At 39.2% G+C, this 207,722-nt stretch overlaps 4 protein-coding genes across 7 annotated transcripts; 1 reads left to right on the forward strand and 3 right to left on the reverse strand.

Moving 5' to 3' along the window:
* The first annotated feature begins 3,210 nt into the window (after positions 1–3,210).
* patj (PATJ crumbs cell polarity complex component) lies at positions 3,211–167,002 on the forward strand. Of its 3 annotated transcripts, none has more exons than XM_053635119.1 (48): positions 3,211–3,434; positions 30,843–30,953; positions 31,796–31,865; positions 31,962–32,140; positions 33,726–33,899; positions 34,055–34,194; positions 35,188–35,368; positions 38,648–38,776; positions 40,659–40,895; positions 41,396–41,498; positions 41,657–41,745; positions 42,403–42,544; positions 44,164–44,298; positions 45,996–46,075; positions 46,314–46,370; positions 46,483–46,617; positions 47,952–48,167; positions 49,436–49,636; positions 56,865–57,074; positions 60,062–60,148; positions 61,740–62,030; positions 63,061–63,142; positions 64,213–64,312; positions 67,658–67,738; positions 67,895–67,966; positions 69,374–69,551; positions 69,785–69,895; positions 71,873–71,932; positions 76,857–76,956; positions 121,309–121,505; positions 126,756–126,847; positions 136,631–136,703; positions 137,131–137,214; positions 139,123–139,215; positions 139,364–139,432; positions 141,010–141,136; positions 143,896–144,002; positions 146,469–146,552; positions 147,507–147,700; positions 148,367–148,514; positions 150,203–150,289; positions 150,674–150,800; positions 152,987–153,024; positions 153,131–153,253; positions 153,501–153,605; positions 157,701–157,804; positions 158,717–158,840; positions 163,460–167,002. In XM_053635119.1, the coding sequence occupies exons 3-48, from the start codon at positions 31,844–31,846 to the stop codon at positions 163,604–163,606; spliced, it is 5,715 nt and encodes a 1,904-aa protein (XP_053491094.1). In that variant the 5' UTR covers positions 3,211–3,434; positions 30,843–30,953; positions 31,796–31,843; the 3' UTR covers positions 163,607–167,002. The 3 variants fall into 3 exon arrangements, with proteins under 3 accessions (XP_053491094.1, XP_053491093.1, XP_053491095.1); XM_053635118.1 differs by lacking the exon at positions 3,211–3,434 and adding an exon at positions 30,307–30,521; XM_053635120.1 differs by lacking the exons at positions 3,211–3,434; positions 71,873–71,932 and having other exon boundaries at positions 30,307–30,953.
* On the reverse strand, positions 18,108–30,137 carry tm2d1 (TM2 domain containing 1). The gene is made up of 7 exons (XM_053635121.1): positions 30,004–30,137; positions 29,079–29,152; positions 28,827–28,935; positions 28,625–28,716; positions 25,286–25,359; positions 21,033–21,147; positions 18,108–19,266 (listed from the first exon to the last, which is right to left on the reverse strand). The coding sequence occupies exons 1-6, from the start codon at positions 30,135–30,137 to the stop codon at positions 21,037–21,039; spliced, it is 594 nt and encodes a 197-aa protein (XP_053491096.1). The 3' UTR covers positions 18,108–19,266; positions 21,033–21,036.
* Positions 167,003–167,830: 828 nt separating the features above from the next.
* pdzk1ip1 (PDZK1 interacting protein 1) lies at positions 167,831–171,750 on the reverse strand. The gene is made up of 4 exons (XM_053635210.1): positions 169,680–171,750; positions 168,567–168,681; positions 168,219–168,293; positions 167,831–168,096 (listed from the first exon to the last, which is right to left on the reverse strand). The coding sequence occupies exons 1-4, from the start codon at positions 169,744–169,746 to the stop codon at positions 168,024–168,026; spliced, it is 330 nt and encodes a 109-aa protein (XP_053491185.1). The 5' UTR covers positions 169,747–171,750; the 3' UTR covers positions 167,831–168,023.
* A 3,395-nt stretch (positions 171,751–175,145) lies between these two features.
* On the reverse strand, positions 175,146–183,048 carry tal1 (T-cell acute lymphocytic leukemia 1). 2 transcript variants are annotated; one of them, XM_053635208.1, is made up of 4 exons: positions 182,855–183,048; positions 180,208–180,710; positions 178,855–178,946; positions 175,146–176,724 (listed from the first exon to the last, which is right to left on the reverse strand). In XM_053635208.1, exons 1-4 carry the CDS (start codon positions 182,933–182,935, stop codon positions 176,288–176,290), a joined length of 1,113 nt encoding a protein of 370 aa, XP_053491183.1. In that variant the 5' UTR covers positions 182,936–183,048; the 3' UTR covers positions 175,146–176,287. The 2 variants fall into 2 exon arrangements, with proteins under 2 accessions (XP_053491183.1, XP_053491184.1); XM_053635209.1 differs by having other exon boundaries at positions 180,208–180,811; positions 182,855–182,923.
* Between the last annotated feature and the right edge of the window lie 24,674 nt (positions 183,049–207,722).

Genomic DNA, 207,722 nt, shown 5'->3' on the forward strand with positions numbered 1-207,722 from the left:
ATTATATAATGGTTCAGCTCTTAAACTGGTGGAAGCACAGACCAGATATTAAACAAGATCTCTGGATTCCAGGACCAGCACTGTGTTAGTGCTTGGAATGCTGTAGTGCCAGTGTGTGTAAATAGTGATACGTGACGTTTGGGACTGAATTGTGAAGTCAGGAAATGGGCTTTTGGAGTGTGCGATTGAGCATTAGCATGTAAGTTTGGATCTTCTGAAGACAATCGTGCTCGTCTCTGATCGAGGCGGAGTAGCGGAATGACGTGTGATGCTACACCGCTGTCCTCCGACCATCTCCACACATCCTTTCTTTTAATCTCCACTCTCCCTAGACTTGTCATTTGTCTTTTTCTGAGTAATCGAAATTCAGTTAACGATTACAAAAATCAAACGAAACCTTGTGCCTCTATTACACTTGCTGAAGAGAAGCTGTCATTTCAAGCACCCGGTGTTTGTTATGTCATGTTATGGGTTCCATCACTGATTTGACTCCATTGTGGTTCTGTGTTAAACCTCTGTGACTGACTGCTCTCTCTTTTCTTTTGTCCTGGAGTCATGTGTATCGCTTAATGTAGAATCAGTTTTCCGTCTGTGGTATCTTGATGTTGCCTGTCGAATCTGTACAGATTAGAGTGAGCTGATCCTACATGTGCTTTTTAACTTCGAGTCACCTGATACATATCGACTCTGAGCTAATCTGAGTACCTGTTTTTTGTTGTCTATGTAGTGCCATCTCTTTCTTTCTTTCTTTCTTTCTTTCTTTCTCTTTCTTTTTTCTGTCTTTATTTTTCTTTCTTTCGCTCTTTCTTTCATTCGTTTGTTCTTTCACTCTTTTTTTCTCTTTCTCTCGCTCAGCCCATTACTGTTATGGTCACACTCATCCACTGATTTACTGGAAGCAAGATGTGCATTTCCTATGCAACAACATCAACTGAAAAAAAGAGAGAAATAAAGACGCTAATGCTGATCCTCTGTGTCACTGTGTCACTTTTCCTTATATCACACATGTTTAAATACGTCTTCAACACAGTGTTTATTCGACATCACAACATGCAATCACTTTCAAACATGGACAAAAACGTGTCACTGCCGCAGACTTGCACTTGGATGGGGATGATTTGACAGCCATTAAGAGAGCAATGTGTCAGAGCCTTTAAGAGGTGTTTGGACTAATCCAGGCACTTTGTGGTTAGTTTTCTGAAGCCAGATGTTTGGCAGATGATAAAACGCTAAACTATGCTGCCATCTTTCTTTCTTTTTTCCTCTCTCTCTCTCTCTCTCTCTCTCTCTCTCTCACACACACACACACACACACACACACACACTCTCTCTCTCTCTCTCACTCTTTCTTTCTTTTGAATCTTCTGTGTTTTGTTGCCAAATGTGTCTTTCTGTCAAATTAATACTCAGTCCTAGCAGAAAATGGAGCTGGATTATGTGTTACTTTAAAAAAAACAACAACAAACAAACAAAAAAAAAACAGATGCAAAGTCAGACTTTAAATGTAAAACTCTACGGTACATACTCTGTAGGACTCAAGCCCCCCTTAATCTGAACTCGTGATAAGAACCATCAGTTGACTGGAAGGAGACTTCCGTGGTTGGGGGTTTGATTTCCACCTTCGAGCTGTGTGCACCTGGAGTTTGTATGTTCTCCCCATGTTTCAGGGGTTTCCTCCGGTACTCCGCTTTTCTCCCCCAATCCAAAGACGTGTTGTGATTGGCTGATTGGCATTTCCAAGTTGTCCATAGTGTGTGAGTGTGTGTGTGTGTGTGTGTGTGTGTGTGTGTGTGTGATTGTGTCCTGTAATGGGTTGGCACCCTGTCCAGGGTGTCCCCCGCCTCCTGCCCCGAGTCCCCTGGGATTGGCTCCAAGCTCCCTGTGACCCTGTATATTAAAGGGATGCTGTTACTTCTTGAACCTGTATGATACTGTATGAATTCACCATTTCATTCATCATGTAATATCGATTAAATTTATTCCACATGGTCTCTCTGCCCCACATTCCTGATCATTTTACCTTTCCGGTCAAGAATCTACTTACTGTCATGATTTATAAATCTACTACACTCTCCAAAGGGTAAAAAATGGCCATTGTTCATTCACTAATATAATCATGTTTTCTAAAAAGAAAATTATTTTAGAAGGATTCTCCTGTGTCAACGCTTAACATTCAGGTGTAAAGCTGTAAGTGTGAGTTTTCAAACACAACAAAGTCTTCAGGACAGAGGGCTTTGTGCTTTCTCAGTAACAAGACAATCTGTTTCTTTTTGTCTTGATTAAATTCAAGAGAGAGAGAAAAAAAGAGAGGCTGGTGAGGGAACGACTGTTTATAGCTTCTAGAACATAAGTGATAACAGGAAGTAACTTGTTTCAGTTACTTTTTAACAGTAAATGTAACTATAAGAAGATTTTTTAAAAGAAGTGTAAATTGCTGTTCTTTAATAAATAGAAATTGTAATCGTCAGCAAATTGCTGCGGTATAACAGGAATACAACACTTCAGGATGTGATGGACTGTATATGGTCAAATGAATCAGCTTCTGTATTGTTAACAATAACGTATTATTCCTTACATGCAATATGAGAGCTGATCATGTTAGAGTGTGCAGAGAGAGGGGGGATTGAAGTGCCACAGTTTGTATATTTATAGATATTTTAGTCAGATAAAAGTTTAGGTGCCTATAGTCCATTTTCAGTTGTATAATTCTTTCTGGAAACACGCTAAGCACTTGATGTTACAGTTGTTGAACAGTTATATGACTTTAAAAATGGGTGGAAATGATCAGCTTACGCCATCTTACTTACATTTACATATAGTGGAAAATACACATAAACAGAGGATAAAAGAAGCTAAAAGCTAGTAACTTCAACCTAAATATAACACTTTACATATCCAAATGTGTACGTGTAATACACAGACATGAAGTGGATTCCATTTTATAAATTTACATACTGTGTGCTGTAAAAGTAATGAGATTTTACGTGTTAATCCACAGTGAGAAGAGAAATGATTGACAGCTGGTGTAGCTCTGCTTTAGCCTCACTCAGCTCTCTGCTTAAGTACACAACTGCTGACAGACTGATCCCATCTCTCTCTCTCTCTCTCTCTCTCTCTCTCACACACACACACACACACACACACACACACACACACACATTCATGCTTTCTCAGAGAAGCGGTGTGACCGTGAGCTTGGAATCCCTCAAGGGAGCAGCGGAGGAGGAGGATTAGGTTTCAGCACGAGAGACAATCCTGAAATGAAACCGCAAGAGGCCCCGTGAATAATGCACAGGCAACACTGGACGTTAGGCTTCCTGCCCAGGACACACTCCACTCCTCCACCCAAACTCACATCCACCTTCTCCCTTGAGCCCAGACGTCACAGGGTCACAACCTGCTGTGTGAAAACAGCATCTACCTAGTGTGTCCAGGTGAGACTCATACACACGCCCTCTCCAAATACACTCCCTGATATAAACACACACAGAGTACTGACTGATACACCATAACATAATACCCCCTCATTCACAGCTTCAGCATGCTTCACTGAAATAACACATCAGAAATGAAAGATTGATTTGAGCTCATCTGAGATTTAGAAATATAATGAATTCCCACTCCTTCAGTAAACACACACAATCTGCTTTAGTCTAATCTACCTTGGAGATGGAGCAGGAGTTTACTGAATATATAAACATGATCAAACTTCCATAATAAGAGTTTCATGTAATCCCTTAACGTTAAATTCATCCAGTTATCATGATAAACCCAGTTCAGACAGTATATTGTTAGGTTATGGATCATTTTTGTCTATTTTGAAAAATGCATAAATGAAGAAGAGAAGCTTTGGAAGAGAAACACATTCACATTTAGTTTATAACAAGTAAATAAATGGTTAATAACACTCGTTCTTTAGGAAAATATAAAGCCAGTTTATATACCACACATTTTATGAATTTTCTATTTCTGATTTGTACTGTAACCATTAGATATAAGTTCATTTCTTCCATTTTCTTCAAGATAGCAGACAATTCTGATCTACATTTGGTGGAGTTTACATAGGTCTATGTTAGGTCTATGTTATTTTTGGCCATTTTCCATACTTAGCTTTTTTTTTGTGTTTTTTTTCAGCACAGATAGCTTGATGTCACACACACAAACATTGCTTTGTCCTGAAAGACCAGACGTAATTGGTGATTGGTGTAGGAACTGAACGACAAAGTGGACAATTGGTCAAAAGGTCTTGTTTGAAAACTGTGGACCTGCTGTTTATAGTCCAACTAACGTCCACCTTGAAAATCACACGGTGAACAAATATAAAGGTAAAATCTTTACGGAGTGCTGGTTTATAATCCAAACAGCAGCTACAACCTACAAAGGGACCCCGTGTGACTCTGTGTGACAGGATGCAATTTAAAGTAAGTCTCTAAACCAAATAATTCTTACCTTTTTTGGCAATCTTTCATGGTGCAGTTCACCATCACAGAGCTACTCAGTCCTGATAATGGCATTGTGGGTCAAACATGACCCATATGTAAACAGCCACACCTAAGGTTGTTAACAGAATTTGGAATCTGCATCAAAAATGGTCCATTTAATATTCGTCCATTTCAGTTTTTGGTCTGAATGTGGTTCATGTCATTCCTCATATACGGTTTTTATCGGTTTTACCATGCTACCTAATTTCACCCAAAATCTGCACCATGATAAAATGATGTGACTCTAACAGCTTAAACAGCATTCACCCAGTGTTTGACAAATGAGTTACTAGAAAATTAGAAGTCATGTGATTATGTAGACGCTGGTAGCTTAGACTAAACACAAAAAATGAAGCTTGGAGTGCTAAACACACACTGAGCTAGAATACAGTATAAAGCTGGCAGCTTTTAGATTAGATTTTGTTTCCTCATATATTTTCAGAGAGCTCTCGTGACTTTACTACCATCTCATCATCCAATTTGACCACAGAGTGTCTTTGTTATTCGGCGTATTTCTTCTCAACGTGTAACCTTTTATAGTACATGAAGTGATCATCCAAATCACCACATCATTGTTTTCCCAGCTAGATTTGTCTAGAGTTTCAAATCAGATCCAGAGCATACAGTACTTCTTCAAGCTGCTCCATGAAAGTGTGTTATTATGAGGCTGGTCAAAGTGTTGATCAGTGCTGACCCAGTGGACCAGTGAAGCCTCCAGACAAGCTGCGATCAGCCATTTCGTGTGAGGTTTAATAATCACAGATTCGGCTTTCAGTCCCTAGAGTAATCAGGAGAACGTCGGAAAGCCTCCTAATTGCGGTAATGTAACAACTCTCAGTGCAAAACCTGAACCGCTGTGGCCTGTTCCTCAACGATTTAAACCAGATGTCACCTCCTAGGCTGGATGTTGTTTTTAAAAAAAAAAATATATATATATATATATATGCACAAACAAATGGAATTCCACGAAGACGAGAAAGTGCAGTTAATTAAATTAGACTGTGCATATGGGATTGTTTCAGGGGAAGGGAGTAGGGAATACGTTTTTTTCTGTAAACTGAGAAAAGCTGATCGACAATAACAACAAAGTCTAGAGTTCACACATCAGGTCAGCAGATTTATTATGTTTATATTTCATAGCCCTTTGTTTCAGCATGACGCAAGGCCTCTAAGGCACTATTGAACTTCTTCTTTGGTGGCTGAGGCCCAAACGTATTAATTACTGGCTGCAAAAAAAGCAATTACACCTGTTCCTTTTGTTTGAGTCACACAAATAAAAGCTCTTGTCCAAGGTTCGGTTGGTATGACCAGGATTACTAGGGCTAAGAAATAAAGGCATCTCAGTTGGACAGAGCTGGCCTCTCAGTAGCACAGAACAGTCTCGCCAGGTGATAGCAAGTCCATTACCATATTATCACCATAGGCACTGCTATTATGCTGAAAATTACAGGCCAGAGTTTCAACAAAAAAAAAGGAAAAAAAAAAGCGATATTTATTCAGAGATCGGTAAAACAGCTTGCAGCCCCTTTAGCTTTCTCCTCTGCTGTTTCTCTTCCCTCATTTCATGCCTGTCTTTCACCCTGCTCTTATCACGGGTGTCTCCTGCACTCTCCTATTCGCTCTGGCTATGTTTCTCAGTCTATTGTCTTGCTTTGCTTTGGCCCCTTGCCTCTTGATCCTTTGCACTCGTGAGCCGTTTATTTCTTTCTCGTTTTTTGGCTTCTCTTTGGCTTTTGTCAATTCAGCTGAAAATTAAATGTGCTCTCTGGCATGACGTCGGGGCAGCAGCATGGCCAGGTGCAAAAATAACAGGTTTAATTCACTTCTCATCACCATGTCTCCATCTGTATCATATCAAAGTCAAATAGCAGAGATTATTTTTTTTAAAGGGAGACTTTAACTAACATTTCCTTAGTTCCTTTCTTGTTTTGTTCACTAACGCTAATGCTAATGGTCTTGCTTTGATTTTTTTTTTTTACCCATGTTGCTAAGTGCTCATTGGATGAATGAGTCCATGCTTAGTTGGTTTTTCATGGATTATTTGAGTAATACCTGTTACAGCAGCCTAGCTCTCAGGTGCAGCCCACTGAGGTGATAAATGACTGGACAAGAGGAGGGACACAGTTCTCTCCAGCCACAGTGAATGTAGAGGTTACAAAGACCTAAATGATAGAGAGTGAAGACCACGCCTGGCCCCTTAACGACAATAATAGGTCATTAGTGAGTAGGATTATAACCCTTTGACCCACTGATGAATTTGGTGGCTATTGGCTAATCCTTTCACCAGGCCACGAGCTCCTCAGTGTCCACCATGTTCTCTAAGGTATTTCAAATGGAAAATCTTCTTCCACTGATTGTGTTGCTATATTAATGGGAAACTATAATGGCATGATTCTAAGGTGTATGTAAAGCTGTGTGTGTGTGTGTGTGTGTGTGTGTGTGTGTGTGTGTGTGTGTCCATCCATCCATCCATCCATCCATCCATCTTCTACCGCTTATCCTTTTCAAGGTCACGTGGAACCTGGAGCCTATCCCAGGGAGCATCGGGCACAAGGCATGGTACACCCTGGACAGGATGCCAGTCCATCGCAGGGCACAGTGTGTGTGTGTGTTAGTGAAATATTTTTGCTATTGGTCTTTTCTATGAATAGATGTTTCACCTATCATATAGGCTTAACTGTTAGGGTGTAGGAGAGTGTTATATGAGGTGTGTTATATTATTTAACTTGTCCTCCTCTTATATAGCACTCTGTAAATCTTTCCTGTTTGAGAAGCTGGAACAAAGCAGGAGAAAAACCCAGAAGTCTATTCACTCCTGGCAAACTCCAAAAACAAGAAGTTCAAAAATAGCACATCACAATCACCATCTCCTCTTGATCTACCTGAAATAAAAGCCAAATAGCACTGGAGCTTTTAAAGAAAGACAAATCTTATGACTTATTGGATGAATAAGTCTATGCTTGGTCAGTTCATCAAGGGTTATTTTAGTAATATATGACAGATGAGAGGCACGTTTTCTGTAAGGAGACATTTATTGAGCATTTTTGAAAGGAGTCTCCGGTGCCAGTGCTTTGTAAAAAAATAAAAAATAAATAAAAATACTCTAGGACGCGCTGTTATAGGAAAATAATCATCTTCAGGGTGGTAACAGTCACTCCGCTTCACGTAAGGCTGCATCACATCACCCTGTCATTGATTATTTTCATATAACAGCACTCTCTGTCATTTTTTATTCCTTACTCATCCTCCTCCCGCATGGTACTGTTTGCATAAATCTTTAATCTGCCGGACATTGAGTGGTGGCTGGAACAAAGCGGTAGAGAAATCGGGAGTCATGGAAGACATGCAAGAAACACCATATTTAAAAAAAAAATAGCAGCTTATGTTTCATGTCAATTTCAAATCAAAGTGCTTGACATTAAAGAAATGTTATCTAATGCTTACATGAGACTACTTCTTAGCTTTGACTCTTATCCATGTTGCTAACTGCTCATTGGATGAACGAGTCTATGCTTTCATGGATTACGTGTGTAATACCCGTTACAGCAGCCTTGCTCTCAGGTCCAGCCCAATAAGGTAATAAATGACTGGACAGGGGGAAGACCACATCTCTCTACGAGCACAACTCTCTTCAGACACAGCAAATGCAGAGATCACAAAAAGATGGAGAGTGAAGACCACGCCTGGCCACATAACAACTGGGTAATTAGTGAGTGGGCTTATAGCCCTGTGATCAACTGAGAAATTAGCATTAATCAAAGGACTGGTCAGGCAAAGAGATAGCCACTGGTGATGCCCTATCCAACCCTGAATGGCCACGAGTCACCAAGGGCACGAGCTCAGCTTGATGTTCACTAATTGCCAGCAGTGATCTTCGAGCCAGAGCAACAATCAATGGCATTTCCCAGTGCTTAATGATGTGGCACGGAGGAGAGGAGAGAATGTAAGCTCTGGCAGGTGTGTGTGTGTGTTTGTGAACATGGAGCTTGAAGCTGAGGGATAAAGCATGAGCTCACTCAGCTCTCAGCAGGCTGGGTATGTGGCATATTATGCGGTTAGATGTTCCTGTGACCTCAGTGGAAGGTTTTTCAGTTTGAAGCACTTGTGAGTGAAAGATGCTTGGCTGGGGTTGATGACCGATTATTGTTTTATTTCATATTCACTCCTGGCATGTGGTGGGCTCCATCTGTAAGCACTAAAATGGCCTCCTTTCCATGTCCTTAGTTAAACCTGTGGGGCTCCAGAGTAGAAGTGTTACAGTAGAGCTTTTACACATTCAAGCGGCTTTTTGCTTCTCAGTGGTGGTATTGGGCCTTCAAAACATCCAAAACAAATAAGTTGTGGTTTTCTTTTTGCTGTTACAAAGCACAACATATATCAATGAACTGCATTTCTGAGCATCAGGCTATACCATTTGTATTCACAGAAAATATTAGACTTTTTTTTAAATGTCTCATTATCTAGTATTAATGCCTTCAGATGCAATTGTTCGTTTTATTTTGCTCACACACCGTGCAAATTAATTCATTTCACATCATTTCCCACTGGAGGTGACTTTATATGTTTGTGTGTGGTGTTGATGATTAATAGACGTCGACTTGCAGGCTTGCCACAGCGGTGTGTGTGTTTAGGCACGGCTTTAAGAGACTGACCGAGCTGGCTGCTGACTCTGTTCTGTTTGGCTGCAGTTCCACTGTGGAGAGATCAGTGCGGTGGGCCACACGCAAACACACTGCAACCTTACTGCAAGCATCTTCTGACTAATCAGCTTTACCCAATGAAGAAACAGTTTTATCCTGATAGGAGTGGACTCTTCCAGGATGACCCCACCCGCATCCACAGGGCACAAGGACTCACTGAATGGTTATATGAGTATGAACATGATGTAAATCATATGCCCATATGACCTTCACATTCACCAGATCTCAACCCAGTCGAATGTTTATGAGAGATTTTGGAGTAACGTGTTCCACAGCGTTCTCTATAACCGTCATCAAAACCACATCTGAGAGAGTAGATTTTGAAAGAATAGTGTTTATCACTCCAGAGACTTGTCAAATCAATGCCAAGGTGAAATGAAGCTGTTCTGGTAGCTTGTGATGGCCCAACAACTTGCTAAAACATTTGTATATGTATAAATCTATCTATTTATCTATCTATCCATCTATCTATCCGTCTATCTATCTATCTATCTATCTATCTAGCTGTCTATCTGTCTGTCTGTCTGTCTCTCTGTCTATCTATCTCTCTATCTATTTATCTGTCCGTCTACAGTGAGGGAAAAAAGTATTTGATCCCCTGCTGATTTTGTACGTTTGCCCACTGACAAAGAAATGATCAGTCTATAATTTTAATGGTAGTTGTATTTGAACAGTGAGAGACAGAATAACAACAAAAAAATCCAGAAAAACGCATGTCAAAAATTTTATAAATTAATTTGCATTTTAATGAGGGAAAAAAGTATTTGACCCCCTCTCAATCAGAAAGATTTCTGGCTCCCAGGTGTCTTTTATACAGGTAACGAGCTGAGATTAGGAGCACACTCTTAAAGGGAGTGCTCCTAATATCAGTTTGTTACCTGTATAAAAGACACCTGTCCACAGAAGCAATCAATCAGTCATATTCCAAACTCTCCACCATGGCCAAGACCAAAGAGCTCTCCAAGGATGTCAGGGACAAGACTGTAGACCTACACAAGTCTGGAATGGGCTACAAGACCATTGCCAAGCAGCTTGGTGAGAAGGGGACAACAGTTGGTGTACGATTATTCGCAAATGGAAGAAGCACAAAAGAACTGTCAGTCTCCCTCGGCCTGGGGCTCCATGCAAGATCTCACCTCGTGGAGTTGCATTGATCATGAGAACAGTGAGGAATCAGCCCAGAACTACACGGGAGGATCTTGTCAATGATCTCAAGGCAGCTGGGACCATAGTCACCAAGAAAACAATTGGTAACACACTACGCCGTGAAGGACTGAAATCCTGCAGCGCGCGAAAGGTCCGCTGCTCAAGAAAACACATATACATGCCCGTCTGAAGTTTGCCAATGAACATCTGAATGATTCTGAGGACAACTGGGTGAAAGCGTTGAGGTCAGATGAGACCAAAATGGAGCTCTTTGGCATCAACTCAACTCGCCGTGTTTGGAGGAGGAGGAATGCTGCCTATGACCCCTGGAACACCATCCCCACCGTCAAACATGGAGGTGGAAACATTATGCTTTGGGGTTTTTTTTCTGCTAAGGGGACAGGACAACTTCACCGCATCAAAGGGACGATGGACGGGGCCATGTACTGTCAAATCTTGGGTGAAAACCTCCTTCCCTCAGACAGGGCATTGAAAATGGGTCGTGGATGGATATTCCAGCATGACAATGACCCAAAACACATGGCCAAGGCAACAAAGGAGTGGCTCAAGAAGAAGCACATTAAGGTCCTGGAGTGACCTAGGCAGTCTCCAGACCTTAATCCCATAGAAAATCTGTAGAGAGAGCTGAAGGTTCGAGTTGCCAAACGTCAGACTCGAAACCTTAATGATTTGGAGAAGATCTGCAAAGAGGAGTGGGACAAAATCCCTCCTGAGATGTGTGCAAACCTGGTGGCCAACTACAAGAAACGTCTGACCTCTGTGATTGCCAACAAGGGTTTTTAAACCAAGTACTAAGTCATGTTTTGCAGAGGGGTCAAATACTTATTTCCCTCATTAAAATGCAAATCAATTTATAACATTTTTGATGTGCGTTTTTCTGGATTTTTTTGTTGTTATTCTGTCTCTCACTGTTCAAATAAATCTACCATTAAAATTATAGACTGATCATTTCTTTGTCAGTGGGTAAACATACAAAATCAGCAGGGGATCAAATACTTTTTTCCCTCACTGTATCTATCTATCTCTCTATCTAGCTGTCTATCTGTCTGTCTGTCTGTCTATCTATCTATCTATCTATCTATTTATCTGCCCGTCTATCTATCTATCTATCTATCTATCTATCGATCGATCTATTTGTCTATCTAGCTGTCTGTCTATCTATCTATCTATCTATCTATCTATCTATCTGTCTGTCTGTCAATCAATCTATCTATCTATCCGTCTATCTATCTGTCTATCCATCTATCCATCTGTCTATCTCTCTATCTCTCTAGCTGTCTGTCTATCCATCTATCTATCTGTCTATCCATCTATCTGTCTGTCTATCTATCTCTCCATCTATCTATCCGACTGTCTATCTGTCTATATGTATGTCTATCTATCTGTCCATCTATCTATCCGACTGTCTATCTGTCTATCTGTCTATATGTATTTCTATCTATCTGTCCATCTATCTATCTATCTAATTTTAACAATGCACATGGTCACAATTGAGCTTTACAGAAATCCAGATATACAATTTGAAATGTGAAATTTCTCCCTAATCATTGGTCCATCCATCCATCCATCCATCCATCGCACTGATTTAATTTTTATGCGACTGTCCATCTATTCAAGTATAATTCTCATGCCTCACCTTTTCACAGAGACACTACAGCACAGAAAAGCAGAGAAACCCTGAAGGTTTTTGCATCAGCAGTGTCCTGTGTGCCTCCACCAGAAATGGAGGACACCTGCCAGGTGTGTGTGTTTGTGTTGATGTGGGAGGTTGTGTGTTCCTCTGGTCAGGCTCTATTAACTCTCCCTGTGGCTTTGGCTCTAAACATTCCCCTATGACAGCGTGGGCAGTGCCTGAGGCTGAGGTACACAGCCCCCACAGCGGGTGACGGGCATTTGGGACTGAGCTCCTCTGACTACAAGTTGATGTTCACACTCCACAGATGCACAGTGGCCTGACAAAAGACTTTTTACACACTCTCATGTGTGTATCCACATTCTTCCCTTGCTTTGGTTGCTCTGTTAATGACCTCTAGCGAGGTCAAGTCAGCGCACACTAATTCTAAATCTCCAGCGTTAGGGATTTGTGCATGCATTTATTGCATGTTTGTTTTTTTTTTTTGGAAAGGTGCATCTGTGTGTGCTGTTATTATACCTTTTATTCTCTCACTCTTTATTTTGCAATAAAGAGGATTCTCTTATTGTGCGTCCTTAATCGTTAGGGTGTAGGGTGTTGTTATACGAGGTGTGCCATATTATTTAACTTGTCCTCCTCCTGCGTAGCGCTCTATAAATCTTTCCTCTGTGACATGTGGTGAGGTGGCTGGAACAAAGCGGGAGAGAGGCCAAGAGTCTACTCACAGACTACAGAAACACCACCCCCTATAGGTGGAATAAGGGAGGGATCTCCAACAGAAACTCAGCACACTCTGAAGTGGTCATAGTAAAGGCAGAAGCTAGATTTGTCAGTTAATTTGTACATTAACAATGTTTTCTTTTTTTAAAAAATGTATGATATTTTATGTTTGAGATACTAATGTAGTCTAATTCAGTACAGTCAGTAGTGTATCCAGGTTGTTAGGCATGTGGTGGCAGTTGTCTGGGGGGCGAGAGCTTACTAAAGTGTGGCATCACCTAATTATGTATTTATAACCTGAAATCATAATCATAATCTGAAAGTTAGGTGTTTAATATGATATGAGGAAAATCTTCTTGTGGGGGTGGTTTGATGATTAAAGGATGATCCAAGAGTAAAAATCTGTCAAATTGTTCATTATATCTAACCCGTCACATCTTTCCGTGTGAGTGTTTGTTGTTTTGTTTTTCCCTTTAGATGCTTTTCTTTATCCTGGGACTTGATCTTGCTGATGCCAAGCTTCAAACACGCAACATTAAAAGAGCGGATTAGACGGTTAATGTTCTATGGAGATGATTTGGCTGGGAGAGGGATTCAGTGGTGTGGTAATGTGGACCACTCTGTGTTGAGAGGTTATGCTTTGCGCAGTAGATGTGTGGGTGTCGTGGAGCAGGTGCTGCTCATTTCAGGCAGCCTGCCCTGTTTTTTGTTTTAAGTAGATTGGTAAATGTGATTGGGAGACACTGGCATAAACACACGAATATCAAATATCAGCTCGACAGCCCTCATACACACATGCATAATTTGTCATTGTGGAGGGAGTGTGTACGCTGCACACGGCATGCCAGGCGTCATCAGAGGAATGGAGTGCCAGCTGAGCCAGGTGCACCAGGGCCCATGGGTGAATACTGGCCGAGGCTTATCAGGTACCATGCCAGCATCCAGAGTGAAAAGGTGAAAATGAAAAGAAAGGATTAAAAAGAAAGGGGGGGGGGAACTCTATGGGCATTTCTATGTATTTCATTCTCAATCACCATTTTGTGAAGTTTGTCACTTTATTGTTAATACCACTTGACCCTTAGTTCTGAATGATACAACTGCAATTTCATGGGCTTCTGTAACTCACACAAGAGCGAGCAGAAGAGCTGTGTGTATCTGTGTGTGTGTGTGTTTTCCTCTGCCAAGATCAGGGTGTGGGGGTGCCGCTCCTGTGAGTAAAAAACTACGGCTTTAGTCATTTCAAAGGTTTTAGGGATGACCGAAGGAGTAGTCAGCCCACGGCTGTAAAATATTAATCCGTGTAAAACAGATTTTGCTGAATAGCAGCTTTGGAGAAAGTGATTTGGAATAGAGAGTCAAGAGTAACAAAGCAAGACTGCTTGTGTGTGTGTGTGTGTGTGTGAGAGAGAGAGAGATTGTGTAAATTACACGTGGTCTTTTGGGTTATAACAAGCATTCAGTAGGTCATTTTTGAATTTCAACTTTTTTTTTTTTTTTTAATATTTGGTGAAGTTCCACTCACATTCCAGCAGCTATCAACTATATTATATCTAACCAGTCAGGACAAGTGGGCATCTCTATTTGATAATCACCTACTTTTATGCTAGCATTTAGACCGTGGTGCATGTGTTTTGGAGGCGTGGCTTTGGAAGGAACATGGATGAGAAAGGCTGTGTTTGGATTCTGAGATTCAAAACAGCTCACTTCACTTCACTTACACTGAAATCACTGACTATACCTTTAACGCACCACAGCCTTGAACTTGCACCCTCTGGAAAGGCCACTCTGATGCGAGAGAGAGAGAGAGAGAGAGAGAGAGAGAGAGAGTGAGTGCATAAAGGGGACAGCACACACACACCTCCAACGCAGGAAGTGATTTATCATAACATGGTGGGGAGATATTGGCTCCATACTGAACCAATTAAGAACCTGGGCCTGTTTCATCATACTTCATAACCTGGGCCGAAGGGCTTCGGAGCGTGCTACAGTGCCGTAATTGAATTTTGATTAAACACACATGGCGTGTAACCCATGCATGGCTACAGCGAGATCTTGGCCCTGCATCGTGCTGGTTTTCTCCTCACCGACAACTTGCCAAAAAAACAGGATGTGCCTAAGATGGAGGGAGAGGGAAAAGAGTGAAGCGAGAAAAAACGAACGGAGAGAAAGAGAAACGTGCAAAAAATGGACGTAAAGTCAGAGACAGCTGGAGAACAAAGATTTCTCTGTGCTCCACTTTGCCCTTTCGGGTGTGTCCCCCTAGGCTCTGCAGCGACTGGGAGATCTGTAGGTGACGAGTGGCTCCATTTCTGCTGAGTCATAGGTTGCACGGGGAGAAGCGCTGCATGTGAGGGACCCCACACACACACACACACACATAGCGCATAGACCACAGCCAGGCAGATAAGCTTACACAGCCATCTCTCAGACTGAAGGTCACACACACTCAGTAAACACTGAGATTGATAGCCTGCTCTGTGAAGGAGTGTGACCTGTGTATCACTCCACACTACAAAGCCCTCAGACAACGAGTGGTTTGACTCTTATGTGTCTTAGATATCTACAGACATCTCAATAATAATCCCTAAGATAAAGAGAAATATGTTCTTCTAATTCCTGCGTGAGGCTCAGAAGAATTGTATTGCTACAGCTTGGCAGTGGATCAAGCAGAAGAGCTCCTACACAATAGATACAGCTCCCCAGCGTGTGGTAGAGCTGCTCCAGAGCCAGGAAATAGCCTGCAAAGTGAGGAAGAGGACGAGAAGGAAGTGGAGAAGAGTTCCACTTTCTCGCTCCATACCCAGCTATAAGCACAGACACACAGCTGGCCCGGGTGAGCACACACATCACTTCTGATTTAGACAGGCACAGGCCCCACGATATCAGTAAAACAATTTCCTGTTATTACTCCTTCATCATGGCTCTGTCTGTTTCTCCATGGGATTCTTTATTGGGGTAGTTGTGAACCTCTGCATTCATGTCTGAAAACAAACAGGAGTGTGATAAGACCAAAATGACAAAATGGTCCCCCCCCCTCCTCTTTCTATTCCTGTAGTTTGAGGCCAGCAGAACAACCATACTGGACATTAATGAAAAGTGTCCTGACACAGCTAGTTGAATGTCATCAAGTATTTATGGTCAACTACACCTCTAATTTTTGTGGCATGTCCCACATCAGTGTTGCCAACTCTGTTCAGGGGAAAGTAGCTAATGCATGCTCAAAAAGTCACTAGAATTCACCCCATACCAATTTGCATATTTATCAAATCATGATGATCCTTTGCATATTAAAGAGAATTTAATATGAACCAAGATGTGCACACAAACAATGGGGATCAGTGATTGGTGGATGGGAACAATGGTGATCAGTAATTGGTTGATGGGGACAATATTGAACAGTGATTGGTTGTTGTGAACAATGGTGATCAGTGATTGGCTGTTGGGAACAATGATGATTAGAGATTGGTTGATGGGAACAATGGTGATCAGCAACTAGTTGTTGGAATAATGGTGATCAAAGTGATTGTTTGTTGGGAACAATGGTGATCAGTGATTGGTCGTTGGGAACAATGGTGATCAGTGATTGGTCGTTGGGAACAATGGTGATCAGTGATTGGTCGTTGGGAACAATGGTGATCTGGTTGTTGAACATGCTGATTTTACACACTAGTGGTGACTCGACTGAAACTGCTTATCAACTTGTATAACCAGCAGCTGTGTGTCAGCTGAAAAGCTCTATCAAGTGCAGGACAGTTGCTAACGTCTTCTCAAAAAGTCACTAAATTTGTTACTAGGCTCTTATTTGAAATAAAGTCACCAAAGGAGTCTACAAAGACACCAAATCTAGCAACAATGTGGCTACGTTGGCAACACTGTGAATTGCATTCAGAGGCATGATAGAACGGCCTCTAATTGGCTATTCAGCCTAGCAAATCAGTGTAGAAGAATAAAAACCAAAGTCAGCAAAACAATCAAACAACTCTTAAGAGGACACACATTGTATACCAGACAAAACTTTTAAACATATTGAGAACGGGGTGAAAATGATAGCTAGGCTAGTTTTGTTTGGCTACATCCAAATCCACATTCCTCTGCACTAAACTGTGTGTCAAAATGGTACACAACTATGGACAGCGATACCGGTAGCAAGCGACTATTTTGACATAATACTGTATCTTCTGTTTTTAAATAAACAATTTAAAGTTACTGTAAAGTTTTTTACACCAGTACAGAATGTCAGTGCATGCCAGCAGTGTCTGAGAGCAACTTGTTACAGAAGACATGAGGCAACGGGAGATGAACCTCAGTCGCTCCTGTTGGAGTTTGTTCTTCGGTGTTGGTTTGGTTTCATTTCTCATCCACTTCCTTCACCTTGACTCTGCTCAAGTGCACAATGACCTGCTGTAGTGCACACTATAGGGTGTGAGGGATCCGTGGGGTTGGAAGAGCAGGAAACTCCATCCCCATTTGGGGACGCACAGAAGGGGTCAAACCCCACAGAGTAGAAATGCTGTGTCCAGCCTTGGACTCCTTCCATAACTTACCACTATGAGAGAGAGAGAGAGAGAGACAGCAAGTGAGTGAGTGCACCCATAAAGCACAGCTGGATAAGGAATGGGCTTCTCATGCGGAGGGAGGGAGCTCGGCACTGCGTCTTTCTCTCTCATGGGGAAGAGCACCATAAATCTCCTGCCTCTTATCCTGCTGGTGTATTGATAAGCTCTGCTCCGGTGTAGGAAGTGCGAAGACGAGGGGGAAGGAGAACAGAGGCTGTGTATAATCACACAGACACAGGGCAATCAGGGTCAGGGGGGTAAACCGGACAACCACCTTCAGGAGGTGTTTGAGATAAAAGATGATTTCGCAATAAAACAGAAAGGGATTTTAATAAGAAGAAAACACACAATGTAGAATAAGATGGATAAAGATGGAGAGATTACCTCATGGGATATTGTGCAGCACAAGTGTCCCATGCCAGCTTTGGCAACTTATCACAGACGCAGGGGAATGGACTAAATCTATTTCCACATCCCTGAGCTGAGCTGTGCATGCTGTGGCAAGGACACTGCAGTTTGTAAAAGATGCACACACACACACACACACACACACACACACACACACAGTGGGTGCAGTCTGACAGGCCAATGCAGCAATCACTTGAGTGTGATGAAGTGGCTGACTCCATTGGAGGTTGTATTAATGACGGCGAGAGTGAGCCAGTGGACGCAGACCAGCAGACGCACTCTAGTGAAATTGAAGGAGGACTTGACATTGCACTGACACGGATTTGTCTGAAGATCAGAGAGGTGAAAATGCGCACACTTTTCACACGAGAAGCCTCAGCATGTGATAACATCTTTCGTACCTGCTATTGTACTATATTAGTAATGCAAAACTGCAACCAGGACAGATAGGTAAAACTTTATTTACATCATTTAAATAACAAAGACAAAACAGAAGGTCTTAAAGAAATAGTTCAGAAAGAAAAATGGTTTCCCTCTTGCCAAATAATGGACGTGACCGAAAATCTAACTCAATATACTGTCCATAAATAGTATATGCACTGTTCAGCATAACTTCCAGCTTCCCAGGAGGTTTACATGGAATCATACCAAACTTTACTAAGACATTTTGCATTGCTGGTTACGTAATAACAGAGTTTGTAGATGACAGTCTCATAGTGTCATGTGTGTGTGATATCACTGGAGTCTGAGGTGGATAATTAAATAAATCTGATTTCCATTGCACAACTATTATATAGGATGAACTGTATTCTGCTGCTCAGAGTCAGATGAAAGAAGGATGGATGGTGAGGGCGAGAGGAGACGCAGGAATGAAGGTGGGCTTATCCACTTTGGAGAACACAAGCTTAACATATTGTAGTCTCTATTTACAATCCTCAGCAGTCCAAACACACACACACACACTCTGTCTCACTCACTCTCTCAGTCTCTGTGTCTCACACTCTCTCTCTCACACACACACACACACACACATACTCTCTCTCACACTCTCTCTAACTCTCACACACACACTCTGTGTCTCACTCACTGTGTCTCACTCACTCACTGTGTCTCACTCAGTGTCTCACTCAGTGTCTCACTCACTCACTGTGTCTCACTCACTCACTGAGTGAGACACAGTGAGTGAGTGAGACACACTCACTCACTGTGTCTCACTCACTCACTGTGTCTCACTCACTCACTCACTGTGTCTCACTCACTGTGTCTCACTCACTCACTGTGTCTCACTCACTCACTGTGTCTCACTCACTGTGTCTCACTCACTGTGTCTCACTCACTCACTGTGTCTCACTCACTCACTGTGTCTCACTCACTCACTGTGTCTCACTCACTCACTCACTCACTCACTCACTCACTCACTGTGTCTCACTCACTCACTCACTCACTGTGTCTCACGCACTCACTCACTCAGTCTCACTCACTCACTCACACAGGGAGGTGTCTGGCATGTCAATGTGTCTTCCCAGTTGAAAAGAGGAAAAGCTGAGATTTATATGACACAATCCTGGACGTCAGGTTTTCGTCCTGTCCTCTCCATCCACCTACAAGTAGAGAAAGGAAAAACTTAGTTATGTTTGGACGCGGGTCCAGAGTAACAAACACTGGGAAGATAAATGTGTTTTTTCCACAAGTTGGAAGACACACACATGGATAGGGATGACTCCCATGCTAAAAATGTATCGTATTTTTATTTTTTTTCCCTTTTGTGAGAAAAAAAAACATCTTCACATGGAGCTCTTGACTCACTTTCATCCTCTGGGTAAACACTGAAAAACTAGCTCTGACAGGCAGGAATTAAAATTGAAACCCGAATCTATTGTAAGTTTGAGAGGTCTGTAGGATCTCTTTGTTCTCAGGAATTCAGGCCCAGGCCCTCTGCTCTTCTTAAATTAAAACTGTGGCTCCAATGCGTTTAAGGGTATAGATTAGAGAGCCATAAAGACTACCAGGAATTATAGACATTAAAGATAGAGACAGAAGCAGAAAGAGAGACAAAGAGAAGTGCAGAGAAAGAGGAGGGGCCACTCAAACCAGCTATAGACACTATAGAGCTCCTAATGGCCACCAGATGTGATGGTTCCACATGTCCCTGCCATTAGTAATGATGCAGCTAACACTAACCAGGGAGAGAGGGAGAGAGGAAGAACAAAAAAGTTTGAACAGAGAAAGATTGTTTTGGTTCTGATTGGTTAGAAGGTGGTGATTGATCTTCTAGAAGCACAGCTCTGACAGTAGTGCTGGCTGTGATTCAAACCACGGGTTTATATTAATGCACTCGATCTAATAGACTATCATTTCCATAGTAACGACTTATACAGGGACTTGCACAGTGGACGCACCACATGAACAAATCTAAAAGTGTGCAACTGTTGATATGCTCGAGTTTTCTGTAAGGAGAAATGTATGGAAGGTTTGGAAGAAGTTTCCAGTGTCAGCATTTGTAACAGGAAAGCTGTAACTAAGTTTTATATCACTGGAAATCTATCACAACTGAAGAGTTTGTGCTTTCTGGTTTCTCAGTAACATGACGAGCTGCATTCGTTTCTTATTAGCTTCAAGATAGAGAAAAGAAAGAGAGATTGGTGAGGGAGAAGCTGGTGACGGTTTACAGCTGCTAGAACGTATACGGTTGGTAAACTGCTGTGGTGTAATAGGAAGGAAACACGTCAGGGTGTGCGATTATAGGAAAATAATCAATTTCATGGTGGTAAAATAACTCTGCTTCACATCAGGCCACATCACATCACCGCATCGATTAGTTTTCTATAATACTCACGCACCACTGTGTTTTTATTTACTCACAACAGAAGAGGTTATGTTTACGAATAGCCAGCAAAAGGAATTTTTCGGACTTAAGGATGGGACCAAAATCCTTGATGCTTTTGCATTAGCACTGTTAAAACTATAAGTGCCCTATGCATAGCTCTGGAGATTATGGTAATACGTGTAATGTCACAGCCCTGTCATGCTTTCCCAGAGCCTGATATTTAATCACTCATCCCCTGAGTGAGGCTCCTTATAAGGGACAGAGTGCGGGGGACGATGCAGGACACCAGGAAGCAGCACAGGTGACCGTGTCCTTGCTCTGCCAGTTTGCTTTCATTCCCCAGGAGGTCACTTTCCTGCCCCGACCTTAACAAATTTCCTCTAGCAGACTCTCTCCTAAAGAACCTTCCTCACAAGCCCATTGCTTTCCCACGAGCCTCCAAAAACCTGGCTCTATGACCCTGTTTCATGTAATGGATTTTATCAGTTAAGCCCTGGACAAATAGAGAACAAATGTTTCTTGGCTTTAGGACCTCCTCACCTCCTCAGAGAGAGATCTGTGTACGCCTGTATGTCTCGTTTGTTATGGAGAGCCGTACGAGCCTCGCTCCATAGTAGTCCACGATGTAATCCGAACCGTCAGATGGACCTACGATCTAAAGAAGACAAATTCATATTTAAAGAAAACCAAATGTGCACACAATTTTCTATCGGACTCAAATATAGCAGACATGTTTGGAGTCTGAAATTTCACAGCTAATGTAGCATATAATGAGACAAATATTCACATACATGATGTCATTACACTCTGTAAGTCTGATTTTTAAATACAGTTTTCTTAAACGAGCACAGAAAGTATTTACAACTTTAAGGTCAACTGCTTAACCTTTAGTCTTGGAAGATGGGCCGAAGGAGCAGAACTGACTAAAAACTGCACATCTCTTTCCTAAAATGACCACTCCAATACCGTTACAGGGTTCTGAGACACAGTGAAGTTTTCTACATTTTTAAAGCATATAGCAAGCCATAATGTGTTAAATGATATAATTGATTAAATGCATGCCGTAAGCAACATAAGTCTCGTAGCTCCACTGCACAAATGAGAAAAAAAAGGAAGCGGCAGGAACCAAACAAATCCACATTTGGGGTGAAGGGAAAATTGGATATGATTTTTTTTCTTTAAGTACCCAGACACTAGAGGGAAAAGATTTGTACATGGCAAGGTAAATCTTTGCCTACACTTTGATCAGCTGATCTCAGGTTGAAGTCTTTACAAATTCTTCCAATTTAAGGCGGAGTTTCTTAGTTTCAGCCTGTTGTTAAGTTCTCTGATTTTGGCACTCTTAATGTGTCGAGTCCACAGCCGCTCCTGGGCCTCATCCAGCTCTGAGATCATTGCAGTCGGTTCAGTGTAATGGCTTCCTGCAGGCCTGCACACTCAGCATCCGGCCCAGCCGCCTCTGCTCTGATTCCGACTGATAATGAGAACACATTCTGGAAGTGGGTGAAGGTGCTCGCCGAAACACACACACACACACACACACACACAGCACAGATTCTGTGTTCCACCATGTCCAGATAAGACCTCATCTGATCAAGAGCAGTCATTTCCTCCTGGCCCGACCGAGCATGATGGAAAGGGCTTTGACTTCTCCGCTTGTTTGGGGATTATGAGATAACACACGTGTGCAAACACACTCTCTCCTGTTTCATTCAGATTTATCCAAGCAAACTGCAAAGTTACATATCATTTATCTTCAGGCATTAAAACGCAAAGACCCCCATGAATCCGGGCTCAAGGGACACAATCGATGAATATAAATAATAACAACATGTTCGAGGTGTTTATTCATTAGTTCTGAGAGACGCATTCCCTGGCCAACGCTGCTCTTAGCAGAGGTAGCCGGAGTTAAAATATGGTGCTGTAACGTGGAGAGCTGGGCGTAAATGGGCTCTCGGGGGAAGAGATACTCTTTATCAAAAGTGTCATGCTTTAAAAACGGAGCTCCCGGACAAGCTTACAGCTAATTGAGAGTGTAAGTGTGCGGCAGCTCTCTGTGCCAGCCGCACTTCTTAAAAGCATTGCTCTCTCAGGGCCTTCAATAAGACATTAAGAGAACAATAAACGCTTGGAGAGCCCCTGTTAATCAAAGTGCTGGAGCCATTTTAAAAAAAACATGAACTAAAAAAAGCTTGCTCCATTTTCTCTGCTGGTAGAACAGCATATCAGAGGAGAGGACGCAAAGGAAGCTGTTCTTACCTCTGAATGAAATTCAACAAATTTCAAGGAGATTCCCCAAACAGGCGTCACTTACAAATAAAGGAAAATGTCAGCACTTTTTACAAATCGAATCAATTTTTACAAATCTAATCTCCAGCTACCCAATCTGTAGCATATGTACGACTATCACAAGACCAAGGCACATTTCCCCTTCACCCGTCTGTGTAAAAAACAGAAAACATGTTTACCTCAAACTTATTTATAACAGAAGTCTAAGGGCAGCTGCTGAACGCATATTTTTGTATAATGTTCTCATGAATTCTTGGAGTAAATCTATTTGTAAATGAAACTGTAAATCTGCAGAACACATCCTTTTAGAAAAGGGACTACTTTCTGAGAAGGAAAGATTTGTGATTACATTTGACTACTTTACAAAGCTATGCCAGACTGAATACACATGGATACTACATAACCTAAAAAAAAGTAGTTACAGTTAATAAATCTGCACCAATGTATAAATGTTAGCTAAAACCTCTATTTAAAACCTTCAAAGAAGATGTAAAGAGAATTTAAAGCCCATAAGGGTTCTTCGGTTCTACCTATGTGGGAAATATTGTATGTAGAACTCTACACCCGAGTGTTTCCCCATCAGAAAGGGTTAGTAAAATCTTTTTAGAAAGCTCTGAACCCTTAATTATCCAAAGAACTCTAAGAACCCTTTAGTAAGACTTTGTTTGAATATAATGGTTATTGTTTTTCATCAGCTACTTAGTCATGTGCTCATTGAAGGTGCACTACAACCACCCTTACACCACAGCACTGCTGAATCCTTGATTCTGATTGCTCGAGTGTTGATTCATTTGTGTAACGGCAGGTCTGACGGTAGTTCTGTCATCATCATAGCGTAATAATTCAAATCACAGGTTTATATTAACATGCTTGTTCTAATGTGTTATTCTTTCTATATTAACAACTAACGCAGGGACTTGTATGGTGGTTATTCCACATACAAATGCGTTTAATGTTTTTGTGAGATGTTTTCTGTGAGAAGACGTTTATTACATATTTATGAAAGGAGTCTCCAGTGGCAGTGCTTTGCAACAGTTGGAGCTGTAGCGAAGTTATCCGACACAGGAATGTCTTCAGGATGGTGGGCTTTGCTCCTGGTGAGGGAACAACTGTTTATAGTTGCTATAACATAAGCTGTATATAGCACACATACTGTACTATCCAAAGGCAGAATAAAACATTAGTCTAGACTTGACAAGATTTTCAATGGAGACAATGAACAGTGTGTGTTTAGAGGAATGGGCTGTTATGAGCTCTACTACAGCACATATCTCTATGAATGTGTGGTGTACATTACACAATCGGAACAAGTGTGTGCTTGCACTACATGCCTGCTTCAGTCCGTCTGTAATATGAATAACGCTGGCCGGCCAACTTGTAGGCAGGAAATGCTAAATTAAATCATTTACATGTAGGGTTTCACCACCAGCCGGAGTGACAGCATGTTTCTGAACATTACGGAAGTCTCTACAGTATTCCCCGATTCTAATAGTTATTCCCAGAGTCATCACTCATCATGTGCACAAGCGTTTGATGAATATCCGTCCAGGAGGCGGGTGAGTGTGGGGGCCGAGCACATGCTTCTCCTATGTATAGCTTCATTCAGGCCTGGAGAGCTTAATGAGGATGGAGAGGGTGAGGTTAGGCCTAACGAGATGACAAATGGACTGGCTTTCTTACTCTCCCATCAGACTCAGGGGGCCTTAACGCAAGTTTGGGGGGAGGCTCGGGGGAACATGTGCCCGTACGGAGCAGGGGGAAAAGGGGGAGAAAACAAACCGCACACTCATTAGCCTCTCACACAGAGCACGATCCCCCAGAGGAGACGGCACAGAGACACAGGTGCTACCGAGCACAAAAACACAAACTCGCACACACACAAAAGAAGCATTATTGGGGCTTTATGGCTATAGAGTTTAAAGTGGTCTCTCTGTTTGCATATCATACCCTACTCCTTCCTGAAAACTTATCACAGAAATCAAGTGAAGATTATTTTTGGAAATTGATAGCTAATCAATATGCATCTGGGAACTTGTTTTGTTTTGTTCGTTTCGTTGACTGATGATTTGGATCTATTTTTAGCGTAGCCTGAAAAAGGTTGTCCCGGGGGAAATTTATATGCAGTTTTCGTCTACCCAAAGGACGGAGGGACGCCTGATACTGAGCTGATGATTATCGTTATTTACAAAAAGGTTATTCAAAAAGTGTTGCTGGGAGAAAACACCATTTGCCATTATTCTCTTTTAACTAATGATCTGATTAAGACAGAACAATGATCCTGACTAAGGTGCATAGCATAAAAAGAGTACAACTCTCAATCATCTCACAGAATTTATTAAAAGAAAAAAAAAAGAAAAGTCTAATCTAAGTTATATACCAATCAGTACAAGGCATATACTCAGTATTGAGATACAATACATGTAAGGAAAATACCCTGTTGTTTGATTACTACTATAATCAAGATGATCAGTTGTAAATAAGAAGCATGAATAAGTCATACATACCTGCATGGATATCAATATGAAATCCACCAGACTTCCAATTCCACAGAAACCCACAGTGCAGAACTTCAGTAGCCCTGGAAAGACACACAGTATCTTATATCAACTGCTACAGGTCTCTCAACCACCCACTGCCGGTGTGCTCTATTCTCTGTCAGGCCGTATGAGGTCCACATCAAGTGTTGGGCTACACAAAGCAGTACTTGGAGGTCATACTCGCCCATGAAGAGGGTTTATTTGATTGCGGCAGGTTTTCTGGTCAGAGAAATCAGACAAGCCTTTACGGCTGAAATAAGAGAGAGTGAATAAAGCCAGAACTGCAGACAATAAACAGCTTGTGGCCCAGGGTCCCGTTTTGTTGAAAACATTTTCAAAAAGGCGACCATGTGAAGAGCCAAAACAGCATTTGTCATTGTTTGCGATAATGATGTGTAAACTTGTTTCCATAAATGGAAAAAAAAAAAAGTCACTATTTTGCATTCCAGTCATAGCCATTTGCATGCAGAGTGAATAACTAGTTTGGCTTAAGCCATTAGGGGTCTGAGAGAATTGCAATTAATTAATCCTCCCCCATCTAGTAATTTAAACATAATTACTGTTAATCATTAGTAATAGCACTGATAATTGGTCATTGAGCGGCTTAATAGTGTTGATTCCAGCACTGATATCAAAAGAGAACCCGTTCAGCTGTGCCAGGTCGTGTGTTAAGAGCTGAAAAGCGCAGCGGCTCGCAGGTCAGAGCAGTCCAGGTGCAAATCTCAGCTCCAGCACCGTGTGGGCCTGCCTCTCACAAAAAGCCAGTGAAGAAAGGAAGTGTTTAGCTACCATCGTGCTTTGTACTTTTGCAGGTGCTTAATTGATAGGAATGCTCTTAATACATGGAGAGAGGAAGAAAAGGAGCCTTATGCTGTCCCACTTCACAGTGGCTGTAATGTATTAAGCATCGGCTCCTCTACGTGAGATAATGTTAATGTTAAATTTCTCAAAGAAAATTCACCCGGGCTTTATTCGCTAGCCTGGATCTGGATCAACAGCGGTAACACGCTAGCAATTTAGTGGACTCTTGCGGATATGTTTTGTTAGTAATTACACAGTGAGGAAGGGAAGAAGTTGGAGGAGCCTGGATACTTGCTTGAAAAAAGAAAGAAAGAAAAAAGAACTTTGATAAAATTTTATACTCAATGACCTTTTCTCCTTTATAAACATTACATTTATTTACATTTATTCATTTAACATACGCTTTTATCCAAAGCGACATACAAATGAGGAAATATAAGCAAAGCGATATATCAAGAGGAGAACAATACAAGTAGTGCTACCATGCAAGATCTTTAATTGAGTTCTAGAAGAAGCAAAGTGCACAGGGTAAGGTGTTTATTTATTTATTTGTTTGTTTTTTAGGGGTTAGTTACGTGTTCATGGAAGAGGTGGGTCTTTATCTGTTACTTTGACTAAAAGTTTTAGAGAAACCACTTTTAAATGTTAGGGTCTTATATACTGCATATTTGTATGCAGTGGACTTCCTTTTTAACAATGTGTCTTTTTTTGAGCCTAAAATTAAACAAGTCATTACTATCCTGCATAAATATTACATTTTAAATTTGGGTACATTTATTTTTCTGTGATTGCTGTGGAAAACAAATGAAATGTGTGTGCTTCCTGTATAGCCCTTACAACATGTAATGCATAAATACTACATTATATTTTTATATTAATTTATACCACAACATTGTTGAATTTTACTTTCTGATTTTTCAGAAGGTGTTGATAATTTATGACAGGAGTGCCAGCTGTAATTCACATCACAGCTTTATATAAAGGTGCCGTAGACCGAGACTTGTATAGCAGTTGCTTCACATAATCTAAGGCTAATAATTAGTGGATTAAAAAGTTATTGAACAAAAAAATCACCACATAATTGTTGATAAATGTTGTATAATTGTTAGGAGAAAGGAGTCTCCAGTGTTAAACCCTTTGTAACAGTTAGCAAGTTGTTTGACAATGGAAATTCTCAGAACAAGTTGCATTTTTTAGTTGCCTTGTTTTTTAAAAAAGGCTGTTGAGGGAATGACTGATTATAGCTGCTGCTGATAAACATTATGATATGGGGTTCGTTAATGAATAAAGTTGTAATTGTTGTCAAATTGCTGTGGTATAAGAGGAATAAAATACGTGGGGCGGGGGGGACTTCATTGTCTGGCTGGATCATACCATCCAGTCACTGATTATATTACTATAACATGTATGCACATTATGTTTCATTCCATACATATGGATGTCCTCAATTCAATTATTTTCTGTCAGCTGAACGCTGGTGTTCTGGACTATACCAGTACAACACTGAGGTAAATAGCAATTGGGTAAAATAAAATTGAGTAATAAAATAAACAGAGAAAGGGGAGGTTCATTCTGTCAAGTGATCTCAAAATCATTATTTTGAGATCTTCTGTATTTATTTGTAATGCCTTGTAATAGCAAAATAACGACTGAAGTGTGACATAAAATCACAGTCATAACGAGAGTTTAGGGTCTAGGAAAATCAATAATGGTAATGTCTACCTGAAATACAATAATGTAGGAAAATCGAATGACAAATGTTGTTGGGCACTGAATGACTTGGAAAGTGACCTGCCTCAAACGTGGATAGTATGCACATTAGAGCTGCCAAATATGAACAAATATTATAGATAGATAGATAGATATTATATATAGGCGAAGATTCCTCAGGAACGCTGCCAGAAGCTATGCATCTCGCTTGCAGCAGGTCATAACACCAAAAGGGTGCTCTACTAAGTACTAAAGATGCTTGCCATGAAGGGGTTGAATAATTTTGAAACTGGAGAAATCATTAAAAGCTGCATTTTTAGATGAATTTGGGGAAACCACTTGAAGGATTCATTGTGTTGAACTGTGTCAATTGCTTTTGTTTGATTTGTTCATTGCAAATGGCTGAAAGTCTGTAAATTGAATAAGTTTGATTGCAACTGTATATAGAGTAGAATAATAGTTCTACATTTGAAGATTAATTTGCATTATTTTAACCAAAATCATTTACACTAGTTGTATCATCTAGAGCATTTAAAATGGATTTGTTCAAGGGGCTCATTTGTATATTACAGCTTCTTCACTACTTGTATTGCAAAGTCCAATAGTGAGAAAACACATGTTTTGTGCAGCTATACAGCATATATCAGCAAAAACATCATAGTAGGTGTCTGATCCTTGCTTTTGGATTTAATAAAACAATAAACCGACAAAAATATGAATACCTATTAGCAAATAACTTATTCACTACCCTCGGTTAAAGAGTGGCTCATTACATCTGGATTCTGAGAGGCTTACCGAGAGCTGGATAACCCAAATAGAAGCGATCTGCACCCAGCCATCCCAGGAACAGGGACAAAGCCACAGCCACTTTATACGAATAGCCAGTCCTAACAGAGGAGGAAACATGATATTACTTGTATTAACTAGTCAATATGGGCAGAAACTGAGTTGCTGAGTTTAGTATATAGCTAGGCAAAGTGAGGGTGGTTTGACCTACACATTCCGACATGGGATGCTTTTATTAAATCCAACCTCCTCCCCGCTGAACTTGAACCTGGTCCCATTTGCTAGTAAGCAGCTGATGTTTGGTGCAGGAAGGCATTCCACTAAAACAATGAAATGAATGGTTTACAAGTATGAAATATAATAAAACATCACAACAAAAAAAGAACAAAAAACACAAAATAACAGAAATTTGTACATGCTGAAAGATATCGTACACAGTAGGAGATTACCATGATTTACTTACCCCATGCCACTAGATCCTTGCAGTTCTCAGGTTCTTGAGTCGCATCATCTATTTTAGGGGTTTTGCAAAGATACTTAGACAATGTCAAGGAGAAAGCTGCAATGTTTTTGTTAAAGATGATGAGGAGTCTTTATCTCCTTTTTTTTTTGGTCACATATACATTACAGCACAGTGAAATTCTTTTTTCTTCATATATCCCAGCATGTTAGGAAATTGGGGTTAGAGAGCGGGGTCAGACCGCAGGGTAAGCCATGATACAGCGCCCCTGGAGCAGAGAGGGTTAAGGGCCTTGCTCAAGGGCCCAACAATGGCAGCCTGGCAGTGCTGGGGCTTGAACCCTCGACCTTCCGATCAGTAAGCCAGAAGTAGTTACATTTCATCTGCGAACAGAGTAGCAAGATGTCCTGCGTTCGTCTGGAACAGAACAGTCAGACTAGTAGCCAGTTATATTATTATCTCTCGTGTAAATATTTAGATAGAAGTCTGGATTGCATTTAAACATAATGAAACCCAGCAAGAAGGTTGAGAGTAAGAAGATAAGCTCATTAACCAACTAACATGCTGACTAAACCCAGCTGCTTAGTAGGAAAATATATCAATTCCCAGACAAATACACGACAAAAACATGTATGTAACATATGTTATCTATCATGTTTTATAAACCATTCTTATCATTTTGATAATCTCATTAGCTATCATTAATCACAAGGCTGTATCCCAAACGACCTCCTTTGTCCTGCATAATGGCACTTCAGAGAGTATAATTTATACTCTTCTATTAATAGAAGACATTAAAACTGTGTAGTACACTATATACATCCGGGTGTCATTTGGGATGAGGTCGCTAGCTAGCGTTCTGACTAGCAATAATCCGAACAGACAAAATGCACCAGTGTCGTATTCATTTGAGGGGGGAAAAGGATATTGTCCCAGTCGGAGGTTGTAGCAACTTTCAACATCATTTACAGAGCTCTGAATTAAAGTCCAGCAAAAAGAGAAGAAAAATATCGCTCGCTGTATAGACCGGGAGCAAAACAAACCATCCCGAGTAGACGCCATGATGGAAAGGACACGATCACATGACTATCACGTGACGCCAAAAGATTTTTTTTTTTTAAAGAGACAAACTAACGAATTTTTTTTTTCTCTGAAGATATTTTATTCGTGTGAAGTTCTAACTATTTTAAGCGTGCTGCTGGCTACTTTCATCCACGTTGTGAACGAAATGGAGTTAACCATGTGGTTGGATAAACTCTGGCGTAAACGTGTCTCCTGTGAAACTTGTTAATTCATTTGCTTTGCTCTGAGCAAACTTTCAACACTACTTTCCACTGATGTTGTTTATCAAAGCTAGCTAGCTGAAGCGGCTAAACGGTTTATTATTATTTATTTTTTTTGTAACAGCATTTATGTTTCAGTTTTTACGTGAGTAAGAAACACACGGTTAGTGCATTAATAACTAGTAAACTTTGTATAAGCAGTGTATACGTGTTTGAGAAGAGTTTCCATGTAGTTAAAGTTAAAAAGCGCGAGAGTGAAAGATGCACCTGTTAGGGTTAGTCTGTATTTGAACAAGAGCTTTGTTTTTTAAAAAAATACTTTAACATTTTAACAAACTGTGTTGGAGGATTCTGTGGCGGTGTAGATTATTTTGCCTTGAGTGTGTATGAATAATGTTATTTAAACGCTGTTAGTTTGGGTGTGTGAACTTGCTTCCTGGTTTAAGGTGAAGTGACGGAACCTCCTCTCACTTCCGGCCGACAGGTAAACCCTGAACACGGCCAAATCTCAGCTGAAACTTCGCTTCCAGAAGCCCAAACGCCCTGAATACACAGACTATCCTGACTGTTGGACTGAAGCTGTTAAACATCATCTGTAAGTAGTTCGTTTTTATTTATTAGTATTGTTATTTTTTTAGAATAAGCGTTGCTAACACACTGGCTCATCGCGCTAACTGAAACCTGTACTGATAACGACTGTATGTGAAATGACCCACTCCCCTTATAACCTTTAACCTCTGGAAGTTGATTACAAATAATTGATATTATAAAATGAGTCGGTGCTCAGTAAGTACTCAGTAACATGTATTTTGTTGTACGTGTTAGTTTATTCATTAATTCTCAGTTTTGTGTGTGTAATATGTAAGGATGAGCACCTGGTTTCTTTTTGATGATCAGAATATGTAGAGTTGTGTGAAAGATTTGAAGCTTCCTTTGATAAACAGTCTATGCCCAAGTCTCACCCTTGCTTCACTGGATAATAGCCTGGACACGTACCTATTAGCTGCTGCTGGAATCATGAAGTCTGTCCTGTGCTCATGTGCTCATCCCTTTGCTCTTTTACATAATCTGTGCATACTGAACATCCTTTCTACACACTTTCTTCTGTCTGAATTTATATTGTGCAGCTGTAAAAGAGTGATGATCTATAATTCCACTATCCGCTGACACCCAGAAGGAGATAGGGTCCCTTTAGACGCTGGTTCCTCCCCTGGTTTTTTCCCCGTCACATCACGGAGATTTTCTTTGCCACTGTTGCCTCTGGCTTGTTCATTACGGATCTAAATATATACGTCCGGATTTCTGCAAAGCTGCTCTGTGTGATTTTTTATTTTTTTTGGGTATTGTTAAAAGCGCTATACTAATTGAATTTGTATATTTGAGTGGTTTTGAACTGAATGGAATGCAAGATTATACTTGTATTCATATTCTTTCTAGGTATTACCCTGACTGAATCCTTGACTTCAGGCTCTTCAGTAAAGAGCGATGTATGAAAATGTGCCTACAGGTATTACAGATCGTCACCTGTTCATTTTTTAGATATTGTTAATGCTGGTAGTGTATTCACTCTGTGAGGGGTGTGTGTGTGTGTGTGTGTGTTAAGTGTCAGCGACTGAGCAGCAGCAGGTGCTTCAGGCTGTGGAGAGGCTGCAGTCTAAGCTGGCTCAGCGTGAGGAATGGACTCACAGCGAAAGGCTGGGAGCACTAAAGGAAGCACTACAGAGCCCTCTACTCGGGCGTATCCTCACCCTGCAGCACTCTCTCAAACAGCTTAAAGACCAGGTCAGACGTCTCTGCCATCACACGGCCCACACAACTCGCAGCACACTACGCTCCAGCATCCAGCTTTCATCCAGCCTAGGCCATAACGTAACACTTTATTTAAATAGCATCTTCCACCATTCCCAACAAGATCTCAAAGTGCTTTATATAAACCAGAACAAATTCAATAAAGTGAACTTAAAAATAAAATTAACTAGAAGGTAAATCAGCCAAAAAAATACACACAAGACAAATGATCACACTTGGCTAAGATCCATAATAGATAAATGGGCTTTTAATCTGGACCTCATGATAAGTGTTTGTGCCCTTCAAACAAAATGACTGTACCTCGGATTTGTTGCCTTTTTTTTCTTTCCAATTCACAATTTCTATCATAATATTTAATTTTGCTTAGGTTAAAATGAAAGCAAACGCACAAACCACTACGTAGAAGAATATGTAAAGCGATAGACAAATTCCAGTGGTTTGTATTCAAATACATTCCAGACATAAACTGTTTTTGAAGAACAATACACTTTTTCCAACTTCTTGATAATGAGTATCAGTGGAGTTGTAGAAATACTGACAATAATTTCAGGAAAGTGTATCGTGACATAATTTACTGCATTGCAGTGATATCATATTGTGTTGGCTGTTCCACCTGTCTTTTATCCTTTTCTGTCACTTTAAAAAGCCCATGTATTTGTATAAGTGAAAGAACCATCACTGGGCTCACCGTTACAAACTTGTCTACTAGATTTATTGGTAATGACTGTGTTATGCTTAGTTAATAATTAAATTATTGGTATCTACTAATTAAAAAGAACAGTTAATGTATCTACTGCAGCGTTCTCTGGTTATACATGCGTGCATCACACTTCTGTACTGCCAAGACACTGAGACTCTGAAACCTCTGTGTTGCAATTTGTATTCAGCCTGAGTTTTTATTGACACAAGAACCTTCTCCACAATAAACAATCCACATTTCAAATTAAGATAATGGCAATAAGGAAAGCTTCATATTCTAAGTGCTAGGAAGGTCAGACGAGTGCCTATGAATGCGTCAGGTGAAAACCTATCGTATATACAGAGACGAGTGGCGGTGAATTTCTTTTTTGTGGATCTATCAAGCCTTAATATCTACTGTCTTGGTTTGAGTAACTGCCTTGTCTGAGATGTATTGATGAAATGGCCAGGAACTTGCTCCGTCAGCCCGGGCTAAATAAGCAGAAGACTGATAAGTTTCCACAATGCGAGTCTAAAGGTCATTAATACATTACCTGTTTGGGAGTAGGGAGAGCTGCAGAGGAATGTATTGATTTTCCCTCCTGCTTTTCGTTTTTTGTACTCTAGGCTGTGGGCCATGATCACTCTCCCTGTATTGCTTTATGTTGTACTGTATCAAACACTTCCACTTGATATGTAAAGTGCATTTTAAAAGTCAGGTGCAATGCAACATATTGCACAACCAACAAAAAAGAAAATATCTTATATTTATAGGCTTGGCTTACTGTCTGTTTTATCTTTCTCGTATATAATAGTAGAATAATGCACACACCTCAATGCTGTTTTTTTTTTTTTATATTTTTTTATTGTGGTTCTGCAGCTGAACTGTATACCTCCAGATGCATGCAGTGAGTTCAGTTTCTCCAAGAAAGGCCAGTTAATTGTGAGTGCTAGTCGTCCTGCAAGCAGTCTGGGCTCCGTAGTGTCCAATGGCACAGCCGTGTCTTCAGCATCCTCTGAGCAGCTCCAGAGATGGCTCCATACGACAGCAAAGGTGAGAGCTGATGACACCGGTGATGTATTATAAATGACCTCTTATTTGACTGCATATGCCAGACTTTGATTCTTCACATCTGTTCATCTAATAAATTCAAATTATTTAAAAGTTGAACAGTACAGACTTATTACATCTCTGTGAGCTCTGTTTAGGGAAGACGGCTGGAGCATGTGAACCTGCTGAGGCCTTTGACAGGAGGTCTAGGCTTCAGTGTGGTGGGACTGAAGCCGGATGGAGTTGGCGCTCATGGAGTTTTCGTTAAACAGGTGCAGCTGGGGAGTGTGGCAGACAGGTGAGTTAGTAAAATGCAACAATTCCTTTAGGAAAAAAGCATAGTGATATCCAGCAAATGCTTTCCCCCAATAAAAGCATGGGTTTTGTGAAGGCTAATATATGCTTCCTCTGAGAGACGCAAAGCCAGTAAGCCACATCATTTCAAACTGCTCACAAGACAGCGTAACACACTCTGAGAGAAGTCCTCTATGCCCTCTTTTGCATACGTGAGCTTGCCATCCCTCCCACCATGACATCACAGCAAATTTTTGGTAAACCCTTTCAGATGAATTAATTTGAGTGTGCAGGCTGGTCAAAGTGTGTGTTTACGCGGTCACCAGGAAAATTAAAATCCTGACTATTGCACAGCTGTTCATGGCCGGGGAATTGGCCTTGTTCTCTGTTTGGGAGGGACGGTGTTACTCGCTCCGCTATCAATCAAAGCGACACTAGCCAATCATGGGTATCTATGAGCTCACGTATGTGGAAGGGGCCGATAATGCTTTGCTCCGAGTGTGTTCAGCTACTCTGAGATGTACTGTGGACATCATTTCTAAAGGATAAGTGGCTAGTTTCACATGTCTTCATGGAAGCACATGCTAGCCTTCACGCTCCCTTGCTGATAGCTTTTGCACTTTAGGAGAGAGCTTGTGGGTGGAAACAGCAAATGACCAAATTGGGAGAAAATGAGGTAAAAAAACAAATGATCATATCAGAGTTAATACTGAACATGTGATGGGCAGTCATGAGCTTATGTTACAATATGCATATACAGGCTATACAACACCAGAGGTTTATCAGGGGAATGTGTGAGCCTATGTAGGGTTGGGGTTGTGTCCAGATTGCATATTCATAGAATCTGGATTATTTTGGAGGAATGTAAAATCATAGGCACCTTTTTGAATTTTTATCAAAGCAATGCATTAGTCAATGCCGAATAATTGCTTTTATCAAAATATGACATGGTTTATTAATCACAATAAATGGTACCACTCTCTCGGTCAATGCTCAGAGATGGCAGATTGCAGGAGAATGACCAGATTCTGGCCATCAACGGGATTCCCCTGGACCAGAATGTTACCCAACAGCAGGCTGTTGCTTATCTGCAGCAGCAGAGGGACAGAGTGGAGCTCGTAGTGGCCAAAGACTCTTCACTCAAACCACACCTCCCCCCATCTGGATCCATTCAGACAGTAAGGCCATTTCCGGTGATTTCGCCACAGTGAGGCTTTTTGTACTGACTACAGCGGGGACTTGAAGCATTTCTTTTAGTTTTGCTCTAATCTGTATTTGTGTTTCTAAATGAACTATTTCTCACGATGTACATTCCTCCCCGTTCCTGTTCTCCGATTACACCGGATTATGTTGGTCCTCATCTCAAGTCCTCATTACTGTGTGTTTTAATTAGACATTCCCGCTTTAAAAAAAAAAAATAATAATTCCAACACCTAGAGAGCTGAAAAACATGCAGGTAATTTTCTCCCTCTACCTGAGCTGGAGGAGAAACAAAATGTTTGTTGTGATTGCCTGAGTGATCCTCTTCCTCCTCTCCATACACACATACACACACACAGAGAAAGAGAGAGAGAGAAATAAAATAAAATCTTTCAGAGGGATAATGAGCTTGGTAAAGATCAACAGCCATGAGATGAAGCTGATTAACTCAAGCCTCTAACAATAAACGCAATCGTTCCCCCTCGTCCACTTTAATTAAATACAGCTCAAGTGAAGGTCTTAGTGTGAATACACATGGAGGACTTGAGGAGAGAGATCTTTAATGGCAGATACATTAAGTTATTTAGATTTATTTTAGCCTGCTTAGTTGTGTGTGTTTTTGTGCCTTTTAATGTGCTTCTTTACCGCTCGTTTTGTTTTAATACCCTTGGATCGATGCCATATTGTGCTTATCAAAACCAGGCCCTTGCCTTGTTGCCCAACCCCCCCCCCCCCCCCCCCCCCCAAATCAGGTCATGTTTAACGGAGCACTTGGCATAGTCTGGGTTTTATTTGATTGCTTGTTGGCCAGCTTAACTACCGTCATCGAATGTCATGACTGGCTGTAACAGGGTAATTTCCAGCAATAGCATGTTGAATCAGGAGAAAATTTGATTTAGTGACAAAATGACAGTGAAAATAAAAGTTGAGGAAGTACTGTAGACAGAACATAACATTCATTGTAACATTGATGCTTCCCTATTTTAAATACTTAGCTGCGTTCCTCCGAAGTAGAAACCTAGGGGGAAAAAATCAGTTTTACACACTACAGTTATATAAGTACACGGATAAATTTATTTTAACAAGCGTAAATAAAATGATTTTAACAAAGCCACATCATGTTCTGTTTGTAATGCCTATATTTAAACAATCCCCCAAATCCCCTTTCCTGCCTCAGTGTATTTCTTTCTTTATCGGGTCCAGCTGAAGAAATATTATTCTATGCAAGATGGTCCAGGCTTCAGGGGATCACCGCTTCATGGTTCTGTGCCTTAAAAGGCATAGCACACAGGCTAACGATATGTTTTCCCTTACTTCCTGTGACCTGGTGCCTGTGCCTCTCCATGAACCTGATCTCTGAAGCCTTTAAAAAAAATCTCTAGAATCTTAATTATAGTGCATGAAAACATTTCAGTATAGGAGTGACTCGTGGGTCTAGGAGGAATAACAAGGAAGCAATGTGAACGGAGTAATTTTCCTTCATACATTTTGATCCCAGCATAATTTTATAATTAAAGCTGTTATTAAAATACATGTGCTCATGTTCTAGACTTCAGTATACATGCTATTTGTGTTAAAATTAAAATATATTGTTTGACTTCATAAAAACACAGGTAATAATTAATTTACCAATTTTATAATTTAGGTAATAATGAATCCCAGCATAATTTTATAATTAAAGCTGTTATTAAAATACATGTGCTCATGTTCTAGACTTCAGTATACATGCTATTTGTATTAAAATATATTGTTTGACTTCATAAAAACACAGGTAATAATTAATTTACCAATTTTATAATTTAGGTAATAATGAAGTTGCCAAATTTATAACCTACTGAATTTTCAGCACCACGTTATTAAAAAAAAAAAACCCCACTGGATTTTTCCTAGTTTGATCATTTAAAACACCAGTAGTCCTTTATATGCTATTTAATCTACACACATCGGCATGTATAGCTGCAGGTTGTTCGCCAGTTTAAACACAGTCCAGTGGTGCTTAACTATAACAGCAAGTTGCAAAAGTAAAAATCTATAAAAAGCTTATACCACAACATTATTCAATTCTGTATTCTGATTGTCCAGCAGATATTGATTTTCTTTTTCTATAACTGCAGCTCAGACTGTAGTGCCACCTACAACTAAATCATAGGTTTTATTTTTTATTTGCTAGTTCTAATATGTTCTATAGTAACAGCTACTTCAGAGACATGCAGTTTTTGGAAAATAATCCACTCCGACATGGTAATAGAACTCAGCTTTATGTTGGGTCGCACGACTCCACCCCATCATGGATTATTTTTTCTATAACCTCATGTGCTGTTTTATTCCTTGTGTAACTTTGCAAAATAATGTGTGGGTTATTTATTTATTTAATTATTTATTTATTTAGATTAATTGTTTAAATCAATTGACAGCCCCTAGTTATCCCCCAGTTATCCCACATCCCATCTAATCTCAGTTAAATTAGTATATGTGTCCCTGTACTTCAAGAGTCAGGTGTATTAACTGGGTTTTACTAAAATTCTTTGACCGCTTATTTACCCCTGAGAAGTTAATGTAAAAATAGCAGAAATCAGTGCAACCCTCTAGACGATTGCAAGCATATAGAATCAGGTGCTTAAGTTCTCATCTCAGAAATGGCTGTTGTCTATTGTTGCGTTAGTGTAACACCTTGTCTCCTGAGAGGGGTGCGATGGATACGGCAGAGGGTGGGTTTCACAGGACAGCAGGGTGCTGAGGAAGTCACCCATCAGATAAAGGACCTGGTAATAAGAGAAACGAAGTGTTCTGATTGCAGGTCATTAATAAGTGCCCAAGGAGAGCATGGTGATTAGAAGCCTGGCCGATGTGGGACAGCGGGTTAGAACGGCCACAGAAAGACACTCGTGGGGCTTCTTGACCCTGATGTTGATTAGTGACGTGCTTGTGTGACACCTAGATAGTAAGGACTTTATATGATGTATGCATTCAGGTCATGCTTGCTCTCATCTGATGAAGCTATTTGTCCAGTCAGTGCTGATCTATTGAAAGTTTATTTTCAGATTCTTCATTTTAAGTATGTAGTTAAGAGATTAAACTGGATCATAACTGAGGTTGGTTGACCTCTGTTGTCCAAAAGTCATTTAAAATGTATGCACAAGAAGAATAAGAAGATTAGCATACAAAACGGTTCTGCTCAATTTCAGGTTACTTGAGATTACAGTATATTAGTCAAAATTGTTAATGTATATTTATTTTCTGTGTGTGTGTTTTTACAGGAACAATGGGGGCATATGGAGGAGATTGAGCTGATGAATGATGGTTCAGGTCTCGGTTTTGGAATTGTGGGTGGAAAGGCTGCTGGGGTGGTCGTACGCACTCTGGTGCCAAACAGCGTTGCGGATAAGGTTTGTGTTTATGTTCTATGCCCTCATCTGACATCGCTGAACCCACATGCACAGTCTTCTTAATGCAAACGCTAAGGTGTGATGACCTCCTGTAGTGAAGCTGATGTCTTGTCACATGCCATTTATAATAATCATCTCATTTGTTCTTGTCTGGTTTTGGTTTCCTTTTCAGTTTATTTGAGACAAAGTAAGATGTTAATATATGATATGATTTGGTCTTGTATTAAACAAAAAAAGGCATAATATGATGCATTGGCAGGGGTGCCACCTTAAAACTTAGTATTTCTGCTTTTTCAGCTAAAGCAGTACTCATACCAAATACAAATACAGCTCAGCCAGCTGAAAAGCCAGTTCAGTGAATGGGAAAAGACCTGCGTTAGCTTCTAGTAGCACTTGCTTTCGCTTTTTCTTCTTCTTTTTTTTTTCCTTCTTGTAAACCAATAGAAACCAAGAAAGGTTGGATAATGATCTCTTTGTTCTGTATATATATATATAAAAAAAGGCTGCTAATTATTAATTAGTAGTTACACTGAACTCTTGCCTCACTGTTTTCTTACTGGTGCTCGGTGCAGAGCTGAAAAAGAGCTGGTTCATCTAGTCAAGTTATGTGGGTTTTTTTTTCCTCCGCTTTCTAGGATTATCTTGTTAGCCATGTTGGTGAATTTTTTTTATTATTATTATTTTTTTTTTTTATGCTTTCGCCCTCATTTAAAAATAAAAATCTTAACCATGAAAGCAGTAGTAATCCCAATTAGATTTGTTGATCTTGGCTGTTTTGTTAGTTTGGTCATTACTAGTCAAAACCTAACATGGGAGCAGTTGATGTGCGTTTCACCTATTTGAATGACTTTGTACAAAAGCGATAGCGATTAGTAAAAGAACACTGTCCCCTTTTTAGAAACACACACACACACTTTCAGCTTTTTCCCCCCTCTTGTCAGTGTCCAGAGACCAGGCAACAAAACCCTTCTTGTTCAAAAGCCACAGCTCTTGCATTTCACACATCACTGGACCTTATGCTCCAAAAAAGCTGTCAAAATCGGGGCTTTGTTATCCTTAGCGTTTGCCATTTCAGCCTTTAATGGCTGCACCAGGCCTCAATGCGCTCCTGCTGTCCCACACACACGGGCTCGACCAGAAATTGGAGATTTGCCGTGCATGTTTGAGCATCGAAATGCCTTTCATGTCCCTTTTTTTTCTCTTCTCCCCCCCACAAAGGCTCCTGTTCTCTTCTCCTGTCTGTGTGTAATGATGCTTTTCCTCTTGTGCTTCATCCTGCCTGAAGTCTTTAGCTGAAGGAAATGTCACTTGGTTCAGTCATGGAAAGGAAAGGCTTTGTGAGCAGTGTGTTAACTATGCAGTTATTACTGTTATACACGGTCTCTGGCACCTGCTGATGCATCAGTGAAATTAGGTTGTAAATCTGAGCTTTTGCTCTTGTCTGCCTTGAATTGTTAATTTCAAGGTGTCTTATTTTATTTTGATGATATTAAAGTCTGGAGCCAACTAACCATTATGACTGCATTAGTGTTAACCCTGGGACATTCACTTTGTTTCAAGTGTCGTAAATAAATTCAGTTTACTGTAAAACAAGAAGTTTTAGTTTTATGTCAATTTTGGTTACTTGCTTTCTTACTTTTTGTTAACAATATTTTCTTTATGCTAGCCCTGGGTATTTTTGTTTGCTGTGTTCTACTACAGTTTTTAGCCCATAACTTCTGTGCAGTGAAGGAAAGGCAGTCATTTTCTTCTGTGTCTCTTTCTCAGACTTAATCCACAAATCCAGACTTCAGTGCAGAATGCTTTCCGCTAGTCCCACTGATTACTCACTAATTTATTTATTCATTCACTTCCTCTTTTGCTTCCTAACTATTCATCTAAGGATGGGCGACTGAGGACTGGTGACCATATCCTACGGATTGGGGATACGCCCACGCAGGGGCTGACCAGTGAGCAGGTTGTGCAGGTGCTGCAGGCCTGTGGTATCCGAGTCCGCATGCTAATCGCCCGAGACCCTCGGGGCAACGCACATCCTCCCCCACCACCCCCACACGCTCCTACAACAGCACCCATTGCCTCCGTGCATCCTCCCATACCAGCACGCAGAGCCAGCAAAACGGTAGGGTCATGTAGATAATGCTTTCGTGTAAAGAGACTTTCTTCAAGAGATGTTTCTGCAAATCTACTCTTTGAGTTGTGAATTCTTTTTTTATTTAAAAATAACCTTTATATGATTCTGTAAGTAGAATGTTACCAATACATAATGTCACCAATTTTAAGGAACTAATATTCAGATAATTAATATCAAACAATGTAATTTAATGTTAATCACCCATGGTTTTGCTGAAATGACTTAAATTTGTCATACATGATAATCTAAACAGTAGTATACATATAAACAGGAAGTAACTCTCATGAAAGCAATTGTATGTTATTGTGTGACACAACTGTCTAAGGTTTCACATTCTGTTCTGTAGTTGTACATTTTAAATATATTTCTTATAGCACCACATAGGCTGCTAAAATGGTTCTGTCTGCTGTTTGATAATCTTTAGCTCTGGCATCTTTTTTTGTTGTTGTTGTTGATTATCTTATGCTTTGATTGTGGTGTTAATGCAGATAAACCTTGAGGGCCATGAGATTCATGAAGTGTCACTGAAGAAGAAAGATGGCCAGAGTCTGGGAATTTCTATTGTTGGCTGCAACACTTCAACCAGCGACGGTAAAAAAAACAACAACAAAACCACAATATCAACATATTTACTGTATTTAGCTACAAACCAGACAGCTTTGCATTAACTGACACCACACACAATTCTGAAACTAGTTCCCTAATTTTTCTCCATGTCTCCTGCTTCTTTTATGCCTTACCTTTTGCAGACGGATTAGGGGTTTCTGTGAAGAGCGTCATCCCTGGCAGTGCTGCCGAAAAGTGCGGGAATGTCATGGTCCATGACAGAATAATAGCGGTAGTCTGCTAATTACTTTTTAATGAGCTCTTCTTTAATTAGCCCTGCACATCTATGAATACACACACACACACAGATATGGACACCAGCTGAGCAAGATGTCTCTTTCTTCTCATATTTGTTTGGGGTTTAATAAGGATGGGGCAAACAGAGGATAAGGCAGCTGTCATGTTGAGCTTTAGATTGGGCTAATGCGATTTACACTTGGCACTTGTTACTTTAAGTTGTAAATAGTTGCTCTATTTAGTTGTACATATGATGGCTTTTTGTTTCTGGATGTTTCTCAGTCACAGTCAGTTATTTTTATATACGTATGTGTGTGTGTGTGTGTGTGTGTGTGTGTGTGTGTGTGTGTGTATGTATGTATGTATGTATGTATGTATATATATATATATATATATATATATATAGAGAGAGAGAGAGAGAGATAGATAGATATATAGAGAGAGATAGATAGATATATAGAGAGAGATAGATAGATATAGTGTGTGTGTGTATATATATATATATATATATATGTGTGTGTGTGTGTGTATATATATATATATTATATATATATATATATATATGTATGTATGTATGTATTTTTATATATTAATATATATAATATTATAATTTGTGTGTGTGTATATATAAAATATGTTTCTTTCTGAACAGCTGAATGGCGTTAACCTGCAGGGCTTCACCAGCCAGGAGGTCCTGGATGTGATGAGGCAGACAGGTCAGACTGTGAACCTCACTCTGGTTCGCAAAATCGCCTCGCCCAAGAAATCTGCCGTGGAGATATCTTTGGATAAAGGTGAGCAACATTCTCTGTATTGATTATGATCACTGAAGATTGACACGCTGATCTTGCATCACTTCTTATATATTCTATAAAACCGTTAGACATGCTGCATGCTAAGCGAAACGGTACTCGTAAGTTGAGTAGGGAAATACTTTATAAAGTAGTGAAAAAACTTCCTTGTCCTTCTGAACCTTGTAAATATTCTGTAAATCTTACAGTGATTATGGGGAAACAGTTTGAGCATTTTGTGAAACACTGCCATGATTTGTATTGTCAACTTGCAAAAGAATGGTCCGGCAAAAACTCAAGCTTACCCAGTTTTCTCCAATTTACCTTAAATATTAACTGTTGGATATGTTTGATATCCAACATCATCTCCTTTAGTTTTGCACTGAAGCTGCAAGGCTAATGCAGCTAACAAGTAATAGTGTCTCTATAAAAAATGTTTCAGCCTCAAACTGCTTCAGTGATGTTACATTGTTCTGCCAGTATGGCTTAGGACACAATGAACAGAACTTCACAGAATAGCTGAATGCTGTAGTGTTATGGAGGCCACCATCTTGAGTAACCAGAATCACTTCATTCCTTGTATCATTCCTTGTCCTGAAACACCATAGGAAGGCTTGGGTGCAGCACCTAAGTAAGGAAAACCCTGTAATGTAGCTCGGAGTTAAGATGCTAAAAGAATTTAGCCACATTAGCCTTGTAGTTTACTTGCTAACCTAAAGACGGAAATGTCAAACACCAAATTTTGGTTGATGGATCACACTTAGGATCAGTAAACAAAAAACCCCAGCTGAAATCAAAATCTTTTGAGGTTTTTTTAAATGTTTTTATTTTATTTTTTTAACATCGTATATTAGTGAAAAGTAGTCTCTGCTCCTGAAACACCTGACTCTCTTTAGTTTTTTAAACAATACTTTCACCTGTTTTTAAACCAGCGACATCAGACCGGTTTTCCGAGACCACCACACATGCGGTTCTGCTTTGTATCTGATCTGATTTGCACTGGCTGTCTAGCTATTCATACAGATTTTATTAGTCAGTGAGTATGAGATGCTTCAATATGGTTAGATGTTGAGTGGGAAGATGTTATAATTATAACATGATGCAGTACGCACACTCCAAACTAACCAATGCTGCTCATTAATAAAATAGGGAAGGGAAATGTTTTTGACATTAACAACTTTTGTTAATCATTTTGTCTTGAATCCAGGTGACATATTTAATTTGGCTTTATAACATTCCTGTTTTCTCACTGTCAGGACCCATAATGTAAATGTATATCTGTGATATCTGGCATGTGTGATATTTGCTTTGGGAGTCTCGTATCATATTGAGAGAGGTGTAAAAGCAGAGAAGTCTTTTATAGGGACAGTGGAGCTGGTTGGAATGAGATGATTATTTATTTATTTATTTATTTATTTATTATATATATATATATATATATATATATATATATATATATATATATATATATATATATATATTTTTTTACCACATAATGAAATGTAGATTAGTTTCCTTGACTTTGTATCCCGTCAAAAACATGCAGTGTCTTGGCAACAGCCTAAAGCACAAGTACCAAAGCCAAATTTGTATCTGATTGCGGTTTGTGTGTGTGCGCGCAGTCCAAACAGAGTCATCCCGAGTGTCTCTGAGGAGATCTGCAGAGATCAAGGTGAGGGCAGATGTTCAGATGGCCTCCGTGATGGAGCCAGTGGACACGAGTCAGACTGCGATCAAACAGCAGACGTCTGCAAGAGGTGAGCTGCTTGTGATATTCGCTAATTAGATGTACATCACCATTTCTCTAGAATAGATGCATGAATGTCCATCGCCTGTGGGGGCACTGTTGACATTTGGAAATCCTATCCAGTGATACTTCCCTCGAGGCAGGGGTCAGTTTCAGGCCATTCCTATCATTGCTGTACCCCCCATCCCCTCCCCATCTTTCCTTCCCTTCCTTTCCGCATATTTGACCCTTATATACAGGACATGGATTCGGTCATGCTAGCCGCTGGCTATAAATATGGAAGCAGGCAGGCTGGGAGCAGAAGAGCGATCCTGCTTGAGACATTAAACCAGCAAACGGCTTGAGTTACACTCTGACCTAATTAAACTAGACAAGCCCTGATACCTGCCAAACTTCTAAATAAAGTGTTCTGTTGCAGTGGGGCAGTACAAGCCCTGGATAACAATGATTGCTTGTCAGGGCTTATTTCCCAGTGGGGGCAACTGTAGTACTTGTAAAACGATAGCTGCCTTAAACCAAAACAATCTCTCGTTTAATCTCGCTCTCACATTGTATTATTCCCTCGTTTTTTATGCTGTAAAGAATTGATGTCGCTGTTATGAGACAGGAGCACCTAGGTACGTGGTGAACGTTTCCTCTGCAGGAAATGGCTTGGACGTTTGACTTTTTGGGTGCTGGGATGGTTTCTTGAACTGCGTGCCTTTCTGTGTGTTATGTGACTTTAAAAGTCTGTGAGAATACATGTTGAACAGGTTTCAGCCCTGCCGTGAAATCATGATTAGGCTGTTGGGTTCCTTTCACTCTCAACCAGCTTTTGCTTGAATTTTATACACTGAACCACTGAAGTCACATAATAGTGGGAGCTTTTTAAAAAACAAAACAAAAAAACCCAATACCATAAGCTTTTGATAGCCTGATTGTGAAATTCCAAATATCATGTTGGTTGATTTGTCATGTACGTATGTTTAGGATTCTTTTCCTCTATATTTTTTTTTTTATACTTTGTTATAGGTCCACACTATAAAGTGTAGAACTGAAGGGTTTAAAGTGATGTAGTAGAAAAGCATTTATTATAAGTCCGTTTCTTTACTTGCTGCTGCACCTGGCCTGCAGCTGTTGGCTGGAGTTTGACATTCGAAACGTGAAAGCGATGCATTGCTGTATTAATATAGTCAAACACTTATGATAAATGGTGTTGTGAGCAGTGGTGTAGAAATGCTAATTTAATCAGGTCTATGTGCTAGGGCCCTTCATCTTTGTGTGTGTGTGATTAATTTTGTTCTCACTCGCTCTCTCCAAGTTGTCAGAGTGAGATGATTGGAATGACTACATGTGTAAAGGAAGGAGGTTGCTTGTCATCCTGGGGGGCTTAAATTACAGTAGGAACATTATTACACTTGTCTGTACTAGTCTTTCCCCCCAACTTTTGGTTGTGCATGTTCTCTAAAACGTGTCCATTAATAGACTTCTCAACCTGTCTGATTCTTCGCCCTCTCTGTTTGTATCTGTTTGGTGTTGGACAGAAGCCTAGTGTTTTTGCTGTATTGTCACTCATAAAGTTTGTCAGTCAGCATGATGTGAGCCTTCTAACATTAAGGTCATGTGATTTCCCCCATCCCCCCCCCACACACAGCATCCTCTGTTCTAGACACCAAAAATCAATAAAGTTATTGTTTGCTTGAAACGCAGCTTTTTTTCTGTTTTTAGTTCGAGAGTCCGTTCCACTGACAGAGATGGAGTTGCGTACCAAATGGGAGCAGGCACTAGGACCTCAGTATGATGTTATGGTAAGGAATGAGAAATGAGAAAGTAAAATGGAAAGCAAACAGGGAAAAGTAATTCTAAGTAATAACACACGTTCAGCTTATTCAGCTTTGTAACTTTTGGCTGCAATGTTCCTTCAAGGAAAGATAAATAGAAAATTTCCAAAACAAAAAATCCAAAAAAGCCATTATCCCTTCTACATTAGCACATATAGTCATTAATGTTTTCACTGAAATGGTATTTTGTGATGATTTTTTCCAGGTTGTTGAACTAGACCCTGTCATTGAGGATGATGCTGAGCTACAGAAATATTCTAAGGTATTACAGTAGTGCATACGTTGACAGATATCTGTTTGCCAGCAAAAATGAGATTGCTTTTCTCTTGATGCTCCAGTGTGATTTGAGGTGATTTTTTTTTTTTTTGGTCTAGTTGCTCCCAATACACACCATGCGTCTAGGTGTGGAGCTGGATTCATTTGATGGTCACCACTACATCTCTACTGTGGCCCCTGATGGTCCTGTGGCCAAGCATGGTTTACTGCGACCAGAAGATGAACTTCTTGAGGTACAAAAAGGAAATGGGAACACTTATTCGCATTTCAACTTGCCATTTTACATTTGCCATTAATCGTTCTCCTGTTGGCATTATGGTGAGGAGGTATGGTCAGGTGGTCCCATGGCTTGGCCGGCCTACAGATTATCTTTTTGGCGGGCTTTGGTGCGGCTCCTGTCTGTTCCTCTAATAACACAGTGACCTTTGCATCCTGCCAGCCCTAGGTGTCCAGGAAGGCATGCTGCTGCCACCACTGTTGGCACGTAGATGTTTTAGCAGGAGGGCTTCTGAATCTGACCGAGGCCATCTGCATGCCAGGCCGTGTCTCTGACTCCCCCACTGCCTCTGCTTCCTTCCCCTCCGCTGTCCCTTCGGCCCCACCTGGTCCAATGGCCGCGAGCTGCTGTACTCTCAGCCTGTTGCTCTTGGCAGCAACTCTGACAGAACACAAACCCACTGCACTGGTGCATTGGAGCATGGTGTTTCCCAAGGCTCCATGCTAGGCTCATTGAGTATCTAAAGGGCTCTTTTACATATATGTTTGAAATGCCATGCTTCAGTACAACTGTACTGCAAACAACTCCTTATGGATACTTCCTGAAGAGACATCATGGGCAGATGTGAGCTCAGTGGTATATAATGGTGCTGGGGTGATCAGAAAGGGGGCTAGAGCATCCTTAGTCTGGGACAGATGGCACAGTGCTGCCCTGGCTTCCTTTAGGTCTAAGTGAACGCCAGAAAAATGGCCTGGTGAAAGAGAGGTGCTTAGCAATATGACAACCTGTATTTATGAACGATGGCTGGTAATCTGTGTGCTATTTTGTGTGTTGTCTTGTCCTGTGTAGTGGCGAAGGTAGGCCTGCTTGCATGTCCTCTTTGGTTTAGTAATTATGTGAGCAGAGCAGGCAATTTGGACATGGAAAATTTGTGAGGTATATTTTTAGTAAGGCCAATATAACCAGTCATGGTTCTGAACATTTTTGGCAGTAACAACAGCAACTAAAATTAGAGAGTTTTTAGATGAAGAAATGAGACAAGTACACTCCTTCCCAAGAATTGTGAAATCTTTTTGGACCTACCTTCGTACTGTTTTAATTTGGATGACAAAGAAGTGCCTTAAAGCAGAACCAAATGGCAAAAAACAAACCTATAATTTGATTTGGTTGGTCAAACAGAGTTGGTCCGTAGAAATTACATTTGAAAAATTACCCTGCAAATCTCTTAAATGGGGAAAAATGTGCCATTTTAAAGACTTCTTTTGATGAAAGGAAAAAGGTTGCAAGGAAACCTTGCAATTGCAAAAAAAAGGGGAAGAACTTCTTATAATTGCTGTATGTTGTGTGTAGGTAAATGGTGTGCAGTTGTATGGAAAGACAAGGCGAGAGGCTGTAGCGTTCTTGCGAGAGGTTCCTCCTCCCTTCACTCTTGTGTGCTGTAGACGCCTCACTGAAGAGGGCACTGAATACCAGCCCGATGATGATGATGATGATGATGATGATGATGATAATGATGATAATGATGAATGGCGCTCCAGCAACCCTACAGCTAGCTTACAAGATCAGGTAACACGCACACACACAAACACATCAGTAACTGAGTTAATTTCAGAACTAACGTGTCTACTTAGGACTAACTAGCTTTCTTGTCCATGTATGTTGGCTGCTTCAGTGGTGCATTTAAAATCCTTCTGCATGTGTTGTATTACCAATCACAATGCTCACAGCACACAGGCGTACCGTCTAATCAGAAGTCAACTTAAAGGAAGCCCATCCCCCATTTGCATATTGAAGCATGAAATGCTTAAATAAGTGCATCAATATATCCATCAATAAAACATAAAATAAATATTAAGTAAAGCATTGACATGTATTAATTAACGAAGCTATTGATTTATTTATGTATTTAAGGATGTATTGATGGATTTAATTATGCACATATATTTTAATTTGTCACTCTCTGTCCTCTGTAGCACAGGTTCCCAAACCCTGGCCATGGAGTACCCTCTATTTTCATTGTTTTTTCCCCGTTCCTAATAAACCTAATTCAGCTAATTAACAACCCGTCCTTAGTTGAACTGGTTGTGTTCGAGTAGGGAAAGCAGTAAACTTGGTATGTAAGTCCATACTGAAATGTACATCACTTTATAGGATTTGCAAAAATGTTTATACTTCTGAATTTGGAACAGAGGATGACTGACTGAAGGTGTAAGCAATAAATGGCAGTGTGAAGAAATACAAAGCACTGCTATCTTGGGTATTGTTTGAAGAGGTACGTCTTTGTGGAAGTAAAGGAAGGGCTCTGGAACTGAAGATCTCAGTTGTTGGTCAAATGTTCCTTGGTACAGTATTATTCATGTGCAAGTAATTCCCATTAATCATAAGTTTTACATAATAAAGATAAGACTGGAAAAGAGCATCCTCTGAGATTGCTGTTTTACAGGCCTGATGGAGCATCGGTAGGGAGCATACCTGAAATCTGATATCAATTATTACTGACTTCAGCCAGTGAGCAAAATACATTTAAATCTTATGTTAATAATAAGATTTAACTTGCATTATTTATATAAGTTCTTATAACTCTGTCTCTGACTTTTGCCTATGGTTCACTCTAAAAGGTTCTCAAATATCTGTGGACAGCACTGTATGTTGTATAGTTCAGAGGAGCTAAAGTGCTGACTGTATTGAAGTTAGGCCTTAACCTGCTTTTTTTAATGTTATTTATTTTCAGAGCAACTTTTACTTCTTTGCAGAGCTGAACATCGCCTACACACAGTTTAAATAAAACTCAAATGTTGGACACACCACTCAAATGTTGTTTGCTTCTCCATCAGACACAAGTGATCCAGAAGGAGGATGCTGGGCAGAGAACAGCTCCAGAGCAGATCTTTGCTGAGAGGGAGGAGGACGAGAATAGGGAGAGCGGAGATGAAGAGCATGAAGAGGAAGAGTTGGCTCTCTGGTCTCCAGAAGTGCATGTGCTGGAGTTAGAGAAAGGCGAGCGAGGCCTCGGTTTCAGTGTTCTGGATTACCAGGTTTGTCTCTCTAGGTCCGTCTTCTCAAAGAACAAACACACAGCCTTTCCTCAAAACTCGATAAATATAAATGTTGCAGGGGAGAATTGTAAGTGCATCATTCAACTAATCACTTTTAGTTCACGATAAATAGACCTTCCTCGATGAGGGGAAAAATCTGACCTGATTTAATTATTCCTGCTTGATTCTTCTTGATCCTTATTACAAAAAATGTGTGTTGATGTTACAAATCATTGGGCAGAGAACAAAGGGAAGCTGCGATATGCCTCTGGAAAGACTTACCACTATTTATCTGGCACCGGGCCAAACATCAGAATTCTTTGCTTTCCTCGCTTGCTGCGATAAGCTGCTTTTATATCCTCTCTTCATTAGCTCTCTAATCACTGTGTACAAAACCCCCACTTAGGTGGCTTGTCTGAAATCGGCAATAATCAGGCCACAGCGACGTTCGTCGATCAAAACCACTGCTTCTCACATTTTATATAAACTCACCTTTGTCAGCTGAAAAAATGTAAGTTCAGTGCTTTCACAGTGTTATCGAGGAGATAATAAATGCTTGTGGGTTTATTGGTGCGGCTCACGAAATGGATGAAAATGAAGTGCGATCACGTTTTTAATGGCAAGGCATGCTTCTTTCCTTGTCAGGGGCCTCTCTGAGTGATAGTGCTGCAGTTTCCATACACGGAATGACACTGCTGCTTAATAGCAGTCACCTGAGCAGTGATCCCTTAAATTCTGCCTTAGTCCTCACCTCTGTGAGGGACAGAGAAATGAAGACAAAAAAGCACCATTGGAGCGGCACTCACAATCCATACGTTATGTGTGTGTGAATTAAGACCAAGTGATTTGCTGACTCAGGACTCTTATGTATTCAAAGGGATTTTTTTTTTTTAAATGATATTGCAACTGCAGTCACAGGAGATGTGTTGTGGTGCCAGGTTCTAAGTTGCTTAACACATTTAGATGTCAAAAGCTGAAATTCTGATCTTATCGTCTCCTCTTCATCTTTTGAGCTCGAACCTAAATGTCTTCAGTCTATTGCAAAACCAAAAGAATTGGCCTTGCCGCTCCAATACTTTCAGATGGGACTGTAAGTAGTACGTTGATATCTCGATCACTAAACATTAACATTCTTTATAAAAAAGAATTACAAAAATAACTCCTAGTAGGTCAGTTCAATCCAATTCGGTTATTTGTCCAGCGCTTTTAATTATAGACGTTTTCACAAACCAGCTTTACAGAAATCCAGCGAGATAATACTTCCTCAGACGGCATGAGGAAGAATCCTGGAGTAGAACCTTCTCCAGGACATCATCTTTTGGGTCACAACGAATAGTGCAGATATAATGACCAAGTCAAACAGTAAGTGTGTTGAAAGGATGTTCACAATGAGTTGAATGTGAACAATACTCTTGTGATGAGGGAACCTCCATTTTAAGGGGTCTTTCCTTGCCATGGTCACTAATGTTGGCAAAAAAATGCTTTAAGACAATAAAAAGCCCTAATAAAATACAAGCATATTTCTTGTCAGCAAATTAAGGAGCAGAATAATTTTATTGCGCATATAAATAAATATAAAACATTGTGCATCATAAGCCTATATTCCTTCACAAATATAAATCTCTGAGTTAATGTAAGTTCCTTATTCACATGAGTTTTGTGTGTTGTTTAAATGATGAAAACTGAATTAGATATTGATGAATAAATATGCCACCACAGCATATACCTGAGCTCTTGATTTTAAAGCATGAATTGGCAGTAAACAGTGTTGACTAATATTAGATAATTAGTTATCACCATTATTTCAAATGTTTAATGAATGAAATTAATTTAAATAATTGAAGCCAAAAATCATGTTTCAAATGTGGTTAATTGTGTAATCATATTGTAAGAGTAGTGATCTTGGGTCTGTAAATTATGTTCATCAGTAGTAAAAAAAAAAAAAATTTATTTTTTTTTCCTGGGCCAGCATTGTTACTTGGTGAAATTAGGTAAACGCAGGCAAGTTTTTGTGAACCCTATTCACCCAAGAGCAATCATAAGTTTCCATATTGATTTTTGGTTCTGAAACCCTCATCAAAGAGAAGTGAGGAGAATGTGCGTCGCAGATGATTTGGTTCTCTGTGTATCTTGGGCTTTGACGGAGGCCGTATTGACCTGTGTGCACCCCTCTCAGTCATGAACTCTCTATCTCTCCTCTGAGCGCCAGCTGAGCCCCTCTCACCTAGTGCTGTCTGCCTGCTTTTCTTCCGCACTGCCTTCGCTTCTCTGCCCATAGGCCTGAGCGTAAGCTGAGTAGCCTATGGGAATTTATTTACTGTGTGTATGTGTGTGTGTGCAAAATGTACAGTATTTGTCTCTAGTGCTGTAGAAGTATCTCGACATTAGATGTTCGGTATGTTTAATAATAGAGCGCCTAAAATGTACAGAGTAGAAGGAAGGATTGATTCTGTAGAGGAGTCTTATTTCCTTTTTCATTTATTCTCTTTCTCAAACTCCCTTTCATTTGTGCTGTAGCACAAAGGGTGTGTGTGGAGAGGGGTGGGGGGGGGGGGTTGATTTTGATATAGTGTCTTCAGTAAGAAGCTTGAGCTGGTAAGGCTGAGTGGCTAGGAGTAGGATCTGCAGACATGCCTGCAGTGTTCCCGTAGCCTCTCCATGGACCCTGGCATTCAGATTTATACTCTTCCCTTTCCTTTTACTCTCTCTCTTTCTCTGTTTTAATCTGCGTTCCTATTCTTTGTCCCCCCCCTTTACCTGTTCTGCTAAAGTTACCTCAAAGTCTCAGGTCATGCAAGCCAACCCCGTAACTGTAGCTTGATCGATGGTTGCCCACCACCAGACTGACAGCTGAACTCCGGGTGTATTTCTCTCCAAAATGACACCCCTAGTGCCAAAAAGTGATTATAAAACGATTTTGCAGCGGTCTTTGTTCTTTGTAGTTTGAACTCCAGGAGGATCCCAAAGTGAGGAGCATGATGCTATGGTTTTCAGCAACTTGTGAATTAATGTGAAAGGGCCTCTTGGTAACGTGTGCTATGCGGTTAATGGAGATTAATGAAGCCCCCTCGAGCTAAACACCTGATCTAAAGGTTCGTGTCAGGGCGACTTCACCATAAGTAAGATTGGATTTGTGTAATCATTTAAACTTTACTACAGTGAATTTCTTTGACGACGACTGGAGGTTATGCATGAAGTCACATTTGTAATACTGCTCTGAAAAGGAGAATGATTGACGAGCTTTCCCGTGGTAGAGGATTTTAACCAGACCTCATTACATTCTGTTTGCAAGAACTACAGCAGTGTTAGCAGTTTAAAATGTTCCTGTTTTTATTTTAATAATTAATTAATTATTTATTTTGTATAAATATATGCCAATACTGCTAGATGTTTTGCACAAAAGAACCGGTGTAAACAGAGGACATGTTCAGTATTGGATATTTCTTGGTAAACGTAGTTACCCTTCAGTGTTAAGCTTATACTATATTATTTATGTGTGCTCCACTGTATCCATGGCTCAAGTCATTTCTAGCACTTCCTGCCTGCCAAGAAAAAGAATTTTAAAGTCTTAAGAGAATAGATTTTATGGCAGTAAAAATGGTCTTACCTGCACATCAATGCACCATTTAGCGGGAATATTCTGGCAGGTAGGCATAGATCATGTCTGTGATTTATTATTTTATTTACTCTTTGTTTATTTATCCGCTGCCCCTGTAGAACCAGAATCTGACTGAGGAGAAATTTTATCGCCATGGCAGCAAAGGAAATTGATCAAATAGTGTGTAAATCTAAAAGCAGATGCTTTTAGAAGGCAGTTGAATCAGTTTCCTTCACTGTAACTGAGCATTCAGTTCCAGCATGTTGTATATGATGAAGGCCAGTGAAGGTGATGGATTTACTGATGTTATCTGTTCTGTATTGTTCATGCTACAAAGCCTAGATCAAATCTTCCAGCTTTATTATAAACAGAGTTCCCATGTTTCTTTTTCTGCCTTAGACAACCTTATAAATGACCTGATTTGTAGGAACGTGCTGGAACGCCTGATGCGGTGCGTTTTTCATTAGTACCCAAGTTTTACCCAAGTATTTTATACAGTTTTATAATTTTCACCGTTCGAGATCCTCTGCAGTAAGCAATACTAAAACGTTTGAAAAGTTCAGTCTTAATGAAAACGATGTAGACCATGACCTTGGATCTTCAGCAGAGAAATACTTGAGAGATTTCAGATTCTTGTGATCATGTCAGTTTGTCACTGCGAGTCATTTGGTTGTCCACGCCGTGAGAACAGCGTCCCATCAAGACCTCAGTTTCCCCCAGAGACAAGCACAGGGAGAAAAGGAAGGGGAGGGCTGTCGACAAAGTGATGGAAATAGTTCCTGGAATTTGGTTCAGCAAGATTTAATGATAAGGTGAAGTGACTGTGCAGATGATTCCAGCACAAACTGTAGATTTACTGCCCACCTGAAACACAAGAATTTGAACCTCTCGACATGCAGGGCTGGCCCACTGAGCAGTCACAGCTTAGAGAGGATGCTTTTATCTTCTAAGGCAAATAACTGCACAGAGGCTTAACTGTCCCCCTACCCTTTTCCAGCAACAACAACAAAATACATTGAGCTAGTTCAGTAGTCGGCATTAGTATAATACAGCCTGGGTCTCTGTCTGTGTATATGCAAAATGCAAACTATGAGAGTGTTTGTGAAATGTTTTTGTTTAGTCTACATTTAGGTCGCTATATTCAGCTAGGTAAATTAACAGATTTTATAATGTCCACAGGTTTTCTGAGCAGCAGCAGCATGTTGAGGGTGTCCTTGTTTGTATACAGTAGCTGTTCTGCCTGGATTGTTGTCATTGGTTGTCCTGAAAGCTCTTGCACTCAGAAAGCAGCTGTACTCTGTAATAAGCTCTGGTTTATATGAACTCTTAAAGTTGAAGCTTGCAAATGCTTCACTCAGGCCAAAACATAAACAAGTAATGGGACACTTGCTCTTTCATTTTTTTCTCTCTAGCTCTCTCTCCTTCTTTGTTTGGCTTTCTCTCTCTCTCTCTCTCTCTCTCTCTCTCTCTCTCTCTCACTCTCTCTCTCTCTCTCTCTCTCCCCCCCCCCCCCCCACACACACATTGTAGCTGACAGGCTTGTGAATTTGTCCACAGCTGCCTGTCTGTTTCTGGTGCCATACTTGGTTGCGTGTCGAGCTTTGGTGCTGTTCAGCCCCCTGCGCTGTCCCAGCGTGGCCCCACCAGCCCAGCTCTGCTTCTCGTGCTTTTTTCCAGCTGCACCGCTGACATCACTGGCCATGTGGGATGAGAGAGGCCTTGGAAAGAGGAGTGCACTTGGCTGTAACTCGGCATCTGGACAATGCAGCCAGTGTCCTCTAAAAGGGCCAGCTGGGGTGGAACCTCAAATCCCCTCTCCCAACTTTTTCCCATTTGCTTTTTTCCTTACTTCTGTTACACCAAGTTCTCTCTCTCTCTCTCTCTCTCTCTCTCTCTCTCTCTCTGTGTCTTTGTTCTTCTTTCTTCATTAACATGTCTCTTTTGCCTTCTCCATTTTTGTGTTTATATTCTCTCCCAGCAGCCTTCAGTTTATTGCATTTCCCCAGCTCTTCTGCTTACTCGGCAGTACCTCTGCATTGTTTAATCAGAGGTCTGTAATGGCTCTGGACACTAAGCCAGCTGTTTCCTGTTCTCCACTGCTGTCTAGCAGAGTGAAACTCACCCAATCTTGAGCCTAATTGACCAGTCTGAAAATCTGGTCCTAGCATAAGACCTCTCCTGCTGTTCTGTGCAGGAAGGAAAGATCCAGATTGCTCTTGAAGGCAATACTTTCAGTAGACCGCAATTAGTTTCCAGTTCATTTATGTGTAGTATCACTTGGTGTTGCGTCGTCGTGCATTTATTCCTTCACACTTTCAATGGGAAGTACTAGCATAGGGACGCACAACTGCTTGCGTACTCATGTGATGTGGAAAGGAAAGTATTTGTACTGTAAATGCACTGCTACTGCGTTTCTATATTTCTGACAAATAAATCTTGACACTTTATGACCTGTTGCAGCACTCAGCACCCAGTCAGTTTCTAAATCTCAACACGAATTAATCAAACCGTTTCGGTGCGATCTTGATGTTGAAGCAGTGCTGAGTGACATCACAGGTCATAAAGTTTAGTTCTTCAAAGAAAAAAAAAAGTTGATTTTTATGGCAGCAGTGCAACTATTCATTTTCTGATCACACATCGTGCCAACTTTACACAGACCACGTTGTACGTGTGTGTGTGTGTTTCACATTATTTCCGGCTGTATGCGGTAAAAATAAGATGGAAAAATTTCTTCCTGCAGCCGTCCTCTTAATAAATGTTGTTTGAAATTTAGTTCAAGTTTGACAAATGTATACTAAAGTATAATTGCTTTTGTGAAGAAAACAAAATCTAGTAAAATGGACTCGCATAAGTCAACAACTAAAGATTGACTAAATGTCAAAGTTTTTTCCCACAACAGACTAAAAAAAGTGTTTGTTTGGGTTTTTTTTGCTGAGGTTTTGAATTACTCTGGTGTCTACTGTCCGTTCCTGTTCCCTCAGAGTGGATTATAGTCATAAATATTTCTCCTCATCATGGTCAGACGAATGTGCTTGCTAATACAGCTCCGGCTCTTTTTAGCTTTCATACTAAACCAACCACTTGTTAATCACTTTTATATTGTCACTCGTCACATAAAAGCCGCCCATACGGGTCATCAAATACATTGTCAGAGACATCAAATTGGAGCTGAATTGCAGTTTTATAGCATAAGCTTGCTGGGACAGTGATTGATGCCTGGACACATGGTCTCTTGGAGAGAGAACGAGAGAGAGTGGAGTTTGCTTTGTGTTCATTCAGCTCTCTGCCTCTGCTTTCTCCTTTAGTTATGGCTGGAATGTGGCCTTCTTATCTTCTGACTTTCTTTACATCCTGTGCAGGTGATGTGAGGGTTCTGAATACATGCTGCAGCTGTGTGAAGGCCTACAGAAATTACATTGTTTTTCAGTAAAGATCTAGAGTGTAAGAATAACACGTTCAGTCCTGCTAGCATTACTGAATTACTTACCTTGTTATTTGAGACTTCATCCTTCGTGGAAGGTCTCTGTCTGTCGCTGTCTCTCTCTGATCTATGTGTGTATGTTTGTATGCATCATCCTGTGTTTTTGTGCGCGTGAGTATATTTACTGTGGTCTGTGTTGCCCTCTGCAGGACCCTCTGGACACTACACGCTCTGTGATAGTCATTCGCTCGCTGGTAGCCAGAGGTGTTGCAGAGAGTCATGGCGGCCTTCTGCCTGGAGATCAGCTGGTCTTTGTTAATGACACCTACCTGGACACCTGCACTCTATCCCAGGCGGTAGATGTCCTCAAGGCTGCACCACCAGGCATGGTATTCCTAGGCATCAGGAAACCTCTAGGGGTAAGATTTTACTCAGAGAGGGGTTATGATTTTATCTCCGCTAATTGTGCACCAATTTTCTATGTTAATAAAGAAATTCGATAATTTGTCTAACTTTGTATAATGGTTTTTGTCAAATATTGGCAAGAGAGTGTTTTAAAACTGAGGTATTTCATCTTTTAGGATTCTCTTTATAAAGTGATATAAGTGAAGATTGTGGGGATGTATTCACATATTTTTATGATAAATTAGTACTGGATGCCCCAACAGTCAAAGGAGTAGTTTGTGTAATTTTGTGCGCTGCCTGTAAGCGGTGTTGCAGTTGCAACTGACAGACCTATGTTAAAACTAATATAAGCAAAGGGACAGCGTTAATCTACTCTGTTCCAGTGCTTGAGCAAATTATTTCTGAGTTCTGTGTAAACTCTCGAGGCTGTTGCGTGTGAAAATCCCAGGATTGACAGTTTCTGAAATACTCAAGCCAGCCTGTCTGTCACCAACGACTATACCGCAGTTAAAGTTATTGAGATCAAATTTTTTCCCTCATTCTGATGTTTGCTGCGAACTGAAGCTTGTGATCTGTATGGTTTTATGCACTGCTATACAATTGGCTGATTGAGCTATTGGCTATACAACTGCATGAATGAGCAGGTGTACAGGTGTTTGTATTAAAGTGGCCAATAAGTGAATAATTATTAATTAGAATATGTAACCAAATTTATGATTTAGAGACATCTGAACAAACTTTAAAAAGTGTGTCCTGTCATCCCATGGACTGTTGAAAAAGAATGGCAGCTGATCCAGGTTCTTGTGTAATTGCAGGAGATTTAAAAAAAATAAAATAAAAAAAAAACCCTGTATGAGTATCGCTTCCTTTTGGCAGCAGTTATGACCTTTTTCTAAGTACCAGATTCTCAAGACTTTTTGCCATTCATAACTAAATCCTGAAAGTTTAGGTTTTTTTTGTATTTTATTTCCACAATGATAAATTGAGCACTGAGTGTTAAAAACTCATAATGTTATCATTTTTAAATGGCTTAACTTTCTCCACCTTCTCAAGCACACCAGATGCATCCCATGGAGGCATTGGTGAATTAGCTGAGGAGTTGAATCATGTATTAAATGAAGTAAAATGATAACTCAGCACAGTGGCCTTCTAAGACTTGAGTTTCACACGCCTACATCACACGCATGCCCTTGATGGTGGTCGTAATAGACATTAATATTAACTACATGACCAGTTATGGCTCCTGTTGGCAAGACACTTAAGATATGATATGTTCAAGTAGGTTATGACTATGCTGAGTGCTTTGAGAATCCAGGCCTGGCATAACATATGTGACAAATCGCAAATCTTCCAATTCAGCCTAGTGACGAGCTTCATGGATGAATTTATTACAGAAAAGAGGCTGCTGAAAACTGTCACCACCTCTGACGATGCAGAGTAACACTAATCAGTCCACTTACTGCTAAATAACCCACCATTATGCATATTGATATTAGCCTAAAGGTTTTTGGTCATATGTCGTGATTTATTCTTTTATCACAAATTCAAAATGTCATCAGTTTCTGTTAGTAGTTGAAATATTTACAATTGTAATCATGAATTACAATATTACAACAACAATGATAAAATTATAAGTAAGTGCCCTATTACTTCTGGAACTTCTTGTGTCAAATTCCGAAAAAGTTGGGACAGTATGGAATATTCATTTGAACATTCGATTCACCCTGTAATATATTGGAAACACATTATTTGATGTTTTACTTTGTGAATTTAATTTATTTTTTAAAATATACACTTGTTTCAAATCTCATGACGGCAACACACTCTTAAAAAAAAAGTTGGGACAGTCGACTGTTTACCACTGTAATATCACCTTTTCTTTTAATAATACTTATTAAGCGTTTAGACGCTACCAGTTGGTTAAGTTTAGCAAACGGATTTTCCCTCCATTCATCCATTATGCATTTCTTCAGCTGCGCAACTGTACGGGGCCTTCGTTGGGGGTCTTCGTAATCTGGGCAGAATGTGGTTTGCTGCTGTTCTGCTCTGGATGGGAGCATATGTTGCTCCAAAATGTGTACATATCTTTCTGCATTAATGGTGACCGCACAGATGTGCAAGTTACCCATGCCATGGCACTGACACACCCCCATACCATACCATGGTATTTGGACCTGACGCTGATAACAGCTCGGTTGGTCCTTTTCCTCTTTGGCCTGGAGAACTCGACAGTCTGAGGGATCGGAGATCACGGGCATTCAGAAGTGGTTTTCTGCCTCAACCTTTACGCACTGAGATCTGACCGGATTTCTTGAATCTTTTAATTATATTGTACACTGTAGAAGGAGAAATGCCCAAAATCCTACCGATTTATCTTTGAGGAATCTTGATCTCAAAGTGTTTGATTAATCGCTGAAGCATCTTTTAGCAGATTGGCGAGCCTCGACCCATCCTTGCTCTTGAAGGACTAGGCCTTTTCTGGAGACTCCTTATATACTATGATTAAAGGATTGCCTCACCTGTTTCACATCACCACCTTATTTCAACTTGTCACATCACTGTTCGTCCTAAATTGCCCCGTCCCAACTTTTTTAGAACATGTTGCATGCATCAATTTCAAAATATACATTTATCTTAAAAAAAAAAAAACTATGCAGTTGATTAGGTAAAACATTAAATACCTTGTCTTTATACGGTTTACAAATATATATATATATATATATATATATATATATATATATATATATATATATATATATATATATATATTTTTTACAAATCACTCCTCTTGTTTTTATTAGCATTTTCCATACTGTCCCATCTTTTTCGGAATTGGGGTTGTAATTGGGTATTGGGTCACGTTCTTTCTGTCGCATGTTAATTTGGATTTGTTATGAATTTAGTTTGACTGATTAGAGATTAAAAAATGTGAAGTACAGGTTTTGTCCCTGATCTTATTTTGTGGCATCGTGTGTGTGTGTGTGCGCGTATTTGACCCTAGGCAGAGGACAGGAGCACTGTGGAGAATCCTGCAGATCTTGATGTGCAAGAACACACCCCCACCCATCCTCAGCTACCTGTGTCTAAGGTACTGACTCTGAGAACTAAAGCTAAATTTGTGATCAATCAACATAGAGAACAGCTTTATTTCATTGTGCCATTACTTAGGGTTGGAAGTTCAGTTACATGACGAATGGCACTTAGATGATATTAGAACACTCAGTTCCTCCCATATGTGCTAGCCTGTTGGACTCGGCACCAAATGCAAAAACCTGGCACTTGAGTGGAGACTGTTAAATAGGAGAGAGAGAGAAGGTTTGCCTAAAAGAGGTGTATGAATAGAAATAAAGACATGATGGGGCGAGCACAGACCAAGCAACTAGTCCTCAAGACGAGGAACTTTTAGAGGTGATGTCCAGTTCACTCTCTCTGAGCTCTTCAGACACATGACCGTGTTATCCTTGAATTTTTAGCAAAGATGTAGTTGAAGCACCAGAGTCAAGTGCTGCCGTAAATCTACCCAAAACGAGACTAATTGCGCCATTAAGATTTTAGACTCTGCACATTTTTCATGGTAAATTGGTTCTGGGCTGTACGAGGGGAGGGGTGTGAAAGGTGCTGAATCGGCTGATGAGAGAGCAGCATGGGGAAAAGTGCACTTTCAGCTCTTATGATATTTAAGAGCGTGTGTATATGCATGTTATGGGCAAAAGAGGACAAGCAGAAACCCTGTTGCTGAGATGAAGGCCGGCTTTGTTTGTGAAAAACTAACCAGAGCTTTGTCTTTCTTACTGTAAAAAATACAAACTGGGGAGGAGTAAATATGGAGATGGTGAATGCTTTAGGTCCTGTTCAGACTCTGTATTAACCACCAGTCCTGGTTCACAAAAGGACATGCAAGACAGAGAGTTGTTCACACCTGATATTTTCAAGCATGTCTAATGAAGCAACTTGACATCACTTAAAAACCAGCCCTAAACGTTTTAGTTCAATATATTTAGCCTGTTGCTCAGATTGTCTGAGGAAAGCTATACTCACGCTGTCAGTCGTAGACTGTCCAGCATTTGGTACAGATTTTGCTCAGATTTCAACAGCCATGCAAACAAAAAGTAGTAAATAAAAACCAACGTAAAGTGTGAGTCGTAGACAAATTTAGCCACTGTCTAGTAGGAGGAAGGGAGCAAGGGATTGAAATAAAATATCAGTTCATCACACACAGCTCTAATGAACTTGATCACAGTGCACAAGGCTATAAATTCAAAGTCCATGTAATAATACCTTTTTGACACTCTTGACACAATGAATCACGTTACGCTCCGTTTGTTCGTATGAATCTCTCACACTGTTACAGAGGCACTTCTCATTATGCTGTATTACGTGTTTGTGTAATCTAGAGCTCCGGAGTGCTTTTAAAACTGGATACATTAATAACAGTGTCTTTTTCTTTTGTACCTGCACATATTGTTCAGTGCAACACATCCAACAGACAGGAATTTCAATCTCAAAACCAGAATGCTATAAATCCCATGAACGTGATCACATCTCTAGCATTATTTGATTGGCTGGAATGAAAGCACTCTTTATACTTTTATCATATTCCATCGCAGTGTCTCTCTGTATCGAGGTGATAGAATTATCTAAGCAAATATCAGGGCTAATGATCTGTTTGACTGCAACAGGGCTTTGGGGATGATGCTGTCCTTCCAGAAGACATTGATGATGATGACCCAGAGCTGATTCTGGATAGTAACATTCGTTATGCCAAATCTCGAATCACTCTGGAGCTCCTGACAGGTGAAGAGAGAGAGATGGCCGTGGATGAGGAGGAAGATGAAGAGGAGGAAAGAAACAGTTTGAGAAGTGATCGGGACAGTCCACCGTCGTACCACAATGAGCAGTCACCTTTCAGGGAAGAGGAAGCTATATCAAACCCCTACCAGACCTTTACCCAAGCTGAAATACAGCAGCAGGTATGACTGTGTGTGAGTCAGAGAACTGACCATCTATTTGTAGAAAGTTCATCCCTTAGAGCAGATTTGTGCAAAAGAAAAGAACCTTGATTAAATGATTTGGAAGAAGAAAGAATAAAAAATTCTGTCTAAATATCAGAGAGGCATTTTTGTGACTAATGTGAGTTGTGGTAGGTGTGTTCACTCGGACCCATCATTCTGAGACGATTCAATGTGTAAAAGTATATGTGACCACCAGCAATGTAACGTGGGACAGTTTGGTACTCTTTTGAGTCAGTGAACTACAGTGCAATGTGTTGTTCATTCCTTCCTTTATTAATACATTCATTTATTCACTTATCTTCAGTAACTGCTTTATCCTGATCAGGGTCGTGGTGGATCCTGGGAAAACTTGGTGTGAGACAGGATTATTATACCTTGAATGGGATGCACCATGCACACATGTTCACACACTCATTCATACATGGGGCAGTTTTGTGTAGCCAATCCATCTTTTTGGGAGGAGGGAGGAAACCGCAGACCCGGAAGAAACCAGCACGTGGACCGGGAGACACTGCGAAACGCCACACACATAAACCTGATCGACCCCTGGAGCTGTGAGGAGGCACTTGTAGCATTGAGGAAGTCCATGCCTCTTTGGCTGGGACTTACTGGCACAGAAAAGCACCGAGGCGGGGGGTCCAAAACCTGTTGGACAGTGTTTTTAAAACTACCAGGGCTAGATTTTTTTTTTTAAAAAACATTGTCAAATGTTTTAATTTTAATTACTAAAACACTAGTAGTAAAGCAACACTCTTGTGCTGTACTATCACGTTTTTGGGCATTGCTTCAGTTGGGATTAACTACCAATTTCCCCCTTTTCATTTATTTGTGGATTTGGAATGATATTTCACATCCCTTACTGTAAATCCTGAGACCGATGCACTACACTAACCAGCATGGTTTATTCCATGATTACATTGTCGATACAATTACGACCAAATATCTTTTTTTTTTTTTTATTATTATTATTATTTTATTCCTGCTGTAGGTGGGGGAGGACAGTGCTGCAAATAAAGAGGACTTTGAAACAGAACTGGAGTCAAGTATAAATCTCCATCAGCGTCCCCTCAGTGAGTGTGTGTCTGTTTTCACTGATGGAGTTATGTGTTTCTAATGTAGCTTTGTGTTTTATGTATGCAGTATTTGATTGAACTGCAGCCACAGACATCTTAATCTACGTGCATATGAAACAGGAATAACATTTAAATAGGTTAGCTTGTGTAGTTGTAATCGTCTCTCAGTCAGCCGAGGCCATTTCATATATTAGAAACTCAAGTTCGATCATAAGCATGCTCCTCAGTTTCATAGCGTTTGAGAACTGGTGAGTAGTCTAGTGATCAGACTTGATCATTTTCCTTTTAATCAGCCTGTGTTGGCTTTAACAGCTTTGGCAGCATGAACATGTCTCAACCCAGATAGTCACAGCAGTGGGAGACAGGCTAGCTGGCAACGTCCTAATCAGTGTCAAGTCTGTCACGTCACTGTCACTATTATAAGATGGTCTAGCTTCCACTAAAAATTCACTGTCAAAATGTCAAGCTATTTATATCAAACATAAATTTTCTTGCCTAATACTTTTGCTTTGCAGATAGGAACTCATTTATATCATAGCCCCAGGCCTTTGTGGTGTTTTCAGATGGCTTGCTTGGCCAGTCTGACTTTGACAGCAGATTTATTAAGCTAGGCTTGACAAACTGCCAAAGGCAGACAAATATTGATCTCCTGACAAGCTATTTAGTTTATTTGGATTAAATCTTTTTGTAGCACCAGTATGTGCTTACTGTTTGTTACCGTATTATTGGTAAAGGGTTGTTCACCATTTCTGGTATTTCCTAGAAAGATGGAAATAAATCCCAAAATATGAAGATTACAAATGCTTCTGGAAAAAACTCTCTCTCCCTAACCACTGCCCCCATTCTAGCTCTGTCTGTGAGACTGTGAGTTTAGGTTTGTAGCCTTTTGTGATTGCAAAATTGATATCCACTTAATGGTACTTGCCTTTCAGCTGCTGAGCTTAAGGTGTAGGCTATGTGTGGGCATACTGCAGCTTTATTTAGCTAAGGTAACACAAATGCAAATTAATGGACACACACACACACGTTGGTTTAACTACATTTGTGAGCTACGTCTGTGATTTCAGGTCAATCGGCAAGGACATGGCTGGAGTTAGCAGAGAGCGAGGTGGACTCAGATTCCAGGAACGAAGGCTCAGAACTCACTCTGACTGACACGGACACAGAGTGAGTGATACTCATATCTCTATCATGTTTAGCAAACTGCACATAGAAAATCCTGCCTGTAGGCAGGATTTGCCAATTAGGCATTTTAGGATTAGTCTGCTCTGAGAGTTTGGTCTGAAGTGTGAGAACACATGCTGCTGCTGGTACTTAGGTACTCACTGAGCACTTTATTAGGAACACTGTACGAATACTCTGTAGGGCCTACCTTTACTCACAAAACATTCCTTTGAGATTCTGGTCCATGTTGACATGATTGCATCATGCAATTCCTGCAGATTTTTCAGGTGCACTTTCATGCTGTGAATCTCCTGTTCTAAAAACATCTCAATGGTGTCAGATGCAGTGACTGGGAAAGCAACTGAAGAACAGTCATCTAGTTATCTTAGTTACTGGTGCCTTTCTGTCGGCTCAAACCAGTCTGGCCATTCTCATCAACAAGGCGTTTCCAGCCACAGAACTGCCACTAACTGGATCTTTTTTTTCTTTATTGCACCATTCGGAGTAAACTCTAAAGACTATTGTGTGTGTGTGTGTGTGTGTGTGTGTGTGTGTGTGTGTGTGTGAAAAGTTACAAAAATACTCAAACCAATTCGTCTGGCACCAACAGTCAAAATCACTAAGATCCCATTTTTCCCCATTCTGATGGCTGATATGAACATCACCCAAATCTGCTGGCCTGTATCTGTATGATTTTATGCATTGCACTGCTACCATGCCATTGGATGATTTAGATAATTGCATGAATGAGTAGGTGTACAGGTGTTCCTAATATAGCTCTATGGTGTGTATCTGTAACAGGAATTGCTTGGTGTGGTGTGTGTTGTGTTGTATCCCCACCTACTGGACTAAAGACAGTATTACAGAATGACCTACACAGGAATCCATCAGTACCATCACAGACATGGTTAAGAGTATAATCACAGCTAAAACGGTATTCAAATGGTGCTGTAGCTAAGTTTACAAAAACAATGGCAATAGGGTCAAAGATGACTAAATAAATTTTTTTAATGTGTTTATACTATACTTCAGAATATGTTCTATACAGTTGTATTATTTTATTCAGTATTATTGTGAAAATACATTTAAATTAACAGAATCTGAACCTTTTAAAGTGTCAATATAATCAAACATAAGGAAAGTCTTTAACAGTACTACTTGAATATTATTTACAAAACCACACTGCAATAAAATATTTTATTTTGAAATGGAGATTTGTTGCAATTGGACTTGTATTTACTTCTTTGTCCTATTTATTTATAAGGGTATACATGTAATATGTGTTATGCTTTTATGATTTAAGTCAATTAAAGTGTTGCTTTTTTTTTGTTAGTCTTGCAAGTCAGACTGGTGCAAACACTGGTACCTTTTGTAATAAGACGCTGTTTGATTCAGATTTCAGGGTTTTTTTTTTCTTAGCCCACTGAAGCCCACTTCACCACGAAGTGCCTCAAACTAAATTCTTGATTACATATTTTAGACGAATGACTCTGTTTTGCATAGAAAAGCCCATTGTGCCATGAGGTTCAGAATTCATTTCTCTGACATAAACACACCTGATGTCACAACAATATCGCATCAACAATAAATAGATTTCCTTTATTTTTTTTTTACTCGCCAAATCTTGATTGTCTTTGATATTTAGCTTTTGTTTTGTGAAACCATGTTTTAGCAGCTTTGTACGTTTATAAGACTTTATAAGACAATTTTGACTGATAGTTTCTGTGAACAAAGATGTGTGAGATTAGTTTACCTATCTTCTACGTTGTTTCTGATCACTAATCACACATCAGTAATTCAACTGGAATAAGCTTGAATTCTAGTAGCTAGATTTTGAACAGATTCTGAATTACGTAGACATGCAGCTGTTGGTAATAATGCATGAAAATAAGCAAAGAGCAACAATCGTCAGGTCAGAGCAGGCGTGGGAGAGACGGACAGACAGACAGACAGGGAGAGACTGAGAGACAGACAGACAGACAGGGAGAGACTGAGAGACCGACAGACAGGGAACGAGGCGGACACAGACGGACAGATTGCGAGACGGAGGGAGACACAGACGGAGGCAGGGACTGAGACACAGACAGACAGAGATGGAGGGAGACAGAGACGGAGGGAGACGGAGACTGAGAGAGACTGGGGGAGAGAGAGAGACAGATAGAGAGAGAGAGAGAGAGAGAGACACAGACGAAGACACAGACTGAGGGAGGCGGAGACACAGACGGAGGGGGACTGAGAGAGACACAGACAGAGGGGGACTGAGAGAGACACAGACAGAGGGGGACTGAGAGAGACACAGACGGAGGGGGACGGAGAGAGACACAGACGGAGGGGGACGGAGAGAGACACAGACGGAGGGGGACGGAGAGAGACACAGACGGAGGGGGACGGAGAGAGACACAGACGGAGGGGGACGGAGAGAGACACAGACGGAGGGGGACGGAGAGAGACACAGACGGAGGGGGACGGAGAGAGACGGAGACACAGACTGAGGGGAACGGAGAGAGACAGAGATGGAGTGAGACAGAGACACTGACAGAGGGAGACAGAGACACAGACGGACCGAGACACAGGCAGAGACGGAGACAGAGAGAGAGACGGAGACAAAGGGAGAGAGAGAGAGAGACGGAGACAAAGTGACAGAGAGTGACTGAGACAGACGGAGTGTGACGGACAGAGCCACAGACAGCGAGCGAGACAGAGCCACAGACAGCGAGCGAGACAGAGCCACAGACAGAGGGAGAGGGAGAGCCACAGACAGAGGGAGAGACAGAGACTGACAGAGGCTTCTGTGATAGTAGCCTCCACACTGAAAGGCTTGAAGCTGTATTGGGATGCAGCTGAGACCCTGACAGCTGCTTTTGCTGTCAGTGAGTGATGGAGAATTAAGAGATCAGGTGTGTGTATGTGCACGTGTGCACGTGCCTGTGTACGTGCAGGCATACGCATGATCTTTTACGCAGCATGCTGAACATTTGAAATAAGATTTCAGTCAGCAACAGGCCCTTAGGGTTGCATCAGTGTTTGGCTGAATATAAAGTGGAATTTGCATATAGTGAGTGTTTATGTAGCCATATAGATTGTGTGTGACCTCCAGAGAAAAACACAAATCCAACTGTCAGAGATGCACTACTGTTACCCCACACATTATATTCCTTTCACACCACTGCTCTGTTTATTTATTATTATATATGATTTTGTGTCTAGTGTTGATCTGCTTGTCAGAATTTAAATGTACTGAGCAGAAATGATGTTTTCTTAATTATTTTTTGATGCTTCACTAATTTACAGGGTTAAGGACATGTCTGCGTGTATAACAGAAGAGAAAATAGTTTTCCATGTCCACAGGTCTGCACAGCTGTCTTCATATGGCAGAAGGAAGAAGAGAAGTCAGGGCACTGCAATGGGGCTGATGAGAGACGAACACAGGTTGGAGAGCATTATGATGTGTTAAAATGCATTATGGACCTTTGGGGAACTGTGCTGGTGAAGATTCTGCTACAAACATTACTGTTTATAGTTCAGGTTTGTTAAATTGTAGACATGCTGTAATATATGTGTGTGTGTGTGTGTGTGTGGTATCAGTGATTTGCCAGAGAGAGAGGATGGAGAGGGAGAGGAAACCCCCATCTTCAGTCACTGGGGTCCCCCACGCAGGTTATTCCTTTTTTTTTATTTTATTTATTTTTTTGCTTCTACATTGATTTTATCTGTTTTATATTTAGTCATTACAATGTTAGTTGTTTCCAATTTTCCAGCAGACGTTTATTGTGTATCAGAATCTCAGATTCATTCAGCATATTGTTGGTGACTGTGTGATACCTGTGCAGTAAGCATACAGGGCTGTGAAAAAGTCCTGATTTCTTCTGTTTTTGTGTATCTCATACTAAATATTTTGGTATATATTCAAACTAAATACAGCATAAAACAAAGGCAACCCGAGTAAACACACAATACAGGTTTTTTTTTTTTTTTTTTGAAGCTAAAAAGTGATCCAACACCTATCACCAATGTGAAAAACTAATTGCCCTCTTAAACTTAATCTGATTTGTGCCACCTCTAGCAGCAATAACTGCAACCAAACACTTCTGATAACTGGAGATCAGTCTTTCACTTACTTCTAGGACTAGGATTTACTCCTATGCTTTGGATCATTGTCTTGCTGCATAATCCAGTTGCGCTTGAGTTTCAATTTACGTACTGAAGACCGGACATTCTCCTTTAGGATTTTCTGGTAGAGACTGATGTATTTCAATCTCCTTCTTACTTATAATTTCTGGAATTTATTTAATCTTTGGCATAGTGTGTTACTGGGTAAGATCTTTTAACCAACTTCATGCTGTAGAAAAAGTTCTATTTAAGTGTTGATTTTGATTGAACAGGGTTTGCAATAATCAGGCCTGGTTGTGTCTAGTCCAGCTGAACCCCATTATGAATGCAGTTTCATAGATTTGGGGAATTAGTAACTATGGGGGCAAATACATTTTCACACAGGCCCAGTTGGTATTGGATAACCTTTTTGCTTCAGTAAATAACATCATTTAAAAACTGTATTTTATGTTTACTCGGGTTGCCTTTGTTTTATCTTGGATTTTGTTTTCATTTCTGAAATTGTTTACTGTGAGATATACAGAATAAATCAGGATGGGGCAAATACATTTTCACAGCACTGTACATAATGAATGAGGTCATTTGGGATTTGACTTAGCTGTGTATTGCATGAGTTTAAATAAATACAAATTATTATTGTTTGATGTCGAGGTAAAGATGGATCCTGGGTAGCACAATATATACACCAATGGTTATGATATGATATTGCCTTCTAATCGTTTTCTTTAATAGACATCCTTTAAACGATTTTCACATTCCATGATTTGTGTGAAATGAATGCATAGCGTATCTTCTAATATTGTATAAAAATGCAGGCTAGTTAAGATTATATGCATTACAGTACTGAAAATTGCCATAATTAAGGTTTGACTGTAGGTGTAGAGACATTTGTCAGGCCTAATAACATATAAGATGACTAAACCTGGTGTGTGGGTTTGTGATTGTGTTTTGTAGAGTGGAGGTTTGGCTGGACCCTGGCGAGTCTCTGGGCATCAGCATCGTTGGCGGGCAGTCAGTTATAAAGCGCCTGAAGAATGGAGAAGAGCTGAAAGGCATCTTCATTAAACAGGTGCTTCCAGACAGCCCTGCAGGACGCACACATGCACTCAAAACTGGAGACAAGATCTTGCAGGTGAGCAACACGTGCACACACACACACACACACACACACACACACACACACACACACACACACACACATACAAAAACATACAGGGTCTCCACAAACCAGCTGTGCTACTTCCAAGATGTGTTCTTGGTACAGAATAATACTACAAAATGTTCATGATACACAGATGTGTAGCTGGTATAATAATATAATTGATTGCACAAAAATCTTACACAGTGTCTTATTCCGTTCCTCAGGTGGCAGGTGTGGACCTGCAAAATGCCAGCCATGAGGAGGCAGTGCAGGCTATTAAAAGTGCTCCGAGCCCTGTGGAGTTCATCGTGCAGAGCCTTTCATCCACTCCCCGGGTATTGCTCATGACTATTTCTCAAAATTCTCTACTGTCAAATCTTTTTTTTTTCTCCCCCAGCTGTCTTTGCTACATGTTCACAGCTTTTCATCTCCATTTATACATTGTGGCATCATTAAAGAATCAATTGAGCCAAGAGTAAAATGTAAAAAAAAAAAAAAAGGAAAAAAAAAGGTTGTTTGACTACTGAAACAAATGAATAACATCATAAAATTACAATATTGGTCTAATTGTAAGGAATAAAACTCTTAGTAGTGTGTTGTTACAGGAAAATAATCAATCAGTACGTTTACATGGACAACAATAATCCGATATTAACCAGATTTAAGACAATACTCGGATTAAGAAACTAGCATGTAAACAGCAATTATTGATGACCTTAATCTGACTAAGGTCATACTCGAAGTAAACACAAATTGAATTAAGACATGTGGAGTACTCCTGTTTTAGTCACATTATCAATGTGTATTACAGACATGTACACACCTTAATCACACTATTAACGTCATGTGGGAGTTTTCACCGCACTTTGCGACAAGACGCGTACACACACGGCAGTGCTCAACCATTTGATGGCAAACAAGAGAGCACGGCTGCGTCCCAAACCGCGTACTTACCTACTAAATAATAGGAGAAATACATGTATTTCATGTATATCTATGCGGTTTTGGACACAGCCCACGGCTTCAAGCAGTCATCTATTTGCACGTTTAGCGTGACAAATAATTAACTGCAGTTGAAGCTTTTGTAAAATTAAAAATAAATACATCCAGGACTGTATACAGTACCATAACAAAGATGAACTGTATGTTAATATGTGAAATTCTGGAGGGAACATCGGACGGCGTAGTGCGGTGATGTAATGATGTGTGCCGTTAATCGATCTATGTTCTATAACATGTAAAACAGGAACATGAAAGGAATATTCTCAAAGCAACTCATGTAAACACCTTAATCACAGTATTGTCTTACTCAGAATAAGGTCAATAATTAGATTACTGTTGTCCATGTAAATGTAGTCAGAGACAGAGTGGTGGGACGTGGCCCAGCACTAAGCAGAGTTAATGTCATCACCCTGAAGTTGATTATTTTCCTATACCAACATGCTGAAGTGATTTATTCTTCTTATACCACTCCAATTTGCTAAGTGAGTGAGTTGTTGTTATAGAAATAATGAGAAATTAGAAAGGCTGCAACAGGATTGAGAATTCAGCAGTGCTGTGGTATAATGTCATTTAAACAGTTTTTTACATACAACTCTGATTTAAAATTTGGGTCACATATCTGGCCGGAGTCTGCTGCTGGTGTGGAGATGTTGATTTCAGCTTCAAGATGGCTGCTTCTACTGTTTGTTTTGTTTTGTTTTTTAGCTATGCAACATATGCTGTGTTTATAGATAAGGCATCCAATGGCAGACGTATACAAGAAGCTCTGAGAAAAGTCTGTAACTATTTAGCCGTGCAGTTTGCATGATGCTAAACTGGAGGCTGGAAACTTAATCTTAATTTGCCATATGAATGCCTCCAGTGTAAAATTCGAGCAACAAATGTTAGGGAAAAACAAAACTACTGAGAGAGAGAGAGAGAGAGAGAGAGGGAGAGAGTGTCTAGGATGAAGTTTATTTTTAGTGTGATGCTATTAGATAAGTGATATGGATATATCTAGCTTTTAAGCTTGTTGGAGTCAAGAACCCCCCTTTTTTGAAAATAATGCCTGACTTTTGTTCATAGAGTCTATTAATTAAATCTTGGGCTTGTTTTATGACAGACATTTTCAGTACATTTCCCATTACTACATGGTTATATATCTATTTTCAGATCTAATCTGCTTCTGCTGTGTCACTGATGTGAGAGATTGGTTCTGCTCACCACAGGAGCACATCTGCTGCATGACTTTTTCTGCTTTGTTGCCTGTTGCTTTATTAAGTCTCACTCTGTGTGTGTGTGTGGGTGTGTGTGTGTGGGTGGGTGTGTAGCCTGTTTCAGTCACAGCCTCAAGTATAAGGCAGCACAAGGCCAAGAGGAAAGGCATACTGGTGAGCAGCTTGATCTCTCCCTTTATCCCTTTTATTTCCCTAACTTGGTTTAAATCTAGGTTTCGTCACTCTATTAAGCACCATGTTTTGTTTGATAAAATGTATTTGGAGCTCGTGAGAGACAGCTGCCAAGATGTTAGGGAGGACTCAAATTCTAGTGTAATTCACTCTACAGAATGAGATGTGATGACTGGGTTTGTCTTTGTGTTGGTATTGGGAGATCTAAGCAGGACTCAACTACCAATATAGTAATAAACAGTATCTTACAACAGCAAATTCCCTTCTTACTCTTATAATAATTACTGCGTTTGAGTCCAAGAATCAGTTGTGTTGTGTGTAAATGTAGATAATCAATTGTGCTGTCAATTGCATCCCGAGTGCAAATAGCTTGGTGAAATAATGTAGACAATGTTCTACTCTGGTCTGTTGCATGCATGTACAGGTGTATCTAAAAAAAAAATTAGAATATTGTGGAAAAGTTTAATTTTGTCCTGTAACTTAATTCAAAAAGTGTAACTTTCATATATTGTAGATTCATTACACATAAAGTGAAATATTCAAGCCTTTTTTTTGTTTTAATCTTGATTATGGCTTATAGCTCATGGAAATCAAAAATCCAGTATCTCAAAATATTACAATAAAAAAATTATAATACAGAAATGTCGACCTGAGAAGAGCTCTAATCAGATAATTAACTCGAAACACCTGCAAAGATTTGCTGAGGCTTTAATCTCTGTCTGTTTCAGTACACACAACCACAGTCATGGGGAAGATGAAAGTAAATGTTGCATTTAATTTGGAAATCAAGGTCCCAGAGTCTGGAGGAAGAGTGGAGAGGCACAGAATCTAAGTTGCATGAAGTCCAGTATGAAGTTTCCACAGTCAGTGATGATTGGGGCGGGGGGTGGGGGGGGGTTATGTCATCTGCTGGTGTCACTCCACTGTTTTTTCTCAAGTCGCGAGTCAAAGCAGTGTCTATCAGGAGATTTTAGAGCACTTCATACTTCCATCTGCTGAGGAGCTTTATGGAGATGCTGATTTCCTTTTCCAGCAGTACTTGGCACCAGCCTACAGTGCCAAAACTACTAGTAACTGGTTTGCTGACCATGGTATTACTGTGCTTGATTGGCCAGTAATAAATAAATAAATGTGTGAATAGTAAGTAATCACCATATATACCAGATATGATACTGCTTTATAATATACTGCTAGAGGTGGTGCAGAATTGAGCACATATTTAAAAAAAAAAAAAAATTATCAGGTTTTATTATCTTTAACACTGTCTCTCATCTGAATTCTAAGCAGTTTGGACTTGAATCAGATGTGCTGCTACAAGGAAAAGAATATTGAGCAGTGGGTCCCCAGGGAAAGAGCTGTGAATTTCTTTTCTCCACTTTATCACACTGCCTTACTCCTCTTAATTATAACCCATCTAGTGTACCCTTCAGGATCTCTGAAAATGTCCTGAATTGAGACACTACACAGTGAAATTGAGTGGACTGTGTGTAAATAGCATGTTTCCATTGTCTTTGTCCTTCACAAGGATTTGAAACACCTCCATAAATGCAAAGGCAAAACCATGCATTTATCATGATGCTTTTGTTTACAGCATATATAATCACCAGAAAATCAAGAATATAGCTTATTTAAATGCAAGGCAGAGAAAGTGGAAGAAATGAGAACACATTTCAAAAGAAATGGTGTCATCTCCTCTGGGAGCATCTTTTTTACTGAGCTCAGAAATGGCCAAATTCTTGATTACAACAGCTTTAGTTTGTAATTAAATAGAAATAGCAATAATTGTTCTAATTGCTCCTTCAGTCGTTAGTATGCCACATGGCTCCTGAGGATATGTGAGATTATTCAGCCCAATCAGTACAAGTCTCCTCATTAGTTGCTAAGAAATTTAATTAACATTACAGCCCATTTCCAAACAGTAGCTCAGTGTCTTCTGGAGCAGAGAGAGATATAGTGTGGATTAAGAAAACCTACAAAGGTCAACAGGGGAAGCCTCAGGAGAAAAGGGTTATGCTGAAATTCTTGCACAAGTATGAGTTTGGACTTTACGTTTTGAGCCACATTTTTAGGTTGCTTGAAATAAAAAGCTGCGTGATTTCAATATGAACCACTAAGCCTGAAGCTCTTTAGCTTCTGCATCATTCATTAGGTACTAATCAGGCATAAGTAAGTCTTGATGAGTCAGAGCAGGTACTCAACACTCTTGAGGATGCTACTCCCTCTGCTACGTGGCTTCATCCACAGGTCATTAGCGAGCAGCACAAATGGCTGATTCATACTATCTGATCAGGCAAGAACGGCCATGAAGCGGCAGCTTCATGCAGCAGCAAAGCACATTCGTTAAACACGGCCATTGTTTGATAAATATCTAGCATATAACCTGTTTATTTCGACAGCTTGATGATGACGTGAGCCTTCACAAGCACGATATGTGGGGGTATGTTTGCGTGAGTAGAGTATGTAAGCAGCCTAGAGTCTGTGCTAAATGAATAAATGTAGATGTACTCTCTTGTAGCCTGCAGTTGTTTAAGCTGCTTTTCAGAGCACAACTGTTCTCTCACCTTGGAGCAGGCAGGGGTATGGGAGAAAGCAATCTGTCCACTCTTTGTAGCATTTTTATCCCAGCACTCCACTTCAGAGCATGACAGAGCATCTTTTACTTTTTTCTTTTCATATATTTTTTATTTTTTGGTCCGTTTCTGTTTCAGCACTTATACAGTACATCCTGCTGCTTTTTCTTCGAGACTCACCAGGAGGTTGATGATGTAAATGTCAGTGAATGCATGGGTCAAGTCAAGTGGCTTTTATTGTCATTTCAGCCATGTACATCTTGTGCAGAACACAGTGAAAAGAAACAACGTTCCTCCAGGACCATGGTGCTATATAAAGCAACACCGTAACCACATGAGACAACATAGGACTAAATAAGACTTGCACGTTTCTACATAAAGTGCATGTGCAAACGTATGCAAACAACACAAGACAGTAAAGTAACTGCTAAAACAGGACAATAGGCACAGTAAGTGATAGTGTAGCACTGACCAGCACACAGTTCTAGTAAGAAAGTGTCTGATAAAACAGGTAATGCAAAAGATTAACAATATCAAAAAAATGCTTTGAATGTAAGCATAACATGCTATGACTTAGTATTGAGCAGATAAGCTTATACCAAATGTGGACATAGCAGTTATTGCGGTAGCAGCCAGGTAAAGTGTATAATAGTGACATGAAATTAAATACGATATTTTTATAAATACAGTAGCAGCAAAAAAAATGCAGTACAGTTGATACAGAAATGTGCAAATATAGCAGTTGGAGTTGGATGGTGTTCTGTGTGTGTGTGTGTGTGTGTGTGTGTGCTTGTGCTTGTCAGTCCAGTCTCTGAGTACTGAGGAGTCTGATGGCTTGGGGGAAGAAACTGTAACACAGTCTGGCCGTGAAGGCCTGAATGCTTTGGTTAATTTTTTCCAGATGGCAGGAGAATGAAGAGTTTGTGTGTGGGATCATCCACAATGCTGGTGGCTTTGTGGATGCAGCGTGTGGTGTAAATATCTATGATGGAGGGAAGAGAGACCTTCTCAGGGGAGATGATCTTCTCAGCTGTCCTCACTATCCGCTGCAGGGTTTTGCGATCTGATACGGTGCAATTTCCAAACCAGGCAGTGATGCAGCTGCTCAGGATCCTCTCAGTAGTTCCTCTGTAGAACATGGTGAGGACGAGGGGTGGGAGATGGGCTTTTTCAGCCTTTTCAGTATGTAGAGTGCTGCTGGGCTTTCTTGGTTAGGGAGCTGGTGTTGAGGAACCAAGTGAGGTTTTCCGCCAGATGAACACCAAGGAATGCTGTTCACGATCTCCACAGAGGAGCAGTTGATGTTCAGCCGAGTGGTCGCTCTGTGCTTTCCTGAAGTCAACAACCATCTCTTTTGTTTTTTCTCACGTTCAGAGACTGGTTGTTTGCACTGTACCAGTTCGTTATCCGCTGCACCTCCTCTCTGTAAGCTGACTCGTCATTTTTGCTGATGAGACCATCATGGTCGTGTTATCAGCGAATTTCATGATGTGATTTGAGTTGTGCATTGCTGCACAGTTGTGAGTCAGCAGAGTTAACAGCAGTGGACCGAGCACACAGCCCTGGGGGGTCCCCGTGCACAATGTGGTGGTGCTGGAGATACCTTCTCCGTTCCGGACTGACTTAAGTCCCCTAGTCAGGAAGTCCAGGATCCAGTTGCAGAGAGAGGTGTTCAGGCCCAACAGGCTCAGCTTTCCAGTCAGGTGCTGAGGAAGTCTCTGAACAGCATTCGAACATAGGTGTGCAATGACTGGTGGGTGAAAGGATACATAGATGGGTGGATGGATGGATGGATGGATGGATATGTGGATATGTGTATTGTATTAGACAGTTAACAGAGTCTGATCTGCACTCATGTGAATGAGTGAAAAACAGCTTTGAAACAATATCATGTCTATGCTTTAGTTAACTCTATTAATGTGTAACATTTACATTTGGAGAATTTTAATAATAACAATCTCTGCAAAATTATACTGAGCTGTTTCATAGCTACATTTCATAACTATATACCGTCTGCTTGGAGTGAACCTTATTATTATTATTAATTTAACTTCTGAATGCTTTGGTTAATTTTTTCCAGATGGCAGGAGGGTGAAGAGTTTGTGTGTGGGTGTGCAATGACTGCACACCCACACCCACAAAATATAAATCAATGAGCATTGATTTATATTTTATTTAAAAGGTTTTCAAGTAAAGATAAATAATACAGTCTACGAACATCAAGTCTACGAACATGTAGTGCTGCATGTGAAGTAGTTTACCTATGTGATTAGTTCAGGATGAACGGTTATTTAATATTCTGATCTGAGCACTATGTGTTTGTCTGTGTGAGGTAGAAACCAGAACAGCAGAGTGCGCCTCCCCCCATGCGTCTCCCTCCGCCGTACAGACCTCCCAGCCTTGTGCTGGAAGAAGAGGATCCTGTGGACGACAGAGGTTGGTGATTTTTATTTATTTACTTATATATTTTTTTTCTTTCCCACTTTTACCTTTTCCTTTGTTTATATCAAAGCATGGCCTCACGTTCATAGACATCCACTGATTGGGAGATAAATACACTCTCTTTTTAAAATTAAATATTGTGTACATAACGGGTAAGGTCTGTATCCTGGCTTTTCTGCTTCATTAAAGAAACAACCTGATGCTGCTTTTCTTTAATTCTACATTGCAGTTCCTCAGTGTCATAATTATATACTGTATATTGTGTTAATACAGTGCTCTCCACCAATATTGACACCCTTGGTAAATATGAGCAAAGAAGGCTGTGAAAAATTTTCTTTGGCTTTCATGGATATGAAACAATTGCAAACACAATACAGGTTTATCCAAACCTTTGTTAAATATATGTGCAGCAGTTATTGGCACCCCTATGAATTAATATGAGAAAAATATATTTGAAGTATATTCTCATTGATATTTTAATTTTTTTGTACATCTGGGTGACTAGGAACAGGATATTGTTCAACCATGACTTCCTGTTTCACAGGGGTATAAACATGAGGTAACACACAGGCCAAATTCCCTTAGTCATTCATAACAATGGGTAAGACCAAGGAATATAGCTGTGATGTGCAGCAAAAGATTGTTGAGCTTCACAAAATGGGAAGTGGCTATAAGAAAATGGCATAAGCATAGAAAATGCCCATTTCCACCATCAGGGCAATAATTAAGAAGGTCCGGTCAACTGGAAATGTTATGAATCAACCTGGAGTTGGACGTGTGTCTATATTGTCTCAGCACACTGTGAACATGGTTCAAGTGGCCAAAAAATCTCCAAGGACCACAGCTGGAGAATTGCACAAGTTAGTTGCGTCTTGGGGTCAGAAAGTCTCCAAAACTACAATCTGAAGTCACCTACATCACCACAAGTTGTTTGGAAGGGGTTAAAAAAAAAAAAAAAAGCCTCTACTCTCATCCAAAAACAAACTCAAGCATCTTCAGTTTTCCAGACACTACTGGAACTTCAAATGGGATCGGGTTCTGTGGTCAGATGAAACCAAAATAGAGCTTTTTGGCAATAAACACCAGAGGTGGTTTTGGTGCACACAGGGAGGTAGCCATATGGAAAAGTACCTCATGCCCACAGTTAAATATGGTTAAATGGTTAAATATGGTGGTGACTCTTTAATATTTTGGGGCAGTTTTTCTGACCGAAGACCTGGACATTTTGTTAGGATACATGGCATCATGGACTCTATCAAATATCAACAGATATTAAATGAAAACCTGACTGCCTCTGCCAGAAAGCTTAAAATGGGCCATGGTTGGATCTTCCAGCAGGACAATGATCCAAAACATACATCAAAATCAACACAAAAATGATTTACTGACCACAAAATCAGGGTCCTGACATGGCCATCCCAGTCCCCTGACTTGAACCCTATGGAAAACCTGTGGGGTGAACTGAAGAGGAGATTCCACCAGCGTGAACCTCGAAATTTTGAAGGACCTGGAGAGATTATGTATGAAGGAACAGTCTCAGATCCCTTGCCATGTATTCTCCAACTTCATCAGGCATTATAGAAGAAGACTCGGAGCTGTTATCTTGGCAAAGGGAGGTAGCACAAAGTATTGACTAAAAGGGTGCAAATAATTTTTATATATAATATATGTACACACACACACACACACACACATATATATATATATATATATATATATATATATATATATATATATATATATATATATATATATATGCAATTGTTTGATATCCATGAGAGCAGAGTATTTTTGTAAATTATTTGAACAAAAGATGAAAAGGTTAAACAATAAAGATCATTTTTCACAGCCTTCTTTGCTCATATTTACCAAGGGTGCCAATATTAGTGGAGGGCACTGTATGTTCAGAGCATCAAAAGTACACACACTTGTCACATTTCCACAATGCGAATCCACTGGATTCTTTTCACACTGCTGGGTTTTTTTGTTGTTGTTGTTTGAGTCTTTGATGATCACACAGCAGACTATTAGAGCCTATTCTTGCTATTGCTAGCTCTATTGCTTGTAGACTGTATGTTTTAGTGTCACATCTCTCTAGCATGCATCAGAGGTTATCAGAACAGTCCCCAGGGCTCACTGTGCTGAGAACTTCAGAGCTGTGTAATATTAGCTGTTATGCTAGGTGCTGAAGCACAGATCTCCAGGAACAGAGTTTGGCAGCTAGGACTTAACTCTTCTTATAACGCAGCACTGTTGAGTTCTCCATTCTGATTGGTCAGGAGGTACTGATTTATTTTTCTAATGTTCTGTAAGGAGGTGTTTATTTAGCATTTACTGTATGGAAGATGTTTCCAGTGTCAGGCTTTTTACATTTTCCAACAGAAAGCTGCATTTTTTTTTCCCTTTTGTTATTTTCGAGAGGGGAAAAAAGAGTTTCTGATGATGGAATGACTGTTAATAACTGCTACAACATAAGTGATAACAGGAACTAATTTGTTTCACGCATGCTCCACAACATTGAAATGTAAATATAAACTGGTAAAGAGTGCCATGTGTCATTCTTTAATAATAATAATAAATGTTAGTGTTGGCAAGTTGTTGTGGTATTAGAGGAATGGAACTTTTTTGGGATGTGCTGTTTAAAAAGATTTCTATATAGCACATGGAATTTGTTAAAGGACAAACTAGCATTGTTGTTTTTAGGAAAAATAATTTTTAGATAGCAAGATTTAACAGATGATGGTGCAACTTGAAAAAAAATTAAAGGCTTTATATAATGTCTTACCTTTGCGTTTGTATGATATTACATTTTAGGTGTCTTATCATTCATATTTTTAATAAGTGTTTTTGAAAACACTTGTATCAGACACAACTTTAACTTGTGTCTGAGAAAGGGTTGTATATTAAACTTCTGTCTTAAAACCTTTTCGAAAATTGATTTTGTTGCCTTTGTTATATTTAAGTGTTTTAACACTTTTGGTATAGTATCACTCCAACTCTGTCTTTAAACAGGGTGCCTGTGGGTGTTCTTAATACTTAAATTGAATACTTTTTTTAATGTTAGTTAAAGCAAAATTCAAATTTTCTTACATTTTTCAAAACTCTAGTTATCAGACATGTACACAAATATAGCTGCAAATTATGAAGCACAGGTTTTTTGAGTCAGCTTGTGTGCTAGTAACATGCTATGGCTCTGTAACTTCACATCTGGTGCCTAACAGGATCTCTGTGACTGATAAGCCCCGTTAGTGTTGATGCTCAGGCTCTTATCAGGCAGCCGTCTGTGGCCCAGGACTGCTTAATGAGAGACACTGCAGTGATGGCAGTCAATAGTTAAGCTGAGCTAAATACACCATCACCTCATATTGCTGTATGAGCCTTTACACACACTAATGTTCAGGCTGAAAGCCACTGTAGAACCCTCCAGGGCTGTGAAAGTCAGCAGTTTGCTTAATCCCTCCATATAAAACATGCTGAAGCGCCTGGATTAAGATAAGTGTAATCTACTGTGTATATTGTGTGTGTGTGTATAGAGGAACTTAGATGGGGAAACTTATGTAAAAGTTATAACAATGGGATTACTAGAGCTGGCCATGTAGTAGGACTTCAGTAATAAAGGGTTTGCTGACTGCCTTTTTCGTTTTCTGTCTGATTTCACACATCATTAAAGAGATGGATAAGACCACCATCAGACCGTTAATACGTGTGTTTTGTGTTTCCACTCCGGTGATTCCGTTGTCTCTTAAAAAAAATTAAGGCTCTTAAATCTCCCCTTCACATCTGCTCGACTGGAACAGCATATTCATGGCACGGTGCTGGCCTGGCATTTTAGCTAGAAATTTATGTGCACTTTGGAATGACTGAATGCCACCATCTGTTCCGGCCTGATGCGAGAGCAGCGGTTTGGAGAAGCACAGCAAAGGCTGGCTATTGTTTGTGTGTGTGTAAAGGGTGAGGGATCTTGAAGATGGGTCATTCATTTTCAGGCATCAGTCAGCTCGTGGAGCAGCAGTGGGGTGGGTCTTCAGAGTGCCAAAATAATCATTTACCTTGGGTCAGGATTTAGAATTATTATTAGTGGAGATGAAGAGTGGCAAAAGAGCTCTTTACAGGTTAAGAGAGCTTCTATCCTTCACCCCAAAGAATGTCAAGAAGCGATGCACCGATACTAGATTTCTCAGCCGATACCTATACCCGATTATTCAGAGTAATATCGGCCGATACCGATAGTTCTGCCTTTTATGCCTTCTTTTAAATTAATAATAATTAATTCCACAATTCTGGAAAAAAAAAAGCCATCATTCTCTCCATTTCAACAAGTTGTTTCACAGTAACTGGTCTCATAAACAGAAAACACATTACTCAGTTAACATTAGCACAGGAACTAAATTCTGATTTCTTAACTTATTGAATGTCATTCATTCATATTAACATTGACTGAATTCTAAAAAACCTCCTGTTAGTCTCATATTCACTCACCACAAACAAAATATTTCTACTCAATCACTGAACATCAAACAGGTAATGTGTAATATAAACTTTTTTTATATATATATTAACTGGATATGAAAAACACTACATATATATTTTTCTGGGATATATATATATATATATAAAACTTTATTTTATTTTTAATTACACTTGATACCAAAACTTCCACTTCACTGCTGCTCACTTCTGGTGTAAAATTTTAGCAGTGCAGAGATTACAAACTGCAGTTTTGTCATCATTTGACACGAGACATCTTTACACACAGTACGAAATCCATGTGTTTTCCCGCCCTCTTTTGATTGACAGGGTATAATCAGCCTTGATCATCAGATGTTTTGTAAACTATCGGCCGATGGCCCATAGCGCGAGAAAATAGCCTTTATCGGCCGATACTTCGGTGCATCTCTAATGTCAAGGCTAAATATAATCTTTTGCACTATCTGAAATCAACTTCCAACAAAACTGAACAGGAGAAAGTACCTGGAATAACTAACATCAGAGCAGGAAAATCTTCAGAAACTGTTGTTTATTTACGTAATGTGATGGAGAAAGTAACATGGCTTGTTTCTCTTTTTCTCTCTTAATCTAATTTCTGATATTATACCGTGTTATTATTATACTATGTGCTGTAGATCAGTGGCTGTAGATCTGAGCGACTCCTAACCTGGAAGCATGATGAAGTTTATTGTAATGTTTTCACACACAAAACCTGAGACAGAATGTTCAGATTTTGCATCGTGCTAACGTTCTTAACATTCTTAACACTTTCACGAGAAGATCTCATAATGTGCAATCTTCATTTCTTCAAACACTAGAGGTTAGCGGTACCGTGCCTCATAGCATGCTAGTCACTAGTGCTGCATTTCTGAGGAACTGTACACAGTCCGGCCCAGTGAAGTCAGCCTTCCCAGGATTTTAACTCTCTCTGTTCATGTTTAACCCCTTTACAATTAATTGCTGTAAAATTCCAGCAATAAAGTGCTTGTGTATATAAAAAAAATAAAAAATAATAATAATAATAATAAAAAAGGCTTTTCATTTGCAGTTAAATTAGACCTCTCTCCCTGTGTAATACTCCACAGTAATCTCTCTCAAAAATCCATACAAACCCCATAATGATCTTGCAGTGCTAAGCAGAATGGCTGATGCTACAGATTCAGCAGATTTGTATAGTGTCTGAGACACTGACATGGACATGGTGAGAAATGATTACAGTAAAGTGCAGGTGTTGGAGGTTCAAGAGAAAATATCTCACTTCCCCCTCTTTGACACGTCTCTGTTACAGGGTCACTGCTGCTTCAGAAAGCAGCCCACATTTTGCCCAGACTATTACATAGTCATAGTTTTATAATGCACTCATCAAATAATACTAAATTACAGAAAATGTAGTTTACCATTTAAAGACAATAAAAAAAATTACAATGAAATTTAAGGATGAAATATTTGCTTTTATTTAAATGATTTAACTCTTTATTATAGCATTATTAACTTCTCTAAGAAGGCTTTGATTTTCATGTGATGCTTAATCAGTGAAGGTGTAATCAGTCAAGTACCCTCAAAGTACCCTTGTACGAACAACAGTTAAGTCTTGTAACAAGCACTTTGAGTACTAAATAAACAGTAAATGAAAATTTCCGAAGTAAAAAAGGTCTTTTTTTTTTATTGTAATGTAATAAAATAAGAATGCAAATATTCATTTATGCAATATTGCTAGAACAAGAGTGGTGTTGTATTGAGTATCAGTACTGCAAGTAAGTGGAAAAGCAAGGAATCAGTACCAGCCCGAGCTTTCAGTGTGTCTGTGATAGGCACGCTCGCAATATCAGTATCACAGTATCAGTGCCATCTTGCTTATTGTCCTGGTACCATCGGCCAAGTGGTACTTCTCTATGATGACAGTGAATAGCTGATGCGTGGCTGCTATCATTCGCCCCATTGCCCTTATTATTCCGCTGCAGTGTGTGCATCCTTCACCTTTCCTCCTGTGTGTGTGTGTGTGTGTGCGCGTGTGCGCACCCTGCTCTAACCCTGCTCTAATATGCTGTGTGTGTATGCCTCACCCCAGAGAGCATCATTAGCTGACAGCTGAGGATTAGATTGGGCTTGTGTCAAAAAGCAGTGACCTACACTTCAATCACTGGCTTGGCTTCAAGAGTTGTCTGTTTTGTTTGTCACTCATCCAGCTTCATGCCAACTTCATACCGCTGCAGGAAACATGTCCTCTGCTGCTGCATTTCAAGCAACTCATGTAAACACCTTAACCAGAATATTGTCTTATTCAGAATCAGGTCAATACTTAGATTATTGCTGTCCATGTAAATGTAGTCATTGTATTCAGTATCAGTCTAATGTATTTGTATCTGTTGCTATTTAGTACTACAGTTTTGACTTCTATCTGGGTTTTTTTTGTGTGTGTTTTTTTGAGCTTCCTATCTGACCGTTTGCTCGTGCCCATGCACTTCATATCTGACCCCTCGAGCCATGAGAATGAAACCTCCTGCTTGCATGAATATTTTTTAAATTTATTTTATTTTTTTTGTTTTGTTTTGTTTACTCTAAATCAGGTGCTCTGTGAACCTTTCTGGCAATGTGTCTAAAAAAAAAATGAACAGTCTGCCAGATTGGGACATAATTTCAGGCCGGGAGTCTCGCACTCATCCAGTCCACCCCATATACCCACAACAAATTTTGAAACCACTGACAACCCTATTTATTCTTTCCTAAATTAAATTTATTACACACAGTATGGCCATCCCATAAAAAACATAAACCTAGAGGTAGTGAAGCAGTCCTAATTTATATCAGCTTACATGGGTCTGCCAAGCATTTAACAAACACCAGAAGTGCAACGCTGCCAGTAAATCTCTACTTTTCAGTCACATTATATGTGAGTACATTATATGCAGAAGAGAAGTAAACAACAGACACTTTTTTTGTGCCATTTTTCATGTATCCATCACTTCTTTACCAGGTCTACTGCTATAAACAGAACTGTCTCCACATTGTTGGAAAACGAAAACTTTTTAACCTCACTGTAAATTGTGAACACAGAATCTAAATTTCTTTTTGTTAAAATTAAAGCATCACATTAGGGCAATGTGTTTTTGTTTTGTTTGTTTTTTTAAACTGAAATACACTAGTATTTTAATAATCCTTAAAATACCTGAGATTTAACCATACTATATTTCATACAAATATAGTGCATTTAATTGCTCTTAATTTACCCCTGCCTGTCATCTCAGGTTGGCCCTGAAGTGTGACCACTGCAACAAACCTAGTGTCCGGTTAACTCTCTCCACCTTATTGTGAAAAATAGGAGAAAAAAGTATTGTTTTTCAACTTCACATTTGGGCAAACATAATTTTCTAAATTGCCTAAATATCTGTTAGCACAATATTAGCTACATCATGACAATATCTATTTGGAAAAATCCTAATATTGAACATGATCTTGTCTTTTATGACTCCTAGATTGGAAGAGTGTTTTTTGTTTTGTTTGTTCCTGCTGTTGTTTGCCCTAGCTGTATTTGTAATTTCAACACATAAAATAACAACTTAGAGGCCTCACTAAATGTACTGTACGTTGGATATTTGTCTGCTGAATTACTTAGTATTATAACTATACAGTAGATAATGCTGTCCTTTAGCATATTTTGAGTGAGAATAGTTATAGTGCGAACAATCTCTAGTAGTGAAACTGTGATTAATACTTGATTAGCTAATTAGCGAACACAAAGCTACAGTATTTACAGATGAGACTGAGCACTTGAAGCCCTGAAGAGGTCGGTAACTTTGCTACATTTCACCACTTCTTTTTGTAGAGCTTTCCTTTTTGTGTGCCCTTTCCCTCTCTGCTGCTCCCTCTCCATCCTCGCTCTGTGCAGTGATGAATCTGTCCCAAACCGGTTGTCGGAGCTCAGGAGAATGGTAGTATTGCAAGTCAAAACTAACAGGTTCATGGTTTATTATCGAATGTCAAATTCGGAAAGTCACTTTGACTAATTCGGACACGCAATAATATAAAATAATAAACGATTAAATAAATAAATAATACAATTCTGAAGAAATAAATAAAGCAATAAAACAGCAGGGCCGCGGGCCAAATCAGTCATCAGGCCACTGGGAATTTTCCCGTACTCGTGTCTGTAGTTGTATCTGAAACCAGAATTGTTGAGCATATAGTCATTAATTTCAGATCTATTATTTGGCAGAAACCTGAGCACTTACCAGGAAATTTGCCAAGTACAAGTGACTACCAGTTGCTGAGGCCCCATGTGCTACAATCTCATTCAGAACTTTTTACTAGATTTCTACTGGCTGCTAGCTCATGTGAAATTTTTCTTGTTTTCTTTTTTTTAATGACCTTTTTAGTTACATTATTCATGAACTGGCTTATCATGACTAATAAGAAAGCTGAATGAGGCAGAGAGATATCAATGGCAATAATAATTAAGGGGTTCTCTGGCATGTCTGGGACACTTCTGGTAAAATTGTTCATTACTCTGTGACACATGTATGTGTGTAAAAACTGCTTCTCCCAAATAGTTTCTTATCACTAACTGAGAGCTTTTGAGTGACTAGTGTAGATATTTGGCCTTGGCTTTTCTTGGCTTCATTCCCTTGTCCATCTTCTTTTGTTATGTGCTTTAGATGATGCACGGCTGAGGCCACTCGGCAGTGAGCCACCCTCTGTCTTTATTAGCCCTTATTTAAGACTTTAATGAGACTGCAATTATCAGTATGCATCCATGGAGGCTAAGCTATCTGTATTATCTGTGTTATCTCTGTCTACTTCAGCATGAGGGAGAAAGAAGGATCCAGTATGTCTTCTTTTTCAAATAAACACATTGCAGTGGTGATTTTTAGATGGTTCAATTCATTTTATTTCATCATGGCAAAGATCATAGGTTCTTGTTTCATCAGTTAATTAAATCAAGTGTGATATTGGTGAGCTGGGCTGAGGATAATTAATTGGGTAAAACTGCAGTTTTTTTTTTTTTTATAGACTCTGGTGCATTAAACATTTCTTCCCGTTTGTCTGAGTTACCTGTCTGACCAATCACAGTCTGCTCTGAATTTTCTAGTCTCTGCAGAGGGGAAAAAAAAAAAAACCCTTTCATTACATGGCTTAAGCAAAACTGGAGATGAATAAACCATGTAGGCTAAAGCAGTGACTGCACACTTTATTATCTAATCAATCATTTAGACTTCATCTATCTTTATTTAGACTTTTGATAGATCATGTTACTAAGCCTCAGTTTCACATCAATGAGTGGTGCATGTGGATCATAGTTTTTTTTTAATAAAGAAAAGACATATTATTTATTTTAAATGGTCACTTAATCAAACTGTTTAGTTTCTAAAACGACCGAATAATTGAAGTAACCTCTTTATTTCCTCCTCCCTGAACTCTCTGTCCCCTTCTTCCATCCCCGTAATCCACCTCTCTGCATCAGGCAGTAGGATGAGCTTTGTGGGATTTCAGAAGTTTATGGGTTTAATGGAGTGAGCAGTATTGTGCAGCCTTCATTTAGAGGACCTCGGATCCCTGGCAGCTTGTGCACAACGAGTCACACCAAAAAGCCTAGTGTCAGCACTTTTTTTTTTTCTCTCCCCTGTGAGAATACCAATCATAGAAAACAAAATGAGACATGTGAAGAGCTCATAGCGGGAAAGTCAGCAGAGATGAATAAGATTTTGTGAAAGTGCTGTTGGGGTTGTTAATAATAGTACTTATGACATTACTTCTACCCACACTTCCCTTGCACAGAAATTTGGAAAATAATATTTCTGTTTTTCTTTTGCAGGCTAGAGCAGCCGACTGTTGTATGGCCAGGGATTCCTCAGTAGTGTTCTGTGGTTTGGGAGAAAACGTGGAGGAAGTCCTGTCTTTAAATATTGTCTATTATTCTTATTCTGAAAGTTAGGCATCTGTGTAGGTTTTGGGCTAAGGTGATGGGGCATGTTCAGCTTTGAAGCCACACGTTGTAAAAGGTTCAGATAGAGTTATGAGTTGATGATCTGTTAGTAACATCTCTATCTGGAACGTTCCACAACGTCTTGCTGCTTATTCTGGCTCTGGTCTCTCAATAGTCTGTCTTGGCAAAGTGGGTCAGTGTGTGTGTGTGTGTGTGTGTGTGTGTGTGTGTGTGTGTGTGTGTGTGTGTGTGTGTGTGTGTGTGTGTGTGTGTGTGTGTGAGAGAGAGAGAGAGAGTGGGTGTGTATTAGTTATGCATTTATGGGGTTCTTTTCCCTGGTGTGTGAAGGCTCTGGTTGTGTGTTTCTCTCTGCCTGTCTTATTGTTGAGTTTTCTGCCTGGCTTGATTCAGTCGCAGTGAATGCAGCATCATGGGACTGCAGTCATATTTATGGTACTGAACTTAAGCCTCTGTTTCAAATCCGGATTCATTAGTTCAGACTCCGTCTCAGTCTGCACTTCACTAACATTTCTTGAAATCCTCTTTCATTTCTGAAAATGTGGAATTAGATGAATATTTTGTGTAAAACCTTATCTTCTACATCTCACTGTCTCTTTTACCATCGTGTGTGTATTTATTTTTGCAGAGTAGCAAAGCTCTCTGTAATAAACATTTCTAGACCTACAGTTCTCATGTCTGGACATTCTTTGTTTTAGTGAGGCTATTATCACATGTGTTCTGAAGAACATAAGATCTGTCTTTCACATTGTGGACTGCTTGTGTTTATCAAGCAGCTGTTTTGCGAATTCAGACCACTCAGAGATGTTTGAGTGACTGTCCTGTGCTGAATGTGGAGAGTTTGTCATGGAATGGAAGGAGGCGTGGGTCTACTTGGTGTATAGTAACTGTCTGTCAATGTGGCAACTCGGTGTTGAAGCCTCTTTTGTGTAAACGGCCTGTCACTCAGCCAACTCAACTCAGTATTTCACAATACTTTTTTAGAAATGTGGATTATTAGCGAGCAGATGCATTTCAACTTAATCTGTATGTGCAAACATGACTGATCATAATTTCATCATGTTTACATGGATAGAGAACGCAACTGCAAACCTGTTTACTCTAAACTGACTGAATTATTGTTGAATTCCATCAATAAGCATTTGAAATGTCTAAGTATATAATGCAACTGTAGAACTGTGACATCATACCACAAAGGATATCCTTCAACAAGATTTTATGCATAAAATTGGATTTCCATTATGTTTCTAGTAAACCGGTGTTGTGTACTTTTCTCAGTACAGCGACATGTGTTAAAATTCTGCCTATAGTAATTTCATATTCACTCCAGATGCAATTCTTCAGTTCTTTATGTAGCGCTTCTGACAATAGTGTATACATTAAATTGCTAAGGAATCTACAGGGAGATTGTCACACTGGTGTCTCAACTTTTTTTTTTAATCTAAACTTTTCATTATCACTGTGTGTGTGTGTGTGTGGTCTCAGCAGTGAAATGAAGGTCTCTATACCTCCTACCAGCTGGACTGGCCCTCATTTATTAGTACTGTAGCTGGATACATGCACGCACACACACACACGCACGCACGCACGCTGCGGATCCAGAAGTAGTGATGGGGATGTAATTGCAGCCGTTCCCTTAATGACCGGCTCATGAGACACTCCACTCTGGCATTTATATCCCATACACTCTGCTTTCATACCAAACCGCCTGGGCTGCACTGTGCCGATTGCCCATTGCTTTGCACTTAATCTCGCTCCCTCTCTCTCTCTCTCTCTTTCTCTCTCTCTCTCTCTCTCTCTCTCTCTCTCTCTCTCTAGACACACACACACACACACACACACACACACACCCCACATTTGCATTTTATCTCTTACACTTCCCCCATCCAGTCCATTTTGATTACACAGTCTAGCTCCTGATAACTTGCTTTCACTCAATTCTCCTTTCCTGCACTTTCCCATTCTGTGATGAAAAGCGCTCTGATTCAGCACGGCATCAAGCTGGAACCTGTTTGAATCAATACCCCCAAAGCCTTTCAGTGTCGGTGCATTTCCGCCTTTGTATTTCTGCTTTCCCCATTTTTTGTGTTTATGAGACTGTCAAGCAAGCTGCGTTTTTTCTGTAGAGAAACAAACCGTGATGTGCAAATAAGCTTTAAACAAAATACCCTTCATAGAGTCTGATCTGATCTGAGGTCTGTCCATGCTGACAGCGGTGTGATTTATGCCAGCCCTGGGCCTCTCAAAGTGATTTGTAGCACAGGTTAATGGTATTTTTGGTGTTAGGCTCTTACTCAAATTGAAGTCACCTTAATAATGTTACAAACCTAAAGACTAAAATATGTTTACCTGAGAGAGATTTTCATTTATTTCTCTTTTAATGCTTAGCTTTATTTCTTGTCTTTTGAGAGTTGAGAGCTTATATAAAAATATTACTATTTTATTATGATTATATAAAATAAAACTATTATAATGTCCCTGTGTGTTTGAGCTCAAAATATCACGTAGTGTTACCTTTTCTTTATTCCGCAGCACTGCCGAATTCTCAAATCTGATTGGGTGAAAGGTGTTGTTGATTAATTTTCTCTACAGCAGCTCTGACGGTAGTGCTGGTTATAATTCAAGAAAGTTGTATTTTGTATGCATTAAGTAATCTAATAATAAACAGATAAACATGCTGGTATTTAACATGGTTGGTTGAATTGTCAGCGATTTGTAACAGTCATTAAGTTTTTCACCACAGGAACGTCTTCAGGACAGAAGACTTTACGCATTCTTTGTTACATGACAAACTGCATTTTGTTTTTTCCTCTTAATTTCAAGAGAGAGGACAAAAGATCAGTGTCCAAGTGACTCATTACAGTATGCGAGCTAAAGACGCCTCTACGTAGAGCTACAGTCCTGAGATGTGTGCATTTAGGACACCTTTCCCTAAATCATTAAGGCCAAGGCCATTGTTCCAGAAAGTAAGCATGAATCCCAAGCTCGTCAACCCTGTTTATTATAGTACTGTGCTTCACTGGCACTGGCCTACTTACCTGAGCCACTGGTGAACAGCCTGAGATCCTGCATTTCATCCACAGACACCTTTTAGGAACAGATTTTAGGGATTTGTAGACTATCACTCATATCACATGAAAAGAGCTTTAGTGGAAACGACAGATGTCCGTGGAGTGAGATCAGTTCTTAGTTGCTTTGAAAAATGTTCCTCAATTGGAGCCAGATCTGTTTGTCTTCCTACTATTTTCTTTTATATTCTGTTCTAGCTTTTTGAAATTTTTGAATTGCTTAAAATTGCCTTTGTGGTTTTTTTTGTTGACGTGTATAAAAAGTTTGATTTAAAGAAAAGCATAATTTTATCAATCATTAAAATTGCACCACAATTCACTGTGCTGTGATTCAGGTGGATTGATCCTGAACTTGTTAGCTCAGACATCCATGTTGTTCTACTTTTTATTTAACAAAAGGGGGACGGGGGAGAGAGAGGGAGCGGAACGACTGTTCCACAACATTTAAATGTAACTATAAATGGATAAAAAGTATGGCATGTTTTTCTTTAATAAATATATATTGTAATAGTTCACAAATTGCTGTGTTGTAAGTGGAATAAAACACTTCAGGACATAGTGTTGTTATTGGATGCAGGCCACATCACTCTAATCCTGTTGATTTTCCTATCATGCCAAATGTTTTATTCTTTAATTATGACCTTCCAAAATTGATGAATCTATGTTCCTGAATATTCATTATTCCATTTCCTTTCCTACACTTTGTGGATCGCAGCATTAACTTGCAGGGACATTATAGTGCTAGTATGACCAAATACTGTTGGCTTCAATACTGTATGATAAACAATTCTCCTGATCTATAGAACCCAAATTTTGCCTGTTCTCTCTCTCTCTCACTCACACACACACACACAGTAAGCAAGCTGTTCGAAAGTGTCTGGGTGATTTGATTGCCCTTCATCGTGTACCCTTTCTCAGTGTGTCCTGATTTAAAGTGCCCTGTCTGTTCCTCCTGACCCAGTCCAGCTCCATCTCCCTCATGACTCACTAACCCGAGTGTGCATTTCTTTAGCTAACAGAAAGCAGAGCAGCATATCCAAGCCTGCAAATGAATGTTGGAGCTATGTGAAGTGCATTGAGAGATCTATTCCCTTGAGTAATCACTTTCTCTCTCCATCTCTCCTTCTTTTGTGCGTTGACGTATTTGTGTAATTGTCGGACAGAAAATTGCTCCGCATGCCTGATTTAACAATTTAGTATAGCTTCTGGTACTGATCTTTTTGTGATTTGGATATTATAACAATGAAATCAAGGTATAATGTATGTGTGTGTGTGTGTGTGTGTGTGTGTGTGTCAGTATATTGCATAGATTCAGCTCAGTTCAGCTGTAATGAGCCATCCGCTTCATGCTAGTCGTCTCAGTCACAGGTCTCCACACACTGCTATAGTGAAATTGCAGCAGTGATCAACTCCTCTGCATGTCATTCTGAGCACCTGAGATGCAAAGATGCTCGACTTTAAAGAGCACTTGTTTCTGGGCTTTCAAAGTTACAAGCGTTTTACTCCATCAGTTACCCCCCCCCCCCCATATACGTTTAATTTCCATATACTACAGTGCTGGCTGATCTGTACCACCTATACCCTGTTTCTAGCGCTGTTGGATCTGTTTGGTTAGAAAGTGTTGTTTAATATTCTCTAACAGCAGGTCTGATTTTAGTTCCAGCTGATCACAGATTTATATTAATGTGGTCATTCTGATACTTTACCATTTCTACAGTAACAACCCATTTACGGGGAATTGTATGGCGGATGCGCTGAGTAAAATATATGGTGAATCTATCTGTGAGGACATGTTTATTTAGCTTTTATAGAAGGAGTCTCCAGTGTCCGGGTTTTGTAACGGTCAGCGTAATGTTTTCCACAATGGGGAAGTCGTCAGGACAGACGGGTTGGTGGTTACTTTGCAGCATGACAGGCTGCATTTGTTTGTCTTTTTTAGCATCAGTAGAGAAAAAGAAGAGAGGCTGGTGAGGAACTGACTGTTTTTAGCTGTTATAATGTAAGTGATAACAGTAACTAACGGTTTCATGGACGGTCCACGGCATTAAGTGTAACTGTAAACAGATAAAAAGTATGACATTATTGTTTAATACATTTTAAAAATGATAGTGTAGGCTGTGGTATAACAGGAATAAAACACTTTATGATGTTCTGTTTTTGAAAATTAATCAACATCATGGTGGTAACAGCCTTTATCATTGACTTATTTTCCTATAACTGCACATCTTTGACACTTTATTTCTTACTTTATGCATCTACTTATGTAAGGGAGTAAATTGCATGGTTTATATTAGATATATTTTCCAGGAAAAGACAGAGAGAGTATATACATTAGATGGTGAGTGGGGATCAAGAAAAGTATTTTTTATATTGATCCCCACTCACCATCTAATTCAACCACTATGAAGGATTTTTTTTTTCATAAAAGTTATATTTTTTTCAGAATGTAGTTGATTTCATGCCTTCTTTATTACAGTCTAATACACTTTTCTTTAAATCAGATTGCATTTTTTTTTGTACGTAATGCTTTTGAAATAAACGAAATTGAATATGTACGTGTATATAAAACGTCTACACACCCGTGTTAAAATTGCAGGTGTTTTTGATGAATTAAATTAAACCAAGATAAATCATGTCTGATCTTTTTCCACCTTTACTATGATATACATACATGCTCTGAAAGCTCTTTGCAGACCATGACTTCAGCAGTTGGATGAGGATGTCAACAAGATCCTACAGAAAGAGCTGATCTATATTTGGGGTTAATCAGAATCATTGATAACGTCTGTATGATAATTACTTTTGTACATGAGTTTGAATGTGATTGCTTAATTCTGAGCACAGTGCCCTATTAGAAAAGGGTGTGCACACTTCTGCAAACAGGCTATTGTTGTTTTTTCCCCCTTTTTCCCTAAAATGTTTTTCACTTGAAATTTGTTGGTTGTTATAGTATGTGTTTTGGTATAAAAAAAAAAATTAACATTATAAAAAAAATTGTTTTAAAAACTGAAATTTTAACAGTAGTGTGTAGACTTTTTATATCCACTGTACATAACAAAAAAGCAATGTCATCACATATCAGTATAAGTGTTGACAAAGTGTTTATTGGGTAATAATTGGGTAATAATAGGTAATAACTTAGAAGTTACTTACAAGTTAGTGCTGTTAACTCATTAACTATGATGAGTGCAGCAGAGCAAAGAAAATGGTTTTATAACCACTGCTTGAATTCTCAAAATGATTTCTAAATCGTATAATGTGATACACTGTTGTATCTAGTTTATGTACTAGTCATAAAATTCAGCATTTTCACGCTTGGCCGAAACCTTGGTGTGATTTTTACTAGCCAGATATGTGGTGCTTCCCTTCTTCACTTACTCTTTAGCTACCTATCAGAACACTGCCCTGTTTTCACATCTCTTATGATTTAATCACAGGACACTCCTGCCCTTCCTGCCCTATTTCTGCCACTAGGTGCTGAAGGCATTATGTTTTCATAATCCCCGTCCAGCCCAGATCCTCATTAGCACGATATCCCAAGAACGAGTGATTGAATGTTTGTAGGATTTGTATGAAATTATCATTGTAAACAGCAGATGAACTGACTACATTTTGGAATCAATCCAAACAGGCTCAAGGTCGTAGCAAGGTCAAATGTCTGAATATTTATTGTTAAATAGCTTCTTTTCTTGTTTGAAGTATACTTTAAGAGTATTTTAGTCATACAAATTAGTGACTAGAAAGACTAGACCTGTTGGTGGTGTAGGCATCCCCATAGACGCCATTGGCATTGAGTTCTACATGTAATATTCTGTACCATGCCAAGCTTTAAAAAGATCACACAATCATGTTTTGATGCCTCGTACACGAAACCATTTCTTCTTCAGTATTGAACTATTGCCTACAGCTGACTCCTCCAGTCATGTGTTGGACCTATATTGAGCTGTGTCCAATTCTTTATTTTTCCTTCCCTTGAATGATTGAGCTCAGAGAACTGATTATTTTCTTTAGCTGCTTAACTCCTCACCCTTCATCGCTCTGAGCTCCATTGTACACCTGATGATTGAATCAGTAATAGCTGTAGAGCTAACATGTGATGTCACTTTGTCATTCTTCCTCACATTTGTTATCTTGGTCATGATTATCATTACTAGTGATCTGTTTGATTGCTGTGCTGTTTGTCCAGGATTCAAATTCATTGAGCATCTGGAAGACAAAGTGGTGAATTAAATTCCTCAATGAATTGTGCGGAGTAAAGGCAAGTTGATCGATTTTAGATGCAACCAACTCGGGTGGTCATACTGAAAATGGGCCAGTCTCTGAATCGAATTAGGAAATTGTGTAGTTGTGTGTTTGTATTGTTGCCCAGTGCTGATGATGTGGGCCTGAGGGGTTGAAAACAGCTGCTTCCACCACTGATTCAGTCTGTGTGACTCCTTTTAAATGCCTGACTTGTTGGAGTGTGACAGTTTTGGGATGGCACAAATGTGAAAGCGTGGAAAATGGACCTTTTTTCCTTTAGAAAGCTGAGCAGTGTAGTACCAAATTTGGAACTTTTGCTTTTTGATTTTATCCTAAATGATGGCATTGTGAGCAAAGAGTAGTCCTGGTCCTCACTGGCTCTGTTTTTGGGATGATTATGCAAAAACAAATGCACATGCGGGCAGGCACACCTGGGTGTGAATATTTTTGTAGCAGTATTGTAGGCCGTAATTTTCCAAAGAAGAGTGTAATGACAAAAAATGTTGCATTAATATAGTAATTAATACATGATCAGGAGGTGTGGTAAGGCATAAATCAGCTCCTCTCGTTCCCTTTGATTGCCAGTGCCTCAGTGCCCTGACATTTTCATAATGATTAGATTTCACTTATAGAAATAACCAGCTGGCTGACTGAACACAAACACATTTGTTATATGTTCACTCAGATGTAACCCTCTAGGACTTTTTTTTAATCAGCTAAATCTCTGATAGCAAAAACATAAATAAAATGGCAAGTGGTATTTCATTAGTTTTGTTCGACTCAGATGATTCTGCATATTATTTACTATTCTGTGTATAATGACATATCTGCTATCTGACATTTAGTAGACACATGAGTTATTTCTTATTTGCTCCTGTAAATATTTGTCAGTTATATATTTTGTTGTTGAGTGAAGCAGCCTATTTATGTTGAAGTGGGGTGAAATAAATGGTGCACATGGACACAACCGGGTTACAGGAAATGGGACTGGCATTTGGTGGTTTCATTTGGAGACAGGAAAGCTCCTTTTTGTATTGCATTATTGTGGGTAGAAAAATAGCACTGTACTGCTAGATTTCAAATGTTACAAAAGTCCGCAAATCTGATAGATAGTGGGGGGGAGTTGCATCCAACAAAATTAGCTTTATTGTAGTAACTATTGTAGCAATAATAATAATAATAATAATAATAATAATAATAATAATGTTGTGCTTCTACCTGACCATAGACAGAGCACTCTAACATAAATGTTTAACATTAGCCACTCTGCTATATCACTCAGGTGCTCAGGACTGTTTTTACTCCTCCATCCACAGCTTACTTGACTAGCACTTTGACTTATTTCTATTTGTAATTGGACTTGTCTTGCTAAATATGATCTTGATCTCTTCCAAGAGTTTGTACAAATAATGTTTGTGTTGTCTTTGTGCCCAATGTTTGACAATAAATATTATAATATTGCTTCTTCTGGAAAACAGCCTAATCATTGGCTCAATGCACAAACGAAGGCAACCAGGGTTGGGGGTTCGAATCACCGCTCCACCCTTTGTGTGAGGAGTTTACATGTTTTCCCTGTGCTTTGAGGGTTTCCTCCGGGTACTCCGGTTTCCTCTCACTGTCTAAAAACATGCCTTGTAGGCTGATTTGGCATTTCCAAATTGTCCATTGCGCATGTGTGTGATGGCTTGGCGCCCTGTCCAGGGTGTCCCTTGCCTTGTGCCCCGAGTTCCCTGGGATAGGCTCCAGACTCCCCCTCAACCCTGTGTAGGATAAGCAGTATGCAAAATGGATGGATTGATGGATAGATTATGACTTGGTCCCACTTTTATTTGGACTTAAACTTGACTTGACCTCAACCCCCTTAAGACTTGGTCTTGACTCTATGGCCGTGTTCATATCTGACATTAATGTACGTCCTGGCTGATCGGATAGCAAGTGGACAGCCAAGACACAGTCATTCACACCTGCCATTATGGATGTGTCTCTAGTGACCACTTTCATACAGTTGTTTCCGCTGAAGAAAGGCCGTCACACACATTTTTTATGTCTTCTGCTACATTTATTGTAAGGGAGAGATCTCCCGCGGACTATATTTCATTCACCTTTATGGGGTGCTTCAAGGGTTTTAATTGCATGGTCTTCCACTGCATTTATTTTCAGGCAGAACTGTCCCATGACTCGTATCTCATGAACCTCTATGGACTGTTTCAAACGTTTTAATCATGTGGTCTGCTAATGAAACTTATAAATGAATGAGAGATGAGATGATGAAAGAAGCCATGAAAAGCATCCGCTTTCGTCTCTGCTGTTACTACGTCATTGTTATCCATTAGACTAGCAGCTCTACTGTTCAGTGTGATTTCCAAACAGTCTCGCAATGATGGCATATTTTCTGGCTAAGGCAATGACAGGCTAATGCAGTTGATAAGTTCATCCTTTGTTGCTATTCAGGAAGCATCGAGATTCATTCACCTTCACACAAAATCTGATGGCAGAAAAATCTGATTTATCTGAGTGATCAGATCACAATGTGTCTTTTAAGATGAATTTGACACACCTGCATGCATCTCAACCCCTTAAGGTGTGGTCTCGACTCTATCTCGACACCTTAAGATGCGGTCTCGACTCTATCTTGACCCCTTAAGACGTGGACTCGACTCGATTTTGACCCTTTTAAGTCTTGATTTGATCTTGACCAGTCCTGGTCTTGGACCTTGACACTGGTGGTCTTGACTACAGCCCTATCACATTCACGAAAGACTGTGCTCTTTCTTTTTTCTTGGAGCTTTATATTTTGTCTTCATCCTCTTGCATCCCACAGGATCCCAGTCCTAGCATTAGTCTCAAACAGTTGCTCTGTGTATGCAAGCTTTCTTAAAATATAGCATGCCCCCTATTTGTATCTGTGTCTGTTTAGAATAATCTGTCCATATATTCTGGATGATATTCATATTCGGTTACATCTGTACTGTAAACTTAACCAGGTCTTGGACCAAGCTGATTAAGAGGAAAACTAGCAGTCTGTGTTTTCTCTACCTGTTCACTCAGGTCTCGAGCCTTGTAGCTCTGGCAGTACACGGAGGATTTTGTGCCTGAGGACTGCATTACACACGGCTGTGCACTACACTGCGTGAACCAGTGTGGTTTGGCTTCTGATCAATACACTAGTACACTATGTACACAAGAGAGCGGAGGCATATCCGTGTGACAAAGAGCATTTCCTCTCTCTCTCTCTCTCTCTCTCTCTCTCTCTCTCTCTCTGTCTCTCTCTCTGTGTCTATCTGTCTCTCTCTCTGTGTCTGTCTGTCTCTCTCTCTCTGTGTCTGTCTGTCTCTCTCTCTCTGTGTCTGTCTGTCTCTCTCTCTGTGTCTGTCTCTGTCTCTCTCTCTGTCTCTGTGTGTGTGTGTGTCTCTCTCTCGCTCACATGCAGAGAGAGACAAATCTACAGGTATGCTGATCAGTGTTGTGTGTCTGACTATACAACTCATCTATGCATACACGTATGCTCAGAAACCCCTTTCTCCAGCTACTTGCAGACTTTGCAGTCATTTTATTTTATAGAAAAAAATATATATATTTAGAGAGTTGTGTGTTCTTTTTTATGTTTCTATGTATATGATGGAGGGACAAGAGAGAGTATATGGCGAGGGAGGGTGAGTGTGAGCGAGACACGCTAAAGAGTGTAAGCGTGTTCTCAGCCTTTCTGCAGGCGCTCTCTCTCTCTCTCTCTCTCTCACACATACACACACACACACACACACACACACACACACACACACACACACACACACACACACACACACACACACATTCAGCACTGCTCTTCTCACAGACTCTGCGGGTTCAGTTAAGCTCCCGCACCGGCACATACACACATACAGCACCATGTTTTCTCAGCTTTGCCAGCACTGCTGACAAGACAAACACACGTGCACAGAAACGTGTACACATGTACACACGTATGGATATCTTCAGCAGCTGTGGAATGGTGGGGGAGTGAAGGATGGACCATGTTGCCAGGTCAGTACAGATCCTACTTATGTATCGTTCTCAGCACCAGCTGACAAATGCTGTCTCTGGGTATGAGTGTGCGAGGGATGTTTTATTTCCGTTTGAGCCGTAATGTCAATTAAGCAGAAAGGAAGGATTCAGGCATGGGATTTCTTATTTGGATATATTTAGGAGCATTTTAGATGCTTCTCACATCACTGGGGTGAAAAAAGTAAAAAGAATATCTTTGGAAGGGATCTTCACTGTGTTTTTTTTGCTTTCTTTCTTTCTTTGTATTTCTCGGTCTCTCTTTTTTTTCACCCCTGTTGCATGGGGAACAGCTGTGACCTGGGCGTCTTGGTATGACCTCGTGCTAAAGACTTTCTTCCAGGGGTCACCTCTCTGTCTGCCCCCCCCAAATGCGCTCTCTCTTTCTCTCTCTCTCTCCCTCTCTCTCTCTCTCTCTTATTCTCATCTCTCTGTTTCTCCTGCTTTATGACATTATTGTTTACTAAATGGAAGTTATATATTCATCACTTAGTTTAAACACTGATTAGCACATGTGTACAGTGTGGGGTGAATAGGAGGCTGAGCTTCCTGTCCTCTATGAAGGAATTTGTCTCTGTAAGCTTAATAGCCTGTCATGCAGGTGCAGACAGATACTGACACAAACGGCAGGGGTGAAGGTTAACACACTCAGGGTTTATTGGAGCTGCATTTCATCCCTCTGTCCACTGTCTGAGCTTTGCTGAAGCTTTGTGTTGGAGCCGTTTGATCCGGATGAAGTGTATTAAAGATATATTAAGAGGTTTTTTGTTTTTTTTAAAAACGTTTGAGTTATTTACATATCCAGCTTAATTGTGCTGGATTAATCTCACACACTCCTCTTTGCTCGTTACCTTCATGGTCAATTACTTGCTTATGTATGTATACACACCTGTATGTCTGTGTGTGGCTCTTGTGTTAATAGGATATTAAGGATACACTTGAGTGTAGTGTAGTACCATCCTCTCACATACACACTCACAATTAGCACAGTTTATGAGAAGCTCTCAGCCGAGTGTGCTTGTGCCGTACTGCAGTCACAATGCAGAGATTTCCTCCACATCAGGAACCCTAGTGTAATACACACTCTGAGCCAATCTCTTGCTTTATACATCCCCCTACCACACACACGCACACAGAGACACACTCCCACACTCCATTCTCAGCAGGACTCCTCAATACAGTAATGTAAGCAGGAAAACAAAAAGTCCCTCTAAAAACTGTCAGGTAATCACTCTGTAATTAGCTTTTGAGTTTAGCAGATACATGCTTGCAAAAGAGGGAGCAGACATTAGCACAGTGACGTGTGTGTGCTGAAATCACGTTTCTACAAGTGGGGAGTATTTTAGTCAGAGTGACGAGGGCTCTCCATGCAGCTCTATACTGTGAAAAGAGTCTGGCCATTCTTTCTGCTGTAAAACACTCTCTATGACACTACAGCAAAGAGCTTTATTTGAACTCCAAGTGCAGACACAAGGTCTTATCTGATTGGTTAAAGACTTTGGAAATTGCAAGCTTAGTGTCGTCTTTGCCGGTCGTCTTTGCCCGGTTGTGATAGTTCAGTTAGATTTTCACCGCAGCTGTGAATCCCTATCAGACATTTTACTTTGTCTACTTACTTCTGATTTCACCAGCTACTTATTGTATCTGTTCACTTATCCAACACGGGAAACTCTTCTGGACAGAGGGCTTTGTTTGTGATTCCTCAATAAGACAGCATGCTGCGTTTTTATATCTTAACTTCAAGAGAAGGACAAATGTGAGGTTTGTGAAGGAATGACTTTTTTTAGCTGCCGTACATGATAACAGAAATTAACGTGTTTCAGAGACATTCTACATCATTTAATGTAACTGCAAGGGGTCCCAAAAGTCTCCCTACATAGGAAATTAACACTTTTTTTAGCAAAATGTAAGTGTATTTACAAAACGCCCTCTACATGGCTCCCGTTTCTTTGTAAACACACACGGAGTCATCTCTCCCACTCATGACGAACTCGTGTTAACACATCTGGTGTTATGCATGTAATTGCATGTCCATCGCAACCTTGAGATAGCTTCTCGATCCAGCCATGAGAATGATTTCAATATGTTCTGAAAAAATATAGATTGTGTGTGTGTGTATGTATGTATGTGTATGTGTGTATATATGTGTGTGTGTGTGTGTATATATATATATATATATATATATATATATATATATATATATATATATATATATATATATATATAATATATATATATATAATATTTATTATACATACATACATACAATATTATATTATGTATATGTGCGTATGTATGAAACATTTTGGAAGACGTTTTCCTAAAAAGTGTTAATTTCCCACGTGTATGGAAACTTTTGGGACACCCTGTATACACAGAAGTGCGACGTCATTCTTCAAAATAAAAAATTGTTAGCATTGGCAAATGACTCTTGTGTAAGAGGAATGAAACACATTGGGATGTGTTGTTTGTTGTTTGGGCTGGTAATGTTAACACTGCTTCCGAGGTGTCACCACACCACCCCAGCAGTGATTTATTTTCCTATAACCACATGCCCCAAGAGTTTTACTCCTTACTTAATGGAAACCTGACTTGAAGCATTCCTACACCGGGTTCCTAATTAAATACTTTTATGGGTCCCTTATCTTTTGTATGGTTTCCTCCCATCTTTGTCGTTTAAAGTTCACCAGGTGGGATTCGTTTTTATTGTACTTTCCAGAGTGCGTGGATGATGGTTTTCCCTTTAGTGCACTTAAGTTAATTTATTTCATTTCTTGTTCACTTAACAGTTAATGGAGATGCAAGACATCCAGACAATATAAAGGAATGCTTGTATATGTTGTACATGTTCAACATGTATTAAATCACTTTCTAAATTCCCAGAATGCAAAATGATGTGTGATCAGGATCAGTTTTTCCATCTAATGGCGTGACGTGTCCGTCCATTGACGCGCATCCTCAAACCACGTCTTATCCCTCTCCTGCAGCATATCAAAATTGAGCCCATCAGGTCATTGCAATTACCTTTGCACAATTCAATCTGAGGGGTAAATATTGAATTACGTGAGCTGCACCTGCATGTCCCACTTGATTACCGCCCCCTCCGCCCCCATAAATTGTATTGTGTGTACACAATCTCACACACACCTGCCTCGAACACAGATACGGAATGAGGATGGATTTTGTGTTTGATTGTTTACCAGTCCCAGCTTCCTCTCTACTTGAATAAATGGGAGATTAATTTATTTATGTACAGTGGTGCTTGAAAGTTTTCTGTATATCTGAATAAATATGACCCAAAACATCCTAAAAGTCCTAAAAGTAGACAAAGATTCCTTTGAAACAAACGAGGGAGACATTTTATACTCGTCATTTATTTATTGTGGAAAATGATCCAATATTACATATCTGTGAGTGGCAAAAGTATGTGAACCTCTAGGACTAGCAGTTTAATTTGAAGGTGAAATTAGAGTCAGGTGTTTTCAATGAATGGGATGATGATCAGGTGTGAGTGAGCACCCAGTTTTATTTAAAGAACGGGGATCTATCAAAGTCTGATCTTCACAACACATGTTTGTGGAAGTGTATCATGGCATGAACAAAGGAGATTTCTAAGGACCTCAGAAAAAGAGTTGATGATCGTCAGGAAAATGTTACAAAACCTTCTCTAAAGAGTTTGGACTCCACCAATCCACAGTCAGACAGATTGTGTACAAATGGAGGAAATTCAAGACCACTGTTTCCCACATCAGGAGTAGTCTTCCAACAAAGTTCAGTCCAAGGGCAAAATGTGCAATTGTCCATGAGGTCACATCTAAGCAACTAAAGGCCTCTCTCACATTGGCTAATGTTAATGTTCTTGAGTGCATCATCAGGAGAACACTGAACAGCAGTGGTGTGCATCGCAGAGTTGCAAGGAGAAAGCCACTGCTCTCCAAAAAGAACATTGCTGAACTTCTGCAGTTTGCTAAAGATCACACAGGCAATCAAGACGACTATTGGAAAAATGTTTTGTGAATGGCTGAGACCAAAATACAACTTTTTGTTCTAAATGAGAAGAATTATGTTTGGAGAAAGGAAAACACTGCATTCCTGCATGAGAACTTTATCCCATCTGTGAAACATGGTGGTGGTAGTATCATGGTTTGGGCCTGTTTTGCTGCATCTGGGTCTGGACGACTTGCCATCATTAATGGAACAATGAATTATGAATTATACCAGCAAATTCTAAAGAAAATGTCAGGACATCTGTCCATGAACTGAATCTCAAGCAAAAGTGGGGCATGTAGCAAGACAACAATCCTAAACACACAAGTTGTTTATACCAAATAATGGTTAAAGAAGAATAAAGTTAATGTTTTGGAATGGTCAAAGTTCTGACTTTAATCCAATAGAAATGTTGTATTTTCTGCAATAAATAAATGACCAAGTATAATATTTTTGTCTCATTTGTTTAATTGGGTTCTCTTTATCTACTTTTAAGACTCGTGTGAAAATCTGATGATGCTTTAAGTCATATTTATGCAGAAATATAGACAATTCTAAAGGGTTCACAAACTATCAAGCAACACTGTATGTATGTAGTTATTCATTTATTTAACAGTATTCTGAGTTTAAATGTTAGATTAAAGCAAACAGCTTTCATTGGCCTGAAGGTTTGAAAGCAGCTTGAACAAATAGCCTGAGATTTTGTCTGAGCCCTTAGTACCTTTTTTTTATTATTATTATTCTGATTTGACTATAAATTCTGTCTAAATTAAACCAGAAACTGAAGACGGAATCAAAACGGACATCTGTAATGATCTCTGCAACCTTGTACCATCCATCCATTTTCCATACCGCTTATCCTACACAGGCTTGCGGGGAGCCTGGAGCCTGTCCCAGGAGACTCCGGGCACAAGGAGTTGGCACGTCCAGGACGGGATGCCAAGCCATTGCATGGCACAACCCCTGAAGCACTGGAGAACATTCAAACTCTGCACACAGAGGAAGGAAGCGGGAATCAAACCCCCAACCCCTGAGGTTTGAGGCAAACGTGCTAACCACTAAGCCTCTATGCCCCACACCCCTTGTACCAGCAATATAACAAAATGATTACATGAGGTCACAGACCTCATGTGAACAGTCTCCCAAATTCAAGTATAAATGCTGCATTAGCAAAGTAGTGGTGTCTTGCTGGTGTCTTAATTTTCACTTGATGTTTAATTTGGTTAAATTAAAAGTTTAATAGGTGACTGTGTATAGTAAGCAGGGATTATATAACAGCTTTATGCTGCACTTTATTTTGCTCAGTTTCCACTTAACTGCATGTTCCCTTTTTTTTCTTTTTCTTTTTTTTCTTCTGGCTGTCGATTAGGCAACTACAAATAAAACCTACATAGCCCGAAAACAAAATCTGCTGCTCCCAGACGTCCAGACGTCTGATTTCTGCACTCCTGCTCAGTTAGTAAAGTAGATTCTTTTGTAATATTACCATGACGCTTGTTGTTGTTGTTGTTGTTGTTATTGTTGGACTGTAAGGTGCAGCTTTTCTAGGTGTTTTCATTTTGAATTCTTCAATTGCATAGCTGTGTACCTCCATTATGCCTGGGGCAGGTACTGTGGGAAAGAAGCATTTCCACACACATTTTCCCAACTCCAAATTGTACAGTGGTGTCTTCACCTGGAAATCAAGACTACTGATCTGTCTGCAAGGTGTTAATGAATGCACTGATGTTTCCAGCACAGGACTGTTAGCCTGGTGTGTGTGTGTGTGAGAGAGAGAGAGAGAGAGAGAGAGAGAGTGTTTTGTTTATCTTCTCTATGCAAATACAGTTTTGAATCTCCTTTGTGTTCATTTACATGAAAATGCATGTAAGCAATTGCAAACTTCATTTAATAAGTACATGACTTCCAAACACATCTTCATAACCTTCATGTCTCCCCTTGCACAACACATTTGACTTTTGTTTTAGCACCAGCACCCCTGACTCAGCTTAGGAAGGCCCTTAACACGTACCTGATGAGCAGAGCGAGGTGTGATGGAACAGGAAAAACAGAAGAATGTGCTGAGCCAGCGTTCTAGGACTGGGATTGAGAACTGCTGTATTATATGTTAGTCAGCAAGTACTAACTCTCTTTCATTGCCTGCACAAAAGCCTGTCTGCCAAATGTGTTTTAAAGCTATGGCCAGGATCTGGATCACTCCAACTCAATTTACATCATTTTATTTCCCTGAAAACCTCAAAGATTTGCGAGTGGGCCAGCAGTGTTTGGCACTTAGAGGGAGCATTGGGCTGTGATAATGTACCAGTGTCGTTAGGAATTGGATGCTGAGCTTGGACAAGTTCAAATCCCAGGACTGTCAGAGAGCCAGTGTTGATCCCTTGAGAACGGATCAGCAAATGAACAAATGTAAATGTGTAGTATCCTCCCTGGTTTGCCCTTTTAGCAAGGATTTGTGTATGGGGGGAAAAATAAATAATTTCCAAAATGCCTTGTCAGATTTATTTATTTTAAAAAGTGAACATTGAAATACAGGAACTTTTCATTTAAATATTAACTGGGAGAGGGAATCTATAAGAGTTAGGTCTGTGCTTGCAAGAGCATGGAGCTCTGGCCTTTCTTCCTTCTCTCTCTCTCTTCTCAAAAAGGAAGGTTCTTTATACATTTGCACAAATTAACCATGTGACTGAATCATCCAGTTATGAATTAAGTGACTCCAGGTCTCACCATGTTCATTTGCATGTTAATTGGATGATGTGATGTTAATGATTGTCAGACAGAATGAGCTGAGATGTCATGACAAACTTTGATAATGTCATTTCAGAACGGCACACTTCTGATTTCAAAGACCCAACAGAAACCTTCTTTTCAGATTCCAAATAATCACAGGCAACCTGATCAATTCTTCCATCCATGTAGCATTGTGTGTTTTATTGCCATCTTTAGAACAGATTCAGAACACTATCAGCTCTGGCTTATGCTGCATTCAACTAGAGGTCGTAACTCGTAATTCCTCGTTGCCGACCAGGAAAGCAAAAGAAAACACCCCCTCAATTCAGAATTCCTACTCCGTAAGAGTTCAGCAAGTGACGTTAAATCATTACGTCTACACAGCACATCAGCAGTAGCACTTCTTATATATACAGCAGTGCTTGAAATTTTGTGAGCCCTTTTTTCTATAATTTAGACTATAGAATTTTCTATATTTCTGTATAAATATGTCCTAAAACATAATTTAGGACACATTTATATCAGATTTTCACACAAGTCCTTAAAGTAAATAAAGAGAACCCAACTAAACAAATGAGACAAAAATATTATACTTGGTCATTTATTTATTGTGGAAAATGATCCATCATTACATATCTGTGAGTGGCAAAAGTATGTGAACCTCTAGGTCTAGCAGTTTAATTTGAAGGTGAAATTAGTGTCAGGTGTTTTCAATGACTGGGATGATGATCAGGTGTGAGTGTCCCTTTTTATTTAAAGAACAGGTATCTATCAAAGTCTGATTTCACAAATTTGTTCGTGAAAGTGTATCATGGCATGAACAAAGGAGATTTTTGAGGATCTCTGAAAAAGAAATGTTGATGCTCATCAGGATGGAAAAGGTTACAAAACCATCTCTAAAAGAGTTTGGACTCCACCAATCAACAGTCAGACAGATTGTGTACAAATGGAGGAAATTCAAGACCATTGTTTCCCCACATCAGGAGTATTCGACCACATGTGAGTGGCAAAAGTATGTGAACCTTTGCTTTCAGTATCTGGTGTGACCCCCCTTGTGCAGCAATAACTGCAACTAAACATTTCCATTAACTGTTGATCAGTCCTGCACATCGGCTTGGAGGAATTTTTGTCCGTTCCTCAGTACAGAATAGCTTCAACTCTGGGATGTAGGTGGGTTTCCTCACATGAACTGCTTGCTTCAGGTCCTTCCACAACATTTCTATTGGATTAAGCTCAGGACTTTGACTTGGCCATTCTAAAACATGAACTTTATTTTCCTTTAACCATTCTTTGATGGAATGACGTGTGTATTTAGGATCGCTGCCTTGCTGCATGCCCCACTTTCTCTTGAGATATATCTCCTGACATTTTCCTTTAGATTTGCTGGTACAATTCAGAATTTATTGTTCCATCAATGATGGCAAGCCGTCCTGTCCCAGATGCAGCAAAATAGGCCAAAACCATGATACTACCACCACCATGTTTCACAGCTGGGATAAAGTTCTTATTCTGGAATGCAGTATTTTCCTTTCTCCAAATATAATGTTTCTTAAATAAAACTTTTTGTTTAAATATGTTTTATCCATCCACAAAACATTTCCATTCGCCTTCTGGCTTGTCCGCTTGTCCGGCTTGATCTTTAGCAAACTGAAGAAGGGCAGCAATGATCTTTTTGGAGAGCAGTGGCTTTCTCCTTGCAACCCTGCCATGCACACCATTGTTGTTCAGTGTTCTCCTGATGGTGGACTCGGGAACATTTAACATTAACCAATGTGAGAGAGGCCTTTTTTTTGTCTTTCAAACTTTCAAGCACCTCTGTATTTAAATACTGTATATACACAAGTATTTGCTTTAGATCAGTCAACATAGAGACTCATTAGCTTGTTAATTCTGTAATACTGACTACAGTTTGCAATTTTCTGGAGGAAAGTACAGTCTCACCTCAAAGTATTGGAACAGCACGGCCAATACTTTTGTTTTCGCTATACATTGACATTTGGGTTTGAGATCAAAAGATGAAGACGAGAGGACAGATCAGAATTTCAGTTTTTATTTCCTCATATTTACATCTAGATGTGTTAATCAAAACATTGCAACTTTGGTGGTAAAAAAGGTATAATTTCAAACTCTGACTTCCCACTTCGAGGTAAGTCAAATGTTCAAATATAAAAATGTTCAAGTGCAAACTTGACTGGACTACAGAAAAGGAGAAAAAGAACAGCCAAAACCACAATAATCTGTGGCATCTGTGACTGAATCTCAAATCTGTTTCTATGCTGTGTATGAGGGCACTAGGCAGGACATTCAGCTCCATTATTTATATCCTATATAGGACACAAACAAAGTGAATAGGGGTATTCCAGGGCCATTTGCCCTAGAACCTGGAATATTTTGTTTTGGATCATCGGGAATAGATATACGATCAAGTTATATAGTGATAAGAAAACATTGTGACTAGTAAATAAATGAAATGAAGACATGATCAATTAGGAGAGGTATATTAATCAGGATTTCTGTTTGACTGTGTTTGGCACTATTTTTAGCTCAGCCCATATGTCCTGGATTGGCTCACATGGTACCTGGGTAAAAAGGTAACCAAATTCAGCATGACCAGCAGAGGAAATGGCCACATTGTGAAGGATTATGGGTATTTTGCCAAGCGGCACCTCACGGCCTGGTAGAAAGGCATGATTAGTCTTCCCTCCCCACCGTGCAATCCTCTTCTCATCCACCCCTCCTTTCCTTTCTAATTAAACTAACAGCAGCCAGCCCCCCTCCTTTACATCTGTGTGTGAGAGAGAGATGGATTGAATGTTTTGCATACCGTCAACTCTTATCTTAGTATTGTGGCTGTCACACACACTAGCCTACTTCCAATATGCTGGATATTATGGTTGATGGAGTAAGTATTTTAATATTTCTTAGTGTGAAGTGGAAGCTGCACTGGAAGAAAATGTTTACCAAATCTAACCTTTAACCATTATTAGCAGGACCTCTGTACTAATCTGTAACATGGTAGTATATCATCTGTCACATGAAATCAAGTGATGCAGAGACTGGGTGGGGAGGAGGGGAAAAAGATAAAAAATGTAAGAGAAGCTGATGGAGAAAGACAAGAAAAGGAAAGAAGCGTAGTTAAGCAGGCAGCAGCGACTTAAAGGAGATTGTGATCTGTGTGCAGGCAGCCAGAGGCACCTAAAATGGGATAATGGGATATGATTGATTCAGATGTAGCAGCCATGAAAAGGGACAGAAATACATGTCATGATCTCTGTTAGCAGGACTTAGAGTTGTATTCAGGGTAGATTTAGATGGGGGAAGTGCTCATGTGGCTCATATCCATGCTGCTGTAGGAGAGCCGCTGTGTCTTGCTTTGCTCCCAGAGAGGTGCTGCATCTGATCTCTGCTGTGTGGTGGAATAGTATAATATTCAGAGTGGGTAGTAAATTAGCTACATGCTGCTTCTAGACCTTTCAGGTCCATCACACAGGTACTGCTGACTGTTCTTCACTGATCCTGAATAAAACAGAAAGGCTCTAGCACAGTCAGACATGCTTCTTCTGTCCCTTTTTAAATCGAAGCTGAAAGCATACTTTTATTCCATTGCATTTCGGAATGGTGTGTGTGGGGGGGGGAATAATTTGTTTAAATATAGCACTTTGTACAGCACTTTGGTAAACAGATGTGTTTTAAATGTCCTTAATACAATTTTTCTTACTTATTTACTTTCAGGACTCAAATGAGTATTTTGAATTGCAAATTGCTAAAAACACAAAAAAGACGTATTTCCGCCAATGGAGGATGATGCTGGAATTAAGTTTCATATTGTGTGAATACTACTATCCTCTCAGGTTTGTCAGATGGCTAAATGTATGTCTTCTTAGATGCTTATTAATTTGAGTACCTATTTCAGAAAACATGAAAGGTTTTCAAATGGCCTGGTCAGTTTTTCTTCATTCATATAGGGACAGTATGCTGCTTTCAGAGGGGGTAGAAGTACCTAAATTCTTTACTCAAGTAAAAGTGCAACTACTCATTTAAATAACTGATAAAAGCTGAAATATTCTTCTGATAAAAGCTTCAGATTCTTCACTCAAGTTAAAGTAGAAAAGTAGACGCTCACTTAAGTTATCCAAGTAAAAATTCAGAAAAGAAAGACATCTGCCTTAAACCACATATTGAGTTTAGTTACTGATTGTATCAATCAGCTGTTAATAGCAAAAGCAAAATAGTAAAAATATATAGGTGCAAGCAGCAGTTAAGGGGCCAAGCACAAAAAAATGACAAGCTAAACAAGCATGGCAGGGAGCATCAAGACAAGCTGTAAAAAAAAGAGCACTTTTAGACATTTGTATATTATTTTAGGCAAAATGGTTGAAAAGTCATAAATAAAATCAATTATGTGATTTAATTGCTTATCATGTTTGACCAATAGGTGGTGCTGTCACCAAATTGATGTGGTGTGGTCAGGGTGGGGTGTCAATGCCACCCACAAAGTTTGGTGTTAGTATGCCAAAGTGTTGCAGTGATACAATCTCAGATTCAGTTTGGCATCATGCCATAATATTTGTTGATGCGTTAAGTGAGAATAGTTTGGTCTGTTAAAAATCTTTTGGTAACTTTTTGCTGGCATGGTCTGAAGATGATCTGAATCGAATTTGGTGAAAATTGGACCAACGGTCTAGGAGGAGTTCGAAAAAGTAGGTTTTCAACGAAATTCAAAATGGCGGACAGCAAGTTTGATCAAGTATGACATTATCGGTATCATTGTTCTCGGCATGACTTGCGGAATCTATCAAGAGCACTTTCATTACAATAGGCAAAATTATTCAAATGCTATTAGCATTTTTTGAAATTTCATGATACTTTTAGACCACATGGTCAAAGGCTGTTTCGAAACTTCTTGAGTGCCTTCAGGGCATGATGCCAATGACGCATACTGACTTTCGTAATGATATGCCAGTGCGTTCATAAAATATAGCATTTTACTACAAAATTCAAAATGGCCGACGCTCAAAATGGCCGACATGGGAAAATTGGGTACCAGTCGACTCAGTATGTTGTACCAAATCTAATGACACAAGTATCGTGATTTTTGGTCAACCTGTTCAGAACTTATAAGTGAAATTAGCCATATTTCCATATCTCGTGTCCCCTAGTTGGCGCCACACAGAAACTGTGCATGTACCCTCAGGTCAAGTTTGTGTTGACGGGTACAAAGTTTCGTCTTAATATGCCAAACTATTGCGGACCCTCGCGTCCATTTTCACTTGCCCTTCGTCTAATTCGTTGATGCGCTGTATGAAAACAGTTGGGTCTGTCGAAAAGCTTTTGCTAACTTTTTGCCAGCACGGTCTGAAAATGATCTGATTCAATTTTGGTGAAAATGGGACAAACTGCTTAGGAGGAGGTCGAAAAGGTTTTTCTGAAAATTCAAAATGGCGATAAAATTTGCATGATGGAGTGACGTCATAGGGTGCAATCGAAACGTTTTTAACGAAGGAATCAAAGGAAAAACAAATCTTGTTTCTATCTTTTACGGTTCAAACCTTTTTGTGCTTGGCCCCTAAAAGCTGATAATAGCTCACTGTCACAATACAAGCTGCCGGTAAATACAAAGCATATGTAGTCTCTCATAGATTCCAGTGATGGTATTAAGTCTCACTCTCAGTCACATCAGTTATAGTTTAGATTTGTTAGGATTTACATCTTTATGCTAAAAAGTCACCTCATAACTTTACAAATATGATTAAATATTAATGTAGTGTTGGAAAATGTAATTAGTACAAAGTAGAGATTTTTCTTTTGAAATGTAGTAAGTAAAGGTGATTGGGAGGGGATCAAAGTAAAGATATTTAAAACCAGACATAAGTAGAGTAAGAAAGTGATTGTGCATTGTTACTTCCCACCTCTGGCTGAACAGGATGAACAGACTTCTCCGCTGATATTCCTGGCACCTGTCTGCTCTCAAGCGTGTATACCAGAGCAAGCTTTTACAACATGCCTCCATTATCAAAATGGCTGTAATTATAGTTTATATAATTTGAAGTATTTTTTGACTTTATTTTTTACTCGGTGTTCCCAAGCAGAGGATGGTTGTATGTGCTGGGGTTTCACCTAATGTATACTAATCATGCACAAAGAGAAATTAAATATCAGGTTTCAGTTTTTTGGAGTGAGCACATCCCAATTTTAAAGTGCAGTATTGGCATGAGCTTTGTGAATTTAGTTACTGGTATTGTAACTGGTATTGTTTTCTTTCTCTTTATCCTTTTTTGTCAGCAATTTTTCATTTCTTCAGTCATAAGAGTGGCATCAACTCGTCTTTTCCTCAGTATGACACTACTAATGAAATTCATAGCCTGATACTTAGCTGATGTGCTGATTTCAGAATGTAACGTTGCTTTAAACAGTAGCATTGAGCCTTTCTTTTACATGACATTTCTTATAGAAGCACATCCCAAAGTCTTTTATTCCACTTATACCACAGGAATTTGCCCAAAATTACAATTAGTAATTTAATTTAAAATGATGCATCATGCTGTTTATCCATTTATAGCAACATGTTTAATGTTGTTGAACATTTGTAAGACAATTTGGTTCCTGTATCGCTTGTATTATAGCAACAGTCAAGTAAAAACAGTTTTCTCCCTCTCTGTTGAAGTTAATGAGAAACAAAAACGATGCGTCTTGTGTTATGACAAAACAGAAAGCTCAAAGTCCTGAAGATATTTCCATGGTGGAGAACTTACTGATTAACTGACACTGGAGACTCCTTCCATAAATACTAAATAAACAGAAAACTTCACCAGTAACTATTATACATTTTTTTCTCTCTCTCCATCCATCCATCCATCAAATCAATCCAATCCAATATATATATATATATATATATATATATATATATATATATATATATATATATATATATATATATATATGGGATAATCCATGGCTAGGTGTTCATTACACGATTTTAAAGCATGACCACAAGAAGGAGGCAAAGAATCACCTGAAGCAGAGGAGTGATGAAAATCATGTGACATACACCTAGCTATGGATTATCCCACCTATACCATGGTCACTTGCCAGCATTGACAACTTAAAGCTGTTATTGATGTTTGCAGTGCAAAATTTGACTGAAAGGATACAAATAACACTTCATTTTTGTTAGTTATTTTATTTACAGGTGGTTAGATACTTGCGGAGAGAGAGAGAGAGAGAGATGTGCGTGTGTGAATTACTTGCATATGTGCCGAGTCTCTACTAATAATGAAGCTGTGAGTTTAACTACTGTATGCAGCTGTAACTGTATGTTACTATGGTTACAGTTGTTTATAGGCAGTGCATTCATTTCGAACGGTGGTTGAACTGACTGGAACTACCTGTGCATTATAAGGTTTGAACGTACACCTTCCAGCCAATCAGAATAGAGTATTCAGACAGACCATGGTATAAATTACTTTACCAGCCTTGGATCAACAATAATTTTTTCCCTGTACGCACTCTAATTACACACTCATGCTAGCCTGCACTTGACCTGCACAATGGTTCATATATAATGGTACATATGTTTAGCAATAGTGCAACATGCCAGTAATTAGCATAATCGTAGGAAAGTACATCCTGTAGAATCTCAACAGAATAAGAGCTAGTACAAGCTTGTCAGAGCATGGCTATGTACCACAAGTGTTTCTTTTGATTATTAACAGGAACAGGATGATGATGATATAGCTGTAGCACGATGCTATAGTTATAAATGTGGTAGTCTGGGAAAACTTATTAGATGTCACTGTAGCTGAATTCTGGTAAAAAGCCACAAAATTTGTATTTCCGCCAAAATAGGGTTATTCTGCCTTACTCTGATACCTCAGCTTTAAGAAACCATGTATATATTTTCCCAAAATTACATGTGATTTTATTTGTTTTTATGTTTGTTTTTATATTGTCTTCCTGCCAAGATCATGATGTGTAAGGAGCCAGTTTACCAAACATGGTTATAAGAAGGATCCCTCTGCTTAAAGATGTCTCCAACCTTGCTAGCTAAATGTGATTTCCTCACACAATGAATGACATGCTTTTATCAAGTTGTTGGATAGCTATGTCAACCAATGTCAGTTTGTACTCGGATATCGGCTGTCAGAATATCCATAACACTCATGTGCTGCAACCAGAGTAGAATCCTTAAATGTGCTTTTGAAATGCTAGAACTTTTGCATTTGGTTGAGATACGTATAAAAGAGAAACATATAGTTCAGTTCAGGAAACTATGCAGTTTTCACAATTTTATATATAGTAGAAAAACTTTCACCACATGAAGGGATTTCATCTTTGTTTCTGTTGAAAAAATTTAACTGAATTGAAATTGAATCTGTCTGTTTACAGTCAGTCATATCTACAATAAACTGTATTATGGTGGAAAGCACATTACAGTGTGTTCTAAATATTGCACCGATGGAACATATGCTAGCAGTTTTATCTGCATTTAAATATATTCACAAATAAAATAAATTGATTTGATTTACTATTAATATCTTAACACACACATAGACAGCCTTTTGTTACATTATCTTTAAATCCCATCTTGCATTGAATGCTGGTTTCACCATATTGAAGTAAGTGATTTAATATTGCACTCATACAATAGAAAAAATACTTTTAAAGTATTTATTTTTTTATTGTTGTGCAAATCTATTTGAGAAAACCAAGAGCACTCTTCTTTTATAATTGTCTACTGTCTGTAGTCAGAGACATGTGGGAAAGAATGTTTAATTCTACAGTTGTTAACAGTGGATTTTTGACAAGCAGGAGCCAGTGATGACCCCTAACTGCTCAGGAAGGGTTATATTCAACTGATGATGTACAGAAATACCCAGCTGATTCTAGCAATAGATATTATTTATTGAGCGGTGTCGAGTTTGAAATGGCCGCAAGGTTGTGGCAAATGCAAGATGGATGAACAATTAGACCATGCGTAGTGATGGAGAACTCAAATCATTTGGGAGTTCTTCATAGTAGATGAGAGAGTTTAGTAATGTTATAAGAAGCCAGGTGAAGTCATTACTCAGCCAGTGTTTGGAGAAGAGCAGTGGACCATGAAGTGTTCCCTGAGGAATGCCCAGTGGTTAGCCTTTATTGGGCTAGGTGGAGCATGCAGAGATGGTTTCAACCTAGGATAAAGGCAGCTCTTGATATCCTTCTCACCATGTAGGATTGAAGAAGTAGTAATTCTTTAAGGCTTGTGGATCTGTTCATTACTTAGTAATGGATGTACTTTTCACGGTTCATACAGATACAGAAAATAATATTTGAAATAACCAACCTTGAATAAATCTGTTTTTGGGAGAACTGTAAAGACACAAAAAATGACTTCTTATGTGGCAGATGCTCCTACAAGCAGGTACAGTAGTTCCGTTTAAAGAGTTTAAAACAGGATCCAAACAGGACATGAGGGTTAAAGAAGAGTGGCAGAATGTGGATCCTAAGGATGCAACAGAATGACTGAGATTATAAGCACACTAGCTGAGTTTTTGTGGTTTTTCCCTCGGTTAGGGTTAAAATCGGCTTAAGCGTGCTGATTTGAAGGTTGTGTTAATGAGGCAGTTTCATAGTGTGAATGACATAAAGCCGCTGATTACGGCTTGAAAAGGATGGGACGGATGGGCAGGGTGCGGCCATCTGTCACTACAGAGCTGATTGTGGTTGTGCCCAAATGCTGTTTCTGTGAACCAGTCAGCTCCTACCAGGCTTCACAGACCTGCTCTATACCAAACTATCAGTTGTGTTCAGGACTTGTAATAAATAATGTCCGAGTGCAAAAGCTGATCTAGGGTCAGGCTAGATAATCTGATTTCACTGACGATACATATATCAGTGAAATCAGATTATTTAGCCTGACCCGAGGCTCAGACATTATTTATTACGTATAAGGTACTGATTATACACTCACCATTCTTGTGTAATCATGTGGCAGCAGCACAATGCATAAAATCATGCCGATACAGGTCAAAAGCTTCAGTTAATGTTCATATCAAACATCAGAATAGGGAAAAAGTGTGATCTCTGTGACTTTGGTATTGGTATATACGTTGTTTTCGGTATTTCATAAACTGCTGATCTCCAGAGTTTACACAGAATGGTGCAAAAAACAAAAATCATTGAGTGAGTGAGAGTTCTGTGGGTGGAAACTCCTTGTTGATTAGAGAGGTCCGAGGAAAATGGCCAGATTGGTTCGAAGTGCCAAGAGGGATATAGTAACAGCAGAAGACCACGTCAGGTCCCACTCCTTTCAGCCAAGAACGGGAATCTGAGGCTATCGGGGGCTCACACTCACCCAAACTGGACAGTTGAAGACTGCTGTAGTCCATCCACCTCAAGGTTTGATGCATTGTGCATTCTGAGATGCTTTTCTGCTCATCACAGTTGTAAAAACTGCTTCTCTGAGTTACTATAGACTTCCTGTCAGCACAAACTAGTCTGGACATTCTCCTCTGATCTCTCTCATCAACAAGGTGGTTCATCCTGTAGACCCTCCCCTCACAGGATGGTTTTTTTTTGTTTTGTTTTTCTCAACTTTCTGTGTAAACTCTAGAGACTGGTGTGTGTGTGTGTGTGTGTGTGTGTGTGTGTGAGAGAGAGAAAATCCAAGGAGATCATTAATTATATAAATACTCAAACCAGTCCCTCTGACACCAACAAATATGCCACGGTTAAAGTCACAGAAATCACATTATTTTCTTCATTCTAATGTTTGATGTGAGCATTAACTGAAGCTATTTACCTGTATTTGCATTATTTGTTTCAATATGCTTCTACCATATGATTGGCTGATGAGATACAAGAGTTCTTCATAAAGTAGATGGTGAGTGTGTGCATGTTGAAGTTGAAAAGAATCTATCTTTCAAGTCCAATCCTATGACCTTTTCTCTTTAGCACCAGCTGATCTGACAAATAAAATTTGACTAAGTTCTTATGCTGATTATCACACAGATGCAGAACCTGTTTGTATAGTGAGTCTGTACTGTGTATCTCTCTCTCTCTCTCTGTCTCTCTCTCCCTCTCTCCCTCTCCCCATTCCCTGGAAGTTTTATATGTCTCGTGGGGCTTTTAATTACTCCACTCGCTTGCTGGCAGCAGTAAAGAGCTCCCCTGCAGTAAAAGGAAATTGAAACTGAAAACAGCAATAGGCTGTCATAGTGGGAAAGGTTACAGCTAGCCTTTTCTCCTACCTCTTTGTGCTCTGATTGCATTATTACTGCAGATTTAATCAGAAACAATGCTGATATTGACCCACTGAATCTGATTCAGAATTCTAAAGTGCATTAGGGACAGTAAGCTGTTCAAAATTAAAAGCACCGTTAGCTTTTATTTGTTGATAATATACACGTGTAAGATTATGTAGTTGGCTAATTGTCTAAATATTTGTGTGAATCCAGAGGTGCCAACATCTATGGTTTACCCACAGTATTTACAATTATTGACCCCTTTCTATGGTGACACAGGAGCTACCTGAAAACTGCACTTTCCCGCTTTTTTTAGCTAAAGCTGCAGTCAGAGCAAATATGAATAAAGTTCAGAAAAGGCAATTCATAGAAGGGGAAATGACATGTGGACGTACATGGTGCATTTGCATCTGGTAGTGGTTACTTTCCCTTCATGCCCACTTTATCTACGTTACATTTGACCTGTCTGAAAGTACTACTTATGTTGGTGCCAGTGTTGGCAGCATCACCATCCACACTGGCAACAAATTCTACTTACCTCATGGTTTTCTATATAAAAATAATAATTTAAAAAATAGCTGTCTCCTACATATGCTAGGGTTGTTGTGGCAAAATGATCTTTTTTTTCCTAGCTGGATTTTTTTTATCATCAACGTTAGCACCTGGGTCGGCAAAGCAGGTTTATTTATATAGCACAACTTCATACACAGTGCTTTACAAAGAATTAAAGGCAATTAAAATGAAAGTTAAGCTCATGATTAAAAATAATAATTAAAACAGATCAAATAAAAAAATTATTATTATTATTAAAAGAAAACGTAAAAGAAGTAGAACAGAATTGTTTAAGTGCAAAAGGAACAGGTGAACAGAAAAGTTGATAATGGTCAGATTCTATGAATCACCTTCTGATACCTTCTGGGAGTTTAATTGTAATCCTTGTGCCCTGTGCAATGCTATATTTCATTGCCTCATCTCTTTCAAAACTCTGGCACGTTTGCCTCGCACCTCAGAGGTTGGGGGTTTGAATCCTTCCTCCGCCCTGTGCGGCAGGGCTTGCATGTTCTCCCCGTGCTTCAGGGCTTTCCACCGGTACAGTTCAAAGACATGTTGTATGTTGATTGGTATTTCCAAATTGTGTGTGAATGTGTGTGCGATTGTGCCCTGCAATGGGATGGCACCCACCTTTGTGTGCCAGGGTGTGTCCAGCCTTGTGCCCCGAGTTCCCTGGGACGGCCTCCAGGCTCCCCAGTGACCCTGTGTATAGAAAATGGATGGATGGATGGTTGGAATATGAAGGCTCTTTCTGTGCTTGGGGATCCTTGTAATGGCAGGGGTGTGTGTAAAGAGATAAGGAATCGGTCAGTGACCAGAATCATCTCTTTGTTTCAGATCTGAAAACATTAGTCACTTTTGACACTTTCAGCAGGTTACTCTCAAAATGACCCTAAACATAACCTCCATAACATATTCTAGTTTTCAAAAATGTTCATGTTTATTGGAGAATTCAAGACATTTGCATTTTAGAAATATTTTATAGGTGTTTTAAATTTACTTGATTTCTACCCAAACTGAAGTCTGAAATTAAAGTGCAAATCATATTAAAATGTTTTTTTTGTTAAATATTTGATTGAGATTCTGAACAGATTCTTTAGTTTTCTCTTTTCTTATATACGCCTCATCTAAGACAACTCATGAAAGATGAGCAAATCTCTGCAAGTGGGATTCAGAGGCATCAGGAAAGGCTTCAAAGGGAGCTATTTCAGCGGGAGTTAAGCTTGCTTCCCTAAGTCTTGTATTTTCCTTCACATAAGTGAGAGACTATGTGATTATCTTATCACATCTGATTCTTCTAGCTATATTTGGGCAGTGAGGTTGAAAGTGACATTTTTTTATGAGACACATTCAGCCTTTTTCTATTTACATCACCAAAATGTCATCTTCTTCGATGGTTTCATAATGCTCGAGTTAGGAGACCATGCATGAAGCTTCCTTGCTAACTATAGGATTCCTTTTATTTTTCAAGCTGAGGAGAAAAAAACATCTAGCATTAATGTAACCTGGTGTTATTGATTGCATGGCTTTCTGATGCAAAGCTGAGGTTGTTTAGAATTCTAGCCTAAAGTGTCAATTCCACTTTAAAACCATGCCTTATAACACTACCATCAAATGTGAGCTCCTCATATGCAGGAACCAATGGTATTTCTTTGCAGCTTGATGCACACGGATTCCATATGAGATCTGTAGCTCTGAAAGACACCATAAATTTAACATCCACTGCTCCATTCTGAGCAGTGCTGAAAAACCTTTATCTGAAGCAGATCAGCTGGAACAGATGGACAGTGTATTCTTCAATCCTAGTAGAAATGATTTCAGCTTAAGTCATCTCAACTTCACTCATAAAAATCAGTCCCAGCACACTGTGCAGACTCTGATTCTGTGACATCTGGGCATTAAATACTGCTTCTATTTGAGCAACTAGGTGGTACAGGTGAAAATTTAGGGTATTATCCACTCATCCACCAACAGTAGCATGGCTTTGTTCAAAAATGACTACCATGCACAGAGTTTCTGGGACTGGGGAAGTATCCGTAAAGAGAAAAATTTATGTTCAAACCCTTCTACAGGGGTGCACGATGCTTAGTGGTTAGCACGTTCGCCTCACACCTTCAGGGTCGGGGATTCGAGTCCCGTCGCGGCCCTGTGTGTGCGGAGTTTGCATGTTCTCTGCTGTGTACTCCAGTTTCCTCCCCCAGTCCAAGGACATGCATGGTAGGCTGATTGGTGTGTCCGTTGTGTATGAATGGGTGTGTGAGTGTGTATGTGATTGTGCCCTGCGATGGACTGGCACCCTGTCCAGGGTGTACCCCACCTTGTGTCCGATGCTCCCTGGGATAGGCTCCAGGTCTCCCCTGACCCTGAAAAGGAGTAAGCGGTAGAAGATGGATGGATGGATGGATGGATGGAAACCCTTGTACAATCACACCTAGGGTCAATTTATCTGATCCAGTCCACCTACCAGCATGTTTTTGGGAGGTAGGACGTCGCCAGGAAACCCAGAGGAAGCCCCCATGGACACAGGGATATCATACCAAACTCCACACAGTCAGTAACTCGTGCAAGATGTGTGCAAAACAAAGTGTGGAGTATAAATATGCTTTATGATAAACATTTTTCGCAACAAGTAAATGAATGACACATTTATAAATGTACAAAAATAAATTAGTTTCAAATGAGGTGACATTGTCTTATTCCACCTGTCTGCTATAGAAGAGTGAAAGAATGAAAATATCTCGAGTTCCCAAGAGTGCAGGAACACGAGTTATTTTAAGTGTTTAGCAAGCAATGGGACTGAGTACGAACAACCTGAAAAGCTCCTGAGTAACTTCACAGCAGTAAAAGGTTAACAGTTTATTTGAACACAGATATTAAGCTGCACCATAGAGTTTTGGGTGATTTATTATTATAAAATGTTCAAACAGAGGTAGAGTACTCCTGCAGTGCACGTGTTTATATACTCGCGTATACTAATCTGAATGTAGTTCAGGAGTAAACCCAGGCATCATGCTTCAGGAAACTTACAACTAGCAGCCAATGATTGGTCAATTGTTATTACTCAGACACAGCAGAGCTTTTCACTATACTCATGGTGCCAAAACCTTTTGGAGCTATTAAGATTTTGACACCTTTTTTTTTAAGCCCTTTTTGATCATAAAATGGTTTCAGCCACAAGTTTAGTTTTGCTTGGCTGTAGTCGTGGTTGCAAACTGCTCACATTGCTGTCTTCAGAGAAAGCAAAACAATTTAATAAGCCAGTTAAGTCTCATTGGCTTTGCTAAAAAACTGAAATATTACACTTTCATTTCCTCAACAGGAAGCTGAGCATATATTGAAATACAGGTCACATAAAAACAGGGTTGCTGTAGTTTTGGAACAAGGTTTCAGGTTATAAATTCCAGCAGTAGGGATTTTTATCAGGATATTATTTAAAGCAAATAATGTGTCTAATCTAATCAATATTCACAAAAACATAGGCTAAAGGAAATTGTAAGGGCAGACAAAGAATTGCAATGTACAGAACCATTATTTCTGTAAGATATATTGCAGAGATTGGTAGAGAATAAAGGGTTTATGGAGTGGATAATGGCCGAACCAGGTGATGATAAAAAGGCATTTTGCAGATACTGCAAATCAGAAATGCGTGCGCACCATGGTGAAACCTTTTTACCTTTTACAATGCAATACAGTAACTTTTGGGGCTAGATTTAGGTCTTTTTGTGCAGTTTTTTTGAGATGTTGTAATACGTTTTATGATGAAATTTTTACAAATCAAAAATATGCTTATTCAGTCTATTTTGGATTTAGTTTTACTCATTTCATGTTTTAAATTTTCTTATTCTGTTGGATAAGAGAACAATACTATTACAAGCATGGAATTAGTAAAGATGTCTTGAAATAGGTTTAATAATCATATATTTGGTTTAATGTAATCTTAGAATAGGAAATACTAGATTTTCAAGATATTTTCACTTGCTTTGTAGTGTAGTTTGGGTGTGGGGAAAAACAAATCTTTCATTTTGACTGAGCATCTACCTAAGCAGCATGACAATCGAATGTGTTTGTGTGTATTCATTTTCAGAGGACATCAGGCAGAAGTACAGCGAGCTACAAGGGGAGCTGCTGCTAGTGGAGCTGGAGAAGGATCGACAGGGTTTGGGTCTGAGCCTGGCTGGAAACAGAGACCGCTCATGCATGAACATCTTTGTGGTGGGCATCAACCCCGGAGGACCAGCCAGCCGCGATGGACGCATCCGAGTGGGCGATGAGTTACTGGAGGTTAGTACATACATGCACATATACATTCACTAGGGATTAATGTACGACATTTGCACTGTCAGTCTGAGAACATTCTAATTTTATGCACATACACATAATCACTGCCATCAGTGTATGCCATCTCTCTCTCATGGAAATGGTCTCTTCATGTTGAGCCGACTGTCCTCCAGAGGCAAAATTAGAGGTTCTCATCACTGTCATTTTCATTCAGTGCCACAGCTCTCTCTCACTCTCTCTCTCTCTCTCTCTCTCTCTCTCTCTCTCTCTCTCTCTCTCACACGCCCTTCGGTTTAAACAGTGTCCTCTTTTTTCAGTGTAAAGACATGCAAGGTGTTCTGGCTAAGATGGTCAGCAAGGTCAATCCAATTCTGGAGAAATCACTCAAGCCGTTCAGTTCATGTCTCTGAAGTTTTTTTCTTTTTTTTTAACCTGCTGAGGCTGCAACTCTGGAGCTTCTGATTGTAGAATAAATACCTGGTGTTAATTACTAGTTAATTAAGACACCCATTATGGTCTTGAACTTTATGTGTAGGTTGCAGACTTTCTATATCACAGAACCAAGTAGACTTAAGGTACATGTCATAAATCTACTTATATTAGCTCACTAACGAGAGAAATTTTTCACCAGCACTTTCTGCTCCTTCTTTGTTTTACTCAAATGTTTTTTGCAACATTTTATTTTAGGAGGTAAATAAAAAGGTTTATCGTCGATTTTTTTTTTTTTTTTTTTTTTTTTTCCCAAATTTACAAATACTCTGCTGTGACCAGAAAAAAAATGCTATGTTTCTGCTTCCCACAGTATTATATATCAAATGTGCACTGACTGACAGTCATTGGGGCAAAACCAAAAGTCCAGGGTGTAGAGCTGGACCTGATCCGACTAACCCTAGGACTTTTGATCTGACTCTGCCCAGGTGGAGTTGGATCAAGTCCAGATTAACCCCTTGGACTTTCTTCCGCAAGGGTACTTGAGATAAAATGCCAATTCTGAAAGCACCCTGAGGTCATTCTGTCCTAAAAAAAAAAAAACATTTAGATTCACACCCTGCATTCCTGCCTCACGCAGTGTTCCTGAGATCCATTGTGGACCTCAGCAAAAAAATTTTTTAAGTGTATTTAATTGCTAACCTTAACTTTTGCATTGTAATTTTTCTCTCTTGCGCTCTCTCTCTCTCTCTCTCTCTCTCTCTCTCTCTCTCTCTCATTCCTTTTTTATCTAACCCTCACCTCAGGTCGCTTCATTCCAGTCACGTAACTGCAAACATGAAAGATTAATGTGACCAATACAACTTTACTTATTGAATACTGCAGCCATTACAGTGTAGAGCACACACAAACACACTGGACATCCTCATATTTTTAATAAACCACGTAGCATCTCGTAATAAATAATCAACCTTTGGATCAATCATGTCAGTTAAAAGAATATCCTGGTGTTTTTCTATCTAATCTGTAGCATGTGTGTGTTCCCACAGGCAGGAACTTGAACACATTTCCCTGTAACGTCTGAAGCACTGAAGGCTAATTTACCCAAAACTATAATGGAGTAATGGAAGTTACAGTTCAGCTCAGTCAATAATCATTTTCAGTTCACTTCAGTTTTATTTGTGTAGTGCTTTTACTGTAGACATTGTCACAGAGCAGCGTTGCAGAAATCTGGATGTAGATTTAGATCCCTAATGAACAAACCAGAGGCAGCAAGGGAAACGCTTCCTTAGATGACATGAGGAGGAATCCTTGAGAGGAACCTGACTCCAAAGGGCACCATTTGTCATCTAGGGGACACTGCGTAGTAGGATTATAAATGATTACACTAAATGGGTATAGAAGAGTAAAGGCAAACCGTACTAAGTGTGTTGAAATGTTCAGTGTGAGTATATTGTGTATCCTTGGATGAGCACAGGACAGACTTTATGATTACATCAACAGTTAAACAGCTGTATAATATGAATATAAAACTGCAGTCATAACACTCTATTACCAATAAAGTTGTTGGGAGGAGACTGACATGAAGACATGAGAGAGTCTCCAAATCCTTCCTTCTGAAAGTATAGCTCTATGTCTGAAAGAAGGAAACCGATTTAAAGCTTAATTTGCAAAAAAAAAAAAAAACTTTGAAGAATGAATGACAAACTCCTTTTCTCTCTTTCATTCACAAAAGGTGCAAAATCTTAGAAAATCGATTGTAAAACATCTTTTTCCTTTAAAGCTTCTCTCTAAACCGAACATATTTAAAGAGAAGTGGGTGTGGGTACACGGTGTTTGTAGGATCCGGATGAAAAGGCATTAAAAGACGGTGTTACCGGAGCAGCAATTGCAGCTTTCTGAAATGTTTTTCCATTAGATTAACACAAAGCACTGCATTAGGCATGCTCCTCTGCCAAGCGATTCTGTCACAGATGAATGAACATGTAATTATATAGTACGCCTTCAAGAGCCAGTGTTGGAATTATAAAGCCATGCGAGTCTTTTGATCTGCTGTGTTTATTCTAACTGCAGCGATGGTTCTTTTCCCTTACATTTCCTTTCACTGTTATTATAATATAAAAGCTCTATATCTCTGCATTTGTGTTTTTAGTACTCCCCTGCAAAAATGCCATAAACACTTCATGATCTGCTCCTATTTAAATAAGCTTTTAATATAAAACACAGCAGGGAAGGCTGTTATAGGAAAATAAACAACAACCCGATGGAGTTAGCAGCCTGACACAACAAAGTTAATAAGGCAAAAAAACAAAACAAATAAACGTGCATACAGTGAGGGAAAAAAGTATTTGATCCCCTGCTGATTTTGTACGTTTGCCCACTGACAAAGAAATGATCAGTCTATAATTTTAATGGTAGTTGTATTTGAACAGTGAGAGACAGAATAACAACAAAAAAATCCAGAAAAACGCATGTCAAAAATTTTATAAATTAATTTGCATTTTAATGAGGGAAAAAAGTATTTGACCCCCTCTCAATCAGAAAGATTTCTGGCTCCCAGGTGTCTTTTATACAGTTAACGAGCTGAGATTAGGAGCACACTCTTAAAGGGAGTGCTCCTAATATCAGTTTGTTACCTGTATAAAAGACACCTGTCCACAGAAGCAATCAATCAGTCATATTCCAAACTCTCCACCATGGCCAAGACCAAAGAGCTCTCCAAGGATGTCAGGGACAAGACTGTAGACCTACACAAGTCTGGAATGGGCTACAAGACCATTGCAAAGCAGCTTGGTGAGAAGGGGACAGTTGGTGCGATTATTCGCAAATGGAAGAAGCACAAAAGAACTGTCAATCTCCCTCGGCCTGGGGCTCCATGCAAGATCTCACCTCGTGGAGTTGCATTGATCATGAGAACAGTGAGGAATCAGCCCAGAACTACACGGGACGATCTTGTCAATGATCTCAAGGCAGCTGGGACCATAGTCACCAAGAAAACAATTGGTAACACACTACGCCGTGAAGGACTGAAATCCTGCAGCGCGCGCAAGGTCCGCTGCTCAAGAAAACACATATACATGCCCGTCTGAAGTTTGCCAATGAACATCTGAATGATCCTGAGGACAACTGGGTGAAAGCGTTGAGGTCAGATGAGACCAAAATGGAGCTCTTTGGCATCAACTCAACTCGCCGTGTTTGGAGGAGGAGGAATGCTGCCTATGACCCCTGGAACACCATCCCCACCGTCAAACATGGAGGTGGAAACATTATGCTTTGGGGGTTTTTTTCTGCTAAGGGGACAGGACAACTTCACCGCATCAAAGGGACGATGGACGGGGGCCTTGTACCGTCAAATCTTGGGTGAAAACCTCCTTCCCTCAGACAGGGCATTGAAAATGGGTCGTGGATGGGTATTCCAGCATGACAATGACCCAAAACACATGGCCAAGGCAACAAAGGAGTGGCTCAAGAGGAAGCACATTAAGGTCCTGGAGTGACCTAGGCAGTCTTCAGACCTTAATCCCATAGAAAATCTGTGGAGAGAGCTGAAGGTTCGAGTTGCCAAACGTCAGCCTCGAAACCTTAATGATTTGGAGAAGATCTGCAAAGAGGAGTGGGACAAAATCCCTCCTGAGATGTGTGCAAACCTGGTGGCCAACTACAAGAAACGTCTGACCTCTGTGATTGCCAACAAGGGTTTTTAAACCAAGTACTAAGTCATGTTTTGCAGAGGGGTCAAATACTTATTTCCCTCATTAAAATGCAAATCAATTTATAACATTTTTGATGTGCGTTTTTCTGGATTTTTTTGTTGTTATTCTGTCTCTCACTGTTCAAATAAATCTACCATTAAAGTTATAGACTGATCATTTCTTTGTCAGTGGGTAAACATACAAAATCAGCAGGGGATCAAATACTTTTTTCCCTCACTGTACATACCAAATAAACTTGGTAAATAAACATGTGCATACAGAAAACTTCACCATATCGAGCGTTATACATTTTCTTTGTTAAATAACAAATCCGTTTTATTCCTTATTCATTTAGACATTATGTTTTCGGGTTGTATGTCAGTCCATGCATTCGTCGAGGTTCTTATCGGGGTGAAATCTCAAGCAGACGTGTTTTTAAATCATTTTTTAAGATTTATGTGGAATTATGATTGCAACTAGCAGATGGACTGATTAGATTCTGAGGTTGATCCAAACAGGGTCAAGTTCACAGCAAGGGCAAATGTCTAAAATAGTTCTTCTCCAAAGCCTCCTTCCTGTTTGAAGAATAATTTAAGGGTATTTCAGGCATACAGTCTTTAAAACTCGAAGGACTAGACTTGTTGGTTACTTCCCAGTCGACATCAGTTAGTGTTGAATTGTTTAATCTGTTATTAGATTTATGTCGAACATCCACTATACAATTTTGTGTGAATAAGCTGTTACTATACACTCGCCATCCACTTTAATAGGAACACCTGCTCATTTATGCAGTTATCTGATCAGTCAATCCTGTGGCAGCGGCACAGTGCAGATACAGGTCAAGAGCTTCTGTGAATGTTCACATCAAACATAAGAATGGGGAAAAAGTGTGATCTCTGCGACTTGAACCATGGCATGGTTGGTTGTGCCAGATGGATTGGTTTGAGTATTTCAGAAAGTGGTGATCTCCTGGGAATTTCACACACAATAGTGCAAAAAACATAAACGGCCAGATGTACCGGTATTTCGATTAAAGTGAATTGAGTGTATAAAAAATATTATATTATAATGAGCACATTTAACATACACATTACAGCCAGCACTACTGTCACTACTGTCTTTTGACCTTCAGATCAATAACCAGGTGCTTTATGGGCGGAGCCATCAAAATGCATCAGCCATAATAAAGAGCGCTGCATCCAAGGTGAAGCTGGTGCTGCTCAGGTGAGAAAACATGTCATGCACACACAGTCACAATGCACAGGCCATGTCACAGGCCTTCTCTCATACTGCATAAACACACTGTTCTTCTGTTCGTTTATTCAACATCTCATAGAATAGTCAATGTTTGCCATTACACTGACACTGAAGTATTGCTAATTAAGCTTTTAGTGTATACCATCTGGTTTAACAAATTGCACAGGTAGCTTGGCCTATTTTTTCTTTGTGACATTTGCTGAGTGGTACTTTGACTCCAGTGTTTCTCTAAGACCATTAAACGATTCTTACGTCTGCCTTGCAACATCACAGTCTATTTTTTTTATAGAGAAAATACCTGAAATATTAAGATGGATTCAAAGATTAGCCAGCTCCTTGTCATAGATAGGAAGACCGATTCAGGTCCGGAAGCAGTGCACCAGGAAAGCACTCACCCTATCATCGCAAGTTCAAATCCTGGCGATGGCCGAGCTATCTGTGGCAGGAAATCTAGAGAGCAAAATTGCCTGTGCATGCTAGCCTTCACTCTTCCTGGTTGCTAGCTATCATGTGATAGAGGAGAGCTGGCGGGTGGGTTGGATTTGGATTTGACAAGTGACCAAATTGCCAATCCAACAAATAAACAAAAGAAACACTGATTCGTTCATATAATGGGATTTCACCACTCCAAAGCCTTTGAACAAAAAATTATTTATATTAATGCATGTAGTTACTGCATAAATGTACTTGACCAAGAACCCAAGTGATCCTTTTGTGATAAATAAAGTAATAAAAAACCAACAAATTTTCCTCCCTACTGTCCTCTAATGCATATAGTTACACTAATGGAAATGTAGGAGCATGACTCAGTGCTCACACTGATCTGTAGTGGTTATCCATCTCATTTTGACGTTTTTGTTCTGTGTTGCCAAATAAAACATTTCTAAGCAATATCATTCGTTGTGCATTTGCAGATTAGACTATTGCATATAATAAGCTGCAGCCCTAAATGTGATGTCATTTTCTTTTATTTATTTAGCTATTATGGTTATGTGAGTTTTATGTGTATGGTTAGAATGAATAATTATGCTGTTGTGTTCAACATGCATTTTGTGAAAAAGAGATAGCAGAACGGATAGCAGTGGTATGGTGATTAGTTTTGCTGCAGTGCTGGTGTTCTCACGATACTGCCTTCTGGTAATTGGGTAGTCTGCATAACAGATGATAGCCTGTATAGTCTGTTGAACCCAAGCATAAATTTCCATATCTAGGCTGCATGTTAAAACCTATTAAAGTCAAATTGTGATGCTTTACCATTTAATAAGCATGCATTTACATTTAACTTCAGTCATTTAAGTATTTTATATATATATATATATATATATATATATATATATATATATATATATATATATATATATATATATATATATATATATATGACACACACACACACACACACACACACACACCACATTCCACATCCAGCTTCATCCCTTGCCAGTGATAAGTTACACCATTGTGGAAAAGCCCTAGCAATGTTTATTTCATTCACAGTAAAAGTAACTGGCTGAGCTGGATGCTTACCATACTTCGCATTGTTTACCTTTCCTTGTCTATAAAAAAAGGCTGCCTAGAGGCCCATGTAGACAAGATAAGGAGTCTGGCCCTGGAGGCAGTTTTCTGCATACTCTCCAGATTATTTATATGCATTTGACTAATGCGTCTATAACTCAAGGAATCTTTAAACCACTTATAGCTTTGGATTAATTTGCATCTTCATGTGCCATTAGCCATTCTCAGTGTACAGTGTTATCAGAAGCTAGTTGGTGTCCTTGGTTTGACTGATCTTGCCAAATCAGACTTATTGTATTTGAGCTCATGTATGCTGTTGAAGTCCATGCCATGGCTGTGATTGATTCTGAAATCTTCCTTGGGCAGAATTCTGTCAAACATATTAGTCCTATTTATTTAGATTTGTAGAACAAATCTAATTGTATACATAAAATGTATTTCACTTTAATGTGTCTAAGTGCTAAAAGCAGTCATTCTGAAGCTTTGTCTGTGTGTGATGAGGCTGTGCTGCTTTTTTTTCCTGCAGCGTCCTTGTGTTCTGTTTAGCCAAGAGCTCTGGACACAGCTCACATCCCTGCCTTATCTATCTGTTACTAATTAGCCTTGCAAAACTGCTCCCAGATCAGCCCTTTAACCGAGACTGTTGACACACCTTAAGAGGATAAAGTGGCTCAGTGAGCAGTAGAGGATCAGGTATTGTAATGTGCTAAGTGAATATTAGAGCATGTGGAACTCTTAAAGAGGATTGATGTGAGCTCCATGGAAATGACAGGTGGATAATATCGCTGCAGTGTTATGACATATTTTTATATCATCTACCAGATGATAAAGTGGTGTTAGAGGAGCCGTCACCTGTCAGTCCATGCCTTGTTAAATGGAATATATTTTATTATTGGAATGCAATTATTTCAGAATTATGATGTCACTCAGGGATGTGCATGGGTATTCAAATACCTGGCTACCCATTTAGGCCATCAGTATTTATATGTTAGAATATTTGTTTTTGTTCTGCATACACATGAAGTCAGAGAATTTGTAAAAGAATAGACATGTCTGGCAGGATTTTTAGCCAACAAACAGCATTATCATAAAAACAATCTTTAGGCTGTGCAGGCAGGAGCTGGTGGCCAGATATGAAGCCTGTGGAACAAAAGAGAAAATACTTTTCTAATAACATTCAATACAACTCAGTTAAAAGTCTTAATCTATAATGGACACAAACGAGGTAGCTCTGCTTTGCAAATTAGTCCCATTTTACACCAGAAACTACACTGCATGTATGACGACCGTCAGCATAGGGAGAGCAGAGGGAACCTGAACTATGATTGCTACATATTTCAGGAGTGAGGCAATTAACCTTTACTTCCATACTTATGTAGTCCAAAGGGCTGCTCCATTATTGAACTGACATTCAGTATAGATTTAGCTGTGGTTAATATTTCTGTACAGTATTTCTCTATAATTCATCTGTCAAGCACATCAACGCATGTGACGCCTCCACTAAGTTTAATTACAGTGGAAATATGTTAACCAGCTAGCAGTTAACGGAATATCCATTTATTAACTCCACGCTCCTCATAGTGCAATATAACTTCACTTGAAATGCCCACTAGGCCAGATTATCAGGTAAACCTGCCATATAATTAACTTTGTAGGTGTATGGTTACTGGTATATCTGTTGCTGTACACAGTGTGTTTCCCATACAGTTTGTTTTGTCCTCGGGACACTTGTTGGCTGTATATCATTGATTGCGTCCATTATCTTGTGATGGTAATTATGGAGCACACTCATAATTTTAATTAATGAGATTAGAATATGAGCAGTTTGACCAATCAGCAATTATGATATTGCCATGCTGTTTTTAGACCCTTTCATAAAATGTTTCATAATTTAAAATATATATATATGCGTGAGACGTTGATCTGAGCGCTGTTTTTTTTTGTTGTTGTTTTGTTTTGTTTTTTGTTTGTTTTTTGACAATTATCTTCTTTAAACATGTAGTACCAGCCGGGTGTCTAGCCATTAAACAAAATGTGGTGTTATGGACTGATTTCCGTGAATCGTTTCAATAGTTCTAGTCAAAAAGAGTTTCTGTAGCATGGCAGCAGGGCTTTCACAAAAGTTTTGGTAGCAGAATGTTGTGAAGGCAGCATAGACCTGTGTGAATGATGTTTTCTTGTATCAAAGGTCATTTGTCAGAACTGATTCGATATCATGGGGGGGAAATGGGCCCTCAAAATGTATTGCCATGGAAACAATAGTGGGCAACAGTCAGGAAGAAAAGGCTTTTGTCTGGAGCAGTAATGGAAAAATGTCACCTTGCTGCAGCCTGTGGTGCCTTTGATGATCAGATCATGTTGCACATCAGCGTGAGGGATAACTCATTGATGAGAACTCGGTTTAACTGAGATTAACTTGTTACACGACATTATGTACAGACTACACTGTATCAAAATGGCATGGTGGTGTAGGGTTGGGTCAATGACTCACCGCTCCAGGGTCCCCAGTTTAATCCTGAGCTTAAGTTACTGTCTGTGTGGAGTTTCGCATGTTCTACTCTGGGTTCTCCGGTTTCCTCGCTCCTCCCAAAACCATGAAGGCACAAGCCTTTTTTTGACCAAGCATCACACACATAACTGGAGGATTGCTTAGCACACTGGGAGCCCAACTCTAATGGATGATAAAGCAGATGCCCAGTCTGGCTGGGGGATTGTATTGACACAGAGCATGGCCAGATGCACGCTGGAACCCCGGACATGGCAGGGCCATGATAGCACTGAGGCTCGTCTTAGATTCCATACAGTCATAGCAAGAACAGCTTCAGGTACATGTGGTGACTGGATGGATTGATGACTCTAAATTGCCCCTGGGTGGGTGTGTGTGTGTTTGTGTGTGTGTGGGTGTGTGGCCCTGTGATGGAATAATGTTCCATCCTGGACGGATGGAACCAAATGAATGATTGCTCAATCTGTATGTACTCTGTAAGATGGATAGTAACTGCTTTTGCTGTTTTTGACCCTGCACTCTAGTTCTCAAAGTGAAGTCCAAGGAACCCCAGGGTTCCCTGTTTTTAATTTTTATTTATTTATTTATTTATTTATTTTTTACAGTTTTATGGCATTTGGCAAATGTCCTTATTCAACGCAACTTAGATTTTTCTCAGTTATACAACTGAGAATTTGAGGGTTAAGGGCCTTGCTCAAGGGCCCTGCAGTAGCAGCTTGGCAGTGCTGGGATTTGAACTCACGACCTTCTGATCTTAACGACTGAGCTACAGCTGACCCCAATATATAGTTACAGTGCTGATCACAACCCAACCTAAGTTATTATAAAGCTGTTATTTTTATGAGCCTGTTTGACTGGTCATTTGAATTGAATTAATTTAATTCAAAACTCAATAACTCAAAAAACAGTAGAACTATAAATCATGTTAAATTAGCCCTAATGTGTTCTATTGTTGAAAATGAAAAGACAAAGTAGTTCATGGAAATAAATAGTTGATCAAAATAATTAGATTTATAGCCATTACATTAATGGCTTTAAGACACAGACTATTAATATTGAACTAATTTGAATAATGTGGAAATAAATGAATGAAATAAATGTGTACCGAAGGGTTCTGTGGATTTTATTTTCCAGTTCAAGAGATTCCTGATGTCAAAAAGGTTTGTGAACCTCTGCTGTAGTGTAATGGATTTGAAATAAACCAGTGGCTATGAGGATAAAGTGTAGCATGTTTTAACTAGAAGGTATTTATGGCTTAACAACATTGAAATCATAAACCTTTTGGAATGAAAGTACATGCAGTTGATTGCTATATTTTTACCCACATCTCATTTTTAATGTTGTGTCTACAGTTGGTTCTACATGTAGCATTTACATTTGGATTTTCTAGGTGTTGCCTACTCGTAAATGTTATCACGAGGCTGAAAAAAAAATCCCACTCCGAAATGTCAGAGGCAAACCACAAGGAGAGTCCAAATCAACAGTTCATTCACAAAAATCAAGAATACGTTGGAACATAGCAACGAGCCTGACCTCAGAAGTCCACAGTCCGATATAATCTAAGAAATTACCTTTTGAATAAATTATCAGATTAAAAATGATGAACACACTCCAGGTTGTCAGGTTGGACAGGTTGTCAGCACAGACCACCATAAAGATTTTTTTTTTTAGAAAAAACAAAACAAACAAAAAAAAAACCCCACAAGTATGACCTCAGAGAGTTTGCTAAAAAAAAAAAAAATTCCAAACCACTGCCTCAAGGTCAGAAAGAGCTGTTTGCTCTCCTGGAACAAAGTCCTACAGACAGATGAATCAAAGATTAAATTTCTCAATTTCAAATGTTCGAAGCCGAGAGCACTTTCCTCTCCTGAACTCACCTTGACGGAAAACAGATTAAGAGTAATTGGAAAAGGGTCAGTTAAATGGCAAACACAACATAAGCAAGCGACAGGAGCTAGAGAGAAAAGGACCAACCTTCAGAAAGGGACTGAAAGACAAAGAGGCAAAGAGATCTTTTGTTACATTATGTTCATTTTGGGTATTCTCATTGTGATAAATGAAGCACGTCTGCAAAATGTTTACAATCCATTAAGAAGAAAGTAATGAGTCTTAGAAAAGCCCACACAATGGAGGAGAAGATGGAAGATGATGATGTTGTTATAGTTATACATGCTGAATGATGCATTTGTTTTACGATGTTTTGTTGTGGGAGTGTGGATGGACATGGATTGCATTATAATTCATACCATTAAAAAAATATGCAAATGGGCAAATGAAGTCGCTCTTTATGGAATTTTGCTATACATACAGGATGCATGCAGACATTGCAGTAGGAAGTAAAAACTGAGTTGTAAAGTAGAACAGCTTTATTATGCTTTTATAGCATTTGTAGGAAACATGAATGAAATGAACCAGAAGCTGTTCCTGTTCTGACTGTGTAGGATCTAAGACAAACCCCACTACTGCCCTGGTTGGGGTTCCAGCATGCACTTGGCTGTAATCTCACTGAACAAGGATGGATGCCAGGCTTCACCTTTGTGTCAATACAATTCAACATCCAGTCTGAGCATCTGCTTTATCATCTATTAGAGCTCTGCTCCCAGTGCTCTAAGCTGTTCACCAGTTCTCTGTGGGTGGCTTGGGAAAAAGTTGCAGTAGCTGCTTTCCATTTTGTGCCTTCATCCTTCCAGACTGGGACTCAATCATGTGGCGAGAGAAAGACTTTTATAGCAAGTAAGGAATAAAACACTTGGGGGTTTGCTGTTAGGAAGATGGTGCAATGCAGCGAGACATGAATTGGAGATACTGTTACCACCCGAAGTTGATTATTCTCCTATAACTGTCCCTCCTGAAGTGTTTAATTTCTCTTCGACCTATGTAATTTAGAGATTACTGCTTTATTTATTAAAGATTGACACATCATAGTTTTTAAAAATCTTTTTATAGCTACATTAAATGTTGTGGAATATCCATGGGTTCCAAAAGTTGCTTTCTGTTATTTCTTATGTTATAACAGCTATAAATATTTGTTCCCTCACTTTTGCTTAAGGTAATAAGTAGAGATGGCACTGATGTGATACCCAGGGTTGGTATTGGGCAGATACCAGCAAAAGATTGTGGGTGAGATATTGGTGGAAAAAAGAAGGAATTTGAGCAATCCTGTAACAAATGGAAAAGATTAGAATTGGATTTGAAAAAGTTTTTTTTGGAACTGAAAATGTTTACTTATAAAGAGACTTGAGTGTGTGGGTTTTGTTTGTTAGGGTTGACTTTTATTATATTTATACTTTATACTTTATTATATTTATTATATTTGCAATCGAAGGGTTTATTGCTGTTTGTAAAAAAATAATAATAATAATAATAATATTCACTGTGTTTTTCACTTTGTATATTTCCTGTCATTTTTAAGCGCATCAGTTAAAAAAAATTATAATTTCAAAGTTTGGTAGCTTTTACTGAGAAAAAAAAATAATGGTTGTGTATAAATATCGTCTGATACTCAAGGTTTCAGTATCAGTATTGCTATCAGAAAAGAAAGTGGTATCGTGCCATCTCCAGTAATAAAACAAAAACATTGTGGCTCGTCATGTTGCTGAGTTCCTCTGTGCTACTCACACTGCTCCCACTGAATTAAAGGGCCAGTACACCATTGAAAGATTTAAATGTAGATGAGTTGAATAATTGTATGTATTGCACAGAAAAATATATTTGTAGAGTAGTATGTTTCATATACTTTTAATGTTAATATGAGTTGATATCATCAAAAAAAGTTTATACTAGGCATATATGTTACAAGTTTGATGTTCAATTATAAAGTAGAAATGCTTTTGTTTGTGGTGAGTGAATGTGAGTCTAACAGGATTCTGTTAATATGAATTAATAACATTCAATAAGTTAAGAAATCTTACTTTAATCTTTAAAAGTTTAGTTCATGTGTTAATGTTAATTAGAGTAATGTGTTTTCTGTTTGAGACCAGTTACTGTGAAAACTTGTTGAAATAGAGAGAATAAAGTTTTAATTCGCATTTCTTTCAGAATTGTGGAATTAATTATTATTCATTTAAAAGAAAGCATAAAAGGCAGAACTATCGGTTATCGTATCAGCTGAGAAATTTAGTATCTGTGCATCTCTAATTATAATCCTTAGATTATGCAGCTCATCTGCCATATAAGTCCCTGTGAATTGGCTGTTACTATAGAAACAGTAACAATAGCTGTTACTATATAGAAAGTTGTAATGGCTAAATAAACAGCTCATGAACATCATATCATTTACTTCACAACAATACATTTTAAAATTCTCTTAAATCCAGCACATCTGCTCTGTCACAGTCTGCTCCCTTGTGCCATGTTTTGGAGCTGCTCAGATATTTGACATGGGCTCTGTGGAGGCTCATTTTTGCTGTTGCACTGCTTTGTGTGCTCCTTCAATTCTCCACACAACCGTAGACCGTTTTTAGCAGCTGCCTTTGTGTTTAGCTAGGCTTCAGAAAGCTTGTTCTGTGCATGTGGAGCAGAGAGAGAGAGAAACACTGAGACATGTAAAGCAAACCTGGGGAACTGGGACACTGCAGATGAATGACAGCTGACTGTTTGTGCAATATGTTTTTTTGGGGGGGTTATAAGTGAGAAGGTGACATTTGTGCTTTCACTTGCTGAGAGCAGGACAGATGAGAGTTTGTTTTCCCCAAGCATTTGTTGCATCGATCATAAGGACATTTTGCAGCTGTTGAAAACTTGCCTTTGATTTCAATGAGAAAAAAATGTGTTGATCCAGACACCAAAACATGGCAGTATATTAAATTTACCCTCTGTTGTCCAACATAGATGAACGTTTGATGAACATGTTGAATGTAACCTTGCTTCCTCCAGTTTGGTACGGTGTGTGGTGGAGAATTGGTGTTTTGAACCTTCTTTGACTCCCTTTCAGTCTCAGTTTGGAGACTGAATACTTTTCCCTTCACAAAACATGTTCAACAAACACATCTCTGTGTTTTCTGACGGATTTCAAAACGCTCTTGTGATCTTAAGAATGTCACTATGAACTTCTGAGGTACCTTGCATTTTGAGGACAGTCCTATGTTTCTTGAATTTAAAAGGAAATCTGAAGATGAATAATGGATATTCTGAAGGGTATATACAAAGATTCTGCAAGCCTTGCTAAGACACCTAAGCTCTTACATCTATGCCAGCAAATTATATAAGGCAAAGATTCGAAAAGATTTCAAAAATAATTAAACATGTCTGAACATTAATATATACTCATCGTCCACTTTATTAGGTACACCTGCACGTTCATGCACTTATCTAATCAGCCAATCATGCGGCAGCAGCACAATGTATAACATCATGCAGATACGGGTCAAGTGCTTCAGATAATGTTCACATTATACATGAGAATCAAGAAAAAGTGTGATCTATGTGACTTTGATAATACCATGGTTGTTGGTGCCATTTTGATGGTTTGAGTATTTCATAAACTGCTGATGTCCTGGGAATTTCACACATAACAATCTCTAGAGTTTACACAGAATGGTGCGAAAAACAAAAAACATCCTGTGAGTGAAGAGTCTGCAGGATGAAACACCGTGTTGATGACAGAGCTCAAAGGAGAATAACCAGACTTGTCATTCTCTGAACCTGATGGTTATTCAGTACTGTGTAATAGTATATATGAATGCCTACTGTCATCACAACTAATGGATATGTTTTTATCTCTTACACAGGAATGAAGACGCTATCAATCAAATGGCAGTTCCACCTTTCCCCTATCAGCCTTCCTTTCTCTCCTCAAATGAGGTGTAGTATAATTTTTTCTCTCAATGTCTCTCTGGATATGTTGTACTATTAGACTTTTGGAACAGATAATCCCTGTAGGAAGGGTTTCACTGCATCAAAATGTAATATATTCTTTAAAAAAGACACACACGCACCCCACCCCATGCTCTCGGCTAGAACATTTCACCAGTTTGAAATCCACCAGGCTGCATTTATAATAATACCCATGTAGCAGTTTTAAAGGAAACATCACTGGAGCTCTAAATGCGTTATTGTTACAGCAGTGAAAGCCACTGAATGGATAGTGATAAATATTCTCTGCTATCATGTAGTCAGACATGGAGCCCTTGCCTGCTACTGGAACTGGAACCTAGAGGTTGTAGCAAGTTGTGATTTGTTCTTTCACTTTTATGAAGCACCATATCTGAAGTGAGATCATGGATTTCAGATTCATGCGAGCCTTCCAGAAGCTGCAGTACCTGCAGAGAAGCCTCAGCCCCTGGAGTGTCTCCCAGAGCCCCTGCTGAGCAAGGTTCGACATGTTCATGCTTTGCATCAATCTTCTTTCTACTGCAGTAGCTAACATTATAGAAAATACACAGAAAGGTACAACAGTGCACATCGGGGTCCAGTTATATGCCTTAAAGACATGGTTCTTAAGGTTCTCCATAGTTTTCAAATTTTATTACAGTGGCAGAAACAACAATCCACCATCATCACGGTCATTATGACTATAAAGTCAACTCAAATCTAATGTTTGTCTTATAAAAACTGCATGATACCACTTTCAGATATCGATACTGATTATGGAACCTTGAGTATCAGCAAATATTGAAACCCATATTTTTATTTTAAAAATCCTCCGTTTTAATTTTTTTTTTTTAACTGAAGCACTTAAAAAAAAAAAAAATACAAAGATTAAAAACACGCCTTACACACACCTTTTTTCCACTTCAATATCCAATCCACCAGTTTTTGCTGGTATCAGTGTGATATGGATCCTGAGTATCACATTGGTGCTATCTCTATTATCTAATAATGATAAAATTGTATTCTATGGGTGGAAAGTTCAGATACTAAAAAAACTCCATTAACTTATATTGTACACATTTAAATAATGTGCCTAATTTTTAAAAAAAATTGTTTGTAAAATAAATCTGTACTGAAGGCATCTGTGTCAGTGTTTGTTTTTTCATAGTTAAAGGGGTGATTATAAAATATTTGAAAACCCCTGCCTTAAAAGTATACTTCTGTTTTTAACCTAATTTCTATCTCTCTCATCTGTACCACACACAAAAAATTTCCCCAGACTGAAAGCTGAAAAACTAAATAATGGAAGCGTTAAAGACTGTTTTTAAAATCTGACAACAGTCCTTGAGACTGTGACTATTCTATGTGACTACATGATACACATTCAAATTACACCAGTTATACTCTAATGAAGGTCTGTGGTAACATATTCTCTCTCTGGAGCAATACAAATATTGCGTGGCATCCACTACATTAGTAACACACAAACTCACATTCCTCCATCTGGAAAAGTATTCCCATCTACAAAAGGGCTGATAATATAGCACTTAATCCACAACCTTCAACTGAAGAATTAATTAGTGTTTAACAAATGTTTTTTTGAAATGATGATCCATAGTAATTGCACATTCTGCGGTCGTGATTGATAAAGATTGAGTTGAAAAAACTACTCTATATAAAGTAAAGTATTGCTTGAAGTGTTAGCTAAAATAGTGCCGATAAAGTTTCTCCACACAGAACCAGATCAATATTGGATTTTAGAACAGGAATATTTTTAAAGCATTCTTTTTTTGTTTCTTTCTACGAAAGTTCTGTGGAAGTTCCTATGAGTTATGATTTGTTCTTCAAATTTTAAGATGCACCGTGACTGAGTCCGATTGTGGATTTCAGACTCAGTGTTGTTTTGAGTGAGCGTTAAAGTTGTACTAAATCCTCGACGAACCCCACCTACCCAGTAACCATTGTAATCTGGAATGTAATCTTTGTTGAGACTGTAGAGGATGAATTGTGTTATAACAGATTTATAGCAATATAATGATGTTCACATGCTTCTTTCCATATGAGCCATTATTAGTAAGCAATAGTTCTGTAGGATTGGTATTACTAAAAGCTAGTACTCATTATTTGATTGTTTTAAACATTATAAATCATTTTTTCATTATTTTACTTTTCATTGCTGTAAGTAAACACCGTTCTTTAACCCAGACCTGAGTCGGTGTGTGTTAACAGTCTGAGTTCTATTTTCACACAGCTCTTCTTCCCCATTTCTCAAACCAGTTGAATATTTGTCATTCTCTTCCATTTATTCAGTGGTGTTAAATGCCTCTTTGTCCTATATGGAGCTCGGAGGCAGAGGCCTGGCCTAGTTGTGACTATAAGAGAAGTCATTGCTGTTTTATTTTGACCTCAGATCCCGGAGGAGTCGAGTGAGGCCACTCCAGAGAGCGCAGTGTCTGCAGAGGCAGTTGTCAAGAGCTTCCAGGATGGCGAGGCTGCCTCTAAGGTGAGTGATGTTTTCTATAATTAACATCTTCACCTTGACAAACAAAGAAAATACTGTGCTGTACTTTTTGCTTTGTGTTGTTTTTTTTTGTTTTTTTTGCTTTGTTAATTTGAGGAGCTCTTCTTTTTTTACAATTCTATTTTTTTAGACGCTAAAGTCTTCAGAACGAACGTTAGAGACTGTGAGTGAGGATGTTTCCAGACCACCATTGGAAAAGGTGTGTGTTTTAAATGTTTAAGTTTCCCTGCTACACTTTTAATAGCGCAAAATAACTCAAAATGCACAATTCCTAAACATTTTTTGCTAAATGAATTGCTTGATCCTGGCAAAATGCTCATCAAAAACAATATGCAATTTGTAATTGTAAATTGTGTCAATTCTAATTCAATTACAATCTAGTTTCAATTACAAAACAATAAGCAAATTGTCTGTGCTGAAAATGTATATTTAAGTCAGTTTTCTGTCACTTTTTCTGTCAAGTTCTATAATCTAATGGGTCAGAAGGTGTTGATTTAATTTTCTATAATGACATGCTCTGACGGTATTTTGGCTCTGACAGTATGTAAATTGCTGTGGTATAAGAGGAATGACACACTGGTACAGAAAAACCAACTTCAGGGTCGTTTTACACACACTTTTTCAGCCTAATGATGTCTTGCTTCTCTGGTAGTGACAACTCATTGGACTTCACATTGAGAGTTAACAGCAACAGATCCCAAATGCAAATGCCAGATTTGAAATCAGCTCTAGACCATTTATTTGCTTTCTTGAAAGTGAAATAATGAGGGAATAACCCACACCAGGCCATGGAACAGCTGAGCAGCCAGTTGTCTCATTAATTTTGGTCCCTTTTGGTCCTGAGTACTATATATAAAAAAAAAAGTGCTATAATTCCTACACCACTCCCCCTATTTGGATGCAAATGATTAAAGCTAAGAGTCTGCACTTCTTAAAATCCTTTATGCTATGGTAGACAGCTAAAATAACAACAACTTTGTCGATGTCCAAATATTTATGGACATGACTGAAGCTATTTGAGGTTTAATTTTAATGTATTGGAAGGTATTGGAGGTGCAAAAAATAGTCCTGATTGAAGGCGTATCAAAAGACGGTAAAATTGAACATGACTCTTAGGTTGCCTAAATATTAAATCTACCTAAATTTCAGTGTCAAGTAAACATTACTGTGGAAAAATAAAAACATCCCTGAAAAACTACTTGTTTATTATGATATTGTTTTCTTGTTATTATTTTTATGTCCTGTGGTTTGTGTAGCACTACTGACGCTTCCTCAGTCTGTGGCAGTATAATATGATAGGCAGATTAATATTACAATGTGTTCCAACACTAAATCTTTTATGTCATTACAGTGAAAATGCATTTTTAAAGGAGTGTGTGTGTGTGTGTGTGTGTGTGTGTGTGTGTGTGTGTGTGTGAGGGAGAGCGAGAGAGAGAATTGAAAGCAAGATCGAATAAGAAGACAGTGAATGCCTGTGGTGTTCAAAGTAAGGAAGTGATGAGCATTTAAATGGGATACTGGGGTAGTGTGTTCAGATGGGATATTGGGGTCGGGTAATTTTAGCAGTGTGAAGCGGACATGAAAACCCTGTGTGAGATAGAAAAGGAGAAATATAAAGCAGGATTGCTTTGGGGTGATGAAAGTGAGAATATGATGAATGTTTAGATGGAATATTGGAATAGTTTTTGGGATATTGGTGATGGAAAAGCATTGTGTGTGTGTGTGTGTGTGTGTGTGTGTGCGCGCGCGCATGCATCTGTTTGTCTGTGTCTATAGACTGCTAGCCTTGCCAAAAGCCTGAGAAACTCCAGCAAGCTTCCATCAACTTCTGTGGATGTGGCAGCACTCTTGCCTCCAGTGCCTCCTTCATGCACCAGCCCTGACTTTGAGTGCTGCAGCAAAGGTACAAGTTCAGCCAGAATTAAAATGCACACACTTCTCCAGAAATCCAAAGATATGTTTGCTTTACTTCTTTAACACTACAATGCTTAAAAAAAATAATAGAAAAGTGTAGCTACCAGTTTAGCATTGTCCAAACTACCTCACATGCTGGCTTACAAAAACTGTTGGGCAAAATAAACCAAATTGGAAATATATTATTACTGTTATTATTTGAATCACTTTTAACATAATTGTCATTCAAACTTTGGCCTACACCTCCAGTCTGATGCTTTTGTGCATTGATGCATTCTAAAGAAGAATGTGATTTGCCTTTAAGATTGCTGCTATTAGGTCACAAAACTAATGTTTAATAAAAGGTCAGAAACCACGTAAGCAAGTCTGTTTCAGATTATTTGATGAGCGTATGCAATGTTTTAGACACACTGGGCCCCACTTACGAAGCTGAATACAATTTTATTTATTCATAAATTTGCAAATTTACCCAAGAAATTTGGTGTTCCATAATTTCGGAAAAACATTTGTATCCTACGCACGTTTCTGAGCGTGTGTAAATTTACACATAACCAGACTATTTAGTGTAAACCTCAATTGATCCACTTCAAATCGTATAAAGTTCACTGTCAAGTTTAAATGGCTTGTGCATTTTTAATTTTGCTTGTATTTCCTCATTCGTACGTCGCTTTGGATAAAAGCGTCTGCTAAATAAATAAATGTAAGTGTAGTTACTCGCACAAATTTGAAATCCCATAATAAGCACTAAAATGTGAAAAACATAAAGAAAGCACGTCAATATAAATCTTTCAATTAAGACAAATAAAACCAGTGATTAGAGTTAGGAATGCTTCTGTATGAAATAGGACGTGCTCAGGTGGTGTGTATTTTGGTCGCATTTGCCACAGGATCTTCTTTTAACGCTGTGCAACATTTTATTAGAGCCAGCACTAAATGACCCATCTGGTATGTCTCAATCTGTAATGTGTCACATATTCCCTAGTCTGCTGTGGATCATTCTCTTCCTGCACATACATGCCCTTCTGCTTTTCCTCACATGGCATCGGGGAGGGCCAAGAGTCCATGTGACAGTTCACTTTAAATAATCATTTTTCTTTTTGTTTTAAGTTAAACATAGCAGTTTCTCTGTGTGATGTGCTTGGTGTCCATGATCACCTGGGTTTTATATATATATATATATATATATATATATATATATATATATATATATATATATATATATATATAATGTCATGTCGCAGCAAGCCAATAACTACATTTCCCATCCTGCACGGTGGCCTACAAACATGGCCACCATGGACTGCAATTCACAGAGCACTCACATTCACTCTAATCACGCACACCAGCATCCTATTCACAGCACTCACAACCACGCTATATAAGAGACCTTTTGAACACTATGACTTCACGAAGTATTACGCTCGGTTGCCTAGTCGCTGTCATATTTCCAAGCCTTATCTCGTGTTTGCTTTTCTGGTTAACGACTTTGTTTACCCTGTTGACCTCGATTCTCTGCTCTGCCTTGTTTAGCCTGTAGGCCTGATCGTTTGACCCTACCCTGCCTTGGACTTTGTTTTCTGCCAGATCCTTTGCACTCCTTCTTGTTTGATTAAACTGCTATACCTGCACTTGCTTCTGTCCTGTGCCTACATTACGTGATTTTATATATATATATATATATATATATATATATATATATATATATATATATATATTTGTGTGTGTGTGTATGTAATATATAATGTATGTATGTGTGTGTATATGTATATTTCTCCATTTTCATATCAAACCATTTTCTTTTAATTCACCTTTTTCCATAATTTGGCTCCAGATTTTTGCTTTTCGGGTGCTGCTTCTACAAGTAAATCTATTTTTGCCTTTTCTTTGTCATTTCAACTGTGTTTATGAATGATTGGCATTCATCAGTATGTACACACGAGTATAAAGAAAATCTGCATTTCTTGAACTTTTATAAAGCTGCCAGAAATTTTAGTTCGGTTTGGGTTGCGCAAACATTACTAAATTAGTAATTACTAAAGATTAATAAATGCAGCCCGATGCTATTTTTGCACAATACTTGGATGTTTCGCTTACTTTTTCACTATTTACTTTAGCTAACAATCATGCATCTTAACATAACTAACAAGCATCTTAACATGTTTTTACACACACACACGCACACACATGTGCAGATCAGATCAAGTACAACTATTAAGAAAAAACTGTTCCTGTACTGCTTGGTGTGTGTGTGTGTGTGCGTGTGTGTGTGCGTGTGTGTGTGGTTCAACAGCTGATGTAGAACTAGACACTAGACTCTGAGTATTAATACTATGACTAAAATGCATATTAAGTTCAAAATCTAAGTTTAGATTTAGGTTTTAAGTCACATCATGCTGAGACTGTCTAAATGTTTAATTGAATCATTAATTTTAGTCCCTAATAAATAAACAGAACCCCTGTGTCTCTTCTGTAATGTAAATCTTCATCATTATGTATTGATCTTAGCAGCAGGAATTATCTCTAATGTTTATGTTTCAGTCTCTACAATGCTGAAATGGGGAAAAATACATATTTGTTATTGATTTCTTAAACCTTTTACTCACTGGCTGTTGTAGTATCTCAGAAGATAAGATTACTTTCTCTTCTGTGTCATCTAGCACAAGTAGCCATTTCCACACTTGGATTATCTCCCTTGCTCACTTTTTTCTTGTCTTCATTGTTCTACCTCTCTTTCTCCCTTGTTTGCAGACCCTGCTACGTGTCCCATAGTGCCAGGACAGGAGACTGTGATAGAGATCTCTAAGGGCCGCTCTGGACTCGGTCTCAGTATCGTCGGAGGAAAAGACACACAGCTGGTATGGGACACACCTGCACTGTTCTTGCTCACTAAACCAAGTATATGGACCACTTTCACAGTTTAGACCAGCAGTATTCATAGAAGTTCTGTATTTTTGCAGTATTTTGCTTTTAACCTAGTCCTGTATGATCCAGCTAATCAAGGTCTTTATTTTGGCATCCAAAAATTTTAAGAATGGCATAAATAAATAAAATACATTGATATCCATTGCTGGCTTGTTTTAGATGTAAATGAAGACCAGTTTTTTCAGTTCTGACCAGTTGGCTTAGTAGAGCGGGTTGTCCACTAATCGTAGGATTGGCGGTTCGATTCCCAGCCCACGTGACTCCACATGCCGAAGTGTCCTTGGGCAAGACACTGAACCCCAAGTTGCTCCCAATGGCAAGTTAGCGCCTTGCATGGCAGCTCTGCTACCATTGGTGTGTGAGTGTGTGTGTGAATGAGGCACAGTGTAAAGCTCTTTGGAACTGCTAAGGTTAAAAAAGTGCTATATAAGTGCAGATCATTTACCATTACCATTTACCAGGTGAGGACTGTTGGCAGTTTGTGTTCTTCCCTGGCATTTTTTTCTGATCAGTCAGTATGAGAACTAAAATCAGAACATTTTGCTTTGGAATATCCAGAATGAAACATTTTTGGACTTAAAATGCAGGAGTGTACAGGAAACAAAAACATTAGAGATATGACCCTGAAGCACAGTGTATATGACTGCAGTGCATTCAGCACTACTAAGATTCATTTTGAAACAAGAGAATGAAATCTTTTACAGTTGCATTTGGAAATGTTTCTTTTCAAGCAAACACCAATTTGCATTATAAAGCCAAGGTGTAGTCTGAAGCAATGTTTAACAGTAATATCCTACACTGCTTTAGTTCAGCAAGGATGTTTTTAGCATTGGGTGCAGCAGGTAGTGAGTGGTGCCACCTCACAACTCCAGGGTCCGCACTTCAATCCTGAGCTCACGTTATTGTCTGTGTGACGTTTCACATGTTCTCCCCATATCAGTGTGGGTTTCCTCTGGGTTATGTGGTTTCCTCCCACCTCCCAAAAACATGCCGTAGGTTAGATCAGTGACAAGATTGCTGGTGGTTACTGAAGAGGAATTAAGTGAATAACTATAGTGCAGTTATCAGTCGAGCCTTTGTTTTCTGCCTCAGGATGAGCTATCTATGAATTCTGAGAGAAGGCTATATGTTTACACCACAATATGTTTGTCACTGAGCTGCAATCAGTATTCCACTCATTCCCGCTTAGTATGACAGCTGGCCTCACAGAATACCTGCTCTGATCTGACAGAAAATAGCCCCCAGGTATTCAGGTCATCTCATCTGAAAAAGGTGAGAACTGTTTGTGTTTCTCTCTAAGGTTTTGACATTTCTCTAGGAAGCGGACGATTTCTATCTGTGTCTTTGTCTTAATTTATGTCTTTCATATATTGATACGTTTATCCAAACCCTGATCTCAAAATGTTATTGTTTGAATGGTTAGGGTTTTTTTGGACAGATGGTTCAGATTATATAGATGCATAACATATACAGAATGCAGAAAGTTCAAAAAAAAAAAAAAAGGAAATGTTTTCTTAGTTAAAAAAAAGAGGAAATGTTTTGGAATGTTGTTTTGTGATCTAGAAAAACAACAACAAACTGTGTCAAATTAGAGATGGCACTGATTCAATACCCAGTACCGGTATAGGGCTGACACCAGCAAAAAATAAAAATAAAATGCTGCATCAGATATCAGAGAAGAAATATCAGATTGGATATGGAACCAAAATGTATTTTTGGAACTGGAAATGTTTACATATTAAAAAAAAAAGTTTTTCTTGTGTTAGGATTGATTTTATTATATTTATAACATTTTACAATGTAAGGGATTTTTATGTGAAGTAGTTTAACTGTGAAAAGAACATTTTACAGCTATGTAGTTGTTGAAGAAAACAATATCGGATGGGTATCGGTATCTGCTAGTACTCAAGGTTTCAGTATCTGTGGTATCAGAGAAAGTGGTGTCATACCATCTCTAATTCAAACCAATCATGTTCAATATAGTAATAATCAGCCAAAACATAACCACAGAACCTGCATGCTGAGCTGGCTAGCTGTCTTAATTAGTTAGTTAATGAAAAACAAAAAATGTTTATTAGTTAGTATTATAATAGTTTATATTTTGACAGGTTTGGGTGCTGTTAAATAAATCACTGAATGAGAATGTAATGCTTAAATCCGTCATGGGACATGGGAGTCAGTTGTAGTAGTTTCTGTGCCATTTAAAAATGTGTTTATAAGGTTTAAAATGAAAAGTTAAGAGGTATTGGGCAATGACAGGTTAAGACATAAAATCCAACCACAGAGTTGAACATTTGAGGGTTATGAGCCTTGCCCTCTGTCTCTCTCACTCTTTCTCCCTCTCTCTCGTGCTCCCTCTCTTTCTTTCTCTCTCTCTCTCTCTCTCTCTCTATTTACAGGATGCTATAGTGATCCATGAGGTATATGAGGAGGGAGCAGCAGCACGGGACGGCCGACTGTGGGCTGGAGACCAGATACTGGAGGTGAGAGTGCCAAAAAAAAAAAAAACTAAAAAGAGAGATGGTAAGACAGAAAGGCAGAGCCGTATCTCAGATATATTTCATTGTAAGAACACTGCTCCTAAAATAGTAGGGGTGTTCTCACACCTGTATTTTTCATCTGAACCAGATTCTATTATTGTGCCAACCGAGGAACTGCTCTGTGATTCACCTGACCAAGTGGTCTAAAGTTTGCATCGAGTGAGAACATACAAACTATACAGTAATTAAATAAACATTCCTGAGAAGAGTAAAGGAAAAGAAGAGTCACTGAACAGGATTGTGTCTAGGTGAAAGCGAACCTGTAATTATGATCCTCCCAAAACCAACCCTTACTGAGTCCCTTTGGTCTGCAGCAGCCTGAGGAAGTGCTTCCATCTGCAGGATAAAATTAGTACTGCAGGCTGGTTTTAACGCCCAGGAAGTCTGATCTATTAAAGAAAAATGTTTCTGCAAATTGTTGTATAGCTCTGACCTGTCATTAGCTATGATAGCAAATATCACTCTTATTTAACATTTTACCTTGTTAGTTTAAACAAAAACGAACTGTTTTGATGATTTCTATTGTGTCATCTTTAATTCAGTTTATACTCTGTAATACGTAAAAGAGGCCAGCAGGGGGTGCTCACCATGTGGTCTGTGTGGGGCCTAATGCCCCAGTATAGTGACAGGGACTATACTGTAAAAACAGCACCGTCCATAAACCAAGGTCCTGACTCTCTATGGTCATTAAATATCCAAGGACACTTATCATAAAAGAGATCCAGGTGCATGCTACACAATAGTGGTGATTGAGGAGATCCCCCCGATACTATGTAAAGAACTTTGAGTGTCTAGAAAAGCACTATATAAATGTAACTGTAACTAACTGTAACTAAAGACTGAATATTTTGTATTGTCTGAAGGTCTCTTGGTAATGCTCTGTGTCGTATCATGTAGGTGAACAGCGTGGACCTGCGCAGTGTAGCTCACGAGGACGCCATCACAGCTCTGAGACAGACTCCTGCTAAAGTGCGTCTGACGGTTCTGCGGGATGAAGCGCAATACCGTGATGAGGAGAACCTGGACGTGTTCTCTGTGGAACTGCAGAAGAAGAGCGGCCGTGGTCTTGGCCTCAGCATTGTGGGCAAGAGGTAGGTGGCCAATGTTTCAGAGGTTAGCTCCACTCCATGCTTTGGGATTAGTCTATATGATAGAGTTCAGTTTTTGTAAATCACATTTGAGAAATGCTGATGTCATCTCAGAAAGGTCTATGTCCTAGTCCTGAAAACCCCATTAACACATTTTGGTATTCCTCAGTTATAAACCCACAGGATGAAACACAGTGATGAGTCAGTGATATCAGAGCAGCAATAACACAAAAGTGCATAGTATGTAGAGCTGGGAGGTATGACAGTGTGACAATATTGTGATAAATTATGTCAGAATTTACCCCCCCCCCCCCAGATACTGTGTTTATTACAATATATTTTTTATCATTTTGGCTTCATAACAATTCCAAACTCTGAATAGAAACAGCTTATTTGATTTTAAAATTGTCTACTGAATCTTTAAAAATGTAAAATTATAATGTATAATTACATGTTTTTCCATCCTTTCTATTTCTCTTTTTATTTATTTAATTTTTTTTACTTTAAGAAAGCAACTTTGTTTTGTGGAAAGCTTGTTAGGATCATCAAATTCTCTTCAAACATTGTGCTGTGAAATATTTGTCATATTGCCCATTCCTACTGTGATAAAGGAACGGCATTGTTACATTATTTCACCTACTCTCTCCATCTCCTCTCTCATTTCTGCAGGAATGGCACAGGTGTCTTCATCTCTGATGTGGTTAAAGGTGGTGCAGCTGATGTGGATGGCAGGCTCATGCAGGGAGACCAGATCCTGTCTGTGGATGGAGAGGACATGAGACGAGCTTCTCAGGAGACAGTTGCTGCTGTCCTTAAGGTAAGCACAGCCTAAAGTCTTAAGCCCTGCTTACAACACCGCCAGTGATAACGGACCGCAGCCCCGACCGGATTAGAGGAGATTTAGTCAAAGCTGGCTACAAGGCAGTTGCTTAAGCAGCCACAAGGTGTCGACATCGATGTGTGTTTAGTGAGGATTGTCCTATCATTGGTGTCACTGATGTGGAATTCATGTGAAGCCTGCGGATATCAAATCAGGAAATACCGAATGTTCATTATAGAGTATTATTCATTTAATATTATATTTGATGTCATTTATTTAAAATGTTAGTAAATGTTCCTGTATTGATATTTATATTAATGTACTTCTAATGTGATTTGCTCTGTTGATGATGAAGCAGACGTGTGTTCTTGCTAGAGGTGGTGTTTTCCGGTATTTCGAATTCCATACTTGTTACTTGACTTTGGCTCTGCTGGAAGTCAGCTCACTCATAATTAGAGTTCCACTCGGCAGCCCCACACTATCTGTAAATGTGCAGTCAATACAAGCTGGAGATACATCTGGGATAGAGTGGGAGGTATTAGATGAAATATGCTGTTTGTGTGTGTGTGAGAAATAGAGAGGAAGACTGAAAGAGTGACAGACTTGCACTGCTGTAGCACTTCCATTACTGCACGCCCAGCAAAGTCCTGACCATTGATCTACTTCACAGTTTTCATAACTTGTGAGATGGATTAGCTTTTTTTTTTTTAAATAAAGATTGCATGCTGTGATGTGTAAACAGGTTACAGAAGTGTTTCGTAATACTGTAAGGCTTTGGCCTTAACCTGAATGTGACTGAGTGCAGCATTGTTCACATACTTATGAGCATATCTTTTGCGCATCCTCCAGATGTGCAGTCTTCTCCACTGGAGGGCAGTACAGAGCTAAAACACATTTCCGAATGGCACCTTTCCATGTCCATTTGCAAACTGTTAGTGAGAGGAGTGACATACAGGTACAGTTAGATTAGCTTCAAAACTTGACACCATATAATATGTAAGGATTAATCATGGCAGGGTGTGCTTTTAAAAGGAACAGAGCTGTTAGTGTAGAAACTGTAAGCTGTCATTTGAATTACAGCCGGCACTACTGTCAGAACTGCTGACAATAAATAGAAAATTAATCAGCACCTTCTATTCAGATTTGAGAATTCAATCTAGCTTTGGTAAAAGTCCTTAAAAAGAAGCGTAGCTGATATGCTGTGAACTAGAAGAAGATGTGTTGAGTTGGGCTCGGACATAAAAGGTTAATTAAATGTTTTGTAGGGAAAATCATGTCCAAAATGCACTTGAAATGAGTAATATAATTATAGATAGTGTAGAGTAGTAGAAAAGCAGGGGTTTGTTTGACACGGCTACTACTATCGTTACGTCATATTATGGTGTACTGCCCTTACTAGTCATGTTTATATTTGTAGAGTTAATTTCTGACGATGTGCACAAGCAACACACTGGATGAGCATGACGTACACAGAGCAGGCACCTTATGTATGCATTATTAAAATGACGTACAACACCAACTTTTGACTGGACTTTGACTAGACAGCTACTCACTTCAGACACAATTTGTGCTTGAGAGTAGATGACTACAACAGTGCCATGCATACGTGTGTGTGTGTGTGCGTGTGTATGCATTATTGCATGTGAGTGCATCAGTCACATACCATGCACTATGCCCTGATGCAGTGTGCCAGGGGAATGGTGCAGCTAGAGTTGGGCCGACTGAAGGCTGCCTCTTGGATCTCCTCCAGACGCACTTCCCAGGGAAGCCAGGTGTGTAAATCAAGGGTGGGATCCTCACTGCACGCTCCTGACTCTGCATGCCCCCTGTTTGACACACTCCAAACTCTAACCACTAACGCCAAACCAAGCTGTGGCATTGACCACCATTTGGACCCCGCATAATCCACCACGGGACTGTTTTCTGGTACTGAATGTACAGCACTCATCCCTGTCATACAGCACTGTCTGCTTGCGCATGTGTGAACTTGTCTTGGCTTTGTATTCTGTTGTCTGTAAGAATAGGGCCATTCACTTGCATGAGTAACTATGGTACATGTGTAAATGTGATGTGTGTGTGTGTGCATATGTGTAGACTGTTTATGTATAATGTTTTACCTTTGCTAAGCTCATTCCCTGTCCTTCTTCTGTTTCCAGAGTCATGCATGTAATATGACCAATAGCAATGCTGTGTCCCCCATGTCTCCTCCCACTGCCCCACAACCCAGCCAGTTACCCAGCAGCACAAAGAGAACTGGAAACGAGGCCAACAGCAAGAGCTCTGGTACCTGTTTACACTGTAAACTAGACACACTCATCAGCCACTTATAGGAACACCTGTACACTTGCACATCCATGCAATTAACCAATCAGCCAGGCATGTGGCATCAGTGCAATGCATAAAATTATGCAGATTCAGGCCAAGTGTTTCAGTTAATGTTCAATTGAATGGCGAGTCTGTTGGTTCTGTCCTTGTTGATGAGAGAGATCAGAGGAGAATGGCCAAAACTGATTGTAACTCAAATAAACACTCTTTACGATCTTCGTGAGCAGAAAAGCATCTCGGAATGCACAACACGTCGAACCTTGAGACAGATGCGTACAACGGCAGACGATCACATCAGGTTCCTCTCATGTCAGACAAGAACATAAAACTGAGGGTGCAGTGAACACAGGCTTCAACCCTCAAGTTTAGGTGAGCCTGTGCTCAGTGAAGCCTTAGATTCTCGTTCTTGGCTGACATGAGCGGAACTCAGTGGAGTTTTCTGCTGTTGTCGCCCGTCTGTCTCAAGGTGTAATGTGTTCTGAGATGCTTTTCTGAAGTTGTAAACAGTGGTTATCTGAGTTAACTTCCTGTAATTTCAAACATTCCTGTGCATTCTCCTCAGAGCTGCCACTCATTGGATGTTTTTGGTTTTTGCACCATTTTGTTGACGTGTAGCTACATGATTTTGTGCATTGCACTGATGCTACATAATTGGCTGATTGGATAATCACGTGAAAGAGCAGAGGTACAAGTGTTACTGTTAAAGTGGCTGCATACACTAAACTATCTACACTACAGTATTTCAGTTAACCAATATGTGCGATGGTCTGGGAAACCCTGTCATATTATTGTGGCTAAATTCTGGCAAACAGCCAAACATGAGGGAAAATCAGGTTTTGACCTCAATTGTATTTTTCTGTCTCTAACGAACTTTGACACTTTGTGTACCTTTAAGTAAACACAAATATGCAGTATTTTCCCTGAATGATGTAGAAACATGTATTTAAACGTATTTCAGCAGTGATCATCATTTGGTAGATGAGGAACTGGTTTAACAAACACGGCTATACAAACACATAATCTGTAAATGATACTGTAAATACCAACTGTGTAAATGGTCTGCACTTATATAGCGCTTTTATCCAAAGCGCTTTACATTCACTCATTCACACACACACACTCACCAATGGTAGCAGAGCTGCAATGCAAGGTGCTAACTTGCCATCGGGAGCAACTTGGGGTTCAGTGTCTTGCCCAAGGACACTTCAGCATGTGGAGTCATGTGGGCCGGGAATCGAACCGCAAACCCTACGATTAGTGGACAACCCGCTCAACCACCTGAGCCACATGATCAATGAAGCACACCATTTCTGACACTGTAGAGATGGTAGCAGTCAAAGCTGTAATGTTTGGATGCTAATCCTAAAAAAGGAAGTTCAGCCAACAGAACAAAATGTCCTGAATTAACCAGCGCTTATTCCAACAGTGATGTAACAGTGAGCAGAGATCAGTCGAGTGAAGAGACAAGGATGACTTATTTCCCGTCGTAAACTTGCGTATAATCTTTGATGAATTGAGTGGTCATATTTATTATTTTATATAATATTTATTACACGTTATATGAAATACAAATTAAATCAGGATATAGCAGGTGTTATATCATTGTAGTAGTGTTTTTCAGCACAGTCAGAATTTGTAAATGCATTTTCCTCGTAGAGGTAACTTGAATGTAAAATGCTTAACTTTACTCGTGATTGAGATGTATGCAAAAGAGAAAGTGTAAAAGTGTCACCATGTGAAGGGATTTTCCAGGCCACTACACATACAAAACAATGGCATCCTGGTAGTTTTGAAATGATGATTGGGTTATTGTAAGTGTTCTTGTAAAGGGTTCTGGTGGTTTAACAGGTAACCCGTGACTCATTCTAGACTTACTTGTTTGTTTTCATTGGGTTTCTGGTGGTTTTTAATGATCTTATGGTGATTAAGCAGACCTATAAGAATGCTGTGATCTTCACATTTCTTGCACTACAGATGCCAAGTCAGGAAACCAGAACGCACTGATCTATAGTATTCATTGTCATCTGGCAAATGTTTTCTTAAGATACAGTTGTCTCATTTTACTTAGCACATAGAAGATATTGACTCATAAGTTATTCAGATTTGTACTGAGTTTATTTTGTGTGTTTTTTGTGTCATTTCAGTAGTTGAAACAGGCCTACGCACAGTGGAAATCACTCGTGTAAGAACCCAACCATTCCTTCTAAAACTTCACCAGCTGAGTGATTTTGAAAGCTTCTCCTGTGAGTGAGGCTTCATGAGGTGTGTGTGTGTGTGTTTCCCCACAGGGCCCAACTGATGCATTGGGGATCAGTATAGCTGGTGGAAAGGGCAGTCCACTGGGAGACATCCCCATCTTCATCGCCATGATCCAGGCTAACGGTGTAGCTGCCAGGACCCACCGCCTCAAGGTTACAACACATAAACCCCCCTCCCATTCACCTTTCACCCCTGTCCTTTTAGCTCTCTGTCTCTGTGTACAGACAGAAGAAGTGTTATTGATTTAGCTTTGTGTAGCGGAAAAGGTGAACTCCACTGCTCTGAATCGCATCGGACAGGAATTGATGAATCGAATGCATGGGTTTGTGTTCCTCATAATTATATCTTTGTTGTGTGTTTTCTCTCTCTCTCTCCCTCGCTCTCTCTCTCTCTGTGTAGGTGGGCGACCGTATTGTGAGCATTAACTCTCGTTCTCTGGAGGGTCTGTCTCACGGGGAGGTGGTCACCATGCTGAAAAATGCCTATGGCAACATTGCTTTACAGGTATATGCCTGATCCCCGAAGCTCACGCTTGTAGGATGTTACCTGCATGTGAGAGATGGCAAATTTACATTAGCTGTGAAAGATTTTATATCATTTCAGTTAAAGTTCACCTGAGAGGATCTGTTGTCACTCAGATGACGGTGGGTTCCCTTTTGAGTCTGGTTCTTCTCAAGGTTTCTTCTTCATGTCGTTTTGGGGAGTTTTTCCTTGCCACCGTCGCCTCTGGCTTGCTCATTAGGAATAAATGCATACATTTAAAATTTATATCCCAAATATATACAGAACTGTGCAAAAGTTTTAGGCACCCTATTTTTTTTTGTACAAACTTTGCTGTAGATTTTTTATTTTGCGACTTCTACATTATCAAGTCAGTACAAAAACATTTTAGATTCCCAAACATAATTTTCTAACACGAAATTAAAAGAAAGCACAAAAGAAAAATGTTTGTATGTCATTAAAGCAGGAGCATATTACATAGACACTTTTCAGACAAAAAACACAATGAAGGCTGCTGGGTGTTGCAGCAAAAATAAGAAGCAAGCATGACAGTCAAAGTCTCCAGAAGAACCGTGATTGGTTCTGCAAGATGCTCAATAAAACTTACAGCTCATTTCCTTATAAAACTGCACTAATTGTACTGGAGACTAGTATTTTATTTTTATTTTTTTGTCACACCAAATATTGACTTTGTTTCATTTTCTACGGTTTACTGCTCTTTACGGTATATATATATTTTTTTAATGTAGAAACATTTAATTTTATTATTTTTGAAGGCATCTTTGCTCTACAGCATTTCTTTGCATTTGCCTAAAACTTTTGCACAGTACAGTATATTTCTGTAAAGCTGCTTTGGGACAATGTCCATTGTTAAAAGCGTTATACAAATAAAATTGAACTGAATTGAATTGCATTTAGACAGTCTGTTCAGCATTATGTTGCATTTTAGATATCTGTACAAAAAAAAAAAAATATTATTAGTAAATAATATAGTAAACCTATTAGTACAGCACACATTTTTTGAGAGTATTTGCAACTGAGGCTATGGATGTTTTATTGGTGAATGTACAGCATAAAGTACCTTTAGCAAAAAAAAAAAACCTAGTTGCAAAAGTTTTTCTGTGCACGACATGGAGAATGACTGCCGCGTTGTGCCAAATTGCCATGACAGCAGTCACAATTACACACCAGTGCAGATCTGTCAAGTGTAAATTAGTGTACCTCTTCCACACATTAAAACAGACTGGCAGTAAATCTCAAATGGAGATGAAGAGTTGGTGAGGAAACAATTGGTTTGGAGTGATTTATATGGGCCTTTTACGAGAACATTAAGAACGTTAACTCTTTTTACACTGCTGCTCGATTGGTTTGTGGCACAGCACCTTTTATTTGTTTTTGGTGTGCATTTCTTTCTCTTTCTGATTTATTACAATTTACTCATCTTTTTTGGACACCTCTGTTTTCAAAGATTGAAAGACATAGATGTAAGGTTTCGTATTTGGCATCCGCATCAAATTATTTACTGTTAACAAATGATTTAAGTGGATTTCCCCCCCCTTTTCTGGAACCATAAACAAGAGCTCTTAATGCTTGTAAGAAAAATACACGGAATAACATGAAGTAGAGACTGAGGCTGATTTCTTTCTAGACCAGACTGTAGGTACACACAGCCATGTCAAGTGATCACACTTGGGGAACTGTTCCCTAGATTTTGTGTGCATTAGTGGTAATTTATTGCAACCTGCATCACTGGCACTTCCATAACATGTCCTCAGCCGTGATCGAGAAGGTGCACGTGAAATGCACTAGTGCGTGAGTAAACATGAATGTCATGGACCATGGATTTTTTTTTTTTCCAAAATGCCTTTGGAAAAACTATAAATAAATGGACTAAGCAAACATTGTCCAATACAAATCACATAAAGGGCCAAAAAATGCAGTCACAAATGGTGCTGTTTGTCTGTCTTTCAGTGAAGGTGCTCGTGTGTAAGCGTTATAGTTTTATGTCTATGCTCCTGCCCCATGCAAAAAAACCTCAACCACAATGGCTTCATAATAGTATCCGGAGTTACTGATGGGTAGTAGAATTTTTTCTACCTCTCTTATTTAATATTGTGACCAGCCATAGTCTCTGCTAAGAGCATTACAGTAACTTTAAATTTAATGTCAAAAAAGTCTTTCAGAAGTGATCATTAAATTACATTTTCATAAACGTTATGTACGTCATGTATACTGTAACATTCACCAGTTATTATGATGTGAAATATAGTCTTTTTATCTCTGTAGCAGTGTGTTTGTGTGATGGGATTTGAGGAAGAAACATTTAAAGGATGTATTCTCCATGTACTGCAGCATGACTGTAGAGCGCTGCGGCTCGAACCCAAATCTCTGAATTTCCTTTATGCGCTTTGCATTGAAATGATTCTTTAGCTTGATTGCTCATGCATAATGCTGCTTTCACATTTGATATAGCATTTAATTCAAGTCTACTTTTTTTTTTTTTGTATCTAGTCATGCTGTTTTTCAGTCTACTGTAAATTTTGTGTCCGTTCTATCACCCACCTGTATGTCCTGAAGCTTTTTCTGTCTGTGAGTCTGAGGCACTGCTTGGTCTATTCATGCATGATTGTATGAAAAAGTGTGAATGATAGAGGAAGTGTGTGTAGGTACATGCATGTGGGAAAGAGGAAGGTTGTGTATGTAATTGTGTATAGGTGAACATATAGAATTGTGTTTGTGTGCTGATCGCTGACTGTATATGTTTGTGCTATACAGTACTGTGTGTGTGTGTGTGTGTGTGTGTGTGTGTGTGTGTGTGTGTGTGTGGATTTATTGTAGTATGTGAGGGTTGGTGCTGTGTCACTGTGCTGTTATCAGCTCTCAGCAGCTGTGCGGCAGTTGAGCACGGGTTGCCAGATAATCCCAAGCCTTTATGCAAATGCACCGTTATCTGCCGCGCTCCAGGAGGAATGCAGCGAGCTTTCAAACAGGGGGAGCCCTGCCTGCATGCTGCTGATTACACCAGCTAGGAGACCAATTACTGTTTACTCCTCTCTCTCTCTCTCGCTCTCTCTCTCTCTCTCTCTCTCTCTCTCTCTCTCTCTCTCGCTCTCCCCCCCCCCTTCTCTCCCTCTCTCACTTTTTACCACGTCCATTCCTGCTCATTTATGTGCATGTCCTCTCATCTCTTTCTCTCAATAGCAGGTACATGTGGAATTAGCCCAGTTTTTCCCATGTGTCAAATGCCACATGACATCTCAATATTTACTGTGATTATTTGATTATTTTTACATTGTTTTGTCTCGTAGAGGTATGCAGTCATTTTCACAGAGACCGTGTAGTAACTGGATATGATTTCTCTGGATGTTCTTTAAAAAATTTCCACAATTTCTCTCTCTCTCTCTCTCTCTCTCTCTCTCTGTGAGATAAATGAAAGTGATGGCAAGGGAATGTTTCCGCACTTTTTCTCACAAACTGGCCAAGTCATTCTTTAATTAGCTTTTGTTTGTTGTTGTGTGTTCTAGTTTTAATTGCCTCGACGTTAATTAAATATGGAAATGAGAGTTTTTCGGCGCGCTGCCGCTGTCATTGCAGTCATCGGGTTTAATTGATGTGTGGGCAAAATAAAGCAATGAAATGCCACAAAAAGGGGGGAAAATCCTTTATTAAAGCAGCAGAATGGAGATGGGGGGCTGATGAGTAGTAGGAAGTGTTTGTCAGAGGATCGATGTCTTTGAAGCAGCGCCTGTCTGTAGAACAATCGTATGCGTGGCACCCAGGACAGGAGGGATTAAAGGGGTGCATTTCAATGCCCAACACACAACACATTAACAAATGCACGTTATCACATGCATACAGTCATCTTTATGGCACACATGCCTTCAGACTCACTGATATGAGTTTTGATGCCAGAGCAGCTTTTGCTGTATTTTAGCAGGATACTTTTGTGTGTGTGTGTGTGTGTGTGTGTGTGTGTGTGTGTGTGTGTGTTTGTTTGTTTGTTTGTTTTGACGGTGGTTGAATATACAGCTATGTGTGTGTTTTCAAGGCACATATCTCTCAGGATGTTTGATGATTTTCTGTGTGTCTCTCTGACAGGTGATAGCAGATACTAACATCAGCGCCATCGCCAGTCAGGTGGAGAGCATGTCCTCAAGCTCCACCCTGAGCACCAACCCTGAGACCCCGATTACAGAGCCAGAGTGAGTTCTGAGACTCTCCGCCAGTCACACTCCTCTGTTTACTGGGAAAACCCACTCATCAAGTACTACATACTTGCCTTCCACCACTTGAGTGAAGACTTTATTCGTATTACATAAGCAGTAAAATGCAAATATGCTAAAATGCATTTGTGACTTATTGTGCAAAACAATATATATTTTTTCTTATCCATCAGTAGTAGTGTTGAAGTTGTGGATCTGATTTGTCAGAAGGTGTTGATGAATTTTCCATCATTGCATGATTCTGGTTGTCATTCAAATGATCCACCGAAGGAACATCTTTTAAAGAGTTTGAGCGTTTCAGTTTCTCATTAACATGGTATTTTTTGTCTGATTAACTTCAAGTAGGAATAAACAAGTAGAACTTGATGCCAGCAGACTCCCACACCACCAAGTGTAGTCTTTCTTGTTACTAATTTGTATCCCTTAACAGCTCTTCTGCTGTTTTTCCCCCATCCAGCAAACTTTTCGGCTCGCCACAGTTGTAAAGAGTGTTTATTGTGTTATCGTAGCCTTCCTGTCAGCTCGAACCAATCTGGCCATTCTCCTTTGACCTCGCTCATGAACAAGGTGTTTCCAAACTCTAGAGACTGTTGTGCGTGAAAATCCCCATAGATCATCCGTTTCTGAAACACTCAAACCAACAACCATGCCATAATCAAAGTCAATGAGATCACACTTTTCCCCATTTTGATGTTTGATATAAACATTAATTGAAGCTCTTTACCCGTATCTGCCTAATTGAATTCACTGTGCTGCTGCCACATGATTTGTTGATTGGATAACTGCATGAATGAGCAGGGAATCCTTTTAAAGTGGCCAGTGAGTGTATATGTTGCATATGTATAATCGTATATCCTGAAATATAAAAAAAATCTTTGTGTTTTGTGACAGAACACCCAAGCCAAAGAGCATCACTCTGGAGAAGGGCTCTGAAGGGCTAGGCTTTAGCATCGTCGGTGGCTTCGGGAGTCCGCATGGAGACCTGCCCATCTACGTCAAAACTGTCTTCAGCAAGGTACAAACATTGTACACTGTCCTAACACGCACACATGAATCTACATATTCATTCTATCTATATCTATCCATCTATCTATCGATATATATTATGTCTCACCATCTGATGGCACATGTTGTGTGTAAATAAGAGATGGAAGACTGGATCATCTTTTTTGTTTTTGAATTACACATATGACATACTAATATTGTCATATTAGTTTTACATCATCGCTCTTAAGTTCACATGACTCTCAATATCATCTATAGAGCATAAATATCATTTTAAAAAATTTTATGAAACAAATTGACCAAAAAAAAGATAAATAACTGGAAATAATGTTTTATTTCCAATTTTGGTCAAGCTAAAATGTGCTATTACTAGAACAAGAGGGATAAAAGAGAAGTGTGTGCTTTGTTCTGGTTGTACTACAACCACCAACAACCAGCAGGGGGCACACACGAGTCAGACATCACATCCCTGCTGATGTCAGGTTCAGCATCAGAATCACTTTACTCACCAATGCTGATCATGTTCTGTAAGTTTCTTTGAGGAAAAAAATAACTCTGAACAGCTCTTTGCTTTGTTCCTCTGTAAGACCCATTAAAGGTTTTGTGTATTTGTCATTAACAGAGAGGATTCCAAATAAAATCCCTTTAGGAAGAAAACAATTGTTGAGGAACTCTCTTTTTGCCATGTTGCATGTGGTTTTTAATGAGCTCTATGTGTTTGATGCCTTTTGAAATCTAGCTACAGAACTTTAACACTGGAACATGAGCAATTTTTGTTAATTCTTTCATATGTAGAGTGTTGTTACTATTGGTATGTGGGAGGAAAACTATTCAAAACATATTTCAGTATACTCTCACTGAACACTTTACTAGGAACAGTGTACTAATACTGGGTAAGGGCCTCCCTTTCCTCTCAAAACAGCTTCAGGTCTTCGTGGCATGGATTCCACAAGATGTTAGAAACATTCCTTTGAGATTCTGGTTTATGTTGACGCGTTTGCATCACGCAATTCCTGCAGATTTTTCAGGTGCACTTTTCATGATGCAAATCTCCCATTCAACCACATCCCAAAGGTGTTGTATTAGATTCAGATCCGGTGACTGGGGAGGTCACTGAAGAACATTGAACTCATTGTCATGTTCATGAAACCAGTTTGAGACGACAATTGCTTTGTGACATGGTGCATTATCATGCTGGACGTAGCCATTAGAAGATGGGTAAATTGTAGCCATGAGGGGATGCACATGGTCAGCAGCAATACTTAAACAGGCTGTGCCATTCAAACGATGATTGATTGGTATTAACGAGCCCAAAGTACCAAGAAAACATTCCGCACAGCATTACACCACCTCCAACAGCCTGAACTGTTGATACAAGGCAGGTTGGGTCCATGGATTCCCACTGCAGTCTCAGCTTTCTGTTTTTGGCTGACAGAAGTGGAACTAGACATGGTCTTCTGCTGTTGTAGCCCATCTGCCTCAAGGTTTGGAGTATTGTGTGTTCTGAAATGCTTTTCTGCTCACCATAATTGTACAGAGTGGGTATCTGAGTTACTGTAGCCTTTCTGTCCGCTCAAACCAGTCTGGAGATTCTCCATTGATCTCCCTCATCAACAAGGCATTTCTGTCTGCAGAACTGACACTCACTGGGTATTTTTTCCTTTATTGAAGCATTCTGAGTAAACTCTAGAGACTGTTCTGTGGGAAATTCCCAGGAGATCAGCAGTGAGAAATACTCAAACCAGCACCAACAATCATGCCATGGTCAAAATCCCTGAGATCACATTTCCCCCCATTCTGCTGGCCTGTATCTGCATGATTTAATGCATTGCACTGCTACCACACGATTGGCTGTTTAGATAATTACATGAATGAGTAGGTGAACAGGTGTTCCTAATAAAGTGTTCAGTGAGTGTAAGTTTTTTTCAGAATATACATACTGCATATGTGTTTTGGCTGTGCAGGACACACAATCTAAGACTAATAATAAATGGATTAAAAACATGCTATGATATAACAAACATATAATTGTTGACATGGTGATGTTTTCTGTAATAGATGTTTATTTAACATTTATGGGAGGAGTCTCCAGTGTCAACACTTTATAACAGTCAGAGGTAAAGTTTTCCACCATGGGAAAGTCTAAAGTATGGAGGACTTCTTGGCACTAAAACATAAATGCTAACAGGAACTAACTTGTTTCACAGACATTCTACCACATTAAATGCAACCAGAAGTAGATAAACTACAACCCCAATTCCGAAAAAGTTGGAACAGTATGGAAAATGCTAATAAAAACAAAGAGGAGTGATTTGTAAATGTACTTTGACTTGTATTTAAACAATAAAAGTATAAAGACATGGTATTTGATGTTTTACCTAATCAACTGCATAGTTTATTGAAAATAAACATTTATTTTGAAATTGATGTATGCAACACGTTCCAATAAAGTTGGGACGGGGCAATTTGGACTAATAGCGATGTGACAAGTTGAAATAAGAAGGTGATGTGAAACAGGTGATGTAATCGTCTAATCATAGTATATAAGGAGTGTCCAGAAAAGGCCTAGTCCTTCAAGAGCAAGGATGGGTCGAGACTCGCCAATCTGCCAATAGATGCTTCAGCGAATAATCCAACACTTTGAGAACAATATTCCCCAAAGGTAAATCTGTAGGATTTTGGGCATTTCACCTTCTACACTGCACAATATAATTAAAAGATTCAAGGAATCCGGTCAAATCTCGGTGCGTAAAGGGCGAGGCAGAAAACCACTTCTGAATGCCCATGATCTCCGATCCCTCAGACGTCACTGTCTTAAAAACCGTCATGAGTCTGTAATGGATATCCTGACATGGGCTCGGGAATACTTTGGTAAACCTTTGTCAATCAACACCATTCGCCGCTGCATCCACAGATACAGGTTAAGGCTTTACTATGCAAAGCAGAAGATATACATCAACACTCTCCAGAAGTGCCACCGACTTCTCTGGACTCGGTCTCATCTGAGATGTGCAGTAGCACAGTGGAATCGTGTTTTGTGGTCCAACGAGTCAACATTTCAAATAGTTTCTGGACAAAACAGCCGTTGTGCCAAAGAGGAATAGGACCATCCAAGCTGTTATCAGCGTCAGGTCCAAAAGCCAGCATTTGTCATGATATGGGGGTGTGTCAGTGCACCAGCCCTCAGGTCACCATTAATGCAGAAAGATATGTACACATTTTGGAGCAACATATGCTGCCATCCAGAGCAGGACAACGCCAAATCACACTCTGCCCAGATTACAAGCGCATGGTTGCATAAGCAGAGAGTGCGGGTGTTAGCATGGTCTGTCTGCAGTCCTGACCCGTCTCCGATTGAGAATGTGTGGCGCACTATGAAGCGCAAAATAAGGCAACGAAGGCCAGTACAGTTGTGCAACTGAAGAAATGCATAATGCATGAATGGGGGGAAATCCTCTTACTAAACTTAACCAACAAGTGTCTTCAGATCCCAAATGCTTAAGAAGTGTAATTAAAAGAAAAGGTGGTGTTACACAGCGGTAAACAGTCGAATGTCCCAACTTTTTTGGTGTGTGTTGCAGTCATCAGATTTGAAATGAGTGCATAATTTCAAAAATATATTCAATTCACAAAGTAAAACATCAAATAATGCGTTAATAATGTGTTTTCAATATAGTACAGGGTGAACAGAATTTTCAAATGACTCTTTTTATTTGTTTGGTTTTTTGCATTTTCCATACTGTCACAACTTTTTCAGAATTGGGGTTGTATGATGTGTCCTCATTTGATTAAAAATGTGTAATCACTGAAAAATTGCTGTGGTATAAGAAGAATAAAACATCAGCTTTGAGTGTACACTGAGTTTGCCATTTATTAAATGCATCTGTATAATTGTATGTTGTGCTACCTTTGGTCTACAGGACAAAATGAATTCTCATGGCTATAGATTCTGCCAGATGTTGGATATGATGTGGTGCAATGTAATGAAGTTAATGTATGTGAAACATTCAATCCACAGACAGAAAAATGTCAGCCTGCAGACAAAAAAACAACAGCCAACCTGGCTACACCAGTGATGAGATCTTTTGATACTGTAGGAGACGCATTCCCAGTAAAAAATATACTGCTGTCAGTAGCACGTGTCCCAGTCCACCTCCACAAGTGTCATTGAATCACAAAACACATTCGATGCTGTTCACACCTGTAATTAGTCCACTTGTGTCTCATCGACCAAGACACATGTTAATTCTAAGTGTGAATATAGTGTGATGTGACTTGAAACATTTTGGAATTTAGTATTTTAGTGAACAACTAAGATTTTAATAGATAGCAAGTTTGTGAGTGTCGCAACATTTAGATGTTCTACTAAGAAAAGACCACAGTATATTTTGTACACATTCAGTCTGACCACTATTTTATCACACACCATTCATGTGATAAATCACTTCGACTGTACAGTTTGTGTAAAGGTGGGTCATGTAGGTAATAAACTGACTCAGTATATACATATACAGGTTTATAATGTGCTTTTATATCAAAGAGGAATTTATTGTTTAGTGTAATAAAAAAATCTTAAGTCCTTGCTGATCCTTAAGTGTATGCTTTGGCCACTCCTGTGTGTGTGTTTAGGGGGCAGCAGCGGTGGACGGGCGTCTAAAGCGTGGAGATCAGATTCTGTCTGTGAATGGAGAGAGTCTGGAGGGAGCCACGCATGAGCAGGCTGTGTCCATCCTGAAGAAACAGAGAGGGCTCGTCACACTGTCTGTACTGTCTTAACACAAACACACACTCATACAAACTGCCACGAATTACACACACGCACACACACACACACGCACACACACACACTGCATTCCTGTCACAATCCAAGGAGTGGACTCTGAAACCTGGTACACATGCACACAAACACACGTCTAGAAGAGGGAGCATGCATAGCACCTGAATAAAATCTCCTTCAAGCGTGTAGAGCTCCGTAACACAAACTCCAGCAGAGATTTGTGTGAGAATGAAAGTTAACCCCCTTGTGTGCACATTTTTGATCCATCACTAAACAAGAAGGGAAATTGATCATGACCGGTCTTAAATCCTTTTGTTTCATTCAGTTAATGAGCAGACATCAGGCGTGGATGACTCCTATGTCAAAAGCAAAAACTTTATACATTTATCACATACTTACAATCAGTCCAAGCCTGTATCCGAGCAGTTCAGGTTTATGACTCTGTGGCAGATCAGCCTTCTGAGTGAAAATGTGAAGAAATCTCTGCTGCACCTGTAGTCTATGCATGCTTATAATGGACAAAAATGTTGACACATTTCCCTGTACTGAGATAAGAACAAAAAAACCATGAACTGAAAGATGTTCGAGAATGTTACCAGAGATGATGTAAAGTTTCCAAATTTCCAACCCTGCAGCAATACAGTAAGTCATTCTGAAAAATTACTTTATTCCCTAATGGCATCCAAACACCATCACACCACACCAAATCTGTCCTCTGTGAAAGTATCTTAAAGGACAAGTTCTACCTGTTGAGAGCTTAGTTGTTTACATATGTGAAGCACAAAAGTCATTAACTATTAAAAACATATGGCTGGCACAACAGCAAAGGGGAGTGAGGACAGACACAATGAAACGAAACGAAAAGGGTTGACCATGGTAACAATATATATTTTTTAATTGATAGGAAAAAAAAGTATATCTAATATCTTTCTGTTTAAGAATCAGTTACTCCATGTCCACTGTACAAGGTGTCTTGAACCAGTAGATTTCTTTTAAAGTTTTCCGTTTCTTCTTCTTGTTTAAGTGAAATTCAGAGCTTAATATATAATCATTTCCCATGTTTTGCGTAATTGTCCCAAAAACTTCCATTATAAGTGAGTTGCGAGTGAGCACGTTTTTATGTTTTCTCAGTGTAGGGAAATGTGTCAAATCTTGTCAATGGTAATGACATGTACTACCCAAAGAAATTATGTTGGAAAAACATAAACATTATTTCTTTTTTTTTCCCTGCAAAGCTACCACTGGCTTTTTTGATTTACCTGGAAACACTAATTCAATGCAGCACAGATCTATCATTGCAATAAAAACATAAATACTGAACACATTCCCAGTAGTTATTTTGGGATATGAATGATGAATGGCAGCAGCCACTCAGTGATTCCTCTGTGAATCACTCGAGTGATTTAACTAACACAAACAAACACACACACACACACACACACACACTTTCACCAGCTGACTGACTGTACACTTTAAATCACTTTGCTTGCTAATAAGAATCAGTCGATACTGATGAATGTTTATACACACACACACACACATACACTGTCATATAGAATACTATAGGGATGAACTGTGATAAGGGATTAGTGCTGAAACGTTATGCTGGCCTTAATTAGATCATGCTGAGAATTCTGTTCGTTTTTGTTTCCGGTGTATATGTGCTCTTCATTGTTATTGTCTCAACATCACTAGAAGCAACATGATCTTTTGTAGTGAAGTGGAGTAATTTAAAGCGCAGCGTTCGTGTTTCTGATCAAATAATCATGCCTGACTTCAGCGGTCAGATTCACGAAGAATTTTTGTGGTTAATTGGGGGGGTTTTGTTGTTGTTGTTTTTTTTAACACTAAAATTGTCATCAGTGTTTCGTCATTTAATTGCACAAATTTCGTCAGTGTAAATATGTAATTTATTTCCTTAATTCAAGTTGATTTTGTAGGCCTTTTGAACTAGCATTCCTGTCAATGTTGCAATGAAGATAGTATGTGAAATGTATCATTTTGCACTGTGTGTACCACAATATGAGGAAATCCTGTGTCAGCTGGACTCCCGATCTTCAAACGGAAGTGTGCCAAATTCTTGCAAGACACTTGTATGACCTCAGGGTCGTCAAAAATGCATGAGGAGGCTCTCGCCAAAATGTCCATGCTGAGGTAAACCACTTTCTGCATTATGGTTGTGCTCGACATTTATTTCAGATTCAGCTTTATAGCTGAATCAGAAGCATGAAAACACTAAATTGGGTTTTCCCCAAACACACAAAGCTCATTTAACTCATTCTAGAGGTTCGAAATCAGGAGTGTCTGAATCAGAGAGCCCTGCAGAGATTTGTCACTACGTCTCAAATGGTATACTTCACAGGCTTTTAGTGTGAGTAGCGTCTTCACACCACGAAATTCAACAAGCTGTAATGTATTATTAATTCCCTGGGTGATGTACTTACAAAGCCAAAAAATGAAGCGTGGAACAATGAAAACTTATTGAACTACATAATGAAGCCATTGTAGAGTGCATTATGTTTAAAAAGGGGCAGAGCCATGAGATCACCAGTGGTTAATAAATGTTGCTAAATATCCTGTGCAGGAGGTGAGAACAGTGCTACACCCTAGTTAAATATTGGCTGGTTGTAGGTTTAAAAAATATATATTTATTTTTAAAAAAATTTTTTTAAATAAATATGCTAATGATACAAAATGTTACAACTCCAGGGGCTATATACTCTAGTACATATATTGTGCAGGTGCAGTAGTGTATCATGTTAGAAAATAGTACCTAGTACACATTTGAGGCCTTGATAAGTAGCTGATGAGTTAGATCACGTGTTAAATGAAGTAGAATGCTAATCTCTGTAATGCTCTTACTCGGACACTCCTTCTCTAAATGGTCCTAACCTTTCAGCTTAATGGCCCTTCTGGGATAATGTGCAGCACTGTGGTTAAACTGGTAGAGGATTTTCCCAGCGCAGACGTGTTCCTCTCGTCAGGTGCGCCCATCAGATTGAAGAGCGTTGTGCCGTAACTTGGCTTCCATGTGCAGACTGTGCTTTCTCCGTACTGTCTGACATGAATTCCCTTTAAAACATCTGTCCTTATCCTATGCTTGTTCTCTCTCTCTCTCTCTCTCTCTCTCTCTCTCTCTCTCTCTCTCTCTCTCTCTCACTTCCAAATGTTAACTGTTCAACTGGAAATGTTTCGTTCATTGGTCAGTCTTTGTGAAATGATCATGTAATGTCAAATCCCAAAGAAACTATGTTGAGATTCATTATATTAGATAATGAGAGATGATCTAATAAACCTGATATCTACATTTATCCTCTTGATCTTTTTGTTCATTTACACTTACATTCTTTATACCACAGGAGTGTCGAATGTTTAATTCTGAATGAATAGAAGGTGTTGATTCATTTTCTCTAACAACATACCTCAGACAACAATTCTGGCCACAAGGTTTATATTAATCCACCAATTATAATCATTTCTATAGTAATGACTAGGGACTTGTATGGCAGATGCTCCAAGTAAATGGATTTGAAAATGTGTGTAATTATTTTCTGTGAGGAAATGTTTATATTTAGCATTTATGGAGTGTTCGGTGTCAGCACTTTGCAACAGACAGAGGTAAATCTGTAACTTTAAGTTTTCTGCCACCGTAGAGTCTTTGCACTTTCCGGTTTCTCTGTAAAATGACAGGCTGCATTTTTGCTTCAAGAGTGAGAAGGAAAGAAAAAAAGAGGCTGTTGAGGGACAAGTGTTTAAAGCTGCAATAACATAAGTGATAACAGGAACTAATACTAACTCCAAACATGGATCCACCTTATCCAGTTCATTATTAAACCCTTGTCAGTCACACTTGTTAGTCAGATCAGGTGTATTGGAATCAGGTAAACTTTGAAGGCTTTCCTAGACTGTAGTTGAGGATCTCTGCTCTAAAGTGCATCACATTATTTGAACATTTGACATTGTTAGTCTTGTAGAAAATGCTAAAGAATAACTGACTTTGTTGTTGTGTTCACTGTATTGAGAACATTAAAGAGACGAGGGTTATACAAGAAAAATATATGGCTGTTCTAGCCAGTGTATTATCTGTAAATGAAATTATCTTCAATTACAATTCTACAGAGAAATAATGAATAAAATCAATTTACATTCATATAAATACACATTCATGTGTTTAACCTTTGCTTATGATTATTCAGTCCACTGATTAACTCATTAACACATAGTGTGAAGACTGGCAACAAATTTATTTTCAATTGTCCCATATGTGTACGTATATCCATAAATGTGTGTAAGTGTATAAACGTGCAAGAAAAACATTAATGAAATCTTTAACATCACTAAGGTGGATTAGAGTTTACACCTGGTTTAAACAGATGCCACACTGCATCTAGCGAACTGTTGACCACTTTCCCAAATTCACATGGCTGTCACATTTTCTTCAGATTTGTGAATAATTACATTTTCATAAGCACCATCGTACTCCTGACTCCTGAAAATCAGAGCAAGGTAAGTTATACAGCATTCAGTTATGTGGATTGGACTGTGTGTTTCGTTATGTTCATTGATCTGGAAGCATGATAACGTTTAAAAGAAATGCATTTAAAGTCTTACCTGACCGAATCAAGATTTGTGATGGTCATGGAATATTCGTTTTCTGTTACAGTGACCTTTTCCTCCTGGCTGTTACTAATAGACAAGTAAGAAAACACGTTAATTCAGGGAGTTACTGATTACTCTTACGTAGATATTGCTCGCACTCAAGCCTGTACACCGACCATAGAGCTGATGAGCGTTGATATGTCTTTAACATTAAAAATCTGCTTCAGTGCATGAGTCACTAGAGTCAGGTTTTTTTTTTGTTGTTTTTTTGTTTTGTTTTTTATTATAATAATAAAGCATTTGGAGTTTCTTACTGAGCTGTGACATAGGTGCAGGCTGATGTAATGATTACGTGATTACCTTGAGTCCTCACACCAGGCTTTGTTGACAAGGAAGGTGATAAAGACCAGAAAGAGAAACACAGCAACAGCGATGATGCCAGTGAGCCAGTTTGGTAAAGCTCGCCCAACGCTCCCTAACACACACAGACCCCAGCACAGACATGAAAAACTACATGATATTGATTATCTGTAAACCTCTCCCTGAATGTCCTGATAACAATGCAGGAAAGTGTATAGATGTATTCACCATTTATTTGACATAAGGAAAGAGAAATGAATACTTTGAGATATATATATATATATATATATATATATATATATATATATATATATATATATATATATATATATATATATATATATATATATATATATATATATATATAATTATTTTTTTTAGGCTACTTTACTGTTGAATGCTCAATTCTGATTGGTCAGAAGGTGTTGATTAATTTTCTTTTAGCGCAGCTTGGACAGTAGTTTATAGTAAAGATTACATTAATGCTCTAGCTCCAATAGGTTATCACTTTTGTAGTAACAACTTCCACAGGGATTGTATGGTCAACTCTCCACACAAACCGATTATAAATCATCATTCATATGCTGAAGATTTCTTTAAGAAGGCATTTGTTTAGCATTTTCTTAAAGGAATTTTCAGTTTCAGTGTTTTGTACCACAGTTAAAGCTGTAACTTTTCAACACAGGAAAGTCTTCAGAATAGAGGAGTTTCTGGTTTTTCATTAACCTTTATCTTATTCACAAGAGTGGAAAAATAGAGGCTGCTGAGAGAATGACCGATTATAACATAAGTGATAACATGGATTAACATGTTTCGCAGAAGTTCCACAACTTTATACTTAACTATGGTTCAAATGTACTACAAAATATGCTTTGTTTTTTAATTATGAAAACTGGTAATCGCTGGCAAATTGCTGTGTTATAAGGGAAATAAGACATTACAGGATATGCTGCTATGCTTCTTTCTTAAGTGCAGATGTTTATAATAAAAATAATTGATCCAACAGGAGCACAAAGAAAATAGTAGTGAAATTATGGTATTTGTACTTTAAGATTAAAGATCATAATTCATTTTTGCATTAGCATGATAGAATTATGTTTAAATAAATCTCACCTGCTTGTCCTGTAACAACTCCCAGCATCAACAGCAGGCAGTAAAGCACTCGGACAGCTTTTCCCATTTCAGATCTTTCCTGGAATAATACTACTGAATGAATCGACGCGTTACAATAAATTCGTTATGGTCTATAATGTGATACACCAGTTAAACGTAATAAAGTTCTATCATCAGTGCCTCAGACTGAACAGGAGCATCACATGAAGCTCCCTATTCATTGCACTTGCTCACACCCCTCATGTAAAGTCAATCATTTACCACATTCACCACCACAGCCATATTAGAAAACCATACTAGTATTTATTTGACATCTTGTTGAACGGTGCTTTTTTGTGCCTATTTAATATACAAACATAGCCACTTAGATCAGTATTTATTTTTAATAATCCCGCATTCTCTGTGTTCATTGTTTTGCTAGACATCAGTAATGGTGTGCACATCGCTGGAGGAAGTCATTCTCCACCAAAGCAGGAAGCGCATAAGTAAGTAAACACATTCCACTGGCCCATGAATGTAAGCGGTTATGTTAGGACTTTGGCTCTGTTAGGTGTGTGGGTGTCTGTGTGTGTTTCAGCTGGTAAAACATCACTAAGGATCACACTATAAAAGCAATCTTGCATGTCTTCAGAGTTGTACATTAGCTAGTATTAGAAGAAACATGTTGTTTGGGCAAAATAAGGCATTTGAGCATGAACTGTTTGTAGGTGCTGCTAAACTATAGTTTCTATAGAAGAACAATACTGATTGTGTATGCACATCCAATTCCTGCAGTGCTGAGACACTATATCAAAATAAAAAAAAAAAATAGATTCATTAGATTCTTTTAAATGGCTGAGGAGAATGCATCATCCGTGTGAGAGGCTTGATTAACAGAGCAAAGTGTAGGGCATGGGAGCGGGGCTGAAGGACAGCAGGGTCCGCCCCCTCAGCACTCAGGGGATTCATGAGCATCCTACAATCCTGAGGAGATGAGTTTCTTTCCCCAAGGTCGTTTCAGCACCAGCCAAATTAGCAGCTCTTTATGACTAGCCAAACTGTCCTGCCCCCTAGTTAACAAGCACGCACACACACACAGTGGGCTTCTCCCCAGGGGAACATGCAACAGTGATGGCTGAGCAGATAGCCATGAGAGAGCTGTGTGCTGGGTCTTTCCAAAGCAGTGCTCTGAGAACCGGTGGCCTCCAGGTTTCACTGGAGCGCTCTTGGCCCCCAGCGGACTGAAGGAGGGGTCTGTTAATTGAATCCCCCCAATCTGTAATAGGCAATGATGTTTTTTTATTATCCATCCGTGAGGACGTCCTTTGTTGTCACCGGTCTCCTCTGAGATCCATCAGTCTCATGCTTCCATGTTTGTGTCTCTCTGTCTCACATAGGGTTTCTGGTGGGAAAAAGAGGAGGAGTGTGTGCTGCAGTTAATTAAAAAGGGAAACACTGCTGTCAAACTCTAGTCAAAGACAGCTCATGTTGAATCCATCATGCTGGCCGCTGTTTCGAGTGGCGAGACACACAGACAAGATGAATAGAGGGGCTTAATAGAATTAGATTGTGCTGGAAGTGTTTGATGATGGGTAGAATCTATAGTGAGATATAAAGCAGCCACATTTGACAGGTGTTCTTAGTATTCATAACCAGTAATGATTGTCAGAGAAGATTTAGAAAATAGAGCAGGAATGCATTGTCCCAGTTCACACAAATAGACTCTGTGATATTATTTATTAAACCACAGTGCTGTTCAATTCTAAAAAAAAAAAAAAAGTTGTTGATCAATTTTCTATAACGGCAGCTCTGACACAAAGTTCTGGCTGTAAGACTAATCACAGATTTCTATTAAAGCGCTCATTCTAATATGTTAGTGTTTCTAACAACAACTTACACAGGGATTTGTATAATCAATGCTCCACTTAAACAAATAAAAACATCTATGATTGTTGATGTGGTGAAACTTCATGGTGTTTATTTAGCATTTATGGAAGGAGTCTCCAAAGTCCACACTTTGTAACATTCAGAGATAATGCCGTAACTCTCTTTTCAGACAGATGGGTTTGCGATTTCTTGCTAAAACGTCAAGTTGTGTTTTTTTTCCCCTATTAACTTCAAGAGAGGGAAAAGACAGGCTTGTGAAGGAACAACTATTTATAACTGCTATAACATAAGTGATAACAGGAAGTAACTTCCACAGCATAACATGTAAAAACAGATAAAAACATACAGCATGTTGTTCTCTAATACATAATAGATTGTTAGCATTGGCAAATTGCTGTGGTATAAGATCAATAAAATGCATATTGATGTGCTGTTATATAATCATCAACATCAGGATTGTGTTGAGCTGCATCACACCATCCTGCTGTGTTTTATTCTTTATGTATTCAACTGCAGTTCTGTTGCTGTGAGGAAAATTTATGCCTCAATATATGACTATTGTCAAAGATTAGTACAATGAAAGCTGACATTTCTGTGTTTAAGCACAGAGGAGAAAGCCTGACACAGTGTATAGAATGTCATCTCGTCAGAGTGTTTTCTGTATCTGATGCTGTGTGTTAATAAACCACTCGGTCAATAACACTTTCCTTCTACGTGAATGCCTGATGGGCCAAAGTGCAGCTCACGGAGTCCACACTGCAGCACTGAGAAGGTCCGACTCTGTACTACCTCCTCTTGCTCTAAACACGTAATTACACTCTCCCAGGTGTGGACACATCCCTACTAATTACTTCTTGCTACGCACATTTTAGAGAATTACATTAAGTTTTATTCATTCTGCAGACATTTTTATCTAATCCAAGCACACAGTTGAGTAGTTTGGGTTTAACAGGTCTTGGATTTAGTCAACCATCACTCCAGTCACTAGAGCGAAAGCTTAAAGTGGAGGACATTTCTTTCCTCAGTTACAGCATTTGTACAATTAAGAAATATAGCACAGCATGAATGTGAGTATGATGTGGTTTTTATACAACAGTTCTATAAAGAAGAAATTATTATCGAGTAACTGACATTTCATACTCAATATTAGGCAAATGTTTTGTCGGTCAACAAAAATAGTTCCCAATATAAGCCACAGCTGGATAGAGCATTGCATATTGCCATGGCAATGCACAGACTGACTGACAGCCTGTAGTGAGTGTAGTAACAGTTTCAATGTAATGAACTATTGCAAGAATCTGACTTTTTATTTATTTTATTTTTTTAATTTTTTTTTAAGCAAACACAAATAAGAAGAGTGACAAACACAGTGAAAAGTACCAGTACTGTGATACTAAACGTCACTTGATACTAAACGTCTGATCAAATTAGTGGACAGAAACTAACTATTGTACAATATTGATTAATATTGTCACCCTCAAATATGACTGTCATGCAGTGTCAGATACTGAGAGATACTGAACAACTCGACATGGTTTCATTTCGATCAGACTCTTATATTAACATGTGTAACTTTCTTGCTAGATGGAAAGATATTGAATTATCCATAATGAATGATCACTTGATTCAGGCAGTAATTGGTAATAAAGATCTGGAAAGCAGAATAGACAGCCTACAAAACCCCTGGATTTGGAATGTAGATAGTGAGAATATATACACAATCATTTTAGAATAATTCAGTTGTGTGTTTCTTATTTACACAACATAAAAATAAAAAAAACTTAAGACCAAAAGAACACAAAACTTCAAGTTAAATATTTAATTATTTACAATTAAAGTATTTTTAAATTTTAAGAGAAATCCACCCTCATAATCAGAGTTATGCCATTATTTTGTTCAGAGAATTGTTTAAAAATGAAGAAATAATGTCTAAAAGAAATTCTGTCTTTCTTTTTAAATAGATCTCCTAGCCTATACAATACTCTCCCCCCTGTTGGGGGTATTGTTATTGTTATTATTATTATTATTATTATTATTATTATTATTATTACTACTATTATTATTCTCAACATTATCAACAAGAAGAAGTAGTAAATCATATGTATGGTATGTGTTTAATCTTCCCTTACTTTTTAGCTACATTAGTCTCATAGCTCCAGTGCAAAAGTAATGAAGCATACTATAAATTATTGATCTTATTTTCCATAAAGGAAACATTTAAAGGGTTAATATAATTTAAGCCTCTGTGATATCATGGGGAGATGAATAGATATTTGGAGTTATAGTTATAAAATTGAAATTTGAAACATTTTTACACACCTTTGAGACTTATTAGACTGATGAAATGCAGCAAGGTCGTGTGCGTGTGTGCACGTGTGTGCGCGTGTGTTCACTCCCAGTGGCTGGGAACTGTCCTTGGATCGTTTTTTCACATTCCCTCTCTGCAGTCTCTTGAGACCAGTTGGCCCACCAATGACTTTTTTATTGGCTTTGATGCTTATCAGCAATTTAAATCCATAAAGCCAGACCACCGCCTCAAATAATAATGACCCACTCTCACCCCCATCTCTACACTCCCACTTCAACACTCACTGTCTCTCTGCCACTGAGACGCTCATGGTGTCTTTAGTCTGATTTAGTCCAGATTTACCGTGTGGAAGCGTGAGTTTGATGAATCATTAAAGTGTAACTGCCACCTGTTCATATATGCATGTATGTGTTTTATACTTTAATATATTTTTCATATGTATATGCAGTACATTTTACTGTGATACACTCACATTCGCAATAATAATAAGATTTTTTTTCCCTATTATTTACTTAATTTTAAGTCTAAAATCTGAGTTCTTTACATAGTAAAACATAATTTTGTTTGATCACTAATAATTTTAGATTTGTTGAATTTGGGGAAACCACTTGAAGCATTCGTTGTGTTGAACTATTTGAATTGCTTTTGTTTGATCTGTTCAATGCAAATAGCTGAAATTTTGACAATAAATCTGATTTGCAATAGGGGTTCAATCATTTTGATTGCAACTGTGTGTGTAATATAGAGAAAGAGGTGTGTAATAGAGAGAGAGAGCGAGAGAGAGAGCGAGAGAGAGAGAGCGCGAGAGAGAGCGCGAGAGAGAGCGCGAGAGAGAGAGAGAGAGAGAGAGAGAGAGAGAGAGAGAGCCTTTTTTACCCAACTTTAACAGTTAGATATTAGATGACTGTATGTGCCTAATACACATGTATAGAATTACATGTGAAGCTGAAAATATGGAATTTTTTGAGGTAGTAAAATCTACTTGTATCAAGTCTTTTTAATGTTTTATTATTTATTTGTTTTTGTTTTTTTATACAGGTGTTGAGTCTGTGGAACACACACACACACACACGTTCAGAATGGTGGCTGATTAACCTGAAGTGACATAATGGAGAAATGAAATGGCCTCTAGCTCTCGTGAACAGATTCATGGCGTAAGTGGCACTTAATTAAAAACAACTATCTTATTTAATCAGTGCTTTGTATTCTTAATTAGATGGTGAAGTGCCTCATATGAGCTCTGTGTGTGTGTGTGTGTGTGAGAGAGAGAGAGAAAAATTAGTATTACTACACCTGTTTGATCCTTTTTATTTCATGTTCTATAAAATTCTGTAAGATATAACATTGCATGTTTATAGATAGATTTCATCTTCACCTTACAACAAAGGTCTGTCTACTAAATATCACATTAAAATAACAGCTTTGTTGTTTTTTAATACACAAAAAAATAAAATAAAAAAAAATTAAAAAAAAGAATTAAAGGTACCAAGACTGGTTACTCAATAGTCTGCTGAAAAAGCAGATCAATTGGATAAAATTTAAATACAGTGATAACACACTTACTGGATTCTTTAAGAATGATTTAGGATTTATGAAGGACAAGAAAAGAAAAGGAGGTGATATTCATTGTACCATAATCACAATGAAGATGAACATTACGGATGTGTGGGGTTTGGTTTTAGATACACATGTACAACATTATTTTGTTTATTTATGTACACTTGGAGCATCACACTTGTACCTCTGACCATCATAACCTTTTTACGTCCATGTGGTTTTGTGTGTGTGTGTGTGTGTGTGTGTGTGTGTGTGTGTGTGTGTGTGTGTGTGTGTGTGTACACGAATGATTGTGTAGGTTTTATCAAATAAGGTCATACTTAAATGCCATTTCCAAAATGGCAGCTTTTGTTCTGCAAAAATTTAGCTGCTATTGTGGGTACAGTTATTAACATGAATATAATATAACCATGTTCTCTACAAAAAAAAAGTGTCTTATCAACCTCCAACACCATTAATAGTACTGTCCAAAATTTCCAATACTGATGGAGGATTAAGAAAGAAATCCCTGGGATATTCAATGGGATTTTCCACACACAGCATTTTAAAAATCACTCAAAAGTGATATCAAGTGTACCTGACCAAATGATGGAGCTGAATTCTAGAAAGGGTACCGTTCTAAAAATCTGGCTTGTGTTTCAAATCCATGCCCTCTTATCTCATGGACCAAAATCTACCATTACCATTCCCCCGTACCAGCGTTTACCCATAGGGGGCAGCGTCCAAAATGGAGAGGTGCACAAGACATAAAGAAAGGGGGAAAAGACAGTCATGACTGCACACAACGTGAACATCATCACAGGCCCATCAGCTTCCATGAAGCTCTGTATCCACTCCACACTGATTTGCTCGAGTCTCTTTCTCTGTTTGCGCTCAGTCATCGCTGGTTACTGGTGTCCACAGTCATGGCCGAGTGGTGCAGTCCTCTCCCAGACGCTCGGGACTCCACCGATGAGTCCTGCTCCTCAGTGAAGCTGTCTGGGCTACCTTCTCCATCCAGGAGGCTCCCACAGCTGGAGTTTGGACTCAGCATGTCCTGCAGGAGGTCTTCCCTCACCAGACCCCCGTCCCGTCCGTCTCGCACCCGAGCTGCAGCCTCCCCACCCATCATGTCATCCTGGTCATTTAACAGTTTGGCCAGGAAGTTGATGTACTTCATAGCTAGGCGCAGGATCTCGTTCTTGCTCAGCTTCTTATCAGGAGGATGAGTGGGGATGAGCTTGCGCAGCTCAGCGAAGGCGCCGTTCACATTCTGCTGCCTCCACCGCTCACGGCTGTTTGTGAAGATGCGCCGCACGATCTTTGGCTGTGAACCTGAAAATTAAGGAATAGAGTGAGCATGGTATACAAGGAACACTGGTGATGTCTGATCATCCTGATATTGCCTCTAAAATCTCTTTCTAGTACAGGTGACTCCAGCTCAAGCTAGATATTTAAGGTGCTTATTTTTGCATTTTACTTTATACCATTTATACCAAACCAGAATCTCTTAACAGTATCTCTGGATGGCTGACTGGCTTTAACAGGACTTCGCTTGTGAATCCACCTATGGTGCCGAGTCCCTTCTCTCCTCAGCTCACTGATAGATAAGCTCTTTATCTCAACCTATTTAGCAAAGAATTAATTAACCTTTCTATTATCTGTGGCATTTTACATTCAATTATTCAAGCTCATTTCTCATCCCAGACAGCTCTTTTGGAACAGAACCAGCTCTGTCTCACATGGCAGTTAATAAACTGATGACTGAGTGCATAGTAAGCTTCTCAGCTTGGATACATATTATTAATCAAGCAATATAATAGACCATTTTATTAGAAAACCACAATATATTAGACAGGTAAGCATTCGGCAGCACATTTTACACTTGAAGGAGTGTTTCATTAAGTTTTATTTCCATGCAAACATTTTTTTGGAGTCTCTGCACATTTCTGCTCCTGAATCCTTCTCTCAGCTCACAGTCAAGCACTTTGTCTCACATTTTGCATTTTTATGGCTGGCAGCTCTGAAGCTCCTATCATCAGCACCCAGCAAAACCTCTAGGCTTGAATTAACTCTTATTCAGTATTGAATTAAATCCTTGAGGACATATATAAACACTGTTCTAATTTAACATTCCCCAATTCATTAACTCCTGCACACATCACCAGTGCTTGATGACTGAATGAATGAAATGCACTGACTTATTTCGAGAATATAATTAACAGAATGTATGGATAGAGATCAGAGCCTCCTTTAATATATGGGCACTGCTTAGTATTTACTGTGAGCTGCTTTTTTTCCAGTAACATTTTACTTTAAGGATCCCATAACTAACATAACAAATGAGTTAATATGTAGAAACCCTGAACTTCAGCATTAATACACCATCAGTAACATTAACAAAGTTACCACCATCAGTGAGTAAAATTATTCCCGCAATCCCGATCTCCATGAACAACACCATTTTTTTAAATGGTAAAATTCAAAAGTGAGTCTGAAAAGAAATCTTCCGTGTTGACACCTGGAGCCCAGAGCTCAGGATTTTATGGACATTTAGACCAATTTAAATGTTGCTCATTTATGTGGACTTATTTTGAATCATGGATTGAATAAACAGTCAATGCAGGTGTATTTCAATAAGATTTAAACAATCGTCCATCGATACATGTTCATTTACATCGCTAACTTGTGGTTTATTAATCTTGAATTGCATGTTAATTAATGCAGTAAATATTATTATTTTATAGAACCATCATTTTACATTACATTACAATATTACCGGTTTTTCATACATCATTTCCCATCTAACGTTTGTGGGTAAATAGCATCAGATTTTATGATGAAACGTCTGCCTGGGATTATCCAGCAGCTACACTAACTTTATGTTTAATTAGTGAATAAGAAATGATTGGGAATGTAAAATAATAAAATGACGGGTGCAGGATGAGGAGGAACTGACTGAAATCGTTACAAAAATATTAATTGACGTAAAGTCCATATTCATCATTGTAAATCAGTCGTTCATTTTTACATAATGATAAAACGTATTATAATATTGCACTAGGCTATATATATATATTTATTTATTTTTTTTAAATGAATATAATTAGTAGCCTATTATTAACTCATTCACCAGTAAGTGGAGAGGTTCTAAATCTCTTACAATTCACTGTCTAGGTCAATTATTTTACATTTTCGATAGAAAGTTGCGTGTAGATAATTTGATTTTGTAAAGTTCTTGTTTGTGGGTTTATTTATTTATTTATTAATTATTTTTTTAATACAAACGCAGAAAATGGACTATATAAAGAGAGATTGCACGTGAGCCGTGCTGAGGCTTTTAATGTTTGGTCTGATGTCAGGAGAAAGAAGGATTTCAAATGAAGGGATTCAAATGAAATGAAAGGAAAAAGTCACAGCCAAAGAGTGGCTTACCATACTTAGAAAGATCTAAAATAGTCCTACCATCGCTGATCTCAATCTCGTAGGGCGCAGCTCTGCGTTTCAGGCGGTTACTGGGGTACATGCCGTACTGCTCCGCGTCCCCAGCGAAGCCACTGCACCGGAAATGAGGTAAAGCACCATTAGCACAGCTGACGCAGAATTATTAGTGTAATTAATGGTTGCGAGAGTCTGTATGCTACATAATACAACCTAAACAATAGAAAGTGGAATATAAGTTAAAATAATGTTAGATGACAATAATGCCAAAATAAAGCTATAGCTATACAGAACACCATCTATGGTAACTATGGTGACGAGTGGTAGTTAGGCTTCATCTGCATTAACACTGCATTCACTGAGGTTTGGTAGCCATTTTTTTTTTTTTTTTTTAAATCCGTTTATTTTTAATCTGCGCTATTTTATTTGGACCCACGTGAATGCTTTAGGCTATTCATTTCATACATTTTATTCTTATTTTTGTCCTTTTTCAGAAATAAAAATGCTGTGTAATGACATTGAAAGTTGAGTAGGTTATTGCGCTATGAACTGAGCTTAGACACTATTACTGTAAGGCACACAACAATGTTAAAATACTGAATGCGACTGATTCGTTTCCCCATCTCAAATGCAGTGGACTTGTCATAAAAGTAGGCTACATAAATATATAAATACCTGGTGGGTTAATATCTACTGCATTTTACACTCTTGGAATTTTTTTTTTTTTTTAAATATCATTGGATAATTGTGTATTCTTGGCCTCCTTATAAAAAAAAGGGGGGGGGGGGGTTCTACTTGGAATCATTTCTGAAGTTAATTCTTAAGGGTTCCCCCACACTGGCACCCGAAGAAATGAGTGCAGGTTAAACACACACTCTCACAGGAAATAGTAGGCTTCTAAATTGTCAATTACCTTGTCACTATGGTGGTATCCCTTATCCTTATCACCCTTATCTTTTGTAGCTACCTTGAGGTACTCTCAAGACTAAATCTCTTGTGCCTTTTAAATGTATCTTTTACCTAGAAATGTGCATGTAGGGATGTAGTGCATATTTAAAGCTTTACTTTACTAAGTACTAATGATAAAGTGAAGTAAAGCTTTGAATATGCACTATATCCCTACATGCACCATTCTAGGTAAAAGATAGGCTACATATTAAAGGTACAAAAGGTGTATTAATGAGGGTACCATCCCAGAGACAAGGAAAGGTATAGTTTAGTACCCTATTTTATTTATTAAATAATCAAATCAGACTCGTACTCGTTCAAAAACGTAAAATCTCAAAATAATAAAATGTTCGAGGCTAATACAACTAGTGCATAAAGCAGAGGTGAACAGAGCATCCCTGTGTAAATGCAGTAAACCCCGGTGCTGACCTGTTGAGAGTGGCGAGCGGTTGCGCCATGTTGCTGTAGAGCATGGCGCGGGCGGGCAGAGCAGGGAAGGCGGCAGGGCTCAGCTGCACCATTCGCTTGGCTTCGTTAGGCGGCTCCCTCGGGGGCAGCGGCAGAGGAACTGGAGGTCTGCGCAACTCGGTGGTCTGCACCGTGTGTCTGCCGTCCGCCTCAAACTCAGCGCCTTTTATATCGCCTCTCGTGGCCAGCTCGATCACTGCCACTTCCTGTTTTGGCTCAGTGCCGCCGTGCGCCGTTTCCTTGGCAACGCCGTTAAGGAGGAGAAGGTGGGTTCCTCTCCGCGCGCTCTCAGCAAACTCGGACGTCGTGCTCGTCGTGGTGGTGGTCGTGCCTTCCTGTTTCCCGTGCGCCTCGCCCTCCTCCCCAGCAGTGTCGCGTCCCGGTGAGCTGCACTCCTCCTTCTGCTCATCCTCAGCGCCCGGGCTCGCGCGCTCACGTTTCAGTTTCTCCATCATCCTGTCTGGCTGCGATGCAAAAGAATAAAAGCAGCAGTGTGGCCACTAGTGTGGGATGCTAATGGATAATCCAAAGATTCACGCGTCCCCGTCGCTTCTCTTATGGTCACCTTACAATAGAGAGAATATTTTCCATCACTGGAGAATATGTTTACATCGAAAAAAAAAAAACTGCTCAATTTTAAAAAAAAGTCAACATCACAACGAATGCATTGCTCAGACTCAATCTCATCAGTCCTCTGTGCGCGCCGACACTGCAAACACTGACAGATGAGCAATACAGTATCTGACAGCATGAGGATGAGCATGTGTTACATAGCACAGCCCATGCACATCATCACACACTGTATATTAATGTGGCTCAGGGATTTACTCTAAATATAGGCAGGAGTAAATGTAGGCCAGCTTGCGAATAGTGTAGTCCACCAGCATTAGTGCAGTGCTAACCTACAAAGCAGCCTAAATGCACCAATCATTTTAGACTTAAATATATAGTTTATATATTTCATACAGGTACACACATGCGTGTTTATTATTATGTAGTTAGGCTCAACACTGTAACTTATTTGAAATGGATTTGATTTGTTATTTTAACAAGAACGAATCAACAGCAGCGCCGGCCCGTACACATCTAAAGCTGAATCTGTTACATAAATATTGTCATATGGCTCAGACTCGTATAAGGACCAAGTGTCTTCTTTTCCTTTGCGTGACCTTGTTCCATCATATCAATATTCTGGTCATGGTGTCTGTAGATAAGGGAGCCATACCAGTGTCTCAGTCGACGGGGCGCTTATCTCTCCAAAACAGTGTTTCTTGGGTACAACAGAATATAATTTTAACCCACCCCGCTGTATAGGCCACAATGCATTTATAATCATACTATACCATAATGTAGTGCTTTTACCATGCATGAGCTTTGTTTATTGTGGAGACTCAGAGTGTAATAAAAGCAGTGAGTGTTAATAATGCTCATAATTCATAACACGCATAAGTATTTGATAATGTTATTAACGCAGGACCACCGCATTGTTCCATATAAGTTGCGAATTTGTCTGTTTAAATGCGCGGATTTGTCCAGTTAATTTCACAGCCACTTCAGCTAGATATATTGCAGGCGTTTACAATTTCGCATGTATAGTTTTGACTATAAATGATTTCTTTTCAACAAAAACTAGCCACTGAAAATACACCAAATGAAGCATCTGAATGGTCTAATATGCTAAATGAATTCATTAATGAGGGTTTGCTTTGACTTGTATTCTAAATTGAATTGAAAAATGTGTTATTCAAGAAAAGAAACTTATAGGATATACATATAGATTTAAAATTATTTGATTAATCGATTGTTTACAAAATAAAGTGTCACTTAAAATTGGCTTTAATAACTTGATAATAATAACTATTTAATAACTTGATTCTAATTAATTAATTTATATATATATAAAAAAAAAACATCTGTATCACCCGTCCAAAAAGCACTGCTCAAACGCACTCTTAACAAAAAATAATTAAGTGTTAACATTTTAATTTTCTTCTAAATGAATCTTCTTAGGAAAATATTTTTTGATCGAATGATTGCTGGTTTTAGAGCATTTTCCTGTCATGTTCTACTGCGCTGTCCAAAATACACATGAGTAGATAAATAAAGAAAGAAATACAGTTATGTGGGTATTAAGTTGTCCAACACAGCTTTAGAAATTCTACAGTAAATCTAAAATTGGTGTCACACAATAAGGAGCAGGTGATTTGAATGCTGATATTCTTTATTATTCATTTTTGGCGTTATTGCTTTGTTTAGCCGGCTCATGAAGCTCAGTTTAGTTCGATCCAAAAACTTGATATTTAAAACAATTAAAACAATTCCAGTATCGTAGATGGCATCGAATCACCTGCGTTTTGTTCCTCATATTTTCCAACCTAATTGCATTTTGATAATTAACTGTTAACGCCACATCCGATAAAGGACTGGGCCTATACGGGGATTCAAGCGCAATTTAAGGAGGAAAAAAATAACAACATCGAATTAGAATAAAATTAAATCTATTAAATGACGATACCACGTAGCCTAATTAGCAGTAATTATTAGCCTTCGTTTGAGATAAAGAGCTCTGAAATGTGTTTATGAATATGTATGGATATATTGGTCTTACCGTGTTCGGGCTGTGGTCAGTGTGAGTGTGTGTGAGGAGCCATTTTGTGCAGGCTCGTCCATGTCTGGGTTTTTTTTCCATGCACTGTGTGGAAGTGGGAGTGAAGCTCTCTATAATCACCCCTCACACACTGCACAACAACACAGGGGCAAATGTGGCTGTACCAGATAAGGGCCCTAAAGCCATTACTTATCAAACCATTCCTCATTATTCATTTTTTTAAAAATTATTATTATTATTATTATTATTATTATTATTATTATTATTATTATTATTATTATTAACATTAAAGGTAAATCCGTGGGGAAATGGGGATATATGGACTATATATATATATTGTGAATGGATATGCACAGAAAATAGGTAACTATGAGAGGACAATGATTTTTAACTTGTATAGTAGACAGGTGTGTAAAACTCCCCCTAAGGGACTAAAAATTATAAAACAACAGAATGCATTTGAGGAAGCTGTAATTCGAGGGCGGGATGAAGACTCGGAAAAAGTGCCATTGAGTGTGTATGTATTTTTATTATTTTATTATTTTACTTACTTATTTATTTATTTATCTTTTTTTTATTTTATTTTATTTTTTTACAAATTTTATTATTTTGTAATAAAATGTAATACAAAGATGGGTTGGAGTTTTAAAAAGAAATAAATAGCTGTATACACTGCACTCCATCTCCTGTGGAACAACAAACACGTGTTATATTAGATCAGAGATTGTTAGTAATTCGCCTAAACGATTTATTTGTGGTCATTCGTTTTTAATTTAGAATTACACCTGTTAATATGGGGTTTAATCAGTTCAAATATTATCCCAAGTAGCCTCTGTATAGCCCAGTAGGTTTTAATAGGTAAAACATATAAAGCGCAATACAACTTACAACAATAACATGTTTGTAAATGCAACATTTGTAGATGATAATCAGATTTTTATCACGTCCACGTTTCTGATCTCTTTTTCCATTCCTGTCTGACTTTGCCCTAATTCTGATGACGATTTTTTTTTTCTAAGAAGGTACAAACTGTAGGCTAATGATTGCCTGTCCATATAGGTTTTAGGGCCCTGAACATGATGATGACATGATGATGATCTTGACCGTAACACAGTAAAATCACTAATGACTAACTGTTTGACTGATGACTTGAGTTTGATATTAGATGATACTAAACGAAATTTCTCACTTTATCATTCATTACCATAATACGCTACGCTATTAGATTAATACTACAACTACACACAGAAACAATAACAATATTAACAATCATCATTATCATCATCGTTATGATAACTCGGGTTCATGTATGTTAGAAAAGAAGTTTTCAGCAAACCGTACTGCTATAACCCAGCATTATGAACATATCTTCATGAATAAAATAAGCATAAAATAGGCTTTAATAAGAGGTGAAATCAGCTCAGTTATCGGTGAGCCTTTGATCTCTTGTCTTTTGTTAGTTCATTGCTGCGGATCTGAGTAATTTGGGAAGGATGCCCAGGGGAGATTCGCTGATGTGGTGTGAATCCCGGAGCTGCAGCTTGCAGGCCGCGATAAGACCGTATCAGAGCTACCGAGACCCCGAGCTCATCACACTGAGGATGAGAGACACACCGACAGACCAGCATTTAACATCACTGAATGAGCCGAACATGCAGGTACACCCACCAGCAGTCACAGAGTCACTGCAGTAATGTACTCCAACTGAATGATGTACATTAGAATTACATCATTTTATATATGCATAAATTAGATTACACAGTTTATATCCCCTATAGAGCTCCATTACACCACAACATAGACAAACGTTCATCTTGACAAGTAATCGTTTTTGATGAGTCACTAGACCTGAGAGAGCTGCACAACAAATCTTCAGTGTTGATTTAACACGGAGTGTTTATCTCACCTCATTAAAGTAAAAACAATAACATTTGCTGCATGTCAATTCTCCATATTTCAAAATCATGATTTGCTCTACAGCACACATTTACTTTCCAGGAAAGCATGATATCAAACCCACAGAGCAGTGGAGGTAACGTTTAGGCAGAGCTGTTTCATGCATATGGTGGAAAATGTTGAAAAGTCTTTAAAACTGCATCTGAGACCCCTCCATCCTGATACTGAATTTCTTCCTGTCAGTCCTGCAAAGGGATATTTTTAATGAACCATTAAGACACCTATAACAGATTCAATCACAATGCTCAGTGATTAATTAACAACTACAGTCGTTAATGGGCTCTTACATGTAGGGATTCTAACGAATGAGGAACATTTTTTTTATTTCACGCAAATGAAGCCTTAGGGAAAGCTAGTGCTAAACATTTAGTGACTGTTATACGAGTTACGTCGTGCGAATCTTTACGAATTAACGCGCCAAATAACTATTACAATGCTGAATCATTTACACTTTAAATTAATGTCTATGGTTTATTACTGAAGATTTCAGTATCAAACAATTCATTCTTAAAATTAAATGCGTAAAGGAAATTAGTATTTAACACAATATGTTAAATATGTATAATATTTAGGTGTTATAGAAAGTACATTTTTTAGCCTATGTTTTAAGTTTGTAGATCACCAGGGAAAATAAATAAATAAATGAATAAATAAATGAATAAATAAAGTGTCCAACAGAGATTAAGACAGATCTTAATCTTCATATAGTCTAAAACAGATCGTCTTCATATAGTCTAGGTGAAGTCACGACTTTCTGTCTGCGGGAGTGTTACAGGGGGTTAATGGTCACGACCCACTTCCTGATTATGGGGCGCGGGGCTTTTTGGTCATTTAGTGACGTGACTGCACCTCCCAACACCCTTCTCCTCTTTTTCATTCAGCAAATAACGGTTTGCCATTTATCTCTCAAATAGTTTAACTCAGATACATCTCTAATATCCTAATGAGGGCTCAGTCGCTGACCCATTGATGGACAGCTTCACTGGGAAACAGATAACATGCAGTGGATCATTCATTTATTTGTTAGTTTGTTGATTAAACACGGGTAGCCTATATCATAGCCGATAATATCAATGTTGTGTTTTGGATGAGTGCATTATAGCATCACCTTTGACAAAATAATAAAAGCAAGTCAGAGTTTCATGACGCAAAACATTAGTCTGTTAGTCAGTAGCATCTGTTTCTGCAACGACTGAATCCATTGTGGTGAAAATAAATAATTAAGAAATACAAATATGAGTGAAAAAGTGCAGGATAAAATGAAGTCTATTGCTATGCCGCCCCTTACTGGTGAAATCCACCAACGCATCCGAATGTTTATTGCTTAGTTACACTGACTGAAATCCTAACATTTCTCTTATAGACTTAGACCTACTTGTATTTTAATAGATTTCTTTTGGAATCACTTCTCCAAATAATGTAAGTTGAAATAAAAAAATTAATAAAATATAGCTGCACGCAGCAATGGAGGATTTCTCCTCAAGACTGTGGACCATTTCAAAATTGACACGGTAGAGAAATGTATCCCACAGATAGAACATTTCAATGCATTCAGATCAATGGCAGATTTTAAGTTCACTTTTGTAATTTTCCACAAATTATCATTGTAGAAAAAATCCATCATGCGGACATGATGGGTTCTTGAGACCTTTTTGTTCCCTTTAACCAACAATGCATGCATACCAACTTTCAGATATTTGTGGCCTGACAGCGTAGAAATGCCATCATTTTGAATGTGTCAACTTTAAGGTGTGGCCTGTAGCACCCCCTATACTCTGTTTAGGCCCATGCTTTCTGATAAGTGTTAATCTCTAGTTTCAGTGTGCCACAGTAGAACAAATTTGACAAAAAACTGAAAAAATTGGCCAAGCTTCATGGTTCTAGAGAAGACTTCCTGTTTCTGTTAACATTAGCTGTGGTGAAATCAGCCACAGAATGTCTGCCTAATAGACAGTCAGCCCACCCTTGCCAGAAAGTCATGGATGAGTGTGCGTGGCCCCAAGCTTGTGCGTGTATAAAGGGCCTGAAGAGTCAATGAGAATATTGGAGTCCGCTGACTGTGGAGGAAGGGAGACATCCATGGCAGAGTGCACAAGCATTTAGCCGAGCATGCATATTCAGATATTCACAATAAATCTATTTTTCATCTTACATTCACCAATTTCTCATATTTGCTACTCAGCATTGTCAAGAGTCTTCATATGAACTGGTGATTGAATCAGAGTATTCGTTTTATGACTAGTGGATGTGTAAAACAAAGTGCAATCATGTAATTTCTCTTAACAATTTTCTCTTACATTTCTTGTGAAACTGAAAAGAAATACAAAAACACTTATTTAACATGCATTAGTCAGTGAATACAATTCAGTTTACAATGCAGTCTTTTAGGCTATATGCACTAAAATAATCACAAATGGCAAAACTTACCAAATACAATCACAAAAGATTACGAACTAGAAAGATGAATAACAAACTCCCAAGCAAAGCTTCTTCCAGGCTTTACACACACAGAATGATTCAGTGCGTGTTCTTCACTCTTCCGAACTAAAATGGCTACTGCGTGCATAAACACTACAAATAAAGTTTATTCTTTAAAGTGTACTTTGGCTTGATCCAAGACAAACAGCGCCATTTAGCGGATGATAAAGATATTGTTGAACACAATATAACAGATCTTATCAAAGATAACATGTCAGTTAGAGATAAATTATTATTCCTTTTAATGTCTTTGTTTTTGGAGACATAAGGCTGCCATTGCACATGGTAATCAAGTCCATAGGTTTATGTTCCAGTGATTTATGCACACAAGAAATATGTACAACAGCTGGCAATTCACCAATATGTAAATAGTTCAGCCATTCTTATTATTCCTGATTCCTTATTGCTTATTACTCTATAGAAAGACATGTATCCTACACATATGTACCACAGTTCAATTCAATCGGACCTACGGTTCATGAGAAGATTTCTGTAGTTTTGGACAAATATTCAATGTTCTGGAAAATCTATCATGGCGGACTTTATGGGTCCCAATGGCTTTTTTGTTCCCCATGAGAAATAAGGCATGCACACCAATTTTCAGACATTTTGAACTCATGGGGCAGAGGTAAAGTCATGTAGAATTTGGGCATGGCCTGTAGGGCCACCTATGGGATCATGAGGCCATTTGTAGTGTGGGAGTTACTCGTGGCCTGTAGTGTCAATGTGCCAAATTTAAAAAATTTTACAATGCAGATCTTGAGTTATTGGGCACTTTAGGGAGATGGAGAAGAAGAAGATGAAGAAGATAAAGATGAAAAAGATGAAGATTAACAATAACAATGGGAATCTTACAAAGAAAAAAAGAAAACTTAAATGATCCCCTGAGTCCTAACTCTACTTTGAATCCCAGGCCGTTAAATGCATCGGGATAACAAAAAAATCGTAACAAAACAACAAAATCATAAAAAACAACAAAGGCTTTCTCAACTTTTTATGTTCTTATAAACAATGTTGTCTGGCAAGTAATGAGCATATTACTAAACACAAAATAATATGTAGAACCCGCATTGTATTGATATAAATGTATAAAATAATTATCTAATTGTAGTTTTTTTTTTGCCCACAGACAGACAGACTGCAGTAATATCTTTAAGTTTTCGAGAAAATGTCCAAGTAATGCTCTTCTGAGGCAGTAGGAGGCAGTAGAAATAACTGATGTAATAGCTGTCAAAACATGACATTCATTCCACGGGGTTCCAGAGTTCCGGGAGTGTAGATCAGATCTTTTCCCTGCATTTTATCACCTGCAAACAGAGACATCATTAATGTTAGGCCCATTTCTGCCGTTGGGAATGAGAAAACACTCTACTTGTATGAAGGTTCTGGACAAAAGGATCCGTCAATCTCCTCTTGCTTTCCCCGATCTCCAGCACGAAGCTGCCGATAAGAGGGAATGCGGAAGTGACCGAAGCAGGCGCGTTGTGATACCATGGAAACGGATCTCTCTACTGGGTGCTGGAATGTGACATGATTCCACCCTTACTGGACTGCGCAAAGGAATGATCTGTTTCCATGACATCGGACTGCGTCCAACACGTGAACATAATTTTGATGACAAATAAACAAATGGGCTTTTGACACCATTCATTTTACATTGTGTTTATTATTTACAGCAATTTCACTGTGCTGTTTGGAATGTATTTATAATTATATCATGATTGGGTACATAATTAAATATATGTAACATACTATATAATGTTTAGATATGGAGAATTCCCACTCTTCATTCTTCCGGGTTTTAATACCGCTAAATGGCGCTCGTGAGAGTCCAAAACATACAAACTAGTATTTGGTCCAAAATGGATGTGCTCTTCTACAAAAATATACAATAATAATTTATAATGCTTCATTAACAATTTAAAACAAAGGAACATACTATTTCAACAGTGATGCCTTCTTGTAATGTTCTCTGTAATGTACTGTATAATGCAGAGGTTCTCAAACTTTTGTGACTAAAGCCCCCCCAAGCCTCCCCTATCATGTAGCACGACCCCCCCCCCCATATTGGAGGAGACCAGGTATAATGATTATCTATTCTATATCAAATCTATCTATATATAACCTAATCTATAATCTGTTTAGATAGATAGATAGATAGATGTTTCTGAAAACTATTCTATAACTACTTTGAACAGGAGAACTAGGCTGTAATAAAGTGGACTATTTTACATGTAAAACATGTTGCATTCCATTCGTCTTGCATTCTAAAATATTCGCATAAGAATGATGTAAATGGGGAGGAAGGGCGTCTCGTTATTCACAACATTGGGGACTTTAAGCAACAGCTGCGATTGGAATGGCATTCTGACGTTGTATTGCGCACGTTAAAAGCTACTTCGTGACGTTCTGCTGTAACCATCTACTATGGGAGAATAGTTGGTTTGCAGTAGTCGTTACAACGTGACAGATTAGGCAAGAAAATTTTATGTTTTATGGTATGTGACATTGTAATTGCATCAGTATATGATTGTACCATTAGTCTGTTATTTAATCTGTGTTGATGTGTTTTAAACTCAAATTAACTTTTAAGATTAATTAAGAGAACCCATGTCACACCCCTCTTCATCTCGCTCCACTGGCTTCCTGTAGCTGCCCGCATCAAGTTCAAGGCCTTGATGCTCACCTACAAGACCTTGTCAGGAACAGCACCCTCCTACCTCAACTCTCTCCTGAAGGCCTACGTTCCCTCTCGCAATCTGCGATCGATTAGCGACCGACGTTTAGCAGTTCCAACTCAGCGTGGCGCAAGGTCCCTTTCCAGAACCTTCACACTAACTGTTCCTCAGTGGTGGACTGCACTTCCAATCTCAATCCGGACCGCAGAATCTCTCACATCTTCAAAAAACAGCTAAAGACTCACCTCTTCCATGAACACCTAACCAACTCATAAAAAAAAATAATAATAAAAATAAAAAAATAAATAAATAAAAAAATAAATTCACTTACACCTCTACTCTGCACTTTGCTTCTTCTGGAATTCAATTAATAGATCTTGTATGGTAGCACTACTTGTATTGTTCTCTGCTTGATATATCGCTTTGCTTGTATCTTTCTCATTTGTAAGTCGCTTTGGATAAAAGCGTCTGCTAAGTGAATAAATGTAATAAATGTAAATGTAAACTTAAATTTTTCTGACACGAAATTCATTTAGGCATTCGTCTTCCTCCATGTAATCAAGATTAAAAGGCAAGTACTGTATTGCTTACACGGTAAATCTAGGTTTTTAGACTTACTGGCATCATACAAGAGTAAATACTCTTCTTGTGACAATAGATTATTATTTAATGCCAAAAGCAATCATTTTTTTGTCTAAATACTTTTGAGCCTGTGAAAATGGAGAGACTGTGAAATAAATGGCTGTAATTCCTAAACCGTTAATGCAATATTGTTATTTTATGAAACCTAAAAGTCTACATTTCAATATTGATTGCCTTATTTTAAATCCATTGCGGCAGTGTACAGAGGCAAAATTACAATAAAAAAAATCTGTCGCTGTCCAAAAACTTATAGACCCGACCGTATTCTTTCTATCTGTCTATCTAAACAAACAGGCTTAAACATTATAAGATCATTGATAAATGGTAAAGGGCGCACTTATATAGCGCTTTTATCCAAAGCGCTTTACACTGTGTCTCATTCACCCATTCACACACACACCAATGGTAGCAGAGCTGCCATGCAAGGCGCTAACTTGCCATCGGGAGCAACTTGGGGTTCAGTGTCTTGCCCAAGGACACTTCGGCATGTGGAGTCATGTGGGCCGGGAATCGAACCGCCAACCCTACGATTAGTGGACAGCCTGCTCTACCTGAGCCTGCTCTACCTGAGCCTGCTCTACCTGAGCCTGCTCTACCTGAGCCTGCTCTACCTGAGCCTGCTCTACCTGAGCCTGCTCTACCTGAGCCTGCTCTACCTGAGCCTGCTCTACCTGAGCCTGCTCTACCTGAGCCTGCTCTACCTGAGCCTGCTCTACCTGAGCCTGCTCTACCTGAGCCTGCTCTACCTGAGCCTGCTCTACCTGAGCCACAGCCGCCCGTAATAACCATTTAATTGTCAGGACCAATTGGTACAGTACTCTAAAGTGTCCACTCGATGGCAGCATGCACCAATTCATTCTACTCTGCCTAAGCTTACATTTACAAACGCATTTTATATACTTCTCAGACCAAAAATTCTTTCCAAGTATTAGAAATCGGTCCGTCCTGATCCCAGTCACAATGGCAAAACTGACCCAGGAACAGTTCAAAAGCTAAGTTCTAAGCTCTGAGATGTCATGAGCATGACTCCTGGTCTTCCCTACAATCTCTGTCCGTATAAGGTTATGCTGTTTGACTTTAGTGGGCTGAGGGAGAGAGGTGGGGGACGTGAAGAGTTTCTGGAAAGTCATTTTCATAGGAAGAAATTCTTTCCACTCAAACCATGTCAGCCAACCCCTCCACTCACCCACCCACTCACTCACTGTTCATTACACTCGCTCTCCAACCACTCAATCAAGAGCAACTAGGTCCATATATCACAGTTCATTACATTCGCTGTACTTTTCCCTGTGTGGAGTGAGTGCAGAAAAATCAATACCAAAATAAGATTCAGAAGGAGTGTGTAGCCTCTCTTCATGTTTGATCTGAACTCGTAACCGAGCAACTCCAACAAAAAGTTTATTGGAATAAATTACTAGTGTTGCATGGTGACTGTCCTGGCAGTGTTTTACTTAAATTAACTATCAACAAACTGAGACATGTGTGCACAACACACAGACACTGTACTACATAAATACACAGTGTGCAGTACAGTAGCCACAGGGAGTGGGTTGGTTTTCAGAGCTGCTGTGAGAGGAGAAGCAAAATGAGGTCATGTGTCTTACATAAACAGTGGCAAATGGGGTCAATATAAAGCTGTTCTTTTGAAAATGAGACTTCTCACTATTGGAGGGTGTTTCAGCATGTGTCTAGTGGAAGTGGAAGTGCTGTGACCAGTCCAGTGCAGGGTTCACGTCCTTGCCCTCCAGGGGTGGATCAACAGGGTGCCATTTTCCACAACTGCCACAACTCCTCCACAGCCCCTATAATATTACAGAATGTTATTGTGATCTGCCAACAACCCCTGAAATTGATCGGGAAAAAATTATTACTCATGTTGATGCAGACAAGTAGTCTGACATTAAGACACACTTCTGTGTATTTATAAGTTACTCTTTTCCAGCTCGGAACACACAAAACATGATGTCTGACTTAACAGTGCAGAGCTGTCGTTGGACATTAAGTGGGTTTGAATGAAAAGGTCAACCTGTAAAAAGTTAGCATTTAATGTGTACTGAAGTACACTCTGTAAGGATGGCATGGTAGCGTATTGGGTAGTGTTGCCGCCTTACAGCTTACACCTTACATGAGCGGCTGTGTGTGGTAGAGCGGGTTGTCCACTAATCGTAGGGTTGGCGGTTCCTTGAGCAAGACACTGTACCCCAAGTTGCTCCCGATGGCAAGTTAGTGCCTTGCATTGCAGCTCTGCTACCATTGGTGTGTGTGAATGGGTGAATGAGACACAGTGTCAAGTGCTTTGGATAACAGCGCTATATAAGTGCAGACCATTTACAACTCCGGGGACCCCAGTTCCAGCCTGAGCTCAGGTTACTGTCTGTGAGGAGTTTTTCATGTTCTCTGTGCCCACATGAGTTTCCTCCAGGTCCTCCAGTTTCCTCCCACCTTGCAAAAACATGCTGGTTACACTAATTTCCTCCTAGGTGTCAATGTATGCCTGAATGTATGTGGGCATGGTGCCCGGCAATGGACTGGCATCTCATCTAGGGTGTATTACTACCTCATACCCAGTGTTCCTGGGGATAGGCTCCGGATCCACCTCAACCAGGATTAAGCTCTTACTGACAAATAAATGGATAACTTCTGATGAAGTAACAACAAAAACAACAACAAAGAAGAATCAGGTGATTCGCTACACATTCACAGCTAGCTCCATAAAATGGCTATTCTGGGATGTGTGAGTTGGTTCAGTGGGTGGGAATGTCAATGAGTGTCTGTATGCTGATGCGTCAGTGACTGCATTTGCCAGAATGAAGGATGAGATAAAAAAGCTGCGGAGGAGTGTGTGGCAGACAGATGTGCTCTCTCTCTCTCTCTCTCTCTCTCTCTCTCATCTCTCCAGGTTAGATGAGTGAGTCATCCTCATCTCGACAGGCAGCTAAGTCGCCTCCTCTTCGCCTCTATAAATACACAGCCTACGCTATATTTGGTGTGGAGGGGGCGCTGTAGCTCAGCGTTACCTCCCTATCGTGGGTGCGTACAAACCTCTCGCCCTGGTGTGTTGCTGTCTGAATCATCAGCCGGGTCACAGCGGCTTATTCACAGCCTCTGCTGTGTCTTGTGGGAAAATATCACTCGGGGATGTAGCGAATTCTGAATGCAAAGGCTGGACCTGCTCCATGTGCAGGGGGTGGAGTGTGTCTATCACATCGCTTTATATTCATGGATCATCTTTCATATTAGCATCCTAACACACTGCTTGGAGGCGTGATGAGGAAAGTGTGTGAGTGTGCGTGCGTACGTGTGAGTGTGCGTGCGTGTGTGTGCGTGCGTGCGTGCGTGTGTGTGTGTGTGTGTGTGTGTAGTCTATCCGTGTAAATGTAATGGGTGTGCACATGTGTTCTCGTGCACCTCAGGTGGCTCCTGGACGTGTCGCGCCGAGCGCTTTGGCTGTCGGGGAGGGGCGATATGTCAGACAAAACTGTCTGAGGTGAGACGGGACTGAAGAGATGCTGTTTTGACAAGCATGCAGTTACCCCGCCTCAGGGCACGTTTTTGTACACGCTCTCAGTCTCACCCACCCCCACAGACATAATAGGGAGATGTGTTTTTACCTGCCAGGCATGCTAATGCAGTCCAGGTTAGATGCCACCATTATCACGTTAGGAACAAAACAAAAAAGGCATGAAGCAGCAATAAAACGGAAATAATGTCATTTGCATTTTTTTGTTCATGTGTCATTGTAGACCATTTAATATCATTTATAGAACAATGCATTTTTAATATGGATTTATTTTAACACCTAAGAAACTAAATCTATATCTCTACATATTTACCCTCATTAAAAAGATCAGGATCTATAAACATACATGAAACGGCTTCATATCTTCCTGCCATCCCAAATAACTAGCCAGCTATAATGTTTTGTTAGTATTTGGTGTTTGTCAGGTGTACTCAATTACACTCAATAAAGTATCTATCTATCTATCTATCTATCTATCTATCTATCTGACTCAATTTCATCATCATATCAAACATACAAAATCATATAAGATTTTTTTTTGTCACTAACATTAGCTAAGTTAATTAGCTTACTCAAAGTTTCTGGTTAACAGAAGTAACTGGTCTAACTGGCATAATGGACGTGATTGGTTCAAAGCATTGCGCTTACTTTGTGACGTCACAATCTCAGCTTACACTACGCTTCTTGTATCATTTGTTTCCATACGAAAGTGCTTAAAAAAAGTCTGGAAAATGTTACATTTCACTCAGAGACCAATCCATATAACTAGATGAATCTGATTCATAATTTAAAATTGATTACATTTTTTTTTTAATGTACAGATTTTAGACTTTAAAAATCACATGAAACATCAGGGGTACTTTAAAATGACATTCACTCAAGCAACATGATTTAACTCATATTCCTAAACATTTTATTAGCATCATATGACAGTTTTGGAGAATAACCCCTCAATAAATGTAAGCTGTTCTAAGCAGGATATAAAAAGTCATTTCCAGTGTGGAAGCAGTTGTCCTCAGTGAGAGTGCAAGCCAGCCATAGGTGAAAACAGATTATGTACCGTATGTGTTTTATCCTGTCCTCTTAATCGCTGACTAGCTTTGAACAATGGGGCAGCTTGCCGGCAGGAGGTCGGCCCCCTTTGCCCCCGGGGTGTAAATGGAGGGGGGAGGGGGAACAGTTGGGGGCATGAAAAGGAGGGGAAGGCACAGAAGGAGGGGAGATCATGCTGTTTGTGTATTGTAACAGTGGGGGATGGGAGGTTGCTACAGCTTCTCAAGCAGGAATTTGTTTACCTCACACACACACACACACACACACACATGCACACAAAACCCCTCCCCATTCACTGACCCCCATCAGAGTTCCCAGGATTGCTCTTGGTGTAGGGGTTGGTTTTTCTAAAATGGCCCCTTGTCTTTGGCCTTTTGTTGCTCTCATCAACACTTGACTCCTCGATAAGTTTCACGCCGTGGAGTGTTAAAGTTTGGTGACTCTCAGTGACTCATCCTTGCTTCTGGCCAATTTCCATCTGCTATTCGTCACTCCCAATTGAAAGCTTCTAAAAACATTCATGTGTGTTTAATTTTTTCTTATGTTATTGTTTAACACACACACACACACACACACACACACACACACACACACACACACACAGATATGCCATTAGGTCATTTTCCTGCAACTTCTCTGAAGCTTCCTGGGTGAAATTAACCCATTAAATATTTCCTTTCTCCCTCAGAGAGAGAGAGAGAGAGAGGGGGAGCTCTGTGAGAGGGTAATATCCCAAATGCCTTAGGGGTGTGATGGGTCCTCTGAGGTCACTGAAATAATAACACATGCACACACAGCCTGCAGCTCTCAGTGTAATTACACTGTTTGGGTTGTTAATGCCACTTTCCTCACAAACAAAAGCAAACAAACTTACAGCAAATCATGTCGCTTGTCTTGTTTGTCACTGTTTACCCCATTGCGTTATCCTCGTGTTATCCCCTCAGGACAAAGCTGTGTTTTCCCCCTTTCACCTAAATAATTACTTCTAATAATCAGTTCTCTCACTGAAATACGTAGCATGAGAGATATTCAGTGGGATGGGAATGAAATTCCTCGGCTTCAATATATAATGCACTCTAGATTGTATCATCTAGATTGTGTGTATAGATTATTTCATTCAGTTTGATATATCATTTTCTCCTTCATGATAAGTGAAGGTTGTTCAGTTATCATAAATATAATAAGTATTGTTCTAAATATATATCAGAAGTATAATAACCGAATAAACATTACCAGAATTAGTCCAAACAAAGTTAAACACTCAGGTTTTTCAATCTCATGACACGTAATGACAGCCAGCTCTCTGGATCTCTGTGCGTTTACAGTGAAAGAGGAAGAGAAACAAGTGGCTTCATTATGGTTTGCTAAGTGAAACCTGCGCTGATTCACTCGACATTAAATGTGGCAGTGTGAAACGTCATGGTGGGTGTGGATGCCTGACCCTTGCCAGACGAGTTGAACCGCATGAGTGAGAGATTTGTGGCTCTTGGCTCATGATGTATTACTCTTGCTGAACCTGTTAAACACCTGAATTTCCCAAACAACACTATTAGGATTTTTTCTCTTGCCACGTGTTGCCTTGACAACAAACCCTGCACTTCCTTATCAGAACCTTTTATGCAAACAGGCACTTCCTTATCACACTGCTTCGTCACTGTTACAGTGGAAAACAATCATAATGTACAGAACTTTACGTGATTGTAAATGGAGTTTGACCTATTACATCACCAATTCATCATCATCAGATGCTGCCTGTTGCCTTTAGTGTAAATGATAGGATTGATAAGATTGTATCAATGACTGAGGGATTCATGGTTCCTGTTTATAACACTCATGTAATGATAAACTATATCAGCTCTTTGGTTGTATGTGTGTGAGCTTGTGTACTGATTTTTAGCCTGTTGTGAAAACCACACTTTTTTTTATGATCACAGGAATACATGAGTTTTGAGGGCATTTAGCTGGTCTTTATTAAAAAGATGCCTTTTTTCCTTCTTTTGTTTTGATTGTGCTTCAGCTGTTTGGTTTTACTGAAGAGATTCACCATTTCTGTTTCTGCTCCCTGGCCCTGAGTTTCTCTCTCTCTCTCTCTCTCTCTCTCTCTCTCTCTCTCTCTCACGCATGCACGCACGCACGATGTGCAGTCCTTGACTTTAAAATGCCCTTGCTTTCCCTCATATTGCTTGGCTTGTTATTGCTACTTTGCTGTGTACATAAATAGTAACAGTCATGCAGGACTAGCAGCCGAGTACGTACACACACACACACACACACACACACACACACACACACACACACAGATGAGAGCAGGATAAACATACTCAGCTGTTCATGACATTTAGAATTACAATACCTCTGACACACCTACACACACACACACACACACACACATACTATGTAGCTGGTTATATAATTTCAGTTGTAGCTGAGACAGTACAAGGTGCCCCATTGGCTCGCTTTTGATCTCCACACACTCAGATGGAGACAGAGACGGAAGGGCGAGCGAGAGACTGAATGATAATTATAGAGAAAGGTAGAGTTGAAGCAGGAAGGCATAAAGAAGAGGGATAAAGATGAAGAGGGGATATACAACATGACAGTGTAATCAGGAAGAGAAAGAGAACAGAGCATGTGGGCTAAAAAAAGTTTGGGGGGGCGGGGGGGGGTCAATAAGCCTGAGGTGGAAAGGAGCTGTGTGCTAGAGAGATGTGTGTGTGTGTGTGGTTGGGTGACTGTAGTATGAATGGTGAGTAATGTTCTCAGGAAGTGAGGGATTACAGTTATAACAGCAATACAAAGGCAGAGAGAGAAGGGGGAAAGTTCTGTTGTATTTCTGTCTTCTTCAGAGGTAACATGGTAACACCAGAATGCCATCAATGAAAATATTTCATTAATCATACTGTGTGCGCGCGTGTGTGCGTGTGTGTGCGTGCGTGCGTGTGTGTGTGTATGTATGTATATATATTTTTATTTTTATTTTTAGATTTTACTTAATGGCTCAAAGCAGTATTAAACATACATAGATGGTGTTTTATAAACAGGACATAACTAAACTTAATTAGTTAGCCAAATATAGCTGTTGTTAAAAAAACAAAAACAGAAGTTGACTAAACAGGTGTTTTTCTGAGAGGCCCTGCAATTGGAGTACATCAGCTACAGTAGGTCAGCTAGCAGTATGAATAGCTAGGTACATATAGCACCACAAATTACTATAAATAAATATATTTAATTAGGGATAAATTTACTAATTTTTAATTTAAAATGAATATCCTGAATTTATATGTCTGCAGTGCTGCTTTGTGAAAGTGTACATTGGTGAAAGCACTATACAAATAAAATATTAAATTAAATTCAATTTTATTTGTATAGTGCTTTTACCAATGAACATTGTGTCAAAGCAGCTTTACAGAAACATATAAACACAGGATACAGATTTTAAGTGTGTGAATTTATCCCTATTGAGCAAGCCGGTAGCGACGGTGGCAAGGAAAAACTCCCTAAGATGATATGAGGAAGAAACCTTGAGAGGAACCAGATTCATCTCGGCAACAACAGATAGTGTGAAAGTAAAAGAAAGTTCATTTTGGTTTTTATAAGAAGTCTGTTTGTTGAACTAGTCCACTATTCACTAAAGGTGTGCAAAATTGTATGTGGTAATTGCAGTCCCAAGGCCAAAATATAACTGAATTGAATTGAAACAAGGTACTAAATAAGCTGATATTAACACTAAATGGCTATCACTGTAGTAGCTAAACATTTCCTAAACAGCTAGCTCACTACCTAGGTAATGTTTAGCTTAGTGTCTAGGGATTAACTAGGAGGAGGGCTGGTGTTACAGTCACTACATCCAGTCCTGTCACAGTACTACTATAGCGTTGTTGGTGGGACATTGTTGGTGTACATTTACCAATAATCTCTGTCCTTTGCATCCATCAAAACTTGCAGCCTTGAAACTGCGTTCCAATTTACTGTTTATTAAGTTCAGACTGTCACATACCAGATCCCACATAGTGTGAGTCCATTGTATGTGATAGCTTGCAGAGGGGTGAGTACAATTCATCTGATGAAGAATTTCATCCCCATCTGACATCTCCATTTCTGAATCTAGTTTGCAAAATTTCTAGTGTTCTTAGTTGACTTTAGGCTTTTCCTTGTATCACTTCACTCGAGTAATGTTTTTAGTCAGTTACTTGTCAGCATATCATAAAGATTTCTTCTTCCATAGTAATCTATCAGCTTTTTTCCCCACATGATATCCTGATATTTTACTGAGAAATGGTAGATTGACACCAACTGATGAATCAAAATGGCAGTCTACACATGGTAGACTGATGTGTTAGTCTTCTCATAATTATGATCTTATTACCTTGAGTTCACACTACTCCCCTTAATTAACACAGAATTCCTGTACAAAAGTCCATGTGTGAAAGGTGCATAATGTCACGTGTGTATGTGTAGTGTGTTGGCATTAAACTTTCACATTGGAGCTGTTTGGGAGTGTTCTGCGTGATGTGGGATTTTGTGGTTGCCTACCACCATATCTCTTTGTGGAAAAAATGATATATAACACCTAAAATCCCATCCATACACAGGCTGCCTGAGGACATACGGGAGCAGGACAGCCCCCCCTTTACTCTCCACTATCTCACACACAACCACAAATGAGCACACTTCAGCCACCCTCATTCCCATCGCCTCATCATATGTACATGGACGCCAACAAAAACAAACAACCACATATGAGCTTTAGTAAGATTTGCTGCTGATGTCAAACAAGGCTGCACTCCCCCTCCCCCACACGGCTACCACAGATTCACTGAAGTCACACTGGGAGAGCATCTGTCAGTCTCCACCACCCCCTCCACCCCTCTGCTAGCTCCTGTGTCCCTCTGATCTCCCCCTCTCCTTTACTCTGGCCTTTGTTTCGTCTCTTGGCTAAGCACCCCCCTGGCCCACCCCCCAAACACACCCACACGCGCCCCTACATACAAGTTCCTAATTCACTGCCTAGTTCCCTCCTTTGCCAATTTGTCACACATGTACAGTCTACTGTCTAGCCGGTTCTGGATGCTGTCCATTTGCCGTGCTTGATGGCTACATCAAACGTAGTTGATTATTCAATAAGCTGTTGTATATTTTGGGTCACATGGTGCTGTTCTGTGATCACGTCTCCTGCCAATCTCCTTTAGAAGACACAGTGGGTGGTATAAGGAGCTGCTAATTGTGCGCAGGTTTAAGCAGCAGTCACACCGGATTTCTGCCGTGTGAATTTCTTCGACAAGGTGGAGCAAAATTAGGTGATTATGGGCAGTCCTGGTGTGACCTGTCTCTGGAAAAGTAATGGTTCAGTGAACAGCTAACATAGTCAGCTTAGTCAGCTAGTTAGTGTTTTTTTGTGTGTGAAATCGTCAACCCAATCTTTCTAGACAGGAAAGTGCTCTCAGCGTGTTAAATAAAATGTATTAGTAGGCTAATTTGTATAGTTTGTTATATATGATTAGCTCCTGCTAAAAACTGGTAAAAATACACAGCGATGCCCACTGCATCCCAGGAAGCATTCTCTTTACTGCTCTGTTTGAGGTCCTTCAGGCATTGTTGAATAACAGGGTGTCCTGAAATTGTAAAGATAAGCAGTTGAGTTTTCTAAAAAATATATATATATATGTGGCTCTGTGCTCTTGTTTTCTATTGGCCCTTGCTTCCAAGATTTGCAGACTTGCAGGGTCAAAGTTAATCTAGATTAAATCGATGCCAAGGATGAGGTGGATTCTATCAGAAATGAATTGCTACCAGAATTGAATTACTTGACTCCTTAGCCCAAGCTTGAAGCATTCTTTCATTTTCAGTTTCTTGCCTATCTATGATCCTTTCCTTCATACTGAAATCCACAAGTCTCCTTAAGCATCTGTTGACTTGGCATATTATCAGGTCAGTTAGAATCCAAACCACTCCCTAGCCAGCCAGGACTGGGATTCCAAGAGACCATAATTGGTAGCCAGTTGTGGGCATCTGTTAACTCATACAGTATACAGATAAGGGTAATTAGCACAATCCATCTATTATGGCATATGAATAGCCATTTGAATAAATGTGGTGGCTATCTCTACGTATGCAGGAGGACGCATGTGTTAGCATTCATCCTTAATGATTGATATTTGTTATGATAGGATACATTCAGCTGGCAGGTGGGAATAAACTATGACTGATTTGGGAGAATGCTGGTTAACAAGCTTTAAAAAAGGCAGCTGTTGACAACTGGTTTATGAGCCAAATGGGTGGTATTACCATGAGGAAGGTGGGCAGACCTCATCAAGTGACTCCACTTCCCTCTACACATTAGGAAACTCTGTGGGAAACCCAAACAGGTGGGTTAATCCAAGTCCTGTGTTAGCATTAGCATAAGCTTTGTACACAGCCTTCAGAAAGTACAATTGAGCACAGACAGATACCTAAACATAAACTGACAGTATCTGTGTGTGTTGCCTGGGCAGTTAACAGGGTGGTGCAGTTCTGGGTTCTCTCCGGCAATCAATATGAAAAGGTGTGGTATGAGATTAGGACACATGTTTTTGCTAGAAGAGAGAAGGATATAGGTTACCAACAAAGACATATTTATGAGAAAGTTATATCATACGTTTATCACCTATTTACCTTTATGGGTCTTTTCCACAAAAAAATGGAAGTACGTAGACACAGGGTAAAATTATTTCCTTATTATAAACCTTATAGCCAATTGTATAGCACAGAAAACTTTTAATTTTCTCAATGAAAAGATTTTTCACTTCCAATCATCTTTCAAAATATCTCCTGAATGGTTGAGAATATTCAGCAATGAAGGATTTTATGCTGAATAAAGCATATAAATTCTTCCTGGAAGAATTATTTACAGCTGTCAGGGTAACTGATGTTAGTGTTGATGAGAAGCTAAATATGAACCTGATACTGTGTGTTTACTGATTCATATTTACCACACTACACTTCATTTACAATCATTGCTTTACAAAATGGTAAAATTGTGGAAAGGTGGAAAAGTCAGTAAACATTTGATCACTGATTGCATCCTTTTTCTAATATTAGCTAACTGTATTTCCAGTTAAGTGAGAGCTAATGCTTGCAGTAAGTACGACTGATTAATCACTAATCACATGTGTAGTGAGTTTTATTATTACCGATTTATTTATTGTCAAATGTAGTTGACAGCATGGAGGTAGGGTAGTTTTTGTTTAGCATTGTACCATAATGGGACACTGCAAAAGCTACTCTTTGACTCGGCTAATGTTGTTTTTGTAGCTGAAGTAAAGTTAACCTGAGAAGGATCATTCTAGCATAAAAAACCTGGAAGTGAAAGGGGCCCATTCATATTGTAGACACTTTTAACCAAAGCAACTTAGAAGTGAGTTAGAACCAAATCCAAGCATTTAAGCATCCAGTTGAGGATTAAGGATCTTTCTGAATTTTATCACTAATACCCACCACACATGCTGTCTCATCAAACACAACTGTTGATCAGTTTAGAAAACTAGCTTCAGTTACCAAGCAATAAAATCAAACACTTTCATCTCTATAACTTCCTCCTGGCATGTGGCCCTAATATAATCAAGCTGGTACAAACTTGCCTTAGTGAGTGTTGCTGTAGTGATACAATGTCGCCTTTGTGTTGTGGGATAGCATATATGCCAAGTTTAAACGACTTCACTGAAGTCATTACATCACATCATTTATAAACCAACCTAGGCCACTTAATATCAAATCGTTTTTTAAAATTATGTGATTTTTTTGAAGGCCATAATTCCTTTTTCATGGAAATATGAATGGAAAAGTGTGGGTTCCGATTAAAAGATGCGTAATGGCGTGCTGAGTGCTGTCGTGTTTATTGTTGTGGCAGCTGCTGTACGTTACTAGGCCATTTATGCAGCACAGTGCGAGGCATGTTTTGTCTCCTAGTAACGTGGCAGCACGAAAACACTCGGCTCTCCTGTGTCAAACCGGCAATTCCGACCATATGAAACTCCTTTAGTCACTTAAAAAACGTCTAAACAAGAGTTAAATTTTAAAGCGAATAGGCATTTTAGACTTAGTCCTGTTTCCTTAAATATATCTTATTACATAAACCCACAGTAAATCCAGTAGCTTGGTGGCTGGAAATTCAGTCTCTTCGATAAACAGTGATGGCAGCTCATGCTCCAAAGGTTGGATGTGTCATTGGGGTGGATTTTTCGCTTGCGTGAGACAGCATGAGTGCACACATAATAACAGCGGGTGAAGCCGCTGGCAGAAACATTCCTTTTGCGGTAGTACTTTCAGACTTTAAAGTGGACTTTGAACCAGTTTTGGAGAAGTAACAGATCTGAAGTAAAGCATTAGGGTCTGGGTGCTTTTGTCCGTTGTAATCACAAGTACTTCCTTATTTTCCAGTTAAGTAGAGTTTGATGTTTTCTAAGCTACTATATAAGCTGATTTCACATGTAATCTAGAAATTTAGGGCTTGGGGCAACAGGACCATTTCCTACATGCCCATTAAGAAGTTTTGTCTCGATTTGCACTTGTCAGTTTGCTGATTAAGAATTAAATTAGAACTTACTTCCAACTACAAAAACCTGGGCCTTTTTGTAGAATATTGTGACCACCTGGATGGCATTAGTGGCCTGTGTGTGTGTATGTGTGTGTGTGTCTGAGCGAAAGAGAAAGACACAGAGAGAGCAAACTGGCTGACCCCTTCTCTGGAATGTAATGCTACTCCTCTCAGCAGCTCAGCATGTAACTGGTTCGTTGTAGAGCGCCGTTTAGTCCTGTCTTAAGAGAATATGAGAAAAGTGCAGCAGCTATTTGTTCCTCAAGGACCATCTGTCTCGTCCACTGGCTTTGTGCCATACTCTCGCTAAGCATGTCTGGGCTTGTAAGAGTGTACACGCACATACACTCTCACTCATCAGCTATGAAACCGTTGTGATTGCTAATGGCAGGTTCATATGTTGTGAATATATGAGTCATGGTATCTGCTCCCACCTTTTAGCCTGAAGGGCATTTTTTTTTTACTCATCACACAGTTTAGACTGTGTGAATACATGTGGGAATTTGGTGTGAGTCTTCGTATCTATTCTTCGAGCAAGCCTGTGTCGTGTGGCCAGTTACCCCTCCACCCCTTCCCCCTACACATACTCCTGTTTCAGGAAGCCTGCTACTGATCCCACGCTGGCATTTTTCCCAGGATACCCCTCCACCCTGACACCCATCCCCTTTTCTGCTCTGGCTCCCTCTGTCTTCCTCTGTCCCTCTGCCCTCCCCCACCCATCTCTTCCTCCTGTCCTCTGCCAGTTCCCAAGACAAACAAAGAGTTCAGTTTGTCTGCGCTCCAACGGAGGTCACATGAAATGAATGGAGGGGCCAAAGCAAGGGCTTGCTCTCCTTCTCTTTCTCTCAGTCTTACTATTTTTCTTTAAAGAATCACTGCACTGTTGTCTTTGTTATTCTCTCTCTCTCTCTCTCTCTCTCTCTCTGTGTGTGTGTGTTCGGTGGTGAAAGGGGGTGGTTAGGTATAGGGTGTAAACTATACCTGTAGGTTTCAAAGTGAAGTTCACTTCAGCATATTAATCTTTTTACACCTTAAAATATGTTTGATTTTTTTTTTTTACCTTGAAACCTAACAAGTCTAAAATGTGGTAGCTTAATTTATGTAATAACATGTGTTGAGCACGTTAGTTGGTTATGTGCATTAATACTAAGGAAAACAAATTAGTATATGACCATGTAGCCAGATGTGTTTGCACCCTCAATGAAAAATTGATTAACGTTTAGGCTATAAGCTATGGTGTTCACCTTGCATCGCATGTAAAAGATTTTATTTGAGTCTGGCTAGCGTCTATAACTTCTCTTGATATGTACAACTGACCACATGTTGGTCACTTAGCAGTGTTATGTGATGGCTTTGTGTTGGACTTTATTTTATTCCATTTTGTTAGTGTTTCCACTTAGTAAAAATTGTTCTACCATAAATCTATCGTTTCATTTGTGTGTATTAAAGCCAGCGGTGGGATTCAGACTGAGGAGTTTGTGCTGTATACAGCATCAGGATGTATCACTCCACCATAGAGCATGTTAAAACATAGCTAAAATGCTCTTGAGTGGTGCAACAGAAAATCATTCATCTATCACTGGAAGATTGTAAGTTTGAATCCTGACGATGCAACAGCCATTTGTGGTCGGGACTCTAGAGAGAAAAACCGGCCATGCACTCTACCCTGTCAATCAGAGCGTCGCAAACCAATCATGGGCGTCTGTGAGCTAATGTATGCAGAAGGGGGTAGATAGCACTTTCTTCCGAGTGTTACACTGTACTGTGATGCAGCGTAAGCATTTGGCTGAATGCGCGTTGTGATGACGTCACATGCCGCATCTTTTCCCAAATCTGTGGAAAATCTGCGGTAATTTTGAAAATTGCAGGCTGCTCCGAATATTGCTTGAGTTTGCGTTAATTTCTGGGCTCACAAAACCTTAAATCCTTGAGGGACTGGATAATCAAAAAAATGCTGCATACCAAATGACAACTTTTATTTTATTTAAGTTAAGAAAGAGTAGTTTATTTATGGAATATATATGTGTGTGTAATATATATATATATATATATATATATATATATATATATATATATAAGGGGATGGATGTTAACTGGTCATGGTGTCCACACAAAGCTGATCTGAGCGGACACTGACTCCATTAAACAATCATAATGCTTTATTTGATGGTGTCACGTCTTTACTTTAGCTTTCAGGCTGTTTATCGAAACCAAACATCTCACTGTAGACTGTTGGCCTTCTTTCTAATAAATAAGAATGAGGATTTGTGTATTTTGTGTGATGTGTAGGAAAACCATAATTATCATCTGCTTCTTGGAAAACTTCATTTGGTTTAAGGTTGGTAACTGATTGATGAGCTAAATGATTAATTTGCTCAATTCAGAGACCAGCATTAGGATATCCATCTTGTTAGAGAGGACTGGAGTTGTTTCTTTACTTTTCTTTTTTCGCAGAACAAAAGCTCTGTTCGGGTAGATCTTGTCTCTACATGTTTACAGGCGGATGTTTGCTTTGGACTGCTCCCAGTTCCTCTTACGGAAGGAGGGCGCAACCAGTGACCACATTAAAACAGGCACACACAGAAGCTCCTGGTGTGTAATTAATCATTCATAGCACCTAAAATAACTTGATGTGTTTGAAGTCATTTCATCTTAATGTGTATTTTAACCCAAAACTGGGTGACTCATTTGCTACATATTTTGGGTTGTTTTCAAAAAAGTGTTGCACAAGTGCGGTTTATATCATGTGAAACTTACTCCAACATTTCTCCACTTCCACCCAACATTCCAGACACACATGTGCTCCTGCTGTGGATATCGCCAGGAAACACTTTCACAATCATACTTGTTTCCCCCCTCTCTTCCTTCCAGGAATGTGGGAGTAAAAACAAGGGGGGGGGGAGTCTGGTGAAGGAGAGGGACAGCTGCATGTGTTTAGCCTGGCTCAGGCATGTACTCACATGCACCTTCTTTCCAGTGTTCCAGTGTGTGCATCAAGCAAACCACAGCAACTACATCACGAACAGTCATAAATTATACATACTAAAGTGGATGACATGTGAGGACCATCTTGTCCAACCCGACTGACGTCATGGCTGCTGGAAGCTAGCTGTTCTGGGCCTAAAGTGCTACAAGACACTACAAAAAATAAATAAATCACTAGTATCTGATTAGTTTACAAGTTCCCAAAGAAGCATGATGCAGTCGTTCCTACTTGAGCTCAGCCTCTGAAAGTGTAGTGCTGACGTGTTGTAGTCAGCTGACTTAGGATTTGACTGACCCATATTTTGCACAGAGCCAAAACAACAGCAACTTAATCATGCTTCTGGGTTTTTCCTCCAGGGACACACCTATATCCATGTGAAAGAATGTAGCCATACAGGATATGAGGCCATGTTTGAAAAAATAGTGTTTGTAAATATCTACTCACTCAGTGGATAAGAATTGCATGTTGAATGATGTATGATACTAGAAGTTATGTCTATATCTATTTGAGCTGAGCCACAACAATCCAGAACAATTTTTAATCCTTAACATTAATTCATCAGTGATTATTGTTATTACAGTAGTAGCAGTTCATAAATTTTACTACTGCTGTATATAAATTCCTAAAACCTGACACACACACTTTGACTTCTGAGGAATGGCCTTAGTGTTTTATATCACACTAAACAGGCAACATTAAGATGTGTCTTGGAGCCTAGATTGATTCGAATTCCTGCATACCATGCATTCTTCAGGGCACAATGGCTCATTTTACAAGCAGTAAAAATGGACTGAAGACTGAATGTGTTTCAGTTTCAGCACTTAACAGTCTAGTTCTTATCTCACCGCTGTCTTCCTCTTATGGTTAGTTCTGCTTGTTTTAAAAGGAAGTGTGGGAGTCCAAGTGCATGTCAGGTTGCATTCAATGGCTGGAAGTTTCAGTTTGTTCCGCATGTAGGGGACTATCTGATCTTCCTAAAGATA

Source organism: Ictalurus furcatus, chromosome 10, assembly GCF_023375685.1.
Source record: "Ictalurus furcatus strain D&B chromosome 10, Billie_1.0, whole genome shotgun sequence".
Taxonomy (NCBI): domain Eukaryota; kingdom Metazoa; phylum Chordata; class Actinopteri; order Siluriformes; family Ictaluridae; genus Ictalurus; species Ictalurus furcatus.

Bases quoted from the DNA above. Each gene is read 5' to 3' on its own strand.
- tm2d1 (XM_053635121.1), bottom strand. From the start codon at position 30,137: ATGGCGTCTACTCGGGATGGTTTGTTTTGCTCCCGGTCTATACAGCGA. The intron at 28,936-29,078 runs GTAAGTAAATCA...TCATTGTTTTAG, and splicing joins CAAGGATCTAGTGGCATGGG to TGGAATGCCTTCCTGCACCA. The intron at 25,360-28,624 runs GTAAGCCTCTCA...GTGTCTTTCCAG, and splicing joins TTTGGGTTATCCAGCTCTCG to GGCTACTGAAGTTCTGCACT.
- pdzk1ip1 (XM_053635210.1), bottom strand. From the start codon at position 169,746: ATGGGAAAAGCTGTCCGAGTGCTTTACTGCCTGCTGTTGATGCTGGGA. The intron at 168,682-169,679 runs GTGAGATTTATT...TGTGTGTGTTAG, and splicing joins AGTTGTTACAGGACAAGCAG to GGAGCGTTGGGCGAGCTTTA. The intron at 168,097-168,218 runs GTAAGACTTTAA...TCTGATTTTCAG, and splicing joins ACAAATCTTGATTCGGTCAG to GAGTCAGGAGTACGATGGTG.
- patj (XM_053635119.1), top strand. From the start codon at position 31,844: ATGTATGAAAATGTGCCTACAG. The intron at 41,746-42,402 runs GTAGTCTGCTAA...CTTTCTGAACAG, and splicing joins TCCATGACAGAATAATAGCG to CTGAATGGCGTTAACCTGCA. The intron at 153,025-153,130 runs GTAAGAACCCAA...GTTTCCCCACAG, and splicing joins GCACAGTGGAAATCACTCGT to GGCCCAACTGATGCATTGGG.
- tal1 (XM_053635208.1), bottom strand. From the start codon at position 182,935: ATGGAAAAAAAACCCAGACATGGACGAGCCTGCACAAAATGGCTCCTC. The intron at 180,711-182,854 runs GTAAGACCAATA...TTTGCATCGCAG, and splicing joins CTGACCACAGCCCGAACACG to CCAGACAGGATGATGGAGAA. The intron at 176,725-178,854 runs GTAGGACTATTT...CTTAATTTTCAG, and splicing joins CGAGATTGAGATCAGCGATG to GTTCACAGCCAAAGATCGTG.